The sequence below is a fragment of the Microcaecilia unicolor genome, chromosome 3, assembly GCF_901765095.1.
Source record: "Microcaecilia unicolor chromosome 3, aMicUni1.1, whole genome shotgun sequence".
NCBI lineage: Eukaryota > Metazoa > Chordata > Amphibia > Gymnophiona > Siphonopidae > Microcaecilia > Microcaecilia unicolor.
The window spans coordinates 461,249,731-461,486,806 of NC_044033.1; the positions used below are offsets into that span (position 1 = coordinate 461,249,731).

The 237,076-nt window shown below is 42.3% G+C and overlaps 1 protein-coding gene and 1 long non-coding RNA gene across 3 annotated transcripts; one reads left to right on the plus strand and one right to left on the minus strand.

Annotated features, from left to right (window-relative positions):
* Nucleotides 1-24,727: 24,727 nt before the first annotated feature.
* Nucleotides 24,728-180,421, minus strand: BMP5 (bone morphogenetic protein 5). Of its 2 annotated transcripts, XM_030198981.1 has the most exons (7): nt 179,310-180,421; nt 127,742-127,934; nt 95,149-95,297; nt 57,299-57,496; nt 51,882-51,958; nt 38,097-38,207; nt 24,728-25,399 (listed from the first exon to the last, which is right to left on the minus strand). In XM_030198981.1, exons 1-7 carry the CDS (start codon nt 179,794-179,796, stop codon nt 25,250-25,252), a joined length of 1,365 nt encoding a protein of 454 aa, XP_030054841.1. In that variant the 5' UTR covers nt 179,797-180,421; the 3' UTR covers nt 24,728-25,249. The 2 variants fall into 2 exon arrangements, 1 of the variants encoding a protein (XP_030054841.1); XR_003941659.1 differs by lacking the exon at nt 51,882-51,958 and having other exon boundaries at nt 25,312-25,399.
* Nucleotides 106,222-132,142, plus strand: LOC115467209. Its single transcript, XR_003941660.1, has 3 exons — nt 106,222-106,303; nt 113,421-113,428; nt 132,130-132,142. It is a non-coding gene; the product is annotated as an uncharacterized LOC115467209 (long non-coding RNA).
* Nucleotides 180,422-237,076: the final 56,655 nt, after the last annotated feature.

Sequence of the window (237,076 nt, forward strand, 5' to 3'; positions counted from 1 at the left end):
TGCGCTTAACTTAACAAGTTTAATAAGCTATTGAGCACTGATAACAGCACTTAACAAGCAATAATGAGTACTAATTAGCACTGATTAGAATTTAGGCACACAAGTCGCTAAGCATATTCTGCAACGATGTGCGCTGAACTTCTAACATATGCAGGCAAATAGAGGCGTGGTTATGGGTGAGGAAATGGGCATTTTATGGGCATTCTGAAATTTACGTTTCTAGTTATAGAACATGGCCCAGTACGCCTAAATCTATGGGCTGGGATTTACACCACATTTTCATCGGTGTAAATGGATGAGTATAGATTTAGGTGCTGAAATATCAACTTAGCGTATCCTATAATCAGCGCCTAAATCTAGGCACTGATTATAGAATACGCTTTGTCAGCACTGATTTAAGTGCTGATTTTGTAGGCGCCATATATAAAATCTCCCCCGTAGTGCTGTATGTAGTGTTTTATAGTGCTTGTTTTGCTCCTAAAGAAAAGGGGGGGGGGGGAGGTTATCAATGTGGGCTACTGTTAAGTTGGAAAACTTTACCACATTTTATATAATGAGACCCTGTGCTAAAATAACTCAACTTGTGGTAAAATAACCCAAATTAACAGTAATCCACATTGTTAAATTCCCTCCTTATTACTAATAAATGAGATTAACAGTAAAGTAACATATCTTAACAGAAGCCCACATTGATAACTAAGCCCAATAATCATGCAGTTGTTCAAAAATGCCTCAAGTGATCCTGGATATAATAATAAATAAATAAACGTAAGTCAAAAAAGACCCTAACTAAACCTAAATAATTTGTAGCTAAATTAAATGCCAAGTACTTGCAGCGTCTTACAGCTCTTGACATTGTGCTTTTCCATTTCATATTTGACATTTTGCAGTATTACTTTAGCAGTTTATAGTAAAGTGTTTGACTTCATCACCAGCCTTGTCCTCCAGCTTGCTGAGTTAAAATGTATTTGGAAGCGGCATATATGCTCAACTTTGATACAAGTCTGGATAGAAGTAATTGCAACTTTTACAATCCCCGTGGGTCATAGGTAGGCTACCCATCCTTATATAGAATGGCCTATATCCCATGAGTGTTCCTACTGCTCTTTGAATGTAATTTAATTTGAGCATTTATATTCTGCTTAGCAAAAGTAGTTCAAAAGCAGAGTACAATAAAAAAGAAAGTACATAAGCACTGCCACGCTGGGAAAAGACCAAAGGTCCATCAAGCCCAGCACTCCGTCTCCGACAGCGGCCAATCCAGGCCCCAAGAACCTGGCAAAACCCCCAAATTTAATAACGATCAATGGACTTTTCCTTCAGGAATCTGTCCAGACCCCCTTTAAACTCAACAAGGCCAGCTGCCGTCACTACCTTCTCCGGCAATGAGTTCCAGAGTCTAACCACGCGCTGAGTAAAGAAAAAAGTACACAGAAGTTAAAATATTTGCTTACACTAAAAATCATATACACAAAAGTAGAATCTAATATCTTCCAAATAAGATAAACTATCAGTCCTATCTACTTTAAAAACCAATAAAGTTTAAATAGTACAAAATAACATTTAAGAATTCAGAAAATATTTACAAAACAGCCATTTCTTCATTAGGTGCTGTCTTTCCATAATCTGAAACAGTTCTTTTATCAAAGGGCAAGGATTTTCAAAGCTCTAAGCCTTTTCCCAAAATAGAATTATTAAAAGTTCTTCTCAATCTATATAAATCCTTTGTAGGATTTTCAAGTTTAACATTAAAAATAGATCTTAAAATTCGCCTAGGCTGATACATTATTACAAAATCTTGAAGGTAACTCGGACCCAAACAATACAGAGTCTTGAATACGAACACCAGCAATTGAAACTCAACTCAACTTAAAAAGGAAGCCAATGAAGTTTCATTTAAAAAAGGAGAGGCATGGTCACACCAGGTCCTCCTAATATCAATTTAGTGGCTGCATTTTGAACAACTTGTAGTCTTTCAATTGTTTATCTGAAAGTCTCAGATAAACAATATTAAATTCAGGGCCTCCCCCCCCCCCCCCCGGGCCTGCGCGCCATCCCTCTCTGGGCCCATACACCATCCCCCCTTCAGGCCCACACTGCCCCCCTCCAGACCTGCACACACCACCCCCCTCCAGGTCCATGCACCTCATGGGCCTGCTTACTTGCTTGACTTCTTTTCTACTAGTTCTGCTCTGCTGCATAGGTCCTTCTTCCTGCCATGTCCAAACAGGAAGTACTTTACACAGAAGGCAGGATGCAGCAGGAAGAAGGACCTGTGCCCTGCAGAGCAGAGTTAATACGATAATGCTGCTCTACGGCACACAGGAGCAAGAGAGCCATGTTAATGCCAAGTGGGCACCGGGCCCTCCTTGAAAGCCAAGCCCTGGGGAATTTTGCTCCCCCTTCCCACCTCTTAGCAGCCCTGATTACAATAATCAAGTGTAATCCCCTGTTAGGTTGGGGATTACTAGAAGAGTAAGTTACCCGCCCAAACCCGCCCAAAATGTTCACACCCCCACCCCCGCCGTCATCAACCCCGCCTCTGTCATCAGCTCCACCCCCCCAATCATCAGCTCCGCCCCGCCGTCATCAACCCCACCTCTGCCATCATCAACCCCGCCTCCTCTGTCATCAGCCCCGCCCAAAACGTCATCAACCCCGCCCAAAACATCATTAGCCCCGCCCCGCGGCCCGAAAAACCGCACAAAAAACAGCAGAAAAACCCCCAAAATAGCCCAAAAAACCACGACCCGCAGCGGACAAAAATTTCCCGTAGCGGGTCGCGGAAAACCGCCCAATTGGGCGGGAAAACCGCCCACCTGGCAACCATGGTAAGTTCCCTAGAGAATCACTAGGGGAGTGATTGGGAGGTCCCTGAGTAGGAAGAAGCCCAGCCCAAGAGGAGTAGTTTTGAAATAAAATGCAGAGAGATAATGCCTGGGACTAAAGAGTGACAGGGGGAGGAGATTGGAAGGAGATAAGGAGGAGTGTTTGCCCTTGGGGGGTCTTTGGTTGCCTACACGTTTAAGCTGCCTGCATTGTCCCTTGACATTGACCTAGAAGAGAGATAGGGGTAAGACCTGGGTTACACAAGAATGGATAAAACCATAGCCTGAATAACAACTTGGAAAAGAGAAGGATCCAAAATCAGTTTGAGCTGGCGCAATATCCCCAATATTTTTTAACCACATTATTTATCTGTGAGGCCATTGTTAGACCTGAGCCAATCCACATACCCAACAATTTTATTTCATCTCAAAAAGAAATTCCCACCACCGGACAACTTTGGAAATAATGTTGGTTTAGTATGCATTGGATTTCAAGCCAAAAGGTACTTGGTTTTGGTATCTGCTATGAGCCAAAATTTGCTTCTAAAATTTTCAGGTTTGTTTGCCATGTATTGCATAAATGGACACCTTGGTTTTGTAGGAAAAGCTGCTCATTGACTGTCCTGTTTTCTCCTGGCTTGTATCAAACAATACAATTCTCGAGTTCTAAAACTAATGCAAATGTATCTGTCTTCAACCAAACTGATCTTGCCAGCTTTATTTCAAGCTGCAAATATTTTATTAAGTTGCAGTAAGCACTATTGCATGCTTACTGCAGGTTAAAATTGTTTACCATGGGGTGTGCTGAGGTGTCCCACAGTAGTTTTGGCATGTATTACATGTCCCATGTGCTAAAAAAATAATTTTTATTTTTCACAGCTGAGGGCATGTTTGGAGGCAAAGACTGGGTGCATTCAGCACTAATGGGTTAGCATGTGGATATTGTGATCAGCGCTTGAGCCCTTACCACCTAAAAAATAGGTGTAGTTAAGGTCTCAGGCACTAATGGCCACATGCTAATGGAAAAATTTGTGTGTGGCCATTATTGGTGATATACAAAAATTGGCCATTTTACCCCTGCATTAAAAGGTGGCCTCAGCATGCAGGAAACCCACATGTTAGTAATAGCACAGACCACCTTTTAGCACAGCTTAGTAAATGGGCCCCATAGTGAAATATCCTTTCATAGTGTCAGTGAGAAATCTGGGTCCATAAACACTTGACCAAAGACTTTCCACAGAAAGGCCATTTGCATTATAGGTACAATGGGCGTATAAAATCACAATAAAGGCATCGAATTCCTTGAAAAAATTGTCCAGTTGTCATCTGGGAGCTGTCTCCTTGTGTCAGATTCAGTATACTTTTTAATATAGTGAAGTAAAATTTAATAGATAAGTAACCATCATTTCTTTTCCATGCTGCCTCTGGAGATACAAAATTTAATAGACAGAGATTAATGATTTTTCTCACATTAAACAACCCAGACTGAGAAATATTACAGAAAAATAGTCCCACACACAGACTTCATTATTTCACCCTGAAAAAAGCCACAGTATGATTGCTGAAACACCAAAGGGGTCAATTTGACCCCTTTGTTTTGTTTTATTTAGATGTGACCACATATCTTGGAAAGTAGAGTAGCTAGCCCCTTGAAAAGTCATAGATGCACAAAATAATTTCCTCATAAATTAAAGTTAAAGGAGAACAATCTAATGGCCCTGATTACTAAGCTGGGCTATAGGCACACAGCGTTTTTGGCGCATGCTAATAATTAGTGTACGCTAATGCTAGAGACACCCATATATTCCTATGGGTGTCTCTAGCATTAGCATGCACTAATTTTTAGCGTGTGCTAAAATGCTAGCACATCTTAGTAAACAGGGCCCTAATTCTGTAAGGGGTGAAAAGGCCCCCCCCCCCTTGGTATTTCCAGTGTTGGGACAATTGCGTCTATGTGTCAGTATAGTGCAATTTAAGCAGCTCTTAAAAACATATTTGTTTATAGAAGTTTTTATGTGAGGAATGTTCTGATGCAGTAAGAGCAGTGTTTCTATTATCTATGAAATGTTTAAGAGAATTTGCACTTTTCATTGTGATATTTGAGAAGAGTTGATATTTTGATGTTATTTTTTTATCATATTTTATGTTATATTTTATGCTTTGTTTGTATTTTATAAACCGCTTACTTTTAAGCAGAATAGAAGTTTGGAAAATAAATAAATAAAATAATGGGAAGGGAAATGAGACTTGGTATACTGCCTTTCTGTGGTATTTTGCAACTACATTCAAAGCGGTTTACATATATTCAGGTACTTATTTTGTACCTGGGGCAATGGAGGGTTAAGTGACTTGCCCACAGTCACAAGGAGCTGCAGTGGGAATTGAACCCAGTTCCCCAGGATCAAAGTCCACTGCACTGACGACTAGGCTACTCCTTCTAATCCAGTGTTAAGCTGCATTATTAGTGCAACCCATTTATAAATGGGTTTTGATAGAATATAATTTGTGTGTTGATCAGACTGACATTTGATCTGTTTTTGATGATAACATATATGTATAACTAGACTAGGCTGTTAGAAAATGTATCATGTTCCTTTCTCCATGACAACTAGTGCTATGGAGAAGAGGAATGAACCCTTTACTACTACTACTACTTAACATTTCTAAAGCGCTACTAGAGTTACGCAGCGCTGTACAAATTAACATAGAGGGATGGTCCCTGCTCAAGGAGCTTACAATCTAAGAGACAAGTGAATGGACAGTCCGATAGGGGCGGTCAAATTGGGGCAGTCTGGATTTACTGAACGGTAAGAGTTAGGTGCCGAATGCAGCATTGAAGAGGTGGCTTTTAAGCAAAGACTTGAAGATGGGCAGGGAGGGGGCTTGGCGTAAGGGCTCAGGAAGGTTGTTCCAAGCATAGGGTGAGGCGAGGCAGAATGAGTGGAGCCTGGAGTTGGCGGTGTTGGAGAAGGGTACAGAGAGGAGGGATTTGTCCTGTGAACGGAGGTTACGGGCGGGAACATAAGGGGAGATGAGGGTAGAGAGGTAATGAGGGGCAGCAGACTGAATGCATTTGTAGGTAAGAAGGAGAAGCTTGAATTGAATGCGGTATCTGATTGGAAGCCAGTGAAGTGACCTGAGGAGAGGGGTGATATGAGTATATCGATTTTGGCGGAATATGAGACATGCCGCAGAGTTCTGAACAGATTGAAGGGGGGATAGATGGCTAAGTGGGATGCCGGTGAGGAGTAAGTTGCAGTAGTCAAGGCGAGAGGTAATGAGAGCATGGACGAGAGTTTGGGTGTTGTGTTCAGAGAAGAAAGGGCGAATTTTGCTGATGTTAAAGAGGAAGAAGCGGCAGGTCTAGGCAATCTGCTGGATATGCGCAGAGAAGGAGAGGGAGGAGCCAAAGATGACTCCGAGGTTGTGGGCAGATGAGATGGGGAGGATGAGGGCATTATCAACTGAGATAGAAAGTGGAGGAAGAGGAGATGTGGGTTTTGGTGGAAAGATGATGAGCTCGGTCTTGGACATGTTCAGTTTCAGGTGGCAGTTGGACATCCAGGCAGCAATGTTGGATAGGCAGGCTGATACCTTTGCCTGAGTCTCTGCGGTGATGTTTGGTGTGGACAGATATAGCTGGGTATCATCAGCATAGAGATGATACTGGAAACCATGAGATGAGATCAGGGCGCCCAGGGAAGAGGTGTAGATTGAGAAGAGAAGGGGTCCAAGGACAGATCCCTGGGGAACACCAACAGATAGGGGGATAGGGTTGGAGGAAGATCCATGAGAGTGAACTCTGAAGGTGCAGTGGGAGAGATAGGAGGAGAACCAGGAGAGGACAGAGCCCTGGAACCCAAATGAGGACAGTGTGGCAAGAAGTAAGTCATGATTCACAGTGTCAAAAGCGGCGGATAGATCAAGGAGGATGAGGATGGAGTAGTGGCCTCTGGATTTGGCAAGGAACAGGTCATTACAGACTTTAGAGAGTGCTGTTTCTGTCGAGTGAAGAGGGCGAAAACCGGATTGAAGTGGATCGAGGATGGTATGAGAGGAGAGAAAATCAAGGCAGTGGCTGTGAACGGCACGCTCAAGTATTTTGGAGAGGAAGGGTAGGAGGGAGATGGGGCAGTAATTGGAGGGACAGGTAGGGTCAAGTGATGTTTTTTTGAGGAGAGGTGTGACTATGGCGTGCTTGAAGGTGTCAGGGACAGTTGCAGTGGAGAGAGAGAGGTTGAGGATATGACAGATGGAGAGGGTGACAGTATGAGAGATGATGTAAGTAAGTTGGTGGGGATGGGATCAGAAGGGCAGGTGGTGGATTTCGAGGAGGAAAGAAGGCGAGCGGTTTCCTCCTCGGTAATGACAGGAAAGGAGGAGAAAAAGGCCTGGGTTGGTTGGGTGAGGGAGAGGGTTACAGGGTGAAGAAGAGATGGCTTGGTAGTGAACTCAAGGTTGATCTTTTGCACCTTGTCGCGGAAGTAATCAGCCAGTGATTGAGGAGAGAGCGAGGGTGGGGTGGGAGCGGAGGCACTTTGAGGAGGGAGTTAAGGGTGGAGAAGAGATGATGGGGTTGGAGCTGAGAGAATTGGTCAATTGGGTGTAGTAGTCAGTACCCTTCTCCTCCACCGCCAACTCCAGGCTCCGCCCTTTCTGCCTCGCCTCACCCCATGCTTGGAATAAAATCCCTGAACCCATACGCCAGGCCCCCTCCCTGCCCATCTTCAAATCCTTGCTCAAAGCCCACCTCTTCAATGTCGCCTTCGGCACCTAACCACCATACCTCTACTCAGGAATTCTAGACTGCCCCAACTTGACATTTCATCCTTTAGATTGTAAGCTCCTTGAGCAGGGACTGTCCTTCTTTGTTAAACTGTACAGCGCTGCGTAACCCTAGTAGCGCTCTAGAAATGTTAAGTAGTAGTAGTAGTAGGAATGAACTTTCAGAGGAGGGAAAATATCAGAGATTGTTTTTCTGCTGGGGGTAGGGGATTCTGTGAAAATGTCAGTGCTGGTAGAACACAGATGAGAGCGGTGTGAGACATTATAAGAGAATTGAATTCACATAGGTTCTCTGGTAATTTCTGGAGGGAAAAGAGAGAAAACTTGCCCATTAGTACTCTTTTACCTCAGGTGCCATAGGAGGCTGATGGAGCTAGTACCAGGGGCACCTGTCTGATCAGCCTTACAGAATCCATAGACACTCCTGAGGGGGTGTTACATTGGCAAATATCAATAATAAAAAGGTAGCTTTTATTAGACTAATCAATAGATTTTTTTGAATATCTTTATGGGGCCTAACACTCCCTTTCTCATGCAAAATGATTACGGGGGAAATTATCAATTTGGGCTACAATTAAGCTGAGTTATTTTACTGTTGACCCCAGTTATTAATAACTAGGTTTCATTGTATAAAATAGAACCTGGGTAAAATATCACAAGTTAGTGTTAGTTAAGACCTGCCATGGGCATGTCCCCTTTTGGGTTGTGTGCGGGAAAGGTTATTTGCCAAGTTTTAGAACAGTGCACAGGAGAGATGAACAAGCAACTTCAATTAAGCACCAATTTGCACCAATTACATGGCCAATTGGTACCCATTATCTCATTAAGTTGTGTGCAGATGTTGGATATATGCACGAATTCCAACAACCAACTTTTGGCGACTTATATAGAATCCAGGGGTGAGTGAAGAAATATTTTCTCCTATTTGTTTTAAATGTATTACCTTAAATCAGTAAACAGTCAGATGTTGTTACTAAGATTATGGCCCAGTTAGAAGTAGGATAATAGTGGCCCTAAAAATTACTCAGATACTGAGAATATATAGCCAATATCCAGAAATGTTATTCATTTACCCTCTAATTCTACAAATTTGGGCGCATGCAATTTAATTTAAAAAATGAACTAATTAGCACCAATAATTGGCTAACAAGCAATTATTGGCACTAATTAGATTTAATTATAATCAATAGAAATAGAATAAAATAAAACCTAGAAAAGAAAATAAGATGATACCTTTTTTATTGGACTAACTTAATACATTATTTTCTTTTCTAGATTTTATTTTATTCTATTTCTATTGATTACCTTTAAAAGTGGACTAACATGGCTACCACATCTCTCTACTCAACATAGATTTAATTGGAATTTACACATGAAAATTTAGGTCTGGATCTGCACCTTCATTTTAAATGTGAGTAAAAAAAGGGGGCACAGAAATGGGAAGTTCCTAGGTGGAATGGGGCGTTCCTAGCCTTTACATGTGTTGTTATAGAATAAGGGGGGAAATCATGCCTGATTTAGTTGTGTATATTTGCAGCACATTTCAGTTGGTGCAAATGGCCAGGCCTAAAATTGGACACGATTCCTGGGCATAAGCGCTATTCTGTAAACGGCGCCTAACTTTAAGCACAGCTTATAGAATAGTGCTTTTATTGTGGCAATTTTTGTGGCACCATATATAGAGTTCACCCCTTAGTGGGGACAGTTCTATAACTGGGTGTCACAATTTAGGTGCCCATTGTGAACCTAATTCTATAACAGCAATTACGCAGATAATTACTCTTATACGATACTAGCTTGAGTCAGCGGTTATCTATCTATATTTATGTGCACTCACTTATGCCACGTCAACAGCAGGCATAAATTTACACACTTAAATGCAGCAAAATAGCATGCTTTTATTTTGTTCCATTATTGTAGAAATACATCTTTTGCTGCCACCCATGTCCTGCCCAAAACACGCCTCCAACACACCCCCTTGAAATCTGGATGAACTGTGGCGCAAAACGTATAAAATCGGGGTGTTGAAAATTGCAACTCGGATGTTTTTGAGAGAAAAACGTCCTTCTGCCACCTTATGACCTTTTTTGGAAGTTTTTTTTGTTTTGAAAATGACCTTCATATATATATATATTTTCCTTTTAATTTAAGATCCATTGTAAATGAGCAGCAACTTTATCACACAGAAGACAAAAACATTAAATAGTTGCTTAGCAGAATGTTTTGGGCTCCTTTCACAATGCGATGCTACAGATTAGCATGTGCTGAATGCTAAGAAGTCCATTTAGGGGCCCTTTTACTAAGCTGCATAGGCACCTACGAGCACCTAATGCACGCCAATTTGAAACCACCGCCCGGCTATTGCATGACCCGGGCGGTAATTTTATTTTTTACGCATGCTGGAAAATTTGCAGTGCATGGCGCTAATCAGGCAGTAATCAGCAGTGTATGCTGATGATTACTGCCTGGCTAACACGTGAGACTTTACCGCTAAGTCAATGGGTGGTGGTAAGGTCTCAGGTCCAAAATGGATGTAAGCCAATTTTTATTTTGCCGCACATCCATTTTCAGCCCAAAAAAGGCCTTTTTTTTTGCAGATGCGCTACAAAATGGACTTGCGCGCGTCCAATACAGGCGTCTACAGCAGAGCAGGCATTTTTCAGCACACCTTATTAAAAGGACCCCTTAATTCCCATGGGCTTCTTCACGTTCAGTGCATGCTAATCGGTTGCACCACTTTGCAAAAAGGTGCCCTTAGTTTTAAATACAGCAATGATTTAATAAAGGAAATTCTGAGATTTTATCAAATTTTCTTATTTAAGTTCACTGATCATCTCCTTCGTAAGATTTTATCTTCCTATAATGTTTTGCTTACATACAGATTTTTTTCTTCCTCCCCCCCCCCCCCCCCCCCCCCCCCCCCAGCAGAGGTCTCAGAAAATAAAAACCTGGCCCAAAAGATATGCTAACTCAAAATTCTACATGCATACTAATTTTTAAAGTTCAGCCACATTTTTGCCCTAGTTTTGTCCTATCTTTAAATCTGGCATAACAATTGAAGTTTTTTTTTATAAGATGTACAATAACGTATTTGTTTGCAGGGCTGTGGTAGCTCTTTATTTCCTTTAACTTCGTAGAAAAGAGATTTTTGTTTACTTCCATTCGGCTTCAAATAGAGACACTTTTCACATGGGAGAAGGCAGAATTGTACAATTAGACGAACCGGCTCAGCCTTCCATGGGGAAAACCCCTCAAGTGTGTGGACAAATATTTGCAGTTCCTAGTTTGAATGAGTCATATTACAAATAATGGAGAAGCGCTCTGAGAAAAAGGAAACCAAAGCAGAAGGTTAACACAAATTAACCAAAACAAAATCACATTAATAAATTGCAAAATGAAAACCAGATGTGTAATTACCTTTAGATAGAGACAGTGTAAAAACATTCCATATAAGCCTTTGCCTCTAGTTCCTTTTCAGGGCATCTGCAGAATTGCTTGCTTTGCTGTTGACTGGAGTAAGAAGTGGCTCATAGGTTCATGTCCTGTCTCTAACAGTGCTCTTTTCAAAAGCAGTCTATCTGAGTAAGTATCATTTAAAGCAGGGATATGCAGCCAATTTTCGTGTTGTGTTGTTTTCTGTGTTACTTCCAGGAATTTTCGTTTTTCCCCATTTTATCGTCATGGAAGCAATGTCATCACAAATACATGTTTTTTTTTTCTGAAAGAAAGCACATTTTTTTGAAAGAACATGCAGTGTTTCAAAAAAGTATGCACTGTTTGCAAAATCATGAAGAGCACACTATTTGTGAACAGTGCATGTGCTTTTAGAAAAAAATGTATGCACTATCCATGCTGTGAAGGATCCCTCCACTCCTCTCAGGAAAACTCTGGCCTCCGGCCCAGGTTTTCTATATTATATTCCACTTAGGTACAACTCCCTGTAATCCTCCAATGTGTACCCTCTGACCAGAGGTATGTCAGCAGTACTACTCCAGCACAGCTCCCGAGATATCCGCCAGGGAAATTATCCCAGTGGTATCAAGAATGCAATCCCAAAACAAACAGTTTAGAAAAAGTAGTTTTTAATTATGCAGTTCAGGAATCTCCATAGCTTCAAAAATGCAGTTCATAAACCAACAGGACATGAATCTCAGTAGTCCCAATGATGCAATTCAAAATAAGTAATTCCAAAAGCAAAAAACGTTCCACAAAGAAAAACAAGCAGTTCAAAGAAAACAAGCACTTCCAAACAGGCAGTTTAGAAATCCCATCAGCAGTTCAGAGACAGAGAGCCCCCAGGGGTCCCCTCCCTCTTCTGGCCAGCTCTATCTCCTGGCTTCCTCCCACTTGACCCCATCGCTTCCTGGCTCCTCCACGATAGCCACTGCCTTCCCTTGTTTACCAAGACCCTGCACCAAGCGGTTACCATCTGTTTGAGCCTTTTACCTTTGGATCTTGCCAGAGCTGCCATCTCCATTGGCTCCTCTTGCCTCACTTCCTCCTCCTTTTCTTCCCCCTTCATTCCATGGGCTCCTTGCCCCACCCATTCTCCAGCTGATCCTCCTCCCCCTGATTAGTTCTGTTTAGAGGCTCCCCCTCCATTCCTGGCCTCCCGACCATGTCTTGTGTTTCACCTTTACCTGCCTTTCCCTTGGGCTTCACTGGAGGCTGCTGGGATAAGAAGTCTTTGATTCTGTTGTAAGACCTCCTCAAGGGCTGCTGGGAATCGTAGTTTTTACCCTGCCTCCAGCCCTCTGGGGAAAATGATCTATGCCTTCTCCTGACATGTGGAACTCCTTAAGCTAAGAATCTGGGTTGTCCCCCCCTCTGGGCCTTATCTTCTCCTCCGCTGGTACCCTTCCTCTTTGTTCCCTTATCTCCTTCTTCACAATGCATACATGATGGTTCACGCATGCACACGCTTCATGAATAGTGTGTACTTTTTGCAAACAGTGTGCACTGTTTCAAAAAACCGCTCCTTCTTTTAGAAAAGTGCACACTATTGATGTCACATTAAAAAAATGCATCAAAAAGTTATGTATAATGTTTTCTTAGAGCTATCTACTAGCACCTACCCCACTATATATAACAGCATAGAAAAAAAAGAAAAGAAACCTTAGACTTCCAGGATGTAAGTGTACATCACATTTACCATCCTTAGTGGAGTTATAAGTACATAAGTATTGCCATACTGGGACACACTGAAGGTCCATCAAGCCCAGTATCCTGTTTCCAACAGTGACCAATCCAGGACACAAGTACCTGGCAAGATTCCAAAAAAGTACAATACATTTTCTGCTGCTTATCCTAGAAATAAGCAGTGGATTTTCCCCAGTCCATTTTAATAATGGTCTATGGACTTTTCCTTTAGGAAACCATCCAAACCTTTTTTTAACCCCGCTAAACTAACTGCTTTTACTACAGGCTGAAACCTGCGATAATCCTGGGACTCCATCCTGCAGTTCTGAGGTTTCTTTTTTTTTAAAAGCTGTTATATATATATATATATATATATATATATATATATATAGTGGTGCAGGGGTCACTAATACTTAGCTCTAAGGAAACATTATACATAGGAGGCCTTTTACTACCCAGCAGTAGGGTTACCGCCGGGTTTACGCATGGAAAATTGGCCCTACTGCCGAGCTCGCTCAGGAGCCTGGCGGTAGTTCTGGCTTCCTGCACACACCGTTTTCAGTACTAGAAAATGTTTTATTTTTAATGTCTTAGTGCCTGGAGTGTTCCTGGCGCTGTGCTGCCTGGTTAGCAGCAGGTTAATGTTGGAGCCCTAAATAGGCGGTGGTAAGGGCTGCCCCAGCAAATAGCCTGCACCAATGTGTTTAGTAAGCAAACATGTGGACAATGGGGAGCCGGTTGATATTGTATATCTGGATTTTCAGAAGGCGTTTGACAAAGTGCCGCACGAAAGACTCCTGAAGAAATTGCAGAGTCATGGAATCGGAGGTAGGGTATTATTATGGATTAAGAACTGGTTGAAAGATAGGAAGCAGAGAGTAGGATTGCGTGGCCAGTATTCTCAGTGGAGGAGGGTAGTTAGTGGGGTCCCGCAGGGGTCTGTGCTGGGTCCGTTGCTTTTTAATGTATTTATAAATGACCTAGAGATGGGAATAACTAGTGAGGTAATTAAATTCGCCGATGACACAAAATTATTCAGGGTCGTCAAGTCACAGGAGGAATGTGAACGATTACAGGAGGACCTTGCGAGACTGGGAGAATGGGCGTGCAAGTGGCAGATGAAGTTCAATGTTGACAAGTGCAAAGTGATGCATGTGGGTAAGAGGAACCCGAATTATAGCTACGTCTTGCAAGGTTCCGCGTTAGGAGTTACGGATCAAGAAAGGGATCTGGGTGTCGTCGTCGATGATACGCTGAAACCTTCTGCTCAGTGTGCTGCTGCGGCTAGGAAAGCGAATAGAATGTTGGGTGTTATTAGGAAGGGTATGGAGTCCAGGTGTGCGGATGTTATAATTGTTGGAATGTAATTGTATTTTTACATGCATTGCCTGTCACCTATTATTTCTCTGTGATTACTCTGTGACCTCTGATGTGAATTACTTAGAGAGGTCACACAGCTATGCAACTTCCTGTGGGGGTTAGACACAGCAGATGCAGCACATGGAGCACATGGAGCTCATGATCTCTCCTAACCTGAGAGGATCTATGGTGGTGTGAGCATCCATTACCATCTAAGCACATGGAAGGAGCTGATAATACAAATGTATAGTAATATGTATATATAAGCCTGTCTGATTATAATCTAACTACAAACTGTGAGTAAACAGATGTTTTGTTACTTCAACTTTAAAGTGACTCAGCAGTGAATTATTCAGGGGTGAATGAGAGAGAGATGAAGAAAGAAATTAACATTTCTAAAGCTGAAGCTGTGTGTACTAAAATCTGCTAATTATTTACTACAAATAATCCAACAAAAGGGTTATGGGCCCAGGGCCAGGAATTGAAAAAGAAGAGAAATATTACCAGGCAGAAAAAAAAGGCCACATTTTTTCTCTTAAGTTTTAAAGGAAAGATTCAGTCTGTCTCTCTCTCCCCCCACACAGCAGACAGAAGGCTAAGAAAATGGCTGAGGGAAGAAATTCACCATTGTTCTATTCTCTCAAGGTGCCTAAATTAACTGAGTTTAATTATCGGCAGTGGGAACTAAGATTCATATGTCTCCTTCGAGCAAAAAGATTAAATATATGCTTAGACCAAGACAGAACAGATGAAAATATGGCTGAATGGGACAATGCAAACTATTATGTGAAGTGCATGCTTTTGGAAGCTCTCTCAGAGAAACAAGCCATATTAGTGGAGGGAAAAGATACACCAAAGGACATTTTATATAAACTGAGAACTATGTATGCAACTACATATGCAAAGCAGCAACCAATTTGGCTGGCAGAGTTGAATGAAACCAAATTAAGGGATAAAAGTAAATGTAATGATCACATTATGTATCTTATGTCTTCATTTCAAAAGTTAGAACTTTCTGGAATTCCCATGTGTGATGCATTGAAAAGAGCATTTCTTTTTACCTCACTATCAAAGAAGTTTGATGTTTTTAGGTCTGTAAATGAGGCCATTGAAGGGCAATCTTTTGAACAGGCAACATCAAAACTAAGGCAGGAATGCATAATAAATGATTCTGAGGAGATGTGTTCTCAAAGCAAGTCAGAGAGAAATGAAACAAATTTCTTGGCAAAGAACAGAGGAAGGCGGAGCTATGGGAAAACTCCACCCAAGGGCAAGCTGATTTGCTACTCATGTGGAAAGGAGGGACATGTATCTAAATGGTGTAAGGAAACACAAAACACTCCCTCTAGCTCACCTAAGCCAATGGAACTAAAGAATTTTCAAACCAGGAAATGTATGAAGGACAAAGATAAACACAAGGGCTTTCTAATGGCAGAAAAATCTTTGACTATGGTAAATAATAATTCAAATGAAAGTACTTGGATTTTGGATTCGGGGAGCACATGCCATTTAACCAATTGTAAGGATTTCTTTCAGGAAATGTGTCCAGAGGAAGGTATTCTTAAAACTGCAAACGCAGGGACTGCTAAGATCCAAGCAAAAGGTATTGGATTCTTAAAATGCAAAGTGTCTAATGAAGTTAAAGAAATTCCTGTAAGTGATGTCTTGTATATTCCCCAAGCAGTTTGCAATATGCTTAGTGTATCTACATTAGATAAGAAGGGATTTGCGATTCATTTTGAAAACAGTAAGTGCACAATCTCTAAAAATGATGAAGTGTATGCTGAAGCTTTTATGCATAATGATGTTTATAAACTGAGCATTTCAGGTGAAGCCTCACATCTGGCGCAAGTAAGGAAGAATGATGGTAAATGTAGTCTGGAAATCTGGCACCGCCGCCTGGGACATCGTGATTCTAAGGTGATCCAGGATCTTTACAGTAAGCAACTAGCCACTGGCATTCAGATAAGTGCAGATGCTGGTAAAATGGAGAAATGCATAGACTGTGTTACTCAAAAAGGTGTGAGACCCTCATTTCCTGCATACACAGGAAATAGGAGTAATAAAGTGCTGGACTTAATACACAGTGACTTATGTGGACCGTTTAATATCCCATCATTGGGAAATAACAGATTTGTGCTAATATTCTTGGATGATTTCTCTAGATATTGTGTGGCCTATTTGCTGAAAGAAAAAAGTCAAGTCACAGACATGCTGAAGAAATACGTAGCCATGGTGAGCAATAAATTTGAAAGAAAACCAAAGGTTCTTCAGACCGACAATGGTGGTGAGTTCACTTCACAAAGCATGCGCACATTTCTAGAACAAGAAGGCATTCAGCATATCACAACAGTAGCTTATACACCAGAGCAAAATTCTGTTGCAGAGAGAAAATTTAGGTCACTTGTGGAAATGACCAGATGTATGCTGTCAGATAGCAATCTCCCTAAAAGACTATGGGGGGAAGCAATTCTCACAGCAGTGTACCTACAAAACAGAATGCCAACTAAAGGCGCTGAGCGCACACCACATGAGACATGGCATGGTAGGAAGCCAAACCTGTCACACATAAGAACATTTGGAAGTACAGCATATGCTCATGTACCAAGGCAAAGAAGGCATAAGCTGGATTCCACAACAGAAAGGGGCATTTTAGTTGGCTATGCTCCAGGACACAAAGGATATAGAATTTTGAATCTGAAAACTGGCATTGTTGGCATAAGACATGTTACATATTTTGATGAAAACAAAAGGGTTGATAAAGGCTGGATTATCCCAGATGAGCCTTATCATCCAGAATATGAAACTAGAACCATAATAGACATGCCAGTGTATATAAATGCCATACCAAGGCAGATGTCTGAAAGCAACTCATCTGTATCTAACGAGGAACAGGCAGAGGAAACAGACACAGAAAGGATCATTGAAGAAGACAGTACAGTTGGAGAAGGGGAATCAATTGGAGAAGGACTCTCAGATTTAGAGGATGCGGAAAGGTCAGACCAACCTGTTGTCAGACGCTCATCCAGGGAAAACAAAGGTGTTCCACCCCCAAGACTGTCTTACCTAACAAAGTCAGCAGAAGCTCAAGAGCCCTTAACATGGGATGAGATTGAGAAAATGCCAGCAGAAGAAGCTGCTGAATGGCATAAAGCTGCACAAGAAGAAATTGATGCATTGGATAAAAATAATACTTGGATTCTTACAAAATTACCTCCTGGCAAGAAAGCTATAGGATGCAAATGGGTATTCAAGTTAAAAAGGAATGCACAAGGAAAAGTGGAAAGGTATAAAGCCAGATTAGTGGCAAAGGGATATCTTCAAAAATATGGAGAAGATTTTGATGAAGTGTTTGCACCTGTAGTGAAACACACGACAATAAGAACACTTCTGAGCATTGCAGTCTCAAAAGGCATGCAAGTCAACCACATTGATGTGAAAACAGCGTTTCTTCATGGAGATATAACTGAAGACTTGTACATGGAACAACCAACAGGTTTCATAAATACAAAACAAAGACAGCTAGTGTGTAAATTAAACAAAGGTCTTTATGGATTAAAGCAAAGTGCAAAATGTTGGAATGAAAAATTGCATGAAATATTGACAAATTTAGGATTTAAGCAAGGTGAAGCAGATAAATGCTTGTACACTAGGTGCACAAATGGACAATATGCATACATTTTAGCTTTTGTTGATGATCTGCTCATTGCAAGCAAAAGTGAGCAAGAGTACAAGGACATTGTAAAGTGTTTAAACCACAATGTTGAGATAAAAGAACTTGGTAATGTGTCATACTATCTTGGTATAGAAATTGAGAAACAAAATGATGGTTCTTATCTTCTAAGCCAGAAGCAGAAAATAAATGAGCTTATTGAAAGTTTAGGTATGCAAGATGCCCAAGTTGTAAGCACTCCCATGATCACTGATTTTCTGAAGGATGAAACAGTAAGAGAACCTTTACCAGATAACATCCAATATAGATCAGCCATAGGTAAGCTTTTATATCTAGCTACCACATACAGGGCTGATATAGCAAATGCAGTAGGAATTTTGAGCAGAAGGGTCAGCTCACCTACCAAATCAGATTGGACTGCAGTTAAAAGGATGGTAAGGTATTTAAAGGGTACCATTGATTGTAAATTAAAGATTTCAGCCAATAGTAATCCAAAACTAATATGTTACTGTGATTCAGATTGGGCAGGGGATCATTCTGATTATAAATCCACAAGTGGATATGTGTTTATGTATGGAAATGTACAAATTTCATGGGCCAGTCATAAACAAAGTATTGTGAGTTTGTCTTCTACAGAAGCTGAATACGTGGCCGTATCGGAAGCGTGCAGAGAACTGATGTGGATTGAAAAACTTTTGCTGGATTTTGGAATAGCTGAAAAGAGACCAATCCAGATAATGGAAGATAATCAGAGCTGCATCCGACTGTCACAGAATGACAAGGTTCAGTCACGCACCAAGCACATCGCAACGAAATACCACAACGTGCGAGAGTTGGCGAAAGAAGGGGTCATCAGTCTACACTATTGTCACACCAGTGAGATGACAGCTGACATCATGACCAAACCGTTACCCAGAGAACATTTTGTGAATCTGCGTATAAAGCTTGGACTTTGTATGAATAAATAATTGCATGACAGTTATGCATGAGAAGGGGTTTGTTGGAATGTAATTGTATTTTTACATGCATTGCCTGTCACCTATTATTTCTCTGTGATTACTCTGTGACCTCTGATGTGAATTACTTAGAGAGGTCACACAGCTATGCAACTTCCTGTGGGGGTTAGACACAGCAGATGCAGCACATGGAGCACATGGAGCTCATGATCTCTCCTAACCTGAGAGGATCTATGGTGGTGTGAGCATCCATTACCATCTAAGCACATGGAAGGAGCTGATAATACAAATGTATAGTAATATGTATATATAAGCCTGTCTGATTATAATCTAACTACAAACTGTGAGTAAACAGATGTTTTGTTACTTCAACTTTAAAGTGACTCAGCAGTGAATTATTCAGGGGTGAATGAGAGAGAGATGAAGAAAGAAATTAACATTTCTAAAGCTGAAGCTGTGTGTACTAAAATCTGCTAATTATTTACTACAAATAATCCAACAATAATGCCGTTGTATCGCTCCATGGTGCGACCGCACCTGGAGTATTGTGTTCAGTACTGGTCTCCGTATCTCAAAAAAGATATAGTAGAATTGGAAAAGGTACAGCGAAGGGCGACGAAAATGATAGTGGGGATGGGACGACTTTCCTATGAAGAGAGGCTGAGAAGGCTAGGGCTTTTCAGCTTGGAGAAGAGACGGCTGAGGGGAGATATGATAGAAGTGTATAAAATAATGAGTGGAATGGATCGGGTGGATGTGAAGTGACTGTTCACGCTATCCAAAAATACTAGGACTAGAGGGCATGAGTTGAAGCTACAGTGTGGTAAATTTAAAACGAATCGGAGAAAAAGTTTCTTCACCCAACGTGTAATTAGACTCTGGAATTCGTTGCCGGAGAACGTGGTACGGGCGGTTAGCTTGACGGAGTTTAAAAAGGGGTTAGATAGATTCCTAAAGGACAAGTCCATAGACCGCTATTAAATGGACTTGGAAAAATTCCACATTTTTAGGTATAACTTGTCTGGAATGTTTTTACGTTTGGGGAGCGTGCCAGGTGCCCTTGACCTGGATTGGCCACTGTCGGTGACAGGATGCTGGGCTAGATGGACCTTTGGTCTTTCCCAGTATGGCACTACTTATGTACTTATGTACTTATGTACTAGCCCTTTAAGGATAATTACCTTTTACCCATGGTGGTAAAAGTGGTCTTCTGCACAGCAATCCCATGTGCTGACGTCACTGCGGGTCACCTTTTACCATCATTTGGTAAAGGACCCCATAATTTTTTGATTGGTTTTGTCAGTATTTACTACCCTGGTTCTACTTGTTTTAGGGGTCCTTTAACTAAGGTGTGCTGAAAATTGCCCTGCCCTAGTGTAGGCATGTGTTTTAGATGCACGCAGATCCAGTTTTCAACACGCCTGTAAAAAAAGGCCTTTTTTGCCAAAACTGGACGTGCGGTAAAATAAAAATTGGTGCGCATTTATTTTGGGTCTGAGACCTTACCACCACCCATTGACTTAGTGGTAAGGTCTCATGTGTTAACCTGATGATAACCATCAGCACGAGTACAATGCCAATTACCTCCCGGTTAGCACCGCGCATTGGAAAATAAAAAATATTTTCCAACATGAGTATCGGATGCGCATAAAATATTGAATTACCGCCTGGGCCACACAGTAGCCGGGCGGTAGTTTCAAATTGGTGCATGCTGGATGTGTGTAGGCGCCAACACAGCTTAGTAAAAGGGCTCCTTAGTTTGCCAATAACATGGAACATCATGGGATATATCATTGACATTTCCTATGTCCTTTCAAACGAATGCACACCCTTAATTTAAAGGTCTGTGTGACAATCACCCCCCTTTTATCCAGCTAAGAGCACACATGGAATTTCAGAACATGTGAACATGTAGTCCACATTCAAAGGAGGAATTTCCATTTCAAGGTCAAGTTTTGGTAAGGGAAGGAAAATGATATGCACAGATTACATTTTGAGATCGATGCATGGGAAAAATGAATATAGATTAAAATGTCTGTAGACACATCATTCCTGGTGCAGTTTTGGAAGTGAAAGTCTTTGTGTACTTTCATTCTGAAAATTACCGTAAAGACTGGGTAAAAAGTACCCACAATGCAGGGCAGGGCCGGTTTTAGGGCAAGGCGACCGAGGCAACCGCATAGGGCATATCGCTCAAGGGGGGCCCGCGCAGCGCACCTGAAATCGCCCCGCCCCGACAGCCTGAGCTCCAATCCCCCCTCCCTTTGGATTTTAAAAGTTACCTTGCGTTGACGTCGGGACAGGTTATAGCGCCGGCAGGTAGCAGCAGCAGCAGTCAGTGAAAAGCGTGCGAGCTGCTCGGCGCTTCCTTTCCCTCGTTCAGTTCTGGTCCCGCCCTTGTGGAAACAGGAAATGAGGGCGGGACCAGAGCTGAGCGAGGGAAAGGAAGCGCCGAGCAGTTCGCATGCTTTTCACTGACTGCTGCTGCTACCTGCCGGTGCTGTAACCCGTCCCGACGTCGAAGAGGTAACTTTTAAAATTCAGAGGGAGGAGGGAGGGAGTTGGGTGGGAGGGAGGGGGGCCTTGGGAGGTGGGAGGGGGCCTTTGGAGCTGGGAGGTGGGAGCTGGGCCTTGGGAGCTGAGAGGTGGGAGGGGGGCCCTTGGAGCTGGGAGGGGCCCTTGGAGCTGGGAGGAGGGCCTTGGAGCAGGGAGGGGGGCCTTGGAGCTGGGGGCCCTAGGGGGGAGGGGGCCTTGGAGCTGGGAGAGAGTGGCTCAGAGGGAGCAGCTCGGAGGGAGCTAGGGTGGGGCCCCATCAAATTGGTCTGCATAGGGCCCCGCACTTGCTAAGACCGGCCCTGGTGCAGGGAATTTGAAAATTGTTCTTTAGATACAACTGATTAGCTAGTTGTGCACTCTGCCACTAATTTAAATGGGATCCAATGGTCTCAGCAGTGCGGCTTTCAGTATTAAAACTATATACCAAAAGACTTAAAGTGGAGGAGTGGCCTAGTGGTTAGGGTGGTGGACTTTGGTCCTGGGCAACTGAGGAACTGAGTTCAATTCCCACTTCAGGCACAGGCAGCTCCTTGTGACTCTGGGCAAGTCACTTAACCCTCCATTGCCCCATGTAAGCTGCATTGAGCCTGCCATGAGTGGGAAAGCGTGGGGTACAAATGAAATAAAAATAAAATAAATAACTCGTCATTGACCAATAGATCTGCATTCTTGAATTTCCTCTAATAATGTTCTGAAATTTGTTCAAATAATTAACAATGTTTTAATCAATTCTGAAATATAAATGCTGCTCATCTGAGAGATGAAGCTGAAATTGTCATATTGAGGACTTAGACAATCCGACATGCATCGCTAAGCGTTGTATCAAGGATACGTCCCTGTGATCTTTAGACACCAGCTACCTGGTAAAGCATGTTTAAGCTCCGGTGAAGATCAGGGGGACGTTCAGCACGCCCTAAATATTACTGTGCACTAAAAAGACCCCCATAGTTAATTGTTTGAACAAATTTAAGAACATTATTAGAAGAAATTCAAGACTGCGGATCTATTGGTCAGTGACGATTTGTGTGCTATAAGTCTTTTGGAGGCCCTTTTACTAAGCTGCGCAGGTGCCTATGCACGCCCAATGCACACCAAATTGGAGTTACCGCCTGTTACCGAGTGGCCCTTGCAGTGATTTCAATTTTGGTGCATGTCCACTACGCGCATCTGAAAAATATTTTCTATTTTCTGATGTGTGGCAGCAACGAGCATCAAGTGACATTTGATGTGCTCAGACCATTACCGCCAGGTTACCGCGTGAGACCTTACCACTAGGTCAATGGCTTGTGGTAAAGGTCTCAGACTCAAAATGGATGGGCAGCAATTTTCATTTTTTGTAGGTGCGCTGAAAAATAATTCTTCGTATGCCCAAAACACATGTCTACACTACTGCAAGCCATTTTTCAGCGCACTTTAGCAAAAGGACCCCTGGGTATATAGTTGTAATACTGAAAGCCGCACTGCTAAGACCATTGGATATAATTTGGTTTATGCTGTGGAACATAACTTGCACACAATAGACTGCTTGAGTTCTCAGCAATGTATTGAGCTGTGTAGGTGTGGTATTAATTTAAATGGGATCAGGCCACCTTGCATTTGTGTACAGTATTATAACATTTATAATCACTTTCTGAAATCCTTTATGCCCAACAAATAACAAGGCTAGTTCAAAGAAGACCTGAAGAGGGCAGTTTCCTGTTCAAGTCATAGTTCTTCTGTGTACACCTGACATCAGAATAAGACATTGCTTAGTTCTGCACCTAGCGACCCTTTTACTAAGCCATGGTAGGGCTAACACTTGGATAGTGTGTTCTAAATCAACACTACAGCTGGAATAGCACGGGCACCCTGCGGTAGTTTCAAAAGATAGGGTGCACTGCTTCCCTTGCTAGAAAATAATTTTCTATGTTCTGCTGTGGGGGGAATTCCCAGCGGTAATTGGCAGCGCATCCACATTAACATGCACCGTCTAATTACCACAGGAGTAGTGCATAAGCCCTTACCACCAAGTAAACAGGTGGCGTTAAGGGCTCAGGCAGGAAATTGCTGCATACTACTTTTAATATTAGTGCATGGCCATTTACTGCCCCATTTAAAAAAAAAGGCCTTTTACCCACTGCGGTAAAAAATGGCCCAGCGGGTTAATTTTATGTGTCCAAACTGGCACAGAACACTTTTTTCCACATCTTAGTAAAAGGGTCCCCTAGTTTCTACATGTATACCAGTGGCATAGCTATGTGGGGCCAGGAGGGCCTGGGCTCCCGTAGATTTGGCCCTGGACCCCCTGCCAACGACCATCTCGACCCCTCCTCCCGTCGTCAACCCGCCGTTGCCTGCCTTTTCCGGCTGGGGACCCCAACCCCCGCCAGCCGAGGTCCTCTTCTTCTCGCAAAAGGCTTCCTTCTGTTTCAGCTGATCTGCAAGGCTTCGTTCTGGTCTGACTTCCTGCACGTACAACATGCAGGACGTCAGAAACAGAAGGAAGCCTTTTGCGAGAAGAACAGGACCTCTGCTGTCAGGGGTTGGGGTTTCCCGCCAGCAAAGGTAGGCGACGGCGGGTTGGTGGCAGGAGAGGGTTCGAGAGGGTCGTCGGCAGGGGGGTTGGCAAAGTTGGTGGTGGCATCGTCGGCAATGGCAGGGGAGGGGGTGGCGGCACCAGGGGGGGGGGGCTAAAATGTGCCCCCTCACCTCAGGCTCTGGACCCCCCTCCTGCCAAAGTCTGGCTACGCCCCTGATGTATACATGAAAAAAACATATGAGTTTTTTAAGGGGCCCTTTTACCAAGCTGCAGGAAAAAAGGCCCTGAACTGGTGGTGGGTGCCATTTTTCCCGTGTGTCAGGGCCCTTTTTACCGCAGTGGGTAAAAAAGCCCCCAGTACACACAGCCATGTGGTAAGAGAATTCTTACCTCATGGCCACGCGACGGGGAGCCCTTACCACCACCCATTGAGGTGGTGATAAGGGCTCCCGCACTAACCCGGCGGTAACTGGGATACATGTGGTGATGCCCGATTACCACCAGGTTACCACTGCGCAAGCCATTTCCAGGGGTTTTCTTTTTCCCCTGGAAATGGGGCATGCTCGGGGTGGGACTACTGGCGGCGGCCATGTTGGGCTTACCGCTAGTCTGTAAAAGGGACCCTAAAATATGCTAAATTTGGAAAGTGAGCATGTGTCAGTGCCTAAGCTTAACAGGGCAACCTGAAATGATAGTTATGAGATAAGAAGGATGTATTACAACTTTTACTGGTATTCATTTGGAAAGTCCTGTGTCTATGGCAGTGATTGGCTCGAAATCATTTCAGAAGCTTGCATCACTGAACCGACTTGATTCAACACAAGCCAAGAGGTAACATGCTCCTACTGTTACGCTGATTCTCATAAAGCAAACAGTTAAAACAATTATGTGCAATCTTTCAGCTTTTCTTGCTGTTTATTTATTTTAACAATTCAACATTTCGTGTGTTAATGGAGCAGAACTTCAGAAAGAAAAATTGAGTTTATGCAACCATTTTGGAGAGGTTCTTTTTTCAGTGCCCTTTTCTAAATAAATATTCTGTGCTCATTTTTATTGGCACAAGCTAACCAAATGTATTCAATTTCCTTTAATAAGGCTACTCTGCCTAATTTCGGAAAAAAATATACAAAGATTTTATTTGGAAAAAGAAATTGTTGAAATGAAATCAAATTGATCTTAGCCTGACCTACTGAAATAGGGCCTTCTGAAGTTTCATGGGCTCATATAATAAATTCTAGTGATATTCTGTTCATCGTAAAAAACACTGTTTACTTTTAAATAAATAACAGAGACTAGTATTTACATAACACTGTACATGAAAGAAGAGATTAAAAAAACTGGAATCCACTTCCAGTTTCCTTTGAATCAGCAAGTCTTTTGCTTCGATTTTAGTTCTGTGGAAAATCCTGCTTTTCTTAGTTATCTTGTTGTTAAATTAGTGGCATCCACATGACCGCACAACCATATTTCTGTATTTTTTCAAAATGACATTAGAGCTGTCATCAAAGTACAGTACAGAAATTGCATTTAGTTTTGTTGGTGCACAGCAAGGTTTAGGGACATGCTCAGGAAACATCAAATGAACCTGAAGGAGAGAAAAAAAAAAGAGAAATTAATTGTTCACAATGGTGCTCAGTTTGAAAGCAGATGGATGACTTAAAATGCCGCTCCATTTCATGCCCTCACCCTGCCCCTTTCACACCCTCTCCCCGCCCCTTTCCACACCTGCCCCGCCCCTTGTCGCGCCTCGCCCCGCTCCCTGTCGCATTTTTTCTCCCCCTGGTCACCCCCTCACTCTCACCTCCCCTCCCCCGGCCCCGTCACCACCTCTCCCCTTACTCACGATCTTCCCTGGTGGTCTAGTGACTTTGGGGCAGGAAAGAGCCCCCTCTTTCCTGCCCGGCACGCTGCTCTGCATCCTGTATGCTGCCTGTGACGGTCTCGGCGAGATTCAAAATGGCCGCCAAGAATTGAAGCGGCCTCGCAAGACTTCAATTCTCGGCGGCCATTTTGAATCTCGCTGAGACCGTCACAGGCAGCATACAGGATGCAGAGCAGTGCGCCGGGCAGGAAAGAGGGGGCTCTTTTCTGCCCCGACGTCACTAGACCACCAGGGAAGATCATGAGTAAGGGGAGGGGAGGTCCGCCGCCCGCACGTCAGCGTCAGCTCGCCCATTTGTCCAAAAATCCGGACAAATGGGCAGGCTGGCCAAAACCCGTCCGAACGCCCGGTAAATCCGGACGTATGGTAACCCTAAGTGCAGTGGACTGTGAACCAACGGACCCAGATTCAAGCTCCACTTCAGCTCTTTTTAAAATGTTTTTGTATAATTCTGAGCTTTCCAGAAACAGAAACATATCTAAATAAGACACCCATAAGCGTGAAAACTATTGTACATTCAGGTACAACAGGTATTATTGAGGTCCTGGAGCGATCACATTTACATTTAGGCTACTTCTTTACTCTGCAAGGACATCCGTTTGCCATATTTTTGAAAATGATGCCAAACAGATGTTCATTAGATATTTCACTTTGGAAAATTTCATTTTGGACACTTTCAGTGCAAAAATGTCCTCTCACAGCCATAATCGAACAGGAAATCTAGATGTTTTTTCCTGTTTGATTATGGCTGTGAGATGGCCGTTTTTTCTTGGATGTTAGACTTTTTTTGAAAATGCCCCTCAATATAACAAAGAAAAGAAAATACATGCAAGACAGTACATGTCTCCACTCTGGGTTATTAGACTATATGTGTTGAGCTCCTTCTAACATGGGATAAAATACTTTCATGTTTTGCTCAGTCATACATACCATTGATCTTTATAATACATACACTAAAGGTATGCAGGTCAAAACTTTTCATTTCGCTTAGTTCCCCATGTTGATTATTGGATTTTTCATTTATTTTATGTTTATCATTTTGTCAGTATTCTATAAATTGGTGTCTCACTTTAGGTGCCCCAATACTATATACTTGGTGTCAATTCTATAACAACATATTGGCGCCAAGATTCCATGATGGAATATTAGCGTAAGTTGGCATTGGTTTGCCTAAATTTTGACATATGTCTGTCTTATGCCATGTTGATGGCACACATAAGTTGGCACACATAAGTGCATAAAATGATGCACACAATTTTTAGTATTCTATAAATTATCTCCCAGATTCTATAAATGGCACACAAAATTCTGCACAATCCTGAGATGCGTGTGCAACTCAATTGGCTAATGAGCCAATTAGTGCCAGTAATTGGGTGCTGATAATCAATTATTGGTTCTAATCGGCAACATTTTGGATTTGTGTGAGCATCTTGCTAAGCGCTACTCTATACCAGGGGTGTAGCCAGACTTTGCGGTGGGAGGGGGCCAGAGCCTGAGGTGGGGGCACATTTTGTTCTGCCATCCTGCTGCCGCCCCTCCCCATCGCAGCAAGTACCTTGGCTGGTGGGGGTCCCCAACCCCTTGCCAGCTGAAGCGTTGTCTAGCGCCAGTCTCCAGTGCTGCCAGATTGCCTGCCTTGCTCTGTCTTCCCCTCACATCCTGCATGCTCCTTTTAATGAAATTGAGCATGCTCAGTTTCAGTAAAATGAGTGTGCTGGACGTGAGGGGAAGACAGAGCAGGGCAGGCAATGTGGCAGTGCCAGAGACCGATGTTGGACAGTGCTTCAGCTAGCAGGGGTTGGGGATCCCCACAAGCAAAACCAGGGACCTAGAGGAAATTGGGGGCCCAGCCCCCCTGGCCTCACATAACTACACCACTGCTCTATACAGATCCATGTGCAAATCTTTACACATGCAACTCAAAAGGAGGGGTGGCCATGGGAGGGGCATGGGTGGGTCAGGGGTGTTAAGATGCATGCAGTATTTCTGAATGACAGGGATCTGCACCTAAATTATGCACCAGGCTTTATACCAGGTTTCAGTTGGTATAAACCCTTGCGCCCAAAGTTTGGCATTTACAGCATAGCAAACTGCATGGATTTTTGAGCACCATTTACTGAATCTAGTCCTAGACTAGCAATATTGGAAACATGCCCATAGCCCATTCATACTCTACCCAGGTGCATGTGCCTGGCACTTAGGCATTACCTTATAGAATAGTGCTTAGGGTTCAATTCTATATATGGCACTTAAAATTAATGTGCACTAAGCAATTACACATAAGAGTATTGTAAATACTGTTAGAATAAGCTTATTCATAGTTAATATGACTGAATGTACGCATGCCCATTTACAACAATGAAAAGCTGGTATAAATCCCTGCACGTATATTTACACAAACTGGTCCATATTTTATAACAACTCACACAGATTTTGGAACGCCCACAACACGCCCATTTCCACATCCCCTCACCATGCTCCTTGTTGCTTGTGCACGTTAGAATTTAGGCATAATACATTATAGAATATGCTTAGCAACATACGTACAGAAATTCTAATTTTTGCCAATTAGTGCTCGTTATTGCTTGTTAAGAGCTGTTAATGACACTTAACAGCTTGTTAAAACAATTAATCTATGCACGTAGTTATAAAATACACCTAGATTTATGCGTGATTCTAGGCATGCTATATAGAATCCAGGGGTTAGTGCATGTGGAGGGGCATAATTGAACGGCGCCGGCCAAATAGATGGCCAGCCATCTATTTGGCCGGCGCTGCAAAGAGCAGTCCCGAACCATATTATCGAAAAAGATGGCTGGCCATCTTTTGTTTCGATAATACGGTTGGGGACGGCCAAATGTCAGAGATGGCCGGGTTTGAGATGACCGGCATCAGTTGTCGACGATAATGGAAACTAATGCTGGCGATCTCAACCCCAGCCAAATCCATAGCATTTGGTTGTGGGAGGAGCCAGCATTTGTAGTGCACTGGTCCCCCTGACATGCCAGGATACCAACCAGGCACCCTAGGGAGCACTGCAGTGGACTTCAAAAATTGCTCCCAGGTGCATACCTCCCTTACCTTGTGTGCTGAGCCCCCCCAAACCACCCCAAAACCCACTACCCACAACTCTACACCACTACCATAGCTCTTATGGGTGAAGGGGGGCACCTACATGTGGGTACGCTGGGTTTTGGGGGGGGTGGAGGGCTCCCATTTATCATCACAAGTGTAACAGGTTGGGGGGGATGGGCCTGGGTCCACCTGCCTGAAGTGCACTGCACCCACAAAAAACTGCTCCAGGGACCTGCATACTACTGTCAGGGTGCTGGGTATGACATATAAGGCTGGCATAGAGGCTGGCAAAAAATATTTTCTTTTTTTTTTGGGTGGGAGGGGGTTGGTGACCACTGGAGGAGTAAGGGGAGGTCATCCTTGATTCCCTCCAGTGGTCATTTGGTCAGTTGGGGCACCTTTTTGAAGCTTGGTCCTGAAAAAAAAGGGACCAAGTGAAGCCGGCGAAATGCTCGTCAGGGCCGGCTTTCTTTTTTCCATTATCGGGCAAAGTCAGCCATCTCGTACCATGCCCCTGTCCCGCCTTCACTATCCTACCAACACGCCCTCATGAAGTTAGGCTGGCTCCACAACGGAAAGCAGTTGGCGCCGGCCAAAATCGGCTTTCCATTTTACCGATTTGGCCGGGTTCAGGAGATCGCCGGCCATCTCTCGATTTGTGTCGGAAGATGGTTGGCGATCTCCTTCGAAAATGAGCTGGATAGGCAAATGTAAATTAATGGAGCCTTTGACACTGGTAGGTGATGTATACTTCTGGGTGCAAGTTCATAGAATTGCCTTATTTTTTTCATTTCTGGGGCAATGTCATCAATAGTACACCCTAGTCCACTTAGCATGCCATATTGCTCAAATAGTGCACACAATTCTTTAAGAGTGTGGCTATTGATAAATAATGCACATTACTGAGCAACAGGCACACTTTTAAGCAATAGTGTGCACTATTTGAGTAATAGTACACACTATTGACACAAGAAACAAACCAACCCCCAAGTTTACTAAGCCACGCTAGTGGCTGCCGTGCGTTAATGGAGACACAGACATTTACTTTGAATGGACTGTATCAGCATTGCCACGTGGCAGTCGCTAGCGTGGTTTAGTAAGTGTGTGGGGGGGGGGGGGGTAAATTTGAAGCTGTTTTCTGATATTTTGAATTAAAAATGACATGAAACAACAAGGGAAATATTATGACTGTTTCCCATGTTGCTTCAGATGAATGTAGATTCCTAACATCCACCTACCAGAAACTGAGAACTAAGGATAACAGAGAAGAAAAGAGCACTGGAAACCATGAAAGTAATATGCTTAAATTACTTTAACTGGGTGACCAGAGAACTGGATAGGAACACGTGCTAAATGCAGTCTACTTTGATTTCAGTAAAGTCTCATAGGAGGCTCTTGAATAAACTCAGCAGGCTTAAGTTAGGACCCAAAGTGGTGAACTAGATTAGAAACCAGTTGACTGACAGATGGCAGAGGATGGTGGTAAATGGAATTTACTCAGAGGCTAAAAAGGTAAGTATTGTGCCTCAGGGATCGGTACTGGAGCTGATTCTATTCAACATATTTATCAGCAACATTGCTGAAGGGCTAGAAGGAAAATTTTTCTTTTTTGCTAATGACACGGAGACTTGCAACAGAATGGACAACCCAGACAAAGTGGACAACATGAGAACAGATCTACAAAAATTAGAAGAATGGTCTAATGCTTGACAGCTAAAATTTAGTGCAAAGAAGTGCAAAGTGATTCAATTGGGTGTAAAAATCCATGATAGTATTATGCGCTAGGAGATGAGAGACAGATGTGCACAGATCAAGAGAGAAACCTTGGGGCGATAGTGTCAGGGGATCTCAAGGCGGCAAAACAATGTGACAAGGAGGTGGCTGTAGCCAGAAGAATGCTAGGCTGCATAGACAGAGGCATAAACAGTAGAAAAAAGGAGGTGTTGATGCTCTGTACTAGTCAGTGGTGAGGACCTACTTGGAGTATTGTATTGTATTCATTTTTGGAGGCTGTATCTCTCCAATGACATAAAAAATATGAGACGGTCCAGAGGAAGGTGACAAAAATGGTACGGGTTTTCTGCCTTAATCGTATGAGAAGAGAGTGGAAAAGAGAGAGAGAGAGAGAGGAGATATGATAAGACATTTAAGTATTTGAAGGGTATTAATATAGAAACAACCCTTTTCCAGAGATGTGGAGGTGGTAGAACTAGAGGACATGAATGGAGGTTATATGGTGGTAGTCTTAGGGGTAATGTCAGAGAGGGTAGTGGAAGCTTGGAATGCCTTTCCAGTAGCGGTGGTGGAGTTTGGGGAACTTAATGTGGAATTTAATCAAGAGTATTGGGAGGAGTGCTGAGAAGTGAGGCCTTGTCAAAAAACAAGTAGTAGCAACATTCCATGCTACCAATCCCAGGTCAAGCAATGGTTTTCCCCATGTCTATCTCAATAGCAGACTATGGATGTTTCCTCCAGGAACTTGTCCAAACCTTTTTTAAAACCAGGTACGCTAACCGCTTTTAACGCATCATCCGGCAATGAGTTTCAAAGGCAGGATTTGGGCATTCTTAACACTTGGATGTTTTTCTGCTATAATGGAACAAAGCAAGAACATCCAAGGCTAAAATCTACACACTTTGGGCTAGATCTGTTTTAATAATGACTAAATTATAAAAAGGTGTTCCAAATGATAAATGACCACTGGAGAGATTACGACATGACCCCCCCCCCCCCCCTTTACTCCCCCAGTGGTCACAGACCCCCTCTCACCCCCCAAAGATGTAAAAGAAACAGTACATATCAGGCTGTATGACAGCGTCATATGTTATGGCAAGTCCTATTAGAGCAAGAAGCAGGTCCTTGAGTAGCCTAGTGGTCAGTGCACTGCAGTGTAGAGAAGGGGCCCATAACCCATTCTGTTACACTTGTGTTGGCAAGTAAGACCTCCAACACCCACCAATAAAACTACTGTACCAACATATAGGTGACACTTGCAGGCATAAGCGCTATTGTAGTGGTGTACAGTTGGGTATAATACATTTTTGGTGGGTTTTGCAGGGTTCATTACATAATATAAGGGGGTAATAGTGAAATGAATTCCAGGGACTTTTTATGTGAAGTCCACTGCAGTGCTCCTTAAGGTGCCCCACTGTTTTGCTTGCATGTCTGTGTGGTCAGTCCACTAAGAATTCTGCCTCCTCCTTTATCCCAATAGCTTGATTTTTTTTTCACGTGGACGTTTTTTTTCAAAAATGGTCAGAAAAGAAAAACACACTGAGCACAAAACACCCTAATGAAAATCTATGAGATAGATTTGCATGTGGTGCTTACAATGAATGTAGTTTTCTCTCATGTATATTTATAGGGATACCATGAAAATCCAACTAGCTGGGGTCCTACAGATCAGGTTTGGGAACCACTGCTCTATATAGCTGATTAGTGCCCATAATAAGCACTGGGTTTAGCGGTTAAATAGGACTGCATAAATAGCAGTCCTATCTTTAACTAATAGGAACCAAGATGGCTGCCTGAGTAGGCATGCGGGAAAGAGCTCCTGAAACCCATGGAAAGCTTCCTCAACTGAGCACCTTCAAACCTGTTATGGGAAAGAGGAAGGGGAAACCCGGAGTGCCTACCTCCACAGGCAGGGTTGAACCTCCTCTCTTGCGGCAGCTGACGTTAGAGGAATCGGGACTCCAAACGCCGGGAGCCAGAATGCTTGCTTCAGGTGGTCTGGGAGAACAAGCTGATCTAAGCGCTGAGGGAGTATCTCTAAGTCCTCCCTCGATAACGGTTCCCCCAAGACCAGGACGAGAATTGACGGACACGAGGGCACAGCATGCTGAATCCGGAAGTCGGTCCCCAGTAGCTGGGTGTGGAGACCTGCGGCAGCGTCGATGCCAGTGAATTTACCAGCTCAGACAGTTATTCTGTCTGGAAGAAACACTGACGAATTACCCCTGTGCTTTGGAGTGATGAAACCTGCTACCGTTACACTGGAATCCGTATGGGAAGCAATACAAGGACTGAATGTCCCCCTGCAGCAAATTACAGGTACGTTTTGTGGTGAAGTAGCGGACTTAAAGAAGTCACAAGCCGAATTGGTAATAAAAACTGCAGAACAATCTAAAAAAATGGAGATGTTTGATAAAGACTTAAAAATGGTGAACTCTTCAACGCAAGTTTTGATAAAAGGTAGTAGTCTTCAACTGCGAAAAATGGAATATTTAGAAAATCAGATTAGGGGAAATAATTTGCGTTTCTTTAATTTTCCTAAATCCCCTTTTATCCCAGCAATAGACATGCTGAAAAAATATTTTAGCGAAGTATTAGGTAGCCCCTCTGAGGGTTACCCTCCTATTACCAAAGCATTGTATATTTCAGGAATACGAGGGAGAGAATTGCCTGTTAATCCCCAACCTGATCTAAATATAACGGAATTTCTAGAATCTTCACTGGAGACTATAACTGAAAGAACCACCTTATTGGTTACTTTTGCTCTGCAATTAGACCGCAATAATGTTTTCAAACTCTTTTTCCGCCACACTAATTCACTGTTCTTTGGTTCAAAAATTCAAGTCTTCCCTGCTTTTGCTCGAGAAACTCAAAGAAAAAGAAAGCAATTTTTGTTATTAAAAGAGAGAGTGTTACGTATAGGAGGGACCTTTATGTTAAGGCTCCCCTGTAAATGTTGAATTTCTTTGAATTCTGTAAATTATATCTATTTTGACCCAGAGAAGTTAAAAGAGTTTATTTTAACAAAAGAATAGGTCTGCAGTAGCTCCTGATTGTACAGTGTTAAGCCGGTTAGCAACATTATTGGCTCTGCCTACTTGATGTAAGGAATAATTTACTTTCATATTATTTGAATTTAGTTTTTTTTCCTGTTCTTGGATCTATAATTGTGGACTAATATGAACTAACTTTTTTTCCCTTCAACAAAGGAATTTGTTTATATTTTCTTGTGATATGTGGATTTATGTTTATTGCATAAATGTAAGATTGAATATTATAAATAAAAAAAAAAAAAAAAAGAATATTGGCTTAACTGGTTAAGTTCCAGCAGCCAGAAATGAACCTAGAAATTCAATGCCGATTGTCGGATATGACATGGCATTGAATTTCCTGGTTCAGCGCTGGCAGTGGACTTTAACCAGCTGAATATCAGCCCCATTATAATTAACCCAGATCCCTTAATAAAGATAGGAATTGGGCCATCCTATAGTGTTCTGGCGCATCAATATGAATATTAAAACCACTCAAAATTAGGGAAACAAGCGACAGCATCAGCCGAGATTTGACAAAGAGAATCCCATTGTGGTTTCAAGGGAAGGAAGGCATAAAACAATAAAACATGTAGAGGAGAGCTAACCCCAATCCTTGTAAAAAGAACCTCTGGATAGGAAACAAAAACATCAGAAAGGTTCACCACTATCCTGCTTATTTTCGAAAAAGAAAAACGCCTATAGTGCGACCTAAATCGGGAGATAGACGTTTGTCTCGCAAAGGCGCCCAAATCGGTATAATTGAAAGCCGATTTTGGGCGTTTCCAACTGCACTCCGTCGCGGAAACGAATAAAGTTGACGGGGGCGTGTCGGAGGTGTGGTGGAGGTGGAACTGGGACGTGGTTATCAGCCGAGGAGAGATGGGCGTCTTTAGCTGATAATCGAAAAAAAAGGCGTTTTTACTGCGATTTTGGGTCACTTTTTTTGGACCTTTTTTTTCATGAACAAGTCCCAAAAAAGTGCCCCAACTGCCCAGATGACCACTGGAGGGATCGGGGATGACCTCCCAGGACTCCCCCAGTGGTCACTAACCCCCTCTCATCAAAAAAATCCCACTTTAAAAACTTTTTTTCCAGCCTCTATGCCAGCCTCAAATGCCGTACCCACCTCCATGACAACAGAATGTGTTCGATCCTGTCACAGCCTTTCCCTGGGTCAGATGTGGCGCTCGGGTGCAGTACAGGGTCACATCAGCATTGCATTGTGGTGGGTGTAGGGTATTGGGCTCCGTGATTTCATTAGCTTGTGTTACAGTCTCACTATGTTGGTAGTTGGTAGGCTCTTCTCCCATGGTGCTTTTCCCCCTGCCTACTGGGTCAGAGTGTGCCCTGTTGTGTTTCCTGTTGTAGTCCATGCGGTAGTGGCCATTTTTGTAAGCCAGTTTTAGTTCCCTTTCCTGTGTTAGCCACGTTCGACAACTTAGTTCTTCCCTTGAATGTGGCTGAAAGAGGGCATTGTACAGCATTCTGCCAGCTCTGACCTACTGCTCATCTCAGTACCAGGGAGACTCATTGCCAGTGGGGCACAATCTCTGATCTGCAGTTAACTGTGAGTAAAGGCGGTTATTCCAATAAAGGACGTTTTCGGAGAGATTTGTCTTCAGGTGTCAACTGGTGTGCCAATGTTATGTAGCAGCAACCAGTCCTAGAGGCCTGCATGTATGCAGGTCCCTGGAGCACTTTTAATGGGTACCACAGTGCACTTCAGCCAGGTGGCCCAAGGCCCATTCCCCCCCCCCCCCACCTGTAACACTTGTGCTGGTAAATGGGAGGCCTCCAAAACCCACTGTACCCACATGTAGGTACCCCCTTCACCCCTAAGAGCTATGGTAGTGTTGTACATTTGTGGGTAGTGGGTTTTGGGGGAGGGGGGTTGGGAGCTCAGCACCTGTGGTAAGGGAGCTATGCATGTGGGAGCATTTTCTGAAGTCTACCACACTGACCTAGGGTGCCCAGTTGGTGTCCTGGCATATCAGGGGGGCCAGTGTACTACCAATCCTGGCCCCTCCCATGACCAAATGGCTCGGATTAGGACGTTTTTGAGCTGGGCGTTTTTAGTTTCCATTATCGCTAAAAAAAACAAACGCCCAGCTCAAAAACGTCCATTTTTTTGAAAATTCGGTTCGGCCCGCCCCTTCACGAACCCGTTCTCGGAGATAAACGCCCATGGAGATAGGCGTTTCCATTCGATTATGCCCCTTCTGGTCTACTACTATGGCCTCTATTGCAACCTCAACATTGGGATACCCTATTTTCCCTGTTTTGCAAATATCTTTGAAAAATCCCTTGTTCCGAATCATGTGCTTTTAAGCAACTGTCAGCTTTCTCCCAGGTTCTAGTTTAAAAGCTGCTCTATCTCCTTTTTAAATGCGGATGCTAGCAGCCTGGTCCCTCCCTGGTTAAGGTGGAGCCCATCATTCTGGAAGAGGCTCCCCTTCCCCAGAATTTTGCCCAGATCCTTACAAATCTAAAACCCTCCTCCCTGCACCATCACCTCAACCACTGTCAGTTACGAACTCAAAGAGAACAAACCTGTTTATGTTTTTCAAAGCAGTTCAACAAGTTTTCTTCACTCCCCTTATTCTCAATAAAACCCACCAAACCCACCTTACTGGGGTGGGGGTGGGTTCACAGGGTTAAAAACCTCCATCGAGGGGATGGGTGAAACCAACATGGGAGAAGCTACCTTTCCTGGTCTGAGCAACACTCACACCAACGGAACAAAGAGAACCATTCCCAAATAACAGGAATAAGAAACATCTGAGGTTCCAAAGTACGTACTAGGCCAACATTGTCCCAAGCTAAAGTACATATAAGGCAGTAAAAAGAGATGCAACAATAGTCCAAAAGGAAGCCATCAGAAATAAAAATGAACGCAAAAATGCTACAAAGACAGTGGAACTGACCCATCAGAGCTCGACCCAAAGAACATTCCTTTGCCATATGTCTGTGGCATGTGCCGCCGTGGAATGAATGCCACAGTTAGTAGTTAATTTATATGATCTAGAGGGGAATAATTGAACATCGCTGGCGATCTATTTTGGCGGCGGCGCAACAGCTGGCCGGAACCGTATTATCGAAAAAGATGGCCGGGTTTAGCCCGGCAAAATGCCTTGGAGTTCGCCGGGTTTGATATCGCCGGGTGTGTTTTTCCGCGATAATGGAAAAAACTGCCGGCGATCTCAAACCCAGCGAAATCCAAGGCATTTGGCCGTGGGAGGAGCCAGCATTTGTAGTGCAATGGTCCCCCTCACATGCCAGGACACCAATTGGGCACCCTAGGGGGCACTTCAAACATCTAATATAAACAACCAAATTAGCTTCCAGGTGCATAGCACCCTTCCCTTGTGTGCTGAGTCCCCCAAATCCCCCCCAAAACCCACTGCCCACAAGTGTGCACCATTACCCTAGCCCTAAGGGCTGAAGGGGGGCATCTACATGTGGGTACAGTGGGTTTTGGGGGGTTTGGGAGGGCTCAACATTATCCACCACAAGTTGAACAGGTAGGGGGGGATGGGCCTGGCTCTGCCTTTCTGCAGTCCACTGCAACCAACAACAACTGTTCCAGGGACCTGCATGCTGCTGTCAGGGTGCTGGGTATGACATTTGAGGCTGGCATACAGGCTGGCAAAAAAGGTTTGTATTTTAATAATTTTAGTGTGGGAGGGGGTTGGCGACCACTGGGGGAGTAAGGGGAGGTCATCCCCCATTCCCTCCGGTGGTCATCTGGTCAGTTGGGGCACCTTTTTGAGGCTTGGTCGTGAAAATAAAAGGACCAATTAAACCCGGCGAAATACTGCTTATCACCGGGTTTTATTTTTCCATTATCCGCGAAAGCCGGCCATCTGGTAGCCACGCCCAAGCCCCTTTCCCGCCTTCGCTTCGCCGCCAACACGCCCCTTTGAACTTTCACCGGCGAGGCAAAGGGAAAGCGGCGAAGCTATCACAAATGTAGCTTTCGATTATACGCTTTTCGCCGCTTTTGCGAAATCGCCGGCCATATCCCGATTTGTGTTGGGAAATAGCCAGCGATTACTTTCGATTATAAGCTGGCTAATTACTACATATTATTATTATTATTATTATTATTACTGATACTTTCTGTTGGAAACTTTATAATCTAGATGTCTTTGAAATGTATGAAAAGTAAAACGTTGAATAGTTGTTGTGAAAAAGACAAAGCATCTGGAGAGAACAAGGGCATAGAACAGTGAATAAAAAAAAAATTCATTTCATCTTAATTTGAAATATGTTATACTGGATTTTTAAAAATTCCAGCCACAATTAACAGTTGTAGCTCCTCTTATAATAACTAAAATTAACCTTAGCGGTTTGGAATGTATCTCTTAAATCATCTTGAAAATATCCACTTCTAGCTCTGGCATGCAGATCAACATTGTATTTCTTATTATTCATTCAGACATGCCCCATTTCATGCAAAAACACTTGTCTCAGTCCAAAAGAAATAAAATGTTTTCCTGAAGCATGATTAATCTAAGTAGAACTTACATTATTGGAAAAAATACTAGAACATCACGTACCAGGGTCTGAACAATGGCATGGTTTGTAGCATTCATGTGAGCATTGAGTGGAAATGAGCATTCTCCATCACAATAAAATGCAGCATAACCTTCTGGAGCTATAATCCAGTCCTGCAGGATACAAAAATGTTCTTTAAAAAGGTTAAGAAATACTAAAAGGGCAATTGTATAATAAGAGCCCACTTTTATATGCCTCTTGCACATGTAAATGTCTAGAATATTTGCACTTTTGCACATACATGTACACTGCCATATTTAGCCAGGTCTAACTGCAGGCAAGTAAATTTTAGGTGTACCAACATCAGGTTATGCTAGTATTCTATCATGGGACCTGTAGGCTCAGGTGCCATTATAGGATAGGCTTCTAGAGCACATCCTTGGGATGCCTAAATGGAGGTGCCCAGTTGTAGAATTGCCCCCTAAATGACATAAGTCAAAAATCTGTATAAATATTGTATAAGAATGTAGAATAGAAAATGTTAGAATATTTCCTAGATCAGCAAATCAGAGGGAAACAACACAAATAAATGTGGAGCAGAATCAGTGTAGAAGGTCTCAGATGGAACCAAGAATCAGAGTCAAGTTGCCAAGAAAGCAATTTTATTAAAAGATCCAACATGGTCCGTGTTTCAGAAGACACCTGCGTCAGGGGTTAGAAAAGGGTTGAAGCATGTGGTATCCTCCCTCGGACATTCATGGTTGTCAATAAATCAGTGTGCTTACTAGCTATGACTTGCAGCCACTGTTACCAGATTTGGGTATTTCACGCTCAAACTAGCCCAACTGAGCATGAACTATCTCAGTCTGGTAACAGTGGCTGCAGATCATGACTAGTAAGCACGCTGATTTATTGACAACTGTGAACATATATATCTGAGGGAGGATACCACATGCTTCAACCCTGCTCCCCAGGTCCTTTAATAAAATTGCTTCCTTGGCAACTTGATTCAGCTTTGTTGGTTCCATCTGGGGCCCTCAATACCAATATCTACCCCCAAATATGAGTACACTGATTTTGCTCCGTCATTTACTATGTTACTATCATATCTGAGTTTCCCAGTATAGCAGTAAAAATCCAAACTGTCCATCTTGACCATCTGTTATCAGCTTCCTCTTAAATAGAGGTAAATAATGTATTCTAATCTAAAAACACAGTGAACAGCCTCAGAAGAAACTTTGAACATTTTTCACTTTGAATATTTTTCACTGCATATTTCATATTGAGGTCCATGGCTGATATTACAGGCACTTGGGAAAGATTTATACAATACCTTCTAAGAATATTTTTAAAATTCTCCAATTTCACTTTCAAATACAGATTTTATTTCATTAAAGCTTCATTAGAGTTCCCCGCAGATTTCATAAACTTCCTGTCTGTGCTTTGCAGTCTCCCAATTCTATTTCTAACACCATACCTTTGCTTGTTAGTACGGCCAACTGTTCAATCAAGGATTGCCCAAGACTCACCACCACCTTCTAGATTTCTTCCATATAAAAGACTAGTAGGCAGAAACTTCCAGCACTGCTCATTAGATTATAATGACAAAGTTGACATCACTCCTGCTGGATGGCTCTCTACCAATTCCTTCAACTCTGGAGTAAGCTTCTTTGGCAAAGTTTTGGGTATGGCCTCAATCACATCCATCATTGAAGGTGGTACAACTTGTCCAGACACTTCCCTGCTTCCTGCTACAGGCATGCCTCAAGTCACTTCTTCAACTGGTAATACAGCTGCCCACTCCAATTCATGGGCTATGGTGGGATCCATCAGGGAAGTCCGCACATCAGGGACAAGACCTAAAGTATGTTCATGGGAAGACAACATTCCTCCAACCACATCTCCACCCAGTGAGCCATCCTCAATAGCTGACAAAGAAACAGTGAAGTGGTCCATCAGCCCAGGAGTCAAGGATGAAGCAGGAAGTAGCATGGTAAGATGATCCTCAACATAAGCCTTCCATTTCTGACCCATAAGAGCTGACTTAATGCCCCACTGCTGGAGTCCACCTATCTGCCACCATCTTCCATCCTTGCAGACACAATATTGAACCTAGATCTGCACAGGTAGGAGCAACAGGGAATTTAGTCTGCTTCCACTAGACACCAGGGACCTGAGTAGAGACAGGGATTGCAACAAGGGATAAAGGGTAAGGGATCTTGTGGGAAGTGGTGAAATTCTGGAAGAGGTGTCTGTAATACTGTCGAGGTGATCTTTTCAGAGATGTCATTGTTTGGTTTGCTCATATATGAGGTGTCATTGGGGCCTGGCTGATATTAGGGAATTAGAAAGTGGTGGGATCTGAGCCGCTATTGGGAGGGGATTAGGATGTGCTATTCCCATGCACATGCAAGTTGAAGTAGCACATTTTTCTCCACGTGCAGCTTTTTACAAGACAATCTGCATTCGGCAAAGCCTTTGAAAAACAGAGAGGGTAATGTACACATTCCGACTTGGATGTCTCGATTCCTACCTCCATGTCCTTCTAAAACTAATATGCATAATATGTACATTTTTGACATGTATATTTAGGCTAATAAAATTGATCTCCACTATGGCTAGTATTCTGTAACGGAAAGTAGGTGTCTACATCATTGAATAGTCTCTTACCAGGTGCCCTGTCATTGAATTGCCCTTTTAAAGCATTTCAACATTAGTTGTTAAATGTTATGTGCAAAGCTAAATAGGTCCTGTGGAGGCAGATTTTTTAAAAGATGTTTAGAGGTGAAGTCAAATGGGATGTCAGGAGGTATGGAATTCCCATATTATTTTACAAGAGGCACTGCCAAATTTAAAACCTCTTGTAAAATAGGAACAAGGGCAAGCCTCTCAATGATCAGAGAGAAAAGCAATTCTAGAAATCTGGATGTGGTGGAAAAAACTGTACATTTCCTCACCAAAAAGACATAGAAGCAGCCTCTCTGCAAAAGGTCCTGATCCCAGTATTGATTACCCTCCCCAGTAGATGACCCCTACCCAATTCCAGCTTCCCCAACCCACCTGACAGCCCTGACTCTCTCCCCCACGTCAGCAAACAGACCCAAAAGCATCCCCCATCATGCCAGCAAACAGACCTATCACCCAACCCCTTCCCCCAGCAGGAAACAGACTCATCACCCAACCCATACTATCCCTTCTGGCAGCAAAGAGAACCTTCACCCAAAGACACCCTCCTACCCAGTGCCGTAGTGAGGGCGGCTGACACCCGGGGCAGTTTGCCGCTTAACACCCCCCCCAGGTGCAGCACAGCGCACCCCCCCCCCTCAGTGCACACATGCACGTACCCCCCCCCCCCCCCAGAGCGCGCACCCCCCCCCCGAGCGCATTCTTACCAAAGGGGATGGGCAGGAGGGCCGCTCCACCCCAGGTGCACTCTGCTAGGAGCTGCGTCGGCTCCGCTGGTTCCCTGCTCTCACTGCCCCGGAACAGGAAGTAACCTGTTCCGGGGCAGAGGGAGCAGGGAACCAGCGGAGCCGACACCCCCCAGCAGCGTGCACCCAGGGCGGATTGCCCCACCGCCCCCCTTTTCTATGCCACTGCTCCTACCATCACCACAAAGCAGAAAAGAGACCCTTTACATGACCCTCCCTACCCCCTGGCAGCAAAGAGACCTCATCAATCCTCAGCAGCAAACTAGAGCCTTCACCTGGAGCTCTCCCCCCCCCCCCCCACCTCCCAAGGCAGGGGAGGCCCTCATGTGTGGGCACACACCTGGTACATGGCAGCCTTGTCAAACACCCCCTCCACTAGGCCCCTCAGAAATGACCCTTGGGCTGGAAGTCCTCCCCACCCGACCCTCTGACCAAGTTCCCGAGCTTACTTGGGTCCCTGGTGATGCCCATCTCCTCCAGCAACTTGTACTCTGGGTTTCAAAAATGACCACCAATACGGTAATATCATGGTATTACCATTAGGGGTCAGGCTTCCATTTATGGGCATTTGTATGAGAGAAAGAAAGAGAAAGTGGATAAGATATATATAAGAGAACTAATGACTGAAAATGGGTATGTGAGAATGTGGGATGATTTAGATTTGTGAGCAAGTATGTGTGTGTGTGTGTTTATGTGTAGAAGAAAGAGGGAGGGAGGGAGGGGGAGACTGTGACCTTTTATGTTTGGGGGTGGAAAGAATTATAGACAGTGTGAATGAACATGTCACTTGCCTGTGTGATAGATCTTCACTGGTTTCTATAAGCTGTAACCAGAGATATTTTTCTATATTTATATATGTTGTATTCCTTTCAGAGAATATCAATATGAATAATTAAAGCATTCAGGGGGTCTTTTAGAAAGCGTTGGTAAGCCCAATTCAGTAAGCCCAGATCGTTTTGGTAGACTGCAGAAAACTATTAGTAATTTGCAAATTATGTGGCGGGGGGGGGGGGGGGGGGGGTTATTTGGGCATGATCAGCAGCTTGACTGCTGCCAAGTGTGTCTGTTAGGCTACAAAGAACAAGTAATCAGTTGGACTCAGAGACTGTAGAATCAACAATAATAAACCATAGGAGTAGGATCTCAACCTCTATATAAAGAAATATAATATAATACAATATACAGATTTTTACTGATAATTGTTACATTTGCAATTGTGAAAATAAACCTACAACTCCCCAGAGATCAATGGGGTCAATACAGCAGTGATAATGATATACAACCCAGAGAGGCCTAAGGATCTCAGAAACCAAATGTTTGGGAATTTAGATTATCAAGTTTCAAGTTTATTATAGACTTCTATCCTGCCCAATGTGACAAGCCATCTGGACGGCATACAATCTAATAAAACAGAAAGAAGAAGAAACGGACATACATTACTAACATGAAACGAAGGAACTAGGGTAGAACTACAGTATAAATAGGAAAGAAGGGAGAGAAGGAGAAAATATTGCAGGGAAACTGTCAGGTAAAAGTGACTTCATCTGGAATCTGGAAAAAAGAAAAAGAAACTAAGTATAAGCATCTTGAAAAAGGAAAATCTTCAGTTCTGCCTTAAAGAAGGGTAACGAGGTAATTTGTCTAAAATGAGGTGGTAGGAAATTCCATAACTTAGGGCCTTGAAATGAAAACATTATATATCTTCTATGTTCATGGAAAAGTTCTCTGTGTGACGGAATGTAGAGAAGGTTAAGTTGCGATGACCTCAATGCTCGTGCTTGAGTGTAAGGCATGAGATACCTTAAAAGACAGTGGGGTTCAGATATAGCAAGAGTGTTACAGAATAATAGAATGATTTAATAAGTAATATGGTGGGAAATTGGAAGCCAGTGTTAGGATTTAAGATTAGAAGTAATATGATCACATTTCTTGAGGACTCTGATGGTGTTGTTTTGAACTAATTGTAAGCGGTGTCAATCCTTTATCCAAAGGCCTAAGTAGAGGTAGTAATCTAGTTGTGAAATAACCAAGGAGAGAATTAAGATGTTAAAGGTGGAAGGATGTAATAAAAGCTGAATGGATCTGATAAGACATAGCTTAAAGAAAGACTGTTGGACTACTTTAGAAATCTGATTAAAAAAAGGAATGAATCAAAAACAAATCCTAAAATGCATGTGGAATGTGTTTGAGAGACTGGAAAGCCATTCAAAAAAAAAAAGAAAAGAAAAGAAAAGAAAAAATAGAGACAACTGATCAGAAGGGGCAAATAAGAGTACTTTAGATTTCTCCGGATTAAGAACCAATTTATTATCGGTAAGACATGAAGTAAGAGTCGAGTATTGAGGAAAGAAATATCAGATGGATCCATAGGATTGACAGAACAGAAAACGTGAATGTCATCAGCATATACAAACATATCTATAGATTGTGCCAAAGAAGAGGTGCTAGAAAATGTTGAAGAGTAAGGGGGAAAGTATAGAACCTTGGGGCACACCCAACGTGAGATGAAATGGTTTAGAGCATGTATGAGCAGAATGAACGTGTAATTTCTATTTTCAAGGTGAGATTGAAATCAATGAAAAGCAGAATCAGAAATTCCAATGTGAGTGCAGGCAGGAAAGCAAAACTGAGTGATCAACAAGGGTGAATGCAACAGAAAGATTAAGGGATAGAAGAAATGCTGAATGAGATTTATAAAGAAAATAATGAATGACATTAAGTGCTAACAAGGATGTTTCTGTACTTTGATGTTGGTGAAAACCAGATTGGTTAGTGTGTAAGGCATTAGTTTTGGATGTGGATGTGATGAGTTGTGAATGGACAATGGTTTCAACAATCTTTACAAGAAAAGGTAAATTGGCAATAGGCCTGTAATTAGATTGGTCAGTAGAAAAGAGTTTAGGGTCTTTGATTTTAGGGTAAATAATAGTATTCTTCCAATCTTGAGGTACAAGTCCGGTTAACAAAGACAATGTAATCATGGAGTGTAGGAAAGGAAGTAAGACTGTCTGGTATTTTCCAAAGACATAGACGTGGTTCTCATCTGAGAAATAGTTCTGGCGAACTCAGGCAATTAAGGGATCTGAAAATATGATAAAGTACTACAGGGAAAAGATTTAGAAGCAGAAATAATAGAAGTTGAGGGGGAGGATGGAGAAGCACTGCTAACCAGACAGCCACAGAATGTCTTACATAACGTGGAGGGCCATCTCTAATGGCGGCCCCGTAAAGCGGCATACCCGACCGTATTATCGAAACAAGATGGCCGTCCATCTTTTGTTTCGATAATATGGTCGGGGCTGGCCAAATCTCAACATTTGGTCTGGCCTTAGAGATCGCCGGCGTTAGAGATCACCACCATTGGTTTTTGTCGATAATGGAAACTAATGGCGGCCATCTGAAACCCGGCCAAATCCAAGCTATTTGGTCGTGGAAGGAGCCAGCATTTGTAGTGCACTGGTCCCCTCACATGCCAGGATACCAACCGGGCACCCTAGGGGGCACTGTAGTGGACTTCACAAATTGATCCTAGGTGCATAGCTCCCTTACCTTGGGTGCTGAGCCCTCCAACCCCCACTCCCCACAACTGTACACCACTACCACAGCACTTAGGGATGAAGGGGGGGGGGACCTAGATGTGGGTACAGTGGGTTTCGGGTGGGTTTTGGAGGGCTCACATTTACCACCACAAGTGTAACAGGTAGGGGGGGATGGGCCAGGGTCCGCCTGCCTGAAGTGCACTGCACTACCCACTAAAACTGCTCCAGGGACCTGCATAGTGCTGTGATGGAGCTGGGTATGACATTTGAGGCTGGCAAAGAGGCTGGCAAAAAAATGTTAAAAAATTTTTTTTTGGTGAGAGGGGGTTGATGACCACTGGGGGAGTAAGGGGAGGTGATCCCCAATTCCCTCCAGTGATCATCTGGTCAGTTCAGGCACCTTTTCAAGGCTTGGTCGTGAACAAAAAAGGACCAAGTAAAGTAGGCCAAATGCTCGTCAGAGCCGGCCTTCTTTTTTCCATTATCGGCCGAAACCGGCCATCTCTTAACCACGCCCCATCCCACCTTCGGTACCCTGCTGACACGCCCCTTTAACTTTGGCTGGCCCTGCAACGGAAAGCAGTTGAAGCCAGCCAAAATCGGCTTTCGATTATACCGATTTGGCTGGGTTTAGGAGAAGGCCGGCCATCTCCCGATTTGTGTTGGAAGATGGCTGCCCTTCTCTTTCGAAAATAAGCAGATTAGTAACATAGTAAGTGACAGCAAATAAAGACCTGTATGGTCCATCCAATCTGCCCAACAAGATAAACTCATTTTACGTGATATGCGATACTTTATATATATATAACCGAGTTTGATTTGTCCTTGTCATTCTCAGGTCACAGAGTATAAGTCTGTCCAGCACACTTGTACTAAAAGTTCTGAAGCTAACGTCGAAGTCCCTTAAAATTTACACTCAAGCCCATCCTTATCTATTCAGTCATGATCAGGGTGTAAACCATAGACGTCTGCCCAGCATCGGTTTCGCTTCCCAATTACCAGCGTCGCCTCTCAACCTCTGCTAAGATTCCGTGGATCCATTCCTTCTAAACAGGATTCCTTTGTGTTTATCCCACGCATGTTTGAATTCCATTAACATTTTTCATTAATATTAGTTTGAAAGAAATTTGCTAAAATTTGAGCTTGTGGATTGAGTTTGTATGCTTGACCTAAAGTATTTTTAAAAGTGGCTAATGACTTGAGGGTTCGGAATAGAGTCATTGTGTTAGGGGCTCTAGCGATTTTGATAGAGTAGTAAGATTTTTTGGTGGTGAGAATTACCTTCTTATATGAACTGGCCATCAATTTATAGCTTAGGAGAGAGGAACTGGTAGGCAAGCGTACCCTATTTCTTTTCTGTCTGACAGAGCTGACATCTTAAAGCTTTTTGATTAGATGTCAAAAAAGGAGAAAACAGAACAATTTGTCTGCCCATCTACTCAAGACAGTAAAGTGAATAGGAGGAAGATGGCAAGAACTATATTGGAAAAGGAAGAGGGGTCATGCCCTGCAGCTCATAGTATATTCTTAGCAGAATGGAAAAGGATAATTGGACAGTCTGGTTAGGTCTTATGTTCTGTTTCTACCATTATCGAACTAGGCCTGTAATTAATTTGTCTTCATTTAGGTTCTCAAGTACCTTCTGTTGAAAATCAATACTTAGAATATAATTAGGCTCATTTTCAAAGCACATAGAGTTACAACATTACATAAGTTACTATCCACCTCATAATCGAAAGTGAAAGACGCCCATATTTTGACCCAAATCGGGAGATGGGCGTCCTTTTCCCGTGGGTGCCCAAATTGGTATAATCGAAAACCGATTTTTGTCATTCTCAACTGCAGTCCGTCATGGAGACAAACAAAGACCATGGGGGCGTGTCGGAGGCGTGGCGAAGGCAGGACTGGGGCGTGGTTATCGGCCGAGGAGAGATGGGCGTCTTTAGCTGATAATCGAAACAAGAAGGGCGTTTTTGACGAGAATTTGGTCCGCTTTATTTGGACCCTTTTTTTCAGGTCCAAGTCCCAAAAAAGTGCCCCAACTGACCAGATGACCACCGGAGGGAATCGGGGATGACCTCCCCTGTCTCCCCCAGTGGTCACTAATCCCCTCCCACCAAAAAAACCCATTTAAAAAACTTTATTCCCAGCTTGTGTCACGTCTGTGGCCGTGCTCACCCTCATACTTACCCTGTTTCTGGGAGTCAGTGGCTGTGCTGGCTTCTGCTTGTCTCTGTGTCTGTCTCTGTCTTAGTTTCTCTCTGGCTCTGTGTGCTGATTGCCCTACTGAACCTCACCTGTGTGGGCTTTGCCTCTTCCAAGATGGCTGCCGACTCCTCTATGCCAGTATCCAAGATGGCTCCCGCTTGTTCTTCCTGTGGGCTGACTTCTCTGAGTGTCAAGCCTCTGTTTGGATGCAAGGTGATTGCTGCAGCTGTGCCTCTGGTGTTGAAGGGCTTTATTAATCACTTAGAGACTGCAGCCCTTGCCTTTGTATTTTGTCTAAGGGCCCTGGTATGTAGAGTGCTCTGTACACTGCTACATTGTTTGCTCTGTGTATGTTTCTGGTGTTTGACTTGTTAGCTTGGGCACAGCTTTGTTTGTTAGCTTGTGTACAGCTTTACTAGTTCTGAGTTTGCTCTGTGTATGTTTCCAGTGTATGACTAGTTAGCTTGGGCACAGCTTTGCTTGTTAGCCTGTGTACAGCTTTACTAGTTCTCCTGGGATTGCTCTGTGTATGTGTTTCTAGTGTATGACTAGTTAGCTTGGGCACAGCTTTGCATTGTCAGCCTGTGTACAGCTTTCCTGTGTTTGCTAAGTGTATGTTTCTTGTGTATGACTGGTTTGCTTGGGCATAGCTTTCCTATTAGCTTATGTACAGTTTACTAGTCTTCTTGTGTTTAGCCTGCTGGTGTTCCCGTGTGTGTTCTTTTGCTTCTGGAGCTTCAGCCCTTGTTCAGTCTGTTGCCAGTACTCCTTGATACTGAAGCTCCAGCCATAGTCTTGTTCCTTGACCTGACCATTGCTTTGAACCTGCCTGCTGCCGGAACCCGGACATTCTCTGCCTGTCTGCCTTGCTTTCGCCTAGGTGCCTGGGGGCACTTCTGGATCCTGATTCCTGCTGTTCCTGCTTGCAAGTTCCAGTTCCGGTTTTTCCTGTAAGTCCTGCCGGCTGCCCGAACCTGAGGGCTCAACCCTCGGGGAAAGGTGGTTAAGCGTAGGTGAAGCCTAGGTCCAGTGTGTTCCAGTTCAGCGGGTTTCACTCCTGTATGTTCCAGTCCAGTGGGGCCACTCCAGTGCGTTCCAATCCAGCGGGCTCCACTCCAGTGCGCACCCGTCCAGTGCGTTCCAGTTCCGTGTATTCCTGTGTAGAACTCAAGTCCCGGGTTCCGGTCCAGTCTTGTCACATCTCTACCTTGAAGGTGATCTTGCCTGCCACTGCCGCTCCACGGTAGTGGCCCAAGGACTCACGAACCCAGTGCTCCCGGGGAAGAAGCCTGACAGTATGCCAAGGTCCTCGAGAACGCGACAGCCTGTATGCCAACCTCAAATGCTGTACTCACCTCCATGACAGCAGAATGTGTTCTATCCTCTGACAGCCTTTCCCTGGTTCTGATGTGGGTCTCAGGTGAGTGTGACACCTTTTCTGTTATGGGCACTGCAGAGTCACATCATTGTGGTGGGTGTAGGGTATTGGGCTCCGTGATTCCACTAGCTTGTGTTAAATGCTCACAATGTTGGTAGGCTCTACTCCCATGGTGCTTTTCCCTCTGCTTACTGGGTCAGAGTGTACCCTGTTATGTTTCCATAAGGTAGTCCATGAGGTAGTGGCCATTTTTGTAAGACAGTTTTAGATCCCTTTCATGTGTTAGCCACGTTACAGCACTTAGTTCTTACCTTGAATGTTGCTGAAAGAGGGCATTGTACACAATTCTGCCAGCTCGGAGCTACTGCTAATCTCAGTACCAGGGAGACTCGTTGCCAGTGGGGCACAACCTCTGATCTGCAGTTAACTGTGAGTAAACGTGCTTATTCAAATAAAGGACATTTTCAGCGAGATTAGTCTTCAGGTGTGAACTGCTGTGCCAAGGTTATACAGCAGCAACAAGTCCTGTCCCTGGAGCACTTTTATTGGGTACTGCAGTGCACTTCAGGTAGGCAGACCCAGGCCCATCCCCCCGCCCCCCCCCACCTGTAACACTTGTGGTAGTAAATGGGAGGCCTCTAAAACCCACTGTACCCACATGTAGTTGCTCCCTTCACCCCTAAGAGCTATGGTAGTGTTGTACATTTGTCCCTCCCACGACCAAATGGCTTGGATTAGGACGTTTCTGAACTGGGCGTTTTTAGTTTCCATTATCACTAAAAAAAAAACCCCGCCCATCTCAGAAAGGACCAAATCCTTGGCATTTGGTCCGTCCAAACCGTATTTTCAAAACGAAAGATGGACGCCCATCTTTTTCGAAAATACAGTTCGTACCGCCCCATCACGGGGACGTTCTCGAAGATGGACGTCCTTAAAGATGGACTCCCCTTTCGATTATGCCCCTCTTTGGGGCTCATTTTTGAAAGAGAAAAACGTCCAAAAAAATGTCATAAAGCACCGTTTGTATGCATTTCTGCTCTAAACATCAAAACCGGTATTTTTGAAACCTGTTTTGCAGATGTTTATATATCTATTTCATCTGCAGTGTATCCAGATCACAAGGGGGGCATGTCAGAGGCATTTTGAATGTGGGCTTAGGGCCTAACGCTTGTACATTTTACAGCCATAATGGAACAAAATCAAAACGTCTAGAGCAAAAACTTAATTGTTTTGGTCTAGACCTGTTTTTATAACAAATAAGACACAAAAAGGTGCCCTAAATGACCACTGGAGGGATTCAGGGATGACCCTCTCAACTCTCCCAGTGGTAACTTTCCCCTTCCACCCCCCAAAAATGTGAATACAAATAGTACTCACCAGCCTCTGTCAGCCTCAGATGTTATAGCCGGGTCCATTAGAGCATCATGCAGGTACCTGGAGTAGTGTAGTGGTGGGTAAAGTGCACTGTAGGCAGGTGGACATAGGCCCATACTTTCCCCTACCTGTTTCACTTTAGGTGGAAAATGTGAGCCCTCCAAAACTGACCCACTGTAGCTGGTGGTTGGGAGGCGGAGCTAGTGTGGGCAGACATATACGGTCTGTGCTGGGGCTGGTGGTTGGGAGGGGGGACTAGTGCTGGGCAGACTTATACGGTCTGTGCCAGAGCCGGTGGTGGGTGGCAGGGATAGTGCTGGGCAGACTTATACGGTCTGTGCCAGAGCTGGTGGTTGGGAGGCGTGGATAGTGCTGGGCAGACTTATACGGTCTGTGCCAGAGCCGGTGGTGGGTGGCAGGCATAGTGCTGGGCAGACTTATACGGTCTGTGCCAGAGCTGGTGGTTGGGAGGCGGGGATAGTGCTGGGCAGACTTATACGGTCTGTGCCAGAGCCGGTGGTGGGTGGCAGGCATAGTGCTGGGCAGACTTATACGGTCTGTGCCAGAGCTGGTGGTTGGGAGGCGGGGTTGGTGGTTGGGAGGCGGGGATAGGGCTGGCCAGACTTATACAGTCTGTGCACTGAAGAGGACAGTACAAATGAAAAAAGTAGCACATATGAATTTATCTTCTTGGGCAGACTGGATGGACCGTGCAGGTCTTTTTCTGTCGTCATCTACTATGTTACTATGTATATAATTGCCCCTTTCACCCATAAGGGCTATTGTAGTGGTGTACAGTTGGGGATAGTGTGGGTGGGTTTTGGAGGGCTCAGCAGACAAGGTAAGGGTGCAACAGTGAAATGTGTACCTGGGAGTATTTATATGATGTCCACAGCAGTGGCCCCTAGGGTGCCCCATTGTTCTCCTGGGATGTCTGGGGGACCAGTCTACTCAAAATGATGGCCCCTCCTACATCCCAATGGCTTGATTTTCTACATTTTTCACTTTTGCGTTTTTGTTTTTTTTTTTCAAACATGGCCAGAAAAGATAAACGCACAGAGCACAAAACCTTCTTACAAACGGTGTTTTTGAAAAAAAAAAGATAGACATTTTGCTTTTTAGCAAATGGTTATGTTTGCTGTTCGAATTTGGGACATGCAAAATGTCCAAAGTCTGAGTTAGACGTCATATCGAAAATGCCCCTTTGTAAGTCTATGTGCTTGGAAATGAGTGCCAAGATTTTTCCCATCCTTTTCAAGAACTCTATAGCTGCACACATTTTAGGAAAGTAAATTAGAGAGCCTAATGAAAATTGACTCTAGTCAGTTTTCATTAATTTCTCCCATTTCACTAAGGTTTCTTTTACTAAGCTGCTGTAAATGCGAATATGTACTTACCACACCTTAAAAGGGCTTACTGTGGGATGCACCAAAGCATCCTGTGGTAAAATCCCAATGTGCATGCACAAACCACATGCTAAAAAATATTCCTGAATTTTTCTTGGAGGGTGCGTGTCTGGGGGCATAGAATAGGTATGACAGAGTGAATCAGTTAGCACAGTCACATTATGGCGCACTAACTGATTAATGCAAGATTAGCGTGGGATTAGCATGTGAGCCATTACCACCTACAAAATGGATGGCGATAAGGGCTCACATGCTAATTTTTGATAATTGCCACATTAGCACACGGCCATTAATTGGGGAAAATGGAAAATCAGCCATTTTCTGACTGCAGTAAAAATGGCCTTACTGCACGGGAAAGTCCCGCATAAGGGCGCACTAAGACCAATTTTTACTGCAGCTTAGTGAAAGGACCTCTAAATCACAAGACAATATAATGGATATCAGGCAACAGTGACCAAAAAAAATCTACAGACTATAAAAATTAAACCAGAGGAAAAAATGGATTCCATACCTGCCATCCTAAATCACGAAAGCTTACATAAAGTTCATGCTTCTTGCAGGCTTGTTTTTGTTCACTTGTATTATAATCTATGGACAGAAATAAAAATGTTAATTTTGATAATAAGGCAAGTAGATGCTTATGGATTGACATGAATGCAACAAAAATATAAATTGAATACCTCTATCTTTCAGCTTAAGCTGGAAAAGAACGGGGGGGGGGGGATTTTATAACTTGGCACCATATGTTAGGCATTTGCAAAGTTATGATATAATAAGAGATTAAAGCATTGCTATTCTCTAAGTATGGGATTTGGACACACATAGAACAGTGCATCTTGTTTCGATAATACGGTCGGGGACGCCGCTTTATGGGGCTGTCATTATAGATGGCCGGCCTTGTTCGATTATGCCCCTCTTAGTCAACACTGATTTCATCGCCAATTTTTTTAGGCACCATATATATAATCTCCTCCTATACCACTTACGTGTGTCCTTACAGAATAGGACTTAGGCATTCTGCTGCCACTTACACCTATAAGTGTACACTTGTGAACATGACAGTAGTCTGTACACTTATGTTACCAAGTGGTATATAAATGTAAGCATCCTGTTATAGAATTAGGGGGATGGGGTTCAATAGTCAACACCATATAACTGGATCACAGAATTTGCTATGTGGATTAAGTGGTGCTGTTTGGGGCTATCCGTTGAAATTCAGACATTATCTGCATAGTTTGCTAAATGTTTGATGGTCCATCTAGGCCAGTGATCTTCAATGCAAGGCCCCTGGAGACCTCTGGGATGGCCCTCATGATCATTCAGGCTTTTTTTTCTGCTATGCGCTGCCTCTCTTCCCAATCTTACAGCAGAAAGTGGGAAATGGATGAGAGAAATTGCCACATTCTTGAAAGACAAGGCATTTCTCAATAGGCAAAGAGAAGATATTTGGTTGTTGAAGTGTATCTAGATTTTCAGAAAGAGTTTGAAAAGTCCCTCATGAGAGACTCCTGAGAAAATTAAGAACTGATGGGATAGGAGGCAATGCTCTGTTGTGGATTTGGAATTGGTTGATGGATAGAAAACAGAGGGTAGGTTTAAATGGCCAATTTTCTCAGTGGAGGAGGGTGAATAGTGGAGTGTCCCAGGGATCTGTACTGGGACCAGTGTTATTTAAAATATTTATTGATGAGCTGGAAATGGGAAAGATGAGTGAGGTGATTAATTTGGAAGATGGCACAAAACTATTCAAAGTTGTTAAACCCCCCACACAAAAAAACAGATGTGGATTGTGGAAAAATTGCAAAAAGACCTTAGGAAGTTGGAAGACTGGGCATCCAAATGGCAGATGATATTTAATGTTGACAAGTGCAGTGATGCACATTGGGAAGAATAATCCAAGTCATAGTTATTTGATACTAGGTTCCACCCTAGGATTCAGCACCCAAGAAAAAGTTCTAGGTGTCATTGTGGACAATGAGGGGGGATTCTATATATGGTGCTGATAAGATAGTCAGAAGAATTTGACAAAACACCTGTTACACCTCCCTTGAGAAAGTTGATGGACGAAACGGGTCCCCGTTGGGAGTCACTATATTAGGTGTTCAGCAGCTTGATCAACTCAGAAGCTAAGCTAAATTACTTGAAACTTGTTTCTGGCATTTACATGCTGACTTTTGAATAAAGGTTTTGAAATATTAAAAGCAGAAAAAAAGTTAAAAATGATTTTGAAGAGGATTTTGGCCAATGATGATGAATAGCCTGGTGAGTGCTTTGAAGACATTGGTGGGAAGTCCACCGTAGCACCCGGGCAGTTTGAGATCTTTTCCTCCTTTTTGTGATTTTTAAGATAACCCTTTAGCATTAAGGGAACAATTTCTACAGTATATCGTTTGAGGCCTAAAAAATCCACACAGAAAACATTTTTGCCTAAGCATATGCTATAAGTTGCGCCTAGATTTAGGCATGGTATACAGAATATACTTAATTGATATCCCAGTACCTAAAACTATGCGTGTCCATTTACTACTACTACTACTACTATTTAACATTTCTAGAGCGCTACAAAGTGTACGCAGCGCTGTACAAACACAGAAGAAAGACAGTCCCTGCTCAAAGAGCTTACAATCTAATAGACAAAAAGTAAAGCATTTAAATTTAAAATATTTAAGCAGTCAAGCACAAGAGAACAGTCACAGAAGGACTGAAGATGTTGAAGGGTGGTCAGTGTGATTAGGTGTAACTCTGGTTGAAGTAGTGGGAGAAGGTGATAGAAGAATAGAAATGGGTGAGGTAAAGTAATGAGTGGGTTGATAGGGAGGTTATATAAGACATGTCACTCTAGGGTTGGGTGGCTAGAGGGGTAGGGTGGCGTAAGTCCTGGCGCATAGATTTAAGTGCACCGGGCCATATTCTATAATTACACATGTAAATTTTGTAATGCCCACAAAATGTCCATTTCCCTGCCCATAACCATGCCCCTTTTTTGCTGCATGCACCAGAAGTTACACGCACTGTGTTACAGAATATGCTTAGCGAGTTGTGCATGTAAATTCTAATTATTGCCATTTAGTGATCACTATTGCTTGCTAAGTGCTGTTAATGCTGATTTGGCTTGCTAAGCCAATTAAGTTACGCGTGTTGTTACAGAATATGCTTGGATTTCGGTGTGGATCTCTAGGTGCGCTATATAGAATCCGGGGGAATACGCTGAAATCTGCCCAGTGTGTGGCAGTGGCCAAAAAAGGAAACAGGATGCTAGGAATTATTAGCAAAAGGATGGTAAATATAAGCAATAATGCTATAATGCCTCTGCATTGCTCCAGGATGCGACCTCACCTTGAGTATTGTTTTCAATTCAGGTTGCTGTATCTTAAAAAAGATATAGCAGAATTAGAAAAGATTCAAAGACGTGTGACCATAATGATTAAGGGGATGGAATTCCTTTCATATGAGGAAAGACTTAAAGGCTCATTTTCGAAAGAGAAGGACGCCCAACTTTCGACACAAATCGGAAGATGGGCACCCTTCTCCCAGGGTTGTCCAAATCTGTATAATCGAAAGCCGATTTTGGACGTCCCCAACTGCTTTCCGTCGTAAGGACGGCCAAAGTTCAAGGGGGCGTATTGGAGGCATAGCAAAGACGGGTCTTGGGCATGCCTAACACATGGACGTCCTCAAATCATAATGGAAAAAAAAGGGCATCCCTGTCGAGCACTTGGACGACTTTACCTGGTCCTGTTTCTCTTACAACCAAGGCACAAAACGGTGGCCGAAATGACCAGATGACCACCGGAGAGAATCGGAGATGACCTCCCCTTACTCCCCCAGTGGTCACTAACCCCCCCCTCCTACCCTCAAAAAACATTTAAAAAAATATTTTTTGCCAGCCTCTATGCCAGCCTCAGATGTCATACTCAGGTCCATCACAGCAGTATGCAGGTCCCTGGAGCAGTTTTACTGGGTGCAGTGCACTTCAGGCAGGCAGACCCAGCCCCATCCCCCCTACCTATTATGTTTGTAGAGGAAACAGCGAGCCCTCCAAAACCCACCAGAAAACAACTGTACCCACATCTAGGTGGCCCTTCATCTGTAAGGGCTTTGGTAGTAGTGTACAGTTGTAGGTAGTGGGTTTTAGGGTGTCCCTTTCGATTATGCCCCTCTTAAGATGTTAGGCCTCTTCAGCTTGGAAAAGAGATGGCAGAGTAGTGTAGAATGAGTAAATGTAAATCAATTTTTTACATTTTCAAAAAGCACAAAGACTAGGGGGACACTCAAGGAAGTTACATGGTACTATTTTTAAAATGAACAGAAGGAAATATTTTTTCACCGAACAAATAGTTAAGCTTTGTAACTCCTTGCCAGAGGATGTGGTATCAGCAGTTAGTGTTTCTAGGTTTAAAAAAGAAGGAAAATTCTGTAAAGGGGCATTTTCAACATGTCATCTAAATTAGACTTCGGATGTTTTGTGCTAAATGTCCCAAATCTGAAAAGCAAAATGTCTATCTTTTTTTTCAAAAATACCATTTGTAACAAGGTTTTGTGCATGGTGCTTTTATCTTTTCAGGCCATTTTCAAAAAATAATGCACAAGTGAAAAACGAAGAAAATCAAGACATTGGGATGTAGGAGGGGCCAGCATGTTTAGCAGACTGGTCCCCCAGACATCCCAGGAGCACACTAGGGTGCAGTGCTGTGGACTTAATATAAATGCTCCCAGGTAGACATCTCACTGTTGCTCTCTTATCTTGCCTACTGAGCCCTCCAAAACCCACCCAGACCCACTAACCCCAAGTGTACACCACTACATTAGCCCTTATGGGGGAAGGGGGCCCATATATGTGGGTACAGTGAGTTTCTGGTCAGTTTTGGAGGGCTCACAGTTTCCGCCACAAATGTAACAGGTGGGGGGGGGGGGGGGATATGGGCCTGTGTCCACCTGTCTACAGTGCACTTCAACCACTGCTACACTACTCTGGAGACCTGCATGTTGCTCTAATAGACCAGGCTATAACATCTGAGGCTGTCAAAGAAGCTGGTGAGTACTATTTTTATTCTCATTTTTTCGGGGTGAGAGGGGGCCAGTTACCACTGGTGGAGTTAGGGGGTCATCCCTGAATTCTTCCAGTGGTCATCTGGTCATTTAGGGCAGATCTAGACCAAAATGTTAAAGTTTTCATCCTAGACGTTTTGATTTTGTTCCTTTGGCTTTTAAATGCCCAAGTGTTAGACACGCCCTAAGCCCACCTTCGAAATGCGCATGACACACACTCTTGTGATTTGGATGCACTGCAGATGAAATGTATAGATAGACATCTGAAAAACAGGTTTCGAAAATACCAATTTGGATGTTTTGAGAAAAAATCTGGCCAAATAGTGCTTTATGACACTTTTTGGACATTTGTCTCTTTTGAAAATGAACCCCATTGTCTGCTATTGAGATAGACATGGGGAAAGCCACTGCTTGTACCTGGGATAGATGGACCCTCGGTCTGATCCAGTGTAGCTATTCTTATGTTCATATGGAAATGCCGACCACTTTGAGGATACAATGAAAAGTCTGAAGACATGCTGGTGGTGTGAATGTCATTGACACACACTAATCAGCAGTGTTGAGGCCTCATGTGGGAAGATATTTGTTGGATCTCCTTCAGCTCATTTGGATTCAAAGTGCCCCCCACCCCACACACACACTTAAATATTAGGGAAGACCACTGACCTAGGTATTATCTAGATAGTATAGGGACATTCCTTAAGCAAATCAGCAAATTATCCATATAACCACCGATCATTGCACTGATATTCAGCACCAGACGTTATCTGGATCCTGGTGCTGAATACCTGGATTTTTTTTAAGTGCCATGGCTGGCACTCCAAAACAAAAAAAAACACCACTGAATATAATAGCTGAATATTGACCCATTAATCTTACCACCAATACTAGGCATCCTAGAGGAATCCTGGTGACCACCAGATTTGTTGCGGTTGGGATTTTTTCTTTTTGTGCTGGTTGCTCGGACAGAGCGAAGGAGGACCTCACTTGCTTTGAAAAAGGCAACCATGAATGGCTGCTTTGATTGCGGACCATGTCTTCCAATTAGGCCTGCTGATTTCACATTAATACTGCGACCTATACAATCAAAGAAAAATACAAAACATAATTTGTTCATTTTCAATCTCATTCTGTTTTCTAATGTAATAATTGTATATTGCATTTGATCATTCAGGTTATTTGATTCTGTTCATATTAAATACACACATTAACTTATATGGGTATGTATAAGTACTGTAAGAGTCCCTAGCATATCTGAACCACCACGTTCTCTTACTAGCCAAGGAAATATATTTAGAATCATAACAGACTCATCACGTCACTTAATAATGTACATATAAATATATATTTCACACTGCAAGATTCAATATTTGATTTCACTGGCATACAAATTAATTACCAAACGTAATTCTGGGTGTTCTTAGAAAAACGGTTTCAAATTTTTAAATTAATAAATATAACAGAAACCTTCAAAACAATTTTAAACAAGAATTATCACTCTCATTATTCATATATATATAATTATTGCTGAACAGTGAGTTACATTTTGAATTTTCCACTATAATGGAATACACTCTAAGTTTTAAGTTTTGTGAGATTGTTTTGCACTTATTTTAGATATGGTAAAATGCTAGGTTTTATAAAATCTTTAACCTGCATTTCAGATCAGTTCCCCTGAAGACGCCATTAGTCTGGCGAAACATGGCCCATGTAGGGAATTGAAACTGCTGAACTGTGACCTTTATGGTCTTACATCTTGCACAGAGGGATTTTTTTGAAAAAAGCATTGCAGTGGACAAGAACTTGGCAGGAAGAAGATTTTTTTCTGCACATCTCTACTTAAGTTAAGTAATTGCTATTTATATATTTTTTGAACATCAAGTTTATTATATTCTTTTGGACTTTGCCCATCTATTGAACAATACTATTAGGATGGAGGTAGGATGTGCTATGATGTAAGGGTGGTGTTCCTGCTAAGCCTGGATTATCAGTCCACAGCAATACACCAAAAACTGAGCACAACATAAAAAAATTTTTCTATAATTTATTGGATTTTTAAAAAAAAATAATTATATATATATGAATAATGAGAGTGATAATTTTTGTTTAAAATTGTTTTGAAGGTTTCTGTTATATTTATTAATACAAATTAATTAGCCAGGGGGAATAAACATTTGGCATTTCCTGTACCATAATTTTCTTAAAATGACAGCGCCACACCAGCAGAAACTTGCGAATCATGTAGTTGCCACAGCAAGGGTGGTAGTGGCATCCAGCTGGAAACGTGAGGGAGTGCCATCGGTTGCTAAGTGGTTGTATAAACTAAGATACGTGAGAGAGATGGAGAGATTACTTGCTGAACGTAAACACCACATGGGGAAGTGGCACTTAGTATGGAATCAAATCCCGGACGGTGTTCTGTGAGATCTTACCGGTTACTGAAGTGAGTGTACCGAAAATATTTCGGTTATTGTATCCATCGGGGGGTGGGCTGGGAGGGGGGAGGGGAGGGGGAGGGGGAGAACTAAAACAAAAAACTTAAAAATTTGAAAAAAATCGAAGTTCTGTATCGTTATTGAAGAAAAGGCGAAACTGTAGATTGTTATATGGAGGGGAGGATTTCCTGAAGAACAGTTCAGTAGGGGAACACTGCTTTTTTTTTTCTGTTTGACAAATTTCTGTATTATCCCTTTTTACTGACTTTGGTATGTTATGATTATACAGTTTTGTTGCACAATAAAGACTTCTTGCAAATAAAAAATAAAAAAAAAATACACAGGGTGATTTGCAGTCCAGGCAGACACTGTTTTTTTTATAATGCCAGCCCTGGTGTTTAAAAAAGTATATATTCAGTGATGTTATCCAGATAGGTGGTGGTCCTAAATATACATATAATTAGGACTTCTGATTCTATGTGTACATAGTTTGGAATTTTAGGGATGGAAAAGAATAAGGTTGATTGGTGTATTCACATTGCAAAAATATGTTTACTAGCTTTTTAGGTGGATTGCATTCAGTGACCCAAAGCACAAATTTCCAGTGCCAGCTCCCTTTCTCCCAGCCCCAGCCTCACTATCAGCCCCCTTCCCACCTTCTCCCAGCCCTCTGCATCAACAGCCTCCTTCTAGCCCTCAGCATCAACAAAAGTCTCCTACTTGCAGTAACCCCTGCATGAGCAACAGCCCTCCAATACCCCTGCATCAGTATTGGTCCCTTCCTCCCAATCCTCTACATCAGCAACAGCCCAAAACTCTTCTTTCTAACTCCTACATCAGTAACAGTCCCCCAGCCCTTGAATTGATTTCTCTCTTTTCCCAGCCCAAACAGCATTCGCCTCATCTCCTACCTCATGTCAGCTTTTCACCAGCGCTCCATCCCTCCATTCCTTTTTTTTCCTTATTTATAGTTTTACAAAGAATAGCACAAGAATAATCTTGTTATAGCAACACAGAGAAATATATATTAACCTATAGCCAATAATTGGAGAACATAAGGGAAAACAATCCCATCTCTTTCTTAGACCTCAATAAAGTGGGAGCAGAGACAAATAATTTGAAGGACTACACAATAAAAAAAGAGAAAAAAAAGAAGACTATTAACACGTAAAATACTCTCATGTTATCCTAAATTACTTTATACCACATCAAGCTGGAGGCAAAGATGACCCTCTATTTTGTGTTGTTTTTGTGATGTCTGGAAAGATCCAAACCTTCTATCCCAAGCATAATTCCTGTGACCTCCTAAAGTATAGCCATAAAAGAAAGTTCAGATAATTCTCAAAGACAAATATCACAAGCAATGTAGAATGCTCAATCACACCAACAGTATAATTTTCCATTGTTAAATTGTTTATATTCACTCCATCATTTTCAATCCGCTCTTCCTTTTATACATTTCTTGGGAGGTATCACTACCATTATTTATTGAAGAAACTGGTAAAAAGTAAATCTTATTTATAAAAGGAATTAGATCCAGCAAATACTTCAAAACTTCAATTAAATATTTTTTCAGTATATCCAAGGGAGCCATACCACGCACATTAGGAAAATTTAAGAAACAGAGGTTTAAACGCCTGTTGAAATTTTCCAATTGTTCGATTTTCCTGTGTATATTCAACTTGTCCTAGTCGTAGCAGCAATAACATCTTAATTAATCTGTATGTCTTTCTTAACTTGTTGGAGCTCTGTTGAAAATTCCTCTTTAACTTTGTCCATATTCATGGTTAATAAATCAATTTTACGAGAGATGAAACATCCGTTGATGTTTTAGCCAGCATTGCTTCCAACTTGCAGAGCACCCTCCAAATGCCAACCAGGGTCACGCAGCTCAGGGCCAGAGATTGCAGAATGAGCCATCTAGCTCCAGAGTTCCAGAAGTGATTTCCACAACCAGATCATCTGGCGCCTGATCCTGCATTGTCGCTGGATATGGGGGTGCTTTGCAGATCAGAGGAGAAAAAGAGTAGTCCAAGCCCAAGCTCTCCTTCCTCTCAGGGAGCAGCCGGGTGTCAAATTCCAGAACCACTGTGCAATCTCCCGAGTGCAAACTGCTCAATGGTCTGCTGGACTGGGGTCTAAGTATGGCCCATGGAGGCAGTGGGCTTAACTGCCCCTTATACTTAGTATATGGCATAAAGGTAAGAAGGAAAAATCAACTATTACCAGAGGCCAAAGTTCCAGTCAGTCGAGCTCAGGTACTTGTGGCCATCTTGACTCTGCCCCCCATTCCTACAGCAGGGGAGCTTCAGTTATTATTCCCTCTGCTGTTAGGCTGGATCAAGAAGATTTAATGTCAGGAGATGGCATGAGCCTATCTGGCCTATTATCTTGGCTTATTCTCAAATCCCCTTATACTCAATCCCTTATCTTCTCCCCTCCATCCTTTTACCATTTCCCTCCCAATCTCCTTCCCTTTTACCTATCCTATCCTTGTCTACCCCCTATTCCACTCATATATTCCTGGGCTCTGTTGCCACTATGTTTTTTCTCAGTTCTTAATATTCTTTTCACATATCCTTTGTAATGCTTTTCCACTATGTAAGTAGTTATGATCATCACAGTTTATAATACTCTTCCTACATTTTCTTGTTTTGCTTTATTTTCTACCATGTAAGATACTTTCTTTTACAATGTAAGCTGCGCTGAGCCTGCTGTATGTGGGAAAGCGCGGGGTACAAATGTAATAAATAAATAAATAATGAAGAGATCAAAACAATAGCAATTTGCTATTAAAAACAATGACAAACTTATGAGGTTATATTATTTTATTAAACCTAAGTTTTGCATTTTCTTTGTTAGGAGGGGATCTGGGGGGATGTAAGGGGAGTTGGAGGGTTGGGGAGTTTTTGAGTGGTCTATGAAGGGGGGAAGAGTTATAATTCAAATATTTTTGTCAGTTCTCCAGAGCTTGCTTTGTTATTTGCAGTTCTGTATTGTGGATTTTAGTACTGCACTAGCCCCCAGATTCTATATAGTGTGCGTGGAGGGGCATAATCGAACGAAAACGTCTATCTCCATGGGCGTTTATCTCCGAGAACGGGTCCGTGAAGGGGCGGACCGAACTGTATTTTCAAAAAAAATAGACGTCCATGTTTTATTCGACAATTTGTGAGCTGGGCGTTTTTGCTTTTCAGCGATAATGGAAAATGAAAGCGCCCGGCTCAAAAACGAATAAATCCAAGGCATTTGTTCGTGGGAGAGGCCAGGATTCGTAGTGCACTGGTCCCCCTCACATACCAGGACACCAACCGGGCACCCTAGGGGGCACTTTTACAAAAACAAAAAAAAAGGTGATAGAGCTCCCAGGTGCATAGCACCCTTCCCTTGTGTGTTGAGCCCCCCAAATCCCCCTCAAAACCCACTGCTTACAAGTCTACACCATTACTATAGCCCTAAGGGGTGAAGGGGGGCACCTACATGTGTGTACAGTGGGTTTGGGGGGCGGTTTGGAGGGCTCCCATTTACCAGCACAAGTGTAACAGGTGGGGGGGGGGGGTGGGCCTGGGTCCACCTGCCTGAAGTCCACTGCACCCCCTAACAACTGCTCCAGGGACCTGCACACTGCTGCCAGGGAGGTGGGTATGACATTTGAGGGTGAAAATACAAAGTTGTGAAACATCATTTTTTTGTGGTGGGAGGGGGTTAGTGACCACTGGGGGAGTCAGGGGAGGTCATCCCCGATTCCCTCTGGTGGTAATCTGGTCATTTAGGGCATTTTTTGGGGCCTTATTCGTGAAAAAACAGGGTCCAGGAAAAGTGCCCTAAATTCTAGCTACAAACGCATACTTTTCTTCCATTATTGGCGAAAGGCACCCATCTCTGTTCGGATGATAACCATGCCCCAGTCCCGCCTTCACCACGCCTCCAACACGCCCCCGTCAACTTTGTATGCTTCCGCGATGAAGTGCAGTTGAATACGTCCAAGTTCGGCTTTAGATTATACCGTGTTATTCGTTTTTGTGAGATAAACGTCCATCTCCCGATTTAGGTCGGAACTTGGGCGTTTTTCTCGTTTGATTATAAGCAGGATAGTGTACCACGCCAAATTCCATTCTGTAATTACATGCGTAACTTATTTGACTTGACATGCCTATCAGCGCTGTTAACAGCACTTAATAAGCAATAAAGAGCACTAATTGGCAATAATTAGAATTTACGTGCATAAACTGCTAGGCATATTCTGTAACGTACTGTGCCTAAATTCAAATGTGCACAGGTAAAAATGGGCATGCTTATGGATGAGGAAATGGGTATTTTGTGGGTGTTCCAAAATTTATATGCATAGTTATAAAATACGAACCAATGTGCCAGGATTTATGCCATGTTTTCATTTGTGTAAATAGAAGCATATAGTTTTAGGCACTAGGATATCAATTAAGCATATTCTATATACTGCCTAAATATAGGCACCCTTTATAGAATACACTTAGGTGAAAATGTTTTCCACACGGATTTTCTAGGTGTCATATATAGAATCTGACCCTATATGCCTTTATGTTTGCTTTTATTGAGGCACAAATGGATTATTCTGTTTGGAGCATGCTTCAGGGTAAAGTGGTTTTATAAGTCAAAATAATAAAAATACATAATTTATTTTAATGTAGATCCCTCATTTGTTTAAAGATAACAAAGGAGTCCTTTTACTAAGCCATGTGGAGGGGCATTTTTGATATGATGTCTAAGTCTGAATTTGGACGTTTTACAAAAATGTCCAAAATCTGAACAGGAAAGAAGGTCATTTTCAACAAACAAAAACATCTGTCTTTCCCTTTTGAAAATACTGTTTGGGAAAAGTGTTTTGTGATTTGGCCGTTTTATTTTTTTGGTCCATTTTCAAACAAAAAATGTCCAAATGCAAAATGCCCAAAATAGAGGAGTGGCTTAATGGTTAGTGCAGCGGACTTTGATCCTGGCAACATGGGTTTAATTCCCACTGCAGCTCCTTGTGACCTTGAGCAAGTCAAGTGCATGAGGGGCATTTTTGGATATGATGTCTAAGTCTGAATTTGGAATCAAAACAGGAAAGAAGGTCATTTTCTACAAAAAAAAAGTCTATCTTTTCCTTTTGAAAATGTTGTTTGGAAAAATGTTTTGTGATTTGGACAGTTTAATTTTTGATCTATTTTCAAACAAAAAATATCCAAATACAAAACATACAAAATACACAAGAAAATCCACAATAGAGTGAAACTATTCACATGTTCTAAGTGCGGTAAAAGCGTTATTTGTAATGTAAATCTCAAAGTGCATCAGAGAGTCCACACAGGAGAGAAACCATTTGCATGTATACAGTGTGGTAAAAGCTTTGGTCAGAAGGTAAACCTCACAATGCACCAGAGAATACACACAGAAGTAAAACCATTTACATGTTCTGAGTGTAGTAAAATCTTTGGTTGGAAAGAAAGCCTCACGTGGAATCAAAGAATTCACACAGTGATGAAACCATTTACATGCACTGAGGAGATAAAAACTTCAGTTGCATTGGGGCAGATAATTAGGGAATGTACACTCTTGCTATGAAGTATAGAAAAATAGCACTCAGGTATTTAGATATATGTAATGAGACCTCCTTTTTATCTATAGATCTGAATTCAAAGCCCAAATCTACTGAAAAACAATAGACACAAGGCTTGGATGTTATAAAAAAAAAAAAATAGAAAGCGTGACATCAGGTAGAATGGTGGAAAAGTGACATCCCAGGAAAGCAACAGGGCATTCTTGGGGGCACTGCAGTGGACTTTATAAAATGCTGGAAAAAAGGTGATCCCCGCCTTCCACAAAAACACAAACAATGCAGACCAAGTGTGGAAGAAGACCAAATCCAAATGACCAGCCCAACAAATGAGTAGGAGCTTCAAAACAAGTTTATTAGGACCCGACATGGTCCATGTTTTGGCAAAAAGCCTTCTTCAGGGGTCTAAAAACATAAAATTGATTTACAAAATTTATTATACAAAATTAGAAAGGCAAAATTGTGGCTGTACATGAGGACTAGTGATATTGCATAAATAAGTGTGTGTTTTTGTTCCTAGTCATGCATCCAAAGGTTTAATAATCCTTTAATGAAAGCCAGTTAATCATTTAACTTATCAGTGGAACATAACCACAAAGACATGGTATGGTCGCATTTTCAATATGGTAATACTAGAGCCCAGCTAAGGTACAGGTTATTTTGTATTAGTCCTCATTGGACCAAACTTGCTTTCCTTGTGCCATCACTATCCAGTTGGCTAGGCAGTGCCTTCAAAAGTGCAGGATAATAGATTTTTGTTTTGTAATTCTCTTTTATTATCAATCTTTGTGAACAGTTATACAAACAAACATAACAACTTTCAAATCTATTGCAGTATTACCATACCATATGTCCTCCCCCCCCATCATATTCCCACCCCCGCCCTCCCCTCAAGAAATTAACCAAGCCCATTAAATTCAAATGTGGTGACTCTCAAAGAAAAGAACCCGTCTCTGTACCAGCGCTACACCTTCAGACTGATATGCCCCACCATTTTATATAGGGAGTCCTTAATGTAGAAAATTGTATAATTTGTCCCCGCTTTTTGGCAGTGAGCTTAGCCATAAGACAACAATAGAGCACCTCGAGGAAAACTTGTTTAACGGACAGCACTGTGGCTTGCTTCCAGTACTTTGCGATCACTATCCGAGCTGCTGTGTAGATATGGGAAATGAGATAATCAAGATCTTTCTTAATTCCAGGTTGTTGTACATTCAAGAGGCAGGCGGCAGGCTCTAGGTTTGGCAGCCCAGGGAGGCCATTCAACAGTTGAGAGTGAAGATCTGTCCAAAACCCTTGAATAACTGGACATGCCCACCAGATATGCCAGAAGGTACCGGTTTCCCCACACTGGCGCCAGCATGCTGCTGACCCTGTCTTGAATATGCGAGATAACCTGTGTGGAGTTAAGTACCACTGATATAACATTGTATAACCATTTTCCACTAAGGGGGTTGCCACAGAGAGTCTCAGTAAATATTTAAATGTCTTTGACCATGTTGTATGGTCGTAATTAGAAGATAACATCGATTCTCATTAATTTTGACAAGTAAGCAGAGGTTGGGATCTGTGTATCAGGGCAAGATATATCCTATAGATCCCCCCTCTGCCAGTGCCTGAACATATTGCACATTCCAGCTCAGTTTCTGGTAACATTAAATCAGCTTTAGTTTTACGGTGAATAAAATCTTTAATTTGTATATACTGAAAGCTATCTCTGTCCAGCAGCCCATATTCCTCTTTCAATGCTTCAAACGCAATACATTCTCCCTCTTCCCAGATCTACCCCAATTCCCGAAGGGATGCTGCTGCCCACCTTTGGTATGTATAGTCCATTTTACCTGGGGGAAAGCCTAAGGCATACATAATAGGGGGTTGATAAATGATACCTCCGATCAGGAAACATATTCGCTCTACATTTCGCCCATGCCCTCAACACCACTCCCATCTGACCTCCCAATCTGGGGAGGAGCCCCCGCAATAGTGGTAACGGAAGCCAGGGGACCACCCAAAGGGGAGTATTTCCCAACATATGTTGGTTAATGTATGTCCATGGTTTAAAGAGCCCCTTCTGCGATATAGCCAATGTTTGAAATAGGGCTGCCCTAAATACAATATGAAGTTTGGTACCCCCATCCCGCCGTCCTGTCTAGAATGGTAAAGGAAATTCCTGTTTACTCTTGGGGGTTTCTTGCTCTAGATGAATGCAACGACTTTTCTATTAAGTGACTTAAAGAAAGAGGGTGTTATATGGATTGGCAGGGCCATGAATAAATACAATAACTTAGGCAACACGTCATCTTCACCGCCGTTTTCCTACCCACCCAGAATAGCCGAAGGCCTCCCCACCTCTCCAACTCCAAGAATAGCTCCTTCAGTTTAGGGGGAAAGTTTTCTCGAAATATATCACTAACATTTGGCGTCAGATTAACCCCCAGATATCTAATTTACCGGTGGGTCCATTTAAAGGGGAAGATAGTTTTCAATGATAGTTGCAACTCTGAAGATAGCTGAACAGGCATTAGCTCCAATTTCTGTACATTAATTTTAAAGCCTGCTATTTCACTATATGATGCTAAGATATCTATAAACTGCTGGTAATGAAGTCTGTGGTTTAGGTACGGTAAGGAGTACATCATCAGCAAACAACATAATCCTAGTTTCTAGTTGCCCTACATGCATTCCCTGCACTAGAAGGGAGTCCCGAATGAGTATGGCTAAGGGCTCCATAGAAAGCGCAAATAAGAGTGGTGAGAGTGCACAGCCTTGCCGTGTACCTCGGAACAATTCAAAGGGTGAGGTATTGGTGTTATTAATTTTTAATTGAGCTAATGGCTGCCTGTATAGTGCTTGAACCCATTGCATAAAGCACCCCACGAATCCCAGCTTCTCCATAAGTGTGAAAAGATATATCCAAAGGACTCTATCGAAGGCTTTCTCTGCATCCAGAGATAGGAAGATCGCAGGCCCACCAAGGTCCTGCACTCTCTCAATTAAATGGAGTGCTCGCCTAGTGTTGTCAAAAGTCTGTCTATTTTGAATGAATCCTGCCTGGTCAGCGTGTATTAAGTGTGGTAGTACCCTCTGTAGTCATGTGGCCAAGATTGTGGTGATCTTGTAATCAGTTCCCAATAAGGAGATCAGGCGGTATGATCCACAACTTTGTGGATCCTTGTGTGGTTTAAGAAGTAAGGTAATATTTGCCAGTCTCCAAGATAGAGGAAGTATGGTATTAGTGGAAATCCAATTGAAAACTTTAAGTAATAGTGGGGCCAATATAGACCTATAACATTTATAGACACAGTAGATCTCTCTTTTCTCTCTGCTTCTGGCTCCTCCTCTACTTAGATACTTAGTGGTCTATGCATGCACTTCTGAGCTCTACCCATGCCATGTCCAAACTCTGACCTTGTACAAGCCTACTAGCAAAAGTACACAGCATCATGTCATGGTGCATAATTCTAAGCTAGTCAGTATTTTGTAAGACGCCGTTTCCATCTATATGTGACCATATACACGTGAAACTGACTTGATATAATTTTCCCCTTCATGGTTGCTGCCAGTCCCTTTGAGTATTGACCTGCTAAGGTATATGAATAAAGAGTTGACCAATAAAAATAAATGACCTATTTATTTTAAAATTCATCAAAACAGTAAATAATATTGTTCTAAACTTTCTGTGTGCCATGAATTGTGCAAATTATAACATATCTGGACAATCTTAATATTAAAGAAGTCAAAAGAGTGAACCAGTGGTTAAGCACAACAAAATACTGTTGCATCAAAGATTTAAAAGATAAATATTTACAATTTGCACATTAGTTGCATAGGAAAGTTACTAGCAAAGGCGCCAGAATTCTCGGTTATTCAAAATAAACCCTGGGAGTCTGAAATGCACATGTGGTTGACTCTGCTTCTGTTCTCTGAAGGTCCCATGTGTTTCATTAAAATGATTTATCCAGTCTGGACTTCAGAGCTATCTCTAGCAAGATGTGATCCTCCCCTGAAGGAAGGAAATAGAACAAGTTACTAAAGTCGCATTTTGCATGTGTGACATATAAGAATTAAACTCTTACTTTGGGTAGATTGGTTGTAATTTCTTGGCTTAATAAAAAGCTTTTTGTGTCTGTGTGCAGCAGTATGTCAGAAGATATGTGTCATCATGTGAAGTTGTACAGTCATTACAGGGGGAATACAGAGTTCCTGTAGTTTTGGCAGGAAAGCATGTGCCAATCTGGCTACCATTAATTTCTTCAATCAGCGCTGAGATACAAACTGGGAAAATGTACTATATAAAATTTCTCACAATTTTATTTATCTATTTATTTATGCAATTATTAGGATTTATTAACCGCCTTTATGAAGAGATTCACCCAAGGTGATGTACAGCAGGTACAGTTTAACATGAAATTTTCAATTTTGTTAACAGCATAACATTAGTAAAATAACCAAGAATAAACTAAATACAATAAATGAGGTAAACTTGAAACCAAATAATAGAACTACCATAAAACAGTATCAAAAATATACATTTTTAACAGCACTGGAATTCAAATACCAGAGATATAATACAATGGGGCCCTTTTACTATACCGCGTAAGCATCTATGGGTGCCCAACGCATGCCAAAATGGAGTTACCGCCAGACTATCGCGTGGCTCTTGCAGCAATTTCATTTTTGCCGTGTGTCCGATATGCGCATCTGAAAAATATTTTTTTATTTTCGGCATGCCAAGTGGCATTTGGTGCACATAGGTCATTACTGCCCTGTTATCGCAAGAGTTTTTACCGCTAGGTCAATGGCTGGTGGTAAGGTCTCAGACCCAAAATGGACGCGCAGTAATTTTCATTTTGCCACACGTCCATTTTCGGCAAAAATTTTAGAGAGGCCTTTTTTTACAGGTGCACTGAAAAATGGTTCAGTGCACATCCAAAACCCACGCCTACACAACCGCAAGCCATTTTTCAGCGCGCCTTTGTAAACGGATCCCAATGTTAGCATAATACTAATGATACTCCTAACAAACATGCATTTGAACATTCAACTAACATGAACAATTCACATTAATGTAAGATTTGTAGTTATATACAATGAATAATAGCTGAGACAAATAATGGACTTAGAAATGTTACAAAGAACGGTCAACAAAATGATAAAGGGGGTGGGACAACTCTCATATGAGGAAAGGCTAAAGAGATTAGGGCTCTTAAGCTTGGAGAAGAGACAACTGAAGGGAGATTTGACAGATGACTATGTAACACCTCCTCAGGAGTGTCTCTGGATTTGGAGGTGAGGCAGCCTGGCAGGAGCCACTGGGGCAAGCTCTGTCAGCCCCCCTATATATATATGGTGCCTAGTCCCTCCACTGAAGGTGAAAGGGTATTAATGGGTAGGACTACCCATTAATTCCCTTAGGAAATACCACAAAACTTAAGGGGTCCTTTTACTAAGCTTCAGTAAAAGGGGGCCCGCACTAGCATCATTGAGTGTTTTTGATGTACACCGAGGCCCCCCTTTTACCGCAGCGGGTAAAAGGCTGTGGGCTCCTTTTACAAAGCCACGGTACTGATTCCTGCTTGGCAAATGCGATGAAGCCCATGGGAATTGAATGGGCTTCATTGTATTTACCGCACTGGAAATCAGTACTGCGACTTTGTAAAAGAAGCCTTGTCTTTTTGTATTTTTTTTACAAGAAATGGTTGTGCGGTAAGTAAACCATTTACCGAGCAGCCATTTCAGGAGGGAGCACTTGCTGCCATCCATTGAGGAAGAAGGTTTTATACTTTGAATACCATTTTGAACAAGGTTTTGTGCTTTGAGCCTTTATCTTTTAAGCCATTTTTGAAAAAAAAAAATGAACAAGTTAAAAACACACACAATCAAGCCATTGGGATGTAGGAGGGGCCAGCATTTTTAACAGACTGGTTCCCCAGACATATCAGGAGAAAAATGGGGCACACTAGGGGGCACTGCTGTGGGCATCATATAAATGTTCCCAGGTACACATCTCACTGTTGCTCCCTTTTCTTGCTTGCCGAGGCCTTCAAAACTCATCCAAAACCCACTACCCCCAATTGTATACCACTACAATAGCCCTTATGGGTGAGTAGGGCACCTATATATGGGTACAGTGGGTTTCTGGTCAGTTTTGAAGGGCTTGCAGTTTCTACCACAAGTGTAACAGGTAGGGGGAGGTATGGGCCTGGGTCCACTTGTCTACAGTGCAATGTACCTATCACTACATTACTCCAGGGACCTGTATGCTGCTTTAACGGACCTGCTAAAACTTCTGAAGCTGTCATAGAGGCTGGTGAGTACTATTTTTATTCATATTTTGGGGGGTGAGAGAGGGTCAATGATCACTGGGGGAGTAAGGGTGGTCATCCCTGAATCCCTCCAGTGGTCATTTAGGGCAACATTTTGTATCTTATTCTTTAGAAAAACAGGTCTACACCACAATGTTGAAGATTTCGCCCTAGACATTTTGGTTTTGTTCCATTATGGCTTAAAATTGTCCAAGTGTTGGGCACACCCTAAGCCCACCCTAATCCTGCCTTTGAAATTCCCCTGACATGCCCCCTTTTTATTTGGATGCACTACAGATGGAATGGATAGATAGATGTCTGCAAAACAGTTTTTGAAAATACTGATTTGGATGTTTAGAGAAAAAAGTACATATCTTATCAAAGGACAATAAATTAATGTTGCCATCTTATTTGCTTCAACATAACCAATACTCTAGCCTGTTCTGGATAATGTGGGATAGAAATGTAATAATAATAAATCTATCCAAATGGTGCTTTATGATACTTTTTGGATGTTTTTCTCTTTTGAAAATGAGCCCCATAATTGTATATATTTGAACAGTTCCCTCTCTCCTTTTTCAGTTTCATTTTATGATGTTTTTTTTTAATTTAAAAAAAATTCTTATGAGGTATGTGTATTTATATATGAACCCATGAAATGATATTTGTTTAAACTTTTGTCATTCATTTAGATGTATCAACTGCTTCTATGATCTTATCAAATTTTTAACCATTGTTTATTTATTTATTATGAAGCCCTTTTATCAAATGGTGGTAAAGGGGGCCTTGTAGTGGCATCGGTGCACAGGTTTGCCAAGCACCAAGGCCCCCTTTTACCATTGGTGGTAAAAGCCTTTAAAAAAAGGAAATGGCCATGTGGTGAGTTAAACAATTGCTGTGCCACCATTTCCTGGAGGAGTCCTTACCGATGCTGCCCGATTACTGCCGGGCACACCCCCTGTGCTAGAAAATAACAAGTATTTTCTAGCACCCTAATTATTGCACGCTAGAAACCAGAACTACCATCAGGCTCCTGACCAAGCCCAGTGGTAGGTTCGATTAGGCACATGGTAACACAGCGATATGGCTACCACCACTTCATAAAAAGCCCCTATATTTTTTATTTTTTTGTAATATATATATATATTGAACATTTTTAATTTTGGTATTGTATATATTTGCATTGATTTTATTTTTAGACTCCTGCTACAGGCTTTATAGCTGAAACACAGCCAAGTTGAGTCAAGTGTAGTTTCACAATAAATAAAGATATTGAAGAATCTAGCTTTTCTTGCTACCTCCACTGTTGTGTTTGCTTCATCAACAGTTCTTATGTTATGTTCTCCCTTTTCAACAGGGAAACACACATATTTTCCCTTCTTAGAACATTGGTTGGATTCTAAACACTCTTGACAAGATATGAAATCCTGTCAATCACTCTCCGACAGTGTTCATCTAAGGTGGGAGGGTGGGAATGCTGAACAAATTTTTAACTACATAGAACAATGATAGATTTATCAATTAAATCTGTATATCCATTTGGGCTGAATGCAGAACTGGAGTGGTGGTCTCTTGTTTGAATTAAGTTTGGGACTTTGCTAACCAATCGTATTCTGTCAGGCCAATCATGTGGTAAAAAATATTTGTGTTTTGAAGAGTGGCAGTAAGACACCGCCACCATCTTAGCTGCTGGCAAAGAAGGCTGCTGGTACAATATGTAAGTGTCTGTCACTGTTTGGAAGATATTTATCTTATTTGGAGTTTATTTTCCAATTGTTCCTGTTTCTATCATAGCGGACTGCTACTCTGAAGAAGATTCAAAACTTGGCCATGTCGGCAGCAAGTCTGAGTGATAGCAGCATTACTACAGTTAAGTACACAGCATTTAGCATGCATCAAATTGGCACTACTACCCAGCTACCACATGTTCCGGACGGTAATTCCATTTTTGATGTGCACCCAAAACGTATGGTAGAAAATATTTTCTATTTTCTACCATGTGGCGCTTACCCAACAGTAATCGGCAGTTTAGGCGTGCTGTCCGCTTACCTCCTGGTTAGCATGTGAGACCTTACCGCTAAGTCAATGGGTGGTGGTAAGGTCTCAACCCAAAAATGGACGTGCGCTGGTTTTAATTTTGCCGCACATCTATTTTCTGGTTTAAAAAATGCCCTTTTTTGAGGCACACTGAGCAAATGGACCTGCGCATGTCCAAAACACATACCTACACAAGTGCAGACCACTTTTAGGCGCACCTTGGTAAAAGGGCCCGCCCCTAAGTGATTTGAAGAAAAATTATAAAGACAAGACCGATGACAATTGGGCAGCTATTGCATTAAAAAAAAAGAGAAATGCTCCAAGTCTGTCTTATTCGGAAGGTTTAAAAAAGCTCTTTTTTTATAATGAGATGATTGAGTATATAGTGACACTCTGAAAAAAGTAATTCAAAAATCTGTTTTTGCAGGGATTTGTTTACGTATAGTTGATGTGATATCCCTGAATGGTAAGAAGTGTCCATACAATTTGATTTATCCCCGGGGTTAAGCAGCATAGAATCTTGCTACTCTTTCTGATCTTGCCATGTTCTTGTGACCTTGATTGGTCACTGTTGGACACAGGATACTGGGCTTGATGAATCTGACCCATTATGATGATGCTTATGTTATGAAAAGTAGGCGTCTCTCTCCTCCTACTGTATAACGCCATTAAACTTGGAAGAAAGAACTCACAACAGGAGTAAACCTATAAACTTTTTTAAATGCAAATTTAGAATGGCTGTCTGCCAGAGTCTGTATTCTTAGAAAAACTATCCCTGGCATAACTGAAAGAAGCAGTTTGGTTTGTGGTTAAAGCAGTTTCCATTCTACTTCCACTGTAACAAATGTATTAATTCAGCTCAGGCTTCCTCCTTCTGGCAGCTCTTCTGCTGTAAAAGGAGAAACTCGAAGTTCTAGCCAAATACCATACCTTGAGCTGACCCACTTCAATACATAAACACTTTTACAACATGTTTATTCAGGTGTAGCACTTTAAATTGGTTTAAGATGTTCCCAGTGACAGAGTGCCCAGGAAAGCAAGAGGAAAGAAGAAGTGAGAAAGTTAAACTAGATAACAAAATAGCTGTCAACTTTTACTAAACAATTGTAATAATGATGGTTTTGATGACAGATAAAATATGTCAAAGACAGCACTTGTTGAAGTCCTGGATTTCATGGCATTTTCTCCCTAAAGTAAATTTCGTGGACAACTGATCCTCAGACTTTAAACTAGGTAATATACGAGCATTTTAAACAAAATACAATTAAATTTTATACTGCAGCTTCCTTATGCATGTGTTGCAATAATGCAATGTTACTTACCTGTAATATTACTGCAAGGGGTTACCCGATGGTAATTGGGCAGCATTGTGCACCATAATTATGATTTGTATATCAATATATTTTTGTTCATTTTGATTCGTATGTTTAGTATTGTCAGTGAATTTTTTCTAGAAAAAAAGATTCCGGTACTCAAATGCTATGCCACCCTTCAGGGCCCACCCCACAAAAGCCAGGCCCCCTGCAACCAGTCACAGAATATATGAAAAGGCAGAATTGGTGTGTAGAACCTGAGTTCTTTCATTAAATCTTGGCATCCATGGGTCAATTTTAGCAGACAATAGAAAAGGTGCCAGTACTCAGTACCCCCAAGTACCCCCTCAAAAAAAGCCCTGATTATTGTTATGTTAAACCCCTTATGCAGCCATTTTGGCAAAACATGGCCATGTCGGGTCTCTTTTAATAAAGAATTCTCTGGAAGCCTGGTCTGGTCTGCTTTCCGCCTCTTGCAGTTTACTGCGGACCTGAAAAGCCTCTTTTGTGGTACTCTTTATTTGTATCTAATACAGATTTATAATTCTTATAATTGTTTACTAAAATGGTCAGAGAGAGTGAGGAGGGGCACCATTGATGTCAGTGAGTGTCCCCGTCTCTTTCTTGGGCTACCCTCCTTGTCTCTTTTCCTTCCAAGTAGCATAAAATTCTTGTTCTGAAGGCTTATTTAAAAAAAAAAGCCCTTATTTAAACAAACAAAAAAGATTTGTTTTGGGACAGAAGCTCTAGGTTTTCCTGATGTGCCAAGGTCCACAAAATTACATAAGAAAATATTTCTTCAAATGAAGAGTAGAACGTTGGCATTGGTTGCTATGGAAGCTACTTCTTTCTTTTTTTTTTAAGAAATTCCTTTGCAAGTGCTTGATTAGTTTACAAGATACTCATTTTGCCTTTTTTGATCCTGCAGAGCTTGGGTAATTTCTGATGCATAGGAAGGTCTGAGTCTGATTATAGAGATATAAACGGCTCTATTAAGATTTGAAAAGTGCTGTTATAGTTGTTAAGGTAGGAGGGGGTCTCCTTTTGTCCTTTATATTATGTGTTTAGTTTTCTCTCTCTTCTTGATGAGATATTTAATACACATCAGGGGTTCTCAACCCAGTCCACGCGGCATAAGTAGCCAGTCAGGTTTCAGGATACTCACAATGAATATGCTTGAGATAGAGTTGCATAGAGTCAAGATAGTATATGCACATTTATCTCATGAATAATCATTTGTGGATATCCTGAAAGCCTGACTGGCTAGGTGTGCCCTAGCTCGGGCTGAGAACCCCTGATACAGGTAAAAGTTGTTTTCTAGTTATTGAATGTAAAACTGGTTGATTCTGTGAGTTATTTTTGTTGGTGTTGTTGGTGGTGTTTTTTTAAAATTTATATTTTGAAAATCAAATTTAGGAGCCCTTTTACTAAGCTGCGCTAAAAAGTGGCCTTTGCTATATCTAGTGCATGGGTTTCCCACGCATTGAGGCCACCTTTAGCGCTGGACATGCCTGCTCTCCACCCCCAAACAGATGCCAAAACTACTGCGGGATGCCTGAGCACCACATGGTGGTGTTTTTTTAACTTGCAGTAAGGGCGCATTAGTGCTTACCACAGCTTAGAACATAAGAATAGCCATCTCCTGTGGGAGGTGGATGCGTTATGCAAAGACTCAGGTTCTACTGTCCTTAGATAATACCTGTTACAAGCAATCAACTTTGCTTTCTTCAATGAAAAGCAGAATATGCAGTCCTCACAAGTGAAAATCTTTGGTTACAGGTTTCATTAACAAAAAAGAGGAAACTGAAAAACAAAATTTCAACAGGCAAGAGTAAAAAATGTTCCTGTTTACAACAGACCTTTTTCTACATATTTTTCTTTATTAACCAAAACAACCTATGAGCAGTAAAAAAATAGAGTTGGACTTTAACCATTGAACTACCAAGATTTTTTTGTAACATGCACTACGGGGAGGGGGGTGGTTACCACCCCCCATATTTTTTGTGTATTTATTAATTATTGGTCCCATATAATATATCACTTGAAAGCTATTCAAAAGACAAATTAAACAAGCAGTCAACACAGCAACAAAGCTGGTTTCTAGCACTGTGCAGAATAATTAATATGAAAAAACATCTGGATTGCAAAAAATGAAACAATTTCTTGTGTATGTGCATCTTTTATTCTTCATAAACAACTTAAATTGCCAACAAAGCAGGTAAGTTACAAGGGGAAGAATTGACAAGATTTTATTTATGTTATATGAATGTTCTACTGTGCTGTTTGATGCGTAATGTTCTACTGTGTTGTGTGTACATTACTGCTATTACTAGGATTTAATTTTCATGTCCCTATATTTACCACAAGCAGAATTAGCCTCAGTTATTCAAAGTCAGGCCATGTCCAGGCACACTGGTATTGAATATCCAAGGCTAATTTGGCATTTGCAGGTTGCCAGAGCTTATGCGGGCTCTGGCTGAATACCAGCCAGGGCCCACGTAAATTGAAATATGTGCCCTAACCACCTCTGATTTTCTTCTCCCTCTCACCCCTGATGTCTTGAAGGCCCTGATGGAGCCCCCTGCCTCCACCCCTATAGGCCCCACTTGGCCTATCTTATATATCTCTAGTGGTTTAGGGGGTTCTATGGGCATGAGCAATGCCTACTTGCTCCTGCCGAACAAGGCTCTAAATGGCCTCCATGACCTCTAGACAGTTCCATGAGACCTCACTAGAGGTTGTGTCAGTCATCTGGTCATTTTGGGCACCGTTTTGTGGAGGAGTAGCCTAGTGGTTAGTGCAGTGGACTGTGATCCTGGGGAACTGAGTTCGATTCCCACTGCAGCTCCTTGTGACTCTGGGCAAGTCATTTAATTTTCCATTGCCCCTGGTACAAAATAAGTACCTGAATATATGTAAACCGCTTTGAATGTAGTTGCAAAAACCTCAGAAAGGCAGTATATCAAGTCCCATTTCCCTTTCCCTTATTCGTAATAAAAACACATCGGGGTGAAAGCGTCCAAGTGTTCGTCAGGGACGTTCTTATTTTTTTCGATTATGGGTCAAATACGTCCAAATGTTAGGGACGCCCAAGTCCCGCCTTTGCTACACCTCCGACATGCCCCCCTTGAACTTTGGACGTCCTTGCGACGGACTGCAGTTGGAGACGTCCAAAATTGGGTTTCGATTATACTGATTTGGACGCCTCTGGGAAAAGGACGTCCATTTTCCAATTTATGTCGAAAGATGGACATCTTTCTCTTTCGAAAATGAGCCTGATGGGCTCTATATAGATATTTCCTTTGTTAATAGTTTATATAAGCAAAAAAAATAGCATTCAAAGTGTTCATCATTTTATACAAAACTAACACTGGCATATATAAATACCTGTTATAATCAATCAGATTTCCTGGATTTACTCTTCGAGAGTGAGTTTATTATGTTTCTTCTAATATCATTCAATATTTTAATTGTATCTGTAAAGGAGTAATACATTTTTGGTGGCATGAAAGCACGCAGTCTTACACACTGCAGACTGTAAAGGTGTATGTAGGTTACAAATCTAGCATCTATGAATTTACAAAGGTGGCCATTGTGTAGGAAGCAAAATATGTTTCTAACCAGTGTGAACTCCCTTTAAAAAAACTTTCAGTTTTATTAAGTTTCCTCTTGTTTCCTTTAGATTTCAGTAATGAGATGGCTATTAAGATTCCTCATCTTAAGGTTTGCTTACTTGCTGAGGGTATAAAGATATAACATATACAATTAACCCTCTAAGCCCCATGTTCTCTCTTAGCTACTCTGCTTCTGTATGTTTAACCATTTTGAATAGTCGGCTATGTAAATATTTCTTGTATAGAATATTTCTTTAGTCTTATGTAGGTCTTTTACTGAAAATTGCTACTAAATAAGCTAGTCCCTGTTGTGCCCCGACTCTGCCCCCAGACTGTCCTGGCACTAACAAGATAAACGTTGTAAACTATACACTTAGAAAAGGTACAGAGAAGGGTGATGAAAATGATAAAGGGGATGGGACGATTTTCGAATGAGGAAAGGCTAAAGCAGTTAGGGCTCTTCAGCTTAGAGAAAAGATGGCTGAGGGAAGATATGATAGAGGTTTATAAAATAATGAATGGAGTGGAACGGGTAGACATAAATCACTTGTTTACTCTTTCCAAAAATATTAGGTCTAGGGGGCACACAATGAAGCTACAAAGTAGTACATTTAAAAAGAATCGGAGAAAATATTTCTTCACTCAGTGTGTAATTAAACTCTAGAATTCATTGCCAGAGAATGTAATAAAAGCAGTTAGCTTAGCGGGATTTAAAAAAGGTTTAGATGGCTTCCTAAAAAAAAGTCCATAGACCATTATTAAAACGGACTTAGGGAAAATCCACTGCTTATATATCTAGGATAAGCAGCATAAAATGTATTGTATTGTTTTGGGATCTTGCCAGGTACTTGTAACCTGGTTTGGCCACTGTTGGAAACAGGATGCTGGGCTTGATGGACCTTCGGTCTGTCCCAGTATGGCAAATACTTATGTAGGGAGGAGCAGCCTAATGGTTAGTGCACTGGGCTGAGAACTAGGGGAACCAGACTGAACTCCTACCACAGTTCTCTGTGACCTTCGGCAAGTTACCTAACTCTCCATTGCCCCATGTACAATTGTGAGCCCACTAGAGACAGAGAGAGTACCTATATATAATATGTAAACCTCTTTGGTATAGTCAGTATATCAAATATCGAGGGGGGGGGGGTAGATCTGGGCAAGATATAGGCAGAGCTCCCACTTAGGCATGTAACTTACAGGATACTGTAAATTATGACCATCACTGAACTAGGCACCTAGATGTTAGGCCTGACAATACTGGGTTATGCTTGCATTTTATAAAGGTACCTTGGTTCCTTTATAGAATACAATCCTATGTTTAAGCCTCAGAATGCCTAAATGGATTGTCTGGTTATAGAATTGAACCCATAGTGGTGCGTTGATCAGAGTTCATATTCAGTGACACTAGCCACTGAATATGTGCTCTGATGCCTGCTATCAGATTTAACATGGTTACAACCTTTCAAGTGTCTATCCCTATGCTTTTATTGACCACTCACAGCTTAAAATACTCATACAAAGTCAGAATAACGGTTAGAGCAATAGTAATTTCTGAATCTTCTGCCAGCTGATGGTGTTTAGGGGTATGAATTAGTTTTGTGGATTTCATTAAGCTTATTTCATTTTTCCTTTTATATTTTCTTTTCTTATGGGGTTCACTTTCCTTCTCTGTTCTTGTGGGGATTGTGAAATGAGAAGTATTGTGATATATGCTTTCTTCTTTGATGATGTCTCCACTTCCTCTTTCTTGAAGTATGGATTCAGGCCGAGTTATATTTACGTTGTCAGTCAGCCCGTCATGTAGTCGGGGGTGGGAAGGAGGGAGATTGGCATCATGGGGGAGGGAGGGAGGTAGAACCAGAAAGGCAGATGCCACAACCAGAAGTTAACAGAGCACTGACTGACAGTGGCGTAGGAAGAGGGGGCAGTAGGGCGGTCCGCCCTGGGTGCATGCCGCTGGGGGGTGTCCAGCGGAGCCGACGCAGCTCCCAGCGACGTGCACTCGGGGCGGAGCGGCCCTCCCGTCCATCCCCTTTGGTAAGAATGCGCTTGGGGGGGTGCGTGTGTGCGTGCGTTGAGGGAGGGTGCGCCGTTCTGCACCCGGGGGGGGGGGGGTGCGCAGCGGCGAACCGTCCCGGGTGTCAGCCGCTCTTGCTACGGCACTGCTGACTGATATTCAGACTGGTGCCTGGTTAGCCTTTAGCCACTTACCTGATTATGGCCTCTAACTGGTTAGATCCCAGATTCTCCCATGCTCTGCCCACGGACTACCCCGGCATTAATGGGACAGTGCAGGGGTAGTCTTTGGTGATATTCAGCAGATTGAATATCATCGCTAGAGGGAATTTAACATGGTAGGAGCTTCTACTGCCTAGTTAAATCCTTTTGAAAGTGGGGTGGATAGTCTTTACCTATTTAGCTTCATTAGATTATTGCCTCTTGATTATTTTCCTTATGTGCATCACCTTGCATTTGTCCTCATGAAACTTCATTTACCATTTATATGACACTAGGAAAAAAGGCCCGTTTCTGAACGCAATGAAACGGGCGCTAGCAAGGTTGTCTGAGTGAGTGTAGTGTGTCCTGTGCCGTGGTGTCCCCTTGTGTCCAGATCGAGCAATGTGTTGTCTCCCCCTGGTCTCCTCTCCATATGTGTCTGTATGTTTCCTTTCACCCATATAGAGTGTCCCCCTCCTTGTCTGTGTGCCCTGTGAGTTGTAGGCCCTCCTCCCTGTCCCCTGTGAGTTGTAGGCGGCCCCTCCCTCCCTCTGTGTCCTGTGATTTGCAGGCCCCCTCCCTCCGTCCCTCAGAGAACAGCACCCCACCCAGGTCGGTGGTAGCTCACTCCCCCCCACCCCGAGGTCAGCACTCAGCACAATCCCTCAATGTTTGGAGAAGCGCGCCAACTGGAACCCGTCCTACCCAGCGAAAGACTGGGTTGCGGGGCAGGCATTCCCCCCCCCCGCCAGGGCCGTTGTTCACTCATTCCCCCCTAGGGCCATTGCTCACTTGCCCCCCCCCCCCCCGGAGGTCGCCACTCAGCCCCTGAGGTCGACGGAGCCAGCGCTTTAAAGTTATGTGAGCTGACAGCAAGAGAAGCACAGTACAGCAGCGTCGCGTTCAACTTTCCCCTTCTCTCCCTGCATCCCACCCTCATTTCCTGTTTCACTCAGAGAAGGGGAAAGCTTAACGCGACGCTGCTGCGCTGCTGTACTGTGCTTCTCTTGCTGTCAGCTCGCATAACTTTAAAGCGCTGGCTCCGTCGACCTCGGGGGGTGAGTGGTGGCCTCTGGGGGGGGGGGAGAAGCGAGTGACCGACAGCTCTTGCTGTGAGGTTGCAGAAGTTTTAAGCGCTGCCTCCGTGGACCTCGGGGGGGTGAGTGGCGTCCTTTGGGGGGGGGAATGCGAGTGAGCGACGGCCGTGGGGGGACTCGGGAGGGGGGAGTGAGAGAGTAGCGGGTGCACTGGCGAGTGGGAGGGAGTGGATAGAGAGGGTGGTGTGCACCATTGAGTGGGGGTGCAGGTGAGGGAGGGTGGATGGTGAGTGCAGGCAGGCAGCCGCAGTGGGGAGTCGGTTCCTCTGTGGCTCCACCCTCGACGTCATGACGTTTGACGCGAGGGCGGGGTAGACAGTCATGGTGCCAGCTCGATCTACACCATGACGGAAGTTGGAGGGGAAAATGTGGCTTCATTAGAACGTTGGGGCTGAGAATTATGTCCGGAAGGGGCGTGGCTGAGGGCGGGTCTATGAGTGAGGGTGAGTGGTGGTGACAGCCTAGGAGGGTGAGTGGTCCTGACAGCCTACCCTAGGAACAGTACATTCAGTGCTTCACTGAACGTTGGAGGTGAGAATTGTTTATATAGATGTTTCCCAGTACCTCAGTGTCTTCTGTGATACTTCAAGTCAGCTCATGTTTTGAGCACTTTGAATAATGTTGTGTGATCTGCAAGCTTGGCCTCTTGGCCTCTTTGCACTTTGCTCCCTTTTCCAGGTCATTAATGGATATATGTTAAACAAAACTGGATCCAGCACGGATCCCTGGGGCATTTCACTGTTTACCTCTCTCCATTTGGAAAACCGATCATTTAATCCTACTCCGTTAACCAGTTTCCAGTACACAGCAGATCATTGCCTCCTATCTTATGATTTTTAAATTTCTACTGCAGTTTCTCTTGAGGGACTTTATCAAATATTATCTGAAAACCCAGGTACACTATATGATAAAAATATGCCCATCTAAAAAAATATACATCTGACTACTCAAATACCCATAAACTTGAATTACTCTTCAGTAATAGTTATTATTGGTACTTCGGAGGTCATGGCTGAGAAAAACAAATGCTAATTACACCTTCAAAGTCAATTGTTCTACAAGTAAAGGAGGGTGATTACTAAACTACATTAAGCAACTAGCTTGGTTATTAGCCTGCAGTAGCCATTAGCATAGACCCACCCTAATGGCTTCCACATGCTAAAACTAGCTAGCTTGGTAAAAATCCAGGACTAGCTGCTTAGTGTGGGTAAGGGTGAGATCTGGGTGAGACAAGGATGATGATAGGATGTGGCTGCACTGACAGCTAGCATTTGGGATGGTACAGCATGCTGCCTCTCCAGTCTGCCAATAGTGCAGCTACACTTAACACCATCTCAAAAAGTCTGGTAACATAGCCATGGCCTCAAAGAAATCATCTATCCAATATCTCCCAATATAAGCCTCCATCCTCCCCAATCAGAACCCCCCAAAACAAGCCCCACTCCCTAATCCATACCTCCCAATAAGCACTTTTTCCCCATCATTTGTCCTTCCCCTAGTACTAATCCAGTGATCTCCCTGGTAGTCTGGAGGACCAGTAGGGAAGATATTTCCCTCCTCTCCCATCCCCAAACTGCCAGGATCCTCCATAATTGCAACTATGACCCCTTGTGGTGTTCTCACAGTACTACCACAAGGGGGTCATCTTGCCATAGAAGGAGTGATTGCTCTTATGTGTGAATAGCCCAATGGGAGAGGTAATGATTAATGGCCAGATTCAGGACTCATGAGTGCAAGGTTATGAAGCCCTGGAAGCCCTGGCACATGATCCACGACTTAGGGCTGCAGAGCTATATCCTGAAGCTTTCAGTTCACCTGTCAGGGCAGGACATGAGAGAATACTGAGGTGCTCAGGCACACACAGGACCTATCAAAGTGGTACCTATGTCTGCAGCCTGCTGAAACTAGAGGAGATAGAAAAAGATGAAAATATTGAACAGATTTTCAGAAAGCTTTCAATAAAGTCCCTCATGAAAAACCCTCCTGAGAAAACTAAAAAGCCATGGGATAGGAAGCAATGTTCTGCTATGGATTAGGAATTGGTTGAAAGATAGAAAATAAAGAGTAGGGTTAAATGGACAGTACTTTCAAGGAGGAGGGTGAATTGTGGACTGTCACAGTTTTCTGTACTAGGACTGGTGCTTTTCAACATATTTAAAAATGATCTAAAATGGAATGATGAGTGAGGTGATCAAATTTGTAGGTAACACAAAATAATTCAAAGTTGTTAACTCACATGTGGACTATGAGAAATTGTAGGAGGACCTTACAAGACTGGAAGACTGAGTATCCAAACGGTAGATGAAATGCAATGTGGACATGCTAAGTGAAGCACATTGGGAAGAATAATCAAAATCAAAGCTACATGATTCTAGGTTCTACATTAGGCGTTATCACCCAGGAAAACGTTTTAGGTATCATTGTGAATATTACATTGAAAACAAACAATAATAGAGATTATGAGGAGAAAACTAGTGAATAAAACAAAGAATAGTATAATGTTTCAGTATGGCTGCATTAAATGGCCACACCTTGAGTATTGTTTGCAATTCTGGTCACCACATCTGAACAAAAATGTAGCAGAATTAGAAAAGATACAGAGACCAAAATGATTAAAGTATTGGAATGACTTTCATAGAAGGAAAGGCTAAAGAACTTAAGGCTCTTCAACCTGCAGAAGAAATGACTGAGGAGGTTTATGATAAACCTCTAAAAAAACCTAAGTGCACTGGGCAGAGTAAACATGAATCGATCATTTACTCTTTCAGAAAATGCAAAGGCTTGGGGACACACTATGAAGTTATAGCCATACTTTTGAAATAAATAGGAGAGAACATTTTTTTCACTCATCATGTAGTTAAGCTCTGGAACTCAATGCCAGAAGATGTCATAAAAGCAGTTAGAATATCTCGGTTTGAAAAAGACTTGGAAATGTCCATAAACCAAAACCATTATTAAGGTAGACCCAGAGGAAGCCAATGCTTATCCCTGGGAGTAAGTAGCATGGTATCTTGCTACATTTTGCAATTCTGCCAGGTACTATTAGTAGCAGAGTACTGGGCTAGATGAAATTTTGGTCTGATTCAGTAAGGCAATTCTTATGTGATTATAGGGTTATATGTTCTTAAAACAAAAGCCAGCAGCAGTGAGCGTTTTGCTGCCTACCACCAGATTTTCAATGGCAGGCCCTTTCTAGACTTTGGCATTGAATATCAGGGTTTTTTTGAACTGGCTAACATACAGTATAGCTGGCTAAGTCAATATTCAGCCCTTGACCTCATAAGCCAAACTGCTTAAAGATAGGACTGCTATGTGGCCTTATTTAAGCAGTTTATTTATGTGATAAGGGGCTGAATATCAGCACTTAACCTGACTCTGCCCCCGGAATGCCCAAAAATGAGCCACTTTTAAATTCAGCATTAACTGGTTATTTTCAGCAAAGATAACTGGTTAAGTGCCGCTGAAAATGACTGGATAACAAATGAGTGATTTAACCAGTTGGAGGCCAGTTAAATCCTTCTGAATATCAGCTGGAAGACTTTTTGGTACTACACCAAGATTTTAGTAATTATTCATCTGTGTATGGTAAACACACCCACTGTGGGGTATACATCTTTTTGATCTAGAGTTTCTTGGGATGCCTGATACAGGCATGAAACTGAAACACAGTCATTGTTGGATCTTTTAAAATCAGTTCTTTCCATAAAGGACTTTCAGCTACTCTGCTGTAGTTTAATTGGCACCTTTGCTCTGTTTTGTTTTGGCTTTTTTTTGCTTTTTTTTCTGTTCAATTACAACAAATAAAATCAAAATAAAAATTAATAAAATAGGTAATAGTTAAAATATATCATATTACAGTAAAATTAATGATCCTAGCTACATATTATACCCCTGTTCCTATTTAATTAGACTTTTATCCGCCTGTGAGTCTGGGCTCATTGGGCAGCAAGTGTTCTCCAGTGTGATGAGTCAGCTGCAACTGTTTGAATCGCCTCCCAATTGGTACCAAGGTACTGAAGTTCTTTGACTGAGGTATTGTAGGTTTTTTGGTCTCTCTCTTTCCTCTCTCTTCTGTTAGAGTCCATTACATCATGGAGACCCTTCTGTTCTTCACATTATTTAACTATACTCCTGCCTCTTCCATCTTGTCCTGTACCTTCTTTTTTAAGAAGGCAGCAAAAATATGCTTAAATAGTAAATCTTCACAAATTTCCTACATTTAAATCAATCTGTTTCACTGTGAACCTCCAGGGGAAGGGAATTCCAGATATATGGCTCGAAGTGATAAAGGCTTGTTTTACTTCAGCCAGCACAAAACCTGTTATCAACAGCTGAGCTCGGGATCATAGGGACCCTTTTTACTAAAGTGAGGTAGGGATTTGCACTTACTTGCCAAACCTTAAGTACAAAACCTAAGGTGTAAGTCCAACACCTGTACAATAAATGCAGGTACGTGCACAGCATCTGCCCGCACACAGGGAGGAATCCATCTTTATGAGGCTGTATTACATGCCCCAGCAGATAATGTGAATGAACCTGCACTAGCTGCTGTTGCATGTAATGCTGCTCCCAGCAAGTGTCAAAAATGGTAGCAGGTGAGCCTATCACGATTCCCACCACCACCATTACACCCCCATCTGATTCCCCTGGTACCATACCATTCCATTCACCACAATTTCCAACACAGCACATGCATCCCCACCAACATCTTTGTGGCATTGGGTAAGTCATTTAACGCTTGTTTGCCTCAGGTACAAATTTAGATTCTAAGGCCTCTGGGGAAAAGGAAATAACTGGTCTTGAACAACCATGGAAAATCATGAGCTAAACAAATAAATCTGTACACCCCAAAGATTTGATCTTCCCCAACATCAGAAATCCCCCCAAATATCTGATCCCCAACATCAGAATCCTGTCCAAAATCAACCCCTCCAGTAGAATCCCCTGAACATCTGATCCCAAATATCAGAATTCCCCTGAATGTTCAATCGTCCCAACTTATGCGCACAACTTACAGAATTCTATAAGTGTGGTGTCTAAATGTATGTCCTGCCCATGCCCCACCCATATGCACACCCCCTTTGCAGCGGCACACTAAGGGCCTGTTTTACTAAGCTGCGGTAAAGGGGGCCCTGTGCTAGCTACAGCGCATGTTTTTGCCTATGATGGGGGCAGAATTACTGCCGGCACCTGCGTTGGTCTGATGGTAGTTCCAGTTTGTCTCGCAGCAAACCTTTAGTAGAAGGGCCCCTAACGCACTTATGCACTAATTTATAGAATAGCATCTAAATGCAGTTAGGTGCCTAATTGCCATTTACCCCATTTGGGCACTTAACTTCCACTTGAGTGCCTAAAATTGGGTGCCTAATTTGTGGTGCACTATGTAGAATTAGGGAGTTTATGCATAATAACATTTATACCTACTCTGGAGCAGATAGAGGTGTCAGGAACCATTGTTTATACCACATCCTGTATTATCTATCAAAACCAAGAGGATTAATAGCATGAGTACCTGTGCTGTTGAGATATTGGGACAGTGACACAGTCACAGTACCAGAGGAGGCACATATGTGAGTTGTATGAAGGAAGGAAGGAAGGAAGGAAGAAAGGAAGAACATAGTCCTGATAACAAGTTGGAATCAACATTCCCTACTAAGGCTAAGAGGGTAACCATGGAGCAGAATTCTATAGAGTATAAATGATGTATGATTCACATAACAAGGACAGAACTTACCCTGCAATCGTCTATCTATGTGCTCATCATCCTTGAAATTCTGGTCAAGGACTAAGTATGACAGGATAAAAGATTCATGGCAAAACTGCTTACTTGACCATCATATCCAAAATGCATCTATAATGCCACTTGTAAAGTGAGGTAATGCAAGTACTTATGGTTATAAGATGCTGTCACGAAACACCTAGCCACTCTCCTGGGGCTAATCCTGCAGTCACTTAAAGGGTCTATCCCCAGCACAGCTCAGGTCCACCTGCACCTGGGCATGTGCTCTACACTAGCACCCCCCCCCCCTCCCACCGACTGGGTCCCAACCGACTCTGGGCAAGTCTCCCACTCTGAAGTTAACCCGATGATTTCTAGCTTACTGGGGCCACACTCCCAGTGGTCTCACAGTTCCTAGAAAGCACTCACAGGCCCAGTGCACAAACCAACAGGATTCATAGGCAGTCCAGGCAAGCAGAGTCAGTAAACTAAAAAAGATTTATTGTCATGAAAAATATTGAAAAGTGAGCTATAAAAACAGATGGAAAATAACTGGCAAATAGCAGGTAACTGAATAAGGATCAATTTTAAAACTATCTAAACATTTTATCACTACCTGGGAAGTACAGGAAATATAGCTGCTTACAAGTTACAGAATATAGTTGCTCACAGGCTTTCAGTAAAGAGGTCTTTCTCTCTCTGCTTCCAAAATGAGACTGGAGAAAAATTCAGTATTTCCAGACTGAATTTGAGCTCTTTGGCCAATCAGAGCCCAGAACAACATTTTTTTAAAGTAGCTGGCCACATCATTGCAGGTTGTTTCCTCTCTGTGTTAAACTAAAGAAGGAATAGTTATTTCTCTATTACAGCTTTAAACAAACAACATGCACCACTTGCTGGCCAAACTAGAGAAATACACTTCATGAAATATTCTTATAATTCACGTTGGAAATCCCACTATTTCATCACAGATGCCCTTTCCTTTTCTTTAGATGGTATTAGGGAAACATAGATGCCATCTACAGAGTGAGACAAAAAAAAAGTAACCCCCCCTAGAGTTTTTAGCTGTTTTCTCAGCAACCACTTGGAATTTCAACATGAAATTTTACAACTTTATTTGTTGTTGCTATCTACATTTATGTGCTGAGTGGTGAAGTTACAGCCTTTTTAGCGTTACCATGCAGCAATTTTCGTGTTCAATATTGTTTGCACAGTAAAACAACCAATATTTGAAAAAAAAAAAAAAAAACCTGGGGTACCAGCTTACTGTTAATGACATCACAGTGATGTAAACTGTTGTCTGGGGAGCAATGTTGGAGGCCTATCACAAGCTCCACCCAAAGCTGCAAATAATTGCTGAACTCAAGGAAGTGCTGCAGATGAACTGGGAGAACCTGCCACAGGGTCCGATTCACAGAACTGTTAAGAACTTCCCAAAGCGACTGACGGTTTGTGTTAAAGCTGGGGATGGACAATTTGAGCATCCACACGTGTATAAAACCAGATTTCAGAAAGCCAATATTTAATAACTAAAGTGACTGTGAAAATCTGACAGATTCCCCACTGTCTACAAACAGGAGGAACCTCTACATTTACAGTACAAGGGTAAAAGAGTAGAGTCTGGCAAACTCTCCTGAGCAGTGCTGGTTTGTCTGCATTTTCTCTGTAGCTGATTGCCTTGTTGCTTTGTTTGTTTGTTTTTTTCATTTATTTTTCTGAATCATATTGTAACCCCTAAGGCAGGTGTTTCTCAACACCGAAACACGGACCGTGCCAGATCCTTTGTGTCCAAGCAGCGAATAAAGCACCTCTTATAGAACCATCTTCTGTGTTGGATTGTCCTTCAGCCAGCCTCAGCGCTTTTACCCTTCCACTGTTGCCATTGTGCTAATGCCAACACAGCCCATTCAAAGTGAATGGGCTATGATAGCATTAGCGCATCACAGCAGCCAGTGCAGCTTTGTAAACAGGGGGGATTGTTAATTGTATGATGTTATTTTACTGTTTTAGCTTGAATATTTTTAAAGCACAAAAACCTCTAGGTAGTAATGATAAAATGTAAGTAACATCAACATTCAGGTACACAATAGTTCCTGTGAAAATGGCCAAAACTCAAGGGGTTATTTTTTCTTGCCTCACCCTGCATAGCACCCATCACTTATGGCAGGTCAGTGGTCATAGAATGTACATTTGGGCTCTTCTCTTCTGAGCATATCAAATTTTTTTGCTGTTTTCATAACTTGTAGTATATGTCCAAAATGTCTTAAGAATTAAGACTGGCAATTCTATCTACTACAATCACTGTATTTTGAAAAGATCCTCAGGAAAGAAATTGGTTAAAGCAGCAGGCTGACAATCAGGGAAGCCTGGTTCAAATCCCACTCTGGCTCCTTGTTATCTTGAGCAAGTCACTAAGGAGCCCATTTAGAAAGACGTGAAGGCACCTACATGTGTCCAACGCACATCAGTTTGGATCTACCATCCGGCTACCACGTGCGCCAGGTGATAATTCCATTTTTTTACATGAGTCTGATATGCGTGTCTGAAAATAGTTTTTATTTTCTGCCACATGTCTTGCTCAGTTAGCGCTGCGTGGCACAAAATAAAAAATATTTTCAGACACGAGTATCAGATACATGTAAAAAATGGAATTACGGACAATTACCACCAGGTTAACGCTTGAGAACTTACCACTAAATCAGTGAGTAGCGGTAAGGTCTCAGGCCTAAAATGGACGCGAGCCAATTTTTATTTTGCCGCACGTCCATTTTCGACCTCCCCCCCAAAAAAGGCCTTTTTTACAGGTACGCTGTAAAATGGACCTGCGCGTCCAAAACACAAGCCTACACTAGTGCAGGCCATTTTTTGACGCACCTTAGTAAAAGGACCCCTAAACCTTGTTCCTCAGGTACAAACTTAAATTTGAAGCCTGCTGGAGATAGGAAAATACCTACTATACGTGAATGCAGCTACACTTCAGGTACAGCTGAAAAGGTGTAAGCTAAATCCAATATCCCTCTCCCTTACCACAAACACCAAGTTGTCTGTTTCAGGGATCCTCTAGTAGTTTTTGGTCTCTGGGAGTCTTGAAACCAGAATTGCACACAGTATTCAAGGTGTAGTCACATCATGAAGGCACTATAGCATTCTCATTTTGTTTTCCATTCTTTTCCTAACATGCTATTTGCTTTCTTAGCAGCCGCTGCACACTGAGCAGATGGTTTCAATTACACCTAGATCGTTTTCCTGGGCAGTGATTCCTAATGTGGAACCTTGCATCACGTAGCTATAGTCTGGGTTCCTCTTTCCCACATACATCACTCTGCACTTGCTCACATTAATGTCATCTGCCATTTGGATGCCCAGTTCCCCAGTCTCGTAAGGTCCGTTTATAATTTTCATAATCCTCTTGCGATTTAACAACTTTGAATAACTTTGTGTCATCAGCAAATTTAATTTCCTCATTAGTTATTCCCATATCTAGATAATTTATAAATAAGTTAAAAAGCAGCGGTCTCAGCACAGATCTCTGGAGAACCCCAATATCTACCCTGCTGAATTGAAAATACTATTTAATTTAGCTATTTATTTGTTTACATGGATATACTGTTTATTATTGAATTCTAGTGTACAGTTTAAACATAGATAGCAAATAAAACACAATATTAAACAACATTCAACATAAGGCACACATTATGGACACAAAAACACACATTCAATAAGATAAACAATTAAAATGTATTTTAAAGATCATAGGGGTAAAATTCAGCCTGCAATGTTTTTTTTTTTAATGTTGGTAGCTGTGAGCAGAATTAGCCCCAGATATTCAGTGGCAAGCCATGTCCAGACACCAGCACTGAATATTTTTTAAGTGGAGGAAGCCACTGGAGAACATGCAGGTCTCAGCTGATATTCAGTCAAGGCCCACATAACTTCTCTTTAGTTTCATTGACATAATCCCCTGTCCCCCCCCCCCCCCCCCCCCCCGATGCAGACTGCTGCCCCTCCCCCAGTAAATGGCATTCATAACACCCCATCCCCCCAGAATGGCCTCTGTCTAGATAAGCCCCCCCAGGCTTTCCTTTGTACCCTGGTGGTCCAGTTGGGGTGATGGGGGCAGGATCTAAGCCCACTCGCTCCTTTTTCTTGAGGCTGCCAGTAGAAAATGGCTGACACAGTTTCTTGTGACAGCCTTGCAAAACTAGTGTAACTGATCCTTTAAAAATTAAAGTTAGTGTCCTTATTTAGCAGTAGTATCATGAGGGCTTAGGTGGTGTGATTCTGAAAGAGGCAACTGCTGGGACAGAAGCAACTGGGAATCATTTTTGCTCCCCCACCCCCCTCCACTCAACTCCAAGGAAACATATAAAAGAGTACTAGCGGGACTCTTAGATGGGTGATATTGGTGGCACTAACACTACAAACATTTTAGGGTAGATGGGTACAGGTGACATTAGTATTTCTTTCTGAAAAGGATTGGTGATTGAGGAGATCTAGGGGTGGAAATTTGGGGACTATCTTTTGGGGACTTTGAGGCCCCCCCCTTCCACCTTTGCTTGTTGTGGTCAGGAACATAAGATATTATAAGTTGCAGCAATAGAAAAAATACATTCGCTCTGGGATCCATTAACCTGTGATATTCAGGCACCACAGACAGTGAATCACGCAGTACATTTTCCCATAGTAAAATAACACAGACACACTATTTTATATCATGGGTTAATAAAAAGGCTCCTTGGTGTCCTAATTCTTGATTAGTCCTCAAGCTCTATCTGCCGTATGAATCATTTTCTAGACCTCAGAATCATCTGCCAAAAGACAAATCTTATTGATTCCTTCTGCAATATCATTTAGGAAAATATTAAACAGAACTGGGTTCCGTATTTATCTCTGAGGCAGTCTACTAATAACTTCAATCTGCTCCTTGTGAGCTTCATTTAACATTACCCTCTCTTTCCTCTCAGGCAGCGTAAGCAGTAGGCCATCATGGCGATGGCCCAGACAAACTCAGTAACTATGGAGCTAGCAGAATATGTGCAGATGGCGCTTTGTTTTGCACCCTGCCTCCACCAAAGAGGTGTTCTGCTGCCCCGGCTATCATTCAACTAATGCCACCCAAGTTTACCAAAACAGGACTGACACCTTGTCAGTATGGGTTATTTCTGAACTTATTATGTGTAACAATCAAAAGATTTCATAAAATATTAGGGATGGACACCCAAAAAATTTGCAGGTTTGTTATGAGTGCGCACTTTTTTTTAAAGAGCATACATTATTTGCATATACTGGGGAATTCTGTATAGGTCACCCAACGTTAGGCACAGGGATGATCTGCACTAAGCGTGAATTCTATAAACTCTGTGCCATGTGAAATGGCCTTTACAGATACTAGCTTAGTATGCATTTCCTGCCAGATTCTCTGTGTCGCGCCTTAATTTCCATGTGGATATCGAAGCATGTTCTATAACAATGTGCATAACTTAATTGGCTAATTAGCTAATTAGCGCTGTCAATTGGATGTTAGCAAGCAAATAGCACTAATTTTCATTAATTATGATTTACACACAGAACTCACTAAGCGTATTCTGTAACGTGGTGAGCGTATATTCTAAGTCACATGGAGGGGCACAATCGAAAGGGATGCCCACGTTTTCCTGCGGATGTCCTCGCAAGAAGGCTCCAGCAAGGGGCGGGGAAACCCGTATTATCGAAACAAGATGGGCGGCCATTTTCATTTCGATAATACGGTCGGGGACGCCCAAATCGCGAAATTTAGGTCGACCTTAGAGATGGTCGTTCTTAGAGATGGTCGTCCCTGATTTTTGGCGATAATGGAAACCGAGGACGCCCATCTCAGAAACAACCAAATCCAAGCCATTTGGTTGTGGGAGGAGCCAGCATTCGTAGTGCACTGGTCCCCCCTGACATGCCAGGACACCAACCGGGCACACTAGGGGCACTGCAGTGGACTTCACAAATTGCTCTCAGGTACATAGCTCCCTAACCTTCAGCCAGATGCACTAACTGAACGGAAAAAGCCCTTCCCTTACCGATCCCTTAGCGATTCAGAAAGGAACGGGCATGCATGAAGGAAATCGCATGCAAATGAGCTGCTCGCTGTTAGCTCATTTGCACACAGTTTCCTTCCTAAGGAGGGGAAGCCAGTGCAGAGCAGCCAAGTGTTATGCACACTCAGAACCTTACTGCTCCATAAATATTACACTGGGCAGACCCTAATACACCAATATACCACCCATATGGAAAATGCAGACTGTCAACAATATGAAACAAGGGATCATAATATCACAATTTTCATGTAGAGCCACAAACCACCCTTTTAGGGTGGATAGTGTTCACAATGAGTTCCTTTTATTAACGACCATATGTAGATCCTTCAAGATGTAGTGTGTCATGATTTAGGCTCTGCACCCTTTCTGATGTTTTGGTGCCACCTCAGTAAGGCCAACACACAATCTGTCCACTGCAAAACACTATACACAAACTTCTGCAAAAACACACTCATAACCTTACCAAACCATAACAGCACTAATTCCAAGGACAGGACGAGCTACAACCTTATGGCAACACTATAATAATGGAGTGGAGGAGTGGCCTAGTGGTTAGGGTGGTGGACTTTGGTCCTGGGGAACTGAGGAAGTTCGATTCCCACTTAAGGCACACGCAGCTCCTTGTGACTCAGGGCAAGTCACTTAACCCTCCATTGCCTCATGTAAGCTTGCATTGAGCCTGCCATGAGTGGGAAAGCGCGGGGTACAAATGTAACAAAAAAAAAACACCAGGTCACAACCTAGAGAAACAAAAAAACAAAAAGGGCTGCAAATACTACACGCTAGCAGAATACTACATCTTGATCATACATGAAAAACACAAGACACAACAGATATGAAGGCAAAATACTGAACTGGAAAGTTACTTCAAGAAGTCAGACTCAGCATACAGCAATACTAGAAAAATTGAAACTATACGGGGCACCTATGAAAGATTAGCTTGAGTTATCTGAAGCAAGGCCCATTTTATTCCTATGGGCCCTGCTGCAGATAACTCGAGCTAATCTTTAATAAAATACCGCCATAGATTGTAGAAACATCCATGCCTCGCCCATGGCTACACACCCTTTTCAGATATGCGATTTAGAATTTAGGCGCATGTTAAGAATACGCTTAGCGAGTTGTGCGCATAAGTCTCAATTAATGACAATGCAGATAATTGCTTGTTAACATCCAATTAACAGTGCTGATTAAGTAGTTAATTCAGTTATGCACATTGTTATAGAATATGCTTTAATTTCTGCACAGAAATAAAGGCGCAATATATAGAATCACAGGGCAAATGATTAACACAACTACTTAACAGGCCCCTTAATTTGCACTGAAAACATTCTTAGCACTTAGGGGCATTTCTACTACTGGGCTCCTCAACTTAGGCATCCTGAAGCTGTGTAGCAGACATGTATTCTAGATGCCCGGGATCTATTATAGAACACTAGATTAATCTGGTATCACCCATATTTAGACCAGTCATAGAGGTAGCTTGCCTAAATGAAACAGGAATACACATATCTTACAGTATTATGTTACATATGTCAGTAGTAGCCCCGCCCATATCCCACTCATTCTCCACACGTGTTTATGCCCCCTTGCAAATGCATGCTATATAAGTTATGCAGGTATTTGCAGAATAGCGCTTAGGTGCCCTGCTGACACTTTCACAGGTATGTGTACATGTATGAGTGTAAGTGCTAGCATTTCAGAAATGTTATGCATGCAAGGGTTGCATGGAGGAGTGGTCTAGTGGTTAGGGTGGTGGACTCTGGCGAACTGAGTTCGATTCCCACTTCAGGCACAGCTCCTTGTGACTCTGGGCAAGTCACAACCCTCCATTGCCCCAGGTACAAATAAGTACCTGTATATGTAAGCCGCATTGAGCCTGCCATGAGTGGGAAAGCGCGGGGTACAAATGTAACTAAAATAAATAAATAAAAATAAATGAGGCTGCCTACATTACAGAGTTGACCTTTTAGTGGTTCTCTGCAGTCACTTCTTTATTGTTTTGATGTTGGGGTATAGGATTCCAGTGGTAAAAGATTTGGACAGAGATTCAGCCTAAGAAAGAAGTCCATGTCAGCTATGAGAATGCTATTAATATGTGTAATTGGAACCTGAGGCATCTGCCTTTTCCCAAATCCCCAGACGCATAGCAGTCAGATAACACTTTGAAGATATCATTCAGTATTATGAAATACAGGTATATTTCTATACGAAATCCTATCCATTAGTAAATAGCATGCACACAAGAAAAAACATAAATCTTGAATTTTTTGAACTATACAGTAAATATTATTGCAACTGGTTGAGTATAGTATGCTACATCTTTATCTCATAGAAGATGCTACTTACCATCCCCTGTTTCAGCACAAAGTTGGAGGCCTAAATTGTTCTGTGGATTAATCACCCAGTGATTGCTGGTCACAGTGATATCAAATACAAGCCAGCCCACATCAAATGCTCGAATTTTTCGTGTGTCTAGTGTGAACAGATCTGCATCCCTAATTTGAAAAGAAGACAAAGAATAATTTAATGAGAGATGAAAATCTACTTTTTCTTCTGCTTGACACAAGATAATAATACCACATTGTACTATGCTACAGTACTAATACAAATAACATAAGAAAGGAAAATAGACCTTGATATACTGCCTTTCTGAGGTTTTTGCAACTACATTCAAGGTGGTTTACATATATTCAGGTACTTATTTTGTACCGGGGGCAATGGAGGGTTAAGTGACTTGCTTATGAACCTCAATATGTATATGCTGAAAGAGAGGAGGGAGAGAGGGAATATGATACAGATGTTTAAATATCTCAGGGGCATTAATGTACAGGAAGTGAGCCTTTTTCAAATGAAGGCAAACTCTGGAAGGAGGGGGCATACAATGACGGTAAGAGGAAATAGGCTTAGGAGGAATCTAAGAAAGTATTCGTTCATGGAAAAGGTGGTGGAAGCGTGGAATGGCCTCCCGGTGGAGGTCGTGGAGACGAGGACTGTTTCAGAATTTAAGAAAGCCTGCGACAGGCACATGGGATCCCTTAGGAATAGGAAGAGTTAGTGGTTACAAAGGAGGGCCAAACTGGATGGGCCATTTAGCCTTTATCTGCCATCATGTTTCTAAGTTTCTAACTAGGGAGTCCTTTTACTAAGATGTGGTGAGTGCTAGCATGTGCTTACTGCAGCTTAAAAGGGCTTACCATGGGACACGCTTAGGTGTCCTTTATTAATGTTTTGCTTTGTGTGTGCAAACCATGCACTAAAAATATTTTTTATTACAGAAGGGACATGTCTGGGTCTGGGGGAGGAGAGTAGGCATTTCTCCGCTAATCAGTTACCACAGCTACATTAGTTACATTACCATGTGCTAACTGATGCCCTTACTGCCTACGAAATAGGTAATTGCTCACGTGCTAATATTTTTTAATGACAACATTAGTGAATGGCCATTGATAGAAGAAGTTGAAAATCAGCCATTTTACTGCTGTGGTAAAAATGGTCTTAGCTCACGAGCAAAACACGCATAAGGGCACCCTATGGCCACTTTATACCACACTTGGGTAAAAGGACCCCTAGGTCTCTGCATAAAATGTGACCTATGCCAAAATAATACAAGTCAGTGAGAAAATAACATCTCTTAACAGTAGCCCACATTGATAATTATGCTCCCCAAGTGGGTAAACAGCTTTTCAAAAATGTACTCATTGGGGATACATTTGCAGCAGCAGTCTGCCTATTTATTTAAACCCCACAACATTTTTTAAAATGTGTATATTCAGAGCACCTATACACATACCCTTGGGTTCTATATAGGGCACCCAGATTTGCACACTCAAATTAAGGGGTCTTTTACTAATCCGTGGTAGCATTTTTAGCTCATGGTAGAAATTAGCTGGCTGGTAGAGACAGTCAGCTGATTTCTATCTCAAGCTAAAAACACTACTTAGACTTAGTAAAAGACCCCGCTAATTGAATAATGAACACTGAGCCATCAATGATTGGGTGCTAATAATTGGAGTAGCCTAGTGGTTAGAGCACCAGTCTTGCTATCCAGAGGTGGCCAGTTCAAATCCCACTGCTGCTCCTTGTGACCTTGGGCAAGTCACTTAACCCTCCATTTCTCAGGTACAAAATTAGATTGTGAGCCCTCCATGGACAAAGACATACCCAGTGTAAGGTGAGTGTAACTCACCTTGAGCTACTACTGAAAAAGGTGTGAGCAAAATCCAAATAAATAAATAAGTTATTGAAATGTATTGGCACCCATTATAATTTGCATACTATTCTATAGGGCAGGGTGTATATTTGAAAAGTGGGCATGTCAGAGAAATTCCAAAACGTTGCACCCGTACTTATAGACTATGGGGTCAGCATGCCCAACTTGGGCACCAGCATTTACATCATCTTTCAGCAGGTGTAAGTCTGGCGCCCAAAGTCTGGGTGCAGGAATTGGCACTACGCACGATTCTATAAAGGGCATGCAATTTTTATAGAATTGTGTTTAGCGCCAATCTTTTCTAGTGCCCATTTTGGAGTGTGATTTATAGAATTTCCAGCATAATCAGTAGGGTCGGGCTGCTCATTTTATCCACATGTATATTCTAAAATAGACATGTATATTCTAAAATAGCTACTCCTGCTGTACATGCCAGCAAATACATGTGCACTCCTACAGGTATTTTAGAAACAGTACTACTACTATTACTACTACTTATCATTTCTATAGAACTACTAGACGTACGCAGCACTGTACACTTGAACATGAAGAGACAGTCCCTGCTCGACAGAGCTTACAATCTAATTAGGACACACAAACAGGACAAACAAGAGATAAGGGAATATTAAAGTGAGGATGATAAAATAAGGGTTCTGAACAAGTGAATAAAGGTTAGGAGTTAAAAGCAGCATCAAAAAGGTGGGCTTTTAGCTTAGATTTGAAGACAGCCAGAGATGGAGCTCTGCATCGGTAGAGACTTTTCTAAAATTCCACTGGAACTGGACATATCCTGACCTGGATGTCTTAGTTCTACTACTACTACTTAGCCCCAGCACATGCCATTTCCTGCACTAGGGAAAATCGGCCTATATTTTTTTAGCATGGTACTAACCCAGCGGTAATTGGGTAGCACCACGCATACCTGGTTACTGCTGGGTTAGTGTGGGAGCCCTTACCGCCACCTCAATGGGTGGTGACAAGTGCTCCCCCTCACATGGCCACACGGTAAGAGCAATCTTACTGCATGGCCATGGCTATTTTCAGCCTTTTTTACCTGCTGCAGTAAAAAGGACCTCAGCACACGGCAAAAACAGTCCCCGCAGCTAGCACAGGGCCCTTTTTACCACAGCTTGGTAAAAGGAATCCTAAGTTCTGTGAAATGTGACTTTATGGATCATAAACTTAGTAGTAAAATTTCTACATAAAAGTAAGATGTTAAGATTCTGTAGCTTTGCAGTGTTTTAATGGAGTTTAATGGAAACACAGAAATAATATTTCATGTCGCCTTATTGTATTTTTGGCAAATACAGCAACTTTTCTCACTTTACCGAGTCCCCACAGTACCTTCCATTACCTACTAGGCTACTCCTAGTGGGTAATGGGAAGTAGTTAAACAATAATGAGAAATGAAGCACTCCTCAACTTACAAAACTATAAAAGCCAAATGTGCCCTCAATGACCCAGCTTCACCCCAAGCTTCATTTGAGAAAGAAGGTTTTAATTCCTATAAGCTATTTTAAAAATATATAATTTTACATTAATAAAAAGGTACCACCTTTTATACATTTTTTTTTTAATTTTAATGCACTAAAATGGTAATCAGTGCATGGCATTTGTAACAGCATGCAATATTTACCATTTAATGAAGGGGTTCTTTTACTAAAGGTTAGCCCATGTTATCTACCACAGGACTCATTTTATTCCTATAGGCCCTGCTGCAGAAAACATGCACTAATCTTGAGTACAAGACCCTGTAAGTGAATTAGCAACTGTTTTTTCCTACTTTGCAAATAAAATTCTGATTCCCCTTCCCTCTCTCCCATCCCTCGGAACATCACTAGCTTCTGCTCATCACAGCTGCCCCATCAAAATGTCTGCCACAGCATCTAATGGCAATCTTGCAGTACTTCAGAAGGGAGGGAAGGAGGGCAGAGGGATCAGAAGAGGGCCTGCTGATGGTTCAGCAGTGGAAGGACGGGTGATCAGAACACTTCAGGCTGGTACTCCTAAGTTATGCAGGTTCAAGCTAATATTCAATGCCAGCCCTCACACAGCTAAGCAGGCGTAATTAGGACTTTTTTGTGCGCCTGCTTAGCTATATGGGTATCTGCATAACTGCTGGTTTCCCCTGACTCTACTCTATAATGCCCCTATGAGGCCCAATTCAAAATGGCCAGTTAGTGCAGATAATCAGTGACACTGCCCAGTTAAGTGCCATTATATATTGACAGATAGCTGGCCTTATGTGATTAAAATAGGCAGGAGCCGCTCCTGCCCACTTAAATCACTTTGAATATCATCCCATGTATTGCTAAAAGCTAATTATTGGCTGGTGAAGATGCTCTAATCTATATCAAAGTCCCGCTCTCAGTCTTTGATCATATAATGTAAACAAAATCTCCAACCCCTCCGCCCCCCTCCAACCCCTCATTACCTAGTATCCCTGGCAGCTAATAAAGTCAGGAGTTAGGAGTTATCCCAAGTTGGTTCTATTCAGGTGGCTCAGGCTTGAAAAATGTCACAGATGGGACAACGATGTGGCTTTACACACTGTGGGCCAAATTCTATAAATGGTGCCTTAAAAATCAGCGCCTAAAATCTATATGCTTAGCATGAAACTGTGCCTAAAGTTAGGTGTAGTTTATAGAACGTGCTCATGCACCATTCTTTCAACTAAAATTTAGGTGCAACCATTTAGGCCACCTAAAACCAGGCCTAAATACCTGTGCCTAACTTAGGTGCAGATCGTGTGTATTCCATAATAGTGTGCATAGTTTTTTGAAATGCCCATGACCTGCCCATGGCCATGCTCCCTTTTCAGCTGCATGCATTAGAATTTACATGCACCACCTTATAGAATATGCCTAGAAAGTTGTGCGCATGAGTTCTAATTAAAGCCTATTAATGTCACTAATTGGTTGTTAAGTATCTATTGCTGTTGATTGGCTTGTTAATCAATTAAATTGTGCATGCAGTTTGGCAGTGCAGCCAAATTAATGTGCACAACTTATGGCACCATTTATAAAATTTAGGGGTCTTTTATACTATGACTTTCTGTGCTGCTGTTTCTCTCTGACTTGCTTGGCTTGAAAAAGGTCAACCATAAGCCACTAGCATTAGTATGTTTTAATGTATGTATTTGGTATAGTCTCATTGTACTACATATAGGACTTGTTTGGCAGTCTGACCTCTAGTGTTAGTACCATAGTACTACTATTAGAGACTTGCAGATTCCATTATTCAAGTAATGACATCATGGAAGGCATTGGACCCCCCACTACCCACTACCCACAGGTGGAGTGTTTAGGTCTTGGCTTGGATGAAAGGCTCAAGGGGTGAAGTTTTGGTTCAGGAGTAGGGCTCTGATTTAAATTTAAGGATCAAGGAACAATAGGTGAGAGATCAGTCCAGAGTGTATTCTTATATTATATTAAGAATTGAGAATCATAGGGGAGAAGGAGGGGAGGGATTCACATATTTTACTAAGCTTAGAGATTGTGAGGTAGAAGAATTGCTTCTGGGAGAGATATTCATACATTTGTTTAAAGATTGGAAGCACCAGGAGTTAAGGACATCCATCTAAGATGTGTCCCATTGTTTAAAAGGATTAGGGATGGGGGCACTTTTTTTTTTTAAACTTTGTCTGTTTGGCCCTTTAAAACATAATGGGCCTTGTCTGCAGCAATAAAAAAAAAAAAAATCACTGTGGGTAAGTGATACATCTCCTACTGTGAAATATGTACAAAAGTGTTATTTTACTGTGGGTTAATAAATAGGGGGCTACGTTTATAACCAAAAGTAACAAAAGGTGAAGGAATATATCCAACATCAAGAGGAATGTCACTGGAATTTGAACCCTGGATTTTACCATAGCTTCCACCCCACTGATTTAACCACATGGCTACTCCTCTACTCCTAATAGCATATGCTAACATGAAATTATGCATGCTAAAAGAGAAAACGATATTTCATGTAAGCAGTCTATAAACAGCATTAAAATGAAATTAACAGGGAGGAAATGCAGAAACAAAACTCCTCCCCCCACACACCCATACTCCTAAAGCAGTGGTTCTTATCCCAGTCTTTGGGGCACACCTAACCAGTCAGGTTTTCAGGATATCCACAGTGAATATGAATGAGAGAAAATTGCATGCACCTCATTAAATGGATGCAAATCTTTCTCATGCATATTCATTGTAGGTATCCTCAAAACATGACTGGTTAGGTGTGTCCCCAAGTACTAGGTGGAGAACCCCTGCAAAGCATAGGAGCATTCTTATGGATTGTCTTGAATTGAATTGCTGATGACACAAAGTTATTCAAAGTCTTTAACTCGCGACAGGATTGTGAAAAATTACAAGAGGACCTTACGAGACTGGGAGCCTGGGCGGCTAGATGGCAGATGGCGTTTAATGTGAGCAAGTGTAAGGTGATGCATGTGGGAAAAAAGAACCCGAATTATAGCTACATCATGCAAGGTTCCACGTTAGGAGTTACGGACCAAGAAAGGGATCTGGGTGTCGTCGTTGATAACACGCTGAAACCTTCTGCTCAGTGTGCTGCTGCGGCTAGGAAAGCAAATAGAATGTTGGGTATTATTAGGAAAGGTATGGAAAACAGGTGTGAGGATGTTATAATGCCGTTGTATCACTCCATGGTACGACCGCACCTTGAGTATTGTGTTCAATTCTGGTCGCCGCATCTCAAGAAAGATATAGTAGAATTGGAAAAGGTGCAGCGAAGGGCGACTAAAATGATAACGGGGATGGGACAACTTCCCTATGAAGAAAGACTAAGGAGGCTAGGGCTATTCAGTTTGGAGAAGAGACGGCTGAGGGGAGACATGATAGAGGTATATAAAATGAGTGGAGTGGAACAGGTGGATGTGAAGCGTCTGTTCACACTTTCCAAAAATACTAGGACTAGGGGGCATGCGATTAAACTACAGTGTAGTAAATTTAAAACAAATCTGAGAAAATGTTTCTTCACCCAACGTGTAATTAAACTCTGGAATTCATTGCCGGAAAATGTGGTGAAGGCGGTTAGCTTAGCAGAGTTTAAAAAGGGGTTGGACGGTTTCCTAAAGGACAAGTCCATAAACCACTACTAAACGGACTTGGAAAAATCCAAAATCCCAGGAATAACATGTATAGAATGTTTGTACGTTTGGGAAGCTTGCCAGGTGCCCTTGGCCTGGATTGGCCGCTGTCGTGGACAAGATGCTGGGCTCAATGGACCCTTGGTCTTTTCCCAGTATGGCATTACTTATGTACTTAATTATACAATTATTTTGTATTGTGGAAAAGCTAGACTGGCAAACCAAATGCCTTTTTCACCAAGGCCTTTTAATAACAATAACATTTATCTGATAACATTATTGAGAACACACCAGTGAAACTATGGTCATAGCTTTTGTAGGAACAATAAATAATGTTTATGAACTGTAACATAGACGGCAGTTTTGGTAACACTAGGTATTCTTATCCTAATAAAGTTACATTGATACAGGCATAAGTTACATCAGCACATGTTTTATACCAGAAGAGTAACTGAAGTGCCCCATTATAAAAAAAAAAGGTTTTATAAATGATGAATCTTTTTCAGATTGTCTTTTTAAAAAGACTTCTAGATGTTGCATGAAGCAATGTGGAAAGCATGAATTATGCTATTCCTTAGAGCTTTTGCTACATTTGACCCATTACCTCAACTACAAAAGCCCACCACTAAATTCAGTAGTTATAGGCCCTTTGAGAGACATGCTCATTGCTTCTCTAAACGATTTCTGCATGATGAATCTTGCCAAAAGAGAAGACAGATTAAAATGGCAGGGTTGTAAAAAGAAATGGATTTTCCTTTCTGTGTGATGCTGATGCTGGTTGTGAAAAATCACTCAATTAACTGTGACAGGTATTGCTGTAAGTTGCACCTAGGCTCATCCACTTACAAGTTGTAAAATGAACTAATACACTTATCTTTTAATTAAATACTTTTGATACATCCTCTAAAGGTATTTGAATGATGTTTACAGTAAACAAAATATTTCATAAGGGGACATTTTGGCTCCCTAACCAATACTTTAACAACTATCAAAACAGTGGCGTAGCCAGACTGCCAATTTTGGATGGGCCTGAACCCAAAGTGGGTGGGCACAAAATTTTCTCTCTACCCCCCTCCCCCAGCAAAATTTAGTCACGCTAATCAGATGCATTTGTCACACAGGGTAAAGTGCTGCTTTTCAGTGCATCAGATTTCAGAAAATTTATTTAGTAGCCTAACACCCTTTTCAGTGAGCTTTCAGAAGCCAAAACCTCCTGCCTCAGGTCAGTATAATGCTGTTACGGTATCCTCGCCTGACCTAAGGAAGGAAGTATTGGTCTCTGAAACTTCATTAACACAGGTACCATATTACTTTATCCTAAATTAAAAATAAAATTATTTTCTTTACCTTTCTTGTATGGCCATTTACTTTTTCTCATTGTGTCGCTCCCAGTCTCTAGATTCTGCTTTCCTTCATTTTCGCTTAACTCTTCTGCCACGGTTTCCTGGCCATTTCTCATTTTTCTCTCCTTTTTCTTTGCTTTCTTCAATATTTTTCTGCCTCTCTCTCTCTGTCCTGATTTAATTCATTCTTACTATCCATTCTTTAATTTCCTTCATCTACTTATGGCTTTTCATCTTTTTCTCACCCTTGTTCTCCCCATGCCCCTTCCTCTTATTCTCCAGTCTTTCACTACTCCCGCAGACGGGAGGAGCCTGCGAGCCAGCAGCCAATGCCTCAGCAGCCCATGCCTTAAGGCTGCCGAGACAGTGCCTGCCGGTGCCGCGCTTTTTTTTTTTTTTTTAAACATTTCTCGTCCTTAGCGCCGTTAGCGCTTCTTCTTTTTTTGTAGCGCCGGCACTGCTGCTCAACAGGAAAAGCAGCAGTGGCCGGCAATGGGTGCTGGCGCTGGCGCTGGGCGGGCCTGGGCTGAAATTGGGTGGGCCTGGGCCCACCCAGGCCCACCCGTAGCTACGCCCCTGTATCAAAAGGCACAATTTCTCGCTGCTTATTGTAGGTTCAAGAGCTAATCCATTTGTGTTCTGTTATTACTTCAGAGTACCAGGAAGGACAAAGTATCTTTTATACAAGTTGAAATGACACCATTAAAAGTTTAGGTTTTGGACAGAAGAGAGAGATTTTTTCCAGATTATCTTTACTACTGGCAGTGCACAGGCTATTGGAAAGGAACAGTAGCCGTTCTCTTCATAAGTGCAAACAATAATTTCAGGAAAATATATTATGTAATGTTTGGACTTAGAGTTTCTGATCTTGATTTTCAAAGACATTGAACAGATAAAGGGATTTGTAATCTAGCCGGCCAATATTCAGCTGGCAGCGGTCAACATTTTCATGTCGAGGGCATTATTCAAATGTACATGCTTTGTTATAGAACTTGAGGGAATGTGCCTATGTTTAGGTGCAGGTATTTACACCAGGTTTCAGTGGCAGAAATAGCCGCTCCTAAATGTAGACACGTTCCCTGGTCCTATGAGCTTTTCGATACACCGCGCCTAACTTTAAGCAGTTTATATAGAATAGTGCTAGGCACTTGAACTGGATGCGTCTAGAATTTAGACGTCATTTACAGAATCTGGCCCTAAGTGTACACTTACCACAAAGGGCTAGATTCTATATATGGTGTCTGAATAATCATTGCAGAATAAATTTCCACCTACACATATTTTATGAGCAGCGCCTAGATTTAGGTGTGGTGTATAAAATACACTTAGTTGCTATCCAGGTGCCTAGAACTACTCGCATCCATTTACACCAAGGGAAATGTGACATAAATACCGCCGCATAGATATAGGCGCAGAGGGGCATATTCTGTAACAGTGTGTGTAAATTTTGGAACACCTACAAAATGCCCATTTCCCTGCCCATAACCATGCCCCTTTTGGCTCTGCACACTAGAATTTAGGCACTGTGCATTACAGAATACACTTAGCAAGTTATGCACATAAATTCCAATTATTGCCAATTAGCGCTCATTATTATTGCCTGTTAAGTGCTGTTAAAAACGCTGATTGACCACTGAGCCTGTTGTTTTCCTTTTCTAGCTTAAAATTTTGGACCTCACTCAGCTGTGAATTTCACCTAAATACTATAACCTACTAGATCCAAGCTATTTTCTACCACCAGCAACAGAGATTTTTAAGCATTTTTCTCCAGTGACTGCCCACTTCCTTGCTGAGCAAGTCTCTAAAACCTCAGTCTGTACAGTATATAGGTTTAATGTATTGGACTAGATCCAACTCAAAATTATTACACAAGTGTTAATATAAATAGTGTGATATCTGTCTGCCCCACGGTTGTAATCTGCTGTATGTTCTCATTGTATATATGGAACCCCAAATCAAACTGCCTGATAACATACTTCAAGTGTCTAAGAAAAATATCACAGAGCATTAATGAAAGCAAAGACCCCGATGAATGCCACACTAGAGATAAAGAGGAAAAGTTCAGACATCTTCCAAAATAACCTGTTGCAAACAATCCACTAAGAAAGAAATGCAGCACTCCAGTACTGTCATGTGTATCCCCAAATATGAAAGTTAGAATACAAAATGTTGATGGCCATAAGACCAAAGGTAAAAATCTACCCCCCCATCACTAAATGCCTAGGCACCCGCCTAGGGTTACCCCGTGGCCATTAGAGGGTCTATCCTAAGCACAGCTCAGGTCTGCCTTCACCTGCCACTTGTGCACTACACTAGCACCCTCCTCCCACTGACTGCATCCCAACAGTCTCTGGGCAAGTCTACTGCTCTCAAATTATCCACAGTGATTTCTAGGTTACCAGAGGCCACACTCCTAGTGGTTCCACAATTCCCAGAAAGCACTCACAGACCTAACACACAAACCACCAGGATTCTTTATCTTTCCAAACAGGCAGAGGCAATAAACTAAATTGTTTATTGTCTTAAAAATATTGAACAATGAACAAAAAGAGGTGCAATCAGCAAACAATAACAGGTAACTGAGATACGGATCAATTATAAAACTAACTAAACATGTGTTTTACTTTCTAAAAAGTACCTGGGAAGATCAGGACATATAATTCTCCGAGCCTCAGCAAAGTGATATGTCTCTCTTTTCCCTCTGGTTAAGAGTGGAGCAAAAGCCAGTATACTTCAAATGAAAATGAGCTCCTGAGCCAATCCTAGCCCAGAACAAGAAAATTTCAAACATATACTGCTTCTTGCTTCCTGTTTGTGTGCTAAAACTAAAATAAGAACATTCTTTTCTCTGTAACAGCTTTACAGCAGAGAAACACCACCTGCTGGTCAAATAGGAGAACTATACTGTACAATGGGCTGTGCCAGCATTAGTGCGCGGCAGCTGGTAGCACAGCTTAGTAAACAGGAGGGTTTGATTGCTATGATTCCACTGTCAATTATACCAAGAAAGGTAGTCTTTGACTGAATCAGAGGGCTATTTGGTATAGTCACCTATATTAGACAGTCCTCTGGGGAGAAGCCAGAAGAAGAGGGGCTCATTTTCCAAGCACTTAGACTTACAAAGTTCCATAGTAACATATGAAACCTTTAAGACTAAGTGCTTTGAAAATACACCTACATGTGTCTCAAATCCATCAAAACATGATGCAAACAAGAAAAAACAAATACTATACTGGATCAGTCATTGCCCAGGACAACAAGGACTATCTCATGTGATAAGGTACCTAGACATCTGGTGACAAATGGACTAAAGGACTCAGGATCTTCATTTGAGCAACCAGTGCTAGATCTACTACTACTACTACTATTTAGCATTTCTATAGCGCTACAAGGCATACGCAGCGCTGTACAAACATAGAAGAAAGACAGTCCCTGCTCAAAGAGCTTACAATCTAATAGAACCACCACAAACTAGGCGAAATACCCAGTTTCTGAACATAAAGAAATTAGTTTGCTACTACAAATCAGACCTATTAAAGCGCAGCTACTTAAATGTTTGAATTATACTGAGAAAAGAGGTGATTCATCACTAGAAAAAAAAAAAGATTTTTACAGATGTGGAATTGGAAGAAATTCAAAGGAGCATCCAAGAAGAATCCAAGAAGAAGAAATATAAGAGTAAATGCCACATAACAGTCAATCTGAAAAAAGTGAAACAGTTGTAGAGGAAGCCAAAATCAAAGAAATAGCTCACCATCAACCACAGACAATTTCTCAGCCAGTAGCAGAAAGAGCACAAGATCACTAGCTGACTCGGAAACAAGAAGAACTGAAACAGAAGATCCTAGAACACATGAGAGTATAAAAACATCATCACAGATTGCCTGCTCTGAAACTTAAAAATAAAAAAAAGATCAGGCATAAGCACTAAGAGACCGCAGCAGAGTGGTTGAATCTATAGAATCAACAACTTTAAAACAAATTGGCAACTATTCCAAGATGGTGTCAGAGAGAACAGATGCTGTGAGTTGAGCTCCATGGAACACGCATTAGGGGGAAGTGGAAAGGCAAAGTTGCAACCTTCCTGCCCAGGAATAGCTCTACCCTGTCTCCAGTTCTAGTGCAGATATCCATTGAGCCATTTGCTCTGTTGGCATGTGTAGCTACTTTGATAGCTTGAAATCATGGGCAGGAAGGAGGAAACAGTTTGGTTTCATTGAGACCTGAGTAATATAAGATCCTTCCTTGGCTGGAGACCAATTCAACTGTGGTTAACCAACAGGAGGCTGCTGATACAGATGGCATTGCAGCAGTTCAAGCTTGGGCAGGGATTTCCTGCAGCAGAGTAGTGTGCCTGAGTTGGGTAAACAGCACCAAATCGATCTTAGCTCAAAGGAAGTCACATAAACTTTGGAAGAAATATGGCAAGTGATTGGAGAGTTGGAGCATTCAGTGATGTTGAAATTGGATATCATCATGGAAAATCCCGACTCTCTTGAAACCCAGGTAAACCAGAACAGTGAAATTTTAAATGACCATCAGGTTAAACTGGAAACTTTGGAGAAAAGGTTATTGGAACTCATAAGGAATAAGAATTTGGTACATCAAAAATTTGAAGCTGTGGACAATCAGAATCAGAGGTTGAATTTAAAAGATTTATAAAATTCCCTAAGTTGCCTTTGTTATCTGTGATGGCAATGATCAAGAAATACTTGGAGGAAGTTCTCCAAATACCTAAAGAATCCTTTCTACCTTTGACTAAAGCATTTTATGTTGGTTCTAAAACAGCTGGGAGTTCTGAGGGTAGAAGGGGAGTTGAAGAAGCTAGTTTGGATGTAATTGGATTTTTAGACAGTTCATAACCAATTTTGTCAGCTAAGGCTACTTTGATTGTAACATTTGCCCTGGAACCTGATAGAAACTGGATTCTTCATTTGTATTTTTCCTATAAACAGCAAGCTTTTTTGTGGTATGAATGTAATGGTCTTTCCAGATGTATTCAGACTAGGCACAAGCCACCAAATATTCAGCGCTATTTAATTGGCTGGAACAGCTCTTGGCCAGTTCAATAGTACTTAACCAGCTATCCACCAATATTCAGCGGGAGATAGCCAGTTATCTCCTGCTGAATATTCCCAGTCAGCATTTAGCAGATAGCTGGCTATAATATGCGATCGAGCTGGCTATCCGCAAATATTCAGTCCATCTCTGGTGAAGTAAACAGCAGGCCTATCTTTGGCCAATTGAAACTTAACCGGCCAGCACTGAATATCAACTTGGCCGGCTACGTTTAAACCATTCAAAAACAAACAGCCTAGGACCTAGGATAATGCGGTCTATCAATTGTGTTGTAAATAAATAAACCGGATATTTAATGCCAGTCACTAGAAACTGCCTGGCATTGAATATCCTGCAGTCTGGCTAACTCCTGCAGTCTGAATATCGGCCCCAAGGCTTTTTTAGTCAAGCATACTCGAGGGTTGTACCTGGGAGCAACATATTTCCTCTATTTTCCTTGCAAACGCTTTGTTAAATATCGAAACAATATTTATGGAGTGGCCTAGTGGTTAGGGTGGTGGACTTTGGTCTTGAGGAACTGAGTTCAATTCCCACTTCAGGCACAGGCAGCTCCTTGTGACTCTGGGCAAGTCACTTAAGCCTCCATTGCCCCATGTAATCCGCATTGAGCCTGCCATAAGTGGGAAAGCGCGGGGTACAAAAGCAATAAAAAAAAAATTACATCTGTAAGAACTGTTCCAACCTCCTTGGCTCTATCCTCTCCTATTGGATCTGCTTAAATTCTTTCTTGCTTATAGTACCATATGAAGTAGTTTCTCTCTTTTCCTTTGTAATTTTCATATTTAGGAATCGTTATCTCCTCTTTGTTTACTTTCTTCTTATCTTGGAACTCCTCAGATTGTGCTGTCAGAATATCACTGCTAAAATGTTTCTTTTTTAATATTTTGCTTCTTGTTAAAATTATTTCAAGTATTGTGATTCCTTTTCCCAAACAAGTGTGGTTAGCTTGTATATTTTCTTGTAAAAATTCCGAAAAGCAACAGTAATGATCATAGAAGAACTAGGATATGAAGTAACAAGAAATGCTAAGAAAATCTTCAGCACATCACTACAGTGGAAAATGCAACTAGAAAATAAGATTAAAAAGTTAAAATGCAAGGAAGCTGGAAAACATGAAAGAAAAGAAGCTGAAAACCAAGGAAGATCTGGTTAAAAGGTACCATCTAGACATTAGAAATCAATGAGGCCTTGGAAATTGCATTGTAGTGGAGGAGTGACCTAGTGGTTAGGGTGGTGGACTTTGGTCCTGGGGAACTGAGGAACTGAGTTCAATTCCCACTTCAGGCACAGGCAGCTCCTTGTGACTCTGGGCAAGTCACTTAACCCTCCATTGCCCCATGTAAGCCACATTGAGCCTGCCATGAGTGGGAAAGCGCGGGGTACAAATGTAACAAAAAAAAAAAAGCAGCAAATAACAGCAACAATGAAGAAAATTACCAGATATGAGTCTAGATTCATCTAATACATCTAGATTCATCTATTCCATTCAAATCAGAGGCGCTTCTGCTAGAACATCAGTGGAGAAGTTAACAAGCTGTGAAAAGCCCAACAAAGAAGAAACAGTTCACTTCTGGAAGAACCTGTGAGACAACAATAAATATTATATCTTTATAAATATATTATAAAGATTATAAGCAGAAAGTTGCATGATTAAAAGACATGCCCTCTGATATTCAGCCGGTAGCAGTCGCGGGTTTTTAAACGCTGAATGTTGTCAGCTAAATTATCCCCCAATATTCTATGCCAGGCCATGTCCGAGCACCAATACAGGATATCGGGGGATAATTTTGGTGGGCTCAGCACCAGAACTTATGCAGGCTCAGCCGATATTCAGCTGAGGCCTGCATAAAAGAGTTATGCAGCCCTGGCTGAATATCGAGCCTGGGCCTACATACATAGGCGGTCGGTGGCCCAACTGTTTGGGGAGGCTAAAGGGGGGTGGGACCAGGGGTGGAGCTTAAATCCATAATTGTCTGATAACACACAGAAAAAAATAAATAAAAATAAAAGTCACAATTAATACCTTTTATTAAATTTAGATATTAGATATGTATCATATGTCAAAGAATAAAGTGGTTGCTCAAAGCATATTCTAAGCACAATCGCTCAACTGCAAAACACTATGCACAACTGCAAAAACACACTCAGAACCTTACTGTACCATAAATATTACACTGGGCAGAACCTAATACACCAATATACCACCCATACGGAAAATGCAGACCCTCAACAATATGAAACAAGGGATCATATCATCACGATTCTCATGTAGAGCCACAAAACACCCTAATTCATGTTTAATGTGGGATAAAATGCCATAAATAAGTAAATAAATATAAACTTTTAATGTTGAACACCTGATTCTCAAAGTGGACACATTCCAACACTATAATGAAAATAAAATGATCTTTTCTACCTTTGTTGTCTGGTTGTCCGATTCTGCTGCTATCTGTTCTCAGTGCAGGTCAGGAAGTCATCCTCGTTGAATATCTCCCTGGCAACCCATCCAACCCCCCCCCCCCCTCCCCCTGCTCTCCCAGCAGTAAGGTAAACAAACCATAAACCAATTTCTACAATTGGCTACACAAGGCTAGAGGGCTTTCACTGCAGCTCCTGCTGTGAGGATGGAGGTAAATCAACAATTTAAACCTCTCAGAGCACAGCAGGGGAGGCTTAGCCTGTCCAAGCCTCTTATACTGGGTGCCTATGCCTACATATATTTTTGTTTAAAAATAGAGCCCCTAAGCACTCTTCTACCCTCCAAACAATGCCCCATCTTTCCCTCCCCCTCCCCCCAGCCCACAGTAAGAACCCCCCTTGGATGTCCTACACCTCCCTCAATCCATCCAGGTAGGCCCTTCCCTGGGCTTACCTGTATACCAGCCATCCAGGTAGTTCCCCAGGCCTACCTGTATCCCTGGTGTAGTACTGTGAGCTGCTGCAAGAGGTCACAGCAGCCATTTTGGAGAGGTGCCGCAAGAGGCAGAAGTGAGAGGGCTCTGCTCCTGCCCCAACAACCCTGTTGGACCACCAGGGATATATAGGTAGGTCCAGGGAACTACTTAGACAGCTGGGGGGGGTCTTCCAAGGGGGTTTTTGCCATGGGCTGGAGGAAGGGGAGGGAAAAGGGGGCAAGAGGAGGCTCGGGGGGCTCTTTTTTTTTTAAACCAAAAAAAGTTATCCAGGTGTTGGCCCAATAATAAGTGCCAGCTGCTTAACTATGCAGGTGCAAGCACAGAATACTGCCAGCACCCGTATAACTTTGGGATCCTCCCCAGTACCACCCTCAGCGCTGACCCTGACCCACCCACCTTTTGTTTGGACAATAGGCGGAGATATTCAGTGGCACTCTCTGGTTAACTGCCGCTGAGTATCCCCACTTAGATGTTGAAAGGCTCCTGTATGCTCAAATTGCTTTGAATATTGGATCCTTCAAAACTGAAGTGGAGAGAAAACCTATAAAGAGCTAGTAATAACATCTAGAATAGTTCAAAGAAGAGCAAAGGAGGTCAGGAACAAGTCAGCACCTGGAAAAGACCAATTTCATGGTTGGTGGCTCAGACATCTGGCTAGTGTACATCCATGAATGGCTGAATAGTTCAACAGCATATTGCAAAGAGGACAGATTGAAGACTGGTTGAGAACTGGGAAAAACTATATCTAGAAAAAAAAAAGACCCAGCAGAAGGGACAGTCCCAAACAACTATAGGTTTATAATCTGTCTGCCAACAATGTTCAAACTGCTGACAGGAATTATAGCAGACACAGTTCAGGACATTTGGAAAGAAGCAATTTGTTTCCAGTGGAACAAAAAGGAACAATCAAAATAGTAATGCATGAAAGAGTTTGCTTTTTTTGATTGATAAAATGATCCTAGAAAAGTGTAAATGTTGAAAAATAAACTTGATTGTAGCTTGGATTGATTGCATTAAGGCTCTTGACTCATTCCTACACAGTTAGATTTTGAAGTGCCTGGGAATAACGGAGTGAGTAAAGATCATGAGAGAACTGGGCTAGATGGATCATTGGTCTGACCCAGTATGGCTACTCTTATGTTCTTATGTAGGACTGATTATATAAGTTGCTTAGGGGCACAGTTATCAATGTTGACCACCATTAAGATAGGTTATTTTACCACAACTCATGCTACTAGAGCACAGGGACCCATATTATACAATGAGACCTGTCACCTTGTGCTAAAATAGCCCAGCTTGTGGTAAAATAACCCATCTTAACAGAGGCCTGCACTGATAACTTCCCCACTCTTAATGATATGTTTGGCTTCTAAATTCTTATTAAGGTATTGATTATTCATCTGAATGTTAATTAAATGATATATCTACTGTTAGATAACCGGTAGGCTGTTTAGGGCTCCTTTTACTAAGGTACGGTAACGAGAAGCAGGTGCTAAATATAAGAAGCCCATTTTATTTCCATGAGCTTCTTAGCATTTAGCATGTTCTAATCTTTAGTGCATCTTAGTAAAAGGAGCCCTTAGTATAGAATCCACCTTGAACTTATGTGGTAAAGAGGACTATGAAGAGGAAGTTCCTTAATAGGGCACCAACATTTAGGCATCTAGGACCAGATTCTATATATGGTACCTAAAAAAATGCAGTAAATATTTCCGCCTAGATTTAGGCACAATATATTGAATTCGCTTAGTTGATATCCCAGCACCTAAAACTATGCATGTCCATTTACACCAATGAAAATGTGTCGTAAATTCCTTCACATAGATTTATGCGCACTGGGTCATATTCTAAAACTATGCACGTAAAGTTTGGAACCCCCACAAAATGCCTATTTTCCCACCCATAGCCACACCCCTTTTGAACTGTGTGCATTAGAATTTAGGTGCAGTTCATTACAGAATATGTTTAGTGAGTTCTGTATGTAAATTCTAATTGTTGCCAATTAGTGCTCTTCATTGCTCGTTAATGATGTTATCAATGCTGATTACCTTGTTAAGCCAATTAAGTTGTGCACGGATCTCTAGGCACATTATATAGAATCTGGCAGCTAATTTTCATGGGTTAGTACATATTTTATAAGAACACTTAGGCATGTAAGTGTTCCTATAGAATAAGAGTGTAAACTGGAATCAGCATGCAAAAACTTTAGGCATGGGTATTTGCGACAGCTCTTTGGCTATGGGCTGTAAAGATATGTTTGTAAAGAAACTTCAAACTTTATTAAACACAACAGCCCATTTAATTTGTAAGGCACCAAAGTTCGATAGAGCCACACCACTGGTGCAAATGCATTGGTTGCCAATGCAGTCATGCATTGTTTTTAATTTATGCTCACTGGTTTCTGTAATTGTGCATGGAGATGCTCCAGCTTACATGACAGGTTTGATTCATCTATCAGTTAAAAATGCATGCCCAGAATCTAGATGCTTTCTTAATTCTTCATTATCCAGATCCAATGAAGATATTGTACGAGAAATGTTTCTCAAATATACTTGCATATCAAGCAGCAAGCAACGGGAATGAATTACTTATGGAGATCAGAGCCCAAGATAACTATGTTGTGTTTCATAAATTATTGAAGATATTTGTATTTAGAAAGTACTTGGGTTAATCTTAGGACTGAACTTGCAACTGTTTGTATGCTTTCGGCTAGATTCTATATAAGGTGGCTAAAAAATCTACTCGGTAAACATTTCTGTCTAAGTGTATTCTATAAGTGGTGCCTAGATTTAGGAGCAGTATATAAAATACACTCAGTTGATATCCTAGCGCCTAAAATTATGCACCTTCATTTACACCAGTGAAAACGTGATGTTAATCCCTGTATGTAGATTTACACACACTGGGCCATATTTTATAACTATGCACGTAAATTTTAGAACGCCCATGAAATGCCCATTTCTCTGCCTATAATCACACCCCTTTTGAACTGCACACATTGCAATTTATGTGCAGTTCATTACAGAATATGCTTAGTGAGTTGTGTGTGTAAATTCTAATTATTGCCAATTAGTGCTCATTATTGCTTGTTATTAACGCTGATATTGTTAAGCCAATTAAGTTATATTCATTGTTACGAAATATGTTTAGATTTTGGCAGGGAATGCTATGAGCACTATATAGAATCTGGCAGATTATCTTTTTGTAATGTTCTTGGGAGCCCCACTAAACTTCGACAGTATATGTGGGATATGTCATGTAATACTACTACTACTAATAATAAATTTACACACATAAATTAAAGTATTCTGTAAATTGCACATGTAAATGATGGCCCTGCCTATGCCTTTCCCATGCTCCTTCCCTGTGAATGTCTCCCTAACAATTACGCGCTATGCCATTTTAGTGTATAATTATAGAATTGCACTTAGGCACATTACTGGCATTTACACGTAGTGTACACTTACCCGCGGGGCTGGAATTATGCTAAAAATGTCAGTATATAAATGGATCTTAAATTTAGGCAACCTGCTTTAGAATGAGTTAAATTAATTCACCAACTTCTCTGAACCAACTGAGCACCTACTCTGTTGGATCAGCTTGTTTTTCAGACTCTGCATCCTCTACTGAATTCCCTAAGTACAAACATTTAAACTCTGTTAAAAAATAAATATAACCACTTACAAGCTTCATTAGATAACAAAGGGATGGATATATCATTAGGGTTTGCTAAGCTATTGATTATCCTAAAAGGATTGCTGGTCTCATCAGTAAGTGAATAGAAATATCATCACTTAGCCTTAGTCTATTACACCGCTATTTAGAAAGCATATGAATCTGTCTATTTAAAGATTTATACTCACTTAAGCCTAAGCAGTTTACAATTTAAAACATACATAAACATAGACAATCACATATCCTCCAAAGATCACAACTTTGTATAGGGAACCTGTGCATATACCATTACTCAATAGGGAAGGCCTGTACGAAAAAAAATGTGTTTTCAATGATTTCTTAAACTGCTGCAATGTTGTACTCAAATGCAAGTAATTTATTGCATAACCCTGGTCCATTAATTGAAAACGCAGCATCCCTTATCTCTACATAGTGAACATTTATCAATGATGGTACAAGTTGTAGGACTTCTCAGATGAAAGAAGATTCACAACTATTTAGAAGAGGCAGGAAGTCTGGCTGTCATTCATTTCTAACCTGACAGACTGTGGTGGGGAAAGAAGAGTAAAGTAGCTAAACTGGTTGATGATTTTGCCATGCCACTTTTGAGATGGAAAGTCCTTCTATAAAAATAAATAGGAGAAGTGGCAAAAAGTTTCTCTCTCCTTCATCATCACTGCAGTACGAAGCATTATTTTTGCAGGGTTCCTTTCCCCTTTGCACCCTAAGCCTGCTATTTCACTTTAAGGTAGGAGGCCCTACTGTCTTTAGTTGTGGGTTTAGTTTTTTGCTGTGTGCATGGCTACAGAAGTCTGGTGATAGAAACATAGAAAAATGAAGGCAGATAAGAACCATATGGCCTATCCAGTCTGCCCATGGAAAGGGGTGCTCAAGACTATCTTCTGATGGACTAAGCTGATGCCTCTATTCACAGCATCAATTCTTGAGACATCTTTGATCCAAATCTGGAAAGCAAGCAGGGGTAGGACAACTTAGGTAGATAGGGCAAAAGGAAAAAAAGAGACTCACAAGTATGGTATAAAACATAAAGGGTTTGTTTGACTAAGGTGCACTAATGGATTTAAGGCTCCTTTTACAAAGCCATGGTATTGATTTCTGGCGCGGTAAATGTGACAAACCCCATTCAATTCCTATGAGCTTCATTGCATTTTTGCCAAGTGGGAATCAGTACAGCAGCTTTGTAAAAGGAGCCCTTAGAGCGCACTAATGATTAGCATGCGCTAAATGTTAAGAAGCTGGATCTCAGCTTCTGAGGATACAGGAAGAGGAGGTCAGTGATAGCTAGAGCTTTTGGGGTACAGAAATCCAAGGGACAGATTATGGAGCCCTTTTACTAAGCCGTGTAAGCGTCTATGTGTGCCCAACGTGCACATAAATGGAGTTACCGCCTGGCTACAGTGTGGCTCTTGCGGTAATTCCATTTTTGTCACATGTCTTATATGCGTGTCCGAAAAATTACAGATGCATGTATCGGACGTGCGCAGGTCATTACCACCCGGTTACTGTGTGAGACTTTACAGCTAGGTCAATGGCTGATGGTAAGGTCTCAGAAGCACAATGGACGCGTGGCAATTTTCATTTTTCAGCACGCCTTTGTAAAAGGGACCTATATCCTTTAACTTCAAGGTAGCAAAAGAGCGTAATAAGGCATACTCTATATGAGTTGGTTGCCTGCACTGGGTGTTATCTGAGGGTAGATTTTGTTGAAAAGGCGGCAGAGGTTCCTGGGTGAGTTGTGTACTGATAATGGGAGTAGCTTGTTCCTGATACAGAAGCTGACCTTATGTGTGGTACAGCCACAGCTTATGAATGATGCATTTTTTAAAGGAAAGATACTCTTTTAAAAGGAAAAAAGGAGAGAACCTGGATTTGGTTACTGATTGTTGAAATATGTTTGCCTTTTGTGGCATTTGAATACAATGTGTTTTCTTTTTAACCAGCAGGAGCTTAAGGTGAGCTATATTCAGGTACTGTAAGTATTTCATAGTCCCTAAGGGCTTATAAGTTTGTACCTTAAACAATGGAGAGATATGTGACTTGCTCAAGATCACAAGAAGTGTCAATAGGGTTTGAACCCTTTCTTCCCTGATAGCTTACTTTTCTAACTACTAGGCTACATCTATTTGCCTTGCTTCAAATTCCAGACAAATGGCTCTCCAAACTCAGGATAACAAATAAGATACATGTACTAATCCGAAACAGCAATTTGCCTCATACCCATTGAGATCTCTCAACATGGGTGAACTGACCCCTTGTGATATGTGTCAGTGAGGTCTTTCTCTCTCAGTTTGAGAGCTTCCTTTTTTTTTCCCCAGTCTGCTCTTCCCATTTAAGTAGCACAAAGATTTTCCTAACTCAAGCCATTTGCTTCACTCCATTTTTCCTTTTAATGCTCCATTGCTACAGTGGAAGCAGCAGGGAAGAAAGGAAAAGGAGAAGTTTCCTGTGACTGCCTCATAAATCTCATGCCTTAGAAAATGATGACATAAACCAGCAAGAGGTCCATATTAAAGAAAGGTAACACTGGCACAGCTACTTCTTCCTCTGGCTGTTCCTATCCGAGATCATTTACAAGGTTTAAATGGTGCTAGTTTCTGCTGCATTTATATAGTCAAATTAGTCTATTTATGTGTACATAAGTGCATAAGTATTGCCATACTGAGAAAGACCAAAGGTCCATCATGCCCAGCATCCTGTTTCCAACAGTGGCCAATCCAGACCACAAATACCTGGCAAGATCCCAAAAAAGTACAAAACATTTTATACTGCTTATCCCAGAAATAGTGGATTTTCCCCAGTCCATTTAATAACGGTCTATGGACTTTTCCTTTAGGAAGCCGTCCAAACCTTTTTAAAACTCTGCTAAGCTAACCACCTTTACCACATTCTCTAGCAACGAATTCCAGAGTTTAATTACACGTTGAATGAAGAAACATTTTCTCCAATTCATTTTAAATTTACTACACTGTTTGGCAGTGATACAACAGATACTGAAATTAGTTTTAAAAAAATCTAAGACGCGTAGTTAAGATGTGTTATTTTCTACTAACTCAATCTATTTCAGTACAGGTCCCATTTTAAGCAATGAGACCTAGGGCCCTGTTTACTCAGGTGTGTTAGCGTTTTTAGCGCATGCACAAAATTAGTGTGTGCTAACTGTGTGGGTGCCCATAAGAATATTCTGGGTGCCTACACAGTTAGCATGTGCTAAAAACGCTAACGTGCCTCTAGCTCAGCTTAGCAAACAGGGCCCTTAGTTACTAATGATTCTCTCAAGAATAATTTTCTGACAAATTTCTTTGCAGACTTGGGGAGTGGGAGGGGTATCAACATGGGTTACTCTTCAGGAAAATCATCCTTCAGAGAATCTGTGAAAAGAGAATCTGAATAGAGAAAAGTCACTTCCTCCAAACAGTTTAGCTATAAGTGAAAAAAAAATTAAGGAGGCAGTTTTGAAACCAAGTTCAATGCTTGCAGACTCAATAAGTACTTTGTATTCATGAACCTATAAACACATATTCAAAGGGAAAGGGAAACTCCTCACAGCAATACATTAGAATCTAGAGATTTTGTACTTTCTTTGCAAAAGATATAAAGTCCACAGATTAATCCATCTTTAAAGAAGTTGGACTATCCCAGCACATTCCCATGCACCCACACCCACTCCTTTTCACAAAGCAAGGATTCGCACAGCAAAGAAGAGCTTTTTGCTTCTAGTCCTTCCCATCTTGAGCAACATACATCTCTCCTCTTCCCTCCCCATCATCCAACATCATCCCTTTTGCTCTTGCTTTCCCCCCACCATCCATCCAGTATGACAGTCTCTCTCTCTTTAACCTCCAAATCCATCATTGCCCACCTCTCCTCCGCCCCCTTTCACCAACATCCAGCATTGCTGGTCTCTATCCCTTCCCCTCCTCCTCCCACACTCACTCCATCATAGCTCCTTCTGTGGTCTGCTAAATGGCAGTGGTAACAACAACAGCAAATAGAAGGCAGCCATGTAGGTTATTGTCCTATGCATGTCACTGCAGGCTTTCCAGACCCTGCCCCCTCTGATGTAACTTCCCGTTTCAGAGAGGTGGAGCTATCAGTGCTAGCATTGGTGCACATAAAGCAATGAGCCTGCTTTCTATTTGCTGTTGTTCCTGCCAGCATGCAACTCGGGGAATCAGCAGGTCCAGAAAAGAATCCAGGAATGAGTGAGTCCGGGAAGCGGGAGAGGAAAGGAGAGAGAACAAAAATGCTAGACAGTGGTAGAAAGAGGGAAAAGATGGACAATGCTGAATGGTTGAGGGGAGAGAGAGAGAGAGAAAGACAGAGAGATGGGGGGGGGGGGGGGGGGTGATGCAGACCCGGGGAGACAATGTGCCCGGCATGGAGCAGAAGGTTGGGCCAATAATCAGATTTTTTCAAGTAAGTTGAAATTTTAACATGTTACTTGCATTAAATATGAAGTCCTAGTGTTAATGTATCTTTCATTTTTTTTTTATATACTGGCCATATCACGAAGTTCACTGTGAATTACAAATAAATATGCAAGTTGACTTTAAACACGTTAATTTACAGACTATTGTCTGTTAATTGATTTTGCACATACTAAGGAAGTTTTTACTGTGCAGTAGATATTAGCACAGACCCACACTAATGTTTATTGTGCATTAAAAACAGCAGTGTGGTAAAAATACCTAATGCTGGTAAGGGTGGGAGAGGGGTGGCTGGCTAAGATAGCAGTGATGTACATAGCTTGTTTGCCACCTAGAGCAGTTCTCCTCTGCTTCCCCCCTAGAATGTCACACCCCAAGGTGTGCCACTCCCCGAAGTGCATCACCACAACACCTTCCTCCTAGCAGGGGGTTGTGTGGATCAGGCGTATGGCTGTCAGCCCTGCCGGTCCCCTGCCACGGAACAGGAAGTAATGTCAGAGGGGGCAGGGGACCAGCAGAGCTGACAGCCATGCGCCTGCTCCATGCACCCCCTTGCTGCTCCCACCACCCCACCCTTGGCACACTACTGCAGATAACGCATGACTACCAATTTCATTGCTGTAATTACTGCCATCTCCAGAGGAGGCAGTAAGTGCAGCCATGCTACTGACAGTCTGGCAATGCAGAAAATGGAAGCGAGATCTGACTGAAAATAATAGGAAACAGCATAAGAAATGGCAAGTCAAATTCAAAGCGCTGATATGGAAGGCAAAGAGAGAAGACTGAAAAGAAGATTGTGTTGGAGAGAAAAACACATAGTAACAACTTTTTTAGGTATATTAGTTGGACCTCTAAATGATTGAGGGGTAAAAGGGAACCCAGGGGAGACAAGGCCATAGTGGAGAGATTAAATGAATTCTTTGTTTTGGTCTTCACCAAGCAAGATATGTGTGAGTGTGGGGTTTGGGGGGGGGGGGGGGATACCAGTGCCAGAAACGATATTCAATGCTGATGAGTCACAGAAACTGAAACAAATCTCTGTAAACCTGGAAGATGTTATGGGGCAATTTGACAAATTGAAGAGTAGCAAATTGCCTGAACTGGATAGTATATATCCCCAAGTACTGAAAGAATTTAAAAATGAACTTGCAGAGCTATTGCTAGTAATATTTAATTTATCTTTAATATCCAACATGGTACAGGAAGACTGGAAGGTGGCCTATGTAACGCCAATTTTTAAAAATTGTTCCAGTGGTGATCCTGGAAATTATAGACCGGTGAGCCTGATGTCAGTACCGAGCAAAATAGTAGAAACTATTGTAAAGAACAAAATTACAGAGCATATACATAAGCATTGATTAATGAGACAAAACCAACATGGATTTAGTCAAAGGAAACCTTGCTTCAACAATCTACTAAATTTCTTTGAAGATGAGAACAAGCATGTGGATAAAGGTGAGGAGGTCAATATTGAGGGGCATAATCGAACGGGGCGCCCAAGTTGTCATGAGGGCGTCCTCACAGGACGGCCCCGTAAAGGGGCGGGGCAACTCATATTATCGAAATAAGGTGGGCATCCATCTTTCATTTCGATAATACGGTCGGGGATGCCCAAATCATGAAATTTAGGTTGACCTTAGAGATGGTCGTCCTTAGGTCGTTTTTGAGATGGTTGTCCCCGGTTTTTGGTGATAATAGAAACCAAGGATGCCCATCTAAAAAATGACCAAATCCAAGCTATTTGGTCATGGGAGGAGTCAGCATTCGTAGTACACTGGTCCCCCTGACATGCCAGGACACCAACCGGGCACCTTAGGGGGCACTGCATAGGACTTCACAAATTGCTCCCAGGCGCATAGCTCCCTTACCTTCGGTGCTGAGCCCCCTAACCCTCACCAAAAAACCCACTCCCCACAACTGTACACCACTACCATAGCCCTAAGGGGGTGAAGGGGCATCTACATGTGGGTACAGTGGGTTTTGGGGGGGGTTGGCGGGCTCAACATTTACCACCACAAGTGTAACAGGTGGGGGGGGGGTGGGCCTGGGTCCGCCGGCCTGAAATGCACTGCACCCACTAAAAACTGCTCCAGGGACCTGCATACTGCTGTAATGGAGCTGGGTATGACATTTGAGGCTGGCATAGAGGCTGGCAAAAAATGTTTTAAAAAATTTGGGGGAGTGGGAGGTGGTTGGTGGCCACTGGGGCAGTAAGGGGAGGTCATCCCCGATTCCCTCCATCTGGTCAGTTCGGGCACCTTTTTGAGGCTTGGTCGTGAAAAAGAATGGACCAAGTAAAGTCGGCCAAATGCTCATCAGGGACCCCCTTCTTTTTTCCATTTTCAGCCGAGGACGCCCATCTCTAAATCACACCCCAGTCCCGCGTTCGGTACGGTGCCAACATGCCCCCGTGAATTTTGGTTGTCTCCGCAACAGAAAGCAGTTGAGGACACCCAAAATCAGCTTTCCATTATGCCGATTTGGGTGACCTTGAGAGAAGGACGCCCATCTCCCGATTTGTGTCGGAAGATGGGCATCCTTCTCTTTCGAAAATTCACCTGAAAGTACATCTGGATTTTCAAAAGGCATTTGACAAAGTACCTCATGAATGCCTCCAAAGGAAATTAGAAAGTCAAGTGATAGAAGGTATTGTCCTTCAGTATTTTCAATGAAGAAGGGTAGATAGTGGCGTTCCTCAAGGGTCTGTGCTGGTACCGCTGCTTTTTAACATATTTATAAATTACCTAGAGATGGGAATAACTAGTGAGGTAATTAAATTTGCTTATGGCACAGAGTTATTCAAATTTGTTAAATCACAAGAGGATTATGAAAAATTGCAAGTAGACCTTATGAGACTGGGAAAATGGACATCCAAGTGACAGATGATGTATAATGTGAACAAGTGCAAAGTGATGTATGTGGAAACAAGGAACCCAAAATGAGAATGTTGTAATGCCTTTGTATCACTCCATGGTGTGACCACACCTCAAATAGTGTGTGCAATTCTGGTCACCACATCTCAAAAAGATATAGTGGAGATTGAAAACGTACAGAGTAAGGTGATGAAAATGTGCCGAAGGAATGGATCCTCAGGAGCTTAGTCAGGATCGGGAGGCGGGGCTGGTGGTTGGGAGGCGGGGATAGTGCTGGACAGACTTGTACGGTCTGTGCCAGGGCCGGTGGTGGGCAGCGGGACTGGTGGTTGGGAGGCGGGGATAGTGCTGGACAGACTTGTACGGTCTGTGCCGGAGCCGGGTTTGGGAGGCGGGGCTGGTGGTTGGGAGGTGGGGATGGTGCTGGGCAGACTTGTGCGGTCTGTGCCGGAGCCGGTGGTTGGGAGGAGGGGCGGGTGGTTGGGAGGCAGGGATAGTGCTGGGCAGACTTATACGGTCTGTGCCCTGAAGAGCACAGGTACAAATCAAAGTAGGGTATACACAAAAAGCAGCAAATATGAGTTATCTTGTTGGGCAGACTGGATGGACCGTGCAGGTCTTTTTCTGCCGTCATCTACTATGTTACTATGTTACTATGGATGGGATGACTTCCCTATGAGGCTACCGTGGCTACGGTTCTTCAGCTTGGAGAAGAGATGGCTGAGGGGAGATATGATAGAGATCTATAAAAACATTTATAGACTGCACTATCCTATAATTCTAGGTGGCTTCCAAAGTACAAGCACAATAAAATCTTTAGCGTGCACTAATACTAGAGACACCCATATATCTATGGGTGTCTAGTGTTAGCGCTCTAATTTGTAGCACACGCTAAAAAGATTAGCACGCCTACAGTGCGGCTTTGTAAACAGGGCCCTTAAAATTGTCCTCTTTGAGGGTAATTCTAAAAAGGTTGATGGCATTTAGGTCCTAGGATGCTGTTTGCAAAACCCAAATTATATATTGGCAATTAAGCATATAATTTTATTAATTTATTTAAGACATTTATAGACCGCACTATCCTATAATTCTAGGTGGTTTCCAAAATACAAACACAATAATTTTTTTACAAATAAGACACTATTCTTCAAACACATTAGACAGGACATAAAATAAAATACTACAGAAAAAAGAAAAACTAACATCAGTCCTTAATTATTAGCAAAAACTTGTGTGAACATCTAAGCTTTTAAGCACTTTCTAAACTGTACGATAGAGCAAGTTTTGCATAGAACTTCAGGTAGTACGTTCCGTAGAGCAGGTTGTTCAGTGTAAAAAATAGAACGATACACATCCAATCTAACCTGCTGAAAAAAAGGAACTTCCAAGAATGATTTACCTCTAGATCTCAAAGATCTAGGTGTCCTGCGGATTTTCAAAGAACTGGCCAAATTTAAAGGACCATTGTCATTCAAAACTTTATGGACCAAGGTCAAAACCTTAATCCTTTAAGCAATAGGCAACCAATGTCATTCTAGGAGAGCAGGAGTAATGCGATCAAATCAAGAAAGGTTTCATAAAATTTAAGCTGCAGTATTTTGACAAATTTGTAATGCGCTCAATTTATAAGCAGGCAGTCCTAGATAAAGGGCATTACAATAATCTCATAAAAGGATAATAGATGATTGGACAACAGTAAAAATCAGGGGAGGGGGTGACAAAAATTCTTTCATTCTATATAATAACCTAAGCTTTAAAACAAATAGAAAATTGGCTATTTTGTGGCCGTGGTAAAAAAAAAAAGTCCTTAGCACATGGAAAAGACCAGAGTAAAAGCACACAAATCACTTTTTACTGCAGGTTAATAAAAGGCCCATTTAGTGCTCCCACCTTAACTCTGCATTATCCTGTTACTGAGCCCTAATCATAACGTGCTAGCTGGATAGTACGAGAATGCCCACTCTCTACCCATGACATCCCCCCTTCCTCAAATATTTTTTCTTATTTAGTAACGCCCAGGTTAGCACACGCAAAAAGACAGAATACTGCAAAATGTTTTAGTGTATTTATATGGTAGCCCTAATTACAATTGTGTGGAACTGTAAATTAGTGCAAATGTACTCCAATTATCAGCAGTTAGTGCCAGTTAGCTGCTAATTTGTTGATTAGTTAATTTTGATAATTAAGCATGAAAATGTGCATGCAAGTTTATAGAATGAGGGGGTTTGTGTATAATCTCTATTTAGATTCTTAGAGAGACTGGAGAGGGTATATCAAGTATTGTGAATAAATGAAATAAATAAATAAAATAAAACGATGATAGTACATGAATAGGATACAGAATTCTGGGCCTTTTAGTTTGTCTCACTGTGCTTTAATATAACCCACCAAAATTAATTTATTCTTTCTTTTCTTATCTCTCCTTTAGTAGCTGTCGAAAAGTGTAAAAAGAGTGTACATGACTATTCATACAGAAGCTGGGGCCCAAGATATTTGACCATAAGTGAATCCATGTTATATCAGGTCTATAATGCATTAATAATATCACCATACTGCGATACCACATACCCCAGCATCATCATAGAAGGAGTTTCATACCCCATCTCAGACCACCTTAAGGTCCTAAGAATCATATTAGAACAAAAACTCTCTTTTGAAAAACAAGTGGAAAACGTAACATCCAAAATGTTCCACACAATGTGAAAACTGATGAGAATTAGAGGTTACTGAGGACAATTAGAGGATACTTCCTCAAAGACCATATTCCGCCTATTAATACAATCAATGGTACTCACACATATTGACTATTGCAATGCATATCTACATGAGCTGCAAGGAACGACTACTAAAAAAGTTGCAAACAACACAGAATACAGAGGCCAGACTTATCTTCAGATGCTCTTGCTTCAAAAGTGCCATCCCAGTGATGCAAGCATTGCACTGGCTCCCCATCAGGACTTGGATAATGTTCATAAGTACATAAGTATTGCCACATTGGGACAGACCAAAGGTCCATCAAGCCCAGCATCCTGTTTCCAACAGTAGCCAATCCAGGACACAAATATTTGGCAAGATCCCGAAAAAGTTCAATACATTGTATGCTGCTTATCCCAAAAATAAGCAGTGAATTTTCCCTAAGTCAATTTAATAATGGTCTATGGACTTTTCCATTAGGAAGCCATCCCGACCTTTTTAAACCGCTGCTAAGCTAACCACCTTTACCACATTCTCTAGCAATGAATTCCAGAGTTTAATTACACGTTGAGTGAAGAAAACTTTTCTCCAATTTGTATTAAATGTACTACTTTGTAGCTTCATCGCATGCCCCCTAGTCCTAGTATTTTTGGAAAGAGTAAACAAATGATTCACATCTACCCATTCTACTCCACTCATTTTATAGCCCGCTATCATATCTCCCCTCTGTCATCATTTCTCCAAGCTGAAGAGCCCTAGACGCTTTAGCCTTTCCTCGTAGGGACGTCGTCCCATCCCCTTTATCATTTTCTTTGCCCTTCTCTGTACCTTTTCTAATTCCACTATATCTTTTTTGAGATGTGGTGACCAGAATTGAACACAATATTCATGGTGCAGTCACACCAAGCTATGCACCATGATATATCAAATCTTATTTGGAACCGCCCCAGAATACATGAGCGATTTAATCTTACTACCACCAAAAAATGAGAACATAAATGCATGAAACTACCTGACCTTCTTCTTCCCAAACTGTCAGAAACTCGTATACAAATCAGTCCACCCCACAAGATTCTCATACATTAGCACCAAATGGTGGAACTCACTTTCTAACAACCTAAAACACATGAAAAACTATCTAGAATTTCAAAAACATATCAAAGCTTTTCTCTTCAGAAAATTCTTCCCCGAAATCAAGTCTGCAAAGCCGAAACTAAGAATCGTCTGCTCCACACACCTGAAGCACACCACTTTCCCTATATAGGATAAACATCTCCATTGAATATGTTACTTCTCTAAGCCTTTGTTAGCCACATTGAACCAATTCATTTTGGATAATTGTGGGATATGAATGCTGTTATAAATTATAAATAAATTATGTAATAACAAAAAAAACAAAAACTGGGGTGCAACCCTTGACCACATTATAACTAATCCTGCTTTATGTCAAGCCATGTTACATGGGGTCTTATGACACAGTGGGATTAATTCTCTACAGGTCACGTAAAGTTAGGCACTGGGATGTTGCATGCTAAGCATGAATTCTATATTGGCAATTACACATATAATTGCCAATGTGGAGGGGTATTTTCAATATGACATCTAAATCCAACTTTGGACATTTTAATGAAAACATCCAAAAATCAAGTAGTGAAAATGACCATTTTCAAATCAGAAAAACATCTATCTTTGTTCTTTAGAAACAGATGTTAAGTCTGGCGTCCAAAGTTAGGTGTGGATCGGCGCTATTCTGTACTTTGGTGCCTAACTTTTGGAAATGCCTATGACCCACATTTGCCCTTCCCAAAGCACATGTTCACTTTTGGGCTGTGTGCAGGAAAAGTTAGGCTCCAGGTTTTAGAGTAGCGCACAGGGGAGATCCACGTATATTTTCTATTACACACCATTTAAGTGGCCAGTTGGTGCCCCTTACCTTGTTAAGTTGTGCACGGAATTCCTGAGCCCAACTTTTGATGACCTATATAGAGTTTGAGGGATGTGTAAAATTGAGTGTGCAAGATTATAGAATTAGGGGGGTACGTATACATGTTTTCTAATGATGGTAAAGCACGTTTAGATCTTGTTTGTACTTTTTAAAAAATGCATCACTTTAATGTTATTTTCAGAAGGTCTAAAGATGTTATGCTAAGAGTGGCAGTAGTAGCTATTTCCTCTTTTTTAAAAGTTAAACAAAAGTTTTATTCAGGGACTTGTTTAAAATAACATTTTAGGGATGAAGGCAGTGAAGTATGCGTGTCCAAACTGTGTTTCAAATTTATTCATGGTTTGATCTAAATCCCCAGTACTACCACCACCCAAAAATAATTTCAAGCTTCTGATCTAAGAGAAATAAATACAGAACACAAGAAAGTATAATTTGAACCATTCAGTTCACCTCGTCTTGTAAGTTTGGGGAATGTGGTTAGATATTTGGAGTGCAAAAATCATTCCAATTACAGTTCCAAGACAGATTCTGTTCCCTTAACCACATTCCAACTTTACAAAACTTGTGCCATTCCATTACCCTGCAGACTTTGCCTTGCTGTAACAGACTCTTTCAATGAAACACTGTGGACAATGAAGATATTATACAGAAAAGAGTACCTGTTTGGATATTCCTTGATGATCTGATATATACTAATTTTGATGGTTTCATTTTCAAATCGACTGTTGGTTCGATCTTTATAAATCCGGAACTCAGCTGCTGTCACTGCTTCTCCATGCGGAATTTGAGTAAGGTCAAATCGAAACTCTTTGTAGTGCCTTCGCTGGTGTGAAAAATCCTTGTCTCTTTCAACTAAAACAATAATAATAATAATTACCAGAAGAAACAAGAATTAAAGAAATAGGAAAATTAAAATAGTATTGAGATTTGACACTAGATGTCCTGCAAACTTTTAGATTCATGTTTCTTAGGAGCTGCAGGCTTTAATTTAGTATATTGTTCACCAGGAATACATTTATGGAATTTTTGTTGGAACAAACGGCTTGATTTGTTTTTCTTGCTATTAGGCAATATAAATTTATGTTTAGAAGATGGGAAGGATCCTGATGTTTTTGATTGTTTATCTTTTTTAAGCTCTCTTTCTTTATCTTTGTGTTCATTTTAACCAGCTCATTCAAAAGGTCATTCTATTGACTCTAGCAATTTTCTTAGAAAATCTGTCACACTTTTCCACTTCAGATGTTAACTGAACACAAATTCCTTGGTCAGATCATTTTTTAAATCAGATTTTACACTTATATTGAATTTGACTCATGTTCAAACTCAGTCGTCAGTGAAATTCCTTAGAAGGAAAGTAGACTTCAATACTTTTTGGGACAAGATCACTTCTCAGTTAGATATCCTGTCCACTCATTTCTTTGAATCATTGACACAATGTTCTTATTAGGACTTTGGGTGATCTTGCCTCTTTGACTGTAAAATCTAGGATGTCCTATTACTAAACTGTGCTAAAAAGTGGCCCACATTACTTTTAGTGCTTGGATTTTCTGCAAACTGCGATCACTTTTTAGTGTGGTTGTAAAAGGGCTGAATTTCAATTGTTGTTATTCATGGCCATGCACTAATTTCCAAATTAGTGTGTGGCTATTACTGCCTGAGCCCTTATTGCCACCTATTTAGTAGGCGGTAAGGGCTCACACACTACTTATGCAGTAATCGGATAGCGTGTGGCAATGTGCCCACGCTGCATGATTACTGCTGGGCGCGCCTACTCTCCACCACCATGCTGTAATTTCTATTTTCTAGCTCAGGGATCGGCATGCAGTGATCACAGCATGGCCCACGGTGGTGCTGTTTCTACGTGCGCTACCCATGCGGTAGCCCTATTACTCTATAGTAAGTAGAAGGGCCCCTAGATTATTTAAAAATGTGTGCTTTGGAACTCACATGAATTGGATAAGCTGAAAGATTCTTGGTACTGAAAAATGGGCTACTGTTAAGGAAACTTGCTACTTCTTGTCTTTTGGATAGCTGTCTATCTTATTTAATGGCATCCTCACCTATAGAAATATTAAATAACTCACCATCTTTCAAATAGTCTTTTAAAAATGGGTCATTTTCCAAAATCTTTGGGTGGCATAATCTTGACATCACTTCTTTAAAAAGTTGGTTTAGATTCAGCTCAACCTGCCAGTTTTAGACCAGTAACTATCATTCCTTTGTTTTTCGAAAATGACAGAGGTCACTGTGGCAGAATCATTATCTAATTTTTTTGACCAATCACAATTGTTTAAGTCCTTTACAATCTGGATTTCAATCCTTTCATAGCACAGAATCTCTATTATATGCTTTTGTATCAGATTCCACAACTTTTTAATATAGAGATAAGGATTTACTTTTATTGTAGTTTGACCTCACAGCGACACTTTATATGGTAGACCATGGCATCATATTGTTCAATCTTAGTTATTTTGGAATTTCACATCATTAGTTTTTATGGAACAGAAGTTTAAAGTTAAAATGAATAATACACTGTCAGACAGCTGGAGTCCACAATTCGGAATACCCCAAGGGTCGCTGCTTTCACCCATTCTATTTAAAGTTTACAGGACTTCATTTGATCAGGGCTTTAGCTCTTGTATGGTAAAGTTCTATTCATATGCAGATGACATGATGCTGTTAGTACCTGTAGATGATGACTGGGAAAATACTATATTGCATCAAATTGATAGAAAATAAAAGTAGTACTCATGGTTTTCAACTTAATAGAGATAAAACCAAACTGTATAAGTTAAGTCCTCAAGTACATTCTATTCCTGATGAATTCAAGCTGCCTGATGTTTTTTCTCTAAAGGTGGAACATTCTTCGAAGATCTTAGGTGTTGTCTTAGACACGTCACTTTCCTTAGAACCACAAGTGAATAATGTAGTGAAAACTGCCTTTTTAAAGCTCAGACAACTCCATCATATATGTCCTTTTTTTTGGAAGAACATTTTTCCTTACTGGTCCAGGCCCTTATTTTATCACACGTGGACTACTGCAATAGTCATTATTCCACAGTTTCAGTCAAACATCAACAGACAATGCAAACTCTTCAAAATACAAATGACAAATTGGTATTCTGATTGAAGAAATTTGATAGGACTTCTCCATCTCTTGTTCAATTACACTGGCTGCTTGTTCAGGCATGTATGCTTTTTAAACTGACCTGTCTGATTTTTAAAATCTTTGATAGATCTTCTCCAGAATATTTGGTTAAATTATTTTCTTTTTCCAATGGCATTTGAGCTTCTCATGCAGCTGTCTCTTGTTGGGTGAGGACAGGCTAAACTGTAAGAGTCACATGTCAAAGTACCGCTAAGCCTTAACAGCAGCCAAAAAAACAATATTTCTCTCAAAACATCGAATAGGCTGTCAATTCAACTAAGCACATGTTCAGCATAGTAAACAGCCTACTGAAACCCCCACAACAGAACCAGTCTGTCCAGTCAAAATTGAACTGCAATGATTTTGCAACAAAATTAAAAGTCTCCACCAGGATTTACGTGCAGTCCCACCCAGTCTCCAATCAGCTAACAAAGATCGCAGAAACTCACCCCTTCCTGACACACACATGTGGGACTCTTTTAATCCAATAGCAGAGGAGGGCCTTGACAAAATCCTAAGAAACCTTTGACCAACTACCTGCTCCCTCAACCCCTGCCCATCAAAGATAGTGCAGTCGACAAGCAGGGGCCTCATAGAAGGTGCCACAAAAATTGGGAGTTATGTGGGTGCCAGCAATATTGAGTGCCAGCACCCACATAGCTAACCAGGAGCATAGAACGATATAAAAAGCAGTCTTAAATATACCCATTTATATGGAGGAGTAGCCTAGTGGTTAGTGCAGTGGACTTTGATCCTGAGGAACTGAGTTCAATTCCCACTGCAGCTCCTTGTGACTCTGGGCAAGTCACTTAACCCTCCATTGCCCCTGGTACAAAATAAGTACCTGAATATATGTAAACCGCTTTGAATGTAGTTACAAAAACCTCAGAAAGGCAATATATCATTTCCCTTTCCCCTTCCCATTTAGCTCAATGAGTGTTGACATTGGATATTGGCTGGTATCTGTATAACTTCTGATACTGGCTGGCACATTTCCAATGTCTTCTCTTCCATCCCACTCCTGGCAAGGTCCAGACTCCTACCATCCCTTACAAGGCTAGACCTTATCCTCACCCCTTCCAACAAAGTCCAGACACTTCCACCCCAACACGGCAAGACCCCTGCCGTGACAAGACAAAACCCCATCCTAGCTCCACCACAGGTCCAGACCCCATTTTTAACCCCCAGTCAGAATAGACCCCCCCCCCCCAAACCTGCCTGAAATCCCTAGTGGTCCAGCAGGATGACAGGGGCAGTATCACAAGACTAACGCTAGAGGTTGCAGTGACTGTTTTGACTATGGAGCTCCTAGTGGCAGTAGTGAGTGGGGTTGGGGTTTGCTCCCACCCCTGTAATGCCCCTGTGCAGCCCATTTCCAGTCAAAGGACACATCTAAAGATGATGGTATATGGTTCCAAAGAATAAAAAATCTCACTGGTTTTGTCTAGATCCCAGGAGCCAGAACTGAAAAATACTAAATTAACTAGAAATGTGCATTACAAAAATAAATGCAAATAAAAATAATGTGAAGGTACACAAAGAATACACAATTGGAAGTTTTATTCATCACAGATCTCAGAGTAGCATAAGCTAGAAATGAAGCTGAGCCACCATGATTGATTGGAAGTGGATTATGTGAGCATGTCTAGTTATATAACTGACAAAGACGTATAGGGGGTCTTTCACAAAGGTGTGCTAGTGTTTTTAGTGCATACTAATGATTTATGTGTGCTAAATGCTAGAGACACCCATAGGAATGTAAGGGCATCTCTAGCATTTAGCACTCACTTAACGCTAGCTCGCCTTTGTAAAAGGAACCCATAATGAATAAACCAATAAATCAGAAAATTATTCTTTGATTATAAAATCATGCAGAAGAAGAGACTAGATCCCAAAGAGAATAATGAATCAAGTATTTCTTTTATGGAGAAACCTATAATCGTGCATGAGGCAATTACTGTAGCAATTAACTTTGACTTGGGAGGAGATTAAGAAATAAATAAGAGAAAACACTCGGAGCAACACTAAAGGGGTCTTTCACTAAGGCACGCTCACGTTTTTGGTGCACACTAAAATTGTAGGTGCGCTAAACGTTAGAGGTTCCAATGCATTCCTATTGGTGTCTCTAATGTTTGCACGCCCACAATTTTAGCGTGCGCTAAAAATGTGAGTGCGCCTTAGTAAAAGACACCCATAATTAGTTAAATGAACTAGTCTAAGGTAAAAATAATAATTTAAAAGCAAAAATCTGTAGCATAAATGATAACTTAAGAGACATTATTAAAGAGAGGTTATTGATACAAACAGAATTTACTAAGGGGTCCTATAGCAAAAGCACCCTAGTGTTTTTAGCATGCGCTATAAATAAGCATGTCCGAAATGCTAGAAACACCTATAGGAATATATGGGTGTCTCTAGCATTTAGTGTTTACTTATTGATAGCGTATGCTAAAAACACTAGTATGCCTTTGTAAAAGACCCCCCCCCCCCCCAAGTGTTTTTTTCCCATAGACTCAAAAACAAAAAAGGAAAGCCTTAGGGCCCCGTTTACTAAGCCACATTATAGGCGCATTAGTCTTTTTAACGTGCATTAACTCCGTATGCATGTTAACCATGTATGCACCTACAATATCCCTATAGGCATCTACACAGTTAGTGCATGCGCTAGTTGTAGGTGCATTAAAAATGCTAACGCACCTTAGTAAACAGGGCCCATAGTATCAGGTCTAAAGCACAAAACCAGTATTTCTCTTTCACCATACTATTTAACTCATCTCTCCTAGTTATTTAGGGTGAATTCGTCGAGCAGCGTTAGGGCCTTAAGTCATGTTATTTGGCCCTTAGTGCGACTTAATTGGCCATAACTCTGCTTGACATAAAATACTGCGGCAATATTTAAGTAGCTGTGGGTTAGGCAGTAATGAGATACAAACATGCAAATGCGTGTTTTGTATATCTTTACTATGCAAATACCCTAATGCAACTTGTGTTGATACATCGCAAGTCGCATTAGGGCCCAAAAAGCACGGTAAAATAACTGTAGCATTTTGCATTATTTCACAGCTCAGGGGTATCAAGCTGCAAAGTCACAACCTGATGCTCCTGGGCCTGCAGAGCAGGGTTCCCCAACCCCTGGCTCAAGCCCATTGGCATCAGTCCCCCCCCCCCCCCAAGCCTCAAGACTCTCAGACGCCCTCTCAGCCTTGACCCCCTGACCCCCCTCTTTCAGCATCAAGACCCCATTCCCACACCCTCCATAGGGGTTACTTTATAAATCAGTGGTGGTCCGAGGGGATTTTGGACAGTAATGAGGCCCACTCACTCCCAGTCTGTCCCTTTTAGGAAAATGGCACCCCTAGCACCGTATTACTACCGGTAGAGGTCATATTTCCTTATAAGGCTCAGGGGATCAGAGGGCACTTGAGGCTCAGGAAGTCTGGGGGGTCTGGTGCCAGAGAGGGGGACTCTGTTCTTCAGGCCTATTAGCATCAGGTTGCAGCTTTGAGACCCAATGATCCCGGGCCATGGGAATAATACTGCTTTTGAGGTGGCTCTCAAACAGCATTATTAACTTGCCCTGGGATTCGGCAACCTGTAATACCAGGATGCTGCAGGTTGTTGAATCCCATGAGGAATCAAGTTGTAGTAAAGGGTGAATTTTTACTGCACCTTGATGGATTCTCCCTTAAAGTTATTGAGAGTTTTTTTCACTAAGGCTTTCCAGTGTGTCGGTGGGAAATGAAGTGTGCATGAATCAGCCCTTAAATTGTATTTGCAGACAGAACAGTTTTGTTTTGTGTTATTTCCCATGACATATCTAGGAATGTTCATTTTGTTCAGTTTTTTTTTTTGTTTTTTTTACTTAGGTCCTCATGGGAGCAGTGCTATTAACCACTAGCAGCTGTCTCCTTTTACAGCAGTATGTTTATGTTAAGGACCTTTTCTGAATTCTGCAGTGATAAAATCAAGTATTGTTTGTGCAAAAAATCTAACAATCCCTGATGCAGAAACAATGCCATGTCAGATCAATAAATAAAATTTTCCTTTGGTGTCACTCCTATGAATCTGTTTATCCATCTCTTTGAAAATCTCCACTCCTCTTTGGACTGTATTGTCTGTGGAGATAAAGAGGAGATACTGTGTGTGGGGGGGGGGGGGGGGGGGGGGGGGGGAGAGAAAGAGAGAGAGAGAGAGAGAATACTGCATGGCAGGGAGTTAATGAAAGACTGGGGAATAAGATGAAGTTGAATGAGAGGGCCTGGATGAGGAAAAATATGAAAAGCTGTAGGTTGATGCAATGAAAAAGGGAGATTGAAAACTGGATAGTAAGAATGGATGAAATTTGGAATAGACAGAAGCATAAAAATAGAAGAAAGCCAAAAAAAAAAAAAAAGATCAGTGTCAGAAATGGGTGTAATGGAGTAAGTGAAGAAGACAGGAGGAAAGATAAGAATAACAAATAGTCAGGAGACCATGGAAAGAGAGCTAAGACAAGACAGGTAAACAGTAACGAGAGACTGGGACCCACACAATTAGAAAAATTAAACGGCCAGACAACAAAGGTAGAAAAACAATTTTATTTTACATTTAGGATGAATTAGTATGGTAGCCATGTTAGTCATGTAGATTGGAAGGTTCCGTCTGCAAAATCGGAAAGAAGTAGAGAGATCGTGGATGCTTTTCAAAGTGCTCTGCTCAGACAAATGGTGACAGAACCCAAGAGGGAGTAAGCAATGCTGGATCTGGTGCTCACAAATGGGGATAGTGTGTCAAATGTCTGAGTGGGTGCTCACCTGGGCAGCAGTGACCATCAAACGGTTTGGTTTGATATGACAGCTGAAGTGGAGGGCGGCCACTCAAAACTCAAAGACCTGGATTTCAAGCATGTTGACTTTAGTAAAATGGGGGAAATACCTGAGGAAGGAGCTGATGGGATGGGAGAGCGAACGAGAAGTGGAAAGACAGTGGTCCAGGCTGAAATAAGCTATAAACAGGGCCACAAACCTTTATGTAAAGAGAGTAAATAAAAGCAAGAGAAAAAGGAAACCGATATGGTTCTCCAAGCAAGTGGCTGAAAAAATAAAGGCTAAAGAGCTGGTGTTCCTGAAGTACAGAAAAACTCAAGAAGAGGAACACGGGGAGGAATACCGGATGAAATTAAAAGACGCCAAGAGAGAGAGATATCTGGCGAAAGCGCAAGCGGAAGAACAAATGGCTAGAAAGTTAAGGAGGGGTGACAAAAATTTCTTCAGGTATATTAGTGAAAGGAGGAAGACAAAAAAGGGAAAATTTGCTAAACAGATACTTTTGCTCTGTTTCACAGAAGAAAATCCTGGAGAAGGACCACAATTGACTGACAAAAGTACATATGAGAATGGAGTAGATAGATCAAAGTTCATGGAAGAGAGTGTGTATGAACAACTTAAAAATCTAAAGGTGGACAAAGTCGTAGGAACGGATGAGATCCACCCCAGGATATTGAGGGAGCTCAGAGAGGTTCTGGCGGGTCCTCTTAAAGATTTGTTCAATAAATCCTTAGAGACGGGGGAGGTTCCGTGGGAGTGGAAAACGGCGGATGTGGTTCCTCTTCACAAAAGTGGTGATAGGGAAGAAGCTGGAAACTACAGGCCGGTAAGCCTCACTTCGGTTATTGGAAAAGTAATGGAAGCGATGCTGAAGGAAAGGATAGTAAATTTCCTGGAAGACAATAAGTTGCAAGATCCCAGACAACATGGTTTTACCAAAGGGAAATCATGCCAAACGAATCTCATTGAATTCTTTGACTGGGTGACCGGAGAATTGAATCGTGGACAAGCTATGGACATAATCTACTTAGATTTCAGCAAAGCTTTTGACACGGTTCCCCACAGGAGGCTCTTACATAAACTTGATGGGCTGAAAATAGGACCTGATGTGGTAAACTGGATTAGAAACTGGTTGACGGACAGACGCCAGAGGGTGGTGGTAAACGGAATTCGCTCAGAGGAGGGAAAGGTGAGTAGTGGAGTGCCTCAGGGATTGGTGCTGGGGCCGATTCTGTTCAATATATTTGTGAGTGACATTGCTGAAGGGTTAGAAGGTAAAGTTTGCCTTTTTGCAGATGATACTAAAATTTGTAGCAGAGTAGACACCCTGGAGGGAGTGGAAACATGAAAAAGGACTTACGGAAGCTAGAAAAATGGTCTAAGGTTTGGCAGTTAAAATTCCATGCAAAGAAATGATGCACTTAGGGTGTAGAAATCCACGGGAGACGCATGTGTTAAGCGGGGAGAGTCTGATAGGTACGGACGGGGAGAGAGATCTTGGGGTGATAGTAGCTGAGGATCTGAAGGCGACGAAACAGTGTGACAAGGCGGTGGCCGTAGCTAGAAGGTTGCTAGGATGTACAGAGAGAGGTATGACCAGCAGAAGAAAAGAGGTGTTGATGCCCCTGTACAAGTCATTGGTGAGGCCACACCTGGAGTATTGTGTTCAGTTTTGGAGGCCGTATCTTGCTAAGGATGTAAAAAGAATTGAAGCAGTGCAAAGAAAAGCTATGAGAATGGTATGGGATTTGCGTTGCAAGACGTATGAGGAGAGACTTGCGCACCTGAACATGAATACTCTGGAGGAGAGGAGAAACAGGGGTGATAGGATACAGACGTTCAAATATTTGAAAGGTATTAATCCGCAAACGAACCTTTTCCGGAGAGGGGAAGGTGATAAAACGAGAGGACATGAAATGAGATTGAAGGGGGGCAGACTCAAGAAAAATGTCAGGAAGTATTTTTTCACGGAGAGAGTGGTGGATGCTTGGAATGCCCTCCCGCAGGAGGTGGTGGAGATGAAAACGGTAACGGAATTCAAAAATGCGTGGGATACATATAAAGGAATCCTGTTCGGAAGGAATGGATCCTCAGAAGCTTAGCCGAGATTGGGTGGCAGAGCCGGTGGGGGGAGGCGGGGCTGGTGGTTGGGAGGTGGGCCTTGTTCTGGGCAGACTTCTATGGTCTATGCCCTAAAAATGGCAGAAACAAATCAAGGTCAGGTATACACATAAAGCAGCACATATGAGTTTAAATTGTTGGGCAGACTAGATGGACCGTGCAGGTCTTTTTCTGCCGTCATCTACCATGTTACTATCAGGCTTATTTTCGAAAGTAATCGCCGGGCATCTTCCGACATAAATCGGGAGATGGATGGCGATCTCTCAAAAGCGGCGAAATCGGTATAATCGAAAGCTGCTTTTTTGACACCATCGCTGCTTTCCCGTCGCCGAACCGGTAAAAGTTCAAGGGGGCATGTTGGTGGCGTAGCAGCGAAGGCGGGACATGGGTGGGCATGGGCATGGCTACCAGATGGCCGGCTTTTGCGGATAATGGAAAAAAAAGCGGTGTTAATCAGTATTTCGCCGGGTTTACTTGGTCCTTTTATTTTCACGACCAAGCCTCAAAAAGGTGCCCCAACTCACCAGATGACCACCGGAGGGAATGGGGGATGACCTCCCCATACTCCCCCAGTGGTCACCAACCCCCTCCCACACTAAAAAAATAAAAATAAAAACCTTTTTTGCCAGCCTCAAATGTCATACCCAGTACCCTGACAACAGTATGCAAGTCCCTGGAGCAGTTTTTATGGGTGCAGTGCACTTCAGGCAGGCAGACCCAGGTCCATCCCCCCCTACCTGTTACAATTGTGGTGCTAAGTGTTGAGCCCTCCAACCCCCCCCCCCCAAACCCACTGTACCCACATGTAGGTGCCCCCCTTCACTCATAAGTGCTATGGTAATGGCCATCTCAAACCCTGCTAAATCCAAGGCATTTGGCCGGTTTGAACCGTTTTATCGAAACAAAAGATGGCCGGCCATCATTTTCGATAATACGGTTGCGGCAAGCTGTTGCGCCACCGCCAAAATAGATCACCGGCGATCTATTTCGCCGGCGCCGTTCGATTATGCCCATCCATGTTACTATGTTACTTTACAGGTACTAAATACTTGAAATGTACTAAATATATTTTGACTAGCTTTCAGACCAATGAAAAGATATCATCTTATTTTCCATGTTTTGTTTAATTTTTGCTTATTAATTTTTAATTTAGTTAGTGGAATATATCAGCATTGAGATTCACATCTGTCAGCTCTATTTTGTACAGTACAGGGGGACATGCTTTACTGTATCTCTCTGGTATTGCACTGTAGCAGAATCTGTCTTCCTAGGGAGTTCAGTTTAAGTTTTGTCTACATATTTCTAGTTTTAGTTTGTGGTTACCTATTCTATACTTAGAGGGTCTTTTACTAAAGCTTAGCTTGAGTTATCTGCAGTAGAGCCCATTTTATTCCTATGGGACCTACTACTGTTAGTGGTCATGTTGCTGTAAGATAGAGGGAGATCTTTGGCTGGGTGGGGCACATTAGTGTTCCACTTTGGAGGGCACTGGAGGGGCTTTTGGCTTTGGAGGACAGCTCTAGCCAACTTCTAACACAGTAACATAGTAGATGATGGCAGATAAAGACCTATATGGTCCACCCAGTCTACCTAATAAGATAATATAAGTGAACAATAATTGACCATAATTGCGGCTAATTGGTACAAATTAGCAGTTATCCTGTAAATTCTATGTACTGCAACTAAAGTTGCATGTGCAAATCTGGGTGTATTCTGATTTGCGCATGCAACTCATTTGGTTAACAAGCCAATCAGCACTGATTTGATGTTAACAAGCAATTATCAGCACTAATTAGAATTTATGTGCGCTACTCGCTAATCCTGTTCTATAAAGTAGTCTGCATAAATTCTACAGTGCGGATCTCAAAAATGGGCAAGGCAATGGGAGAGGCATGGGTCGGTTGTGGGCATTCATAAAATGTATGCACTGTGTTATAAAATAACCTATTATGTGCCTAAAGTTAGGCTTGAACATTTAAACCAGCTTTTCATTGGTGTAAATGGCTGCACTTAAATTTAAGTCGTGTGGCCAGCACTACGCATATTCTATAAACTGCATCTACTTTAGGAGTGGTTTATAGAATATGTGTAGGTGCATTTTCCATCTGCGCCGATTTTTTCAGGGCCAAATATTAAATCTGGCCCTATATACGTAACTGCCACTAGTTGGTATTCTATAAGTTGCGTGCTCAAATTCCAGAGCGCACAACTTTGAGGAGGTGTGGTGGGAGGGTATCTGTGGGTCCGACATCTGTCAGGTGGTTATGCACTCGGATAACAGAATACTAGCATTTATGTGTCTAAATGCCTACACTTAGGCACAATCATTTACACCAGCCATTGAGCTAGAATAAGGCTTGAGCCTAATGCTAGGTCTTACGCTAATATTCTATAACAGCAGTTGTATGCACAACTGTCATTATGGAATTTGTGCTTAGTGTGAAGCATCTTGGTGCCTAACCCCCTGGATGCACACATCAAGCCATGGTATAGCATAATATTTACATAGTAATGTGCTGCTTTACGTGCATTTGTATGCTTTGCATCTCATTACTATGTTGCCCCTAGTGAATTAAATAATGCTGAATAAGGGCAAGACAACCTAAATCTGTGCCCATTAAGTTAATTGAAGGGACAAATAATGCATGTAATTATCCTAATACAGCTTGATAGCTTCCCCTATCTCCCTTTCTAGTACTGTTGAGTGATTAAGGGGGGCATTCATCAAAGTGTGGTAAAAGTGCCACTAGAGGATGGTGCCCAGAGTTGGCAAGAGCGACTGGACATTGCTCCTGCCTGAAGAAGATCCAGACCATACAATTCCCCCAGACCATCAGACCCCATTGGATGACTTCCCTGGATTCTCCTGGACCCCCCCCCCCCCCCGGACTCCCCCAGAGCTGCAACCTGAAAGCATCAGGCCATGGCTTGGTGACCCAATCCTCCCAGATGGTAAAATAACCCCAGATTTATGCTGGGGTTATTTTACCATGCTTTTGTGGCCCTACCGTGACTTATAGTGTATCACCCCAAGTCATGTTAAGGTATTTGCATAGATGAGATGCAAAACATGCATTTGCATATTTTGCGTCTCATTACTTCCTAATGTGCTGCGACTTAAATAGTGCCATGCTATTTTTAGAACATCAACATTAGGGCTTGATGAATCCCCCCTAAAAAAATAGTGGTGCCATGGTTGACCAGGCATTCCAAACCCCAGTCCTTGAGGGCCACAAATCAGTTGGACTTTGAACATATCTCTAAAGAATTTATTTAAGGTAGATTTACTTTCTCGGTGCCTCTGCTGTATACAAATCTCTCTCTTGCATGTTCATTAGGGATGTCATGAAAACCCGTAGATACCATGGGTATGGGTACTATGGGTAAATTGTCAACATTCCAATTGACAATTTACTTATACAGCTAGTCAACCTCATTTTAAGTTGTCAGACCCATTTTTCTGATCAATTTCTGTGGTGATTCTTAATTCATGAACAGCAAAACACTTACTTTTCTCAGTCGTAGTGGCAACCTTTGATGCCAGAAAAGTATTTAAATGGCATCATTCTAACTACATAACTACATTTCAATTCCAAAACAGATTGTAAGACACTATCAAAAAGTTGATTGTTCACAGAAGGAAAGAATATTAAGTATCCTGGAACCAAAACCAGGCTGACTGGTACAGCATAAAATTGTCCCATAATAACCTTCGATACAATCTTCAAATCTAGTGAATACTTTAGTCATATTTTTCAGTTAACTTGTCTGTAGTTTGAAATGTGAAAATGTGAGCTCAATGACCCTGGAAATCATCTCCATATGTGTTCATTTCTTTTTGAGGACCCACACAGTAGTTAGTTGTACTGGTGTACGTCAGAAAAGCATGCAATAGTACATTGAAAGAAATGCTCAACAATTAATAAAATGCTCATAGTATATAGCTTCTACCTTTCAGTAGAACACTGACAAGTTCAAGTATATTATATTGTTCTGTATGGTCCTGAAAGAATGACTAATGAAACAAAATTGGTTTATAGCACATCAAAGGCATGCTTGTGCTTTCGCCCTAGCTGGAGTTACAGAAAGCACAACTTTCTCTTTTTCATTTAATACAAGTTATTCATAAACAGTTAGGTTAAAAGAAACTTTTTTTTATTCCATCTAATAATTTATCTACAGTCTAAGTGTTCATGAAATTACCTAATGCAATTAACAGAAATGACCTATACCTGTATCTATCTGTGGACAGACAGATGTGTATAGATATAACTACATACTCTCATGCCTATATATATGTTCTATCCTTGCTTATATCCTACACTGTCAATTAAAATGTTCTATTACGTATTGTGTTGACATTGTATGGTATAGTACCATACTTTGTATTGTTGTTTGAATATTTTTACTGCTGTAATTGTCTATTGCTCCTGTTTGATTTATTATTACTGTACACTGCCTTGAGTGAATTCCTTCAAAAAGATGATAAATAAATCCTAATAAATAAATAAATTAATTAATTAATTAATAATAAAATAAACTTTTATGCATGTGAATTACACTTATCACATCCACACATTCCACCACTCAGACAATAAGATCCCACTATACCCAGTTCTTTAAAACAATATTCCTGAGAAACAATATTTAGGGAACTTCAAGACCTTAACATTCCAAAGCCTTCTAAAAACCAAACCCATAAGAACATAAGAATAAACATACTGGGTCAAACTAATAGTCCATCCAGCCTAATATCCTGTTTCCAACAGTGGCCAATTCAGGTCTCAAGTACCTGACAGAATCCAAAATAGTAGCAACAATGTATGCTACTAATCCCAGGGCAAGCAATGGCATCCCCATGCCTGTCTCAATAGCAGATTATGGACTTTTCCTCCAGGAACTTATACAAACCTTTTTAAACCCAGATATGCTAACTGCTGTTACCACATCCTCCAGCAATGAGTTCCAGAGCTTAACTATTCATTGAGTGAAAAAATATTTCCTCCTATTTGTTTTAAAAGTATTTCCATGTAATTTAATTGAGTCTGTCCCCTGGTCTTCATACTTTTTAAAAGAATGAAAAATCAATTCACTTTTACCTGTTCTACATCACTCTGGATTTTGTAGACCTCAATCATAGACCTCTTTTTCAAGCTGAAGAGCCCTAACCTTTTTATCCTTTCCTCATATGAGAGGAGTTCCATGACCTTTATCATTTTGGTTGCTGTTCTTTGAACCTTTCCTAATTCTACCATATCTTTTTTGAGGTACAGCATGCAACAGATTATTACAAGTGTTGTCACAGGAGCAGAAATTAACTATTTTGCTACTTGAAAGAGAAAGACATCAAACAGCTTCTAAGGGCTATTATAGCACATATAATTGCAGAGAAAATTAGCTCATAAGCATGCAAGTACCCCAAGTGTTATTCTATAAGGGTGCTATAGCACACAGTTCCAAGTGGGGAGGGTGTTTGCATGGGTAGAGCATGGGTGGGACATGAGCATGTCTCCCAGCTATAAATACTAACCAAAAGGACAGGAGAAAGCCCCTATGTAAAAAGAACCCAGAACCGAAGTAGAGGTGGATAAAGAATCTTCCAGCATTCAAATGTGAAAAACTCTTTTATTGACAAAGCACCAACAGTTACAGAGACCCAACATGAGGCCGTGTTTCGACAGATAGCCACCTGCTTCAGGGGTCACAAATGCTTTTTCAAATATATTATTGAATGAAGAGAACTTATGAAGTAAAATCCAAATTGAGTAGCAACAGTGAAGCACAAATAAAGCTGTGGCTATACAGAGCGAGTGGAGGAGTGGCCTAGTGGTTAGGGTGGTGGACTTTGTTCCTGGGGAACTGAGTTCAATTCCCTGCACAGGCAGCTCCTTGTGACTCTGGGCAAGTCACTTAACACTCCATTGTCCCATGTAAGCTGCATTGAGCCTGCCATGAGTGAGAAAGCACAGGGTACAAATGTAACAAAAAAAAAAAACTGCCACTTACCTTAAGGGTAAAACTTGACAGTTATGCAGATCCTGGATGAATATTGGCCAGGACCCACATATCTGTTAAACATAATTTTAGAGACCTGGAAGCCCCCTCCCACCCCACCAAAATAACCCCCTCCTTCTCATCCTTCTCCCCGAAAACATGACATTAACAACCTTCTGACTCTCCTGGAATGTTCACCAAAACCCCTCCCGGGCTACCTTCACTCCCTGGTGATCCAGTGGGGTCTATGGTGGCAAAAGCAAAATAGCTGCCATGACGTCTCTCAGCAGGTCACAGTACTTGTTTGATACTGCAAGGCTGCCACAAGAGGTCATGACAGTCATTTTCTTGAGGCAGCCAAAAAGGGCAGGTGTGAGTGGGCTATGCTTCTGCCACCATCGCCTCCACTGGACCACTAAGGAGTGGAGTTAGCCTAGCCAGACCGGTGGAGGAGAAGAGGGGGGGGCGTTCTGATTTTTTGCCTCCAATGGCATAACTTCCAAAAAACAAAATTGGATTCCAATGTAACTCTTTTTCATTCTTCACCTATACAGTATCTGTTTTCTATTTACTTTTACATTATTTTTTTCTTTTTTATTTCAAAGTATCTTTTATTGTTTTTATGTTTATACATACAAAGGAAAATATGTCAACAAAGTTATGACCAACTGGTCAACAGCAAAGCAGAAAATAACAATTAGGAAGGACACAGTATTCAATAATATAAAATAATGCTATTATAAAGGTGAGCAGTGCAATAATAGGTTCAGATTACTCACACTCCATAGTCAAAATGCAAGACTTACAAATATGCAGACAGAATAAAACTGTATTAATAGCTATATGAATCGTGTGAGTCATGAAAAGTATTTAGATGTGCAGATGAGCCATACATAGGTGATAGACATTATTTTTATTCATTCACTGTGCTACAGCAGTTAGACAATTACTCATTTTGTAAATGTTCTGATCTCTGTCCTGGACAAAGGGTCTGTATAGTTAAATATTACCTGCATAAAATTTGAGCTCTGCCCAAAATTCACAACTAATTTTGACTAGTGGGTGGAACCAGGCTGCTGGCATCAGCATTTAAAAATGAGATAGAGCAGCTTTTAAACTAGAAACTGAGAGAAGGTCAGCAGTCGTTCAAAAGTGCTTGGTTCAGAATAAGATATCTTTCAAAGATATCACCAAAACAGGGAAGATAGGGTATCCCAATAGTGAGGTTGCGATAGACCATATTAGGCCAGGTGTCTAAATAAAAAGCAGATAAAATATTGCTAATTATATCACTGTCAACTGCTGAGCAAGATGTAAATAGGAACAACAAACATTGGGCCCTGTTTACTAAGCCATGCTGTAGACGCGCTAACATCTTTAGTGAGCGCTAAAAATTAGTGTGCGCTAACTCTAGATACACCCATAGGAATATATGGGTGTCTCTAGCATTAGCGTGCACTAAAAATTAGCACACACTAAAAACGCTAGTGCATCTTAATAAACAGGGCCCATAGTGTGAAATGGAGCCTAAGAAACAAGATGGAAGAGTTAGAATATATTGCACTAAATGAAAAATTAGATATAATAAGCATCTCTGAAACCTGGTGGAAGCAGGATAACCAGTGGGACGCTGTCAAATCAAGGTAAATAATATCTTGGTGATAGGGTGGATTGAATTGGTGGAGGGGTAAAATTGTATGTTAAGGAGGGCCATGAATCAAATAGACTGAAAATTCTGCAGGAAACAAAACACATCTTGGAATCCCTAAGGATGGAAATTCCATGTGTAAGAGGAAAAAGGTAGTGATATGAGTGTACTACCATCCACCTGGCCAGCATAAACAGACAGATGTACAATTGTTATCAGAAATTAGGAGGCTAACAAACTGGGGAACACAGTAATAATGGGTGATTTCAATTACCCAAATATTTACTGGGTAATTGTAACATTAGGGCATGCTAGGGAGGTAAAATTCCTTGACAAAATCAAGGACTGCTTTATGGAGCAGTTGGTACAGGAGCCAACAAGAGGAGGAAAAATTCTAGACCTAGTCCTTAGTGGAGTGCATGATCTGGTGCAGGAGGTAATGGTGCTGGGGCTGATTGATAACAGTGATCATAATATAATCAGATTTGATATCGGCTCTGGAGTAAGTACACACAGGAAATGTAATACATTAGCATTTAACTTTCAAAAATGAGACGATAATAAAATGAGAAGAACAGTGAAAAAAAACTTAGAGGAGCAGCAGCGAAGGTAAAAAATTTACATCAGGCGTGGATGCTGTTCAAAAATACCATCCTGGAAGCCTAGGCCAGTTATACTCCATGCATTAAAAAAGGAGGAAGGAAGGCCAAACAACAACCAGCTTGGTGCGGTGAAGGAAGTTATTAGAGGTAAAAGAAAATCCTTTAGGAAATGGAAGAAGGATCCAACTGAAAATAACAAGAAACAGCATAAGGAATGGCAAGTCAAATGCAAAGCGCTGATAAGGAAAGCAGAGGGACTTTGAAAAAAAGATTGCATTGGATGCAAAAACTTTTTTAGGTATATTAAAAGCAAGAAGTTGGTAAAAGAATCAGTCAGAACGCTAGATGACCGATGGGCAAAAGGGGCACTAAGGGAGGACAAAGTCATAGCAGAGAGGTTAAATGAATTCTTGGCTTCAGTCTTCACCGAGGAAGATTTGGGAGAGATAGTAGTGAAATGGTATTCAAAGCTGACAAGTCAGAGAAACTGAATGAAATCTGTATAAACCTGGAAGATGTAATGGTGCAATTTGAAAATTAGAAGAATAGCAAATTGCATTGACTGGATGGCATTCATCCCAGACTACTGATAGAATTGAAAAATGAACTTGCAGAACTAATGTTAGCAATATGTAATTTATCTTAAAAATCAAGCATGGTACCAGAAGATTGGAGGGTTGCCAATGTAGCACCAATTAAAAAAAAAAAAGGTTCCAGAGGTGATCCGGGAAATTAAAGACCGGTGAGCCTGATGACACTGCAGGGCAAAATGGTAGAGGCTATTATAAAGAACAAAATTACAGAGCATATTTAATGAGACAAAGCCAACATAGATTTAGTGAAGGGAAATCTTGTCTCACCAATCTACCACATTTCTTTGAAGGGGTGAACAAACATGTGGATAAAGGTGAGCTGGTTGATATTGTGTATCTGGTTTTTCAAAATGCATTTGACAAACTACCTCATGCAGGGTTGGCCCAAGGCAAGATGCCACCTGAGGTGGCATTAACATGCCCCCCCCCCCCCCCCGGGTGTTTTACATTTTCACAGTGATGTTCCAAACCCGGCAGTGGCAGCGATTCCCATACGCTGCTCTGATGCCACCGGCACTTGCCTCTTAACATAGTAACATAGTAAATGACAACAGATAAAGACCTGTATGTTCCATCCAGGGAGGTGGCTGCAGTAAAGGGAAGAGGTGGGTGCCAGCAACGGCAGGGCAGCATATGGGAATCACTGCCACTGCCGGGTTTGGAACGTCACCATGACAAAGTAAAATGCCGCGAAGGGGAAGATTCCGCTCCCAGAGATGCCGCTCTTGAAGAGTGCCGCCTGAGGCCCCTGTCTTAGGTGGTCTAATGGTCAGGCTGCCCCTGACCTCATGAAAGACTCCAGAGGAAATTGGATAGTCATGGGATAGGAGGTAGTGTTCTATTATGGATTAAAAAACGGTTAAAAGATAGAAAACAGAGAGTAGGGTTAAATGGTCAATATTCTCAATGGAGAAGAGTAGATAGTGGGGTTCCCCAGGGATCTGTGCTGGGAGTAACTAGTGAGGTAATTAAATTTCCTCATGAAACAAAGTTATTTAAAGTTGTTAAATCGCAAGGGGATTATGAAAAATTACAAGAGGACTTTACAAGACTGGGAGACTGGGCATCCAAAGGGCAGATGACGTTTAATGTGAGCAAGCGCAAAGTGATGCATGTGGGAAAGAGGAACACAAACTATAGTTACGTGATGCGAGGTTCCACATTTGGAGTCATCAACCAGGAAAAGGCTCTAGGTGTCATCGCTGATGATACATTGAAACCCTCTGCTCAGTGTACGACTACAACTAAGAAAGCAAATAGAATGTTAGGTATTATTAGGAATGGAAAACAAAATTGAGGACATTACTGCACCTCGAATACTGTGTGCAATTCTGGTCACCGCATCTCAAAAAAGATATAGTGGAATTAGAAAAGGTGCAGAGAAGGGCAACGAAAATGATAAAGGGGATGGGATGACTTCCCATTGAGGAAAGGCTAAAGCGGCTAGGGCTCTTCAGCTTGGAGAAAAGACAGCTGAGGGTAGATATGGTAGAGGTCTATAAAATAATGAGTGGAGTGGAATGGGTAGATTTGAATTGTTTGTTTACTCTTTCCCAAAATACTAGGATTAAGGGGCATGTGATGAAGCTACAAAGTAGTAAATTTAATATGAATCGGAGAAAATATTTCTTCGCTCAACGTCATCCAGCATATAAGGAGGACGTCAAAGTGGACTAACATGGCTACCACATCACTTCACTCAACGTGTAATTAAACTCTGGAATTTGTTGCTAGAGAATATAATAAAAGCAGTTAGCTTAGTGGGGTTTAAAAAAGGTTTGGCTAGCTTCTTAAAAGAAAAATCCATAAGCCATTATTAAAATGGACTTGGGGAAAATGCAATGCTTATTTCTATGATAAGCTGCATAAAATATATTGTACTGTTTTGGGATCTTGCCAGGTACGGTAAGCCTCACTTAAGTTATTGGAAAAGTAATGGAAGTGATGCTGAAGGAAAGGATAGTGAATTTCCTGGAAGCCAATAAGTTGCAAGATCTGAGGCAACATGGTTTTACTAAAGGGAAATTGTGCCAAACGAATCTCATTGAATTCTTTGATTGGGTGACAGGAGAATTGAATCAGGGACGAGCTATGGACGTAATCTACTTAGATTTCAGCAAAGCTTTTGACACGGTTCCCCACAGGAGGCTCTTAAATAAACTGGATGGGCTGAAGATAGGACCTGAAGTGGTGAACTGGATTAGGAACTGGTTGACGGACAGAAGCCAGAGGGTGGTGGTGAATGGAATTTGCTCGGAGGAGGGAAAGGTGAGTAGTGGTGTGCCTCAAGGATCGGTGCTGGGACATTGCCGAAGGGTTAGAAGGTAAAGTTTGCCTATTTGCGGATGATACTAAGATCTGTAATAGAGTGGACACCCGGGAGGGAGTGGAAAACATGAAAAAGGATCTGAGGACGCTAGAAGAATGGTCTAAGGTTTGGCAATTAAAATTCAACGGCGGGGAGAGTCTGATAGGAATGGACGAGGAGAGGGATCTTGGGGTGATAGTATCTGAGGATCTGAAGGCGACGAAACAGTGTGACAAGGCGGTGGCCGTAGCTAGAAGGTTGTTAGGCTCTATAGAGAGAGGTGTGACAAGCAGAAGAAAGGGGGTGTTGATGCCCCTGTAAAAGTCGTTGGTGAGGCACCATCTGGAGTATTGTGTTCAGTTTTGGAGGCCATACCTTGCGAAGGATGTAAAAAGAATTGAAGCGGTGCAAAGAAAAGCTACGAGAATGGTAAGGGATTTGCGTTACAAGACGTATGAGGAGAGACTTGATGACCTGAACATGTATACTCTGGAAGAAAGGAAAAACAGGGGTAATATGATACAGACGTTCAAATATTTGAAAAGTATTAATCCGCAAACGAACCTTTTCCAGAGATGCGAAGGAGGTAGAACGAGAGGACATGAAATGAGATTGAAGGGGGGCAGACTCAAGAAAAATGTCAGGAAGTATTTTTTCGCGGAGAGAGTAGTGGATGCTTGGAATGCCCTCCCGCGGGAGGTGGTGGAAATGAAAACGGTAACAGAATTCAAGCATGCGTGGGATAAACATAAGGGAATCCTGTTCAGAAAGAATCGATCCTAAGGAGCTTAGCCGAGATTGGGTGGCACAGCCGGTGGCAGGAGGCGGGGATAGTGCTGGGCAGACTTATACGGTCAGTGCCAGAGCCGGTGGTGGGAGGCGGGGCTGGTAGTTGTGAGGCGGGGATAGTGTTGGGCAGACTTACAAGGTCTTTGCCCTGAAAAGGACAGGCACAAATCAAGGTAAGGTATACACAAAAAGTAGCACATATGAGTTTATCTTGTTGGGCAAACTGGATGGACCATGCAGGTCTTTTTCTACCGTCATCTACTATGTTATATGTTATTTTACTTGTGACCTGGATTGGCTACTGTTGGAAACAGGATTCTGGGCTTCATGGATCTTCAGTCTGTCCCAGTATGGCAACACTTATATTCTTATGGATGAACACATATATACTGAAGTATAGGGTAAAACAGTGATCCATATGGTATATCATACTATAAATGCTAAAGGCTAGATAAACATTCCTTAAAGAAACCCTTTGCAATCTCCATATTAAATAAGAGCCATCAGTCTAAAAACGCTCTATTCTCAGTGCCCCAAGGCAACTAGTTGAAATATTGTGATCAAACATGTAAAAAGCTGCACTCAGATCAAGCAAAACCAAAACTGAAACTTTTATCTACACATATTTTAAGTCTATAGCTACAAGCCTGAATACCTCTATAAAAATATCTAAACCACAACTCACAAGGATCCAGGATCTTCATATCTTCAAAGAAATCGTTTGTGTGTCAACTGTACCTCCAAAATCTTTGCCAAGGCTTACTAAATTAGAAACTGGATGGCAATTTCGTAACTCATTAGGATTCAAACTTGTACTCTTGAAAAGTGACCTAACTACAGCATACTTTAAAACTTGTGGTACAACGCCATCCTTCAGGGGTGTATTCATTCTCTCTTTTACAGTCGGTATAATAATCTGTTAACTTTAGGATAGTGGTTTGCTTTAGGTTTAGCACAGATTTTCTGCACACTAAGGGCCCTGCTTACTAAGGTGCGTTAGTATTTTTATATTCCTATGGGTGTCTCTAGCATTAGCGTGTGTTAATTTTTAGCACACTCTAAAAATGCTAGCACGCCTATAACACGGCTTAGTAAACAGGGCCCTAAGATAATTTCCCAGACAGCAAAGATTTGAGCATACAAAAAGTATGTGTGAAATAATACAATATCCCCCAGATTCTATAGTTTAATGATATAAAATACTTGATGTACCACTCTTCTAATGCAAACCAGAGCGGTTTACAAAAGAAAATAAAAATCACACTAAGAAAAACAACACCAATCATGATAGAAAAGTAAGATACACAAATACTCATATACATAAGTAATCCACATTTATTCACTCCTGTAGGTTTCCCAGTCATGCCCCCACTAGTCAGTTGCAAACACCAAATGCTTCCTGCATGGCCAAATTTATGCCCAACATGCAAATTTACACCCCCCCCCCCCCCCCGTTATATGATAAGATCAGTTGTGCATGCAACTTAATTTAATAATTGGCTTTTAATTTGAGTTATAAGTCAATTATTGACTCAAGAACATAAGAGTAGCCATACTGGATCAGACTAATGGTCTATCTAGCTCAGTATCCTTCTTCCAACACTGGCCAATCCAGGTCACACGGACCTAGCAGAAACCCAGATAGTAGCAAGATTCATGTTACCAATCCCAGGGCAAGCAGTGACTTTCCCATGTCTATCTCATTAGCACACTATTAACTTTTCCTCCAGAAATTTGTCCAAACCTTTTTTAAACCCAGATAAGCTAACCACTGTTACCACATCCTCCAATGATAAGTTCCAGAGCTTAAATATTCTTTGAGTGAAAAATATTTCCTCCTATTTGCTTTAAAAATATTTTCATGTAACTTCATTGAGTGTCCCCTGGTCTTTGTACTTTTTAAAAGTGGAGATCTTTCCTGCCCCGAAGAATCCACTAGACCACCAGGGACACTGCCTTCAGGTATGCGTTGGGAGTGGGACCCTTTGGCTCAGGGGATCGGGGAGGAGGTCTGTAATAGGGGTGGGGAGGATACTGTAAAAAAATAAAAGTTACATTTTTTTAAATGCCGCCCTTCTTGTGCATAGGGATGTACACAGAGGAAGTATAATAAGGGAATAACTTTTCATAGGTAGAGTGGTAATTTGTTATAAATCGTACTCAGTGTGTCATTTGGAGGGGTTGGTTATAAGGACACCTAACCCCGTTATTGGTGCAGAGACTTTTTTTTTTTCTCCTGGTAAAGGGATTCTAAAACAGACATTATGTTATGGGAATCAGGTGTTCAACGTTCAGAGTTTTTATCTATTTATTTACTTATTTATAGCATTTTATCCCACATTAAACATGAAATAGATTGGAACTTGGGAACATTTAAAAAAAAATTCCCAGAGAGAGTAATGCATTGCCCCCCCAGGCTCTCTCCCCGGGTATAGCCAGCTCTACAATTTGGGGGGCATGCAGAGGTGGACAGGGGGGAGCAGAGGTGGACAGGGGGGGGGGGGCACAGAATTGGACCGGGGAGAGAGCCTGTTGTTAAAAATTTACAAGTACACCACTGCCCTAAGAACATCCCCAGGTAGACACTATTACATTAATCTAATCTAGCCTAATATATAATGCTGTACAATTAGTTTGAAAGCATCAAAATCAAAATATTTTCTTACCCTTCTCAGCTTTTTCATCATATAAAAACTCCTAGAATCTTCAAACTAGAATTAAATTTAAAATAAGGATTAGCCACCTTTAATATATTATATAACCAGATGACTGTCCAATCAAAAGGAATTTTGTTTTATCCTTATTAAGCATTAGGAAGTGAGAAGAAATCTATTCTTCTAATAAACAAATACAGATATCCATATTTTGTGGATTAATGAAAGAAGTACAGTGATATAGTTTGCCTGACTAAGAACAAACCCAAGGAACTACAAAACACATTAAACAATGAGGGTGACAGTGGTGAGCCCTGAAGGACCCCATAAACAGAATTCCAACAATGACTCTATGTTCTGTACCTTCACACTATAGGATTTACCAAAGGAAAATCCTGCCAAACGAATTTTATTGACTTGTTTGACTGGGTGACCAAAGAATTGAATGAAGGATGTGCACTAGATGTAATCTATTTGGATTTCAGCAAAGCCTTTGATACGGTCCCCTACAGAAGACTCATGAATAACCTAAAAGGGTTGAACTTAGGACCGAAAGTGGTGAACTGAATAGGAAACTGGTTGACTGACAGGTGGCAGAGGGTGGTGGTAAATGGAATCCACTTGAAGGAAAGGAAGGTGAACAGTGCAGTTTCTCAGGGGTAGGTACTGGGGCCTATTCTGTTTAATATATTTGTGGGCGATATTGCTGGAAGGAAAGGCTTGCCTTTTTGCAGATGACACAAAAATAGCCAATAGAGTGGATACCCTGGAAGGAGTAGAATCAATGAGAATGGATCTCCAAACTTTAGAAGAATGGTCGAGGGTCTGGTAGTTAAAAGTTAATCACAACTCCACTTAGGGATCTATTCAATGCTAGCTGGTGCTTAAAGATCAAATATGATTATAACATTCACACCAGTATACAACCAAACCTTCTGCTCTTTAAATAGTTTCTATTTTTTCTATTTTTTGTTTTTAAATATGCAGTGCTCAGTGTTTGCTATTGTGCCAGATTACTGTGATGTACAGTATCAGGAAGCAGCACAACAACCCTTAACCATCACAGCACTGTTCCTGCCTACCTGCCGTTCACGTTGAAAAAGGCATCTAGCTAAAGACCTCAATCCTTATAATACTGTATAGGAGAGTTGCACTTATTTTTGCAGGCGTATTATGTCCAGTCCAGTGCTGGGTCTTGTTGTACTGGGGCTGACCAATACACACCCAAGTGTTGGTGTTCTATGTGTTTTAAAATCAATGTCCCATTGTTATTCCTGACGTGGGGCCACATTTCACCATGACCCAGCACTGGACATAATACGCCTGCAAAGATAAGTGCAACTCTCCTAAACAATCTGGCCAATAGTCAGTCCGTGGGAGGCAGGTCAACTAAGTGCTGTGATCGGCACTGAGCCTGGATATTCAATACTGGGCCATTTCCGCTGAACTGTATTGAATATCCATTTTTTTAGGCCGGCTTAAACTTAACCAGCCAAGCTAATATTCAGTGCTGGCCGGTTAAGTTTATAGCAGTCAAAGATAGGACTGCTAGTTGGACGGTCCAATTTGGCTGCTAAACATAGCCGGCGAAGTGATGAATATTCACGGCTAGCCAGGCAGAGCTGCTGAGAGGGGGGGCAGGGGGGACAAAATTCCCCGGGCCTGGGCCTCCAAGGGAGGCCCGGCACCGAAGACCCCGGTCTCACCTGCCCGCCCTTGGCTTTGTTGACAGCCCCCCTCCGTCTGCCACCGGGCCCCCTGCATTCAAATCACAGCGCCTCACCTCTGTGTGAAAGCACAGTGGCAGATCGCCTCCCTTTGGGCCTTCCCTCCCTGTGTCCTGCCCTCATCTGATGTAATTTCCTGTTTCCGCGAGGGCGGGACACAGGGAGGGAAGGCACAAAGGGAGGCGATCTGCCGCTGGCTCCGCTTTCACACGGAGGTGAGGTGCTGTGATTTGAATGCAGGGGGCCCAGTGGCGGATGTTGGGGTGGCTGTCGATGGGGCTGGGGGTACTAAGAAGCAGCACCTTTTCCATTGACTGCTAAAATTGACCCATGGTCCCCAAGTTTTAATGAAAGAGCTCAGGCTCTAAACACCAATTATGCCGTGTCATAGATTCTGTGACTCGTTGCAGGGGGCCTGGCTATTGTGGGGTGGGTCCCTCAGTGATCACCCCCCCCCCCCCCCCCCCCGAAGGATGGCCTGGAATTTGAGTACCAGCACCTTTTTCGCTAGAAAAAATGCACTGTTTAAGTAACACTGAATATTGGCCAGAGTGAACCTAAACCATTTACCCTGCAACTGTCAGGAAGGGTGTACACATGGGTGGAGCATGGGCATGTCACCAAGCAATGAGCATAACTTATAGAATACTATCTATTGTACACATTACATGGCTCACTTACACTAGTTATTGATCTGATGTTTGGAGTGCCAAGGTGCTTTTGAGCTCTTATTGTATAACAGCTTAGGCGCGTTTTTAAGCCAGTATAGAATATATACACAGTGGGGCTGATATTCAGATCAGAGGAGACAGCTCAGCTAACTCCTGCGGTCGGCAGTGAGTTTGGATATTCAATGCTGGGCTGTTTCTGGTGATCGGCACTGAATATCCATTTTATTTTTAGATGGTTTAAAGAACTGGCCAAGCCAATATTCACTGCTGGCCTGTTAAGTTTAAACCAGCCAAAGATAGGCCTGCTATTTTGGCAGCCCAATTTGGCCATCAAATTTAGCCGGCAATGTGCTGAATGTTAGTGGAAAGCTGGTTTTATCACATGATATAGCTGATTAGCTGCTAAGCACTGACTGCAAATACTCAGCGGAAGATAACCAGCTATCTCTCACTGAATATTTGTGGATAGCTGGTTAAGCACTATTTAACCAGCCAGGAGCCATTCCTGGCCGGTTAAATAGTACTGAATAACAGGGAGGAAGTATAGCTTAATTTAAGTGCTGACCCTGGTGGCCATCATTTTAATTTTTGGCACTTAGGAGTGTTGGAGTGGCCTATTGGTTCCTGCACTGGGCTGAGCCCTGAGAAAATTGGGTTTGATTCCCACTACAGCTCCTTGTGACCCAGGGCAAATCACTTAATGCTCCATTGCTCTAGGTACAAAACTTAGATTGTGAGCCCACTAGGGACAGAAAAAAATACCCCCAATTAGTATATGTAAACTGATTTGGTTGTAGCTTCAAAAAAATCAGTAAATCATATCCATGACCCTTTACCTTTCACTTCAGTTAAGTGAAATACAAATATGCAAGACTGGTGTTCACACCAATAGAGTGGGAAGAAAGTTGGCTCTGAGTCCTTTGGAGAAAAGGGTCCTGAGACTGTGAGTTCTGTCTCCTAGTTTGAGGTTTCTACTGGCTACATTCCTGCCATGGGCATGTGGCTATGTGCATGTGCCCAAAGGGGCATGACAAGAGACTTGTTGTTGACTCTTTGGAGCCCAGGTAGAACCAGGTATCTTTGAAAGGGAAATTAACTCCCAGCTGAGGATTTTATTGGCTCTCTCTTTATTGACTTTACCTTTATGGGTAAATGGGAAAAGAGGAATAAGATTGTTATGAGTTCTAAAAAAAAAATATTTAAATGGGATCAGCTCATTTCTGCAAGTTCCCACACAGTTCTATACATTAGCCACTAGAACAGACTTCTAGTGGTAGAATTCAAATGTGCTTAGGAAACATGCAAGGATCTTAATGGTGTTGAGTGAGAAGAAAGAAGATGACAGATCAAGTAATATATTTTGGAACATAAACCAGTATTTCTAGGCTTCAGAAGTCAGTGCCAGATTTCAGTCATTCCCCATGCTCCTACATTTTCAAAGAAGTGCTCAGGATATTTAGTACTGATGCAAACCCTAAATATTATGTTAATAAAGCAACAAAAATGAGTTTAGCAGTTGAAAAGACCGCAGCGTATTCAAACAAATGAAAATATTTAATTTACCATATACACTTAAATATAAACCAAGATTTTTGATCCAAAAAAGTTCAAAATGGGGATTTCATTTTATATTCAAGCCTCTATTTTCACCCACCACACCAGCACCACCAGCATTTCTCTCCTCCACCCTCCCCCACCCACAGTGACTGGCATTTCTTTCCCCCACCCCCTGCAGTTACCAGTCTTTCACTAGTTTCTACCTCCTTTGACTGACACTGACAAACAAAATTATGTGCTAGGATGGTGTAGAGTCTTAGGCATGGATTGTTCTGAATTTTTCCCAATTTTGGTGTGTTTTTTCAGTGTGATTCATGCATTTGTTTTAATAAAAGTTCTTTGTAATGTGCACAGATTAATTGAATGCATGTTAATTCATAGATTAACATGCATTAAAATTATTTTGTGTACACTAACAAAAACATATACTTACAGTCAAATAAAGATACAAGTAATAAAGATAAAACATGTAGAGATGTCAGTTTGAGTTTTAACAAACGAGGCTTACTGAAAGGAATGAAGCTTCTTGAGCCTCACAGCTAGAGCAGTGATCTGAGAGTCCAAATGAAGATGAGGCCTGGCCTACCAAATCAGATTAAGCAGCAGGACAATCTTTTTTCTAGAAACAATCTGGTCAATAATCAGCCTTCAGCAGTTAGCATTTTTTATGGTGGGAGGCGGCGCGGGTGGTTGGGGGGCGGGGACAGTGCTGGGCAGACCTATACGGTCTGTGCCCTGAAAAAGACAGGTACAAATCAAGGTAAGGTATACACAAAAAATGGAACATGTGAGTTTATCTTGTTGGGCAGACTGGATGGACCCTGCAGGTCTTTTTCTGCCGTCATCTACTATGTTACTGCCATGAGCAGAATCAGCCCTATCTATTCAATGTCAGGACATGTCCTGGTACCAGTATGGAATATCCAGGGCTAATTATATATGTGTTGGCTACTGGAGCTTATATGGGTCTCATCTGATATTTAACTGGGACCAATATAATACACTTATGTGGGCCTCAGCTAAATATTTACCAGGGCCCACATAAGGATTGCAGGTGCACTTACCATCTCTGATACCTCCCTCCCACTCCCATGATCCTGCTTTCCCCTCCCTTCTACCCCTGACATCATAAAGGCCCAACCAAGACTGCCGTTAGAGGTATCAGTGGCCATTTTTTGAAACAAGCCATGATTGGCAGGAGCAAATGGGCATCACTCCTGCCCATAGGACCTCACTAGACCACCACAAATCTATAAGATAGGCCTGGAGGGGGGGGGGGGGAGCTGAACAGCTGTCTCCTAAGGTTTGTCTATTTGTGGATGATACCAAAATCTATAATAGGTAGATACCCCTGTTGGTGTGGATAACATGAGGAAGGACCTAGTAAAGCTTGAAGAATGGTCCAGAATTTGGCAGCCAAGATATAATTCTAAAAAATGCAGGACCATTCATTTGGGCTGCAAAAACCCAAGGAAAAGGTACAGTTTAGGGGTTGAACAACTTTTGTGCACAAAAGAGGAGCGAGGCCTAAGTGTAATCGCATGTGATGATCTTAAGGTGATCAAATAGGTAGAAAAGGATGTTAGTATCTCTACCCCTCAAAATAATAAAATAATAACTCACTGTTCTGTCCTCTGACAGCCTCGCACTAGTTTATAACGTGATCCTAAAATGTGTGTAATGCTTTTACTGTTATTCTCATTTCTAAGGGCTATCATTGCTGCAGTTCTCACTCTGCAAAGATACGTGAGCTAGGCATTGTGTGTAATGTAGTTCACAAGCAATGCAACAACACTTGCTTGGCTGTACAGTATAAGAACTGTTACCACTGGTTGTGAGGCTGCCCAGACCTCCTCTCACTCTCTGCAAAGCTTGGCTCTTTTGTCTTCCTGCTATCATTTCCTGGTCATTCTTACTATCTCTGTGCTGAGAGGTTAGCCAGGTATGATCTTTCCCTCCAATCGAGAGTCGTCCTCTAGGACCACCCCTTGCTACCCGATGGCAGGCTCTGACCCCATTGGTCTCTATCTGCTCCTCCCTCAGCCTGTGTGAGGCCTCAACACCCCTTTGTCCCTTCAGCCATGAGGCATTCCACCATCTTGTTAGAGACATGGGGCATGCACCATCTTGGCCCAGACAGCTGTCCTGCTGAAACTCCCTGCAACGAACTTGGTTTTTTACCTTGAAAATATCTCCTCCCTAATGAGATATCAAACATTCCAGTCACCCAGCTTTGAACCTCTTCTACCTGTTCAACTATCTTTCTCCTTTGCAATAAGGCTACCTCTCCTCAGATCTCCATCTCCAACAGCTCTCAGATTAAGGAGTCTCTGTGCCCTGGATAAGCACTTCTGAACATCTGTCTGTGAGTAAATTATCTGTGATTTATTCAAATAAAAGAGACTTCAGAAAAATAATAGAGCCTTCAGGTGTGATTGATGTGCCAAGGTTATACTCTAAGATATCATGGCTTTACAGTAATAAGTCTATGGGAGTCTTAACACTCACTCCCTCCACCAATCCCTTCCCAGAGGATCAAAAACCTGATCCTGTTGTTTAAGTACCCAGCGTTGAACTAATGTTGGTCAGTTGCTCAATATTGTATTTTCTATTAGGTCTGCAAGTGTGTTCCACAAAAAAATAATGCAATAGATAAATGTTAAGATAACAAGGAACATAAATCTTTCTAAAAACAAACTCAAAGAGCAAACACAACAACCACCATGAGGATGATGATCATGTACCTGTGTCTCCTCAACCTGATTCAAAATTGGTGACCAAAATGGAGACACCAAACAGTCCTCCTGTAAGGTACTAGTTTTCCACGTATTAACTAGTATTCCACGTATTAACAAAGATGTAACTGTATTATGATACTTGCAAGCAGCTCTTATTTATTTTTCCAAGTCCTCAAGGTATCACTTCCAAGAAACTTTTATCAGGTTTATTTGCATATCAGGCAGCTAAATTCTGGGAATTTTTACCACCAAGTTTGAGATTTTCATTCAGTAATGGCCTGCTTAAAAAGAATCTTAAAACTTTACTGTTTAATAGATATATGGTCAACAAATAATGATACATAGTTGGAAATTTTAAGAATTAGTTGATCTTTTTTTTCTTTGCCAAATTGTGACATCCTAGGCCAATTGTGTCCCATTATCTTGCTGTAACCTGCTGTGAACTGTTTAATATGGTATTAGCAGGCAATAAGTGGCTTAACTATAACTGAAAGAAGAGCAAATAACAGCCAGCATGGTTAAAAGGTGAAGAGAAAGAGGCTATTAGAGCCAAAAGAGCATCCTTCAAAGAATAGAAAAAGGATTTGAATGAAGAAAATAAGAAGCAATATAAGCAGTGTTAAGCTAGATGCAAATCATTGATAAAGAAGGCTAAAAGAGAATATGAGACAAAAACTCATAGCAGTGCCTTTTTCAGGTACATCAGAAGCAGAAAGCCTGTGAAGTAATCTGTGGGACCGTTAGATCATGAAGGAGCAAAAGGGGAACTCAGGGAAGACAAGGCCTTAGTAGAAAGATTGAATGAATTGTTTGCTTTGGTCTTTATGGAAGAAGATGTAAGAGATCTACCTGTACTGGAAATGGTTTTCAAGGGTGATGATGCAGAGGAACTGAATGAAATTTCAGTGAACCTGGAAGAAGTACTGAGCCAAATTGTCAAGTTAAATAGTGATAAATCACCTGGTCTGGATGGAATACACCCCAGAATACTGAACGAACTCAAACAGGATCACAATCTGTTGTTAGTGATCTGTAACCTGTCACTAAATCATCCGTAGTACCTGAAGATTGGAGGGTGGCTAATATAACGTCAATTTTTAAAAAGGATTCCAGGGGTGATCTGGGAAATTACAGACCGGTAAGCCTGACTTCAGTGCTGGAGAAAATAGTGGAAACTATTATAAAAGAAATAAAATTACAGCATACATAGATAAACATGGTTTAGTGGGACAGAATCAGCCAAGGGAAGTCTTGCCTCACCAATTTGCTTCATTTCTTTGAAGGCATAAATAAGCATGTGGATAAAGGTGAGCCAGTTGATGTAGTGTATCTGGATTTTTGGAAAGCTCTTGTCAAAGTTCCTAATGAGAGACTTCAGAGAAAATTAAAAAGTCATGGAATAGAAGGCAATGCCCTTCTGTGGATTAGGAATTGGTTATTGGACAGAAAACAAAGGGTAGGGTTAAATGACCATTTTTCTCAATGGAGGAGGGTGAAAAGTGGCATGCCACATGGATCTGTACTGGGACCAGTGCTATTTAGCATATTTATAAATGATCTGGAAAACAGAATGACGAGTATGGTGATTAAATTTATAGATGACATAAAACTATACAAAGCTGTCAAAACACAAGCAGATTGTGAAAAATTGCAGGAAGACCTTTAGACTGGGCATCCAAATGGTAGATGAAATTTAATGTGGACAAATACAAAGTGATGCATATTGGGGAGAATAATCCGAATCATAGTTACCTGATGCTAAGGTCCATCTTGGAATTCAGCAGTCAAGAAAAAGATCTGGGTGTCATTTGGGTTCATTTTCGAAAGAAAAGGACGTCCATCTTTCGACATAAATTGGAAGATGGACGGCTTTCTCCCAGGGATGTCCAAATCAGTATATTCAAAACCCGATTTAGGATGTCTCCAACTGCACTCTGTCACAAGGATGGCCAAAGTTCAAAGGGGCACGGTGAAGGCGGGACTTGGACGTGCCTAACACTAGGATGTCCTTGACCCATAATCGAAAAAAAACAAGGACGTCCCTGATGAACACGTGGACGTTTTCACCTGGACCTGTTTTTCTTACTACTAAGGCACAAAAAGGTGCCAGAAATGACCAGGTGACCATCAGAGAGAATCAGTGATGACCTCCCATTACTCCCCCAGTGGTCACTAACCCCCTCCCACCCTCAATAAACATCTTTCAAATATTTTGTGCCAGCCTCAGATGTCATACTCAGGCCCGTGACAGTGCATGCAGGTCCCAGGAGCAGTTTTAGTGGGTACTGCAGTGTACTTCAGACAGGCGGACCCAGGCTCATACCCCCCCCCCCCCCCCACACCTGTTACATTTGTGGAGGAAACAGCGAGCCCACCAAAACCCACCACAAACCCACTTTACCCACATCTAGGTGCCCCCCTTCACCCGTAAGGGCTATGGTAGTGGTGTACAGTTGTGGGTAGTGGGTTTTGGGGGGCTCAGTACACAAGGTAAGGGAGCTATGTACCTGGGAGCAATTTATGAAGTCCACTGCAGTGCCCCCTATGGTGCCTGGTTGGTGTCCTGGCATGTCAGGGGGACCAGTGCACTACAAATGCTGACTCCTCCTATGACCAAATAGCTTGCATTAGGACGTTTTTGACATGGATGTCTTTGGTTTCGAAAATCGCCGAAAGTCAGAAACGTCCATGTGTAGGGATGACCAAATCTAGGGATGTCCAAATTTAGGGATTTGGATGTCTCTGACGGTATTTTCGAAACAAAAGATGGATGTCCATCTTGTTTCGAAAATACGGGTTTCCCCGCTCCTGGATTTCATCGTTTTGCAAGGATGTCCAAATCGCAACTTGGACGTCCCTTTCGAAAGTGCCCCTCATTGTAAACAAAATGCTGAAATCTTCTGCCTAGTGTGGCAGCAGCCAAAAAAGTAAACAGGATGCTAGGAATCATAAGAAAAAAGGATGCAGAATAAGACCAAGAATATTATAATGCCTCTGTATTGCTCTATAGTGTGACCTCAAATTGAGTATTGCATTCAATTCTGGTCAACGTATCTCAAAAAAGATATAGCGGAATTAGAAAAGGTTCAAAGAAGAGCGACTGAAATTACAAAGGGGATGGAACTCCTCCTGTATGAGGAAAGGCTAAAGGGGTTATGGTTCTTTAGCTTCGAAAAGAGATGGCTAAGTTGGGATATGACTGAGGTCTATAAAATCTTGAGTGGTGTAGAATGAGTAGAAGTGAATCAGTTTTTTACTCTTTCAAAAAATACAGAGACCAATGGAATTATATGGAAATACTTTTAAAACAAATAAGAGGAAATATTTTTTTCACTCAAATAATTAAGCTCTGGAGCTCACTGTTGGACGATATGGTAACAGTGATTAGCATATCTGGGTTTAAAAGAGGTTTGGACAAGTTTCAGGAGGAAAAAAGTCCATAGTCTGATACTGAGATGGACAGAGAAGGGACAACAAAAATGACAAAGGTGATAGGACGACTTCCCTATGAGGAAAGGCTGAAGTGGCTAGGTCCTTCAGCTTGGAGAAAAGATGGCTGAGGGGAGATATGATAGAGTTATATAAAAATAATGAGTGGCGTGGAACAGGTAGAAGTGAATCACTTGTTTACTGTTTCCAAAAATACAAGGACTAGGGGGCATGCAATGAAGCTACAAAGTAGTAAATTTAAAATAAATCAGAAAAAAAATACTTTTTCACTAATTAAATAAACTCTGGAATTCGTTGCCAAAGAATGTGGTAAAAGCAATTAGCTTAGTGGGGTTTAAAAAAGGTTTGGATATCTTCCTAAAAGAAAAGTCCATAAGCCATTATTAAGATGGACTTGGGAAAATCCACTGCTTATTTCTAGGATAAGCAGCATAAAATATATGTACTGTTTTGGGATCTTGCCAGGTATTTGTAACCTGGATTGGCCACAGGTGGGAAACAGGATACTGGGCTTGATAGACCTTCGGTCTGTCCCAGTATGGCAAAGCTTATGTTCTTATGTTCTTAGGATGACATGCTGCTACTGATTGGGTTTCTGCCAGATACTTGTGACCTGGATTGGCCACTGTTGGAAGCAGGATAGTGGGTTAGATGGAGTGGAGGAGTGGCCTAGTGGTTAGAGCATCCGTTTTGCAATCCGGAGGTGGGCAGTTCAAATCTAACTGCTGCTCTTTGTGATTTTGGGCAAGTCACTTAACCCTCCATTTCCTCAGGTACAAACTTAGATTTGAGCCCTCCTGGGACAGAGAAATATCCAGTGTACCTGAATGTAACTCACCTTGAGCTACTACTGAAAAAGGTGTGAGCAAAATTTAAGTAAATAAGTATTGATCTGACCTAGCAATGCAGCATGTAGAAATAAATAAATATAGAGGACTTTTATGAAAAATAGGGAAACACACAAACAAAATGGTCCACCAGAGTCAGAGTTTTTTCTTTAAATAACAAATCTTGATTAATATAGAAAGCTTATTTAAAAACTTGTGACATGACTTTTCTGGTTAACCTTTTTATAAAAACGGCTGCACCAAATCATTTAGCTTACAATTCCCATCAACAAATATAACTGACCAATAGATATGTTCTTCTTTAGGGCTTCTTAGTACATAAGTAATGCCACACTGGGAAAAGACCAAGGGTCCATCGAGCCCAGCATCCTGTCCACGACAGCGGCCAATCCAGGCCAAGGGCACCTGGCAAGCTTCCCAAACGTACAAACATTCTATACATGTTATTCCTGGAATTGTGGATTTTTTCCAAGTCCATTTAGTAGTGGCTTAGGAAACCGTCTAACCCCTTTTTAAACTCTGCTAAGCTAACCGCCTTCACCACGTTCTCCGGCAATGAATTCCAGAGTTTAAATATGCGTTGGGTGATTTTCTCCGATTTGTTTTAAATTTACTACACTGTAGTTTCATCGCATGCCCCCTAGTCCTAGTATTTTTGGAAAGCGTGAACAGACGCTTCACATCCACCTGCTCCACTCCACTCATTATTTTATATACCTCTATCATGTCTCCCCTCAGCTGTTTCTTCTCCAAGCTTAAAAGCCCTAGCTTCCTTAATCTTTCTTCATTTTAGTCGCCCTTCGCTGCACCTTTTCCAATTCTACTATATCTTTCTTTTACAAAGCTGCACTATCGATTCTCAGTGCGGCAAATGAGAGGAAGCCCATTCAATTCCTATGGACTTACTCTCATTTGCCGCACGGGAATCGCTAGTGTGGCTTTGTAAAAGAAACCCTTATTCTTTTAAGGGTCTTTTTACTAAGCTGCAGTAGAGGCCATTTTTACCACAGCCAGAAAATGGCTGATTTTCTACTTTCAAAATTAATGGCCATGAACTGTGCTACTATTAGCACATAGCCATTGCTTAAAATTAGCGTGTGAGCTCTTACCACCACCTTTTTGTAGGCAGTATGGGCTCACATCCTAATCCTGCATTAATCAATTAGTGTGTGTCAATGAAAATGTGCTGATTAGTGCAGGCATGCCCATTCTCTGCCCCCGGGGGGGTTAGGCATCAGGCAAGGAAGGGGGTTCATGAGCCTTGGGTGATTGGCTAGTTCATGTGTAAGTGGCCTTTCCTGCCGAGGCTCCTAATCCAGATTGCTCGAGGTCTGGGAAGGGCTGTGGAGGGAAAAGGGGGTGTCTCTGACGTGCAGACTCCTCTTTCTGCTCCTCAGAGGCAGCTTTACCACCCACCAATCCTCAAACGCCATGGCTGGGGAACGGGAGAGCATGGTTGGGGAATCTTTGTTGGCTGGGTTGTCGCAGCTGGCAGAGGACACCCGAGCTATGAGCAGCAGCTCATTGTGTGATGGGCTTACTTGAGGCTCTATGAGCCAGCAGGTTGGTGGGTCAGGTGGTGGGTCATGGAAAGGGTGGTGAATTTGTGGAACAGCCTCCCAATGAAAGTGATGGAGATTAAAACAGTATCTGAATTTGAGACAGCTTGAGGCAGGTACATAGGATCTCTAAGGGAATGATAGGGAGAGTAGTGGTGTGGATGGGCAGGCTGGATAGGCCATATGGCCTTTATCAACCTACAATTTTCTCTGTTTCTATGTTTAGAAATAAAATTAACAAACTATAAGCCAGGGAGAGTTCTGTGTTCTCAGGCTAAGAATCTGTTACAAGTTTCATCTAATAAGTGAAACTAGCTTTGGTAGGATATTTTAAAAATGAGGACTGTGAGGTAAGGGTGGAAGTGAAATCAGAGCTGTTAGGGAGGGTTTGTGAACAACAGAATGCCGGAATTTGGCCTGGTACTGCAGTTCCTATATTAAGTGGGCCAAGTTAGGTGGCTAGGGTTGAATATCAGAGCCAGCCATCCCTCTTCCCTAACCTAACCCCACCTGCTAGACCACCCAGAATTTGAGAAGCTAAACTTAGGTTACCAATGAACCCTAACAGGGTAAATATAGCAACTCAGACTGTTTCATTTTTAAAGCCTTTGATCTAGCTGGACAAGCAAGGCCTGATTCTTTTGGAAATTGACCTCATTAATTTAAAAAAATGTCCTCAACCTTGATTTTTATTTTTTTCTTAAATGTATGAGGGTCACTTTGAAAAACTGGAACTGCTTTGTGGCTACCAATCTGTGTGATCTGTCAGTGGGAGAAAGCAGTCTTCTCACCAAGTTCCACCCAGCAGGGCTGACGACAGTGTTTGTGCTATTTATAGTATAGGCATCAGACCCAGCTCATTTTAAATGGCATGAATTGCACAGTTTATCATTAAGTTGGGACACATTTGTAAACCTCTTTTGCGGTACTTTTAGCAGCCATGCAAAGGAGAAGTAGTTCCATGCAGAACTAAAGGAGTCCTACTTTCCAGGATGCACCTGTGGATAGATCTAGAAACCCCTCACCTCTGTCACAGTTCCCATGTCCCCCCTAACCTGGTGTGGAGAGAACACCAAACAAAAATTATCATCTCACTCTCTCACTCTCAGTGTCTATCTGAAACACGCACACACACAAACATAGTCATCTCATGTCTTCTTTCCCTTTGGAAAAGTGGGTTATAAAAATTCTGATGACCACAATACCACCCTTTCATGTGGGATAGCAAAAATATACAACACTAGTAAAAAAGCCCCGTTTCTGATGCAAATGAAACGGGGGCTAGCAATGTTTTCTTCTGTGTGCATGTGGGAGTGTGTGTGTCCCTGCCCTCTGGCCTCTCTCCCCTCCCCCCCTCTGAGTCCTTCACTGTTACAGAGCCAGCGATTTGATTTCGTGCTCTGCTGTTTTCCTTCACTGACTGTGTTACAGAGGGCGGGGCAGACACTCATAGGGAAAACGGATATCTCGCCCCCTTCACACTTCCGGCTGGAGGCTTCATAGAACGTTGGTGTTGCCTTTTGTCTACATTTAGGCATTTGATCTCACATATTTTTTGAGAACTAGCTTTTTCCTTGTATTAAATCAAAGCATTATTCGTCAAATAAAAAAAAATAACTGCAAGTGTTTACAGTAGGTTCTATAGAGCAGTGTGATAGGGTGAGTGAGGGCTGGATGTGGAGCCTCCACAGACACATGGAGGAGCATTTCTGAAACGACATCCAAGTCAGAATAGGGATGTCCAAAGTCACATGTATTTTTGAACGGGGAAACAGCCTGTCTATTTAGGAGGTGTTAAGTGATCTGCATTAACCCTGTGTTATCCAGTTAGGAACTGATTCTATATATGGTGCCTGAAAAATTGGCACTGAAAAAATTCCGTCTAGGTGTATTTAAATTGTGCCTAAATCTAGGTGTGATTTATAGAATATACCTAGGGAGTTTATAGAATATGCCTAGTGGTCATGATGGCGCCTAACTCTAGGCACAGCCATTTACATCAAGTAAAACTTGATGTAAATACCGGTGCCTAAGTTAGGTATGGAGCAGGTATATTCTATAACCCTGCGCATAGTTTTTCGGAATGCCCACAACACACCCATTCCACATCTTTGTTTTGCAGAATATGCTTAATGAGTTGTGTGTGTAAATTCTAATTAACACCAATTAGTTTTGATAATTGATTGTTAAGCGCTCTTATCAATGCTGATTGACTTGTTAAGGTAATTGAATTGCACACGCCCAATTTATGCATGCACCTTAATTGAGTAACAAGCCAATCAGTGATGATAATTGACTGATAAGAATCAATTATCATCACTAATTGGCAATAATTGAAATTTACATGTGCTTCTTTGTAGGCATATTCTAAAACAAGGCACGCTTAAATTCTAGCACATGTAGCTGAAAAGGGGGAGTGGCTATGGGAGGAGTGTTGGCACATCAAGGGCATTACTCAAATTTATGTGCATTGTTATAGAATTCAGGGGAATGTGCCTACATTTAGATGCAGGTATTTACGCCAGGTTTTCAGTGGCATAAATGGCCATGCCTAAATGTAGACATGTTCCCTGGCCCTATGCGCTATTTTGTAAACTGCTCCTAACTTTAGGTACATTGATAGAAGGAAACTAAGCACTTTTTTTGGACATTTACAAAATCTGGCCTAACTTTGTAAATTTTAGTAAAAGGGTCCCTAATTTGGTAGACGGTTTCTTAACCCTTCTAAATAAGGAATATTAATAGCCCTGAGCAGTGCAGAGTGATCTCTTCCATTCAAGCTCCCTTTGCACATCTTGCTTCTTCATCAGAGTATACTAATACACAATATAATAACAGAAGCCATCATGCCATTCAGAAAGGAGGCAACCAAGCTTAGTCAATCTTCTATGTCCTCTGTCACACTCTGAAAGGAACCAGTACCCAGGAACTAGTACCATAAATTTCTCCCAAGGTACCCCTGTAGTGCAGGGAACCCATTAAAACCCTTTAGTGTCCAACGTTCCCATCAATCTGTTCCCATATGGCTTATTACGGGAACATTGGACACTAAAGGGTTAAGGGAGGAAGTCCATTTATAGTTGCTACTGTATCTTCTAAGGTGGACCCCCACCTACCTTTTCCAATATTTTTCTGGAGTGCCCATAATTTGAACTTCTGCCACTCCCAGGAACTAATGATCATTCATAACTTTCACCTGTACAAACAAGCTGTGAAGATGATCTTTTCGTGACTGGAGGCATCGTCTCATATGCTCACAGGAGTTCAAAAATCAGAGGTCTGCTCTGGCAAAACCTATTTTGGTAATCTCTCTCAGTCTTCCTTATCTACTCTGGGTCAAAATACTCTTCTCATGGAGGCTAAGCATCCCATTGTTCTCTTATCAACAGGATAGCTAGTCTTGAGAAATACCAAGTCCCTGCTAGTGATACACAAAAATAGCTCATGAGACATGAAAGCCTACAAAACCTGGACATTCTTGCCTGCTGAACTTGCTTGAACTTTCTTTCATTTCAACTACGATTTATCATTTCTTTTGGTGTTTCTTTTGAAGTATGTGAATAGGAAATTTAAAAATATTGGTTTGTTTTCTGATTTTGTGCCTTTATTCTTGATTTTCAAACTTTTTTTCAGTTTGTTTCACACAATGATATTAGTTGAAAAATGCTTAATGTGTTAGAACTTTTTTTTAATATATATTTTATTGACAACCCAAAGGTAAACAACATAACATTCTCAATGTATCCAACATACAAGCAATAAGATATCATGCTGGAACCATACAACGTGTATATGTCCCTTCCCTCCCCCCCCCATCCAACCCACCCCCCCCCCCCCCCCCCCCCCCCCCCACTATTTCCATTGCCTCGGGAACTTGCTTTTTTGCTATCCGAGTGGAGTCAAATAAAAACAGTAAGCCCAATAACTCTGTACGCCTGGACAGCCCACATTCTATAAGACTAGAAAAAGTATCCAGGGACTGGGCTTAGACTCCCCCCCCGACTCCCCCCCCTCCCCCTGCTCCTCGTCTATAAACATGTACTTCTTCCCATCCATACTATCCTCAACAAGCATTGATAAGCAAACTTCGTCCCCTTGGGCTGAGAATTTGAAGATATGGCATCCATATCCGGAGGAATGTCTTCCTATGTTTAGGCGAGACTTTCGAATCTCTAGCCTCCCATGAAGCTAAAAGGTGCACCTGATTACGCCAATGCCAGTAGGCAGGCGCATCCGGAGAGGTCCAATATTGCATTATACACTTTCGAGCCACCAAACTCAGCTTTCTACATAACAGAGTTGCAGGAGTGCACAAAGGAGCAAAAGCCCTTGGTTGGTCTAGCAAAAACTGTCCCTCCGTTCCCTGAACTTTATACCCTAGCCTGATCAGAAACCCTCGGACCTGCTGCCAAAACGCTCGCACCTGTGGGCACTGCCACAATGCATGATAGAAGGAACTAGGACCCCCTCCACATTTAGAACAGGTAGAACTAACCTGCCCCAACACATGAGGCCGCTGCGCTGTGGACATGTATCCCCAAAGGACTATTCTGTACCCACACTCTCTCAACCGCTCATCCGTTACTAGCTGCCGAAGGCCTCTTAAAGTAGCCTCCACATTCCATGATGTTAATGAGTATCCCAGATCCTGTTCCCATTTTTGTTTGAGTCCGTTATACTGTCTCTGGGGTATACGCCATACCAGAGCCCCATACAAATCAGAGACCGAATGCCTTTCGGTTACTAGCTCTTGGAAAAATCCTCGGATCCATCCAGTGACGTAGCCAGAAGTCAATTTTTGGGTGGGCCAACAGGTTGGATGGGTGGGCACTAGACAGTGGTGTGCTGGTAAATGTTTAACAACAGGCTCTCTCCCCGGTCCACCTCTGCACCCCCCCCCCCCCCCCGTCCACCTGTGCACCTCCCCTCAAAATTGCAGAGCTGGCTATAGCCGGGGAGAGAGCCTGGGGAGGGGCAATGCATTACTCTCTCCAGGAAAAAAAAATTAAATGATCCCAGGTTCCAATTTAATTCATGTTTAATGTGGGATAAAATGCCATAAATAAGTAAATAAATATAAACTTTTAATGTTGAGCACCTGATTCTCAAAGTGGACATATTCCAAACACTATAATGAAAATAAAATGATTTTTTTCTACCTTTGTTGTCTGGTGACTGTTTTTATGATCATGCTGGCCCAGTATCCGATTCTGTTGCTATCTGTCCTCTTAACTCCGTTTCCAGGGCTTCCTTTCCATTTATTTCTTTACTTTCCTCCTTTCCTCTTCATTTCTTGCTCTATATCCATAAGTAAAAGCTGGGTCCTCCGCAGACTTGACTGTCCAGTGGATCCAGCTTCTGCCTATTTTATTCATCCATCTGCAGTTTTTCTCCTCTCTTCCTTTTCCCTCATCTCCTTCCTCACTCTTCCATCCCCTCCATCCATGTCCAGCATTTCTTCTCTCTCCCTTCCCTCTCTTCCATCCATGTCCAGCAACCCTCCTCTCCCCTGTCCTTCCCTCCAGCCATGTCCAGCCACCCTCCTCTCCCCTGTCCTCCCCTTCATACACCCATGTCCAGCAACCTTCCTATCTCCTCTTTCCTCCCCTCCATCCACGCATGTCCAGCAACTCTCCTCTCCCCTCCAGCCATCCATACCTAGCAATTCTTTTCTCTCCCCTGCCCCCTCTATCCATCCATCCCCAGCAATTCTCTTCTCTCTCCCCTTGTCCCCTCCATCCATCCATCCCCAGCAATTCTCTTCCCTCCTCTCTGCCCTGCCCCCCTCCATTCATCCATCCCCAGCAATTCTGTTCTTGCCCCTGCCCCCCTCTAGCCATCTATACCAGCAATTTTCTTTTCTCCCCTGTCCCCTCCCTCCAGCCATCAGCGATTCTCCTCTCGCCCCTCCCGCTCCCATCCATGTCCTGCGATTCCACCTGCCCACCCGGAGCCCTCTTCTCCCCCCCCAAAAAAATGTACAGTGCAGGCTGAGCTCCGTTCCCGCATCTGCCTCCCTCACTCTCACGGCAGCGCTTGCCAAACGCTGCCCACCGCCGCCACGATCACGGGATTTACCTCCCTCCGTCTCAGCCCTCAGCAGCAGCGGTAGCGAATCATACACGCTGCCTCCTTCTAACCCGGAAGCGGCATGGAGGATTGCTGGCTATGGATGGAGGAGGGAAGGGCAGAGAGGGACAAGGATGGACATGGGGGCCCAGGGAGAGGACAAATTGCTGGAAATGGAGGGGAGGGAAGAGAGGAGGATTGCTGGCTATGGATGGAGGAGGGAAGGGCAGAGAGGGGCAAGGATGGACGTGGATGGGAGGACAGGACCCAGAGAGAGAGAAGAAATTGCTGGAAATGGATATAGAGCAAGAAATGAAGAAGAAAGGAGGAAAGTAAAGAAATAAATGGAAAGGAAGCCCTGGAAATGGAGTTAAGAGGACAGATAGCAGCAGACTCAGATACTGGGCCAGCATGATCGGAAAAAAAAAGTCACCAGACAACAAAGGTAGAAAAAAATCATTTTATTTTCATTTTAGCGTTTGGAATATGTCCACTTTGAGAATTTACATCTGCTATCTTATTTTGCAATGTATAGCAATTTGTTTCTAAGAATATTGCTGACAATTCCTGTCAGTGTAGCAAGTGGTGAGCGATCATTTTCACTGGGGGGGGCAACTGATAGTCTGCAGGGGGGCGCCAGAGACCCTAGGCAGGGCCCTGGAGGGGGATGTTAATTAGGGTGATTACAAGGATGTAAGAGGGCAGTCACAGCTCCCCCTGTTATTTCTCTGCCTACTCAATGTATGTGAATTGTGTCAAGCTTCACTCTATCCTTGAAAGAATAATGGAAAATTGGAATTTGAAGAGACATGATTTTGTCAGGACAGAAACCACCAGGAGCTAGAAAAATCACAAAAGAGGGCACAACTTGTATATGAACAGATTCACTGTCTCATCCCCATGTCTCAAGGTTTGCAACAGGAAGCAATTTAATACAATTAACAAGGAGAAGGGGTCAGAAGGTCATCTGATAAGAATAGGTCTGGTAAAGTTGGGGGTCTTCATTTATCAAAGCCTGGGACAAAACAAACAAAGATCATAATTCAAGAACAAGTGAGCTGAAGGCAATAACATAAAAAGATCTTGATGTGTCATGCAGAGAACAGGAGACCTGAGGATAGTAATAAAGGAAAGTCATGGAAGCCTTGGTTAAACAATCAAGTCTAGGGCTTATTGACAATGACAGAGGCATTGTGTTCACACACACCAATTAAAGGATAATAATAATCCTTGCAATACAATCCTAGTATATACAAACCCGATCATTGTACAACAGACAGCATCTCACTTTTCCTTTTCTAAACAAATCACTTGACAGTTAACAGGCACAGTCAGGTAAAGGCCAAACAGTTTACAACAATACAGCTTAAATCGATCAATCAATCAATCATGTGCCTGTGTCTGTCACTTTTGCTATTGCAGCTCCTATCTGGTGCCTCTTAAAAATAAAACCAGGGGATAACATCATAATTGTGCTCAATTGGTCACCCAACCATGGTTTCTAGGATGTTTATCATGGGGAAAATTCGCCTTATATACAGAAAAAAAAAAATAGGTTACAGCAATTGTGGTGCAACCACAGTAGAACTAAACCTGCTAGTTATAACTCTTTTAGAGGTTATTTATTTATTTATTATTTATTTATTTTGTGTGTGTGTGTGTGTGTGTGTGTGTGTGTGTGTGTGTGTGTGCGTGTATACTTTGGAGATTCTGTTATAAATACTCAGACATGGCACATGTGGAGGTTAATTTTATAAACCTATCTCCTCCTAAAACACCTCCTTAAGCAAAATAAAATTACCCTTTACATGGCCAGCACTGCAAATGTTCCTTCGGTGGGAATTAAAATCTTTAAGTTCATTGATAGACAGAAACAATCCAGCAGACCAGGCGAAATTCTGGCAGCATATATGGGGCTGAAGACTTCAACTTGAAATGTGTTTTATTGGGAAAACACAGCCTAGAGGAGAAGGCTAACTATCTCAAGATGAATGATTGGGGATAACTTGGATCTGATAACATGCAAGCCTGACTTAAGTGTGTTGAAGACATTGATGCTAACAAACTATTGCCAGCACAAATTATTGTACACAAAATGATCAAATTGTTTCAGCATGGATATTAACTCGTGCTGAGTAGAACACATTTAAATTCATATTAATGAGGTCATTACGCACCCTCACTCAAGCTATAAAAAAGTTTCTCATGCATATTTAGCACGATACATTTTTTGCCAGGTCTTGAGCAGCATAGAAGGATTGATTGAGAGGGGAGCAAGTGTCTAGCGGCATCCCTATTCTCCCTCCAACCCGACCACCCTGCCTCAGACTGCTTCCTGCACCAATCCCAGCCTTCCTCTCTTTCCTTGACTTGACCCCTCCTTCCCCTAATATATATAAAAAATATATATATACATATATATATATATATATATCCTGGTGGTCTAATGCCCCCCCTCACCCTGACCCTCCCTTCTGATCTGAACCACCTTTCCCTAAAATTAAAAAAAAATGCCCTGGTGGTCGAGTCCCCCCTGCCCCACCATTTGCAAATGCCCTGGTGGTCTAGCAGAAGCCCACCCCCTGACCACATACCTCCTATGAGGCAGGAGCGATGTCCACTTGCTCCTGCATCTGGGTACCATCATCTTCAAAATGGCAGTGCCCCATCCCTTGAGGTGCATCCTGGGAAAGCCCCCGATATGGTAGGTAGGATGAACTGTATGAGGTGGGACACTACCATTTTTGTAGATGACGGCGCCCAGAGGCAGGAGCGAATGGGCATTGCTCCTGCCTCATACAAGATATGAGGGTCAGGAGATGGGCTTCTGCTAGACCACCAGAGCATTTGTGACTGGGAGGAGGGGGCTTGGAGAGCACCTGACCACCAGGGCATATTTTTTTTTTTTGCATCTAGGCAAGGGAGGGAGCCATGGTGCCACTGTACCACCAGGGCTTTTGCAACTTGGAGGAGGGGGCCATTTCCTGTTTCCGCAAGGGCGGGACCAGAGCTGGGACAGAAAGGAAGGCTGAAGCGCCCAGCCTGCTCGCCTTTCACTGCTGCCGCCGGGACCCCGAGATAAGATGAGTTTTAAATTCTGGGTGGCACGCAGGAAGGTGAGGGCGGAGGACTGTTGAGGGAGAATTGTCGGGCACCAGGCAGGTCGGGCTGGCTGGGAAGGGAACTTCCAGCGGGTCAAATATTGGGGGTGCTCGAGCACCCACAGCACCCATGGAGTTGGCGCCTATAGGACAGGGCCCTCCTTTCTGGTGCAGGAGTAGGAAGGGGTGGGGTTACAGAGGTTGGGTAGTGAGCCTAGGTTAGATCTAAAAGTAAGCAGGGTCAGGAAGCTCGCGAATTGGTAGGCAGGGAGGGTCAATATGTGAGGTCAGAGAAAAAGTTTTAACAGCAAGTGCAGAAGGGAAGTCAGGGCTCTCCTGTCTCGTTGGCAGCTTTCCCGCCCACCCTCATCATGGTATAGGCAGTGTAGATGGTTCGGGGGATATTGGATATGGTGGTTGTCACAGCGGACAGGAGCCTGAGCTACAAGGCCTCCGGCTCAGGGGGCGGAGACGGAGCATAATCAAAGGTCTGGTGACCTGGGTGATTAAACAGGCATGGGGGGCATGTCTGCTACACAGGTCCTTGCTTGGCTGAGGTGAGGCCAAAGACAATTACATCACTTTGCTTTGGGGGCCAGTGGTACAGGTACTACTGAAGCTGGGTAGCTTTGATGTAGCTCAGGCTAAAGTTTACAGATGTTTGCGTTTTTTCCAAGTTATGTTGTTTACAATAAAAAGGCCTTTGGTTCACTCCACATTGTTGTAATTGTGTATTATTGAGTAATGCTGGGAAAAGGGGAGAGAGTGAGTGAGGGATGGGATGGTATTTGAGTGAGGGGTATGGGAAGATGTATGAGATATGAAGAATGCAAGGAAAGAAGGATCCCCATCTCTGATGTTATAAGCAGTATAATGTGGTCTCCTTGGAAAAAAAGGGATTAATTTTTTTTTTGGGGGGGAGGGTAAATTTTGCCCTAGTATGGGCTGGATGCCCTCTCCTTCCAGCCCAAGCAGATACCTGGGTGTCATCCCTGGGCGGGAAAGGCCGAGGCAGCCGCGAGCTCTTACACAGAGGCGAGAGGGAGGAGTAAAGGCGAGTGTGGGAAACAATTACACAGGATTGCAGCCCCTTGCTCTCTTGGGAGCCCTGGGGAGACTGCCTTTCAGTCAAAAGCTGCAATTGTCATTTCATACACTGTTCACTTTCAGCCCAGTGGCAGGACTGGATGAACCTTGAATTATAACCTCCCTGCCCTCCATGCACCAATGGATCCTAAGCAAAAAGTAGAAATGGGGAGGGGGGAGGGGTGACCATCACAAATACATTTAGAGGCTCAAAGAAGGACATAAGATTGATGTCCACTAGTGCCGCAGTTAACCCCTGGGATACCACTACCAGTCAAAATGCTCTGTTCCACAGACATGCAGGGTGGATGGGTTCAAATAAATCTGACCAGACAGTTCAGGATTTCTCTGTCCACAACTATATTTTTTTTCTTCAGAGCAGATCTGCTAAGTAAGTATACAAATCAAATGCATGTTTCCCATGACTAACAGCATTTTATTCTTAGCTGGCCCTTACCAGAAATGAAAATCCAAAGTAACCTTGTCCTCTGCTTGAAACTTTCCTTCTCTTAAGGATCTGCTTGACATGGTCTAGTTTCCCTTTCAAATAACTGGTCTTGGACTATCATCAGCCCTTAGGATGAGTGTGGAGGTACAGTACTGGGAGGGGGGGGGGATAGGTATACTGAAGCGGATCGGTATTAGACATCTTTCCTAAAGGGAAAATATTAAACCAAGAACGGCATCTGCTAAACGCGTTTTTCTTTAGTTTTGCAATGTCTGTTAAATCTGTCAGGAGGGAGGGAGAGGAATCCAGGCCACTTTCATTCTCTGGTGTGGGGAAGTTCAGATCGCTCCCAGGAAGCAAAGTGTTAAAAGTCTGGAGACACATCCTTCCAACCAGTTATGCTGGAGAAAGCCCATCACAGCTAGTTAAAACCCTTTCAATCCGCCCAGCAGGAAAGCACAAGTATATTTAGTTTCTGAGAGGAAATGTCACTGCTGAAAGTGAGGGGCGGTGTCAGGACAAACTGGCTGTGTTGCTTATGAAACGTCAAACTTCACAAACATGTTTTTTTATCATTCAGGGTGTCATGGTGGGGAGGGGAGGTCGCACTCATGTGCAATTTGAAAATATTTAAGTGTGCCGCCTTTTCTTTTATAGGATAATTACATGGAAAATTCAAGACTGGAAGTGATCTCCTTTCCTCTGCAGTACAGAACGTTTGTAGTCCTAAACATTTCCCAACTTTTTGCTGCTTTGCTGTTGAATCTGACCACATGTCCCTTGCAAAGGTAGAAAACTATTGACATTCAGCAGACCACTCATGATCAGACATTTAAAAGAAATTCCTTTCAAGGTTCCTATCATTCCGGAACTTTATTTCATTCATTCGTTTTGGGGTGAACAAGAAAGCTGATCTGTACCACTCAAGCTGCAGAGTGTATGTCATTCACGCCAAAACAAGCTAATCAAAAGTTTAACATAACAAGTAAAGCAATACAGTAGATGCAATTATGTAGATTAAATGGTTTTTAAAAAGTCATATTTAATTAAAAAATCGACCTATACCCTTTCCCCCTTACATGATCTGTTTTATTAAGGGTGAGAAGTTCAAGTTTTGCCAAGTCTCATAAAATCATAAGTACATAAGCGTTGCCATGCTGGGACAGACAGAAGGTACATCAAGCCCAGTATCCTGTTTCCAACAGTGGCCAATTCAGGTCCTAGCAACAAGATCCCAAAAAATTAGAACAGATTACATACTGCTTATCTGAGAAACAAGAAGTGGATTTTCCCACGTCCATCATAATAATGGCTAATGGACTTCTAGGAAATTATCCAAACCTTTTTTAAACCCTGTTAAGCTAAATGCTTTTACCATAGTCTCTGGTAACCAATTCCAGAGTTTAATTACACTTTGAGTGAAGAAATATTTTTTCCTGTTTGTTTTAAATTTAAATTTTATTGTTGCTACTGTTTTGTTTTTATTTGAAATTTAATAAAGATACATTGGACAAAAAGGGTGAGAAGTTCAAATACAATTCTGACAAGGCTGGTTATTTTTAATCAAAACCAGACTATAACTGTAACTGTTGTTCCTCATAGCTGGTTCTGCTAATGTTCTCAAAATCCGTGTTATCTTAAGGCATTAGAACAAAATTAATATCCGAAACTAAGGGCCCAGCATGATGCTTTCAGTAGTTATTTCTTTTTTGACTCACATGTAGCATTTTTTCTGCTAACAATTTTTTTTTTTTTTTTGCTATGAACATGCTGTGTTGGAATTATGGTTGCGCTTTTAGATGACGAAGCTTCATGTCTGCCTTGCACAGCTGCACTAAATTATTGCATAATATTTATGTGGATTCTTAAGTTTTCTGGAGGATGACCTTAAAGATAAAATACGATGCATATTATAAAGTAAAAGCTATTTCACTCCTAAATAAACAGCAGTTACCGATGGGAACTCCCCAAATCTCTGTCTAAACGGCCTCCTTTCACGCAGCTATTAAAACAAACGCAATTTGTCATGAGTACGAACATGACCAAAGGCAAAAAAGTAGATTTTTAGGAGTCTGATCCTCATAATTATAATGATATATAGTTATGGTAAAATATGATTATTTTGCTAAACACATCTTTGGCTATCTCAGACTAAATACCAGTTTGACAAATGACATAAACATCTCAGAACGTGTGCCAAAGTAAGATTAGAAAGTCCTTCATAAGTGGAATGTATAAAAGAAACATAGTTAATCCCCTTTAAATGCATGCATTTTTAGATTTGAGGGGGGAAACTGTTCTTCTATAAAAGTCTGCAGATTTCCCAGACCTAAAATTTCAGGATCTCCCATTTGACAGCTGTTGAAGTGCAGTGTTAATATTCACTTGGAATGTTTATTTTCTTCCATTTTATGTTTGCATAACTTGCCTTTGTTTGGCATGATCCCAGAGTATTTTAATTATTTCTTTATTTATTCATGTGGAGATTGTGGGAAAAACGTGAAACTGCATAATAAAAATGCCAAGACTAATCCAAATTATGCATTAATATTTCTAATAGGCTTTACAGAGCAGCATGCCCTAAAAAGCCACCACCAAATAGAGAAGGTTGTGAAAAACATTAGGGAGAAATGCAGGCCACAGAAACATCTTAAGTGTCATGTAAGAGCCAAGAGAAATCCACACGAATAGATGTCCAAAACCTGTTTGAATATAGAAACTAGCACAAAGTTCAGGGGGAATGAAAACGCATTGAATTTCATGTATGAATAAAATAGATCTCCAAAAAACTGAATATAAGAATCAGCAGAAAGTTCAGTGGAATGTAAAGGCATGTCATTTCTTAATCTTTAGTCTCTGGGCTGGAGATGGTGTGACAGAATATGACAAGTCCAAAATAATAGTTTTCACGCAGATACAGGTACAGATAAATTCTTAGTAGACCATTGATGTTTGACAAGACCACCAATTTAATCGTGACATTAAATGTTTAAATTCAAGTACTGTATGTTGTTTTGTTTTTTAACAAACTGCAGTATCAGCAATATTGGAACAACAATTTAAGCAATAGATGTTTGATGTTTCAGTAATAAGTGATGAAAAATTAGAATTAGAAGCTCTTACTTTGTATATATTTGCTAAAAAGACATTTGCTAAAGTGCCGAATGATACTTTCCTTCCAGCATGGCTCATCTAGCTTGCACATCTGCTTTCTACCAACTAATTAAGTAAATGCAATTTTGAAACTATGGGGCTCATTTTTTAAGCACTTAGACTTACAAAGCTCCATAGGTTACTGTGTTACTCTGTAAGTCTAAGCGTTTTGAAAATTTGCCTCCAAGTCACCTTGATTGGAGTATTTCTATAATGTAAACTATGAAGTTCAGGAATTTAGTGACTACTTGATTTTATAAACCTGCTAGAAAGTAATTTGAGTTCCGGAGAAGATAGAATACTTAAAGATAATGAAAATAATATAGTTACTTACTGAATTTGTTTTGTCAATAGACCTTGATTTTCAGTGGCTCTGTTATGAGATTTGAAATTTCTTTTGCAGAATAATGGTGGTTAACAGAAACATTAGTTTTAGCTGTCTAGCAACAAAATGATGATTGTTATGGGGGCCACCCCTGTTATTAAATGTGCAAATTACTTTTACTTTGAGCAAAATTGTTTGCATTGCAAATAATGTAGAAATATTGGTTGGCTTTCTTTTGGAATTTTTTTTTTCAAGAAGTTATTTTATATTACTGTCTTTGAACACTGCCACTTATCTATTTGGATCTGTGTTGTCATCATAGGCAGAGTCAATAGAAATGGTCTGTATTAAGATTTAATATGAAGCTAATTTTTTTGCTATTAAATCTAAAATAGCATCAGCGGATCAAACACAGCTTCAAGCCATTTTCATGTCAATAGAAATAATGGCCCAATATTCCTCCAAACAATTATTTTTAAAATGAAACAAGAAAGAGTGAATCATTTTATTCTTCTTTTGATGGGAAAAGTATCAGTGCACTTCAAATATGAATATTTGAATGTGGGGGGGGGGGGGGGGGGGAGGCAGTTAAAAAGTAAGGCCATACCTGTTTCAGTTTAACTTTTCCAAATTAGTCAAATGAGTTCAACTGTCTCAGGCTACGATTTCAACTATATCAATGGAAGAAGGAAAACAGAAGCTGGAGGGAAGGGTAGTTAAGAAAAACAGCTCTGTGTAAAAACAATATCATAATTCCTATTCCACAGCCACCTACAGGGTAGCTACTTCACAGTTAACCAACAAATGTACCAAGACTAAAAGATAAAACGTACCTAAGTTAACAAAACTCATGACCATATCGGCATCATTGAGAAAGTTGGCATCGTGGAGACTGGCTAAGGGCGGACTCTGCGTGATCAGAGATGTGGTGCGGTGGAGCTGCGCTTTGCGGGAATAGCCATTGGCAGCTGCGGGATACCTGCGCCGAAGCCCTCGACTCTCTCCCAGCGATTCGCTCAGTGAGTACCTCAGCTCCTCTGAGTCCTCCTCGTTTGTCATGGCATTGTACAGGTCCAACATAAAAAGAGGAGCAGAGGAAGCCTGCTTTCCGGGTGAGAAGGGCCTCGGTCTGTGAGGTAGACCCAAGATGGAAAGGATTTCTCTCTGGATCTCCTTCCTTTCGTGGTTCCGCAGCCGCCTGTAGATGAAACTTGAGTGGACGTGGTTGTCTCCTAATCCTCCCTTGGCGTGCCCTGTCCGAGCCCAGCAGCTCCAGAGCAGTCCTACCATAGCCCTAACCAGAAACACAGCTAAAGTCATTTTTTAAAAAAATGAGGGCTTGGAACTCCTTTTCTGCTCTCTTAAAATGTGAATTGTTGCAAAGTCTATGTATCTTTGGCTAAAACATTGATTTGTCTGTTCTTCAACTCAGTCTCATCATTAGGTGTAGCATCTTTGGAGACCTGCCCCTTTTATATTTCTTTTCAGAATATGCCAGCTGCTACACTTGTTCTGGAGAAATGCTGGAATTCAGCCTTTAAAGTCCCTAGGCGTATTCTGGTTTTAAATTTGTGCAATAGAATGTGATTAATATAATTTTACCAGGTAGCACGTACATTCACATACAGATAAGTTAATGTAGACAGAGCTAATATTCAGACAACAGCTTCAGGCGAAGTATCCCCTCTTGGACTGGATGCTGTTCTCACACCTTATACTCTTCTCAGCACAAAGATCTGCATCACAGAGAATTCCTAATGTAAAACTGCTGATAACCTCAACATCTTGTTTTATCGTCCTTCTATTAAATACATCCACACCATGAACTACTTAAGTCTGATTGTGTTTCTCTCAGTTTACTTGAGAAACATTGGTAAGTCCGTTCAGTTCCCTTCGACTTCCTAGTGATATTTCCACCTCCAGCAGTCATAAATGCATCAGCCCTCTTCAAGAGAGATCTAAGAACTGAAGAGACCAAAACCCTGCCCGAATGAGGAGGTTTCTCATTGTAATTTGAAACTAGTACAGCAAAGAGCCTTTAACCCTTCTGCAGCCAGATGAAACCTCTCTTTCTACACTTCACCATAATGCATGTTTTTCAAATCAGTGGCTGCAATGCCAAAATTGTACAAAGCATACTTGTTTTATGCAGTTGAAGCATACATTTTACCAAAGACCCTTGAAAAAGTGTACCTTTTAATGTTCAATATGTGAAAATCAAAGAACACTCTATTTGAAAAGAACATTTTTACCCAGCCCTCCATTTTTATTTTTATTAAGAATGTGTATGTTTTATGTGACTATACATAGGAATCTTACTCATTAGTGACAACCCTTCTCTCCAAAACAACGGATATGAGTTTAAAATGAATAATTTTGCATTTGGTAATTTATGTGTTCTTAGTATATGTGCACATTGGTTATAACATTTGGAGCTGGGACCCGTTCTACTAGGCTCACCCCCCCCCCCCCCAAGTTACTTTTGCGCTCTCGCCATACCTCATCAATCAATAACTCATATACACACAATTATGGGATGACGATAGGTCGCAGCTTGATTTATTAACAACTTCAAACTTTCAATTAACATCAGTAAATGATCTACCCCCCCCCTCCCGAGCTACAGTTGTCAAAAGGCATAACATCAACAGCTCCCCCCCACCACTGCTCGCCATGACAGCAAAGCAGCAACTTCCGCTTCTTGCTGTTGCTGCAACTCTTCCTCTTCCGACTATGCTCTGACAGCAAGAACCCTGGCATGTGTGGACCTCCACACATTTATTCCTGGGTCACCCAGCCTGCCTTTAATCACCTGGCTCATCCCCCATGAGCCACTGCTCCTGTAGCTCGGGTTTTTGCCACGGGGGAGGGGCATTTGGCTCCTGTCAAAGACCTCCCCCCCCAAAAAAAGAAAGCTGCGGCCTATCAAAATCCTCTAACACAATGTTGCACCAAGAATTCTTGAATATCATTCAGGAAAAGGTCCAGGCCCACATCCAACAGATGGACTCTGCCCCACGCAAAAAGGCCTGCGCCCTGCGTGTCTACCCAGGTATATTTAATTTGAACACCCCCCCCCCCCCCGTCATTATCCACACCCCAACCTACCGATTAACTTTACTCAAACCCCATTGCCACTTGCATTCTGTGCTCTCCCAACCACAATATACGAATCCCTCGCTGTGCCCGGCCCAGATGAATCCCTCCGGGATTCCACGCAGTTCTGCATCTGGCCCAATGGATGAAAGAGTGTCTAATTATCCATATCGAGCATATCGAGCCACCAGCATCTAGTGGAGCAACCACAAGATGGGAAAGCAGGGACACACACAACAGCCCCCTCAAGAGACCAGATAGCCAGAATGACAGGAGAAAGGCAATGGCAGGATAGGAACCAGGACAGATAGCACCCCCAAAAGCAGAACAAAGATTGTGATGCAAGGCCCCCTCAGGAAGGCCTAATATAACCTCAGTAAGCCCTGGACGACCACCTGCCAATTCTCTGTATGGCCTCTGCCCCTAAGCCTGCCTGGCATGCACTGGTCGCCGCCCCAATCTGGAACGATTGAGTGCCAAACTGACACAGATCTTCACCCACGCTGATGAAACATTTATGCAAAACAGCTGCAAGTTGGTTCTTCGTTAGAGCAGAGCCATCCGCATGCACTAATAAGGAGGGTGGACCTCCAAATATGTTTTCAACAAGGACACTGGGCAGGTAATCATACCAGGGGCCTGCTTCAACATGATTGTGCTCCCTGCACCCCTCTGACCATTTTTTGATCGCAACAGCTTAATGTGCAGCATGCCACCCTGCATACAGACATTCTCCCACAACAGCCCTGTCGACACAGTAACTGACCTGCAGCTTTCCACAAGCTCACCCAGTCAGAAGGCCCTTTAAAAAGCCAATGCAAAGGCCACTCGGAAGAGACTTGTCTCGAAAGCTGAAAAGGTCACATGTGAGACAGCCTGCAAAAGGCGCACTAAAAGGTTGTACGTAATCAGCCGATGAGCATCCGGCACTGATCTGCTCTAACCCTTCAAAGAACTGTGCACTAGAAAACCAGAGAATGGCTGCCCCACCCAAAAGCCTTGCTGACAAAGGCAAACCCTGCCAGATGACGAGTGACCGCACTTCGAGAACTAACACGCTCCTTGGCATGAGCAATGTATGTGGTTAACAGCGCGACAGATCCCCAACCCACCATCCAACCTTCACTCCTGAGATAACTGGTCATCCTGTCATAAATGTAGGTTTACACTGACCATGTGGCAGGAGTGACTGGCTCTCAGCATCTCCCAGATCTCGGGTCTCCTAGCCACCATAGATGCACCAGCATCGACTGTCCCTCCTCGTCTGCCTCCGGTGCGAAAGCCCGAAATTGAAAACGAGAAAGAGACTCAACCAAGCGGGTATTTCCAAAGCGATTGGAAATACCCGGTACATGTCTAGCCTGAAGGTGAACATTCAATCACAGACAACCCAGAATGCAGTTCCCTAATCAAGGAGTTCACCAGCAAGTAACACGCAAACTATTTGTTTACCACCTCCACCACACCAGGATACTTTTATTCTGCAACTTCTCAGGCCACAACTCACAGGCAACCACAAATTGAAAAAGCTCCAAAAAGGTAATGTTCTTCGTAACCCCGGTTGCTGTCCAACTGTCTGGCCATGGAGCAACACACCAACAGCATGCACAGTACACCTCAAAACCCAAGCCGCCTGCTGCATCTGTAAACAGGTTAAAGTCCACATTGGACACTTCCACGCTCTGAAGCGCCAAAGTACCATTGAACAATGGCAAGAACTCCAACCACATAGGCAGATCACGTCAAACCCCCGAGGATAAACGTACATAATGATGTGGCTTTTTAACCACGGACATCACAAAAGCCAGGCATCAAGAAAAGGCACGACCCATCAGGATGACCCGACATGCAAAATTAAGGCTCCCCACAAGTGACTGCACGGAATGTAAGGGCACCTTATGGGCCTGTAACACTGCCATAATCTGGTCTTCCAACTGCGCGACCTTCTTTTGCGGCAAACGGTAACCATCCACAGTCCATGCCGTCTGACACCCCAATGAAGAGAAAATCATCAAAATAATTCACCAAACTGTCTAGTCTGGACCTCTGTGTGGTCACCCAGTGTACAAAGGAGCTGAACCTCTCAAAATGAACACAGGAAACTGAACAACCCATCAGCATACATCTGTCAAAGTAGAACAACCCCTCAAAATGGAAACCCAGCAATGGAAATGATGAAGGTTGGACAGGCAGCAGCCGGAACGCTGCCTCAGCCAAATGCTCCCCAACTCCACATTGGCGTACCAGACGCACTGCACTGTCAAACGATGGGTACTGCACCGAACAGAATTCCTTGAGAATGCCCGCATTTATGGATTGACCCATCGGGTATGAGAGGTTATGAATGAGGCAAAATTTTTTGGGTGCTTTCTTAGGTATAACCGTCAAAGGAGAGAGCATAAAAGATGGATAAGGTCGACAATCGAAATGGCCAGCAATCCTGCCCAACTCAATCTCCTCCGCCAGTTTTTGCCTCACCACCTCTCACAGCTGAGTGGTAGACATCGAGTTGAGCACCCAGTTGTTGACCAACTGACCCTGGAATGGAATGACAAAACCTTCCGTGAAACCCCTCCCAAGGACCTCCGCAGCCTCCCTAACCGGATACTGATGGAGCCATGGCAGCATCGCATCGACCCTCACCAATCTAGGAGACTGGTGAGTCTGACGTTGGAACCGGGGAAAATGATAGAGGCTATTATTAAAAACAAAATTACAGAGCACATCCGAGGACATGGATTACTGAGACTGAGTCAGCATGGCTTTTGTGTGGGGAAATCTTGCCTGACCAATTTACTTCAATTCTTTGAAGGAGTAAACAAACATGTGGACAAAGGGGAGACGGTTGATATTGTGTATCTGGATTTTCAAAAGGCGTTTGACAAGGTACCTCATGAAAGGCTAAAGAGGAAATTGGAGGATCATAGGATAGGAGGAAAAGTCCTATTGTGGATTAAAAACTGGTTGAAGGATAGGAAACAGAGAGTGGGGTTAAATGGGCAGTATTCACAATGGAGAAGGGTAGTTAGTGGGGTTCCTCAGGGGTCTGTGCTAGGACCGCTGCTTTTTAATATATTTATAAATGATTTTGAAATGGGAGTAACTAGCGAGGTAATTAAATTTGCTGATGACACAAAGTTATTCAAAGTTGTTAACTCGTGACAGGATTGTGAAAAATTACAGAAGGACCTTATGAGACTGGGAGACTGGGCAGCTAAATGGCAGATGACGTTTAATGTGAGCAAGTGCAAGGTGATGCATGTGGGAAAAAAGAACCCGAACTATAGCTACGTCATGCAAGGTTCCACGTTAGGAGTTATGGACCAAGAAAGGGATCTGGGTGTCGTTGTCGATAATATACTGAAACCTTCTGTTCAGTGTGCTGCTGTGGCTCGGAAAGCGAATAGAATGTTGGGTATTATTAGGAAAGGTATGGAAAACAGGTGTGAGGATGTTATAATGCTGTTATATCGCTCCATGGTGCGACTGCACCTTGAGTATTGTGTTCAATTCTGGTTGCCACATCTCAAGAAAGATATAGTGGAACTGGAAAAGGTGCAGCAAAGGGCAACTAAAATGATAGCGGGGATGGGACGACTTCCCTATGAAGAAAGACTAAGCAGGCTAGGGCTTTTCAGCTTGGAGAAGAGATGGCTGAGGGGAGACATGATAGAAGCATATAAAATAATGAGTGGAGTGGAACAGGTGGATGTGAAGAGTCTGTTCACGCTTTCCAAAAATACTAGGACTAGGGGGCATGCGATGAAACTACAGTGTAGTAAATTTAAAACAAATCAGAGAAAATGTTTCTTCACCGAATGCGTAATTAAACTCTGGAATTCGTTGCCGGAGAACGTGGTGAAGGCGGTTAGCTTGGCAGAGTTTAAAAAGGGGTTAGACGGTTTCCTAAAGGACAAGTCCATAAACCGCTACTAAATGGACTTGGGAAAAATCCACAATTCCAGGAATAACATGTATAGAATGTTTGTATGTTTGGGAAGCTTGCCAGGTACCCTTGGCCTCGATTGGCCGCTGTCGTGGATAGGATGCTGGGCTCGATGGACCCTTGGTCTTTTCCCAGTGTGGCATTACTTATGTACTTATGGCTAACTCAATTATGGCTTTCCAGTGAATGGTCCTCCTGCCCCCTTCTTCGGACATTTAGCCGCAGTATGACCTTATCTACAGGCAGAACAGACATGTCGAAACTTGCAGTCAGGAAAGGGACACGATGCCCTGTTGAACCGCCAACAAACCTCGGAGGAGGCAACTGATCCAGCCCCAGGGGTGCTGACCCTTGTACCTGATGCATGAAAAGACCTACCCATAGTCGACAGGTCAAGCCCTGCTTTGCCCGCCCCCTCCCACTCCCACTGCTGATGACCGAGGAGCTATGTGTTTCAACCACAAGTTGATATCCTGGGTCCCCCAGGACATATGGAGGTTCTCCTCCATCTTGTCCCTAAACACTTCATCGTAATTCAACCACAACCACCCCCCAAATCGCTGAAATGTGTCCAGCAGCATGTCCATGTAGGCTAACATAAGGCCATACTGGCCTGGGTCCCAATGTTCCCATACACTGGCCAAGCGCAGAAAGGATCGCATCTAATTAACCACTGTTTTGCCACCTTGCACTCCCTCACACCCTTGGCCTGTGTCTTGTCCTTCTTCTTAGCCTTCCAGCGCCCCCTGCCCTCCAGCAACCGAAATAAATCAATACTCTTTCTCCGCCTAATCTTCCTATGCAACGAGCATGGGACCTGCTCCCATAATTCAGAAAGGGCCACCAAGGCGGGCAGGCACCTTGTCCCCTCCCCATCAGCCACTGCTGTCTCTGCAGGATGGGATACGCCCATGAAACGAGAAGAAGAAGAAGAGGACATGGAAGAGGAGTCAGAAGAAGAGGAAGAAGCCCTATGCCACTTTCCTTTCCGCCCTTTTTTCGCCGAGCGCCACGGTCCTGCGCCTGACTAATGCACAATTTATTACTTGATCTTGCAGCTCCAGCACCTGCTATGGAAGTCCCTGTGACCGCAGCAGGGCCATCTCCAGACAATCTCTCCGAATGCACCGCGTGTTCACGATGAGCGGAGTTCAGTCCGGACCTGCTGCCGCCCTGCTGCTGGCACCAGTCACTACAGATGCAGAGGGCTGTCCTGCCGTCCAAGGCTCCACATGTCTGGTTACGCCTGATCCCGGCTCCACGCACTCTCCAGAGCTTTGCACCTGTAAAGACAAAAAGGGGGCAGCAGCAGGACCGGTCCCAAAGACTCCTGACCCCGCTCCGGCCTCCCGGGATGCATCCACCCCTCCCCCAGGGGATCCCAGGAATGACCAACGTACATCTGCAAGCGGGAGCCAACCGGCCCAGGAGGCCACCGGGGGAAGGACGTCCAGCGCCACCCATGAGAACCAGCAGAGGGCCTGCCCACGCTTGGAGGGAAACCCCACACAGAGCCCTCAGCACAGGACAGGAAGGCTGCATTGAGTGTCCCAGAATCACAGCCAAACTCTCTTCCCCCTGTCCTCGCGTGTACTGAGAGCCCCGAGGAGGCACACAGGCCAGGCTACCAGGTGTCTCTGTCGGAAGACCCGCTGCCCTCCCCCTCAATGGAGCCTCGATGAAGGCAGTAGATGGAGGGAGAGGAGCCAAAATAGACCCACCCCACCGAGTCAGAAAAGGTAGTGGGGCCCATCAACAACCCCTCCGACCCCGACCCCCTTGACCCAGAACCCACCCCCTGCTTGCTAGGCCTGGCAGGAGAAGTTTTTCCTGCAAGCACCCAATGCAGTCTCCACTGTAATTACAGACCAGGCCAAATCTTTAGAACTGCAGGAGGATAGAGGTTCCAGTGGCTCCTGCACACCCACCTGCTCTGGACTCTCACTATCCCAGGACTCACTAGCACAGAGGGAAACCTCTTCCCCCCGCAGCTCCTGAACCCAAAGCCATTCTCAAAAGCCACCTCCAAGGATCAGGAAATGCCCTGAGCCTCGGCGGAAGTGCCTACTTTATTCCCTACCAGCACCCCGCCACCAGTAACCTCCCCTCCAATCCCATCTCTAGATGGGCTCATGGGCAGGCCAGCTTCTTTTAATCTATCCAATAGCCTCTGCCCCCAAGCCCACCTCCCATACTTCCTCCCACCCCCGAGCCTTCCCGAACAGGCCCAGCCTGCATTTAACAGGTTCTCAGGTCTTCTGAGGTACACTCAATTTCAACAGTATTACATGTCATGCTATAATCACAACCTCTTATTTCCCAAAGCAGATTTTTCAAGGTTCTGCAGCAAAAGTTTGCAAATCCATTGGCAGATTTTTAAAACTTCTATTGCAATTATGCTGCACATTATTCATGAATTTATTAGTATTTACTTATTAAACTATGTTTTGGAAGTTTTATAATTTATTAAAAATTAATTTTCTGACATTTGTGTGTCCAACAGTGAAATGTAGTGACATTTACAACAGGGGATTCATTATTAGAATAATGATCTTCCCCAGGTGACTGTATGTTCTCCAACATGTCTCAATTAGGTTACTACATAAGGATTTACGTATTTACAGGGAACTCACACGCTGTAATTAGGGAAGCAAAAAGCTCAAGTTGGAGATAGAGGGTTTGCTTGGAAATTGGGCAAATGAGTGGCTGGGGTTTCCTTCTAGAGGACTATACCCCCTTGGACATGGAGATAGACTTTTTCTCTCCCGTGCATCTGAATTATATCCTACAGTCTCCTGTGGTTAAATTACCCTCCAGCTTAAAGACTGTTTATTAAAACCTTTGAAGGAAGTTTGGTGTAGGTTATTGACTTCCTGCCATCTTAATGTTCATGCCTCTGATTTGTTATCCATTACTGGTAATCAGGAGTTTCCCGCAGGTGTGATGAGTGAGACCTTTCGTAAATGGGTAAGCGGTGGACTTACCACACTAACACAGGTTCTGTGGAATGATGGGACCCTGGTATCATTTCCACAATTATTACAGTGACCTTTTGTCAGTGAGTTTTCTCTAGCAAAAAAGGTGCCGGAACTCAAATGCTAGACCACCCTTCAGGAGTGGGGTGATCACTGAGGGACCCACCTCATAATAGCCAGGCCCCCTGCAACCTGTCATAGAATCTATGACAAGGCAGAGTTAGTGTGTAGAGCCTGAGCTTGTTCATTAAAACTTGGGTTCCATGGGTCAGTTTTAGCAGACTACGGAAAAGGGGCCGGTACTCAGCACCTCTAAGTACCCCCTCAAAAAAAGCCCTGCCTTTTGTATATCAAAAAGATCTATTTGTATATCTACAACTTGCACATTATGTACACTCACTGAATTGGAACTATCTCTACAGGGCTAGCAGATAAATTGCGGACATGTTTTCTGGCAGATATCCCTAGACAACCTTCTGTATCTCTACTACATAAGGGTATATATCACATTCTCTCCTCTAAGTCACATGCAGTGTTGGTAGGGAAGTGGAACACTGAACTGGGTTTAAGGCTGACGGTTGCGAATATTTGCTAGGCCTTGCAATTTATTCCTAAAGTAGTGTATGGAGCAGTCCTGCATGAGTGATATTTTCGTACTCTCACTAGCGCTTACTTTTCTCACATACAAGAACATAATGCGGGTTGCATAGTGAGCTCTTCTTGTCTGAAAATGTGGCATGCTCTCCCATGTATTGTGGTCTTGCCCTCACACATTGTGCTTTTGGTCTATGATTATCCAACTTTTGAATAGGCTGCTGGTTGCGTCATTATTACACTCAGAGCCAGATGCACTAAACCTAATGAGCTAGCAGCGTGGTTTTTAAACTAGTTCTAGCCGGTTTAGTGAGCAACTGGTAAAATGAGACATGCACAAAAGGGTTCTCTGAGCCATTTTCCTGTTATGGTAGCAGCTAATGAAAATGGAATGCAAATGATCTAATAGCTATTATAATGAGTTAATTAATATTATAGTGTGCATGCAGGGCGATGCACAGTCATTTCCGACCTCATGCACAAAAGCAGTCCCTACCTTTACCATGGAAATTTTAACGGGAAGTCTGGAGCTGTCATTTCTTCATTGTCGCGAGTAGGAGAAGGGGAGAAACAAAGGCAGGGAAGATGGGACACATAAAAAAAAAAAAAGTACACCTGCCTACACGCAGCTTCTTTGTGTGTATGAAAGCTGTGCCATGCTTCTCTTTCAAATGACATTTTACTGGCAAGAAATCGGGGGGAGGGGGGGGGGACAGTACTGCAATTACAAATAGTGCAAACTTCACTAGTGCCGTAAAAGAAATATTGCAGTTCCAAAATGTAAAGCATAAATGTAATGGTGACTTACCAAAACAGCATCCCCCATGCTAGAAGCACAACAGAGAAGGGCTAAACCAATTGGACGATGTCAGCCTGGGATGTCCCGCCCACTCACTACTGGAAGTTTGAATCAAATCAGCTTACAGCTCTAGAGTGATGTCATCAGGGAAGTCCTGCAGTGAGGAGGAGTTGGGACAACAGCCAGCCAATGAGAGTTCACCTGTCAGCACACGTGGAACCGATTTCAGATTTTGGATGGGCTGGCATCTGTTTTGGATGATGTCAGATGCCGGACCATATTTAACCCCATCAATATTCCAGACTGACGCTCTCAGTAGTGGTAAGGGCTCACACACTAATGGCCATGCACTAATGGGAAAATCAGGACATGGCCATTAATACAGGAAATAGAAAATCAGCCATTTTAGCTCTGCAAGGTCTTAGCGCAAGGGAATGACCTGCATAAGGACATCATTGCAGAACCTTTGGAATCTTTAACAGGAACAAGTTTTTAGTTTTTTAATTTATTAACACTGTGCTGAGCATAGAAAAAACGAGCTGAGATTGATACTGGGGATTGTTTGCCTTTTTCTAATCAGCTAGAAATTTAGCTTTTGTTTTGGAAACAATGGATGTTTTACATTTGAATTGACATGGCAGTTTGTTTAACAACAAACACCAGTGCTGAATCTTTGGAATCCCTTCCAGTTTGTTTTCCTTCCAGTTTGTTTTAAGCACAATTGATTTATATGCTAGTTGGTTTATTAACTGTCACTGCTCATCATTATTGCATATTTGAAATGCTGAGCATAGAAGGATACTGTTTGTTGAAGATAGTTTTTAAACTTTACTCTCCTTTCAGAAACAACTTTTGAAACTTTTTAAAATCCTTATCAATTACAAGGTTTTGAGCTTTTAAATTGTTGCCAGCTACAAGCATTTAATCTTTTTACTTATAGATACGATCTTATATGGGAGAGGCTACATATGTCCATTATTAATTCTCTACTTTACACAGCATTTTATCCTTGATACATTGTTGCATATCTGCTGTAAGAATTATTTATTATATCCCTGATACATTGTTACAGGTTTGTTTTTATGAAGTGCCATCTGTCAAAGTGTGCATTTTAATTGCGAGTTCAACAAATAGGTAATTTACATCATATTCTAATTATATTACTAATAATAGTTGATCATTTATCTAAAAAAAATATATATATATATATATAAAGATATTCATAATTTATAAATATATATATATATATATATATATATATATATATATATATATATATATATATGTATGTGTATATATTTATTTATTTATTTAATGATTTAGAGTTGGATACTTGTCTATAATTTTCTTTATTAATTATTTTCTATTGGTATTTATTTTTCTATAATCTTTAGTAATTATTTTTGTATTACTATTTTTTTTATTCATTTTTTATTTTTCCCTTTTTATTTAATACTAGTAAAAAAGGCCCGTTTCCAAAACAAATGAAACGGGCGCTAGCATGTGTTGTTTTTTTTTTTTGTTTTCTTTTTCTGTTTGATATTAAGGGATATTTTTTTTTTAAAGGAAAAGAGTTTTTTTTTTAAGTTGTAAAGTCTGTATGAGTGTTTGTGGTTTTGAGGGGGGGTTGTGGGGGTCTATGGGTGTATGCTATTTTTTTGGGGGGGAGGGGTGTTTGTGGGGTAGGGTAGCGTTGTTCTGTATGAGTGTTTGTGGTTTTGAGTGGGGTTATGGGTGTCTGTGGGTGTGTGCCATTTTGTGGGGGGGTGTTTGTAGGGGGGTGTTTGTGGGGTAGGGTTGTTCTGTATGTTTTTTGGGGGGATTATGGGAGTCTGTGGGTGTTTGTAAGAGAGAGATGTAGGTTTTTACTGTTTCAGTTTTTGTATTAAGGGGGTTGGGGGAGGGAGTGTGTGTGTATGAGTGTGAAAGCAAGATGTTGTCTGTCCATGGCAGTGTGTGGCATTTTGGGTGGTGGGCAGTTTGGTTGTATGTATGTGTGTTAGTGAGTGATGCTGATTGTCCATATTAGATGTGGGGTTTTTTGTGGCTGGTAGGGGGTCAGGGCCGTGCCAAGGGTCTCTGGCGCCCCCCTGCAGACTACCAGTTGGCACCCCCCCCCCCCGCACCTGCCTGGCTCCAAGGCAGCGATTCCCCTCTCTCCCCTGCCCTCCCGCTCCCATGTAGGAACTGCCCGCCCTCTTCTCCCCCCCAAGATCCAGTTCCTTTTTTTTTTCTTTTAAATTTACCTTCCTCCGGCAGCGCAGCGTCAGTGAAGGAGGCGGTGCTCCCAGTCCCGACGTCTCTAGCCTTCCCTTGTTCGCTGCTCACTGCCCCGCCTTCTTCTGACATCAAGGAGCGGGAGGGCAGGGTAAGCACGCAGTGGCGGCGCCCCCCAGAGGATAGCGCCCCCCTGCAGCGCTTACCCCGCTTACCACATCGGCACGGCCCTGTAGGGGGTGATTCTCTGCATGTGAGTGTGATACAGTAATCTTAATTCAGCAGGGCACTCTGATGTGGTATTTGTAGGCACTTGTATTTTTGTTGAAACCAGAGGGATCCGTTGCAGGCAGGCAGTAGGAGTAGATATGGGTTTTTTTCGAGTGTGGAATGTGGGTTGTGTTCTGTAGAGGGGACGGGGCTGAGGGCGCATGTGTCTGGAGGTCTCCTTGTAGGCACTGATTTCAGCTGGGCACTCAGGTGGGCTATTATCCGTTTTTTTTGGGGGGGGGGTTGGGCGCCGGAGGTTTCCGTTTTGGGTGGTTTTATTGGAGGGGGGGGTTGGTTTGATTTTAGTGTGGAATGTGGGTGGCGTTCTTTAGGGGGGCGGGGCTGAGGGCGCATGTGTTTGGAAGTCTCTGTTGTAAGCACTGAACGCCGGCTTGGAGACTCACCGCATGAACAGCTTGCAGAGTAAGGTCCGCGATGTAGTGGTTGTTTAGTGGCGTTCTTCGTCCGCGCTTTCCTCGCGGTTGGTCCCCGTGCTGGTAGCTACCCCCTCTTCAGGAAGGGGCAGGACTCTACACTTGTCTTTTAGATTGTACACTTGTCTCTAGATTGTACACCTGTCTTTTAGATTGTAAGCTCCTTGAGCAGGGACTGTCCTTCCATGTTAAATTGTACAGCGCTGCGTAACCCTAGTAGCGCTTTAGAAATGTTAAGTAGTAGTAGTAGGACTCGTGTGTGTTTTTTTTTTTTTCCTGAACGCCGCTGCATTTTCTTCGCTGTCCCACTCCTGCTCCTCTGCAGCACCGGTCCCATTCAAAGGCTTGGTGGTTTCTAAGTCCATGTGAGTGTTTGGGAGGTGGAACCATACTTTGTGTGCATCACCTGAGGCACAGCCAATCAGCAGCGCGTGGGCGGGGCAAACACTGATGTTCAAAAAGTGGTCTCTGCTGCCTCACTTTAGAACGTTGGGAAAGTGAGGCCTCATTAGAATGTTGGAGGTGCGTTTTATATAGAGAGATTCTCTAGATACTCAAGTGGCGACTATATGATTTTATAGATATCGATTAGGTACGTGTCAAATTTACTTTAAACATATACGCAGCATATATTTCATTGGCTTTTTAATTCAATTTACTTAATTCATTTATCTATGTATTAAATATATTATAAGTTTTTGACTATTTATTAACATAATATGTGTTTTATTTGATGTCTGTTTAACAGGATACACACACACACACACACACACACACACACACACACACACACACACACATATATATACAGTGGTGGAAATAAGTATTTGATCCCTTGCTGATTTTGTAAGTTTGCCCACTGACAAAGACATGAGCAGCCCATAATTGAAGGGTAGGTTATTGGTAACAGTGAGAGATAGCACATCACAAATTAAATCCGGAAAATCACATTGTGGAAAGTATATGAATTTATTTGCATTCTGCAGAGGGAAATAAGTATTTAATCCCTCTGGCAAACAAGACCTAATACTTGGTGGCAAAACCCTTGTTGGCAAGCACAGCGGTCAGACGTCTTCTGTAGTTGATGATGAGGTTTGCACACATGTCAGGAGGAATTTTGGTCCACTCCTCTTTGCAGATCATCTCTAAATCATTAAGAGTTCTGGGCTGTCGCTTGGCAACTCGCAGCTTCAGCTCCCTCCATAAGTTTTCAATGGGATTAAGGTCTGGTGACTGGCTAGGCCACTCCATGACCCTAATGTGCTTCTTCCTGAGCCACTCCTTTGTTGCCTTGGCTGTATGTTTTGGGTCATTGTCGTGCTGGAAGACCCAGCCACGACCCATTTTTAAGGCCCTGGCGGAGGGAAGGAGGTTGTCACTCAGAATTGTACGGTACATGGCCCCATCCATTCTCCCATTGATGCGGTGAAGTAGTCCTGTGCCCTTAGCAGAGAAACACCCCCAAAACATAACATTTCCACCTCCATGCTTGACAGTGGGGACGGTGTTCTTTGGGTCATAGGCAGCATTTCTCTTCCTCCAAACACGGCGAGTTGAGTTCATGCCAAAGAGCTCAATTTTTGTCTCATCTGACCACAGCACCTTCTCCCAATCACTCTCGGCATCATCCAGGTGTTCACTGGCAAACTTCAGACGGGCCGTCACATGTGCCTTCCGGAGCAGGGGGACCTTGCGGGCACTGCAGGATTGCAATCCGTTATGTCGTAATGTGTTACCAATGGTTTTCGTGGTGACAGTGGTCCCAGCTGCCTTGAGATCATTGACAAGTTCCCCCCTTGTAGTTGTAGGCTGATTTCTAAACTTCCTCATGATCAAGGATACCCCACGAGGTGAGATTTTGCGTGGAGCCCCAGATCTTTGTCGATTGACAGTCATTTTGTACTTCTTCCATTTTCTTACTATGGCACCAACAGTTGTCTCCTTCTCGCCCAGCGTCTTACTGATGGTTTTGTAGCCCATTCCAGCCTTGTGCAGGTGTATGATCTTGTCCCTGACATCCTTAGACAGCTCCTTGCTCTTGGCCATTTTGTAGAGGTTAGAGTCTGACTGATTCACTGAGTCTGTGGACAGGTGTCTTTCATACAGGTGACCATTGCCGACAGCTGTCTGTCATGCAGGTAACGAGTTGATTTGGAGCATCTACCTGGTCTGTAGGGGCCAGATCTCTTACTGGTTGGTGGGGGATCAAATACTTATTTCCCTCTGCAGAATGCAAATAAATTCATATACTTTCCACAATGTGATTTTCCGGATTTAATTTGTGATGTGCTATCTCTCACTGTTACCAATAACCTACCCTTCAATTATGGGCTGCTCATGTCTTTGTCAGTGGGCAAACTTACAAAATCAGCAAGGGATCAAATACTTATTTCCACCACTGTATATATATATATATATATATATATATATATATATATATATATATATATATATATATATATATATATTGTTTGTCTATGAATGTTATGTTAGTGATTTACATTATATTATTTTTATTCATATTTTTTATTCAATTTGTACAATTAAGTTCTATACAATATTTATTTATTTATTTTATTTATTTATTGCACTTGTATCCCAATATCATTTTGATATCTCAATTAATTAATTAATTTATTTATTTAACTGTATCACCATGGTGTTCTATTACTATCAGCCGAGTATGAGATTATTGTAATAAAATGTAATTATTATTTTATATCTATTTTTATGTTTACTTGCTTTTATATTTGTTCTAATTGTTATATGATTGTTTTGTAGCCCCTGATGCAGCCCAGTGGGGCGAAACACGGCCTGTGTCGGGCTTGTTAATTTTTTATTGATCCATATCAATTAAATATTGTTTTCCACATATGTATCTGCTTCGTTTGGTGTCCATAAGGACAGGTTAAGGCCACTTTTTAATGCAGTTTGGTAAAAGGGTCCCTTAATGTCTCTTTTCTTAGCAATTCTCCATACTCTTTCCTGTTCATGATGATGGGTTTATTTACTCATCATTTCTTAATATATAGGACAACGTTATATGGTAATTCAATTTTGGCAGGATGCTTAACAAACCCATACTATAAAGCATAGATTTTCCTTCAGCAAACCTCTGATGATTGATACTAAACAAATCTAGAAATATTAAGAGGATTACTAGAACACAAAATAATTTTACTAAAAAATTATTCTTTCTTAGCAGTTTTCTTGATGAGGAATGGTATAATATGCTGATGTCAGGTTGAAAGGGGAATATGCTGATGTCAGGTTGAAAGGGGGAAGTGGTAAGACCCAAAAGAATGCATTGAGGAAGATGATGACAAGACGTGGTGATAGGCTGAAGACAAAGATCGATTGACTAAAAGCAATATGTACTCTGCAGTTCAGCAGGAGGGCTCAGTGACACAGTAATAGCATATAAATGGCACTGACTCCCAGCTGCTTGAAGTTGGATTGGATACACCTTAAAATAATGCAGAATTTATGGAAATAATTAAGGAACTTAAACAGATGGGCTCTGATTTAACTATGATAATTACTAGCTTCAAGAAAGAAATTCAAGAGTTTTGGGGAGAGAATCGAGGTCAGTGAAATTAAGTTCATACAGTTCTCGAGAAGAGATTGATTTGACTGCTTACCGCTTTCAAAAATGTCAAAAAATTCAGAAAAACAGCAGAGACCTTAAAGAAAAGCAGAAGTCCTGGAACAGCAAGAGCAAGGAATAACGTGCCTTCCTAGGATGACTAATAAATCATAAACTAGTTTGGTGATACCATACCTTTTGCAAAAGATTTGGGGCATCAGCAACATTCCTTTTACTGAGACAAGATTTCATATACTCCCATACTTATTGTCCCATACTTATTGTCTAGAGAGAATAGTTCCTCTGATGGAAAAGAAGCATGGGAATTTCCATTTGTTCTGATGTTTATGTATAAAAGGAAAAAACAACAATACATTCACTAGGTAGAAGCCTTTGAGATCAAACCAAGGATTCTTGGTGTCAACCCCAGGTTGCCCTCTGAGAAGTTTTTTGCAAAAATAATTGGAGGAGGAGTCTAATGGTTAGTATAGTGAGCTGAGAACCAGAGGAACTAGGTTTCATTCCAACTGTGGCCTCTCATAACCCTGCACAAGTCACTTAGGACCCTGTTTACTAAGCCGCACTATAGGTGTGTTAACATTTTTAACGCATGTTAACCATGTACACGTGTTAACTATGTAGGCACCTACAATATCCCTATAGGTGCCTACACAGTTAGCACACACACTAATTGTAGGTGCGTAAAAAATGCTAACGCGCCATAGGGCCCTGTTTACTAAGGTGCGTTAGTGTTTTTAGCTCTCCTACACTTAGCGCGTGCACTAACCATGTAGGCGCCTATAGGGATATTGTAGGCACATACACGGTTAATTTCGCGTACATGGTTAACGTGCATTAAAAATGTTAATGTGCCTATAACGTTGCTTAGTAAACATGGCCCTTAATCCTTCATTGCCCCAGGTACAAACCTTCACTTGTGAGCCCACTAGGGACAGAGAAATCAGAGTATCCTGTATATAATATGTGAATTGCTTTGATTGTATCACTGAAAGGCAACACATCAAGAATCTAACAAGCAATTGTACAGATGTTTATGGTAAGACAAATCGAAAGGGTATTAGCAACTATTATTCAACAAAAAAATACTTCAAGTTAAACTATGATATTGACATAGATACTTGCTTTAACGTGATTTCTACTTGTCTTTATAGTAATATTTGATGGGTATGGAATTATAATTGAAAGAAATTTAGATTTAGTGATGATGACAGATGTGGTTCACAGAGAACCACATCTGAGATATAGTTATACTGGGCTATAATCTGTTCAGGAAAGACAGGGGGGGGGGGGGGGGGGGGGGGGGGAGCATTATATGCTAAAGATAATATTAAAGCCATACAATTGCTGGATCTACAGGATAAGGAACAAGCACTGTGGGTCAATCTTGAAAGATGGAATGGTAAATGTATTTATACTGGTGTGATATATATGCCTCCTTCACTGACAGAAGAAGATGACAAGGATTTACTTGAAGACATTCGAGAGATATCTGTGAAAAGGGAAGTACTACTAATAGGTGATTTTAATATTCCAGATGATGATTTGGGGTATCCCTACTGCAGGGTCTATTAAAAGCAGGGAGATCCTGGATTCTCTGCAGGAGGAACTATTCCAGCAGTTGTTAATGGAACCAATGCGGGGTGGGACCATACTGGACTTAGTGCTTACTAATGGAAAGAGTATTTCTGAGGTTATAGTAGGTGATCATCTGATCACCTGATGGTGTGGTTTATTATTAAGATAGGTGTGGATGGGGCTCGATGGACCTTTGGTCTTTCCCAGTATGACAATACTTATTTAAAAGTGAAGATTCTAGACTTCAAAAAAACTAACTTTATTCAGATGGGGGATTATCTAAAGGAATTGCTGTCTGGATGGGAATATCTGGAAGAAGTTGGAAAGCAGTGGGCAAAACTGAAAGGAGCTATTGTAAGGGCAATAATCCTTTTTGTAAGGAAAGTACATACAAGTAAGAAGAAAAGGAGGCTGCTTTGGTTCTCAAAAGTAGTAGCTGAAAAGCTAAGGAAAAAGAGGTTATCTTCTATAAACTACAAGAGATCCAGGAAAAAGGAAGACATACAACAATATCTGGAAAAGCTGAGAGAAGCTGGTAGAGTAGTTAGGAAAGCAAAGATGCAAGTGGAAGAAAAATTAGCCAGTACTGTAAACTTGAGGGGAGGGGGGGGGGGGGGGTACAAGACATTTTTAAAGATATGTTAGTGCAGTGGTGGAGCTAGGGTAGTTGACACCCGGGGCCGGTCATTTTTTAATACCCTCTCCAAAATCTAGTACTAGGCATGCTGAGAATACAAAACACTCAGGACCTATAGAGCAATTCTACCATACCATAAGCAGTCATTTCTACGAATCACACAAGGAAAAGGAAAGCATCTTAAACACTACAGTGAGCACTAGAACTTCAATTCACCTATTGTACAATGAAACCAGACAGAATAGTAAAGATCGTCGATCCTGCACAGTCAATGCCAACTGAAAGCCATGTCTTTTTCACAAACACAGATACACCCTAATCCACTATAGAATAATAATAAACTTTCTATTTAGACAAAAATTAAACAACCCCCAAGATGCCAGACTCTGCATACAATGCAACACCACAGAAACAGAAAATGTCCCCTAGTATTAGTACTGTGCAAAATATAAAGACAGCAGATGTAAATTTGAAAAACAAGTACCAATCACCACTTTACAAATTAACAAATAGAAATAAAACAAATATAGAAAATAAAATAATACCATTTTATTGAACTAATACATTTAGCTTTCAGAGGCCAAAACATCCTTCCTCAGGTCAATATAGTATAGTGCTGTTACAGTATCCTATCCTGACCTGAGGAAGGGGATTTTGTTCTCCGAAAGTTAGCCAAAATGTATTAAAATTAGTCCAATAAAAAGATTACCTTGTTTACATGTTCTATTATAAACATTTATTAACACAGCTACAATACTACTTTATCCTAAAGCAAAAAAATAAAAATATATATTTTATTTACAGTTTGTTGTCTCTGGTTTCTGCTTTCCTCATCTTCTTTTTACTGTCTTCCTTCCATGCAGCATCTGTCTTCGTTCTCTCTCTGCCATCCAGTGTCTGCCCTGCTCTCTCCCTGCGCCTTCCATCTATATCTGCCCTCTATCTCTGCCCCTTCCATCCACCATCTGCCCCTGTCTGCCCTCTCTCTCTCCTCCTTCCATTCACTGTCTGCCCTTTCTCTCTGCTCCTTCAATCCACCATTTGCCCTCCCTCTCCCAACCATCCAGGGTCTGCCCTCCCTCTCACTCCCCCTTCCATCCAGGATCTGTCCCCTCTCTCTGCCCCTTTTTTTTTCAGCCCCCAGTTCCAGCCCCACTATCCCACCAGTCCCCAGTTTCAGCCCCAGCCCTTTTCTCCCCAAAGTCCTGAGCTTCAGCCCCCAGCCACTTCTCCCTGTCCTCTTTTCAGCCCCCAGTTTCAACCCCAGCCCTTTTCTCTCACCAGTCCCGAGCTTCTGCCCCAGCCACTTCTCCCTATCTCCTTTTCAGCCCCCAGTCCCCACAGTTTCAGCCCCTGCTCCTTTTCAGCCCCCAGTCCCAGTACTAGCCCCTTATCCCACCTACCCTCCTTTTCAGCCCTCAGTTCAAGCCCCCTTCATTCACATGCCTTGCATTAGGGCCCTCCTTTTCAGCCCGACCCATTCTCCCACCTGACCCAGGCATGCCCCATTTTCCCTCATGAACTCTTCTCAGACCCAGGGCCGTGCCAACATGGTAAGCGAGGTAAGCATGGCAGGAGGGTGCAGTCCTCTGGGGGGGTGCCCCGCCGCACCATGCTTACCTCGCCCTCCCGCTCCCATGTCCCAACTGCCCGCCCTCTTCTCCCCCCCAACAAGATCCCTTTTAAATTTACCTCTGTCCGGCAGCGAAGGCGCAGCGTCAGTGAAGGAGGCGGCGCTCCCGATGTCTCTACTAGTCTTCCCTTTGCTCGGTGTTCCGCCTTCTTCTAATGTTAAGGAAATGACGTCAGAAGAAGGCGGGACATTGAGCGAAGGGAAGACTAGTAGAGATGTCGGGAGCGCCGCCCCACCTCCTTCATTGACGCTGCGCCTTCGCTGCTGGATGGAGGTAAATTTAAAAGGGATCTTGGGGGGGAGAAGAGGGCGGGCAGTTGGGACATGGGAGCGGGAGGGCAGGGGAGAGAGGAGCGTGAATGGGAGGGCAGTGATCATTTTCACAGGGGGGAGGGGGCGCACGCACGTGCGCCAACTGTTCGTCTGCGGGGGGCGCTGGGGGCACCAACTGACCTTCTGCAGGGGGGTGCCACAGACCCTTGGCACGGCCCTGCTCAGACCCCATTTCCAGTCCCCTTCTCCCATCTGAGAACCCCCTCCCAACCCCAGTCCCCTTCTCCCATCTGAGAACCCCCTCACTTCCCCTACCCATCTGAGAACCCCCACTCCACCCAGTCCCCTTCTCCCATCTGAGAATCCCCCTTCTCCCATCTGAGAACCCTGTCCCGAGAGCCCCCACAACACCCCACCCCCTTCTCCCATCTGAGAACCCCCCTCCCCTCCCCATCCCATCTGGGAACCCCCACAACACCCCTCTCCTCTCCCATCTGAGAACCCCCACCCCAACCTGCCTACCAGTGAGCTCTGTTGAGAGATCCCTCTTCTCCTGCTCCCACCCTGCCTTAAAAATAATTTTGTGAAGCGGAGTCGCAGGCAGGCAGTGCCTCGCGTCTGCCCTGCTTATAAAAGAAGTAAACCTCCTCGTCATCATCGGGCCTTTCTTCACTGGGTCCTGCCGTCGCGGAAATAGGAAGTTACCTCAGAGGAGGGCGGGACCCAGTGAAGAAAGGCCCGACAACGACGAGGAGGTTTACTTCTTTTACAAGCAGGGCAGATGCGAGGCGCTGCCTGCCTGCGACTCCACTTCACAATTTTTTTTTTAAAAGCAGGGGAGCAGCGGGAGCGGAGCACCCCCCCCCCCCACCTGCTGACACCCGGGGCGGACCGCCTCCACTGACCCGCCCTTGCTACGCCACTGTGTTAGTGATAGGAGGAAGTACAAACGTGGCATTGTGAGACTCAAAGGTGAAGGGAAGGAAAATGTAGAAGCTGATAAAGATAAGGAAGAATTGCTTAACAAATATTTCTGTTCTATGTTCACAACAGAAGAGCAGGGAGCAGGACCGCAGAAGGCAAACACACATAGGAATGGAAGGGTAGTAGTCCCTAGATTGTAAGCTCTTAGAGCAGGGACTGTCCTTCTATGTTAAATTGTACAGTGCTGCGTAATCCTAGTAGTGCTTTAGAAATGTTAAGTAGTAGTAGTAAACGATTTTCACAGGCCACTGTTCATAAGGAGCTGGCTAAACTAAAGGTGGACAAAGCAATGGGGACAGATGGCATATATCCGATGGTACTGAAGGAACTTAGGGAAGTTCTAGCGGCTCCGCTGGCTGACCTTTTCAATGCTTCTGTAGTCAGAAGTGGTCCCAGAGGACTGGAGAAAAGCAGATGTGGTCCCTCTCCACAAAAGTGGAAGTAAGGAAGAGGTTGGGCACTACCTGTGGTTATCTATCTGATTTCTGTGGTAAGTAAATTTATGGAAATGTATTTATAACAGAGACTAGTAAAGATTTTGGAATCCGATGGATTACAGTACTTCAGGCAACATGGTTTCACTAGAGGCAGATCTTGTCAGACAAATCTGATTAATTTCTTTGACTCGGTGACCAGAGAGTTGGCTTGAGGGAGATTGCTAGATGTGGTGTATTTAGATTTTAGCAAAGCCTTTGACACAGTTCTGTATAGATGACTATTATATAACCTGAGTGTCCTCAGTATGGGCCCTAAACTAGACTGCGTTAGCAGGGGCGTAGCCACGGGTGGGCCCAGGCCCACCCATTTTCCCTCCAGGCCCGCCCATCCGCATTGCTGTCTCCCTTTTGTCCCACGGAGGCAGCGCTTCCTTCCTGCCCTGTCTTCTCCCGAAGCTCGGCTGCATCGGTCCCTCCCTGCAAGTAGAATCCTCCTTCGCCGGTCGCGCAGCTACGCTCCTCCCCCTGCCGCGTCTATCTGGCCCTCTGTGATGCACTTCCTGTTTAGGGCCGGATGAACGCGGCAGGGGGAGGAGCGAAGCTCCATGTGCATGGCAGCGCAGCGCAACCGGCGAAGGAGGATTCTACTTGCAGGGAGGGACCGATGCAGCGGAGCTTTGGGAGAAGACAGGGCAGGAAGGAAGCGCTGCCTCCGTGGGACAAAAGGGATAGAGATAGCGCGAAGGATGCGGATGGGCGGACCTGGAGGAAAAATGGCTGAGCTGCTGGGACATGGGAGGGAGAGGAGGAAGGGGCTGGAGGGAAGGGAGAGAGTTGCTGGGACATGGGAGGGAGAGGAAGAAGGGACTGGAAGGAAGGGAGAGAGTTGCTGGGACATGGGAGGGAGAGGAGGAAGGGACTGGAGGGAAGGGAGAGAGCTTCTGGGACATGGGAGGGAGAGGAAGAAGGGACTGGAGGGAAGGGAGAGAGTTGCTGGGACATGGGAGGGAGAGGAGGAAGGGACTGGAGGGAAGGGAGAGAGCTTCTGGGACATGGGAGGGAGAGGAAGAAGGGACTGGAGGGAAGGGAGAAAGCTTCTGGGACATGGGAGGGAGAGGAAGAAGGGACTGGAGGGAAGGGAGAGAGCTGCTGGGACATGGGAGGGAGAGGAAGAAGGGACTGGAGGGAAGGAGAGAGCTTCTGGGACATGGGAGAGAGAGGAAGAAGGGACTGGAGGGAAGGGAGAGAGCTTCTGGGACATGGGAGGGAGAGGAAGAAGGGACTGGAGGGAAGGGAGAGAGCCGCTGGGCCATGGGAGGGAGAGGAAGAAGGGACTGGAGGGAAGGGAGAGAGCTACTGGATATGGGAGGGAGAGGAAGAAGGGACTGGAAGGAAGGGAGAGAGCTGCTGGATATGGGAGGGAGAGGAAGAAGGGACTGGAGGGAAGGGAGAGAGCTACTGGATATGGGAGGGAGAGGAAGAAGGGACTGGAAGGAAGGGAGAGAGCTGCTGGATATGGGAGGGAGAGGAAGAAGGGACTGGAGGGAAGGGAGAGAGCTGCTGGGACATGGGAGGGAGAGGAAGAAGGGACTGGAGGGAAGGGAGAGAGCTTCTGGGACATGGGAGGGAGAGGAAGAAGGGACTGGAGGGAAGGGAGAGAGCTTCTGGGACATGGGAGGGAGAGGAAGAAGGGACTGGAGGGAAGGGAGAGAGCCTCTGGGACATGGGAGGGAGAGGAAGAAGGGACTGGAGGGAAGGGAGAGAGCCGCTGGGACATGGGAGGGAGAGGAAGAAGGGACAGGAGGGAAGGGAGAGAGCCGCTGGACATGGGAGGATAGGGAGAGAAAGAGGGGAGATAGATGGAAGGATGCAGAGAGAAAGGGGAGAGACTGGAAGGATGTGGAGAGAGAGAGAGGGGAGACTGAACAGAAAAGGGTAGAGAGATAGAGACACTAGATGGAAGGATCAGGAGAGAGGGTAGATGGGTGGAAGGATGAGGAGAGAAAGAGGGAAGACACTGGATGGAAGGGTAGGGAGAAAAAGGAGACGCTGGATGCAAAAGAAAGAGGGGAGCTGCTGGATGGAAAGAGGGAGAGGACAGAGTAGGGAAAGACTGGAGAATAAGAGGAAGGGGCATGTGGAGAACAATGGTGAGGAAAAGATGAAAAGCCATAGGTGGTGAATGGACAGGAAACCCTGGCAAGAGAAAGACGAAGGAAAGCAGAATTTAGAGACTGGGAGCAACACAGTGAGAAAAAGTAAATGGCCATACAACAAAGGTAAAGAAAATAATTTTATTTTAATTTAGGATAAAGTAATATGGTACCTGTGTTAATAAAGTTTCAGAGACCAATACTTCCTTCCTTAGGTCAGGAGAGGATACCATAACAGCGTTATGCTGACCTGAGGCAGGAGGTTTTGGCCTCTGAAAGCTCATTGAAAACGGTGTTAGGCTTTTAAATAAATTTTCTGAAACCTGATGCACTGAAAAGCAGCACTTTACCCCTATGTGACAAATGCATCTGATTAGTGTGACTAAATTTTGCTGGGGAAGGGGGAATAGAGAGAAAATTTTGTGCCCACCCACTTTAGGTTCAGGCCCATCCAAAATTGGCAGTCTGGCTACGCCACTGTGCGTTAGGAAGGCTATAGAGTGGTGGGTGGAAAAGAATGTTGCTATTGGTGTGCTGCAAGGTTTGGTTCTTGGGCCGGTTTTTTAAATCATTTTTGTAAGCAATATTGCTGAAGGGCTGTATTCACCCCTTTGCAAATGATATCAAAATCTGAAATAGGTTAGATACCCCTGATGGTGGGGATAACATGAGGAAGGAGTTAGCAAAACTAGAGGAATGGTCTGGAATTTGTCAGTTTAGATTTAATGCTAAAAAATGAGGGGTCATGCATTTGGACTGCAAAAACCCAAGGGAATGGTACAGTTTAGGGGGTGAACAACTGTTGTGTATAAAAAAGGAGTGGAAAAGGCGACACCAAAAGCTAGAAGAATGGCCAGTAGGAAAAAGGAGGTGATGATGCCCTGATTAAAACTCTGGTGAGACCTCATTTAGAATATTGTGTACAATCCTGGAGACCACACCTTCAAAAAGATATAAACAGGATGGAGTTGATCCAGAGGGCGGCTACTAAAATGGTCAGCAGTCTTCGTCATGATATATATGGGAACAGACTTAAAGATCTCAATATGTATACTTTGAAAGAAAGGCAGGAGAGGGGAGATATGACAGAGACATTTAAATATCTATGCAGCATAAATGCAAAGGAGGTAAGTCTTTTTCAATGTAAAGGAAGTTCTGGAACAAGGGGGCATAGGATGAAGGTAAAACGGGACAGACTCAGAAGTAATCTGAGGAAATACTTCTTCATGGAAAGGCTTGTGAATTCATAGAATGGCTTCCTGGTGGTAGTGTTGGAGACATAAGAAAATAAGAACACAAGAGCCATACTGGGTCAGACCAATAGCTCATCTAGCCCAGTATCCTGCTTCCAAAAGTGGACAATCCAGGTCACAAGTACCTGGTAGAAACCCAATTAGTAGCAACATTCCATGCTACCAATCCAGGGCAAGCAGTGGCTTCCCCCATGTCCATCTCAATAACAGAATATGGACTTTTCCTCCAGGAACTTTTTAAAACCTAGATATGCTAAGTGTTGTTACCACATCCTCCAGCAATGAGTTCCAGAGCTTAACTATTCTTTGAGTAAAAACATATTTCCTCCTATTTGTTTAAAAGTATTTCCATGTAATTCCATTGAGTATCCCCTGGTCTTTGTACTTTTTGAAAGAGTTAAAAATTGATTCACTGTTTCCCATTCTACACCACTCAGAATTTTATCGACCTCAATCATATCCCCCCTCAGCCATCTCTTTTCCAAATTGAAGAGTCCTAATCTCTTTAGCCTTTCTTCATACGGGAGGAGTTCTATCTCCTTTTTCATTTTGGTCGCTCTTGTTTGAACTTTTTTGAATTCCGTTATATCTTTTTTGAGATATGGTGACCAGAATTGAACCCAATACTCAAGGTGAGGTCACACCATGGAATGATACAGAGGTATTATAATATTCTTGGTCTTATTTTGCATCCTTTTCCTAATAATTCCTAACATTCTGTTTCCTTTTTTGGCCACCACCACCACACACTGGACAGAAGGTTTAAGCTATTGATTACAGAGACACCTAGATCTTTTTCTTGAGTGCTGACTTCTAAGGTGGACCGTAGCATCAGGTAAGTATGATTCGGATTATTCTTCCCAGTGTGCATCATTTTGCATTTGTCCACATTATATTTCATCTGCCATTTGGATGCCCAGTCTTCCAGTTTCCTAAGGTCTTCCTGCAATTTTTCACAATCCTCATATGTTTTGACAACTTTGAACAGTCTTGTGACATCTGCAAATTTAATCACCTCACTCGTTGTTCCAATTCCCAGATCATTTATAAATATGTTAAATAGCACCGGTCCCAGTACAGATCCCTGCGGCTCTCCACTATTCACATTCCTCCACTGAGAAAAATGGCCATTTAACAGTATCTGAATTCAAGAGAGCTTCGGACAAGTACATAGGATCTCTAAGGGAGTGATAGGGAGAGTATATGGCATAGAAGGGCAGACTGGATAGGCCATGTGTTCTTTATCTGCCTTCATTTTTCTATGTTTCTATGAGCAGAAAGTACTTCTCATTAGAAAATTTGGTTTCTGCCGCCAGATGAGGGAAAAAAGGGAGATTTATTTTGAGAATGTTTTGGTTTTGATTCCTTATGCCCCACAGTAGACACCTATTTCTGGAATATCTATGTGTCTGTATTTATAAGGTTACTTATAAGTGGGTGCTAACCACTTAAGACCATTTTTATTTAATTAGCCAGGCCACATAACAGTTAACGTTTGGCAATATACGACACTATGAGGTAAGTTTATAACAGGGTACCCATATGGAAAATCAAAAGAGGTGCCTAATTTATAAAGGCATGTATCAGACACACTCATATGTGATAAAGAAAATAGTACCAAAACATTAATTAATATTAATATGTTTATTTATCACCCACCTTTATTCAAGGCAAGGAGCACTCAAACATACAACAATGAAGACAACAAGAAAAGCTACAGCATCAGTCCAAGAAGCAAATAAAATCACAACAAGCCATAGGCCTGTTCAAGTAAATGGTGCTTCAGCATCAATTTAACAGTCAACATTCTTTTACTGTCAGTGCCAAGGGCAGTTTATTCCATTCCCGAGGTCCGGAAATTGAAAACATGCCATTTCTTGTCTGGCTGAGTCATAAACACTTGTAATTAGGCATCTCAAGTGTACAAGAATGCAAAGACTGCAAAGGTCTCGATGGCACATACCAATGCAAATTGTCTTGCGAGAAAAAAGATTAATCCTGATACAATCCAAGATGGACTAGTAGAAGCAGCTTATACTTAATTATGTGGGTCAAAGGCAGCCAGTGCAATTTCTTCAAGAAAGGAGTCACATGTTCTGATGAAGACAATCCATACAGTAACCTAAGTGCAGAATTCTGTACCATTTGCATTGCTAAGAGGCTGGTAGACCCAAGTAAACAACGTTGCAGTAGTCTAGAGTACTCAAAATCATAGTTTGCAAGTGTAATTTGAAATATGAATTCTTAATCACTTGCTGAATTTTTGACCTAAATGATAAAGCAGAATCCAAGCAAATACCCAGTTTATGAATTTTACTTGAAATTTTAATAACAGTACCGGAAAGTGGGGCATGCTGGAGCAGGATCAGATGCAACTAACAAAATTTCAATTTTTGAAATATTTAACCATAACCAGTTATCAGTCATTGGTATCAGGGGGGACAAAATATTGAATATTATCAGCATAAATCCAATAAAAAAAAACTAAGCAGCTCATTTTCAAAAGAGAAAAATGCCCAAAAAGTGGCATACATCTGCATTTGGACGTTTTTCTCTCAAAAAAGTTCAAATTGGTATATTCAAAAACAATTTTTAGATATTTTTCTATGAAGTCCATCAGAAGTACATTCAAATCACAAGAGGGTGGGTCAAGGGTGTGTTAAAGGTGGGATCTGGGTGTTCCTAACACTTGGACATTTTTCAGCCATAGTGGAATGAAACAAAACTGTCCAGGACTAAAACTAAGACGTTTTGAGCTAGAACTGTTTTTATAATGAATAAGGCATAAAAGGATGACCACTGGAAGGAATCAGGGGTGACCCCCCTAATACCCCCCAGTGGTCACTGACTGCCTCCCCCCCCCCCCCCCACACACATAATGTGAATACAAACATGATTTAACAGCCTCTATGATAGCCTCAGATGTTAGAGCCAGGTCTATTAGAGTAGCATGCAGGTCCCTGGAATAGTGTCGTGGTCAGTGCAGTGCACCATGGTGAGGGGGACTCTGGTCCCTATCTTCCTCTACCTGTCACATTTGTGGGGAAAACTGTGCGCCCTCCAAAACTCATCAGAAACCCACAGTACCCACATATTGGTGCTTCCTACACCCATAAGGGCTATTGTAGTGGTGTACAGTTGTGGGAAGTGGGTTTGGGGGGCTCAACACACAAGATAAGGTAGCAGTGGTGAGATTTATACCTGGGAGCATGTTTTTGTAGTCCACTGCAGTGCCCCCTAGGGTGCCCCATATATCTCCTGGGATGTCCCACCTCTTCAATGTTGCTTTCGGAACCTAACATTGTACCTAGTAACCTAGACTGTTCCAACTATTGATTGTCTACTCCAATTATTGCTTGTCTGCTCTCCATGTCCGTCTTGTCCTCTAGATTGTAAGCTCCTTTGAGTAGGGACCATCATTCTTTGTTTATTGTACAGCGCTGTGTAACCCTAGTAGTGCTCTATAAATGTCAAATAGTAGTAGTAGTAGTAGTAATGTCTGGGAGACCAGTCTACTAAAAATACTGGCCCCTCCTACATCCGAATGGCTTGATTTTCTATGTTTTTCACTTGGACATTTTTATTTGAAAATAGACCAAAAAACACAATGTCCAAAGCACAAAACCTTGTTAGAAACAGTATTTTCAAAAACAAAAGATAGACGTTTTTCTTTTTTGAAAATTAACTTTTTTCCTATTCAGATTTTGGATGTTTTTTGCATAACATCTAAACTCAGAATTAGGTGTCATATTAAAAATGCCCCTCCACATATAACAACTACTAATCATTTCTATAGTGCTAGACCCATTATATACAGGTATTTTTCATGCCTCTAGTGGGCTCACAATCTAAGTTTTTGTACCTGGGGCAATGGAGAGTTGAATGATTTGCTAAGGAGCACAAGGAACTGCAGTGGGAATTGAACCTAGGTCCCCATGATCACAATCCACTGCACTAACCATTAGGCTATAAACAATACAGCTGATAATGTAAAGCCTTAAGGTACTCCAGTATGTAAAGCACGTGCCTCAGATAGCCTGTTTCCCATGCTAACTTGTTGAGACCTACCAGTGAGAAAGGATTGAAACCATTGCAGCATGGTCCCCGCAAGGCTACAATCACACAATCTAGTTAACAAAATTTGATGATCCATTATGTCAAACGCTGCCAAAATATCCAAAATCACTATGACATAACTTGTGTGACAGTCTAATCCATGGCGCTATTCATCAACAGTTGCCGTAACCAAAGCTTCAGTGCTGCGAACCAGGCGAAAACAAAACTGAAAGGGATCCAATAGAGAGACCCGTTACAAGTAGCAGTCCAATTGTAAATAAACTGCCTTTTCAATAACCTTAGCTAACACTGACGGTAAAGAGACAGGACAAAAATTGGATAGTTTATTATATCCCAGTGACAAATTTTTCTTTTTATTTAATATTTATGTTTATTTTTTTTTTCAAGTATACACTTGTACAGAAAAGAAACTATCAGCACATATTTATATCACAACTTAAATTTGCCCAAGAAAAATTTTGCCATATTTGCTCAAGTCCACTATATAGATTCAAGATATTACACAATGGAATTAACAATTGAATTTTAAACACTTTAAAGAAATAGCTAGCATGATACCTTTCTAGTCGGTTCTATTTTAATATATCAAAAGAGAATATCCTACCCCCTTACTACTTATTCTTAGATGTTAAGAAAGCTGTTAGTTGGGCAGGTTCAAAGAAGATGCATTTTATCGACTGATATTTTACCACACATTTACAAGGGAACCTCAGGAAAAACGTAGCCCCTACCTGAAGGACACCAGGTTTCATCAAAAGAAACTGTTGACGTTTTTGTGTTTCTTTTGCAAGGTCTGGAAAAATTTGTATTTTTTTTGTCCCATAAACAATTTTCCTTTGTTTTTGAAGAACAATGTCATTATCCAGTTTTTATCTGGAGCCAAAGCAACTGTTGCAATTAGTGTCGATGGAATAATCAAATCAGTGTCCGATGATTCCAAAATTGCTGAGAGATTTAGGTCTTGATTACCATGATCTACTTGAGTTTTTGAAGGCAAATAATAAATCTGTGAGAATGGAGGTATAGCTTCTTTAGCTACTCTCAAAGTTTCCTTTAAGTATCGCCTCAGCATTTCTCTTGGAGTTTCTGTCAATTGTTTTGGGAAATTCAAAAAACATAAGTTGTTACTCCTAATTGAGTTTTCTAAGGATTCTGTCTTTCTTTGTAGAAAAGTTAAATCTTTAATCAATATTTCCTGTACATCTTGCACTTTTTAATTTCTTCTTCATGATCCTTAGTTTGTTTTTTTACCAATTCTATTTTCAAATCTAGTACTTTTGTATTTTGTTCTAACACCACAAAATCCTGCGATAATTTTTGTATTTGAGGACTTAATGCCTTGCCAAGGTCTACAATTAAAGACCATAAGGAATCTAGTGTAACTTCCTTAGGTTTAGACATAGTAATAGGAAATTGTGTGGACTGTACCTCCGTCATTCCCGTCCACTCTGTCTGCTCCATACATACAGCATCCTTCTCCTTCGGCTCTCCAGCAGCTGCTAAAAGCTCTGTCTGGGGTGTTTGTTCCTCAATTGCCCAGACTACTCCTGTTGTTTGTACTACTTCCCGCCTCTCCTCATCCACCCCTGTTGGGGAAAGTGATGTCAAAGGCACCAGCAGTGGAGTGCTACAGCTCGAAGGTTGTGGGGGAGGTACTCTTACTTCGGAGCTGAGCGAAAGCTCTAGCCTTGGAGACGCACCGGGGTCTCCATTCACTCCAATGCGACTCAGCGGGCTTTTCACCAAAGAAGCTGGAACCGATGGTCTCTGGAGGTATGATTGAATTCCTCCAGTAGAGACGGTATGTCGCTGATGGGCAGTGGAAGCAGGATGGCCCCTTCTCTTCGGCATATCCGCAAAAAGGTAAACTACAAAAAGCTAACAAACAGGTTATGCTATAGCCGCGGCCATCTTCAATCCTCCTTCCCAGTGACAAATTTTTTAAAACAGGCTGCACAGTTGCTAGCTTCAAGTCCTCTGGTAATTCTCCATTCTTAAGACTTGATTCACGATCTTAGTCAGAAGAGGTACATTTAACCTACTCATTTCCCCTAATAACAGGGGATTACACACATTACATAGTAACATAGTAGATGACGGCAGAAAAAGACCTGCACGGTCCAGCCAGTCTGCCCAACAAGATAAACTCATATGTGTATACCTTACCTTGATTTGTACCTGCCTTTTTCAGGGCACAGATCGCACAAGTCTGCCCAGCAGTATTTCCCGCCTCCCAAGCACCAGTCCCGCCTCCCATCTCCGGCTCTGGCAGACCGTAAAAGTCTGCCCTCCACTATCCTCGCCTCCCAACTACCAACCTCTCTTCCCCCACCTGCTCCGCCACCCAATTTTGGCTAAGCTTCTGAGGATCCATTCCTACTGCACAGGATTCCTTTATGCACATCCCACGCATGTTTGAATTCCGTTACCGTTTTCATCTCCACCACATTGTATACTGATGCTGTTGGACGGCATGCGCCCAAATAGGAATACATTTCTGTTTTGCTAAGCTTATCAATTTCCACACAATATTGGGTAGTTTCCACTGGATTAGCTTCTAACAGCTGCATACTAGGAAAGGAATCCAAAATCTGACATCTTAGATTCAAAAACTTACTAAAATCATCTTGGAAAAAATAGTATAGTGCTCCACAGCCACCTTACTTCAGTCAATGAACGTACAATTGAAAAAAAGTTTCTTGGGGCAATTTAAGGAATCATGTATCAGGTCACCAATAAAGCTGACTTGTTCCATTCTTGAGAGCTCTTTGTGCTTCTTTTTGGACTATTTGTACTGTATACTATGATCCTCTCCATCGCTTGTTAAAGCATTTGTTCTGCCACTATTTTCATTGTCATTTCTTTTACTGGTGCTTTATGTAACTTTTTTAAACCTTGTATGTTTCTTAGGGTAACACTTCTAAAGCAAAATAAAGCATTTAAAAAAGAAAAAGTTTGCTTATCTGTAACTTTTTTCCTCAGTTATGTTGTAACCACCAATTTTTTTTTAACTATCAAACTTGAAAACAGCAGCTGTTTCTTTTTTCTTTTGTTTTTAGGGGGCTTGTGGTCTTAAAAAGCAAAACAGCTCACACTGAACTGTTAAGATCTCTTGAAAAGCAGGGAGGAACAGCACAGAGGGTTCACACTAGTTCTTTCTAGGGAGCAGGGTTTGGAAGGGGAAAGGTATGGTTGATGCAGACAAAACTGGGTCAATGGCTAGGGGAAAGGAGGGGTTGTTTCAGAAGCTAGGAAATGGCAAGCAGAGGGGTCACCCCAATTCACAAAAAACCCAGACAAAGGGAACAGAGGACAGGCACCCTGGCAAAGGTAATTTTAGAAATTCCTCAGGTTACATTCCTTTTCATGAGCTCAAGGCACAAAGAGATGAATTAGAGCAGGAAAAATTAAAGTAAGACCAAGACAGGCATTTAATGCAGCTACAATTAGACAAAGCAAAGAGTGACTTGAAAGCTGCCCAGGAGAAACAGGAAGCTAAACAATAGGGATGTCTGGATCAGTGTTGCCAGGTGGGCGGTTTTACCGCCCAATTGGGCGGTTTTCCGCGACCCGCCGCGGGAAATTTTTGCCCGCAGCGGGTTGCGGTTTTTTGGGCTGGTTTTTGGGCTTCAGGGCGGGGTTTTTTTTGGCCGCGGGGGGCGGGGTTAGTGACGTTTTGGGCGGGGCCGATGACGTGGGAGGCGGGGCCGATGACGTGGGAGGCGGGGCCGGTGACGGGGGAGGCGGGGCCGGTGACAGCGGGGGCGGGGTTGATGATGGCGGGGGCGGGGGTGATGACGCGGGGGTGGGGGTGTCAGGGGCGGGGTTTGTGTTTGGGCGGGTTTTGGGCTGTTTCTTGTGCGGGATTGGGTGGGAAAAAAATTTTCCACCTGGCAACCCTGGTCTGGATCCCCCATGTCCAACTACCAAACTGTCCCAAGCCTTCCTCGCCTAGTCTGACTCTGTCCACTTACCTGAAGACTCACTTCAAGAGCCTCAGGATAATGGGAAGGATACAGACTCAGAATACAGATTAAGGTTTGCAGCATATTTGATATTAGACACTTGTGGACGCCCCAATGTTAACAGCAGGATAGGGAGTCAGGATAAATTAGCTTTGATTGACACAGGGGCTGGAATTAGCTTTACAAATAGAGCTTCTTCCACTGCAGACTAGGAAAATGTACAAAGTAATGAAATTCAAGGTATTAATGACACAGCTTCAAACTATGTGGCTGTCCCAGTTAAATGGGGTATTCCTGTACAAAGGGAACAGGATAATGATGTTTTGGAATCCACTGCCCCACTATAGTGAGATCAGAAACAGAAATAAATGAACTCAGCCCCATGAAGTTAGCGACTCAGGGCTCTAAAGCAGATCAGCCTCATGATCTGGATATAATTCCCTCAGAGGGTGTCGATATTCTGGTCTGGACACAAGATGAATTAGAGGGTGCCAGGATGCTCATTGAAATCCTGTGGGAAGGAGAGGATCCTCCTCCACAGAAACAATACCTAGTACAATCCACTTTTATTCAGGCTGAGAATGAATCTGGGCTCATTTAAGAGAAAGCTTAAAGGCTTACTTTGAAGCTGGTCTTAAAGTGAATCCTGCCAAAGCTCAGCTGTGTAAATCACAGCTTTCCTTTCTAGGGTGGAAAGTCTGTAGATTCTCAGAGAGTAGATCTGATACAAAAACTACAATTTCCCACAGATCAGAAATCATGCCAATCATTCCTAGGGCTCACAGAATCCGGCCATGAACTTATACACAATTATGCCATCAGCCTGGACCGAACTATACAGCAGTGCCCATTCTACAGATTGCAATGGGATCCAGGTGGCAGACGTTTAGTGTGGGTTGGTCAGAAATATGGAAAAGTTTTACACTGGTGAACCCTGATGATGAAATTTAAAAAAAATGTCTCTTCTTCTTAATAAGTCTCACTCGAATATAAAACAATTTTCTACCCCAGCAGAAAAATAAACCCTTTATGAGCTAAAACTGAAACACAATTGTACTTTGATTTAATTAACAAAATGTGCTTATTTTTGTTGATTAAATCTAAGCTGCCAATCTGCACTTTTCCGGCATTCCAGTTTATAAGAATGTGTGAAGGAACCTGGGAATGAGGGAGTATCCTGCGAATAACATAGGGGGAACAGTGGAGCCATGTGATCCTGTAAATTAATGAGATTGAGTTCTTTTGTTTTTTTCTTTCTCTTCCAGGATTCCAGCTACAAATTTAGGATTCATATAGAGATAGGGTTTGATCTATACATGGCTATCTCAGAGAATTTCTAATTTGTTTAGCGCGGGGCACAAATGTAACAGGTAGGGGGCGTATGGGCCTGGGTCCACCTGTCTGAAGTGCACTGCACCTACTACTAAACTACTCCAGGGATTTGCATGTTGCTGTCATGGACCTGAGTATGACATCTGAGGCTGGCAAGTAATGTTCTTCAACAAACGTTTTGGGGGTGGGAGGGAGTTAGTGACCACTGGGGAAGTAAGGGGAGGTCATCCCTGATTCCCTCCAGTGGTCATGTGGGGCACCTTTTTGTGCCTTATTCGTAAGAAAAACAGGTCTAGCTCAAAACGTTGAAGTTTAGGTGCTGGACGTTTTTGCTTTGTTCCATTATGGCTGAAAGACATCCAAGTCTTAGGAACACCCAAGTCTTGCCCTGAACACACCCCTGATATGCCCCCTTGAGATTTGGACGTCCTTCTGACAGACTTCGGAGAAAGACGTCCAAAATGAGGTTTCAATTATATCGAGATGGACGTCCAAATGCTGACTTATGTCTCTTTTTGAACGTCCATCTCTTTGAAAATATATAACTTGCCTTGAGTTTGGGTTTTGAAAAGATGAGTAATAAATGTTTTTAAAAAATCAAACAAAAAAAAACTATATATAAAAATAAATAGATCTGCTTTGTTTCTTTTTATATATACAGTTTAGTAAGCAGATCAGTGCCTTTTTTTATTGTTTTCTTTCAGTCTGTGAAAAAATATCCAGTTCACATTAGATTCAAGATTTATCATTTATTTTTAGACTGATTCCATTGGTTCCCTATTTTTGAGGTCAAAGGCACAATGGAGTCACCGGTATGGACCAACAAATTTCAATGCACAATACAATTGAGGACTCTGACATGCTTACATTCTTTTGCCATTCTTTTTCATAATCTACACATTGCAAACTCATATACTTCTTGTGCAGGAAATCCACATAATGAACGAAGAACTAATAACTACACAGATGGATCATGTTAGTTTGGGATCATTTTTGCTTGTGAACTTTTGTCCTGCTTCTCTCTGTTGTGAAAAGGACTACAACTGCCCTACTTCTGTTTTCTGACATCATTCCTCTATCCACTGAGTGACTGAGAAAGATATCAAAGAATATAAACAGTTTACAAGTTTCTATTTTAGGTTTATCTTTCCCTTGCATTCCAATCATGTATTTCACTAAAATCTTCTGCAGCAATCAAAACTGATTAAAATCAGAATTTACGATCCAAGATGGCGACTGTTTGAACAGCCTAAACAGACGCATTCTGATCTGCTCACGAGCTAATCTGGTTGCGAACCTTACCCGATTGCAGATGGGTAAGAGGAGAGGCAGAGTCCGAGAGGCTCCCCATGTATCAGGCGGAATGCCCCAATCCCGCCAGACAACACTGGAACAGTTCCGCGTTGGGTCCGGTCCCACGTTGGCGTCGACTCCTTCTGCTGGGGCTGGCGCTTCGGCGCTAGACGACAGCGTAGATGGGGCTTCCCTGAGCCCCGTTGAGCGTGCAGCATCCCCACAACCCGGAAGTGAAGCTTTGGATGCAAGCTCTGGAGCCATGGCCTCTGTACGAGAACCAGGTGAACAGGGAGGGAGCCTGCACGAGCTGACAACTGGAGCCCAAGCTTGTCCGAGTTTAACAGCTGCTCAGGTTTTGGAAAAAACAGTGAGTACTTTGGAGCAAGCTTCTAAGGCCCCTCTTCCGGATTTTTTGGTGGGAAAGATAGAAAAACCTGCTGTAGTGACTTTAGAGTCACTGTGGGACTTAACTTCATCTACTCAATCAGCTTTACAAAATGTAATTCTGAAAAATATGGAGACCATAAAAGTACTCTCAGAGACAGCATTAAATCAGATACAAACTAATACACTCCAAGCCTCTGAGGTTAAAAGGTTATCAGAAAAAAATGAAAAACTTGAACTTTTGGGACAATCTTTAGTTAAAGACAAGAACTATACCTTTCGATGCCTGGAGTACTTGGAAAATCAATCTAAAAGACTGACTTTGCGTTTTATAAATTTTCCTCGGTCTCCTTTGGTGGTACCAATTAAAATGGTCAGAAAATATTTTATGGAAACTCTGGGAATGCCGGAGAATTCGTTGCCACCTATAACACGAGCTTACTATATTCAAACTGGTGGGAAACCACCAGAAAATTTACAACAAGATGCAATGAACCTTACGGCATTCCTAGAATCTTTTCTTGAGGTTATCACTCAACGAACCACATTATTGGTAACTTTTGCAATGGAGGTGGATAGGGATGCAGTCCTTAAGCTTTCTTTGAGACATTTGGAGGGGCATAATTGAACGAAAACGCCTATCTCCATGGGCGTTTATCTCCGAGAATGGGTCCGTGAAGGGGTGGACCGAACCGTATTTTGGGAAAAAATAGACGCCCATGTTTTATTCAACAATGTGTGAGCTGGGCGTTTTTGTTTTTCAGCAATAATGGAAAATGAAAGCGCCCAGCTCAAAAACGAATAAATCCAAGACATTTATTCGTGGGAGGGGCCAGGATTCGTAGTGCACTGGTCCCCCTCACATGCCAGGACATCAACCGGGCACCCTAGGGGGCACTTTTACAAAAACAAAAAAACAGGTAAAAGAGCTCCCAGGTGCATAGCACCCTTCCCTTGTGTGGTTGAGCCCCCCAAATCCCCCTCAAAACCCACTGCCCACAAGTCTACACCATTACTATAGCCCTAAGGGGTGAAGGGGGGCACCTACATGTGGGTACAGTGGGTTTGGGGGGGTTGGACGACTAATAAGCATTAAGCAGCACAATTGTAACAGGTAGGGGGGATGGGCCTGGGTCCACCTGCCTGAAGTCCACTGCACCCCCTAACAACTCCTCCAGTGACCTGCATACTGCTGCCAGGGAGCTGGGTATGACATTTGAGGGTGAAAATAAAAAGTTGTGAAACATCATTTTTTTGTGGTGGGAGGGGGTTAGTGACCACTTGGGGAGTCAGGGGAGGTCATCCCCGATTCCCTCCAGTGGTCATCTGGTCATGTAGGGCACTTTTTGGGGCCTTATTCGTGAAAAAACAGGGTCCAGGAAAAGTGTCCTAAATTCTAGCTAAAAACGCATACTTTTTTCCCATTATCGGTGAAATGCGCCCATCTTTGTTCGGCAGATAGCCACGCCCCAGTTCCGCCTTCGCCACACCTCTGACACGCCCCCATCAACTTTGTCCGCATCCGCGACGGAGTGCAGTTGAAAACGTCCAAAAATCGGCTTTCGATTATACCGCTTTATTCATTTTTGTGAGATAAACGTCCATCTCCCGATTTAGGTCGGAACTTGGGCGTTTTTCTCGTTCGATTATAAGCAGGTTGGACTCCCAGTTTTTGGGTTCAAAAATTAGAGTTTTTCCTGACTTGGCTGGAGATACTCAACAGAGATGTAAGATATTTTTATCTTTACGTCCTAGAGTAAATGCTATAGGTGCAGATTTTCTTTTAAGATTTCCATGTGTATGTAGGATAAAATTTCAGTCTAAGCAATACCAATTTTTTGACCCAAAACAGTTGGAGGATTTTTTATTAAGCAGAGAAGAGGTTAATGTACAAGTTTAGTCACATATGCAACACTGTATGGCAGAGCTGAGTTAGCCGCTCGGGAATCAAGCTGTTCTTTTTGATATAAAATTTTTTTTTGTGTGCTTAATGTTTAGTACTGTATCGTATTTCTTAATGTCTTGGATTGATTACCTAATTAGTGGGCGTTAGTTTGGAATATTATTGCGCAATGTTAATTTGCAGAGTCTATTTGGTTCTTATTTTCAGAGTTGTGTATTATCACTCAGAAGTATAAATTATGAATGTTAAAATTGATAAATAAAGAATAAAAAAAAAATTTAAAAAAATCAGAATTTACAATAGGGAAAGGCCCTAATTGACTTTCTACTAATTCATTATCATGAGCCAATAAATATGCTACATTCTTAACTATTAAATAAAGAAGGTTTTTTTTTGCTTGTTTAGAGAAGGTTACTAAGGCAACTTTTCCATTCAAAAAATATGACTAGTGTACTGGGACCTGAGTAAATTAAACAAAAGTTATGAAACATATGGGTGTGAAAAAAAACAATAAAAACAAAAGGCAGATCAAGGAGCTCAAGTCAGTTGTTCTGACTACAGTATGTTTTTTAATGAGAAAAAATTAGCTTATTCATACTTAATCCTAATTATTATAGCTATGGTACTTTGAAATTAATTGCTCCCAATAGTTTGCTTATTTGTGTACATACGAAGTACTTCTACCTCTATGAAACTGTATTGGTAATCCAATTGGATATCATGTATGATGCTTTCTTTTAATATAATAGTGTAGGTATTTAAAATGCCAAAAATTCTTATATACATTCCAAAAATAAACATAAATAATATTAAATGAGAGTGATTGATTTATTTTGGTCCTGGTTAATGAAATATCTTTACTCCCAGGTATGAACAGTTATTTTTTTCTAGACATGTTTTATGTTTTCTAAAATGTTATAACTTTTTAGTAAACAGTTCACATTTTACATGAGTGTCCTCAGCTATGTTTTCAATACACATGATTGCCCTATCTGATATTACAAATCTGATGCTACTGCACTAATGTCTAGGCTGCTGTGAAGAGAGGAAGGGAGAGATAAGGGAGTGCTGTCATGATGTCCTGACTGATTCATGTGTCACCTGCAGATTTAACAAGTGGTTACAGAATAAAACCACATGCTGGTTCTAGGGCTAGTGTGGACTCCTGTCATGTTTCATCAGCATTTCCCTTGTCACAGCAACTCTAGTGCACATGTTTGCCACTTGGACTGGACCCTGCATGTAGGCAAAAAGTGGAGACACATGACCAACGACGTTTATGCTCAACTAAGGCCACATTCACAGGGCCTGTATAGATTGACCACAGTGGGAATGTGCACTCTGTACAAACCACAGGATCAAATGCCTGAGTTCACTGAAAATACCATAACCACAAAAGCTGATCCGATTCTGCTCTGGCCCTCCCACTAAATTTTCTCTACAAATGATAAGAGCGCCAGGCACTGTTTAATAGACAAGGACCCATTGGTGGACTGACCATTGGGACTACAAGGTGGTGCCTGAAGACCCACAGTAGTAGAGGGCCCTCTCTATTTTTAGTTTAATCAATTTTGATAGGTGGTTAGAGGCCCATGATCCTTATTGCTCAGGAGCCCAGATCACTGTCAGTCTGTCCCTCCAAGGACTCCTTCATTGGGCTATCAGAACAACATCGATCAGCACATGCATGTGTATAATATTAAAGTGTCTATTAACCTTTACAACATAAGGAATAAAGATTTGAATTTGATATGAAAGGATGTTGGTAACCAATGAAATTGTAAATACAATGATGTTACATGAAATAATTTAGAATGGTTTCCCAATAGGTGAATTGTAATGTTTTCTACAGTTTGTAATCATTTGAGAGAGGAATTGGGCAGCAGGCATACACCATGTTTCCATAGTCCAAACAGGATATTAATAAAGTATACATCAGTGTATGAAGACTAGATGTATCTAATACGTGCTTAATAGCATGTAATTGGCAAAGCACACAAAAGACTCTTTTTTTTAGCATAGTCAAGAAAATATTTCCTTGAACAATCATCATTTAAGACAACTGAGAAACTATGATCTGTTAAAAATGATTTAAACCACTGCAAAACATTACCCATCAAACCAGTCAATTGAAATCTAAAATACTGAAGGGAATAGTATGGAGTGTTGCCACGATTTGTGTTTCTGCCAGGTAATTGTGACCTGGCTTGGCCACTGTTTGGAAAACAGGATACTGGGCTAGATAGACCATTGGTCTGATCCAGTATGGCTACTCTTATGTTCTTATGTAATGATCGACCAGATCAAATATATTGCTAGACCTTACATCCACAATCATTACGAAGTCTCTCCACTATCTAATGTTTTATGAAAGTCACTTAGAAGTGAGGCTGAAATTATTTCAGTACTAAACCCCTCTCGGAAACCAGGTTTATTTATGGTGTAAAACATTAGTGGACTCAATGAGTTGCAGTAAAACTACCTTTTCCACAACTTTTGAAGCAAAACAGAGATTTGAGATGGATCTAAAATTTAAAGGAACAGCTAGATCTTTCTTACCTGCTTTAAAAATAGGTTGCCCCATGGCATGTTTCCAACTTGTGGGAAGAGTGCTTTTCTCTAGGTTTGAATTCATCAATTAAAAGTAATGGCAAAAGGCCAAGCCTGGATAAATGAATCCAGTTTGAAGGGAATGGGTCTAATTGACAATACATTATATTCATTGTAGACATCAGTTTGGTAATAGAAGTAATCGCCCAACTGTTACAACTATGTCATTGACTAACAAGTATTGATGTATTAGATTAAATCATTATTAATTTATGCAATCATTTATGCCAGCTATAGAGCTGGTGTAAATGTTCACCTCTAAGTCCCACAGCTATGCCCTCCTCCTCTATCTCTCTTCCAAATCTCCCAGTCCCCCAGCAGCAGCTCCATTTCCTGCAACCCAGCTGGCCTCATCCACAACTGCCACCAGGTCACCCGAAAACCTGAAGTTACACAAATAAGTTACACAAATAAGTGTAGTCCTGCCAAGGTTCCGCTCATTTGTATATCCCCTTTCAAATGCATGCTATGCAAGATTAGTGGGGGTTTACATTATAGTGTTTAGGCACAATTTATGGCATTTATGTATGTATGATTCTAAACTAGAAGTACAACAAGAGGTGATCTCCTTTCTAATGTACTGGATATATAGAAAAATAGGAGAATCTATATATAAAGTATAAGTCTGTCAGGCTATAGCATACAATGCTTAAATGTTATACGTATTGTAGAGGAAAAAAGGCCTCGAGAAGCCCCCAGCTCTGGTTTTAGCTTCAGGGGCTGGACTTCATCATTGGCCAAAAATCTCTTAGCTTTTTTGGTTTTATTTCAATGTTATTTTGGTTTTGCTCAATTATTGAAATGCATAAATGTTAAGTTTCCTATGCATCAGATTACTTATCTGTTGTTTCTTGGCTTGTCTGTTGCTCCTTCTCATTCGGGTCCTTCCCACACCTTAAGTTCTGACCACGACCATGTATGTATGTATGTGCACACATGCACATTGTGAAGATCCTTCCCTCCGCCCGAGGGTCTTCGGGATCTTGCCTCCACCCTGGCCACTCAGCCGCCCGGCCCACTGCAGTCCACAGGGCAGGGCTCACAGAAAATAAACTTCAAAAAGGTAAAAGTCACCAAGCTCCTTTATTGTCAGGGATTCACAGTCCAGTAACTTTCAACAGGAATCCTGCAACCCTTCAAAACAGTTGCTTCTATTTTTTCTCTCAGGGCCCAGGCACAGCAGAAACACCCTCCGTCCCCTTCCAGCTGCTGCACAAATCAGCTGGAGCCAAATTAACAGTCCCCACAGATAGGTTCCTCTGTAGTCCAACTTCACCCCCCCCAAAAAATCCCTGTATCTTGTCCACCCCCAGGGGGTTTCTGCAAACAGTTCAAAACACACAGTTCTGTGGGCCTCAGCCCACAAAAAGGAAAAAAACCCCACTGTAGCTTACTTTCCCCTCCCCCACACAAAAGAAGGTTTGTTTTCCCAACAGTTCAAAATGCCTTAGCACTCAGTTCAGACACACAGTCTCTTCAAAGAACACAGCCTGAACTCCTTTGGGAAAGAGGAAAAGATCCCCCTCTTTCTGGGTCACTCTATTACTTCACTGACCCTCCTCCCGCATGACCTTTCCCCTTTCCACTTTCAACCCAGCTCTGACACCAAGAGTTCACCTGGTTTTTCAGTTTAGCTTTCAAGACATGAGCCCAGGCAGAAAGGTCCATGGGTTCCTCAGAGCCTGCCTCCTGCTTTTTCTCTCCAGCAGCTTGCCAGTCCATGGGCTCATTCTCCTCCACTCTGGGTGGCTGTTCCTCTCTTACTTGATTATGTTCCAGGTGCCCCTCCTTTGCCTTGTCAGAGCCTTCTCCCGGGGAATGCTGGGGCCAATAATCCCTATACCAGGGTTTTTCCCTGGGGGATGCTGGGAAATGTAGTCCTTCTCCCACCTCCATTTTCTAGGGGGCACTACCTTTTCCCTTCTCTCTCTCTCTCTCTCTGAGGAATGATTAACGGTAAGGCTCTGCTCTGTCTCCCTCGGCTCTTGAGCCTCCTTCCTTCTCCCCCCTCCACTTCCATCTGTTCAAAACCCTTATCCTCCCCTTCACAACATGTAAATTCTATTATTATTTACATGCATAATCGGCACATAAATATTAGTGCCTATGTTATAGAATTGCCCCATTGGAACCTCTTTTATAAAATTACCCCCTATTTGTATTGTGAAAGGACTGTGGGACAGTGAACAGGTAAACATTATGCCAATAGTGATGATTTTCAGTTGCTATCCAGATAATCTACATATTAAATTTAAGCCTGATGAACAGCAGACACAAACAAAACAGATGGTGGTGGTGGTAATGGTATTAGCAGAAACAGTGACTGCACATTCCCCCCAAATTCTATAAAGTCATCAAAAATTATGCATGCAAATATGGGTGCACAGTTTAATTGAATAATGAGCTAATTAGCATCAATAATTAGCTTTTAAATAAGCAATTATTGCCACTAATTAGATTTAATTGTCACTTACACATGTAAATTTAGCTGTGGGATCCATATCTAAAATTTACACATGATCTGAAAAAGGGGGTGCGGAAATGGATGGATCATGGGTGTAATGGGATGTTCCTAAAATTAATACATGTTTCAGTTAGTACAAAGGGCTGTGCTTAAAGATAGGTTCAATTCTCAGCTGAACACACTATTCTATAAACTGCGCTAACTTTAAGCACAGCTTATAGTCTTACCACCCCTCTTGGCTGGACTGTAGTGATGTGCTCCCAGATACCTGATGGTTGTAGTCGTGGCGAATATCCAGGGAACACACACTCACAGCCGAGGGAGATGAACAAATAAACTAACCTCGTCCTTTACTCTCAAAGAATAAAGGAGGAAAAGAATCTAAGTTTAGGATTTGTTCCTGAAATGGAAGAGCCGCACCTTCAGATTTGCAAATGATCTTTTCTTTATTGAATACAAAAGCAAGCAAATTTTCATTCAAATAAACTCCAATTCACAATTAGTGTGAGGCTTAATAGAACTGCAATAACTTATTCAACATTCAAATGTAGAACTACATGTATACCCTTAACTTTGTCTGTTTCTTTCAACAAAATCACCTAAAAAGGCAGAAAAGAACCTTTTCAGATAAATATTTAAATTGTCTTTTTGTCAAAATCAGATATTTGTTTTAATACTCTTTCCTTGCTATTGATGTCAGAATTTGAGTCTTTATGGGTATTATAGATGTTTGTGCAAGGATCTCACTTGAAACCAGAACACTTAACAAGTCAGGAAAACATGGGTTTTTTTTATATTTGATGCTGTTCTGTTCTTTAGTTTTCCCTTAAAATGTTGTGAAAAAATAATATATTTCTTTCAACACCCTTGGCAATGTCACTTAGCTATAGTTGAATTTATTTAGGTGATGTCTTTCTTGCGTTGGAGCTCCTCTGGAACCCTTCAGAGGATGACTCCCCCCGATTTCTTCTCCCTAAACCTCACTTATAAAGAAAATAAATGGAGGCAAGACCCTTGAACTCCCTCTGTTCTTGTTCAGGCTCTGGTGACTATTAACCAATTCTCAATACTATGGCCAAAGTTTCTAATTGAAATAAACTAAGTTAAAGGTTTTCTCACTACAAAACCTATTTCTCACTGTTGTTTCCCTGTTCTAAAATCCAGCAGGATTCAACATTCCATCTCACAGACTTCACATAAAAGCATAACTTTTCCCTGCACAGCTATCAGATCAATCTGGAGAATACAGCACACTCAGACAACAGCAGGGCTTACTCTGCCACCTGACAAACCTTGTACTGCAATCAGAATATGAGCACAAAACACACCTGCCATAGAGACACTAAGCACAGCCTCTCTCAGTCTTACCAGGGTAGACAGCCATGTGTGTCCACTTAGTATCTGTGCATACAGACTCTCATTCCACCTTCCATGACCTTAAATTCCCTTAGAACTTAACCGTACCATTCACTGTATGCAGAAACATACCTTCTCTCCCCTCAAAACCAAATTAAATATGGTTTAAACTTTCTCACAGCTTTCTATTAGTACTGCTTTCTCACCCAGAACATCAGTTTACCTCACATGTATTCAGCAACACAGCCATGAAAAAGGCAGTCTGTTTATTTAAGTACTCACTTCTAAGCTCAAATCATCTCATTCTCAGTACCAAGGCTCACCTTCACTCACTTTCAATATCAAAGTACCCTTTTTCAATGTCACATTTCACTTTAAACTCACAAAATCCATACTTTTATTCTTACTTTTACACAGACACACACATACGTTCTTACTTTTCCCAGTCTTCCCTTGCTCTCATCTCTCTCTGCTCACTGCCAGGGTTGCCATATAAAAAAAAATTCCCACCCAAAACGGCCCAAAACCCGCCCAAAAACCGCACACACCCCACCCCCGACGTCATCAATCCCGCCCCTTCTGTCATCTCCCCCACCCCCGCCGTCATCAACCCCGCCCCTTCCGCCATCACCCCGCCCCCACCGTCATCAGCCCACCCCTTCCGTCATCACCTCCGCCCCCGCCGTAATCAGCCCCACCCCCACCGTCATCGCCCCACCCAATACATCGGCAAACCCCGCCCAAAACGTCACAAACCCCGCCTCTGTCACCATTAGCCCCACCCCCCGCCGGCCGAAAAACTGCCCAAAACCCGCACAAAAAAAAACAAAACCAGCCCAAAAAACCACAACCCGCCGCGGGCAAAAGTTTCCCATGGCAGGTTGCGGAAAACCGCCCAATTGGGCGGGAAAACCGCCCATCTGGCAACCCTGCTCACTGCAGTGTCCCTGGCAACTCACCCCCCCAGAGGATCTGACATCACTCAACCAATCAGCTTGTCAGAGAAAGACTGTTTTTTTTTCTCTGATCTGTTTAGAATCTCCCTCCCCCATAGAAGTTACTGCAAAACTTCCTATAGAGAATTTTAAAGTCAATTTTAACCTGATGTGTACCCAAAACAGCAAGGAACATTTTATAGTACAATCCCCACTTAATCATGGTTTATTCCTTGAAAAATAAAACCACATTTAAGAAACACCTCACACTTTCTCCTAACTCCATTAACAATTCCCAAACTAAACTTTAAACCTTTTCGAACCAGCAGCATCCACCAAAACACGGCCTATGTGCTATTCTATAAACCGAGTCTGAATGTAGATGGGACTTATAGAATACCACTAGGTGCGTAAATTAGATGCACCTAGATTTTAGTCACCATATTTAGAATCCGGCCCAATATGTGTTAAGGTAAAATAATGCACAGTTTTTCTATTTAAGGCATGTTAAGTGACAAATATTCTCTTTTATTCTTTTTTTCCCAAGTTTATTTAATTTTTGATATCTCACCTATCAAAAATATTTGCAACTATTCTCCCGTCCCCCCACACCATCTAAAAAGTGGGATAGTTAAATGTTTTCTGAAAATATACTTCAAATGATTATACACAAATAATCAAAGAATCCCCTTATTATCATTCTACCAAAGGTATTTCTTATAATATGTTAAATAAAATTCTATTTTAAAAAGATCAGGGCAAGGATTCTTCCATTTTTGCCGCTTTCCTCTTATACTTTAACTGCTCACTTTAAAATACATTTAAGTGCAAAACCTTGAACAGATTCCTTTCCTAATATAAGGTAATAAGACAATCCAGGGGGTCTTTTACTAAGCCGCAGTAGCGTTTTTAGCTTGCAGTAGAAATCATATGTACTCCTTTTCAACTTTTGTTTTTTTACTTATTACTGTTAGTGAGATTCTAATATCTCATCTATTTTTACTAGGCAGAAAACACTGTTCAATGCTAGATTCTTCTCTATAATTTTTCTCATATGTTTCAGAACTCCTGTGTAGAAGTTAAAACCACATTTAAAGTTTTGAAACATCAACCAATAACATGATCTAAATGTTCTCATCTGTGGCACTTTGTTGACCTCCTTGGTTTGGAATAAGATAATGCTTTCCTTATATTTTTAATCTTTATTATTAAATAAACTGTCAGAGCACATCTCTTCATTTTCCATCACAAGGTCATAACAGATAAATTGAGCATATGAGGCCTGGACCTCTCTTTTTTTCAAGAAGGGTATCAAATTCCATGTTCTGCTTTCCCTGAAGCATATGATTTTTGTTAGCAGTCCGTTTCATTTTCTTTGCTTCTTGCCCTCCAGCCATGCTTTCTCAAACCACTAATTCACACCTACTAACGGAATAAGCATTCTAACCAATAACTACATGTTACCAATTATAGAAAGGATTTTACTCTTATATTATTCTTTCTGGAGGTAATTCTATAAAACATGTTCCTTGTATAAAGCATGTTTTACATGTGGATAGTTTTATAAAATTGTGTGACCAAATGTTATGTGAATAAGTATGCACGCTATCAAGATGGTGCTTACTTTATTTATAAAACATTGAGAAATCACCATTCAGATTCAAAAGAAAACTATCAAAAAGGTATACGATGTTAGCTAAACAATTAGAAATAGTAAAAACCATTCAAACAAATATAATATACAGCATGCAATGACACATGCAAAAAACAATAGAAAACAATACACTGTAAAACAAAAAGTTATATTCACATGGGAAAGAGAAAACAATAGACAAGACCCTCTTCACGGACTCAGGGGAAGTGAGACATTGGGCAGTAGCCAGAAACCAGCTAGCGGCAGATGAGTCACTCAGGCTAGCTACAGCACTAGGCAAGGCAGGCTCAGCCTGGAAACAGGCAAAGCAGGCAAGGCTTGATAGAAGACAAGGCAGTCAGGACGTGAACTGGAGACAAGGCAGACAGGGCTTGAACTGAAGACAAGGGTAGGCAGGACAAGGTAGACAAGGCTAGACAGGACAAGGTGGACAAGGCTAGGCAAGATTAGACAGACAAGGCAAAGCAGGACAAGGCAGCTAAGCCTAGAACTGAATCCAGACAAGGCAAAACAGAACTCGGCAAGCAAAGCTAGAACTGGATCCAGACAAATCAAGGCAAGGCTAGGCAAGAACTGGATTCAGACAAGACAGGAGAGGAGCAGGAGACAAAGCAAGGCTGGAGCTCGGAGACCAGGCAAGGCAGGAAATCAGAGACAGGACAGGCAAGGCAGAAACTAGAAGGCAAGGCTTGAACTTGGAGACATGGCAGGCAAGGCTGGAACTTGAAGACAAGGCAAGGCTGGAATAGGGCAGCAGCTGAAGACACGACAGGGCTGGAAACAGGCAAGGTGGAACTAGGCAAGCAAGGCACAAACAGGAACCAGACATGGCAAGAACTAGAATAAGGCAAGCACAGCTTGAACAGAAGATACACGAGGCAAGGCACAGCTGCTGGAGACTTGTTGTGAAGGCCCCGACTGAGAGACAGGAGCCCCCTGAAGTACTCCCAGGGCTGGAAGTGGAATCCAGGGCATCCCTCGTGTGTCCCAGTGGCGTAGCCAGACTGCCAATTTTGGATGGGCCTGAACCCAAAGTGGGTGGGCACAAAATTTTCTCTCTACCCCCCTCCCCCAGCAAAATTTAGTCACGCTAATCAGATGCATTTGTCACACAGGGTAAAGTGCTGCTTTTCAGTGCATCAGATTTCAGAAAATTTATTTAATAGCCTAACACCCTTTTCAGTGAGCTTTCAGAGGCCAAAACCTCCTGCCTCAGGTCAGTATAATGCTGTTACGGTATCCTGGCCTGACCTAAGGAAGGAAGTATTGGTCTCTGAAACTTCATTAACACAGGTACCATATTACTTTATCCTAAATTAAAATAAAATTATTTTCTTTACCTTTCTTGTATGACCATTTACTTTTTCTCATTGTGTCGCTCCCAGTCTCTAGATTCTGCTTTCCTTCGTTTTCACTTAACTCTTCTGACACGGTTTCCTGGCCATTTCTCATTTTTCTCTCCTTTTTCTTTGCTTTCTTCAATATTTTTCTGCCTCTCTCTCTCTCTGTCCTGATTTAATTCATTCTTACTATCCATTCTTTAATTTCCTTCATCTACTTATGGCTTTTCATCTTTTTCTCACCCTTGTTCTCCCCATGCCCCTTCCTCTTATTCTCCAGTCTTTCACTACTCTCCTTTTCCGTCCAGCAGCTCTCTTCTTTCTCTCCTCATCCTTCCAGTCTCCCCTCTCTCGCCCCATCCTTCCAGTAGTCTCCCCTCTTTCTTTCTGCATCCTTCCGTCCAGTGTCACCTCTTTCTCCCTACCCTTCCATCCAGCGTCTTCCCTCTTTCTCTCCCCATCCTTCCATCCATCTACCCTCTCTCCTGATCCTTCCATCTAATGTCTCTCTCTCCCTCTTTCTAACCAGTGTCTCTGTATCACTCTACCCTTTTCTGTTCAGTGTCCCTTCTCTCTCCATATCCTTCCAGTCTCTCCCCTTTCTCTCCCCATCCTTCCATCCAGAGTCTCTCTCCCCATCCATCCGTTTTCCCTCTTTCTCTCCCCATCCTTCCATCTGTTTTCCCTCTTTCTCTGCCATCCTTCCATCTATTTTCCCTCTTTCTCCCCATCCTTCTATGTTTTCCCTCTTTCTCTGCCATCCTTCCATGTTTTCCCTCATTCTCTGCCATCCTTCCATCTGTTTTCCCTCTTTCTCTGCCATCCTTCCATCTATTTTCCCTCTTTCTCCCCATCCTTCCATGTTTTCCCTCTTTCTCTGCCATCCTTCCATGTTTTCCCTCATTCTCTGCCATCCTTCCATCTGTTTTCCCTCTTTTTCTCCCCATCCTTCCATCTGTTTTCCCTCTTTTTCTCCCCATTCTTCCATGTTTTCCCTTTTTTCTTCGACGAGGCCCGCCCTGCATGCCAGCGCCCGCCCCAGCTCCCATTGCCGGCCACTGCTGCTTTTCCTGTTGAGTAACAGGGCCGGCACTACAAAAAGAAGAAGCGCTAATGGCGCTAAGGAAGACGAAAAATGTTTAAAAAAAAAAAAAAAAAAAGCGCGGCACCGGCAGGCACTGTCTAATAGGCAGCCTTGAGGCATTGGCTGCTGGCTCGCAGGCTCCTCCCCTCTCTACGTCACTGCAGTGACGTAGGAGACGGGAGGAGCCTGCGAGCCAGCAGCCAATGCCTCAAGGCTGCCTAGACAGTGCCTGCCGGTGCCGCGCTTTTTTTTTTTTTTTAACATTTTTCGTCTTCCTTAGCGCCGTTAGCGCTTCTTCTTTTTGTAGCGCCGGCCCTGCTGCTCAACAGGAAAAGCAGCAGTGGCCGGCAATGGGTGCTGGGGTGGGCGCTGGGCGGGCCTGGGCCGAAATTGGGTGGGCCTGGGCCCAGCCAGGCCCACCCGTAGCTACGCCCCTGGTGTGTCCCAGTCTGGTGGCTCAGTAAAGTCCTCCTGGCGCACATGTGCGCACACACACCCCAACGCTGGTGCCGATCAGGGCCGGAAATGCTGCTGTGAAGTGGACCACAGGCCCGAGGAGCCCCGAGAAGGCTGACCACCATGAGAAACAGTTTGAGTCAGGTGTGAGGCATGGTGGACTCATGAAAACCCTCATATAAAACTACCAACTATACTCAAGTATGACCAGCACAAAGTGGAAAACCAGCATTCTTCCTGCATGCATCATAAAGAACTGGGCCTAACTGAAGAATGTTTACTCATAAAACCAGGCCTTGGGTCATTTCTTGAATTAAGTAAAGAGTTTTCCTGATGAAGAATGGCCAAGATGAGAGCATGGGCTTTGCCAGTTTCTTTTGCAAACTATAAAAACTCTATATACAAATCCAGTGGCAGCTGTTATGGTTAATGGTATTTCATCTGAGGTCCCTCTTCGGAGAGTGACGAGGCAGGGATACCCGCTCTCTTATTATTATACTAGTAAAAGAGGCCCATTTCAGAGCAAATGAAACGGGCGCTAGCAAGGTTTTCGTCGCCAACACCCCCCCTCCCTCCCTCCCTGACCAACCCCTTCGTTGTTCTGCCATTGCTCCACCCCCAACGTCATGACGTTTGACGCGAGGGCGGGGCCCGGAGCGATTTCCCACCTCCCTCCCTCCCTGCCTGCCTGCCTGCCAACCTCTTCATTGTTCTGCTATTGCTCCGCCCTTGAGGGCAGGGCCCGGAGCGATTTTGGTGGCTTCACCACCACGAACCTTCGAACCTTTTTGAAGGAAGTCAGGGCTTGGCTTCACTAACGTCAGTGTCCTCAGAACGTTGAGGGTGAGTTTTATTATAGTAGATATTCTTTTTCTGGAGCCTGTATTGTATCTGATGAAGCATAATGTGAATATTCCTGATGTGATTATAGGTAAGGAGCAGGATAAATTCATGGCTTTTGCAGATGATATTATGCTCATTCTTACACAGCTGGAACGCTCTTTGGATGAGGTCTTGCATGCTTTCTATTCATTTGGAGCTCCATGTGGTCTAAAGCTTAATGTTTCAAAGTCAGAGGTGCTACTGCTTCACCTTCAGATTTCAGCACACGGGGTTGCCTTTCCTCTGAAGGAGGCCCAGGGCACAGTGAAGTACCTAGGTGCCTTTATACTTTCTGAAATCCATCATCTCTGTGATTGTAATGTTCCTCCGTTATTCCAAAAGTCTATAGATTTCATGTGTTTATGGGGGGCCCTTCCTCTAACTTTGGCGGGGTGAATCTTCCTTTATAATATGTTGATTATTCCACAGTGATTATACCTCCTTCAAACTCTCCTGGTGTGGTTGCATAAAAGAGCTAGATAAGCTCCACAAGGTACTTTGGGATTTTCTCGTTGGGGGGGGGGGGGGGGGGGGGGGGTGAGGCAAAAAACCTCAGTGGTCTCAACAGGTTCTGGCACTGCTCAAGAATAAGGGAGGGTTTGGATTATTGGATTTATACACATGTAATTTGGCCTCTGGGTTAAGATAACTTTCGGATTGGTGTTTGGGGACTGGCTACACTACTCCTCTAGTGCTGGAGGAGGCGGCATTGTTCCCAAAGTCCTATACTTATTACATAACAAACAGTCTCAGTTAGATTCTACTGATCATACTTATATGGTACGGACTTATATATGACCAGGGCTTTTTTTGAGGGGGTACTTGGGGGTACTGAGTACCGGCACCTTTTCCATTGTCTGCTAAAATTAACCCATTGTCCCCAAGTTTTAATGAAAGAGCTCAGGCTCTGCACACCAATTCTGCCTTGTCATAGATTCTGTGACAGGTTGCAGGGGGCCTGGCTATTGTGGAGTGGATCTCTCAGTGATCATCCCATCTCTGAAGGGTGGCCTGGCATTTGAGTACCGGCACCTTTTCGCTAGAGAAAATGCACTGTATATGACACATCTGGCAACACTTATGTAAACTGCTGGCTGTCTCCTTTTCTTTCCTTACTGGGTAACCCTGATTTTACTCAAGGGTGGCATGTGACAGGTATACAAAAGCTGGGAGATGTATTAACTGATGTGACTGTGCTTTTGTCTTATAGGAAGTTACAATCCCTGTATGCTCTCCCAGGGGTAGACCCTTTTGTTTATTTGAAGCTTCAACATTACTTGAGCACTCTGGATCCCCCTGCATTTGTCTAAGGCTTCAGCTATGAAAATTCAGAGTTGTTTGCAGTTGTTTGAGGATTGTCCACCAAGGCTTGGGGATTATCAGTCATTTCTTTTTGATCTGCTGCCCAATACTACTTATGAGGTTTTAGCTGGGGAGTGGAGTGTGGATCTTGGGAGCTCATTCTCTCCTGATCAAATAGCCTTTGCCTTTGCTGTTATTCCTAAGTTATCAGAAAATATGCTGCATAGGGAGCAGGAATTGTAATTTCTGCACAGAATGTACATATCCCTGTGGAGAGCTCACAAGGCAGGGTTGGTTTCTGATTGGACATGCCCTAAGTGTGGAATGGTTTTGGCCATTCTGGGGCATATATTTTGGCATTGCCCAAGGATCTTGCATTTTTGCAGAAAATTTGGTCTTTTACTACTTCCTGTCTGCACCTTTCTGTTCCCTGTGCTGTGGAAATTGTATTGTTTAGACAATCATGTTGTATTGGCACTTTATCTGAAGGTAATACCCTTTTATTGGCCAACAACGTTGTTTAAAGTACTAAGTCAAAGTACTTAAGTAAAAGTAAAGATAAATGCATATTTTGATGCTTAAGTACGAATAAAAAGTACAATGACAATCATATTAAAAATGTACTCATAAAATGTGACAGAGATCTGTCTTGATACTAGTGTTGATGAATATCTCAGCAGCCTTTGACACTATGGATCATAATATCATGCTTCCAAGGCTGGAAGAAACAGGTATTGATGGCACAGTATTTACATGGTTCAAATCCTATTTGTCAGACAGACAACAATCAGTTCTGTTCAGTAACAGCACATCATCACCTTGGACACTGAACTGTCACCTATTTTATTTAATATTTACATCAAGCCTTTAGCTGAGCTGCTTTGGTCAATAGGCACAAAATTCTACATCTATACCAATGATGTGGAACTACTCATGCCCATTCGACCAGAGCCACCACAGCTTTGAGTAAACTGACAGTCGGTCTAAAAGCAACTCAGGAATGGACAAAACAACAAACAAACAACAAACTCTGCCTGGAAAATAGACGCGAAGTGGCGGGGCATCCCATATTGTCAAAACAAGATGGGCGTCCATCTTTCGTTTCGATAATACGGTCATGGACGCCCAAATATCAACATTTAGGTCATCCTAAGAGATGGTTGACTAAATGTTGAGATGGTTGACCTTAGAGATGGTCGTCCCCGGTTTTCGGCCATAATGGAAACCGAGGATGCCCGTCTCAAAAACGACCAAATCCAAGCCCTTTGGTCATGGGAGGAGCCAGCATTTGTAGTGCACTGGTCCCCCTCACATGCCAGGACCAGTGCACTGGTCCCCCTCACATGCCCTAGGGGGCACTGCAGTGGACTTCATGAATTGCTCCCATGGTGCATAGCTCCCTTACCTTGGGTGCTGAGCCCCCCGAAACCCACTACCCACAACTTAACAACACTACCATAGCCCTTAAAGGGTAAAGGGGGGCACCTAGATGTGGGTACAGTGGGTTTTGGGTGGGTTTTGGAGGGCTTACATTTACCAGCACAAGTGTAACAGGTAGGGGGGATGGACCTGGGTCCACCTGCCTGAAGTGCACTGCAGTACCCACTAAAAACTGCTCCAGGGACCTGCATACTGCTGTGATGGAGCTGGGTATGACATTTGAGTCTGGCATAGAGGCTGGCAAAATATGTTAAAAAAATTTTGGGGGGTGGGAGGGGGTTGGTGACCACTGGGGGAGTAAGGGGAGGTGATCCCTTATTCCCTCCGGTGGTCACCTGGTCAGTTCGGGCACCAAGTAAAGTCGGCCAAATGCTCATCAGGGACGTCCTTCTTTTTTCCATTTTCGGCCGAGGACGCCCATCTCTTAACCACGCCCCTGTCCCGCCTTCGGTACACTGACGACACGCCCCCGTAAACATTGGTCGTCCCCGTGATGGAAAGCAGTTGAGGACACCCAAAATCGGCTTTCGATTATGCCAATTTGGGCGACCTTGAGAGAAGGACGTCCATCTCCCGATTTGTGTCAGAAGATGGGTGTCCTTCTCTTTCGATTATGCCCTTAATAGATTCAATGGGTTCCTAACACAACTAGACAAGTACCTGGCTTCAAAATACATTTTGAGAAATATAAACTCCCCCTAAAATCACAGGAATCTTGGGATACTGCTAGACTCATCATCTGTCAAATTCAAGAAACTTTTAAACATTATTTCTATCACCTGTGGCAACTACAAAATCATTCTCCATGTATTGAAAAGTTGAGTCTGACTACAGTGGTTCATATCATAACTAGAGTACTGTTATGCGTCCTCAGTTTCCATTATCGCCGAAAAACGACCAGCTCTAAGGTCGACCTAAATTTTGCAATTTGTGCGTCCCCAACTGTATTATCAAAACGAAAGATGGACGCCCATCTTGTTTTGATAATACGGGTTTCCACGCCCCTTCGCCGGGATGTCCTGTGAGGACGTCCTCAGTAAAACTTGGTCGCCACTTTCAATTATGCCCCTCCACGTAACTCAAGAGCACCTACACTTCAGGAAGCAGGTGAAATCCTAGCTCTTCTCCCAAGCCTTTAATACATTTGGTGACTGATGATCTACTCACTCCGCAACTGGACTAGTTTGCTGCACACCCTAACTTAGGAAAGTTTCTCACATTTTATTCAACTCTATATATAATTTGCACTCAGCTTAGGCACCCATCTATTTATCCCAATTTGTTTTGTAATACCCATTTTGTCCCTGTCTATATATCTATACCGATATTCAGTTCTATTTAATTGATCCGAAATGACCACTGACCAGTTAAATAGTGTTTTTCTGGCTAATTACAAATATACAGCAGGAGAATAAATATTCGTGGTTAGCAGCTACCACTAAACTGGTTATGTTGCATACCTTATCCAGTTAGGCACGGATATCCAGCACCAGACCAGATAACATTAACCCCCTCTCACCCCCTAAAATGTGATTAAATACATTACTTACCAGCCCCTAATATTATACTCAGGTCCATTAGAGCAACATGGAGTAGTCTAGTAGTGGGTGCAGTGCACTGCAGACAGGTGGACTCAGGCCAATACTTCCCCCTACCTGTTACACTTGTGGTGTAAACCAGCCCTCCAAAACTCATCAGAAAAACCCACTGTACCCACATACAGGTGCCCCTTCACCTATAAGGGCTACTGTAATGGTGTACAATTGGGGGGTAGTGAATTTGGGGGACGTTGAGGGGCTCAGCAGACAAGATAAGGGAGCAATGGTGAGGTGTGCCTGGGAGCATTTATTTGAAGTCCACTGCAGTGTCCCCTTGACTGACCCATTGCTCTCCTGGGATGTCTGTGTGGCCAGTCCAATGGCTTGATTTTGTGCATTTTTCACTTGGGCATTTTTTTTAATGGACCAAAAATAAATAAATAAATGTACAGAGCACAAAAACATCTAGCAAATAGCCTTTAAAAAAAAAAAGAAAGAAAGATGTTTTTCTGTTTTAAAATAGCTATATTCCTCACTTGAATTTTGAACATTTTTAGCAAAACATCCAAAGATGGACTTAAGATGTCATATAAAAAATGCCCCTCTCTGTGTCATAGGTCGTAATCAACCCGAGCCTATTGTGACCCATGTATTCCTTTGTTGCTTTATTCTCTTTGGCAGTGCTGAGAATTGGGTAATCCTGGATGCTTTCTTAATAGTAGCCAATTCCTTCTTAAGGTTGTTGATTTCATCTTCATAGCTGATATTTGGAGAAAGAGGGGGCAAGCTCTAAGGTTCCATATGGTTTGCCTTAGGACTAAAGCACAACATGTATTGCATTGAATGAATGTCATGTTGATGTATTTCACAAGTGTGAATAGGTAAACTGTATTAAAAGATATGAATGAGTAGGATTGACTAATACAGAGTTTATTGAAGATACTTGGCTCTTGAGTTGTCAATATAGGGTAGGCGGGAGAGAGGTGGGTAGGGAGGGACTATAAAGTCAGGATTAAGACAAATTCAGAAACTTTTCAGAGACCAGAACTTCTGCAAGAGAAAAGAAAGGGAGGGTTTTTTTTTTCTTTATAGGATAGATGGAGGTAAAGTCAGATTATCAAGGAGATATTAAGAGAAGGACACACACAGGTAAAAGCAGATTAGAATCTCTGAATCAAACCAAACTATAATCTGAGAATTCAATGCTTAGCTCTTTGGCAACACTCCAAAACTGTTCTCTTTTCAGAATTTATCTAGATTCTACAGAGCTGACCTGCCCTTTAAAGACACACAGAGGGGCATAATCGAACGTCGCCGGCGAAATAGATCGCCGGCGATCTATTTTGGCAGTGGCACTACAGCTGGCCGGAACCGTATTATCGAAAAAGATGGCCGGCCATCTTTTTTTTCCGATAATATGGTTTAGCCCGGCCAAATGCCAGAGATCGCCGGGTTTGAGATGGCCGGTCTTGTTTTTCAGCGATAATGGAAAAAAATGCTGGCAATCTCCAACCCGGCGATGTCCAAGGCATTTGGTCATGGGAGGAGCCAGCATTTATAGTGCACTGGTCCCCCTCACATGCCAGGACCCCAACTGGGCACCCTAGGGGTCAGTGCGGTGGACTTCAGAAAACACTCCCACATGCATAGCTCCCTTACTTTGGGTACTGAGCCCCCCCCCCAAACCAACTACCCACAA

Bases quoted from the DNA above. Each gene is read 5' to 3' on its own strand.
- BMP5 (XM_030198981.1), bottom strand. From the start codon at position 179,796: ATGACTTTAGCTGTGTTTCTGGTTAGGGCTATGGTAGGACTGCTCTGG. The intron at 57,497-95,148 runs GTAAGTAGCATC...TTGATTGTATAG, and splicing joins TTGTGCTGAAACAGGGGATG to GTCGCAGTATTAATGTGAAA. The intron at 38,208-51,881 runs GTATGGAATCCA...TGTATCCTGCAG, and splicing joins TTCGTGATTTAGGATGGCAG to GACTGGATTATAGCTCCAGA.